This window comes from Dipodomys spectabilis, unplaced genomic scaffold (assembly GCF_019054845.1).
Source record: "Dipodomys spectabilis isolate Male_0828 unplaced genomic scaffold, ASM1905484v1 ptg000468l, whole genome shotgun sequence".
Taxonomy (NCBI): Eukaryota; Metazoa; Chordata; class Mammalia; order Rodentia; family Heteromyidae; genus Dipodomys; species Dipodomys spectabilis.
In genome coordinates this window covers 528,829-817,186 of record NW_024871145.1, presented here as the reverse complement: position 1 = coordinate 817,186, position 288,358 = coordinate 528,829, and the positions used below count along the sequence as shown (strand labels likewise).

The 288,358-nt window shown below is 38.3% G+C and overlaps 2 protein-coding genes and 1 non-coding gene across 3 annotated transcripts; 1 reads left to right on the top strand and 2 right to left on the bottom strand.

Annotated features, from left to right (window-relative positions):
* Positions 1-44,037: 44,037 nt before the first annotated feature.
* On the bottom strand, positions 44,038-70,734 carry Uprt (uracil phosphoribosyltransferase homolog). Its single transcript, XM_042668686.1, has 7 exons — positions 70,172-70,734; positions 57,092-57,134; positions 54,008-54,077; positions 52,858-52,920; positions 50,074-50,235; positions 49,328-49,426; positions 44,038-44,504 (listed from the first exon to the last, which is right to left on the bottom strand). Exons 1-7 carry the CDS (start codon positions 70,561-70,563, stop codon positions 44,398-44,400), a joined length of 936 nt encoding a protein of 311 aa, XP_042524620.1. The 5' UTR covers positions 70,564-70,734; the 3' UTR covers positions 44,038-44,397.
* An 83,851-nt stretch (positions 70,735-154,585) lies between these two features.
* Abcb7 (ATP binding cassette subfamily B member 7) lies at positions 154,586-272,560 on the top strand. Its single transcript, XM_042668685.1, has 16 exons — positions 154,586-154,772; positions 208,364-208,441; positions 210,678-210,764; positions 222,086-222,205; positions 246,513-246,645; positions 247,495-247,763; positions 248,987-249,075; positions 249,164-249,251; positions 250,619-250,793; positions 252,107-252,264; positions 252,803-252,966; positions 253,112-253,241; positions 256,925-257,096; positions 259,305-259,408; positions 264,803-264,910; positions 269,040-272,560. The coding sequence occupies exons 1-16, from the start codon at positions 154,605-154,607 to the stop codon at positions 269,253-269,255; spliced, it is 2,259 nt and encodes a 752-aa protein (XP_042524619.1). The 5' UTR covers positions 154,586-154,604; the 3' UTR covers positions 269,256-272,560.
* On the bottom strand, positions 246,104-246,237 carry LOC122098270. Its single transcript, XR_006145708.1, has one exon. It is a non-coding gene; the product is annotated as a small nucleolar RNA SNORA42/SNORA80 family (small nucleolar RNA).
* Positions 272,561-288,358: the final 15,798 nt, after the last annotated feature.

The window sequence follows — 288,358 nt, the reverse complement described above, 5'->3', positions numbered from 1 at the left end:
AAACCCAAATGCTGGTCCAGAGGAAGATGGTGGAGGAGAAGCTGGGGGCTAAATAAGCTCTTGCATAGAAACCAGTTTTACTGTTCCAGTGAAAAGTCCAAGGCTATAGAGTCACACCAAGTGTGTCATCATAGTACAGAGAGTTTGGCCACAGAGGAAAAGTTCAAGCAGCTTGGTTAAGGAGACAGATTCATGCCCTTATTGGTGTCTGTGGTGGCAGTAGAAGGGGCTGCTGTAGCATATCAACAGAGAGAGCCCAGGACAAAGGTGCCAGAGGCGGTGTGTGAGCAGATTCTACTCACTGCCAGCAAGAACTGACAAGGGTGGAAATCTTCAACCTGCTGACGACAGACAGTCGTCTGTCTCTTGGCATCTTGGATGGCCCAGAAACCAAGGAAAAGGCATGAGTACCCTACAAGACATCCTCACTCCTTCTCATGGAGCAACAGTGGGAAGGTAGCCCCTCCCCAACCACTGGAGAAGAACTCCATCTTTGATACTGACAAAGACCAGGTCAGAGCAGCTAACACTTAACTCGGGCCTTGGAAGAAGACAAAGGGAGCCATTCAATTGGTCAAAGGAACCTGACCTGTGTGGCTCAGCTCCACCCAGGGGAAAGTTGCCCTTCCCAGGCAGAGAGAGCTCTGTCCATGGAGGAGTGACTTTCTTCACCGGGTAAACAGAGTCAGAGCCTTCCCCACCCCACTGCAGCACAGACAACAGACCTAGATATAGGAGAGAAAAAGAAAAACAATTGGAAACTCAACTCACATAAATCCTGAGAATGGCTCTAGGCAGGGCTGTGTGAGTGTCTCAGGATCTAGCCCCTCAGGGAAAAGCTACTGATTGCTGACAGGACTCAACCCTACCCACAACCTAGCCCCATCACAGCAACTCCAAGCTAGAGGAAACAGCCATCTCCCTCTTTTATGACACTCAAAGCAGATCACCCTCCCACTGTACCAACCTGAGAGGAGGGTCATAAAGTCCCTGGTAAGGTAGAGCTTCATTCTGCTTGCTCAAACAAACTGACTTAAAAAACCAGTCAAGCCACAGGAAAATGAAACACCACAAGCAATCCAGAGACTCCACCAAGAGACTGGTTACAGACACAGAAGAGACACATGATCCCCGCCCCCCCCCCCAAAAAAAAATCGAAGAATCCTTTTTTCTACCTAATTTTTTTAAAAATATTTTAAACAGTTGTTTTCTTTTCTTTCATCATTTTTATTTTAGGTTTTTTTAAATTTCTCATTTTACTCTTTACTCCTTTGGTATTTTTCTATTTTTGCTGTGCTTAATTGCTTTCTGTTCATCCCCAGATACATACATGCCTTCAATTATTAGACCTTATAATTCATTGTGTGCATACTTTATTCAGATATTGATTACTCAATCCACAAACTCTCAGTCCTAACTCCTTTAATTGTAATATTATTTTTTTTCAGGTAAGGGGTAGGTTTATTTATCATTCTGGCTGTCACCAGGCCAAGTTGGCCCTCCACACAGCTGGGAAAGGCCTGGGAAAGAGAGAGAGCTGGGAAAGAGAGAAAAGAGCTAGAAAAGAGGGCATCTGGGCCTGGGCTAGGCCTTATCTAGGGTATGGGTGGAGAAAGGTGTGGCCACATCAAATTCAGATGTGACCTCAGCAGACACAGATGTGACCTCTTCCAGGTGTGCCAGTTGCCTAGGTAATGCAGGTACTGGGCAGAGACTTTGCTGCAAGGAGGGTGGAGTCTGCTAGCCATCCAGGAGCGGACCTTACATTCTAGCCTTTTAATAATCATGAAATAGGGCACAGATTCTTTCTGGCTTCTTCCTGCTGAAAAGGGATGTCAGCAATAGGGGTAAAAGATTGGAATTTGGTCCCCTCCCAGAGGAGGCAGCGAGCAGCAGCTGTCCCTTGGTGGTGTGAGTCCTTAGATGAAGTCTGAAGAAGTCTCATGAGGCATTGAGGGGCTGGAAAAAAAATACTAGAGAGCAAATAAATGGCAAGTGGAAGGACTTGGGGCTGAAAATGTTGGTAGAAATGTCCCTAGCTATTTCTAGCATTTGGCGACTAGGTAGAGGAGAAGTCAGGTAAGAAAGGCAAGAATATAAATTCCTGTCCAATTAATAAGTAGACAGGTATGGACACTAGATGGGCAGGCTTCTTACTTCTATTGACCTCTGGCTCTGGTTAATTTTGAAAGGGCAGGCACAAAGTTGCTGATGTAACATCATCTCCTATTACTCCTCTCCATGTTCCCTTGTTCCCCAGACTGGCTGAGTCTAGGTGCTCATTGCTGGGATGGCTTGTCCCAGTTGTATTCAAGGTTTGAACTCAAGGCCTGGGCACTATCCCTGAGCACGTCTGCTCAAGGCTAGTGCTCTACCACGTTGAGTTACAGTACCACTTCCAGTGTTTGGCTGATTAGAGATGAGAGTCTTGAGCCATGCTTCCAACCTGGCTTTTTGCAGGTTAGTTGGGAGATGGAGTCTTAAGGATTTTTCGGCCTGGGCTGGCTTTGAACTGCAATCTTTGCCACAAAAGCCCTTTATTATTTCCAATTAAAGCAACAAGGAGGTCAAGTAGAATAAGTAGAGTTTACCTGGTTCTTATCAAGAATTGACCAACAAATATTCTGCAATGACAAAACTCATTAGATATGATGAGAATTTTAGCATAGATATGCCCAGTATTTTAGAACCACATAGTCAGTAGTAGAATACACAACACACACAAAAAAAGGCAAAACTCAAAATCTAAAATTTTGACAACAATGTTTAAACATCTTTGCTAACAAAGCACATCAGATGGTTGGGCCTCACTTACCAGGGCCTGTGAAAAGAGCAACTTGTTACAAGGCACCTTAGAATAGATGGATGGAGTAGTAAACTTAGTGGAAGGGTAAGGGTCAGATGGGGCCAAACCCTTAACCCACAATGTGGCCAAGATGGTGAATTCAAGATGGCGAATTTCTGAAAAAATGCAAAGAAACCATGAACTAATACATCAAGCCTATATTGGCTAGCCTTTGAGAGGGAATCTAGAGGGGGGGTTCCCTGAGACCCAGCCTGTGTCTCACTCTTCAGGGCACAAGCCAAAAATGCTGTAGAAGAGAAAGGAGAGATAGGGAAAGTTGGACATGACTGGCAGAGAAAGAGCAAAGAGAACTTGAAAGTAAACAGACTTCTGACCATTTACCATTGCAGTGGCAAAAACTGTCTACAGCTGAGAATGGCATAAAAATTAGGCACTCTGGCTTTTCAGGGAGTGCAGGAAGCATTTCAAAGGGGTTTCAGTGCACGGGTGTGAATTGCAGCACCCCATTAAATGAGTAGGAGAATCAGTCTGGTGAGTGAAGGAGAGCTGACCAGGCAGAAGTGGTGTCCCAACTTCCCCCAGAGCCCTCTAGAGAGAAATGGCCAAACCCCCAAAACTAAGCATCCTCAGCTTCAGAGGTGACCGGCCTTTCAGCTAAAGGCCATAGAAGCTCTCTGGCATGGCGCCACGTCTGGACAGAGACTGAGCAACAGAGAACCGTAGAGAGTAGTTTCACTCACCAGAGTAGAGAAGTGGTGTGGACGTGGATGTGAAGGCCAGCAATGGTATCAATGTGCTGTGTCCGCAGCAGACAGACGGGTTTACATAAAGGCCATTAGAACTGTGGGTATTCCTCAGAGCAAAAAGGGAAGAACAAAAAGAAAAAAAGAGGAAAAATACCAGACAGGAATCCCTATCCTGACTTTTAAAGCCTTTTATCCGAGTCACAACACCATTTATGTTAGGTTTTATAAAAAGAGGCAGCCAAGTAAGAACAGCACCGCGCACGTGGTATTCAGGTAAGGGGTAGGTTTATTCATCATTCTGGCTGGCACCAGGCGATGTTGGCCCTCCACGTGGCTGGGAAAGAGAGAGAAAAGAGCTAGAAAAGATTGTAGTATTATTTTTTATATTTATATAATTTTTAAGAGTTTCATTTTTAATTTTTTTTTCATTTTTCCTTTCTCTGTATCTCTCTTTTCCTTTCCTTCTACCCTTTTCCTCTCTGTTCATTTAGGTCTTGATTATATTCCCATTCACCCTTTTGCTCCCCACATTCCTCTAATTTTATTTTCTCCTCACAATTTTCCCTTGACCTATTGATTTCTGATCCCCTAACTCCTTCTTTGAGTTTCTTAGTCCATTGATCCCTAGTTGTTTGTTGTTGAACTAGATTGTATCTATACTCATTTTGACTGTGTCAAACAACCTGTGCAACTACAGGGCACTGGTTGATGCTTGCCTTAAAATAGTGTTCTAGCATGGAATTGGTTTTGCTCTTATACCCAAATGGGCAGAACAAGCCAAAGTAACACAAGAAAACTGGCAAATCCAGGTATCTCAAATCCGGCTCATGATAATCAGGCAATATAACAGTTAAAGAATAATCCAGAAGAGAGTTCCCAAAATGCTCTACAAGCACTACTGGTAAATATGAGAAATGAAAAGACTGAAAGCCTGCAAAGTACTCTGTGAGCATGATAGTGAAATGCATGAGCATGATGAGATTAACCAAAGATTAATACAGGAATTTCAAAAGTGTGAGGAGGCTATAAAAGGTTAATTGAGGAATTGCGTGAGCAAGGTGAGAATAACCAAAGATTAATAGAGGCATTCGTGGAATCCACAAATATAAAGCTGGAGAAATCCATGAAGGCCAAAAAGGGAATGCTGAATGAAGCCCAACAGAAGGAAAAGGAGTCCAATGAAACTAGAACCAATCACCTATGGGATTTGAGAATAAACACTGCAAAACAAATTAAGGAGGTAAAGAAGTCCATACAAGATCTAACACAAAGCTCCAACAAAGTATTTGAAGCCATCAAATCTGACCAATTAGAAGTAAAGGAAATAAGAAACAAAGTAAAATCTTGACAGTAGGTTAGACCATGTACAAGATCGAATCTCTTGGATTGAAGACAGCCCAAACATTATAGAGAAAAACAGACAAGTATTCAAGACAAATCCAAGAAATATGATAGATCTATTCAACGTTTAGAAGACAACATTAGAAGGCCTAATTTAAGGCAAATGAGTGTAGAGGAGGGCCTAGAAACTGAAGTGAAAGATGTAGGAAATTTATTTAACAGGATCCAAGCAGAGAACGTCCCATACATGAAAGAATATATGCCTATTCAGATACAAGAATCCTTTAAGACTGCAAAGAGACCAGAACAGAACCGGACATCCCAACAGCACATTGTAATCCACACAGGATCAATAGAGATTAAGGAAAGGATCCTTAAAGCTGTCAGGAAGAAAAGATCAATCACCTATAAAAGGAAACCAATCAGAATAACTTCAGATTTCTCAGCAGAGACCATGAAAGCAAGAAGAGCCTGGAATGATGTAGCCCATGCCCTAAAGACAAAAACTATCAACCAAAAATACTGTACCCAGCAAAACCCTCCTTCATAACAAAGGGACAAATGAAAACCTTCCACAGCAAAGAAAAACTGAAACAATAGATCTCCACCAGACCAACCCTACAAAAGATACTTAAATATGTCCTATACATAGAAAACCAACAAGAGCACAATAAAGGCCAAGAAACAGCCCCCAAACAGAGAATCCAAGAATCATAGGAAGAACCCAGTTGGCACAGCCTCGAAGATGGCAGATAACATGGCAGGAACTACCAAACAACTCTCAGTCCTAACTCTCAATATTAATGGACTTAACTCTCAAATTAAGCAACATAGACAGTCTAGTTGGATCAAAAAGCAAGATCCTTCTACCTGCTGCCCTCAAGAGTGACACACCTGGCCCACACAAACAAACATTCTGTAAGTGAAAGGCTGGAATTAAATCTACCAAGCAAATAGCCCCCATAAACAGGCTCGAGTAGCAATCCTAATATCAAATAAAATAGACTTCAAATTAAAATTAGCAGGAAGAGATAACAGACATTACATAAAAATAAAAGGATCTATGGGGCTGCGAAGGTGGCTCAGTGGTAGAGTGCCTGCCTTGCATGCATGAGGCCCTGGGTTTGATTCCTCAGCACCACATAAGCAAAAAGAAAAAAGCCGGAAGTAGTGCTGTGGCTCAAGTGGTAGAGCACTAGCATTGAGCTGAAGAGCTGAGGGATAGCGCCCAGGCCCAGAGTTTAAGCCCCACGACCAGACCAAAAAATAAATAAATAAATAAATAAAAATAAATAAATAAAAATAAATAAATAAAAATAAATAAATAAAAATAAATAAATAAAAATAAAAGGATATAGCCAGGCGCCAGTGGCTGACGTCTGTAATCCTAGCTACTCAGGAGGCTGAGATCTGAGGATCCCGGTTCAAAGCCAGCTCCGGCAGGAAAGTTCATGAGACTCTTATCTCCAATAAACTGCTAGAAAACCGGGAGTGGTGCTGTGGTTCAAGTGGTAGAGCGCTTGCCGTGAACTAAAGAGCACAAGGACAGCGCCCAAGCCCAGAGTTCAAACCCCACGACAAAAAATAAAATAAAATATAATAAAAGGATCTCTCCTTCAGCAGGATATAACAACTCTAAATATATATTCATCAGATACTGAAGCACCCAAATTTATCCAAGAAATAGTACTTTCCCAAGACATTAATTGTTGGGGAATTTAACATACCACTTTCCCTGCTGGATTGATCAACATGGCAAAAGCTCAAAAGAGAAACAGTGGATCTAAACAATGGCATAGACAAGCTAGACTTACACAAATGCAGAATGTTTCACCCAGAAGCATCAGAATACAGGTTCTTCTTGGCAGTACACAGAACATTCTCCAAAATAGACAACATTGTAGGTCACACGCACAAAAAAATGTGTCCAAATTAAGAAACATTGAAATTATGTCCTGCATTCTCTCAGACTTCAAGGGAATAAAGTTAGAATTCAACACCAAATTCCACCGAAGAAAATCCTGAACAAATGGAGGCTGAACAACACACTGTTGAATCACCAGTGGGCCATGGAAGAGACTAGAAAGGAAATTCAAATGTTCATGATACATAACAAAAATGAACACACAAATTACCAGCTCCCCTGGGACACAGCAAAGGCAGTACTCAGAGGCAAGTTTATAGCTCTGAGTTCCTACATCAGCAAATTGGAGAGCTCTGACACCAATAATTGAATGAGGCACTTGAAGCTCTTTGAAAAAGACTGACAAGCCAAACCCCAATCCAGTAGATGCAAACAAACAATTAAAATTAAATCAGAATTAAATGAATTAGAGTCCAAATAACCATAGAAAGAATCAACAAAACAGAGCTGGTTCTTTGAAAAAAAAATAACAAAGTTGACAGACCCTTAGCAAATCTTACCGGAAAAAGAAGAGAACACACCCAAATAAACAAACTTAGAGATGAGAATGGAAACATCACCACAGAATAAAACCAAGATTCAGAACCTTTAATGGGGGTTACATCTCAAACCTTCAATGAAATTGAAATGGAAAGTTCACTACCAAAATCCTTCTATGAAGCCATCATAACCCTCATCCCTAAACCAGAGAGAGACTCATCAAAGAAAGAGAACGATAGACTCGTTTCTTTCATGAACATCAATGCAAAACTTCTCAACAAAATTCTAGCCAATCGACTTCAACAAGTCATCAAAAAAAAAAAAAATCATACGCCATGAACAAACAGGATTCATTCCAGGGATGCAAAGCTAGTCCAATATACGCAAATCAATTAATAAAATTCATCACATCAACAAAAGCAAGGATAAGAACCACATAATTATCTCAATAGATGTAGAAAAAGCATTTGACAAGATCCAACACCCCTTTATGATGAAAGCCCTGGAGAAACTAGGAATGCATGGAACATTCCTCATTATAATAAAGGCTGTGTTTGACAAACCTACAGCCAACATTATACTTAATGGCAAAAAGCTAAAGCCATTTCCTCTAAATTCAGGAATGAGCAAAGGATGTCCTCTCTCTCCACTCCTCTTCAATTTATTATTATTTCAATGTATTAGAATGCCTAGCTAGAGCAATAAGATAAGATGCAAACATAAAGGGGAACCAAACAGGGAGAGGTGAAGTAAAACTCTCCCTCTTTGCAAATGACATGATCTTGTATTTAAAGAACTCCATAGACCCCACTCCCAAGTCACTTGAGCTGATTCAAAACTTTGGCAAAGTAACAGGGCATAAAATTGACCCTCAAAAATCAATGGCTTTTCTGTATGCCAATAACGAGAAGAGTGTGGCTGAAATCAGGAAAGCAACTCCTTTTGTAATAGCCACACACACACACACACACACACACACACACACACACACACACACAAATACCTAGGAGTTAACTACAGAAGTGAAAGACCTCTATGATGAAAAATTAAAGCAGAACTAAGGAAGTAGAAAAACCTCCCATGCTCCAGGATTGGGAGGATTAACATCGTGAAAACGGCAATACTGCCAAAGTCTACAAATTCAATGCAGTACCCATCAATACCCCAACCTCATTCTTCAATGAAACAGAAGAAGCAATCCAAACATTCATAAGGAACAATAAAAGACTCCAAATAGCAAAAACAATCTTTAGCAGAAAAAAACAGTGCTGGAGGAATATCAATACCAAACTTCAAACTCTACTACAAAGCCATAGTAATCAAAACAGTTTGGTACTGGCACAAGAACAGACCTGAAGACCCAGATATGAACTCACAGACCTATAACCACCTAATCTTTGATAAGGGAACTAAAAAAATAGAATAGAAGAAAGACAGCCTCTTCAGTAAATGGTGCTGGCAAAATGGGTTAAACACCTGTAGAAAACTAAAGCTAGATCCTTATATATCACCCTGCACCAGAATCAACTCCAAATGGATCAAAGACCTCAAAGTCAAAGCAGACACCCTGAAAACATGACAGGAAAGCATAGGAGAAACTCTGGGGCTCTTTGGCACAGGTCAAAATTTTCTTAATACAGACCCAGAAACACAACAAATCAAAGAAAGGTGGGACAAATGGGAATGCATGAAACTGCAGAGCTTCTACATGGCAAAGGATCAGTAGAAAGCCCACGGATTGGGAGGAGATCTTCACTAGCTGTACAACAGACAAAGGCTTCATATCTTAAATATACTTAGAACTCAAAAAATTAAATCCCTCAACAACAAATCCTCAAGGAAACAACCACCCAATTAATAAGTGAGCTAAAGACTTAGAGACTTCTCTGAAGAGGAAATAAGAATGGCTGATAGACATATGAAGAAATGCTCAACTTCTCTGGCCATAGAAGAAATGCACATCAAAACAACATTGAGATTCCACCTCACTCCAGTTAGAATGGCTATAATCAAGAAATCTAACACAAGAAATCAAAGAAAGGTTGGACAGATGGGATTGCATGAAATTGCAGAGCTTCTGCATGGCAAAGGACATAGCTAGCAAGATCAATAGAAAGCCCACGGATTGGGAGAAGATCTTCACTAGCCATACAATGGACAAGGGTCTCATATCTAAAATATACCTGGAACTCAAAACATTAAACCCCCAACAATAAATCTTCAAAGAAACCACTGCCCAATAAATAAGTGGGCTAAAGACTTGAAGAGAAACTTCTCTGAAGAGGAAAGGAGCATGGCCAATAGACACATGAAGAAATGCTCAACCTCCCTAGCCATAAAAGAAATGCGTATCAAAACAACATTGCGATACTCCCTCACCCCAGTTAGAATGGCTATAATCAAGAACCCTAATAACAACAGATGCTGGAGGGGATGTGGACAGAAGGGAACCTTACTGCATTGTTGGTGGGAGTGTAAACTTGTTCAACCACTTTGGAAAGCAATATGGAGGTTCCTCAAAAGACTCCACATAGAGCTCCCTATGACCAAGCAATCCCACTTTTGGGCATTTACCAAATGTTCACAAACAAGACCACACTAAAGCTACCGGCACGACTATGTTTATTGCAGCATTATTTACCATAGCTAAGATATGGAACCAACCCAGATGCCCCTCAGTAGATGAATGGATCAAGAAAATGTGGTATATATACACAATGGAATTCTATGCCTCCATCAGAAAGAATGGCATTGTCCCATTTGTTAGGAAATGGAAAGACTTGGAAAAAATTATATTAAGTGAAGTAAGCCAGGCCCAAAGAAACTTTATTTGCAACAACTAGTTTATGTCTGAGTCAAGCAGAAAAGGTCAGATAAGTTGATATTAGAGAAATGAACCCTAAGATATGTATTTAAATGTTTTTTTTTTTCATGAGATTGTTTCTAACACATTTAGAAGATTATTTCTTTGTTGCTTTGTATGTCCCTCCTCCACGGTACAACCCCTGCTTTCACTGTATTTCATGACGGTATAATTTGTGGAGGGGAAGGGAAAAAACAAATCGTTTAAATAGGGATACAGGTGGACCCATTGCAACAATAAGATGTACGAGTTGTTATGTCCAAAATGAACTTTACATCTTTGATGGGCGGGGGGCGAAGGGCGGGAGCGGATGGGAAGGGATGGGAAGGGGAAACCAAGGAGGAGGCTACAATGTTTGATAAGAAATGTACTCATTATCTTGCCCATGTAATTGTAACCCCTCTGTACAGTATTTTCACACACAAAAAAGAAATTTCCTCAAAGTTTGTGGCTTAAAATGACCAAAAAAAGAAAGAAAGAAAGAAAGAAAGAAAGAAAGAAAGAAAAAAAGAAAGAAAGAAAGAAAGAAAGAAAGAAAGAAAGAAAGAAAGAAAGAAAGAAAGAAAAAGGAAGCGAGGAAGGAAGGAAGAAAGAAAGGAAGGAAGGAAGGAAGGAAGGAAGGAAGGAAGGAAGGAAGGAAGGAAGGAAGAAAGAAAGAAAGGAAGGAAGGAAGAAAGAAAGAAAGAAAGAAAGAAAGAAAGAAAGAAAGAAAGAAAGAAAGAAAGAAAGAAAGAAAGAAAGAAAGAAAGACAGAAAGACAGAAAGAAAGAAAGAAATCGAATAACAACAGATGCTGGAGGGGATGTGGACAGAAGGGATGCCTACTGCATTGTTGGTGGGAGTGTAAACTTGTTCATCTACTTTGGAAAGCAGTATGGAGCTTCCTCAAAAGACTCCACATAGAGCTCCCCAATGACTGAGCAATCCCACTTTTGGGCATTTACCCAAATGATCACAAACAAGACCACACTAAAGCTACCAGCAGGACTATATTTATTGCCGTATTATTCACCGTAGCTAAGATATGGATCCAACCCAGATTCCCTTCAGTAGATGAGTGGGTCAAGAAAATTATATATATACATATATATTTATATATACATATATACATATAATGGAATTCTATGCTTCCATCAGAAAGAATGACACTGCCCCATTTTTTAGGAAATGGAAAACTTGGAAAATATTATATTAAGTGAAGTAAGCCAGACCCACATAAGCATAGCTAGTACCAGTTATACACTTTGCAAATATTTTTTCCCATTCCATAGACCTGGAAATTTGTGAAAAGTTAATTAAAAATAATAAAAATATGGTTGTACATGGGGACCCTCACTTCTAGTGTCTACATGTCTATGTATCTGTAGTACATTGTTTTGATTACTATTGCTTATTAATAAAGTTTGTTGTTGAGGAATTTGAATCCTCCTAATTTGCCTTTACAAGATTCTTTGAGCAAGGTTTGGGGGTGTCGCTCAATTGTAGCATATGTATAGTTAGATGGCTAGCACTTAAAGATAAAACAAAAGGGGCTGGGAAGATGGCTCAGTGGTAGAGTGCTTGCCTTGCATGCATGAGGCCCTGGATTCGATTCTCCGGTGCCACATAAGAAAAAAATCCGGAAGTGGCGCTATAGCTCAAGGGGTAGAGCACTAGCCTTGAGCTTAAGAGCTGAGGGACAATGCCCAGGCCCAGAGTTCAGGCCTGTCGACCGGACCCCCTCCCCCAAAAATTATCTTGTCTACTTGATGTTCCTTATAATTCTACATAAATTTGAGGATTAGCTTTTCCATAATGGTTGGAAAAGCAGTTGGAATGTTGATTGTGCCTATGGAGAACTTTATTACCATTCTAACAACGTTTAGTCTCTAGTCATAAGAATTGGGTGTCTCTCCATTTATTTATATTTTCTTTAATTCTTTTGTGCCTGTGTTGAGGCTTGATCTCAGGACCTCATACTCTCATTGGCATGCTCACTTGGCTGACACTCTGCCATATGAACCATGCCTCCAGTATAGCTATTTGCTGGTTAATTGGAGACAGAGACTCCAGTGGAAATCTCTATTTGACTGATTTCAAATTATGATCCTCTGGACCTCAGCCACCTGAGTTGTTCAGATTACATGCATAAGCCACCAACATGTGGCTTTTTTATTTCCAAAGATTTTGTTCTTTCAGATGCTATTATATATTGAATTACCCTATTTATTTCTTTTACAGAATTGTTGGTCACTGATTTATAGAAGCAAAACTGATTCACACATATTGATCATATATCTTGTAATTTTTCCCAAGATTATTTGTTTATCTAGTTGCTTTCTTATGGATTCCTTGGACTTTTCTCTATATAAGATCTCATCCGTGAATAAGGATAGTTTTTTTTCATTTATTCCTTTCCAATGTGGATTTCTTTTGTAGAGTTGCTATGGTTATGAAAACATCGTCCAATAACCCTTATGATTTCTTCTTTGACCTACTGCTGCTTAATAATGCATTGTTTAACTTCACACATCATATCATGAATCTCTTTTAATTGTAGCTTTTTTTTCTGTTACTATTTTCACATTTCATTACCTTGTAGTACTCATGAGACTCCTTGGACTATCATAAGGGAATACCATAAATTGATGGGCTTAAACAAGAGATGTTTGTTTTCTCTCAATTCTAGAGGCTGGAAGTCCATGGTCAGGGTACAAGCAGGTGCTAGCACAGGATTGGTTTTTGGTAAGGCCTGCCCTCCTGGCTTTCAGTCTGACACTGTTCTCACTGTGTGGCTTCCACTTCGTTTTTTATCGTCAAGGTGATGTAACTTACAGTTATGCAAGTAAGGTAGTAAGTACATTTCTTGTCAAGCTTGTTACCTCTTCTCTCATTTTTCTCCTACTTTTCTTTCCCCCAAACCCCGAAGTTGTACAGATCATTTCTAACATATTGTCTTGTGTTTGTCGCTGCTGCATTGGTTCCCCTTCCCTTCGCTAATTCAGATAAACATATATAAAATACCAGGGTACCAAAATTAAATGCAGTTACAACAGGGGATATGCCATAGGGGGAAGAACAAAGAAAAGAAACAAAAAATCACATAGGACATTAAAAACAACAACAACAAAGAAAAACCTCCTGTGTCCATGTCTTGGAGTTCATTTCACTAAGCATCATCTTATATGGTAGATCATAAGAGTGGATTTCTAATCTAATAAAACTATTCTACTTACAACAAGTGGATCTTGTCAGACATGGGAAAAGCATTTGACAAGATCCACTTCTTATAAGCACAATAGTTTTATTAGATTAGAAATCCACTCTTATCATCTTATTTAACCTTATCTTCTGTTTTCTGTGGTAATGGGAATTTAACCCAGATCCTTGTATATGCTAGGTAAGTGCTCTACCTTTGAGTTATATCCCAGCCCCTTAATCCCTTAATTCTGTGGGGTGGGGGGGGGGGAGGGAAGAGGGAGAGAGGGAGTATACTCAGGCTTGAACTCAGGACCTGGGCACCTTTATTTAGCCATGAGTCCATTTCTGACTTTCTTGTCTGGGCTGGCTTTGACCTGTCACCCTAAGATCTCAGCCTCCTGAGTAGCTAGAATTACAGGTGTGAGCCACCGGCACCTGGCTTAATTGTTATTCTTTGTTGTTGGTGGTGGTGGTCATAGGGTTTTTTTTTTGTTTTTTTTTTTTTTTACTTTATAAAAGTTTATTTTCCAGTGTACATGACACACATGCAATTACTCATAAATGATGACAAAACAATAATAAAAGTAGGAATTTAGAGAAATGGGCAAATTTACTACATCATTATTTGTTTGTTTGTTGTTTTTGCCCTGGGGCTTGAACTCAGGGCGTGGGTGTTCACCCTGACTGAGCTTCTTTGTCCTCAAGGCTAATGATCTACCACTGGAGCCACAGCTACACTTCTGGCTTTTTCTGGATAGTTTATTGGAGATAAGACTCTCATGGAATTTTCTACCTGGGCTGGCTTCGAACCACAATCCTCAGATCTCAGCCTCCTGAGTAGCTAGGATTACAGGCATAAGCCAGACGATCATTGTTCATTTATGCTTAATTTATTCAAGAGTGGATTGAATTGGTCATAGGTTTTGAACTCTGTGTCTGGGTGCTCTTCAGCTCAATGCTAGCGCTCTACCACTTGAGCCATAGCACCACTTCCAGTTTTCTAGTGCTTTATTGGAGATAAGAGTCTCACAGACTTTCTTGCCTGGGCTGGCTTTGAACTGTGATCCTCAGATCTCAGCCTCCTGAGTATCTAGGATTACAGGCGTGAGCCACCAGCACCGGCTTAATTGTTATTCTTAAAAGCCTTCTCTCCAAGTCTAGTAACATTGTGGAATAGGGCTTCAACTTATTAATTTAGGCACAATTCAGTCTGTAGCAGTTTAGGTTTGCTAGGATTTTTGTTTTGAAGGCTGTACTAGCCCTTTTATTTAGTAACATTCACAAATTATTTTCATATAGAGTATATTCCTTACGTGTGTGGTCAGTGAAGTCACGGCTCTCTTTACCTCATGGAATTGTGTTCATAAATGAGAAAGAATGAAACTATGTCATTTTCAGAGAAATTGATGGATCTGGAAAATATCATATTTAGTGAAGTGAGCTAGATCCAGAAAGAAAAAAAGTGTGTATTTTTCTCATATGTGAGTGTTATACCTAAAATATAAACATGTAAGTAAACACATACAGGAGCATATGCATATATATGAACAAACTGCTAAATATAGTATATACCGAGCAAGGTTCCATAGCATCACCACACTGAACAGTTAAAGTGATTATCAAGAAGCTGAAATATGTCTTGACTGGGGGATCAGAAGCTAATGGGAGGGAGTTATGGAGGGGCAATGCTGGGCCATAATACTTAATGCATGGAGCTAGGAATTTTCATTCATTTTTTGTTCTTTTTTTTTTTTTTTTTACTACTGGACTTTGAATTCTGGGCCTAGCATAGTCTAAGCAGGCACTTAATCATTTGAACTACTGCATCAACTCCTTTATTGAGTTGGTTATTTTGGGGATAGGGTCAAGCATGGACATAGCCATAGACTGCAATCCTCTTATTTGTGGTTCCCTTTGTTGCTATAATGACAGGCTTTTATTACTGTGTCCAGAAGTCTTGTGAAATTTATGCCGAGGCTTATGTCAAACCTCCAATCTCTGATAATTACCCACCAAGTAATTAAGATTACAGGCTTGGGGCACCATATTAGACTCAAATTTTGTACTTTCCAATAATGTTTTCATTTTTTAAAATAATGTTTGTTTCTTTATTGATTTTCTTTCTTTGTTTTTGTTGATCCTGAGACTTGGGCTCTCTCCCTGCGCTTTCTTGCTTTAAAAAAAATAAGTTTTTACTGTGAAAATACTGTACAGAGGGGATACAGTTACATGAGCAAGGTGAGTACATTTCCTATCAAGCATTGTTGCCTCCTCCTTTGTTTTCCCCCTACCATCCCTTCCCTCCCAATTCCACAACTACACTCCCCCCCCCCCCGCCTAAATTGTAAAGTTTGTTCTTCAACATAGTGTCTTGTACATCTCATTGTTACAAAGGGTCAGCCTGTATCCCTATTTAAACATTTTGTTTTTTTCCTTCCCCTCCCCAAATTATACCAACATCAAATACAGTGAAAACAGGGATTACATCGAGGGGGGAAGAACATACAAAGAAACAAAAAAAAAAAAAATCACATGGTACCTTGTAAATACGTTAGAAACAATAGCAAAAAAAGAAAAAAACCACTTGTTTGCCTACCTTGGGGTTCATTTCACTTAGCATCATCTTATATGGTCATATGTACATAGCTTTTGAACTTTTCTACTTGTCCCAGACATACATACACTAGTTATTGCAAATAAGGGAAAACATTGGACCTTTATTTGTTTGGGCCTGGCTTATATCACTTAATATAATTTTTTCCAAGTCTTTCCATTTCCTAACAAATGGGACAGTGTTCTTCTTTCTGATGGAAGCATAGAACTCATATATATACCACATTTTCTTGATTCACTCATCTAGAGAAGGACATCTGGGTTGCTTCCATATCTTAGCAATGGTGAATAATGCTGCGAGAAACATAGTTGTGCTGGTAGCTTTAGTATTATGGCCTTGTTTGTGATCATTTGGGTAAATACCCAAAATTGTGATTGCTGGGTTGTAGGGGAGCTCTATGTGGAGTCTTTTTTTTTGGGGGGGGGGGAGTCCGGTCGTGGGGTCTGAATTCTGGGCGTAGTCACTGTCCCTTAGCTCTTCAGCTCAAGGCTAACAAGAAAGCAACTAGATAAATGATCTTGGGAAAAATTACAAGATATATGATCAATATGTGTGAATCAGTTTTGCTTCTATAAATCAGTGACCAACAATTCTGTAAAAGAAATAAATAGGGTAATTCAATATATAATAGCATCTGAAAGAACAAAATCTTTGGAAATAAAAAAGCCACATGTTGGTGGCTTATGCATGTAATCTGAACAACTCAGGTGGCTGAGGTCCAGAGGATCATAATTTGAAATCAGTCAAATAGAGATTTCCACTGGAGTCTCTGTCTCCAATTAACCAGCAAATAGCTATACTGGAGGCATGGTTCATATGGCAGAGTGTCAGCCAAGTGAGCATGCCAATGAGAGTATGAGGTCCTGAGATCAAGCCTCAACACAGGCACAAAAGAATTAAAGAAAATATAAATAAATGGAGAGACACCCAATTCTTATGACTAGAGACTAAACGTTGTTAGAATGGTAATAAAGTTCTCCATAGGCACAATCAACATTCCAACTGCTTTTCCAACCATTATGGAAAAGCTAATCCTCAAATTTATGTAGAATTATAAGGAACATCAAGTAGACAAAATAATTTGGGGGGGGGGGAAGGGGTCCGGTCGATGGGCCTGAACTCTGAGCCTGGGCGTTGTCCCTCAGCTCTTAAGCTCAAGGCTAGCGCTCTACCCCTTGAGCTATAGCGCCACTTCCGGATTTTTTTCTTATGTGGCACTGGAGAATCGAATCCAGGGCCTCATGCATGCAAGGCAAGCACTCTACCACTGAGCCATCTTCCCAGCCCCTTTTGTTTTATCTTTAAGTGCTAGCCATCTAAATATACATATGCTACAATTGAGCGACACCCCCAAACCTTGCTCAAAGAATCTTGTAAAGGCAAATTAGGAGGATTCAAATTCCTCAACAACAAACTTTATTAATAAGCAATAGTAATCAAAACAATGTACTACAGATACATAGACATGTAGACACTAGAAGTGAGGGTCCCCACGTACAACCATATTTTTATTATTTTTAATTAACTTTTCACAAATTTCCAGGTCTATGGAATGGGAAAAAATATTTGCAAAGTGTATAACTGGTACTAGCTATGCTTATGTGGGTCTGGCTTACTTCACTTAATATAATATTTTCCAAGTTTTCCATTTCCTAAAAAATGGGGCAGTGTCATTCTTTCTGATGGAAGCATAGAATTCCATTTTATGTATATATGTGTATGTATATATATATATATATATGTATATATATATATATATATATATATATAATTTTCTTAATCCACTCATCTACTGAAGGGCATCTGGGTTGGTTCCATATCTTAGCTACGGTGAATAATGCGGCAATAAACATAGTACTGCTGGTAGCTTTAGTGTGGTCTTGTTTGTGATCATTTGGGTAAATGCCCAAAAGTGGGATTGCTCAGTCATAGGGGAGTTCTATGTGGAGTCTTTTGAGGAACCTCCATACTGCTTTCGAAAGTAGATGAACAAGTTTATACTCTCACCAGAAATGTAGTAGTAGACATCCCTTCTGGCCACATCCCCACCAGCATCTGTTGTTATTAGATTTCTTTCTTTCTTTCTTTCTTCCTTCCTTCCTTCCTTCCTTCCTTCCTTTCTTTCTTTTTTTGGTCATTTTAAGCCACAAACGTTGAGGAAATTTCATTTTGTGTGTCAAAATACTGTACAGAGGGGTTACAATTACATGGGCAAGATAATGAGTACATTTCTTATCAAGCATTGTAGCTTCCTCCTTTGTTTCCCCTTCCCATCCCTTCCCATCTGCCCCCCACTCCCCCCCATCAAAGATGTAAAGTTCGTTTTGGACATAACAACTTGTACATCTCATTGTTGCAATGGGTCCACCTGTATCCCTATTTAAACGATTTGTTTTTTCCCTTCCTCTCCACAAATTATACCAACATCAAATACAGTGAAAGCAGGGGTTATACTGTGGGGGAGGGACATACAAAGCAACAAAGAAATAATCTTCTAAATGTGTTAGAAACAATCTCATGAAAGAAAAAAAAAACATTTAAATACATATCTTAGGGTTCATTTCCCTAACATCAACTTATCTGACCTTTTCTGCTTGACTCAGACATAAACTAGTTATTGCAAATAAGGGAAACCATGGGACCTATGTTTCTTTGGGCCTGGCTTACTTCACTTAATATAATTTTTTCCAAGTCTTTCCATTTCCTAACAAATGGGACAACGCCATTCTTTCTGATAGAGGCATAGAATTCCATTGTGTATATATACCACATTTTCTTGATCCATTCATCTACTGAGGGGCATCTGGGTTGCTTCTATAGTCGTGCCGGTAGCTTTAGTGTGGTCTTGTTTGTGAACATTTGGTAAATGCCCAAAAGTGGGATTGCTTGGTCATAGGGAGCTCTATGTGGAGTCTTTTGAGGAACCTCCATATTGCTTTCCAAAGTGGTTGAACAAGTTTACACTCCCACCAACAATGCAGTAAGGTTCCCTTCTGTCCACATCCCCTCCAGCATCTGTTGTTATTAGGGTTCTTGATTATAGCCATTCTAACTGGGGTGAGGGAGTATCGCAATGTTGTTTTGATACGCATTTCTTTTATGGCTAGGGAGGTTGAGCATTTCTTCATGTGTCTATTGGCCATGCTCCTTTCCTCTTCAGAGAAGTTTCTCTTCAAGTCTTTAGCCCACTTATTTATTGGGCAGTGGTTTCTTTGAAGATTTATTGTTGGGGGTTTAATGTTTTGAGTTCCAGGTATATTTTAGATATGAGACCCTTGTCCATTGTATGGCTAGTGAAGATCTTCTCCCAATCCGTGGGCTTTCTATTGATCTTGCTAGCTATGTCCTTTGCCATGCAGAAGCTCTGCAATTTCATGCAATCCCATCTGTCCAACCTTTCTTTGATTTCTTGTGTTAGATTTCTTGATTATAGCCATTCTAACTGGAGTGAGGTGGAATCTCAATGTTGTTTTGATGTGCATTTCTTCTATGGCCAGAGAAGTTGAGCATTTCTTCATATGTCTATCAGCCATTCTTATTTCCTCTTCAGAGAAGTCTCTAAGTCTTTAGCTCACTTATTAATTGGGTGGTTGTTTCCTTGAGGATTTGTTGTTGAGGGATTTAATTTTTTGAGTTCTAAGTATATTTAAGATATGAAGCCTTTGTCTGTTGTACAGCTAGTGAAGATCTCCTCCCAATCCGTGGGCTTTCTACTGATCCTTTGCCATGTAGAAGCTCTGCAGTTTCATGCATTCCCATTTGTCCCACCTTTCTTTGATTTGTTGTGTTTCTGGGTCTGTATTAAGAAAATTTTGACCTGTGCCAAAGAGCCCCAGAGTTTCTCCTATGCTTTCCTGTCACGTTTTCAGGGTGTCTGCTTTGACTTTGAGGTCTTTGATCCATTTGGAGTTGATTCTGGTGCAGGGTGATATATAAGGATCTAGCTTTAGTTTTCTACAGGTGTTTAACCCATTTTGCCAGCACCATTTACTGAAGAGGCTGTCTTTCTTCTATTCTATTTTTTTTAGCTCCCTTATCAAAGATTAGGTGGTTATAGGTCTGTGAGTTCATATCTGGGTCTTCAGGTCTGTTCTTGTGCCAGTACCAAACTGTTTTGATTACTATGGCTTTGTAGTAGAGTTTGAACTTTGGTATTGATATTCCTCCAGCACTGTTTTTTTCTGCTAAAGATTGTTTTTGCTATTTAGAGTCTTTTATTGTTCCTTATGAATGTTTGGATTGCTTCTTCTATTTCATTGAAGAATGAGGTTGGGGTATTGATGGGTACTGCATTGAATTTGTAGACTTTGGCAGTATTGCCGTTTTCACGATGTTAATCCTCCCAATCCTGGAGCATGGGAGGTTTTTCTACTTCCTTAGTTCTGCTTTAATTTTTCATCATAGAGGTCTTTCACTTCTGTAGTTAACTCCTAGGTATTTGTGTGTGTGTGTGTGTGTGTGTGTGTGTGTGTGTGTGTGTGTGTGGCTATTACAAAAGGAGTTGCTTTCCTGATTTCAGCCACACTCTTCTCGTTATTGGCATACAGAAAAGCCATTGATTTTTGAGGGTCAATTTTATGCCCTGTTACTTTGCCAAAGTTTTGAATCAGCTCAAGTGACTTGGGAGTGGGGTCTATGGAGTTCTTTAAATACAAGATCATGTCATTTGCAAAGAGGGAGAGTTTTACTTCACCTCTCCCTGTTTGGTTCCCCTTTATGTTTGCATCTTGTCTTATTGCTCTAGCTAGGCATTCTAATACATTGAAATAATAATAAATTGAAGAGGAGTGGAGAGAGAGGACATCCTTTGCTCATTCCTGAATTTAGAGGAAATGGCTTTAGCTTTTTGCCATTAAGTATAATGTTGGCTGTAGGTTTGTCAAACACAGCCTTTATTATAATGAGGAATGTTCCATGCATTCCTAGTTTCTCCAGGGCTTTCATCATAAAGGGGTGTTGGATCTTGTCAAATGCTTTTTCTACATCTATTGAGATAATTATGTGGTTCTTATCCTTGGTTTTGTTGATGTGATGAATTTTATTAATTGATTTGCGTATATTGGACTAGCTTTGCATCCCTGGAATGAATCCTGTTTGTTCATGGCGTATGATTTTTTTTTTTTTGATGACTTGTTGAAGTCAATTGGCTAGAATTTTGTTGAGAAGTTTTGCATTGATGTTCATGAAAGAAACGAGTCTATCGTTCTCTTTCTTTGATGAGTCTCTCTCTGGTTTAGGGATGAGGGTTATGATGGCTTCATAGAAGGATTTTGGTAGTGAACTTTCCATTTCAATATCATTGAAGGTTTGAGTTGTAACCCCCATTAAAGGTTCTGAATCTTGGTTTTATTCTGTGGTGATGTTTCCATTCTCATCTCTAAGTTTGTTTATTTGGGTGTGTTCTCTTCTTTTTCCGGTAAGATTTGCTAAGGGTCTGTCAACTTTGTTATTTTTTTTTCAAAGAACCAGCTCTGTTTTGTTGATTCTTTCTATGGTTATTTGGACTCTAATTCATTTAATTCTGATTTAATTTTAATTGTTTGTTTGCATCTACTGGATTGGGGTTTGGCTTGTCAGTCTTTTTCAAAGAGCTTCAAGTGCCTCATTCAATTGTTGGTGTCAGAACTCTCCAATTTGCTGATGTAGGAACTCAGAGCTATAAACTTTCCTCTGAGTACTGCCTTTGCTGTGTCCCAGGGGAGCTGGTAATTTGTGTGTTCATTTTTGTTATGTATCATGAACATTTGAATTTCCTTTCTAGTCTCTTCCATGGCCCACTGGTGATTCAACAGTGTGTTGTTCAGCCTCCATTTGTTCAGGATTTTCTTCGGTGGAATTTGGTGTTGAATTCTAAGTTTATTCCCTTGAGGTCTGAGAGAATGCAGGACATAATTTCAATGTTTCTTAATTTGGACACATTTTTTGTGTGTGTGACCTACAATGTTGTCTATTTTGGAGAATGTTCTGTGTACTGCTGAGAAGAACGTGTATTATGATGCTGCTGGGTGAAACATTATCTTATTTGTTAAGTCTAGCTTGTCTATGCCATTGTTTAGATCCACTGTTTCTCTTTTGAGCTTTTGCCAAGTTGATCAGTCCTGCAGGGAAAGTGATATATTAAATTCCCCAACAATTAATGTCTTGGGAAAGTATTATATCTTGGATAAATTTGGGTGCTTCGGTATCTGATGAACATATATTTAGAATTGTTATATCCTGGTGATGGAGTGATCCTTTTATTTTTATGTAATGTCCTTTATCTCTTCTTGCTAATTTTAATTTGAAGTCTATTGTATCTGATATTAGGATTGCTACTCCAGCCTGTTTATGGGGGCTATTTGCTTGGTAGATTTTATTCCAGCCTTTCACTTACAGAATTCGTTTGTGTGGACAAGATGTCTATCTTGAAGACAGCAGTTAGAAGGATCCTCTTTCTTCATCCAACTAGAGATTCTGTCATTTGATTAGAAAGTTAAGTCCATTAATATTGAGAATTTGTATTGAGAAGTGTTTGATAGTTCCTGTAATATTATCTACCTTTGTAGGGCCTGTGTCATGTAGGTTCTCCCTATGTTTATCTGATTCTTTATTTGGGGGCTCTTTCTCTGCCTTCATCACATTCTTGTTGATTCTCTATATGTAGACACCAAGTATCTTTTTATTGTAGCACTAAATATGGTAGACATATTGTTTAATTTTTCTTTGCTGTGGAATATTTTTATTTTTCCCTTAGTTATGAAGGAGAATTTAGCTAGGTACACTATTCTTGGTTGATAATTGTTTGTCTCTGGGGCATGGCATACTTCATTCTAGGCTCTTATTGCTTTCATGCTTTCTGCTGAGAAATCTGTAGTTATTCTGATTGATTTTCCTTCATAGGTGATTGTTCTTTTCTTCCTGACAGCCTTAAGGATCCTTTCCTTGATTTCTATTGATCCTGTGCAGATTACAATGTGGCGGTGGGATGCTATGTTCTGGTTTTTTCTATTTGGGGTTCTAAAGGCTTCTTGTACCTGAATAGGCCTATCTTTTTGCATACTTGAGAAGTTGTCTGCTAAGATTCTGTTAAATAAATTTCCTAGACCTTTGGTTTCTGGTTCCCAGTCCTCTTCTAATCCCACTAGCCTTAAATTAGGCCTTCTGATGGTGTCTTCTAAATGTTGAATAGATCTATCATATTTTTTGGATTTGTCTTGAATACTAGTCTGTATAATGTCTAGGCTGTCTTCTATCCCAGAGATAAGGTCTTCCACATGGTCTATCCTACTGTCCAGACCTTCTACTTTGTTTTTCATTTCCCTTCCTTTTCATTGTTCCATTTTAATGGCTTCAATTTCTTTGTTTAAATTTTGTTTTAGATCTTGTATGGATTTCTTCACATCCGTGATGTGGTTTTCCTGTTAACGCTCAAATCCTTTAGTTGAGTGGCTATACTTTCACGGGGCTCTCTTTCCTTTTTATGGAATTCATCCAGCTTTCTGGTTGTAATTCCATGTATCCATCTATTAATCTTTTGTTTGTCTCATCACGCTCACACATAGACTTATATAGGCTTTCAGTTTTTTCATTCAGCCTGTTTACCAGTAGTGTTTGAAAATCATTTTGAGAGGTATCCTCTGGATTTTTTAATTTAACTAGTCTGTTGCCTGTTTGTCCTGGGTAGGTGTTGAAATTCCTTGACTCGTCATTTTTCTTGTGTTTGTATTGCTTGTTCTACCCATTTGGGGTTGAAAGCAAATCCAGTTTCTCACTAGAACACAAGTACCAACCCAGAGCCCTCTGGGTGCACAGATTTTGGAGGTTTACATTTACATTTTCACTCTATCTCACCTTTTGGGGGAGTGTATATCCAATTACATGCCAGAACACAATTCTAAGACAAGCACCTAACCAGAGCCCTGTAGATGCCAAGAGTTTGGGAGTTTACAATCAATGATGAGTATTTTCGCTCTATGTTACCTTTTTGGCAGTGTGATTATATCCTATTACACATCAGAACACACATCTAAGACTAGCACTTATACAGAGCACTGTAGTAGTACATTCTTTTGGGGTTTATAATCAATAATGGGAGTTTTCACAGTATCTCACCTTTTGGAAGAGTGAGAGTATATCAGTTGCACACTAAATCACCATTCTAAGACAAGCTCCCCCACCCAGATCCCTGTAGTTACACAGGAATTGGCGGTTCACATTCAAAGTTGGTATTTTCACTCTTTCCCCTTTATAGAATTGAAAGTATCTCCACTTCCCCATCAGAACACAATTTTATGGCAAGACTGAATCCAAAGCTCTGCAGTTGCACAGACTTTGGAGGTTCTCACTCAGAGATAGGTGTTTTCCTTATATCTCTCCTTTTGTGGAGATAAAAGTATATCCAGTCCCTCACAGCACACAATTTTAAGATAAGCAGCAACTCAGAGCCCTGTGGTTGTGCAGACTTTGGATGTATACAATCCAAATAGGTATTTCACTCTATCTCTCCTCTACTGGATATGTAAGTAGGCCCAATATCACCACTGAGCACAGTTTTAAGACAAAATCCTCACCCCAGCATTATCATTGCACTGATTTTAGAGGTTCCCAATTGTAGATAGGTATTTTCTTATTTATCTCTGCTCATCTTTGTCAGGGGAAGAGTACTGTGTTTCAAAGTGGGGATTATAAAGTGTTGTAATCAGTGAGTGGCTATGTTATGAGGTTTAGAATGATTTGGGCTGAATGGATAATACCTTGAGCCAATTTGGCACAGTCTCACTGACTACAGGTATAGTCTAGCTCAATGTTTCACACTTGATCAACAGATTAAAGGAAGCAAAGAGGGAATGAAGGAGTAGAAATAATTGTCAATGGATGAGGTGTAATTAGAGGAAAAATTGAGATAAACCATGAAATATAGGAAGTGAAAAATCAGATTAGAGGAATGTAGCAAAGGAAAGGAACAGAGGGAAGAAAGTTATGAGCTAACTTCTAAGTAAGAAAGAGAGAAGAGGGGAAGGTGGCTCAGTGGTAGAGCTCTTGCCTTGCATGCTCAAGGCCCTGGGTTCGATTCCTCAGCACCACATAAACAAAAAGAAAAAAGTCAGAAATGGCACTGTGGCTCAAGTGGTAGAGCGCTAGCCTTGAGCTGAAGAGCTGAGGGACAGAGCCCAGGCCCAGAGTTCAGGCCCCATGACCAGACCCCCCCCCCCAAAAAAAAAGAAAGAGAGAAGAAAACTTAAACAAAAAACCAAAAAAAGGAAAGTAAAAAAAAAAAAACACATAAAACTAAAAATGTTAGAACAATTATGTACATATGAGGTAATAAAATTAAGATGACTAATATTGTGCAGTAGGGAATTAGGTAATCAATTTACATTTTGAATTAAGTCTATAGACAGTTAAGGAAGGAGAAAGCCTAGTGGTCATCATATGTTGTGTATCCTATTGTGAACAGAACAGCAATGCGGAAGGAAAAAAAACCAACAGGACTGTTGAAAAAGAAAAAACCAGAAAATAAAACTAAAAACAAAAACACATTTTAAAAGACACAGAAAAAAAGTAACAGAAAGTTAAACTAGTTGCAAAAAATAAAAAGAGGAACAAAAAATATTTTTAAAAGAAATTTTTTAAAATAAAAAAAAAATAATAATTGAGGAAAAAGGAAAGAGGGGAAAAAGTATCTTCTATTTATTTAAGGGGTTCTTATGTCCCCCCTAAGTCCACTTGATGGTGTGTTTGATTTGCTTATAGTGGTCACTTTTCCCTGTTGTGTGGTTGGTTTCTCAAATCAGCTTGTTTGTGTGCACAGAAAAAAGTTCTGCTTTACAGGCTTGGGGACTTTGCAACTTTCTTCCCAGACTAAAAAGCACCATCTGCTTTTTTTTCTTTGCACTACCAGGAGGAGAGGGCTGGAGACTGTAGTTTGTTGCTTCTAGAACTGAGCTTAGGCATGGTTGGGGTTTTGGCTTGTCTAGAGTCAGTGGTCTTTCCCAAAGTGGGAATCCCCCTTTGGGCTACTAACCTGGATCCTCTCTCGGCTTTTAGAGACTGTCTACTTTTTATTTATTATTTTAAATGATTTTTAGTGAGATTCCTGCAGCTGGCTAAGGTGCTGGTTTGGCTGAGGTATGGATGGAATTCTTTTGTTGACTGCTGTCTCTCTGGTCTTAGCAGGCAGTGAAGGTTGTCCCGCTATGGCCCTGTGAAGAGTTCCCTCCTCCTGGGTGTGGCACCCTTCCACTGGGCAAAGCAGACTTTCACAGGTCCAAATCCTTGCCCTGGACAAAAATTGTGCCACCTGCTGCTTTTGTGTCCCAAGTTATCTGCTAGCTGTTATGAGGAAGTCTATGCCAATATCCAACATGGCATTCTTCTCCGTTGGAGGAGCGGGTGGGGTTGCCTTCCCTGAGCTGTTCTGTCAGAAGCAGTGGGGAAACTGATGGTTTCCCTTGGCTTTTTGGCCCATCCCAATCTGCGCCAGTGGTCAATAGGATGTGGAATTCTGCTCCTGATTGTCCAGCTCATGCCAGAGATGGGTGAAGAGATGTGGCCCTCAATCTCGAGCGTATTTGCTCCAGCTTTGTCTGTCTGGTCCCACAGCAGCCGCTGGTGGCTGTGGCAGCCACTTGTGCTCAAATCTGTCTTCTGGTGCAAACTGCCTGAATTTTTCCTTGCTAGGAAGACTCTCTGCACTATTATGGCTCACTTTGTGTGATTTTCCTGCAGTGAATTATTCCCTGAACTGCGAAAACTGGTTTCTTGGGGAGAGCTCACATATAGCCCAGCTACATCTCTTCCATCTTCTTTCAGTCTATGTTGAATAGATTTGTCATATTTCTTGGATTTGTCTTGAAAACTTGTCTGTTCTTTCTGTATAAAGTCTAGGCTGTCTTCAGTCCCAGAGATTCGATCTTCTGCATGGTCTAATCTGTTATCAAGACTTTCTATTTCTTTTCCTTCTAATTGGTTGGATTTGATGGTGCCAAATTCTTTGTTGGAGCTTTGGTTAGATCTTGTATCGATTTTTTTACCTCCTTAATTTGGTTTTCAGTGTTCACTCTAAAATCCCTTAGTTGATGGGTTATAGTTTCATTGGGTTCCCTTTCCTTCTTTTGGACTTCATTCAGCATTCCCTTTGTGGCCTCAAGCTTTCTGTTTGTGGATTCCATGAATACCTCTATTAATCTTTGGTTATTCTCATCCTGCTCATACAATTCCTCTAGTAATCTTTGCTTAGCCTCATCACACTCACAAAATTCCTCTATTAATCTTTGGTTAGCCTCATCACACTCACACATTTCCCTATCATTCTCACATAGAGCCCTCTGCAGGCTCTCAATCTTTTCATTCAGCATGTTTACCAGTAGTGTTTGAGGAGCATTTTGGGACTTGCCAGTTTTCTTGTGTTTCTCCCACTTGTTCTACCCATTTGGATATGAAAGCAAAACCAATTCCACACTAGAACACTATTTTAAGTCAAGCATCAATCAGAGCCCTATCGTTGCACAGATTTTTGGCACAGTCAAAATGAGTACAGTTACAATCTAGTTCAACAACAACTAGGGATCCATGGACTAAGACACTCAAAGAAGGAGTCAGGGGAGGACCAGAAACTAAGAGGTTAGGGAGAATTGTGAGGAGAAAATAAGGTTAGAGGAATGTGGGGAGGAAAGATAAGTAAGACCTAAATTCAGAGAGAGGAAAAAGAGAGAAGGAAAGGAGAGATAAAGAAAAGGGAAAAAAGAAACATAAGTAAAGCATTTAAAAATGAAACACTTAAAAATTATATAAGTATACAGAAATCATACCACAATTAAAAGAGTTAAGGCTGAAAGCTTGTGAACTGAATAATCGATAGCTGAATTAAGTATGCATACAATGAAAGATAAGGCTTAATAATTGAAAATGGGAGGCTGGGGAAGGCGGCTCAGTGGTAGAGCGTTTGCCTTGCATGCCTGAGGCCCTGGGTTCAATTCTTCAGCACCACATAAGCAAAAAGAAAAAAGTCGTAAGTGGCACTGTGGCTCAAGTGATAGAGCGCTAGCCTTGAGCTGAAGAGCTGAGCGACAGCTCTCAGGCCCAGAGTTCAGGCCCCACGACTGGACCCCCCCACCCAAAAAAAAATTGAAAATGGGTATCTGGGGACGAACAGAATGGCAATTAAGTACAACAAAAATAGAAAAAGGACTAAAAGGGAAAAGAGTAAAAAAAAAGTATTTTTAAAATATATAAAATAAAAATAAAAAAATAGAAAACAAATTTTTAAAAAATTTAAAAAGTTAGATAGAAAACAGAATTTTTTGATTTTTTGGGGGTGGGAAGATCTTGTGTCTCCCTTGTGTCTGTAACCAGTCACTTGGTAGAGTTTCTGGTTTGCTTGTTGTGTTTGGTTTTTCTGTGCCTTAGTTGCTTTCTTAAATCAGTTTGTTTGAGCATGCAGAATGAAGCTCTGCCTTGCCAGCACGGGGACTTTATTACCCTCCTCTCAAGCTAGTTCAGTGGGAGGGCAATCTGCTTTGAGTGTCATAAAAGATGGAGCTGGTTGATCCTCTAGCCTGGAGTTGCTGTGAGGAAGTGAGGTTGTGTGTAGGGTTGTGGCCTATCAGCAATCAGTGGCTTTTCCCTAAGGGGCTAGCTCTTGAGACACTCATGCAGCCTATTCTCAGGATTTATGCTATCCAGTTCCCCATTGTTTTTCTTTTACCCTCCTGCAACTGGAATTGCTGCCAGTGCTGCAGAGGGGTGGGGCCACTTCTGGCTCTGTTTATCCAGTGAAGAAAGTGAAAGAAAGCTCCGCCCTGGGCAGAGCTTTCCCTGGCTTGGATGGGCAACTTTCCCTAGGGGTGGAGCTGACTCCACAGGTCAGGTTCCTTTGACCTGTTAAATGGCTCTCATTGTCTTCTTCCAAGGCCTGAGTTTGTGCTAGCTGCTCTGGCCTGGTCTTTGTCAGATGGAGTTCTTTCCAGTGGTGGGGGAGGGGCTACCTTCCCAATGCTTCTCTGTAAGAAGGAGTGGGACTGTCTTGTGGGTACTCACGCCTTTCCCTGGTTTCCAGGCCATCCACAGTCTACAACTGTGGTCAGCAGGATGAAGATTTCCACTCCTTGTCAGTTCTTGCTGGCAGCAAGTAGAATCCACTAGCACACCGTCTCTGGTGCCTTTGTCCCGGGCTCTGTTTGTTGATATGGTGGCTGCAGTAGCAGCCGACACCCCCCTTCCTCCCCGTGCTCAAATGTGTCTCCTTAACCAAGCTGCTGAATTTTTCCTCTCTGGCCAGACGCACTGTACTGTGATGGCATACTTGGTGTGACTCTCTAGTCTTGGATTTTTCACTGGAACACTAAAACTGGTTTCTATGAGAGAGCTTGTTTAGCTCTCCACCATCTTCCTCCAGACTCTGTAAATATATATTTGTTCATCTGTCTTTACTTGAATTCAATTAAAAGACAAAAAATTGGGCTGGGTATATAGCTCAAAGAGCACTTGCATGAATGATGCTCTGGGTTAAATTCCCAGAACCACAAGAAAACATAGTATTAATAAAGCACATAAAATGATATAAATTAATTGTAACTGTATTTCACATATAAAGTATTTAACATATATAGACATAATAATAAAAGCAAAGATGGAGTAGAGTTAATAGGGCTACAAAGGATTAAGATCTTTATATGTCATTTGGAATTAAGTTAGTATGAATCTGTGATAGTGTGAAATACATGTTTGGCATCTGCCCCTGGTTCCTGACACACACCTCCTAGAGCCCTTTTTGATCCTTAAGTGATAAATGTCTTTTTGTAAGATGAATGCTGGCTGAGAAATCCTGAATAGCCTTAGGACAAAAGCTGATTGCTCGGGAAACCAATCTTGTGATTAGAGCATTGAAATTTTCATTCTCACTCTCTCTCAAGCAGATCTCTGGAGAGAAGAAAAGCTGAATACTGTAATCTATCATGCCTATGTAATAAAGATTTCATGAACTGCTCCCCCAAAAGGGACAAGGTTCAGGCAGATTTCCACATTGCTAAAACAAGTGGGGAATCCAGGAACATGGAATCTCCAGAAAGGATGTGGAAGCCCTCACACCCCTTCACACATACTTTTTCCTGTGTGGCTCTCTCATCTGGTTGTTCATCTGTATTCTTTGGAGTATTCTTTATAATAAAACAGTAACCATTAAATTTTTTTCTGAGTTCTCTGCGCTATCTAGTAAATGAATCAGACCAAGGAGGGCCTCTTGGGAATCCCCAATTTATAACTGGCTAGTCAGAGGTACTGGTGAAATAATCTGGGGCTTGCATCTGATACTACAAAATGGGAAATGAGTAGTAGTCTTGTGGGACTGAGCACTTAACCCATGGGATCTGATGGGCTTTTGGGGTAAGATCATGTCAGAGTTGAATTAGAGAACAGTCAGTTGATGTCCATTGTTCTTGATGTATTTGGTGCTAGAAATATTGTGGGGAGTGTGAGAGAGAAGGAAAGGCATTTTGGTTTTTCCTAGCTGTAGTAGAATCTAAAGTAGCTTCTGGTAAGTTGGAATATACAAATAACTCCCAATGTATCATCATTTGACTTACAAGTTTTGACCTTGCAATAGGAAAAAAGTGATAGTCCCTTAGTAGAAATGCTACTTTCCATGTTCGTCTTTTCTCAGGTGAGTAATATGCAGTAAAATACCTTCTTGCTATGCTGAGCAGTGGCAGTAAGCCACACCTCCCACTCAGCCACATAATCAAAAGAGTAAACAATCCCCCACTCTATAGCCAACTGTGTTTCTAACCTATGATGCTTGGTATGTTAGATATATTAATTGCATTTTCAAGTAACAATGGATTTATCAGGACATAAACTCATTCATTGAGGAACATCTGTTTATGACAAAGTCTAGAATCTAAAGTTAAGTGACCAATAAGAAAATTACTTAAGCTAGGCACTGGTGGCTAATGCATGTAATCCTAGCTACTTGAGAGGCTGAGATCTAAAGATCACAGTTTGTAGCCAGCCTGGGCAGGAAAGTCCATGACACTCTTGTCTCCAATAAAACTATCAAAAAGCCAGAAGTTGAGCTATGGCTCAAGTGATAGAGTGCTAGCCTTGAGCAAAAGAAGCTCAGGGACAGTGCCAAGGCCTTTAGCTTCAACCCCAGGACCAGCACAAAAAAAAAAAAAAGGAAAGAAAAATAGAAAATAAATTAAAAATTACAAAAAGTAATTACAATGTATAATATTTTTAAATATTATAATAGTACAACTACTTAATGTAAAACAAAGTGGGAAATGTCGGATTCCTGTGGTTTATACCTGTAAATCCTAGCCAGTTAGGAGGATGAGGTCTGAAGATCACAGTTTAAAGCTAGCTGGGGCACTAAAGTCTGTGAGACTATTTCCCATTATAAAGCAAAAATTCAGAAGTGGAAGGAACTGTCGCTTACATGGTAGAGCACCAGGCTTGAGCAGGAAAAGTTAAGTGACAGCACTCAGGCCCTGAGTCCAAGCCCCACTACCAGCACATACAAAAAAAGAGAGGGGGAGAAGATCAGGGAGGGGAGGACAAGAGAGAGGGAACATGACCAACCAAGCAAGAGATATCATGGAAAACATATATGGAAAGTTAACATTGGGTGCATAAATCTACCAATATCAATAATAGTATTAACTGCTGCTAGGGTATGTGTCACTTTCTGTACTTGAAGTCATCTCAGAGACAGCTATTGAGGCTTGGACATGCAAAACAATGCTGGCAAATTCATGGACCTGTTCCATGCCATGTAAATGGATAAGTCAGATAACTCCATTCTCTGATGGACCAAGGTAGATGGCATAGTCTCAAAAAAACTTCTGACAGGAGTTGACGTTGTGGAATACTTGTTATAAATGGTGTGAAACCCAAAAAAGGTATCAAATCCGAATAGAGTAAGCACCCAAGCAAAAGTCAGAAGTTATCAGAATAGATAAAAGAATACCAGCCTACATTCTATCCATAGTAAATATACTTTAAATTAAAAAATAAAAATAGATTGAAAGTAAAAGGTTCAAAACATTCATTACACAAAATCAGCCATAAGAAAAGTAGAATGAGACCTATGTTTCTTTGGGTCTGGCTTACTTCACTTAATATAATTTTTTCCAAGTCTTTCCATTTCCTAACAAATGGGGCAATGTTATTCTTTCTGATGGAGGCATAAAATTCCATTGTGTATATATACCACATTTTCTTGATCCATTCATCTACTGAGGGGCATCTGGGTTGGTTCCATATCTTAGCTATGGTAAATAATGCTGCAATAAACATAGTTGTGCTGGTAGCTTTAGTATGGTCTTGTTGGTGATCATTTGGGTAAATGCCCAATATGTCTGAGACAAGCAGAAACAGTCAGATAAATTGATGTTAGGTGAAATGAACCCCAAGATAAGGACTCTAATGTTTTTTTCTTTCTTGCTATTGTTTCTAACATATTTATAAGATTTTTTTTGTTGCTTTGTATGTCTCTCCCCCACGGTATAATCCCTGTTTTCACTGTATTTGTTGTTAGTATAATTTGTGGAGGGGAAGGGAAAGAACAAATTGTTTAAATAGGGTACAGGTGGACCCATTGCAACAATGACATGTACAAGACATTATGTTGAAAAACAAACTTTACAACTTTGGCTGGGGGGAGGGGTGAAGGGGGGTGGGGGGAGCTGGGAAGGAATGGTAAGGGGAAACAAAGGAGGAGGCAACAATGCTTGATAAGAAATGTACTCATTAACTTGCTCAGGTAATTGTAACCCCTCTGTATGGTATTTTTACAATGCAAAAAAAAAAAAGAAAAGAAAAGTAGAATGAGGAACAGACAGCTCAGAGAGTCTTATCTCAGATTAATTCACAAAAAGCCGATAGTGGAGGTATGGAGTCAAAAATTCTGAGCATGTCTTAAGCTAGTGTGCACACCTGGAATCCTAACTGCTCAGGAGGCGGAGATCTGAGGACAAGGGTTTCAAGCCAGCCCCAGCAGGAAAATCTGTAAGACTTATCGCCAATTAACCACCAGTAAAATCAGAGGTTGAATTGTGACTCTACGTGGTAGAGTGCTAGCCTTGAGCAAAAGAGCTCAAGGACAGCTCTCAGGTCCTAAGTTCAAGCCCTACAACTGGTTAATTAATTTAAAAAATAAACATTCTGAGCAAGGTTCAAGGCTCTGGGTTCAAGTTTCAGCATGAACACACAGACGCATACATAAATGACTATACTATTATCTGCCCAAATACATTTTAAACAAAAAAGTTCAGATAAACAGTTGCAATTCATAGTGATACATAGTGGTGGAACTTCTTGCCATGGCAATTAAGCAAAAAGTGAAAATGCATACAAATTGGAAAGGAAGAAATAAAACTAACTCTGTATGCTGACATGATCTTGCATATGGAACAATCTTAAAGAATCTATACAAAAACAGTAAAACTATAAGATGATCATCAAGACCACAGGCATTTTTATACACTGGCAATGAACAATCCAGAAAGAAAGCTGCATTTATAATAACACCACAAAGATGAAAATATTTATGAGTAATTTAAATCAGGAATGGTAAAACTTTTATCATGAAAATTATCAAAAATTGCTGAAAAAATAAAAGAAATAAGTAAATGGAAAGACATTGTTGGGAGCCAACTATCTCACTGGAATATCTTGAGGCTGAGTTTACAGAATCCCACCTTTTCACCCCGCCCTAAGTAAACACCCTGCAGCTACTAAGGACCACCTTTTCACCTTGCCCTAAGCAAGCACCCTGCAGCTGCTTCGGCCAATGAAAAAGCTTCCTTATTCTAAGCATATAAATACCCCTGTGTGAAAAATAAAAATTGGCAGCTTGATCAGAATCCTTGTCTTGCTGTCATTCTTCCTGTCTCTTGTCTCTTCATTCCTTCTTGCTTAGGTTCATTGCTGGATTGGATATTCTTAGGAGAGGACCACAAGGGCTCAATAGCTATGTGCATATGATCATATAAAATGATGCTTATCAAAGTGAACTCCTAGAAATGGAAACTAGAGGTTTTTTTATTGTACTGTTTGTGGTTTTTTTTCCCCTTTGGTCTATTCTCTTTTGTCGCTATTTTTGATCTCTATACCACGTTGTCTTGTATGTAAGTTTATCTGATTTTGAGATGGGAAGGGGAAGCACAGAAATAGTGGGGCAAAGGGTGAACCAATTCAGCAATGATACACATAAGACACTGTTGGAAATGAACTATACAACTTAGGGAGAGGGGGATTGGGAGGGGAAAAACTAGGAGAGAAAGAGGGAGGGGCTGACATTGTTCAAAAGGAAATGTACTCATTACCTGACTTATGTAACTGTAACCCCCTTGTACGTTGCCTTTACAACAATTTTTTTAAATTAAAAGTAATAATAAAAGCTGGGCACCAGTGGCTCATGCCTGTTGTCCTAGCTAGTCAGGAGGCTGAGATCTGAGGATCAAGGTTTAAAGCCAGTGCCAGCAGGAAAAGCCATGAAACTCTTATCTCCAATAAAGCACCTGAAAACTGGAAGTGGTGCTGGGGACAGCACTCAGACCAAGAGTTTAAGCCCCATGATCGACAATAATAATAATAATAATAGAAAAACATATTACCAAAAGTAACACATAGATTTATTATAATCCCTATCAAAATCCCAACATCTTATTTGTATAAATGAAAAGGATAATCCTAAAATTCATAAGGAGTTGCAAGCAGTCCTGAAAAGCTTAAACAAAGAAGCAAAAGAAGGGAAGAGGGCTCATATTCCTGATGTCAAATTTTATTACAAAGCTACAGTAATCAGAACTTATGTAAAGATAGACATAGGAGGCAATGAAATAAAATTGAAACCCAAGAAATACAAATAACCTTTATACTTGTACTTGAGTGTAGTTCAGTGGTACATTACTTGCCTAGCACATGCAAAGCTCTTAGTTTGATCTCCAGCATCACATACAAAAGTATTCAAAACATATCACTGTTTTGTGATGAAATCACAGTTCAAGAGTAGTGATGCTGGCAATTTGGATATGTCAAAAAGAAGGCAATAGGTGCTTTCTTTATGTGTAAAGGGGATAGTTCTGCACTTAAGGAAGAAAATTGGTATGCTGTGGCTGCTAAAATCTATTCTAGGAATGAATCTTCTATCTGTGAAAATTGTGAAGGAACAAGAAATCCATGCTAGTTTTACTGTCACATCGTAAACTGAAGAATTATGGCACAGGATGACGTGAGTTTAGCTAAGGGTGAAAAAGGAATTAAATGGGTGGTTTGATATTATCTAAGATTTCAGGTACCCATTTGGGGTCTTGGAACTCATTCTGTGTGTATAAGGGAGGAACAATTGTCAATATACCGTTAAAGTTTTGTTCCAGAATTTGCAGGGGCTTTATTAGATGGATTATACTTTCATCCCATCCTGGAAGTTGAGTTTAACAGTGACTAAAGCTGTTTTGCCCAATGGATAAGATAGCCCACTAGTTCTGTATCTGTGCAATTCCACACTGGTGGGTATGGACTGAAAGGAAAGCACCTGCTAGACTCAGAATACTGCGGTCTTAATCTGGTCCAGCAATGTCACTGTACTGCATTCCTTTAAATGTCAAAATATTTGGGCTAACATAAATGACAGAACTGGAGCTATATCTCAGCTGTACAGCAATCACCTAGCATGTAATAGGTTCTAGATTCCAGCTCTAGTGCCACAAAAATTCAATAAATAACACAGGTGGAAAAGAAACATATAAAACTAAGTGCAAATTTAAGCATCAAAGAACAAACTGAATTATATATTTTTATTTACTTACATTGATGTATTTTTTTGTCCCAGATTGGGACTCAAACTCAGTACCTGCCACTTTCACTTATTGGCTAGCACTCTACTAACAAAGCCATGCCTCCAACTCTTACTTACATTTATATTTTTAGCTGATACATAAAAGCATAACATTTGTATACATTAGTGGGATACCCTGTGATTTTTTTCAGTATATGCATACATTATACAATGTTTAAATTAGGTTAAATATATCTACTTTTTATGGTGAAAACTTTTAAAATACTTCCTCTAGGGTTTTCTTTTTTGTCTTTTTCTTTTTGGTACTGAGTATCTCACCCAGGACATTGCACTTGATAGGCAAGCACTTTGCCACTGAGCTACATCCCAGCCCTCTTCTAGCTTTTTGATATACATTATTATGATATTATAGTTATCATATTGTGTAATAGTACACCAGAACTTCTTTGTCCTATCTAACTCTAACTTAGTATCCCTCCCCCTCCCCCATGTTCCTTGTCATCTGGTAACCATCATTCTACTGCTCTACTGTTAATTTCTATGAATGAGACCCTGTCTCAAAAATTACACTTTTTAAGTGAAAACATGAAGGTACTTGTTTCTCTGTGCCTGGCTTATTTTACTTAATCTAAATATCTCTGATTCCATCCATGTTATTACAAATGACAGGATTTTTCCTTCTTTGGCTGTATTCTCATTGTATATATGTAGCATGTTCCCTTTAATCATTTCTCAGTTGATGGACACTTCAGTTGTTTCCATTTCCTGGCTGGAGCATAGGAGATCAGATGTCTTTCTAACATGGTGATTTCATTTCTTTTGTATGCTAGGAAGGTGGCTCAGAGGTAGAGCGCTTGCCTTGCATGCCTGAGGCCCTGGGTTAGATTCCTCAGCACCACATAAGCAAAAAGAAAAAAGCCGGAAGTGGCGCTGTGGCTCAAGTGGTAGAGCACTAGCCTTGAGCTGAAGAGCTGAGGGACAGCGCCCAGGCCCAGAGTTCAGGCCCCACAACTGGACCCCCCCCCCAAAAAAAGACTCATTTCTTTTGTATATGAAGTAGTGGGAATTGCTGGATCCAACAGAATTTTCATTCAATAAACAGCATTCCCAAGAAAATGATGGGTTGAGTAGACCAATTGAAGGGATACTCTTCTAGAAGAAAAAGGATGGAATTCAGTCTGGAAAGGTAGTGAGGTGTTAGCAAACATGGCTAAACAAAGATTCACTGAATAACAGTGAATACTAATAGGACTTGGTGCTGAGTGTTTGTACCTTGTCTTACTAGGGTGTCTTAGACTATTTTAAGCAAAAGGAGCCTGATCTAGAAATAAGGTAGTGACCTTTCAGCAACATTTCTGGAAACTTTATAAACCTACAAACTGAGAAGTTCTCTAGAGATAAGAAGGGCTTACATTAATGTGAATTGTCTGCCCTCAGCCCCCAAAATGGATCACAGTAAGTTGCACCCTCTAATACAATTAGTAGAAACAGAAAAAAAACACCTGAATTACACTCTTATACTTAAGAATGAGGGGGTGGGAAGGTGGCTCAGTGGTAGAGTGCTTGCCTTGCATGCATGAGGCCCTGGGTTCGATTCCTCAGCACCACATAAGCAAAAAGAAAAAAAGCGGAAATGGCACTGTGGCTCAAGTGGTAGAGCACTAGCCTTGAGCTGAAGAACTGAGGGACAGTGCCCAGGCCCAGAGTTCAGGCCCCACAACTGGACCCAAAAAGAAAAAAAAGAAAGGAGCCCAGAGATGGGTGCCAGTAGGTCATGTCTATAATCCTAGCTACTCAGGAGGCTGAGATCTGAGATCATTGTTCAAAGCAAGTACCAGAAGGAAAATCCATAAGACTCTTATTTCCAATGAACTACTCAAAAAAAAGCTGTAATTGGGGGAAGTTAAGGAAGAGGTGACATGTCCAAAAAAGAAATGTGCTCATTCCCTGACTTAATAAGTGGTAACTCTTCTGTACAACACCTTAATACTAACAATAAAACTATATATAATTTAAAAGTCAGAAGTGGCACTGTGGCTCAAGTGGTAGATCACTAGCTTTGAGCAAAAGAAGCATAGAGACAGCACCTAGGGCCTGAGTTCAAGCCCCAGGAATAGCACAAAAAGAAAGAAAGAAAAAAAGCCCAACTATGCAACAGTACACAATGGAAACAGACTGAGTAAAACCTTGTGAATTGAGGTAAGATGATTGGTTTTGTCTCATATGTTATGGGCTGAATTGTGTCCACCCCACTCCTTAATTAATATTGCAGTCCTAATCTCCAGTATGTCAGAATGTGTCTTTATCCAGAGATAAATATAAAGATGTTTTAGTTTAAATGAGGCTATTAAGTGGGTCCTAAGAATAGAAAATTTGGACATACAAAGAGACATCAAGGACATATGTGCAGGAGAAAGTCCATGGGAAGACACAGGGACAAGTGAAGTGAGAATCAAAGGCCTCAGAAAAAACAAACCTGCCAACACTTAGATCTTGAACTTCCAGTTTCTAGAACAATGATTTCTCTTGCTAAAACCACCCAGTTTGCTATTTTGTTATAACAGCAGAAACCAATACACTCTCTGACTTGGTACTTGGAAATAAACAAAACCTGGTCAATTGTAATATCGTTCCATATAAACACCTGGAGCTGGAGGCATGGCTCAAGTGGTAGAGCACACACCTCCCAAGTACAAGGCCTTGAGTTCAAATCCCAGTAACACTAAAAAAATGTGGCCAAAGACCAATTACTTTAGGAGGTACAAGAAGTAGCTAATGTTGTGTGCTGGTGGTTCACACCTGTAATCTTTACTACTTAGGAGTCTGAGATCTGAGGATCTCCATTCAAAGCCAGCCTAGGCAGGAAAGTCCATGAGATTCTCACCTCCAATTAACCATGTGAAAGCAGAACATGGAGCTGTGGCTCAAAGTGGTAGAGTGCTAGACTTGAGCGTAAAAGCTCAGAGACAGTGCCCAGTCAAAAAAAAAAAAAAGACAAAGCAACAAAGAAATCATCTTATAAATATAGGGATACAGGTGGACCCATCGCAACAATGAGATGTACAAGTCGTTATGTTGAAAAACGAACTTTACAACTTTGGCAGGGTGGGGGATGGGAAGGGATAGGAAGGGAAAACAAAGGAGGAGGCAACAATGCTTGATAAGAAATGTACTCATTATCTTGCCCATGTAATTGTAACTCTTCTGTACGGTATTTTCACAATTAAAAAAAAAGGAAAGAAAGAAACAAAGAAAGAAAGAAGGAAGAGAGAGAGAGAAAGAGAGAAAGAAAGAGAGAGAGAGAAAGAGAGAAAGGAAGGAAGGAAGGAAGGAAGGAAGGAAGGAAGGAAGGAAGGAAGGAGCGAGCTACACAATTCTGATTTGTGGTACAGTGTAAAGTTAGCATTGTTGGTACAATTTAATTATCTCAGATAAGACACAGAATGCAGACATACAGACATTGGTAACTATATGTATGTGTGTATTTTGTAAATTTAATTAAAGCCTTTTCAAGATGTGATATCAATGGAAAATGACTGACTTAAGGAAGAACTAGACCTAATTAACCGTAAACTAATTAATATGAGTGATAAGCACTTCATGTCAGTTTATTGCAAAATACAAATAATGGTAGACAAAGGGGAAGAAATAATTAGTACAAAATATGGATATTTATATACTGACTTTATAGCATGGGTTAATAGCTTCTTCAAGTCTATTTTGCATAGAATCTGCATTTGGAGGATTAGACATAGGTTATTATTACTATAGGATACCTGTTATATAAATGCTATATTAAACAGAAGCTCAGAAAATACAGTAGGTTTCCTTTAAGAGGGCTTGGGCCAAGGTCCAGGAGAATATATAAGAAAGAGTTGACTCAATAGGTTTGAGTTGCTTAAACTTTAAACATTCCGTGAAGAAATAAAATGGATTTATAAATATCCCAGAAAAGGTAGAAAGAGAAGTAAATAAAGAACAACTAAAAGGCAAATAGAAAGATAGTAAATATAAAATGAATCATATTCATTATCACATTAAATGAAAATGATCTGAACACCCCAATTAAAAGGCAGACACTATCAAATTGGATGAAAAAGCAACACTCAATTGGGTTACCTTTTTAAAAAACAGATTAAATTTAAAAAAACACAAATAGACTAAAAGTAAAACTGGTATTCCGGAGGCTGAGATCTAAGAATCACAGATCAAAACCAGTCCAGGCAGACAAGTCAATGAGACTCTTGTCTACACTTAACCAGCAAAAACCAGAACTGTAGGCATGGCTCAAGTTCTTGAGTAAAAAAACAAAAATAAAAACAAAGCAAGAGTGCAAGGCCCTGAGTTCAAGCCCCAGTACTAGCACAAAAAAAATTAAAACTAGTCAAAAGAAAGCTAGGATAGTTATATTAATGCCATCTAAAGTAGATTTCAGGAAAAAAGAACAATAATATGGATAAAATGGAATACTTTCTCATGATAAAAGGGTCAAATCATCAAGAAAATATGACAATCCTAAAAGTTTATGTACCTAACAACAAAGCTTCAAAATACATGAAACAAAATCTTAGTATAACTCAGGATAGGGGGTGTGGCTCAAGTGGTAGAATGCCTACCCAGTAAGTATGAAGCCCTAAATTCAAACCCTTAGTACTACTAGAAATAAAACAACCACCACCAAAATCTTGATAGAACTAAATGAGAAACAGATGAGTACAAATAGATGAGATTTCAACATACTTTCAACATACCTCTTATTTCTACTTTGTGCTGCAGCAGAGATAAGTTCATACTACCACATCCAGCCTTTTCTGTTGGTTTGGGATCATGTAAACTTTTTGCCCAATCTCCACTTCCTGAGCTTCCAGGTGTGAGTTACCAGTGTCCAGTTTAATTGACATTTGTAGAGTGTTCCACCCAACAATATAGTATATAAGATATGTATAAATTCTAAGCACACATGGAAGATTTACCAAGAGAAAATATATTGTAGGCCATAAAACAAATTGCCATGTCTTTAAAAGAATTCAAATCAGGCAAATTATTTTTTCTGACCAGAACAGAATTAAATTAGTAAAAAATATAAAGAAAGAAACTTGGAAAATCGTATGAGCATACATTAGTTGTATAATAAGGGAGGTTCATTGTGACATTTCCATACACATATACAATGTAGCCCAGTCAAATTCACCCCTTCTGTCACTCTCCCTTATCCCATACCTTCTTTCTGTTTCAACTGGTTTCATGGCTCTGTTCTCCCCTATGCAAATAAAATACTTCCACCAAATTCTTCAGTCTCTGTTTGCCCACCCCTCTCCTGCTGATAGTCAATCCCCCCCCCCCCCCCGCAAAGAGCCTGCTTTATTTTCTCATCATTCAAAAAAATTCTACAAGTGTTCAGAAATTAGAAGATACATGTCTAAGTAACCCTTTGTTAAAGAAGTTTCAAAATCAAATGAAAATATATTTTACTTGCTTTAATATGAAAGTACCACATACCAACATTTGTGAGGTGCAAAGCTGGTGCTCAAGTCTGAAATTTTAACTACTTGGGAAGCAAAGATCAGGGGATTGTAGTTCAAGGCCAGCTAAGGCACAAAAGTTCTAGAGACTCCATCTCAATCGATGAGGTGGTATGGTGGCATGTACCTGTTAACCTAGTTACAGGAGAAGCACATGGCTGGGCACACTGGGACAAACCTGTTGTCTCTAGTGACATAGGGATCACAAGTGGATAACAGGCCAGGCCAGCTTGAGCATAAAATTGAAGCCTTACCTTGAAAATAACCAAGCCATTTTCAGGTTTTGAAAGCCACAGCTATGTAGCACTTGAATATCACTTTTATTGTGCTAGGGTTTTTCTTCCATAGGGGATCTATACAGTTTATACTGCTCTCCCATTCTTGGTTACTATAAACAACATTATTTGGAAGCATCTTTTAATCTAGTCTGTTAATCTTGGGTCTTAAAAGTGATTAACCCTACAGGTAATGTTTCATTTGCTAAAATATCCCAACCTTCAGAAGCTATAGTTAAACTTTTTCTTTATGTTATTTTTGTTTGTTTGTTTGAGATACTGAATTGAATTTTCATTTTTCTGATATCTATAGACGTACAGACAACAAACATCTGTGGGACAATGATCCTATCAAATAATTTCTACTGTTTATACTAGGCTTACCATGTGGGAATGAAATTCATGTTCACTGATAACAAGAAAGAAACATGATTATTATATGATTTATATAAAGTAATATTAAAGAATTTTCTTGAGCTAGGCACCAATGCCTCACACCAGTAATCTTAGTTACTCAGAAAGCTAAGATTGGGATGACTGTGGTTCAAAGCCAGCCTGAACTGAGAATCTAGTTCCAAAATAACCAGTTCCAAAATAAAAATCCAGTTCCAAAAATAAAAAATAAAATAAAATCGTTATAAAATAACCAGCAAAAAATAGGGCTAGAGGCATAGCTTAACTAGTAGAACACAGTGAAGCAAGTAAGCAGAGTGAGATCACAAGCCCTGAATTCAAATTCTTATACAAAAAAAAAAAAAACTCCTCTCATTTTACAGATAAATAATCCCTGGTTTAAGTGGCAGAGTGCCAGCCTGACAAGCAACAAACTCTGATTCAAATCCCTGTGTTGTGAAAGGAAAAAAAATCTTGAAATATACTTATACTTTATACTTACACTTGAATACAATTTGGCTTTATTAAGCTTGTTACAGCTTTTGCTAACCAGAGTAGACAAATCTCATGTTTATGAAAACAGTTAACAGTTATAGATGAGAATTTCAATCAGAACTTGAAAACAACACTTACCATGGAAGAATTGTAAGAGTAACCTCAATCTGAGTTTACTTCGTGGCAGTCTTCAAAAATAAAAGGAAATACACTAAATAAAATATAATAAGCTGGTGCCATTGGCTCAGGCCTGTAATCCTAGATACTCAGGAGGCTGAGATCTGAGGATCGTAGTTCGAAGCCAGCCTGGGCGGAAAAGTCCCCATGAGACTCCTATCTCCAATGAACTACTCAGAAAAGCTAAAAGGGGCCCTGTGGCTCAAGTGGTAGAGCACTAGCCTTGAGCAGAAAAAGACTCAGGCACAGCATTCAGGCCCTGATTTCAAGCAAAAAAAATTGTGGTGTGTGTGTGTGTGTGTGTGTGTGTGTGTGTATACGTACATTTATATGTATAGATGTACATATAGATATACACATACATACACACACATTCTTTGAGTATTCTGGGCTCCAAAAGTAAAAATATAATGCACTCTATTCTGCTTTAATTCTTCCCTTTACGCTTTGCTCACCCCCTCAGCTTTCCTGAGTATTTGGATAGACGCTGGCAGCAGCTGACTATAGGACTAGGAGAATACCATAAATCTAGCAATTACAACATGGCCACCACTGTTAAAATGTTTTCCTATCAGTGAAAAATGAGATCAGTTTTACAACAGATTTAACAACACAAAGATTCATTTCCAAAATGGTTTCTCTTCCAGAAGCTTAAAGAGATACTTATAATTCTTAGTAATTATTAAAGAATAGTGTATATTTCCCCATTTTCATATATCTACATGTCACAAACAGGCAAGATAGCTAATTTCCAAACCAAAGATCTCTAATAGAAACATTCAAATGAAAAATGAAGTATTTTAATTTACTTATTGACTATAAAATCTACCATGAAACTCACTTTTTCCCCATACTTCAGAAAAGCCAACTCCTTTCTAGAGGACTGATGGCAGCTAGCTCTCCTGTGTCAGCATTCAGACATCCATGGTTCAGTCTATGTAAATTAATGTTACAGTTCTAGTTACTGAAAAAAAAACAACCCCTCCACCTTTTTCAGTTGTACCTCAATTTACCAAGGCACCAACCAATAGTACAAAAGTTGGGTAATGAGCAATGGCACCCACTGAAGACTTCAGAGTCTCCCAAGTAAAGGAGAATATAAAATTCTAGGAGACATTTTTTTTCCTGTTTCTCATGTTACCAGCATGGATAATACTAGGAAACCAAGCGTAAAGGAAGGTGACAACAACCACATACATGAATCTCCCTAGAGCCAAAAGCCTATTAGCTACTTAGGATCAAAATTTAAAGCTAGTCCTGGCAGATAAATCCAGGAGATTCTTATCTCCAATTAACAAGCAAAATGGTGGAAATACAGGTGTGGCTCAGGTTGTAGAGCTTCAGCCTTGAGTGAAAAAGTCTAGTGATAACAAGAGGCTCTGAGTTCAAGCCCCAGTAGTGCAACAAAAATAAAGAAAAGTAAATGCACACTAAACAAATGTAAATTGTAGTGGGCCAAAGAAGGACTCTCATTTGAGTTTTATTCAAGGCTACAAGTAAATTCCAAACTAAGAGAATCATCATTTAGGAAATGATTTCAATGTTCTAAATGAGACTTCAGCAATCTCCATAGGCATATTATTAAGATTTCTGTGTAGACTTCTTTGTTAAGTTTGGTACCAACTGTCAAGAAATAACCAACTAAATTAAAAATCCTTGCTTACTGACTTTTTATTATCCACACTTCCAAAATTAAAAAGTATCTTTAAGGTATCTTTATTATTCCTTGAATTAGTAAAACAAATACAAAGTCAAGACATAATTGTAATGTGACACAAGATACTCATTTTCCTTCAGTAATTTAATCTGTTCCAAAATATTTCTGTCCAAAATGTGTAGGTGCAACAGGATGCACTTCAGTAGTTAAAATTGTAATTTCTGGAAATTCTTGAATGATTGACTTGGCACCTTCAAAGAAAAAAAGAAAAGAAAAAAATAGTTACTATGGGATTTTTCATAATGCTAGTTGCAATTCATGAATTTTATAGTCATTGTTACTAGACCTAATATTGAGAGAGGGAAAGAGAGAGCGCAATAGCCTTTGGATATTTATTCAGACATAGTACATCTCTATTTATGTGATCTGAAAGCTTTGGTAGTTGTTTGACTATGCCCTTGAAGCCTCATTAATACATGCTTATAATCAAATTGTTTTTTAGCTAAGTTGTGAAAAATAGATTTTCAGTTATAGCAACTTTTTCCAAGAGTCTTTTTTGTTGTAGTTTAGAGGCTGGGTAAGAATGAATAGATTTCTTTCTCAAAGGAGGATCACACACATAAATCAAGCTTTCCCACTGACACACTGTGAAACAACTGAGAAATCAGGACTCTAGCTTTGGAGGAGGGGCTACACAGGGAATTAAGGCTGGCTGGACATCTGTACCTATTAAACAGACTAAGTTTGAAAAATAAAGACTGGCTAAAATCACAGTTAAACTAAAAATCCATAACAAAGCTGCCAAAAAATAAGATTTTTTTCAGCTATAATGTCAAGAATAGTATGCTATTCTAATGAAAACTACTAGAACTAAATGGATTAGTTTTGTATTCCCCAAAGTGGATAATTAAAGGATTAGCTTAATGTGTTTAATGTTATACATAATGGACAATCAAGGAAGTCACACTTAGTCACCACCCATGTTTGACTTACAGATAATTTCTGGTTACAAAAGAACAAAGTAGTCAAACAGGCCAGAATTCCTACCCAACAGTAATACTGGAAAGTGTACCCATAACCTACTTTAGCTTCTTCAGGGTTGGCTGAGACTTAGAACACTTGGAAATGAGGAAATAGCCTGGGGAGAAAAGTCACTTCTTTCTTTCTTCTCAGTTATGAAGCAAAATAGGAATTCATTGTAGAACAACTTAGCAAAATCTTACCCCCTAAAGCTTAAAGATAATTAAAAATCACTTAGAATTTCACTAGCCTAAAATAATCTCTGAAAAAATTGAAATAGTGTTATTTATGTAGCTGTAAGGTCTGCCCTGGTCCATGCAGGCCCTGGCCATCCCACCTCCTGTATAAGTCTCCACCACTACCTGCATCACCTAGGTAACTGGCACACCAGGAGGCAGTCACCTCCCCCTCCTCTGAGATCACATCCTGCCCCCCCCCCCCTTCCCTCCTATACCTCTCATCTGACTGGGAAGGGTCCCAGGCCCTGAGGTCACATTGAATCCAGTATGACCACACCTTCCCTCACCTGGCCACACCCACTCCCCCCACACCAACTCCCTGCCCCTTAGTCCTACTTAAACCCTGGTGGGACATCAGCATACCCCTTTCGGCCCTGTGGTCTCCACCATGCATGGGGGAGGGGAGTGGGAAGGAGTGGGGAGAAGTGGAGGGCAGACAGTTTAGAATAAATAAACTTCTCTTCCTGCCTGAATACCACATGGTGTTCTCTTCATCGGCCACCTAATTAAACCCACCTCTTTACCTTACAGTAGTCTCTTGCACTGAGGGGACTTAACTAGGAGACATGTCAAATCCAAATTAGTTTGAGAAGTTAAAATAGTCATAACTGGTATTGTCATCGTTAGACCTGGTGAAAGCATTTCTCAGCAGTCTAATGCTGCTATGGCTTATGCTGCGTTTTCAAATTTACCATCCACATAGTGAGGTCATTAAATACTTTTCCAAAATAAGATCTGACAGTGATGTGTTTACTTATCCTTTGACTATGTTAATTTACCCATTTCTTTATAAGTCATTTATATCTTTCTCTGTTTTTTCTTTACACAAATAACTTTACAATGAACATCCTAGAAACTAAATTCTTTTTTAATATATATTTTTTATTGTAAAGATAGGGTAGAGAGGGGTTACAGTTACATGAGTAAGATAATGAGTGCATTTCCTATCCAGCCTTGTTACCCCCTCCTTTATTTTTCCCTACCATCCTTTCCCTCCCCACCTCCCCAACTCCTCCCTCCCCTCCCAAAGTTGTAAAGTTTGTTTTCAACATAGTGTCTTGTACATCTCATTGTTACAATGGATCAACCTGTATCCTTATTTCAGCATTTTGTTACTTCCTTCCCCTCTCCAAATTAGAAAAATGTATATACAAGATACAGGGCACCAGAATCAAATACAGTGAAAATAGGGGTTATACCATGGGGGAAGAACATACAAGAGAAACAAAAAAAATCTCATAGTACATTATATTAAAAAGAACAGCAAGAAAGATAAAACCTCTTGTGTCCCTATCTTGGGGTTCATTTCACTTAGCAGCATCTTATATGGTCATATGTACATAGCTTTTGACCTTTTCTGCTTGTCCTAGACATATACTAGTTATTACAGATAAGGGAAACCATGGGACCTATGTTTCTTTGGGCCTGGCTTACTTAACTAAATATAATTTTTTCCAAGTCTTTCCATTTCCTAACAAATGGGGCGGGGTCATTCTTTCTGATGGAGGCATAGAAATATATTGGGTTGGTTCCATATCTTAGCTATGGTGAATAATGCTGTGATAAACATAGTTGTGCTAGTAGCATTAGTATGGTTCTGTTTGTGATCATTTGGGTAAATGTCCAGTAGTGAGATTGCTGGGTCATAGGAAAGCTCTATGTGGAGTCTTTTGAGGAACCTCCATACTGCATTCCAAAATGGTTGAACATTTATACTCCCGCCAACAATGCAGAAGGGTTCCCTTTTTTCCACATCCCCTCAAACATGTTATTAGATTTCTTTTTTAATGTTTTTTATTGTAAAAATACTATACAGAGGGGTTACAGTTACATGAGTAAAGTAATGAGTACATTTCCTATCCAGCCTTGTTACCTCCTCCTTTGTTTTTTCCCCTACCATCCTTTCCCTCCCCACTTCCCCAACTCCCCACCTCCTCCCTTCACAAGTTGTAACATTCGTTTTCAACATAGTATCTTGTACATCTCCTTGTTACAATGGGTGAAACTGTATCCTTATTCAGCATTTTGTTATTTTCTTCCCCTCCCTAAATTAGAAAAATATATATACAAAATGCAGGGTACCAGAATCAAATACAGTGAAAATAGGGGTTATACAATGGGGAAAGAACATAAAGAGAAACAAAAAAAATCACATAGTACATTATAAGTATATTAAAAAGAAAAGCAAGAAAGATTAAAACCTTTTGTGTCCCTATCTTGGGGTTAACTTTGCTTAGCATTATCTTATATAGTCATATGTATATAGCTTTTGGCCTTTTTGGCTTGTTCTAGACATATACTAGTTATTGCAGATAAGGGAAACCAGGGACCCTATGTTTATTTGGCTTACTTCATTTAACATAACTTTTTCCAAGTCTTTCCATTTCCTAACAAATGGGGCAATGTCATTCTTTCTGATGGAGGCATAGAATTCCATTGTATAAATATACCACATTTTCTTGATCCATTCGTCTACTAAGGGGCATCTGGGTTGGTTCCATATCTTAGCTATGGTAAATAATGCTGCAATAAACATAGTTGTGCTGGTAGCTTAGTATGGTCTTGTTTGTGATCATTTGGATAAATGCCCAAAAGTGGGATTGCTGGGTCATAGGGGAGCTCTATGTGGAGTCTTTTGAGGAACCTCCATACTGATTTCCAAAGTGGTTGAACAAGTTTACACTCCCACCAACAATGCAGTAGGGTACCTTTTTTTCCACATCCCCTCTAGCATCTGTTGCTATTAGATTTCTTGATTATAGCCATTCTTACTGGGGTGGGGTAGAATCTCAATGTTGTTTTGATTTGCATTTCTTTTATGGCCAGAGAAGTTGAGCATTTCTTCATGTGTCTATTGGCCATTCTTACTTCCTCTTCAGAGAAGTTTCTCTTTACGTCTTTAGCCCGCTTATTTATCAGGAGGTTGTAGAAACTAAATTCGATGGTTTATTTTCTTAGAATGTATTCTTAGAATCTTGAGTCTTATTTTAGGCACATTTCTCCCAGGAAATGGGGAACAGTTTTCTCATCATGCCTTTTGAGTGGAAATCTAACTTAAAACATCAGGCTTTCAATTCACATTCCACCATTTACTTCAGAAGTGAGACCATGTGGTTAGATAGAACCTGGAATTTCTTGCTGTTTTTGTGTTGTTATCAGACTCAGATGGGCAATCAGAGAAAACAGGGACTTTTCCAACATTCAAGGACACTTTTCAAATAGGGCCATTAGAGACAAACAATTCTAATTCTGAGGTGTGTGTGGGGGGTGGGGGGGGTGTGTGCATGCACACACGCGCGCACACTCGTCAGGACTGGGTTTGAACTCAGGGCCCTGAGGCTTTGTTACTCAAAGCTGTTGCTCTACCACTTGAGCCATACCTCTGCTTCTGGCTTTTCACTGATTAATTGGAAGTAAGAGTCTCACAGACTTCTACTCAGGCTAGCTTCAAACCATCCTCAGAGTAGAAACAATTGTAATTATTTTCAGTGAGGATGGTTCATACTTCTCCATTTGAATTTGAATATTAGAACTAGCCATCATGATAAGTCTAGCTATCACTTGATCATTTGATCACTTGAATCCAGGAGTTCAATACCAACCTGGGCAACATTGTGAAATACACTCTCAAAAATGATACAAAATATTATCCCTAAGCCTAGAGATGATAAACCTAAGCTATAGATGCCAAAATTGGATTCAAATTGATTATGAACAGAACTAAAGTTTTCCTCTAGATAAGAAGCTAGGCAGATACACTCATACCCATCTATTGAACATCTAGCGCTGCAGTCATTGCCTGGTGCTCAACTCACCATGAGGAGTAGAGAAGAGACTGAGCAGGATAATAACACTTGGTTGAACTCCATGTTCTATAAGAACCTTTACAGCTTCAATTACAGTATTTCCAGTGCCTGAAATCAAAAGACAACCAAATATATTAGTAGCATTAACATTTATTTTGAAATGTTTTTGAAGAACAATGCTCTATTTAGAGGTGCTCGTTTTTTATCAATGTAATTTAAAAATAATAGACATGAGAGATGTTGTTATCAATATACAATAAGCCCTAAATTCACATATTATTTGAGACATAAAATTTTGCATATTCCCCCTCACCTCCTTGGGAGACTATGTATGACCTGGAAAAGCTTAGGAAGGAGAATAGAATAATAGGAAAAACTGTATTACCTCCAGAGAGGATAAAGCCTTGAGATAATCATTGCTATACTCATTAAGCTTAGAGAGCGAATATGTTTCAATATATTTTCTCTGTTCTATATATTTTTGCCTCATTAGGTCCTCTGCTTTGATGTGTTTGTTCACTTCAACATAGAAGCTCTTTGGAACTAATAAAGTTTGACTAATGTGTATTCCCTTATTACACAATGAATTTAAAAAAATACTTTTAGTCAACTGCCCAGGGCAATTCCAACTCCAACAGAGAATAACACATTTACAAACTGTTTTGGCCTTGCAGATTAGGGTATGTAGTAGATAGGCACTAAGCTGAATTGAAACATTAATGAAAAATTACAAAGTATAAACTTGAGCCACTCACTGAGAATTGGATACATCAGAAGGACTTTTCTCCGGTAAATGTCTGGGGGAAACTTGGCATAATATACTTTGGCTCTTTGTGTCTCCTCGTCACTCTGAATCAGGATCTTTCCAATTCTTATGGATCGACAGCAGTCTCGTAAACCTTGTTCCATTGCCTCACCTGGAGAATGCAAACAGAAAACATAAGGAGAAAAAGCTGGAAGAGACAGAGTGGAAGGCTAAGTATAGGTCGATATGGATGTGACTGTTATCAACCCAGAAAGAATAGTGACAAGAAGGAACATTCTGATGGAGCTAATAGCTTTATTTCCTTTCTGATATATTTTTGTTCTTAGTGTAAGATTAAAGCTGACAAATGAAACTAAGAAACTAGTTTTATTGCTGGATTAAAAGTTTTAGAGTCCTCATGCTTCCATGAGGACTTTTGGCTGAGCTTTTTCAATATCAGGGATACTAATTACATGTATGGTTTCAAAAAAGCCTTCAAATCACTTATCACTTTCTTCTGGATAAAAGTAGAAAATATTTTTGGAAGAATGGGGGCTTTGGTCAAAGATCAAGGTGGGACCAGAAGACATCAATTAGCTCAGGAACATCTCCATTGACAGGTTTTGTTATAAGTGGTAAAAAAAAAAAAGTGGAATATTGTTCTCACTCATCACTACCACCACCACCACTACCACCACCACTTCACTGGTTTCTAAACATAGTGCTAATTTGGAGTCTGAATTCCTATAAAGAAGTGCTTGTCAAAAGTCAGTCTTTCTCATACAGTCACAATTTTAGGCTGTATAATTCTACCAGTGGCACTTAATGTTTTTTTCCTTCTTTTTTATTGTTATTATAAAGGGGATGTACAGAAGTGTTACAGTTACATGCGTAGGCAATGAGTAGATTTCTTTTTCAACAGTGTCACCTCTTAAGTTAACTGTTTTCATTTCAATGTAAGAGGAAACTTTATAGGACTACTGTAAAAATGACACCAGTTTTGTCTTAATATATATGAAACGCAACAGGTGGCTATTAAGATTAAAAACAAGTGTGTCAAGGCTGGGGTGTAACTCAATAGATGGTGCTTCCTCGCATGCATAAGGCACTGGATTCAATCCCCAGCACCACAACCCCTTACACAAAACAAAACCAAAAAGAACCCAACTCTGCATCATCCTAAATCATCTGATACACATTAGGGGTACAAGGATCATGCTGGTCCCTCTAGAGAAGAATCTAGAAGGAAACAGAAGAACTGACTAGAGTGCTCATTAATTTAATATTGTCCTGAGAATGCCATCACTGGCTAAGAGGAAATTGGTTTAAAAAGGGAGCTTAATGCTCTCATTTCAGTTGAGGTATTTAATTGTTCACTAACACAACTTCAGAGCCAAAGGAAAGGAGTGAATGTTCATATTTTTTAAAAAAATCAGTTCTAGTGCAATTGAGTAGAACTTCTATCACTTGCATAAAAAGAAATAAAAAATTAAGGCTGCTGAAGAAAAATAATAATTGTGGAGTAACAGATATACATTGTAATTATAGGCATACAATTTCAGGGCACACAGGTCAGTTTAGAAGGGCAAGTAGCTGGACTCAAACACAAATACAACATTTATGTAAGACCAACAAATGCAAACCTCTAAAGCTAATGACAGGTGATTTTCCCTATATGTCACACATTCATCACACATAAAATAAAAATATTACATTGGGGAGGGGGGCGCTGGGAAGGTGGCTCAGTGGTAGAGCGCTTGCCTCACATGCATGAGGTTCTGGGTTCGATTCCTCAGCACCACATAACAGAAAAACCCAGAAGTGGTGCTGTGGCTCAAGTGGTAGAGTGCTAGCCTTGACCTGAAGAGATCAAGGACAGTGCCCAGGCCCAGAGTTCAAGCTCCACGACTGACAAAAAAATATATATATCATCCAGTCTACTTCTTGGCAGAGTTCCCTGCAAAATAGATAAAATAGAACATATGTGTGTGTGTGTATATACAACATAGATATGTATATATGAATGATGTCCAGATTCTTTGCCTTGAGCTAGAATCTTGCTGCTTCTGCTTTCATTGGTCTGAACCTGTTATCTTCCCAAGTCAGTATCCCATGTAGCAGGGATGGCAGGAGTGTGCTACCACACCCAGTTATAGAATGAGAAAGGGTCTCAAGCTTTTCTGCCCAGGTTGTCCTTGGACTGTGATCTCCTCCTAAATAGCTAGGATGTGAATCACTGGTGTTAGATTTTTGTGAATCTTTGTTTGAACTCAGATCTTCACACTTGCTTATATATATGTGTGTGGATATATATACATCTGTATATAAATATATTGTATATAATACATGTTATATACAATATACACACATATTGTATATAATGTATATGTATTATATACAATATATGTATATACATATATATCCCCCCCCCCCCCAGCCAGGAATCCAAAAGTTCTTCAGGCCTGAATTTATGCCACAGTCTTCAAACTATCTTGTTCTCCCCAAGACAGTATGGCATACTCCTCTGATCCCAACCTCCCCTGAACCTTTTGGAAAACTGGCTTGCCCATGGAGGCAGGCAGCTAAATGGCTCTGCAGTGCAATGCAATGAAAACTAACCAAACTTAGCAACACACAGGCCAGGATTCCAAGGCGACACAAGGACAGGCAGCACACGGGCAGCAGATGTGAAGCAAAGGCAGGCTGTACAATTATGAGACATGGCCACCTTTAACCCGGGAAACAGCGACCAGATCTATGCACACAGACTAAAACCACATACATACAGACCTACCACTTCTCATTATGCTGACCCCACAATTTCCCTTCTCAAACTTCACTCCTTCATATTTGTACCCTGTTGGGAAAGAAAACAAAAAGAATTTATCTTTCATCATTGGAGCAACTAATTTATTCTATAAAGTGCCTATAGCTTCCAGTGGATGAGTACAAAGCAACCCCTTGTCCAGATACACTGTGTAACACCTTTGGTTCCCTGTGAAAGTAATGAGATGCGTTATGATTTTTCATAGTGATTTCTTAATTCCTCCTAAGAAACCTGTGGGGATAATTGGGAGAGGCAGACTTCATTGAAGGCAATAGACTTATTATAACACGATATTCACATACACGTTCTTCAAATTGAATTCAGAGGAGAATCACTGCACTCTGAGAATGCTATCGACCCCATCAATTCAAACTGAGACCCCACTGAGAGCCACATCAGAAAGCCTCCTTATTCCATCCCTTTTTATGAGCCTCCATTCTGCCTTAAAAGCTGAAGAAAAAGGCAGAAGTAATTATCAAGCTGACCAACCCTTGGTCTCTTCCTGAATTTGTGTCAATTATGATGCAACAAGCTCAGCCTTCAATTTTCCTTAAAATTCAACCTTTGAATAGAAGACTTTTCCATCATTTACTAAGGAACCAAATCTGAATTTCAAATTCCTGAAGAAGGGGATGTGGTTTGGGGGAGGCGAGGAGGCAGGATGCTTGGAACAAAGTACCTTCTTCAATTCTCATCCCTCTTAGTTTTTTTTTTTCCCCTTTTCCCTTCTCATCCTGTTTTTACCTGGAGTTTTAATGCCAAACCCCACCTCCCCCATTTGTTAACATCAGCGGTTTCCCCACAGAGGTAAAGATAAGCTGCCAGCAATTCTTAACTCTGGTCCCAATGGGCTGTCATCAGAGGTAACACCTGCATGCCGAAGAATATTTATTAACCTTTAACTGGAATTGACAAGCAAGCCATTAACAAAAAGTCACCTACACAGATTTCTTTACTAAATGTCTCAGAAGTTTAAAAGAACAGCTCCATCTAGATTTCTCACTTTGCATACTGATTTTTACTCCAGTTCCACCTCCTCCCCGCCACCGCCCACGCCACCGCCCACTGGCACTCAGGATTTTTATGAGGAAAATTTGAGAATAACGTCCCTGGTTACCTGTTGGAGTAGTCACCATGCATTCTTTATATGGCAGCTGATTCAATCCCTCTTCCACAACAAGTCTGATCTAGAGAGTCAAAGGAAGAAGAAGGTGAGAAGGCTGCTGTGAATCTCCTGCTAGCTGTTCAGCCTCAGGAGCTGAATAGTGCGCAGGGTCAGTAGCACACTGGGTAAGGTTTTATGTTCTGAAATTAGGAGGGAGAGGTGCAGGGATAGATCCAAATGTCAAGCTGCTGGCTACTAAGTATCTTGCCTTCATCAGGCACACGATCACTATGTTGCTTGATTCCCAGGCTATGAAAGGAAATTTCAAGTGACAAGAGTCATGGAAAACACCTTTGGTAGTAATAAACTGGCTATTAAGGAAAGTGGCACTTTCTCTGCCTTGTTCAGAACCTCTGAAAATGCTGAGTTGGATTTTTTTTCCAAAACAAAGCCCCACCACAATACAAAGAAAACTCTTGTGAGGAAATGAATGAGTGGATGGGCTGGACCAATTTACTGGCCCAAAGAAGGATCCAGTAGAATATACTGAGACTTCTCAACTAAAGAAATGGTCCATAACAATCATAACATATGGTGTACCATGAAAAAGAATCACTCGAAACCTCTAGGAACAGCTTCCCCAAACCAGATGTTGTATTCCCATGGGTAACCAGAGCCTACTATATAACAAAGACAGGCTGAGCCTGCAAAGCACATTTTCTCCAATCGATACTACATTACTGATTGAGAATCAGGAACAGCAGGGAAAAGCACCATGCTTCATGCTCTGTTATCACAACATAACACCCTGCTGCCATTAAAAGGATCAATTTGAAATGGGCCAGCACTTTGGCAGCCTGAGGAATCAGAAAAAGACCGCCAGAAACCTCATGAAAACTGTTTGCAAGGGCATACTCGCCCTTAGCTGTCGCCCTCTATAGCGAGCTATTGTTTGTTAGAAGCAAATAACAACCTAGGATTCTTTTCTTTGAAGAGTCCAGTCCACCTCACAGTAACACAAAATCATGGAAACAGTGACCAAAATATAAGAATGATGGGACTGTGTCTCAGTGGTGGAGCACATGTGAAGCATGCACAAAGCCCTGGGTTTAATCCCCAGCACCCAGATGAACAAGTAAGTGGATGAATGACAAATACATGAATGAATGAATGAATGAATAAATAAATAAATAAAACATAATGAACTCAAGGATCAGAGGCCCAGGAAGCCAAACCTGAGAAATTCAGAAAAGAATGAATTAATGTCCAGTATAATGTGACATTATGTTAGAGGAGATGGTACCTAGAAATCCTCAGCCAATAGCTAAAGAGCTAAAGTCCCTACTACAATCACCACAGACCCTCTCCTACCCAATGTAAAGCCCTTCAAAGCCAACCACAGAGAACAGAGAGGTTCAAAGTAGCATCTCCTCAGGTAAATTATGCCATACTTCCTCATTATTTCATTTGCCTTAGATACAAAATCTGCCATTTCAGGGAAGAATTTTTGGATTACCAGGAAGTTAAATCCTACTTCATACAGTAAAAGAGCACATGAGCACATGAGCCCAGCACAGTGGCTTGTGCCTTACTCACAGCCACTTGGGAAGAAGGTGAGGCAGGATTGCTTGTGCCCTAGAGTGAAGCCAGCCTGGACAATATAGGGCGATCTCATCTTATAAAAAAAATTAAAGGAAAGGAAAGGGAAAAGAGCATATGAAAATTGAAAGAAAGAGGAACAACTTTCTGCCAGTGAACAGAAAGACCCCTATTCTCTCCACAATAGCCATTAAGACATAGATTCCAGCTGGGCACCAGTGGCTCATGTCTATAATCCTAGCTACTCAGGAAGCTGAGGTCTGAGCATTTTGGTTTGAAGCCAGCTCTGGCAGGAAAGTCCATGAGAATTATCTCCAATTAACCACCAGAAAACCAGAAGTGGCACTGTGGCTAAAAGTGGTAGAGTGCTACCATTGAGCAAAAAAGTCCAGGGATAGTGTCAAGACCCTGAGTTCAAGCCCCACAACCAACAACAAGAATAGCAACAATGAAAGGACATAGATTCCTTTCCTTCAAATGTGTTTTGTGTGTGTGGGGGGGGGGGGGTAAAAGAATAAAGCACAAAATGACCTATTGTCCCAGAAATGTCAACCCCATCTCTTTCCATGCCATCCAAAATGCTTATTACTGCCCCCGAAAGCTAAAATAATCTGAAATAGAATCAGGTTTTGAACCAGTAATATTTAAAGCCAAAAGCAGTCTAAAATTATTTTGGAATAAATTCTCCAGGGAAAACCTGAATGAAACATGGCATGCCCTTTTCTCATATATATATTTTTTTTATCATCTGCTTTCTACTACCTTATTCTAACTGTAGGGTTAGAAAGCCACATTTCTTTCTTTTCCAAAGTACCAACAACAGTAGTTAATCCAAACTCCAAGATCAGCACCCTCATTCTTGTATTCTTCTTCTCTATACATCCTAGAGCAGAAGGAATCTACTGCTCTTTTATAAATGGATGAAAGTTAGCAACCACAGCAGATAACATGTCAGCTTACTCCCAGCACTTGAACACACTTAGATACAAATAGTTACTTTGTAGACAAGTCAATTTGGCCTGAGGTTCTCTTAGATGACAGGAGCAGAACAGAAGTAGGCTTGCCTAAACCTTACTAGGAAATTCCTGAGGAGCATTTAGATAGTCCAACTTAGTATGTCACACTTAAGGATAGTATAAAACAGAGTCCAAATAAACATCACCTCCCTGTAAACTATAAAATGTGTACTCATTTTTTTGTCCATTAGCTGGATAGTACATGATTAACTTTCTTCTAATGTACACCACTTCATTGCCCAAAACTGAAGCAAAGTTGCTGGGAACAAGAGTTCCTAGGCAAAGCTTTGGGGGTGGAAGGGATTAGAGGCAGAGCTTTAATGCAATGGTAAAAAGAATACTACAGAAGCCTAGCAAGATGATGGTTACATGGTACAATCTCTCTTACCCCCAGAATGTTCTAGAACAAAACAGCTCCTTGGCCTACCATGATTATATCACTAGTACCACAATGAAATGAAAATGGAAAACCTCCACCTACCAAACGATCCGCAGAAAACATGAAGTCCCCTCTACTGGCTGTCCTAAAAAAAAAAGTACAAGTATTAGTCTAAATTAGAGATGAAAGGTAAACTATTACATAATACAGATAGTAACTCTGACATTAAGACCTATTACATATGTAAAACTTCAATCATTTTGTGTATGACTATTATTATTGAGTCGATGCATTTTTACTACCTTCCAGGCAACAAAATGGGATGATTTAATACACTTGGAAATGCTTACTTGATCTTAACATTAGAGATAAGAATTGAAAAGATCATACAGTCCCTCACCGAACTGTCCATGTACATATTATTAAACCAGGAGATGAACAGAGTTTCCTATGGAACATGACAACAAATCTACATCTCAAATTGAGAGAAATTTTTGCAGCAAGAAAACTATATTCTCCCCACCTTCCCTCTCAATTTTTCTTGACCTAAAGGTTATATGATAGAGATAAGAAGCCCATTTACTTCATCTCTAACCCTTATGGCAATTTTTACAGTGTAAACAAATCCTCTACTTTGGCCACTGCTTTTATTTCCCAAACTACTTTTACAAACTATAATTGGTTCCTTTTCCTGATTTTTTTTTCAAATGAATTCTCCAATCCCTACATCTTTCAGCAATCTTCCTACCTTTACATATTGAGGTACTCAGGTGACAATAATCCAGGGTTGTATTTATCAACAACGTGTTAACCAGCCCAAAAGTGCATGGGAAAAGACTGATGCTCTATCTGGATGTAAAAGTTAGTCGTGTTCCTCTTCCTCCTTCTTCCATATAATTGAAAAAGTCTAACTGAGTGAACTGATTTACAGCTTTTGTACTTCAAAATCCCCACCTGCCTATCCAAAGCACATCTAAAATATTCCCCAACACAACATCAAATAACATATGCAAGCACCTGCTAGCCCAGTACATCATTAATCACCATGCATTGTTTGGTACGTTGTATTTACTTTCTCTGACATGGGCAAGCAATGAAATATCTCTGACAAATAGTATTCTGTTTCCTAGAGTTATATCATATTATAGCTATTAACTACCTTAACTATAGACTATAATTGAGCAACAGCAAGAATATAGGCTTATATTTTAATGTATAAATATTCCCTAAGTTCAGAACACTATTCCCACACACACACCTATAAAGGCACAGAGAAACCATTTAAAATAGATTTTATTTCATGTACTGTGGTTTCCAAATGAGACCAGCACCTTTCATTTCTATAATTAATCTTCACAACATGCTTGTCAAGGAAGTAAATAGCAGGGAACTATAAAAAAATACTGAAGCTTATTGCTTCTGCTAGACTTATACAAACTTGTCTGGGCAGCTGGAACATAAGTTTTTTCAATAAGGAAGAAAAAGTCTGAGTTTCTCTTAAAGAAATATCCTGTGACATATCTTGGAAGTCCATCTGAAACTTTTAAAAAAATATGGACCATCCATACACACTTATTACATGAAAAACTTATACCAGTTAAATAATCAGAGTTGCCCAGATCTATTGTTTTATTTTGAAGTCAGATAGGTTAACACCTTTCACAACCTCCCTCCCCCAAAATACAGCTTAGCTCATGAATTTTTTTTTGTACTGGTCCTGGGGTTGAAAATCAGGGCCTGCACACTATCCTTGGGCTTTTTTTTTTTTTTTTTGGCTCAAGATCAGCACTCTACCACTTGAGCTGCATCTCCACTTCTGGCTTTTTGGTGGTCAATTGGAGATGAGTCTCACAGACTTTCCTTCCTAGGCTGCTTTCAAAAGGTGATCTTCAAATCTCAGCCTCCTGAGCAGTTAGGATTATAGGCATGAGCCACCAGTGCCTGGCTAGCCCATAACTTTTTACATAATAAGAACCTCTTTTATCTACCAGAAACTGTACACAGTAAGAGAACTTAATGTGAATGGTCATCTCTTGACAATTGCTGATCTACAAATTAAATAATTCACTGTTTCAAGTTACACCGCTATAAACACTAATTACTGACTTTTATTTTAGACAGACTTCAGACCCACACTATTTTAAATCAATTTAAAAATTAAAGTATGGTTGTAATATAATAAGATGACTGCATTTTAAAAACTTATATTGGCCTTTAACATCACATTTAAATAGTAAACATTATGGAGATTAGTTTAAAAGAGGCAGATATTGCCTTGTTAGATAAACCAAGATGAACATATTCATTTCAACTCTCCTTTAGGCATGGAACTGGGCTAATAAATTGTTAATAATTTAATTATTAAAATTTCTATTTATTTCAATTGAGTAATTGTTAATACTTTTGAATGAAAACCAGATCCCAGGTGTTGTTTGTGCTACACACTCAATTTTGTCCCTAATTCATTTTAGAAATCCCTCCTACCAGAAGCTGGGTACCAGTGGCTCATGCCTATAATCTAGCTATGCAGGAGGCTGAGATCTGAGGACTGTGGTTCAAAGCCAGCCCAGACAGGAAAGTTTGTGAGCCTCATCTCCAATTAACCACCAAAAAGCGGGAAGTGGAGATGTGGCTCAAGTGGTAGAGTACTAGCTTTCAGCAAAAAAGCTCAGTGACAGTGTGCAGGACCTGAGTTAAAGGCTCAGGCCCAACACAACAACAAAATATCCTTAGTACTGAAAACAGCTTTGAAAGATCCATCAGTCATCTTCTAATAACAGTGTCAAATAAAATCACATCCCTGAAATATTATAAAATATATGTAAATAATCAAATACCACATATTTAAATAGACAATGATATTCAGGAATTCAGAATCCAAAGCATAAAAGTACAATATTAAATGAAACATTTATCTATCTATTTGCTAGTTGATTGATTGGAGGTACTGAGTCTGGAAAGTAGGGCCTCATACTCTTGCTTGGCTTTTTAGCTCACAGCTGATGCTCTACCACTTGAGTACCACCTCCAGTTTGGCATTTTGCTGATTATTTTGGAGATGGTGTCTTGTTGTCTTTTCTGCCTAGTCTGGCTTTAAATAATGACTCTGTAGGTCTCCCGCTGCTAAGTAGCTAGGATTACAACATGAGTCATCAGCATCAAGCTTAAACTGAAAATATTTTAAATTGTACCAACCTCAAACAAGTTTAATAATGGAGACCTATCTATCATCTAAGGATACACTTCTCTTGACATATCACACACACACACATACACACACGCGCATGCGCACGCGCGCACACACACACACACACACACACGCACACAGAGATGTGCCATTCCCCTGTAGATGAAAGCCAAAGGCACGTCAATTTATGATGTGATCTTCAGCTGGATACAAGATAGCAAGATTCATAGTAGAAGCCAAATCTGGTTGAGCAAACTTGGTTTTCCCTACATATTAAGCTATGTATCAAGCATTTAAAAATTTCCAGAAAACCAGGTATGTGTGCCTAGATCCCTTGTGTTCAGGAGACTGAAGCAAGAGGATCAAAACTCTGAGGCCAGTTTGATCCACATAATGAGACATTATCTCGAAATTAAAGAAAGGAAGAAGGAAGGAAGGAAAGAAGGAAATGAAGAAAGAGAAAGAAAGAGGAAGGAAGGAAGAATGAATGGAAGAAAAATAATTTCTCCAGAAGTAGAAGAAGCTTTTATGATGACATGAATTGTAAAAAGTATATACTAAGGTTAGTACATGTAGAAATGCTTTGCCAGGCATGGTGGTACACACCTGTATCTTAGTACTTAGGAGGTAGACACAGAAGGATCTGGAGTACAAAGATCTGGAACTAGCCTGGGTTATATAGTGAGATCTTGTGTAATAATAGTAGTAGTAATAGTAATCATGATAATAGATTAAAGCCAACTCTCCTGGTTAGTAACTTTAAACAATTTAATTGAAATCAAATCCTGGGAGAACTAAATGAAGCATCATTTTAAAAAAAAGATTATTTGGGGGCTGGGAAGGTGGCTCAGTGGTAGAGGCCCTGGGTTCGATTCCTCAGTATCACATAAGCAGAAAAAGCCAGAAGTGGTGCTGTGGCTCAAGTGGTAGAGCACTAGCCTTGAGCTCAAGAACTGAGGGACAGCTCCCAGGCCCAGAGTTCAAGCCCCATGACCAAAACAAAAACAAAAACAAAAACAAAAACAAATAAATTATTTGTAGCACTTGGGACAGAGTAAGTTGGAGTTCACATATAACAAAAATACAGGGTGACCAATTAAACTTGTGCTTCAGCAATCCCATGCAATTTTTAAAGTAATACTTATAGGAAGAATTATATGAAGAATCATACATTTGTTGAGTTTAAATTTAACGAGGCATCCTTTGTTTTATCTGGCAACCTTATTTGAGGGGGAAGAATTTGATGGGCTTTAAAAATATATTTTATAAAAGGAATGTGATTTCTCATCTCAAATTGTTTGTTCCCACATTTTTATTAGCATCCATTAGTTGTACAAGAAAGTTTCATTTTGACATGTCCATATATGTACACAAAGTACCTAGATCAGACCCAGTCCTTCTATCTCTCTCCCATCTCCAATCCTCCCTCTACCCTGCCCCTATACCAATCTCAACAAGCTTCATTGTTCCATTTTCACATACTATATTCCCTTTACTCTTTCTCTTTACCCTCCCCTCTCTTATGCCCAGGACAGGACCTGTTTTACATTCCTGTCTTCATTTTTTATCATACCTTTAAAAAAAACTTTATTGAGAGTAGGTTATTACATAAATTTCACATATTTCACAGTATTGTGGAACAGTGATACTTAAGTCACAAACATTTTAACTGTCACAAGGCAAACTGTCATTATCATGGTCTATAAAGTTTGTGAATTCTATGAGCTTTGATGATACTATTCCTTCCACATCAGGTGATATGTACATTTCTTTCCTTTCGCTTAGTGTAAGCTGTTCCCTCCTTCCCTCTCCCTTCCTTCCTCCCATCATTGCCTTTGGGTTGCTTAGTTCATTTTCATCTATGTCCAGTGCAGCTGATAGGACCCTCTGTTGTATGTTTTCCCATTTCCCTCTGATTCTGTGTCCTCCTCCTAGCTTCCCTCAGATGTGCACATACAAATACTGTATATGTGGTCAAGAACATGGAGTCATTTAGCAATGATACGACAAAATGAGTGGAAGTCCTTTGTTTCTCGAGTCCTGTTTACTTTGTCATATCTCCTTGCATTTTGGTTTTAGCATTCACATATTAGGGAGACCATGTGCCATTTGTCTCTTTTCTCTTGGCTTACCTCCCTCAAAATAATTTGTTCTGGTTCCATCTATTTCCCTGCAAATACCATTATTTTGTCCTTTCTAATGGTTGCATAATATTCCATTGTATATAGATACCACAATTTTTGGATCCACCCATCTGTAGTGGGGCATCTGGTTGTTTCCATATCTTGGCTATTGTGAACAGTGTTGTAATGAACATGGAGGTGCATATGTCCTTGTATCCTAGTTCCTGTTGCTCAGGGTTTGCCAAGCAGTGCTATGGCTGGGTCATATGGGAAGTCTATATTTAGCTCTCTGAGGTACTTCCAGACTGCTTTCCAAAGTGGTTGTATTAGTGTACATTCCCACCAGCAATGCAGGAGGGTTCCTCTTTCTCCACATCCCCTCCATTTTTAGCATATTCTAATGGTCCACACGGATTTCTGATGTGTTTTGTTTTTAAACAACTGGTTAAAGACAAGTAAAATGTAAAAGCTTTTCTAGTAGGTTGAAACCAAAGGTATGCTTCATTTACAGTGAATGTTCAGTGAAAATTCTGAAAACATAAGCTCCACTTCTCTGTTATTATGTGATCAGTAAAATAATAGTTCCAAGGTTTGTCATAAGATGAAAATTAGTTATAAATTACTTCACTCTTCCTTCCTTTACCATAAAAAAAATGCAATAAAGTACTTAAAGCAAACCTAACTCATGCAAGGTGCCAATGGCTTACACATGTAATCCTAGCTACTCAGGAGGCTGAGATCTAAGGACTGAAGTTTGAAGCTAGCCCAGGCAGGATAATCTGTGAGACTCTTAGCTCTAATTTAGTACCTAAAAAGTGCCAGAAATGGAGCTGTGTCTCATTTGGTAAAGCACCAGCCTTGAGCAAAATAGCTCAGAGACTGCACCCAGTCCTGAGAAATTTGTTTGTTTAAAAGCTGGGATATGATGGAGTATGCCTGTAATCCCAAGCTATCCAAGTGGTGGAGACAGGAGAACTGAAAATTCAAGGCCAATCTGGGCAAAGGTAGCAAGCTTCTGTCTCAAAAATAACTTAAAACAAAAGGGATTGAGGACATAGATTAAATGGTAGAGCATACCCAGGAACTTCTGGGTTCATTCAATAGTACCGTCAAAACAAAACAGAACAAAAACCTGAAAATAGCTTTACTATCTGCCAGGTGCAAATTATCAAAGCCACAGCTCCTTAGCACCTTCTTAATGAACTCATAAAACAGTACCATTAATTATTTGCTTGCACCTAAAGCACAGTTCAATGTAAACATTCAAAATCAGGAAAAAAACACATGAGAAAATATCATGATGATGATTGCTTCCTTAAATTAATGTCCATATGTGTCAGGCCAGATGATCTTTCTTACCCTCTCAGAGACTAGTCTAGTTGGTGAGAAGACATCACTAGGTTGTTTGCAATAAATATGATGCCAGAGATCTGTACCACTTAAAACTGTGACTTCCTCCCTATTTCCCTAAAGCCAGATAGAAAATTCATCCGGGGTGGGGGAGGCGGGGGGAAATGAGAAAACCAAAGCCCTGTTTTATAATTGGTAAATCACAGTTTCCTCTCTGCTGGGCATTTTGGTTTTATATAAATCAACAGGAAAAGTTCTGAGCTTCTTCCAATCTCAGGGTGATGCCGGACCAAGCTCTCTAGGCTGATTTTGTTTAGCATGTGAAATCCTTGGCTCACCCTTATACTCCAAATCTGAAGCCAGGCAAATCCCCATACAGGGACACTGGCTATTTTCCCGGAGGCAATGGCCCAGCCGGAGCACACAATAATCATCCGTGGTATTTGGAAAGCTACAAATAGTCAAGTTCCACCCAACACTACGCAAACAACCTTGAAGGATTAAGGCCAGGAAGTTCTTATTAAAGAAAAGGACTCCACAGGCAATTGTGATGCACAGCTTCGGTGGAGAACATTACGTTACTTACATGATTCAACTCACATTAGGTTGCATTCACATTAGGGTTGGGCAAGAAGTTCATTTACCCTGAGGTTGTTTCCTCTCCAGATGATTAAACAACATTATAAGACTAAATGCCCTTCTTCAGTGCCATCTCATGGACTCAAATACTCTTCAGATTGCTTAACTTTCATCTAAACAGCCTGCACGGGCTACACTGCAGCCCCTTCCTAGGACAAGCATACAGACAGAATGTATCCAACAGCTTACCAAACAGTTTTACTCAGGTTTCAGGAGACAAAACAAAACAAAAATTGGGCAGGGAGGATGATCATTTGCATACACTGCACTGCCTCAGTTATGTTTAAGGGAAAACGTGCCTAACACTCAGATTTTGCTGGGTTTTGTACATGCAGGAGGCAGGACAGCAAGGAGGTGTGGTTTAATAAAGTTCAACACCAACAAAAAGGAACCACAAGGAAATGAAGGCATCATTTCTTTTTCCTGGTTCACCAGTGACCCACTGTATGCCTGAGTAAATGATCTACTCAAAGACAGAAAATCATTTCCTCAAATTCAATAATACAGCCAGCATATTATGTTTTGAGCACTGCACATTTTTTAAAAAGCCATTTAAAATCAGTACAGCATTCACCATCTCTCCTGCTTTATATATAAATACAACAACATTCAGTCTGGCTAGATCAACCCCCTGTTCTCCATCCAAAGACAATTCATATAATAGTTCTGTCACTAGATAGATGCTAAGTACCCAGAACAACAACAACAATAATAAAACCAGCACAGACACCAATGGCTTCTGTTATCAGACAGCTCCATAGTGCACATATATGCTGGCATGACAAAACAGAGAAAAGCTTATGCCCTGCAGAGGACAGGGTGTGATAAGTAGACCTACAGAAACACAGCTCCTTGTTCCACAGGTGCCCCTATTGTCCTCCTACAGAGGCAGAAACAGGTCTTTTTTGTGTAAAGGCATGACAATTCGTTTGTCAAGAAAAAGAAAAGAGAAAGCCTTTGTGGACAGATTTGGCTAGCAATAACAAAATAAAAACTAAAACCATTGTCCTCAACCTAAATACATATCAACTCATTATCAACAGGTCTTTCTATACTGTGGCAAAGCAGGATGAAAATTAGGCTCTCAGTATTTATTTTCACAATAAGAATGTGAATTGGAAGTTAAATTCACTTTATTATGTTTAATAAGAAACATGTCCAAAGACAAACTGGAAGACCTGAAATGCCTTAAATAGAAACTGCTCTTCATAGTTTACAACAAAAGCTAATAGTAGTGTGTGTGTGTGTGTGTGTGTGTGTGTGTGAGAGAGAGAGAGAGAGAGAGAGAGACAAAGAGAGAGAGAGAGAGAAACAGAGAGAGAAATAGAGAGAGAAACAGAGAGAAGTGTGTGTGCTGGTCTTGGGGCTTGAACTCAGAACCTGGGCACTATCCCTACTGTCCCTGAGCTTTTGTGCTCAAGTTAGCACTACCACTTAATCCACAGCTCCACTTCTGGCTTTTTGATGAGATGAGAATCTCACAGACTGTCTTGGCTGGGCTGGCTTTGAACCTTGATCCTCAGATCTCAACCTCCTGAGTAGCTAGAATTACAGGCATGAGTAACTAATGCCAGCTAATAGAAAGTATTAATATGTATAATAGTGTTTTTTAGCCTTCCAGGAGCTCCGTGAGGTAGTACCAACATCTTTATTTTACAAATGATAGAAGTTGAAGCAGATGTTTAACATCTTGCCCAAGATCATTCCTCTGGCTCCTACTATGTGCTCCCAACTCAGAATAAAGAGATTCCACTCATACTCGGGTCTGCTATATAACTCAGATTTTTCTGAGTAATAAAGTATAACCATGTATGTACAAATATTGTCATATGTAAATGCTAACTGTCGTATTTTCTCTAAGCACTATAGTAATGGTTCTTATCTTTATTATGGACCTTTGTGAAATCTGATAGAAGGATCCTTATTTCCAAAAAAGGTCCAGAAACAAATGTTTATTAACAGCATTATCCATAATGGCCAGAGTGGGTGGATACCACCAAAATGTCCATCAACATTGTCCATCAACAAATTACAGGATATCCATGCAGTAAAGTATAAACCATAAAAATGAATAGTGCACTAATATAACATGATTGAACTCAGAAAACATTATGCTAAAAGAATCTACTTATACAAGGTCACATATTGCATGTTCCTTTTTATTTGAAATATCCAGAATAGGGAGTACCATATGATTTCACACTTAATGTATAATTTTTTTAAATCCCACAAAAGTTGACAGTAAAATGGACATTATCAGCGGCTGGGGACAGTAATATTGAGAGAGGGATGAGGAAAGGTTGATCAAAGCTCTGGTATGCTATTGCATAGATAACAATAATATATTGTCTATTTCCAAAAGTTAGAATAAACCAGGTGCTGGTGGCTCACGCCTATAATCCTAGCTACTCAGTAGTCTGAGATGTGAGGATCATGGTTCAAAGCCAGCCTGGGCAGGAAAGTCTGTGAGACTCTTAGCTCCAATTAACCACCAGAAAACCAGAAATGGTGCTGTGGCTCAAGTGGTAGAGTGCTCCCCTTGAGCTGAAGAGCTTAGGGGCAGCACCAAGGCCCAGAGTTCAAGCCCTACAACCAACACCCCCCCCCAAAAAAAGAATAAAGGATATATAAAGTTTTTGGTTTTGTTTTTTACTATAAAGGAATGATCAATGATTTTGGTGCTGGACCTTTAAAACCTCAGGAAGCTGAGATCTGAGGATCAAGGTTCAAAGCCAGCTAGGGGAAGACAAATCTAGGGACTCTTATCTCCAATTAACCAGCAAAAAGCCAAAACTGGAGCTGTGGCACTAAGTGATAGAGAGTGAAAACACACACACACACACACACACACACACAGAGCTAGAACTGGAGGTATGGCTCAAGTGGTAACTATAAGTGTAAAAACCAGACTGAGAGTATGAGGCTCAGTGTACCAGTACTAGCCAAAAACAGTAACAACAACAGCAACAACAAAAGAACAATAAATGTCTGAAAATATAATTATGTGTAATCCAATTTAAGCTATGCAATGTTTATATGTATTGAACATTACACAGTGCTCACATTAATATGTATGATTTTTGCTTTTATCTATCAGTTAAAAGTAAATTTAAAATGAAATGTCTGGAATAGGTAACTCAAGAGGAAATAAATTAGTGATCATTTAGGACTAGGTGAGGATGCTAGAGGAAAATGGGAAGTAACAGCATGTGTCAAATGTTCAGGTGATAAACATCCATGAAAATGCTCAAAACCACTAAAATATTAGCTTTAAATGCTTGCATTGTATGATCTATGAATTACAGCTCAATAAAGATGTCCTATTTGCAGTGCTAGGAATTAAACCCAAAGTCTTGTGGACACCAGGCAAGCTACCACTGAGCCTTGGCCCTTCAATAAAGGTGTTGTCTTAAAAACAATTTAAAATGAAGAAATAGAAATTTCCAGATAATTTCTCGGCCTTGAAACCCATCTGCATGTCTAAAACCCAAAGGTAGTTACTCCTGCTTTACAGATACAAGATTCATCATCTTCTATTTGTCATAATGTTTTATTTCAGCTGCCTCCATAATTACCAAGCCTATGGCTCATGTTTTTTAAGATTACCACTTCATTAGGTCACATGATCTAGTTAGATCATTAGATTACAGAAGCTTTCCATATTTGATTACTTACAAACAAGTCAAATGGTGTAAAGTCATAAACAAAATTTTAAGAACTAAATCCAGGTATAAAGGTGCACCTGTGTAATCCCAGCTCTCAGGATCTGAGACAAACATCAAGACCAACTGTCTCTGTCTCTCTGTCTCTGTCTCTGTCTCTCTCTCACACACACACACAAAGCTAGAGACAAGTACTAGGGGCTTACACCTATAATGCTAGCTACTCAAAAGGCTGAGGTCGACGGTTTCGAGATGATCAGCCTATACAGAAAAGTCTATGAGATTCCATCTCCAAGTAATCAGAAAAAAGCAAGGCTAAAGGCATGCATGGCTCAAGTGGTAGAGCATCAGTCAAGCAAGTAAGCTAAGTGAGCTTGAGACCCTCAGTTTAAACCCCAGTACCAACAGAGAAAGGAGACAGAGAGAGAGAGAGAGAGACAGAGAGAGACAGAGAGAGACAGAGAGACAGAGAGAGATGGAGGGAGAGAGGGAGGGAGAGAAGGAGAGAGGGAGAGAATCTTTCCTGGAAAGGCATATTTGGAACTCAAAATTGTAAAATAATTTCTGCCCTAATGGAGCTTATAAACTTTTAGGCAATCACAGATACTTGGGAGGAGGAGATAGAGGGACTGTGGTACTGGACCAGCCTAGGCCAAAAGACCCTATCTTTATTAAAAAAAAAAAAAAGAAGAAGAAGAAGAAGAAGAAGAAGCTGGACTTTACTATGTGTGATCCCAACTGCACAGGAAGCAGAAGTAGGAGGACAGTGTACCAAGGGTGGCCGCAGGCAAAAGCACAAAACCCTACCTGAAAAATAACTACAAGAAACCAAATAGAGCTGTGGAGCATGGCTCAAGTGGTAGAATCCTTGCCTAAAAAGTGCAAGGCCTTCAGTTCAAGCCCTAAGACACACCCACATAAAAAAAAAAAAACCTAATAGGCAAGATAAGGTTCAAACACAAGTAATCTGGACTTTACTCAGTAGATTCTAAGAAGTCAGGAAGGCTGAGTAGGGCAGAAATCAAATCAAAAAGCTGTATGGTAAGACAGTGGATTAGATAGCAATATGTGCTGACAGTGAGGAAGAGAGAGAAACTGTGGCAAAGAAACCAATTAGGAGCCTATGATATAGTATAAGGAAAAATGACTGGAGTCTGACTTAGGGAGTGGTATCATATTATACAGTAGCCATGTTGAAACTATCAAGGCATGTCCCAGCACTGAAAAGGTGTACTGTAACATGCTGAGGCTACTCATTTAAAGCTGCCAGTAAGAGCCACGTGTGTGGACCATTGCAGCTATCCTCCCAGGTTTTGGAGGACTGAGTTAAGATGGCTTGAACTCAAAAATTTGAGGCCAGCCTGGGCAATATAGGAAGACAACCATTGAAAGAAAGAACAGAAGAAAAGAGAAAAAAGGAAGGAAAAGAAAAGAGAGAAACAAACCTGCCAACAGTAAAGGAATTGGCTATAATGTTGTAGTATATATTTCCCTTGAGAAAATACATGTACACCATAGCTTGAAAAATCCAAAAGTAGCAAGTAGTATTTTAACATGAAGTTCTGGCTATCCTTGTTTGTAAGATGAGCAGGAACTCTAGGCTCCTATAGGCTGTTTTTGCTTTGTGGAGTACAGACAATAAATTTACCATAACAATTCTACTAAGAGTTGGGTGATAAGCTTTCAGGTGACCTGTTCAACCTGAACAACGAATCCTAAAACAATATGCCATGTGAGTTGTAGAAAAGTAGCAAAGGATCAGACGGGCAGTGTAGCCCAATAGGATTTTCTTGAACTTGCTTTATTCCCCTAGGACTGGGGGATTTGGGAGCCTTGCAAAAGCAAGGGTAAGATGCATTGCTGGGTTACACATTTATCACGTGGTCAGGCTTTGGGCAGACAGGGTGCACCTGGGCAGGAAAGGCTGGATAGTCGTCATCCCTCAGAGAGACAAAGAGGCCGGAAGAGAGTGCAGGCTACCAAAAGGTTTCAGCCCTTCACAAAGCCACATGGAATACGGAACTTGGTAGGAGGAGGGCTGAAGGCGTGTGTCCCTACACTCTCCTCTTGCACAGGGCCCTAAGAAAGGCCGGGTTATCAAGATCCAAGACTCCTCTTGGGCACCTTTACTTCCAGTCCCCGCCCACCCCTCGCACACTCCCCCTCCCCAAGCCCACCCCTCCCTTTCCCCTTCCGCTCGCTTGCTCCCTCCCTCGCTTACTTGTCCCGGATGATGGTCTGCAGTTCTCGGATCTGATCATTCATGGGAAGCAGCTTAAGCTGAGTCCCGATCTGTCCCGAGAGTTCACATTCTCCTAGGAAGGAGTCACCCGCAGGTGCGTCATAGTTGTTACTGTCACCACTGTCACTGTTGCTCTCCGCGTGAAGGTTGACGCTGCTGCTGCCACAGGCCTGAGAGTCGTCGGCCAGCACATTAGGATGGGCGTGCCGGGCCAGTAGAGTCAGCTTCGCCATAACGCTACTAGTGCCCTCAGCACGATCCCCAATTGGGTCGCCAGATCTCAACGATGGTTCGGGACTTGGGGTAGAAGCGGAGTTTACTTGCTGATTGTGACAAGGCATGGAATCCTGACACTGGAACTCTGTGGCCATACACCGGGCCGGGACTGTCCCCGCTGCTACAAAACCTTTAGGGTAAAAGAGGGAAGGAGGAGAAGGGTACCCCCCGATGCTCACGAGCTTTTTCGCTGGCCTCTGACCTCCCCAAATCCCTAACCCTGTCTGCCCTCTCACCCTTAGGCCGCCAAAGGCTTCTTTTTGCAAGCTTTGTCCCACGCCCGCCCACAGCAGACGCTCAGCCTGCTTAGAAACCCTATTGGTTGGTGTCTCTGCCATTTACCAGCAAGCTGCTCCTTAACTCTTTAGTTACTTTGGCTGCAGGGGTTCTTCCACGTGGCCTGGCACTATAGGCTAAGTCAGAGGTGCCAGGCAGGATTCAGCTCAGTCAGAGTTGCTAGGTTGCTGAGATCTCCTGGGCTTTTGCATGCAGAACTCTGGGTTCAGCCTGGAAAAGCTGGGGGAGGATTACAAGCACAAGGCCTATGTTTTGAAAGAGGGTGCCTTGGAAGGGAAATGATACTTTATTAACAGCATTTTCAAAACAGCTTGTCTGTGTAAGCAGAGGAGGAAGTGAAAAGGCCCGGCAGGCAGGCTAAGAGCCTGTCCCCCTCTACTAGACTCCACAAGCGGCAGATTCACAAAAGTGCTTGGCCTCTCAAGTCTTTCTTGCCTTTGGGATTAGTTGGGCTCTATAGGGTACAGGTTACCATGAGGATTCTGGCAGCTTTTCAGATTCACGATGATTATTCATTTTAAATTGTGTGGACTCACCACAAAGGTCTGAGGAAAGATCTAGGACTGTACTTTTCAGACCCTAGCCTGTACCAAAACTGCAGAGCAGATTAAAAAAATCCAGGTTATTGGCCTAGCATGCAAGTTCATGCCAATGATCCCAGTATTTAAAAGAGGTTGAAGCAGGGCTGGGAGTATGGCTTAGTGGTAGAGTTCTTGCCTATGCATGAAGCTCTGAGGTCGATTCCTCAGTACCACATACACTGAAAGAGCTGGAAGTGGTGCTTTGGCTCAAGTGGTCGAGTGCTAGCCTTGAGCAAAAGAAGCTGTGTCTAGGCCCTGAGTTCAAGCCTCAGGACTGGTTAAAAAAAAAAAGAGGCTGAAGCAGGAGGGCCATGAGTCCTGAGTCCAGCCTGTGCTACATAATGGGATAGAAAAAAAAGATAGTTTGATAGTCTGATTCAGTAGACCTGACATAGATCCCAAGAATATTTGGAAGTCTTTGTTTTTTAACTAGTAACTCCGATTCTGATTTTTCAAATGGTACTCGTGAGAATTAGTAACTTACAGCTTTTCTGTTGTTTTGGGGTGTTTTGTGGGCACCAATGGGGCTTGGATTCAGAGCCTATGCTTGCTACTATACCACTTGAGCCATAACCCCAGGCCATATTGCTTTGGACTATTTTTAATTTAAAAATCATTTTACTTGTGCCATTACTGAGGCTTAAACTCAGTCTCTCACTCTCACCCAGCTGTTTCCTATCACAGTTGGCACTCTGCCACCTAAGCCATGCCTCCAATTGCAGCTTTGCATGTTTTTGAGATAGAATCTTTTTTTTTTTTTTGTCGGTCGTGGGGCTTGAACTCTGGGCCTGGGCGCTGTCCCTCAGCTCTTCAGCTCAAGGCGAGCGCTCTACCACTTGAGCCACAGCGCCACTTCCAACTATATGAATTTTGACCTTGCAATTTTGGCATTCTAATTGGCCTTTCAAAAACCTATTTCTTATTTTTTTTTCTTCTACATAAGAAGACCAACACTTGCAGAGATTTAGAGACTATGAATAACCGATTATATGAACATTGCAGGCCTTTGACAAGAATTGAAACTTTGTCTTACTCTTTTTTGTATTTTTTATATTGTTGGTTTGCTCATTTGTTTTTTTGCTATTAGCTTCAGTGATATTTTCCCTTTTGTTCTTCACTCTCCTGGTTTATACACTATTAGCTGTAATTGTGGAGAGTTTAAATGTGATTGGATGATCAAAATTGCCACATAGAATTGTACTCCCTTCACTTTTGAAAGCCTGTATATCCTTTCACCTAGCACATAACACAAACCAAAGGGTCCCTGGATTTAAAAGCTGCATCTGCTAGCTTGAAGTGCGCAGGAACAACTGAATGGCTACTTTGGCAGTGAATACTCTCAGGGAAAACACTGAAATGTGGAGTTTCATTAGCAGTAATTTAAAAGCGGTAATGAATTTTAAATGGTATTGTAAGACATCCTAGGTTCAGGTGTCAGGTGTTGCATCAAACACATAACCTTATTCTTAATGTCACAGAATATGAATTAGAATAGTACAATTGCCAGTATGTCCTCTGTTTATATCCTCATAGTAAGCTCTTATGTGCATGCTTGCCTGTATTAATCAATAAACATTTGTAGGTCTATTTAGGTAGCTTATATAAGGCTGTATAAGGACAGAACTCACTAGTGATTATTTATATAGCACCTAATGTTTGGTGCTTTATAATTTACAAATATTTTCATATACATTTTCTCATTTGTTTATTTTTGTCAGTCATGGAGCTTGAACTCAGGGCCTAAGCGCTGTTCCTGAGCTGATTTGTTCAAGACTAGCACTCTACCACTTTGAGCCACAACGCCACTTCCAGTATTCTGGGGGTTAATTTGGAGATAAGATTCTCACAGACTTCCCTGCCCAGGCTGGATTTGAATTGTGATCCTCAGATTTCAGCCTCCTGAGTAGCTAGGATTACAAGTGTGAATCACCAAATGCCTGGCATATTCTCTTATTTAAACATCCAGTAAAGGGCTTCAGGTGTTACCTAACAGACTAGAAAGCTTTCCAACAATGAACTGAAGTATCAAGCCAGAGCAAACTTACCCAGGAATTCTGGACCCTAGGTTTCTTCCTAATTCAAATTAGTTTGAATTTCTCTTTCTCCACTGGAGTCCCTGGCCTTTGGTCTTCCAGATTCAAGCAATACTATATATGACAGCAATCTGAAGGAGGGAGAGGCAAAAATGAATTTCAGCTTGGGCTGCAGCTCTGTGGTGGAGGACTTGGATTTGTTAGGTCCTGGGTTTGCCAGCATTGCCTCAACATTCAGATTTCAAGTTCAAACAGGCTTACACTTTGCTATTGTAATTCAAATTCCCACATCATACACTTACATCCAAAGTACACTCTTCCTGCATGCTAGACACAAATTGTTTTGTTATATGGCAAAAAAAATCAATACAAAAACTAAAGTTTAAATGAGGAAAAGGGTGGGTTGGGAGTGCCAATCCTATTTACAAAAAAAGTTGCATGATTCCTTTTTTTTTTTTTTTCCAAGGATTTGTGTCAGCTATCAGTGGCTCACGCCTGTAATCCTAGCTACTCAACAGGTTGAGATCTGAAAATCATGGTTCAACACCAGCCCAGACAGATAAATCCAAGATAAATCTTATTTCCAATTAACCAGCAAAGAGCTAAAAGTAAAGGTGTGGCTCAAGTGGTAGATTGCCAGCTTTGAGCAAAAAAGCCAAGCAAAGTGCAAGGCACCAATTTAAAGCCCCAGTACCAGTGCCCTATAAAGGGCTAAATTATAAAAGAATTTGTTTAAGACCACACATACAGAAAGGAATAGAACAAAATGAGAAGCCTAGTCTTTTCACTCCAAATCCACTTTCCATACCTAAAGATTCCTGAAATAATTCAGATGACCAAATACTGATGGAGACATTTCTCTTGGCCAGGAATTTTGCTAGGTACTAGAATAGACATAAAGGAAAATGAGTGAAGGAAGGTCTTGAAAGTTTCCATTACACTGGTCTTTGAAAGCCAAAAGATAATGTCTTCACCACTGATACAAACAGCAGACTTGACCGTTTTGAATTTAGCTCTCCTGTCTCATACTTGTACTTGATAGAAAGCCAGGCAAAGTTGGGCACTGGTGGCTCATGCCTGTAATCATAGCTACTCAGAAGGCTGAGATCTAAGGATTATGGTTCAAAGATAGCCCAGGCAGAAAAGTCCCCATGACACTTTTATCTCCAATTAAACACTAAAGAACTGGAAGTGGAGCTGTGGCTCAAAGTGGTAGAGCACTAGCTCTGAGCAAAAGAGCTCAGGGAGAGCGCTCAGGCCCTGAGTTCAAGCCCTATCACTGCCAAAAAAAATTAGAAAAAAAGCCAGGTACAACAAAAAGCTAGAATAATGGAAATAACTCTTTTGGAATTTGAGCTCTTAATTTCAGTGGATTCATAAAAAGTATGCAAAACTGCAAGCCAATTGCCTATGCTAATAGGAATTCTTCACATGCCATTTCAAAATACTAGTGATTCATATAAAATATTTAATTTTATATTTATTTTAAATTATATATATATATATATATATATATATATATTTAGTTTCAAATGTGACATTGTGAAGTAATTAGGCTCAGTATTATTCTTGTTTTACAGATGAGAAACTTCATTTAGGAGCCTATTATATTTTATTTTGCCCTGTAATCAGATTTGAACATAGGGCCTCAAGCTCTTGCTTGGCTTTTTGCTCAAGGCTAACTCTACTACAAGCCATAGCTACACTTCTGGATTTTGTGTGTGTGTGTGTGCGTGTGTGCACGCACACTGGTCCTGGGGCTTAAACTCAGGGCCTGATTATTGTCCTTGAGGTTTGTTGCTCAAGGCTAGTGCTCTACCACTTGAGCCACTGTTTCACTTTCAACTTTTTGGTGAATGGTTGAAGATAAGAGACTCATGGACTTTTTTTGCAGAGGCTGGCTTTGAATTGTGATCCTCAGATCTCAGGCTCCTGAGTAGCTCACAGGTGTGAGCCACTAGTGCCTGACAGGACCTTGATTTAAAGTTACATGAAAGTAGTACTAAAACTGGGAGAAGACAAATGAAAACAAATATTACATTCTATTTTCCCATGCAGTATAATCTCATTTAAACCTTATGAAGTAGACCTTACTGTTATCCCCATTTTACAGGCAAGAAAACTAAAACATAGTGAGATTAGCTTGCTAATGTTAAGCAAGCAAAAAGTGCCAGGTGCAGGCATTTGAGGCTAACATCGATCAGGTCAATCTGACTGTCCCTACATCCTTGGTTGTCAGATTAGTGTGTGCCTATCCTGAGACTTGAACTCAGGGCCTAGTCACTTTCCTGAGCTTTTAGCTCAGAGCTAGCATTCTACAACTTGAGTCATAGTGCCACAGTGGGCTTTTTGGTGGTTAATTGAAAATAGCCTCAAAGACTTCCTGGCCTGGGATGGCTTTGAACCAGGATCCTCAGTTCTCAACTTCCTGAGTAGCTAGCATTACAGTTATGAACCACTGGTACCCAGCTTCAAATTATATTCTTCTAATATAAACCACACTTTATGTTTCTTTTTTTTTGGGGGGGGGTCTGGTCATGGGACCTGAACTCTGGGCCTGGGCACTGTCCCTCAGCTCTTCAGCTCAAGACTAGTGCTCTACCACTTGAGCCACAGTACCACTTCCGGCTTTTTTTCTTTTTGCTTATGTGGTGCTGAGGAATCGAACCCAGGGCCTCATGCATGCAAGGCAAACGCTCTACTACTGAGCCACCTTCCCAGCCCCCACACTTTGTTTCTACAATATAGTTTCTCACCTGTAATACTAGATCTAACCCATGAATTAAAATTATCCTATAGACCTAGTCATTGGTGGCTCAGACCTGTAATCCTAGCTCCTTGGGAAGCTGAGATCTGAGGATCACAGTTTGAAGCCAGGCTGGGCAGAATAATATGTGAGCTTTTTATCTCCAATTACCCAAAAAGCCAGAAGTGGAGCTGTGGCTCAAGTGCTAGAGCTAGCCTTGAACAGAAAAAGCTCAGGGACAGTACTCAGGCCTTAAGTTCAAGAACTAGGACTGGCACCGATATATACATACATACACTATGTAATTGAGTTAGGAAATCCTGCTATAATTTTCTACTAATTCTTACTCCTCTGATGAATTCTAACCATTTTTTTGTGTGCTAAGCTCTCAGAATTCCTTGATTCAAGTTGACTTTGATAATATTTAAGCCACTGAACTGTAATTTTTAATTTTAAAAATCACATATATTACTGGGAGAGAGATGGAAAGGGTGATGTTGTCCAAAAAGAAATGTATTCTAACTTATGCAACTGTAATCCCTCTATACATCATCTTTATAATAACAATAAATATTTTCATAAAAGAATCAATAGATACTCGGGCGCCGGTGGCTCATGCCTGTAATCCTAGCTACTCAGGAGGCTGAGATCTAAGGATCTCAGTTCAAAGCCAGCCCGGGCAGGAAAGTCCATGAGACTCTTATCTCCAATAAACCACTAGAAAACCGGAAGTGGCTCTGTGGCTCAAGCAGTAGAGCGCTCGCCTTGAGCTGAAGAGCACAGGGACAGTGCCCAAGCCCAGAGTTCAAGCCCCATGACCCACCAAAAAAAAAGAATCAATAAATATTAATTAGGATAGTCAATGAACAAATATTGTGATTTAATTTTCTTCCCAAATGAACATGTGCATCCTCTTTCAGAATACCTTTTGACTATCTTTTCAAATATATATCATATTTTATTTTCTACTTACTTACCCTCCTTTTATTTTTTTCTTAGTTAATTAATTAATTTTTGCCAGTTGTGGGGCTTGAACTCTGGGCCTGAGTGCTGTACCTCAGCTCTTCAGCTCAAGGCTAGCTTCTACCACTTGAGCCATAGTGCTACTTCCGGCTTTTTCTGCTTATGTGGTGCTGAAGAATCGAACCCAGGGCCTCATGCATGCAAGGCAAGCATTCTACCACTGAGCCACCTTCCCAGCCCCCCCTCCTTTTATTTTTAATGCCTAATCCTGTTGTTATGTTTGCTTACTTATTTCCAGTTTTATTGATATAATTGACAAAATTATATATATTTGAGGTATACAATGTGATTGTTTTATATGCATATACATTATAACATGGTTACCACAATATTACTGCACATACTTACCATTTTTTTGCATGTGCCCATGCTAATGATATACTGTCTTAACAATGTATATGTACAAAACAACATTGCTAGCCAGGCTAGCAATGTTGGCTCACTCTTGTAATCCTAGTTACTCAGGAGGCTGAGATCTGAGGATCACAGTTGGAAGCCAATCAGGATGGAAAGTCTGTGAAACTCTTCTTTCCAATTAACCATCAAAAATCTGGAAGTGAAGCTATGGCTTAAGTGTTAGAGCCCCAGCCTTCAGTGAAAAAAGCTATGGGAGAGGACACAGACTCTGAGTTCATGCACCAGCACTGCTGCCAAATAAACAAATTCAAAATAAAAATGATTAGCTATAGTCACTATGTTAAATATGAAATTCTTAAAACTCATTCATTTCTTAAAAACTGAGAGTTTGTACCATCTGATCAAGATTTCCTCATTCTATCATTAACCCCAACCCCTGACAATTCTTGATTCTTTGAGTTCAAACTTTTTAGATTCTACTGATACATCAGATTTGTCTTTCTGCATTACCATTCTGTTCTAGTTCATTTCATTCAGTACAATATCCATTGTAATACTACTTGATACTATTATTAATTAGGTTAATATTAATCCAGGTTAATCCATGTTTTGGATTCAAAAAATTGTAGTCACTTTTCAAATAAGTTATGCCTATCTTTTCAAGTTAGCTTAGTTGAGTGTGAAGCCTTCCCTGTAGCTCCTACACAATTCCTGGTAAGATGTGGGTGGCAGGACAAGCAAGCCTTGTAGAAATGAGTAGACCTACTAGAAAAGAGAACCTGTAAAATTACATATTAAGAACTAACATAGGCTGGGCACTGGTGGCTCACATTTGCAATCCTAGCTACTCAGGAGGCTGAGATCGGAGGATTGTGGTTCAAAGCCAACCCAGGTAGGAAAGTCTGTGAGACTCTTCTCCAATTAATCGCTGAACACTGGAAGTAGACCTGTGGCTCAAAGTGGTAGAGTGCTAGCTTTGAGCAAAAAAGCTCAGGGACAGCACGTAGGCCCTGAATTCAAGCCCTACAACTGGTGGGAGGGGGAAGAGCTGACATAGCCAGGTACTGGTAGCTCTCACTTATAATCCAAGCTACTCGGGAGGCTAAGATAGGAGAATTGTGGTTCAAAGCCAGAAAAGTCTAGGAGACTCATCTCCAATTAATCCACTAAAAGCTGGAAGTGGAGGTTTAGCTCAAGTGTTAGAATGTCATTTTTAAGGGAAAATACCAAGCAAGAGCACAAGGCCCTGAGTTCAAGTTTCAGTACTAGCACACATACACAACGGGAGAACTGACTTGATGTTGTTGGCTCCCAGCTCATACCTACTGATCAGTGCTCCCATTACTTGCTACCCCTAGATCTTGTCTTTTCTGCTTGCTTGCAGTATGGAGGTTTGTACTTAATATCTATAGATCTTAATCATTGACAATGTTTTTTCAGTTCAAAACCAAAGAGAAAAAGTATAATTCTGTTGAGCCCTGTTATTCCAAGCTTACTATGAGAGTAAGATATGCAATGAGTGAAAACTCTTTGAGGATGTAGAGGAAGAAAAGTGTGATGGGCCACACCAAAATCCCCCAAGTCCAGAACTCATTCCTATGGCTGCCTGGAATGGTGCTTTTTGGTGCGTACGTGTAGTACTGGAATTTGAACTCAGAGCTTCCTACTTGCTAAGCAGGAACTCTACCACTTGAACTGTCAGACCTTTTTGTGTTGGTTATTTTCAAGGTATGAGGTCTGTATGCACAGGCTACAATTCTACTTGTCCTTTCATGCACTGCTGAAGGTGAAAGGCATACAGCCCTGTGCCTAGCCTTTGTGTTTCCTCATAGCTGGGATAACAAGTGTGTGCCACTGTGTCTGGCCATTGGTTGAAATGGAATGTCTCAAACTTTTTTTTTTTGTCTGGGCTGGACTTGAACCATGGCTCTCCAATCTCTACCTCTCAAGTGGCTAGGATAATACCTTGAACAACCTTACCCTGCCTGTCAGGATTCATATTAACTCTCTCTCTAGGAATTGTCCTACTCTGAGAAAGCTGCACTATTCAACATTCCATACCATTTTCTACTGCAGACTATATCCACTGACAGGTTGATATGAGGATATAATATCCCATATCTTTGCCCCAATTCAAAATGTCTCTGAAGGGCCATCCAACCTCAAAACTTATTAGGCTCACAGAGGTGTCAGTTACAGCTTCTTCCTCTCCTCAATCCTGCTGCTATTATTCCCTCTCAAATGCTGTTCTCAAGAGCACTCACCAATAAACTTCCTACATGCAAATCTCTACTTTAGAGTCTGTTTCCAAAGGCATCAACTCTCTGACAGAAAGAAATATAACTCTAAATAACCTCATTATCAAAGTAGCTGTATGAACCTGATGTTTCAAGCTGTCGAAAAAAAATCAAAAGGAAAGAATGCTGCAGTTGATTAAACTTCTACATTGCAAATTGCAGTATCAGACCTACTTATCAGAGAACTGGATTGACAAGATTAATTAAAAGTGTTCTGGCTTTGATTTGTTAAAATGAAGTTATAAGACTATGAACCAACAAGTGCCCACTTGCTTAAGTCTTGACACATATCATTTCATTTTTGCTGAGATGAAATTCTGTGTGTAAATATAGATACCATATGTTGTATAGTAGTTCCCTTATTTTTGTTTTAATTATTGTAATTTCAGTCACTTGTGATGAGCCTCAGATAAGAAGGATGAGTTCAGTACAAGATCTGAAAGATAGTTATTGTTGTTAACCTCTTATTTGTTCCAGTGTTGGAGGCTTGAACTTGAGTACTGGTATTGTCCTTTATTTTTTTCTGCTTAAGGCTGATGCTTTACCACTTGAGCCACAGCACTATTTTTGGATTTTTTTCTGGTTAACAAGCATTAGGAGTCTCACAGACTTTCCTACCTGGGCTGGCTTTGAATCATGATCTTCAGATCTTAGCTAAGTAGCTAGGGTTACAGATGTGAACCACCAATACCAAGCTGTTGTTAAACTCTTACTATGACCATTATAAATTAAACGTTTCATAAGTATGTAGGCATAGGACAAACATAGTATATGTGGGTTTGGTATTATATGTCATCTTAGGTATCCACTTGGGGGTGGGGGGGTGTCTTAGAACATATCTGCTGCAGATAAGGGGAGAATTGTTATATTGCATTTGATTTCTGTTGCAATGATTTTACTCATTTTAAGGGTTCTGTTCAGTTGGGTATCCCATGAGAAAGACTTCATTGTTTGCTATACAAAAGAACATCAGACTAGGAGAGAAGAACCAACAGTTTCAGTTTCTCCCATATATATATGAACTTGAGCAAGATTTTTCCCTTCTCTTGGACTCATGTTCATTCATAACAAGTAGGAATAGGGTCTCAGGATCCTTTAGAGATATTCTATTACTAATATATTCACATGTCTGTGAATTTTCCTACCAACATAATGATTGGAGCCAATCTCTAGTTCTGACTCTGGCTCCAAGTCCCAAACAATTCTATTCCAAATACCACCCACACCACTCTCATTCTCTTTTTTTGTGTGAGTATGCCAGTCCTGGAGCTTGAACTCGGGGTCTGGGCTCTGTCCCTTAGCTTTTTTTACTCAAGGCTGGCACTCTGCCACTTGAGCCACAGCTCTACTCCCAGCTTTTTGCTGGGATGAGAGTCTCATGGAGTTTCCTACCTGGGATGACTACGCACTGCTGTCTTCAGATCTCAGCTGCTTGAGTAGCAAGAATTATAGGTGTGAGCCACCAGTGCCCAGCTCTCATCCTCTTGTTGAACCTATGCATATGTGCATACAAAGTCATGTAACAACAGTTAACAGGATATAGAGGCCCTTGTAAACCCACTGATTTATCTACCTGATGTGTAGTGAAGGGCCTGTGCCCATGGACATTGAGAAGCATTGTCATGGCCCAAATGATTTTTTTTTATTGTTAAGGTGGTATACAGAGGGGTTACAGTTACATAAGTAAGGTAATAAGTACATTTCTTGTCAAACTTATTACCCCTTCCCCCATTTTTCTTCCACTTTCCCTCCCCCCAATCCTCCCCATTTCCAACATATTGTCTTGTGAATATCACTGTTGCATTGGTTCCCCCCTTGTCCTTTGTCTCACCATTCTGTTGCTCCTCTTCCCTTCCCTAATTCAGATTGTGTGTGTGTGTGTGTGTGTGTGTGTGTGTGTGTGTGTGTGTGTGTGTGTGTGTGTGTGCGTGTGTGTGTTTGTGTGTGTAATACCAAGGTACCAAAATCATATACAGTGACAACAGGACATATACCATAGGGTGAAGAACATACAAAAGAAACAAGATATCAGATAGTACATTAAAAACAACAACAACAAAGAAAAACCTCCTGTGTCCATGTCTTGGAGTTTATTTCACTTAGCATCATCTTATATGGTCATATGTACATAGCTATTGAGCTATTCTGTGCATCTGCTGAGATTTTCTTAGATGTATACTATTTTTTGAGTAAATATTTCTTTTTTTATTGTGAAAACACCATACAGAGGGGTTACAATTACATGGGCAAGGTAATGAGTGCATTTCTTATCAAGCATTGTTGCCTCCTCCTTTGTTTCCCCTTACAATCCCTTCCTATTTCCCCCCCCCTTCCCACCACCACCCCCCACCAAAGTTGTAAAGTTCATTTTCGGCATAACATCTCGTACATCTCATTGGTGCAATGGGTCCACCTGCATCCCTATTTAAACAATTTGTTTTTTCCCTTCCCCTCCACAAATTATACCAACATCAAATACAGTGAAAACAGGGGTTATACCGTAGGGGAGGGACATGCAAAGCAACAAAGAAATATAAATATGTTAGACACAGTAGCAAGAAAGAAAAAACATTTGAGTACTTAACTTGGGGTTCATTTCGCTTAACATCAACTTATCTGACTATTTCTGCTTGTCTCAGACATATACTAGTTATTGCAAATAAGGGAAACCATGAGACCTATGTTTCTTTGGGCCTGGTTTACTTCACTTACTATGATTTTTTCCAAGTCTTTCCATTTCCTAACAAATGGGGCAATGTCATTCTTTCTGATGGAGGCATAGAATTCCATTGTGTATATATACACCACATTTTCTTGGTCCATTCTAGATGTATACTATTTAGAGAGTAAGAGTACCCATCTTTAATTGTGAACCTCCAAAGAGTACACAACTACAGGACTCTGGGTTGGTACTTGTCTTAAAATTGTGTTCTGGTGTGAAAGTTGATATACTTTCATTTCCAAAAAAGAAGACATAGAGTGAATTTACCTATCTTTGACAATGAACCTCCAAAGTCTGTGCAACTACAGGGCTCTGGGCTGTAGCTTGTCTTAAAATTCTGTTCTGGTAGGGCTGGGAAGGTGGTTCAGTGGTAGAGCACTTGCCTTGTATGCCTGAGATCCTGGGTTCGATTCCTCAGCACCACATAAGCAAAAAGAAAAAAGCCGGAAGTGGCGCTGTGGCTCAAGTGGTAGAGTGCTAGCCTTGAGCTGAAGAGCTGAGGGACAGCACCCAGGCCCAGAGTTCAGGCCCCACGACCGGACCAAAAGAAAACTTCTGTTCTGGTGTGGATTTGGAGGTACTTCCATTTCCAAAAAAAGGAGAGAAAGAGTAAAAATACCTATCTCTGATTGTGAACCTACAAAGTTTGTGAGACTACAGGGCACTGGGTTGGCATCTGCCTAAAAATTGTGTTCTGGTATGGAATTGCATATACTTTCATTCCCCCCTCAAAAGGAGAGATAGAGTGAAAATACCCACTGTTGATTGTGAACCTCCAAAATCTGTATAACTACAGGTTTTGGTGCTTGCCTTAAAATAGGGTTCTAGCATGAAACTGGTTTTGCTTTCATACCCAAATGATTTTCAGATCAAATACCCAGTGACTTGCATGGAGAATAAGGAGGAAAACCAATGCTGTGCACCCAGGTATCCTGGAGCTCATATCCTTGAGCCCCTGCTCAAGGCCAGATTTTGTCCAATTGGTTATGAGGAGCATTACTTTTATTTCTTTTTTTGGGGGGGGGGGTCCGGTCGTGGGGCCTGAACTCTGGGCCTGGACGCTGTCCCTCAGCTCTTCAGCTCAAGGCTAGCGCTCTACCACTTGAGCCACAGTGCCACTTCCGGCTTTTTCCTTTTTGCTTATGTGGTGCTGAGGAATCGAACTCAGGGCCTCATGCATGCAAGGCAAGTGCTCTACCACTGAGCCACCTTCCCAGCCCACATTACTTTTATTTCTATGCACCATTCTTCCATCCCATTATGCTCCCTTCCTGTACTGAAACTGGTTCGTTTGTTCACTCAACAAATATTTCTGAGAGTCAACTTTGTGATAGACATTCATTTCAGATGTTGGGTATTGAGTGAAGCAGAAAAATACATTAACCCTTGTGGAGATTACAGTCAGTTGCCAGAGAAACAGACAATATAGGAACTAAATTATGTTAGATGGTGGCAAGCAGGAAGAAGGAATGGAGAGTAGCTGCAGAGAGGGGACATCCATCTAAAATGGGGCTATTAGAAAGGCCTCATTGAAAGATGGCATAAGAACAAAGACCTGAAGTACACAGGATGCCATCTCTGGAGAGAGACAGTTTCCTGGCAGATGGATTACAAAATGCAAAGTCCTATGAGAAAGCAACATTAATGTGTAAAAAAGCATAGTGAGTGGGTTAGTGCCAAGAGAGGGAAAACCGGACAGGGAGCAAGCAGATCTTGTGGAGTCATTTAGGCCATTGTAGGGGCATAAGGTTTTCCTGTGAGTTGGGAAGGCATCAGATGGTTTAAAGAAAAGGAGTAAAAGTCAGCTATGGTAGTACGCATAAGCAATCCCTCTTCAGCTGTGGAGACTGAGACAGAGATTGAAAGTTCAAGGCCACGTGTGCAGTTATTTCTATTTTTTCTTTCTGTTTTAGTTTTCTGTACCTTTTGTCTTGTATATAAACTTACCTGATACATGGAAGGAAAAGGGAACCACAGAAACAGCAGGACAAAGGATGAACTAATGCAACAATGATACTCACTAGACACAGTGTTAGAAATGAACTGTACAACTATGGGGGGAAAACAGTGAGGAGGGGTAAGTGGGAGAAAATGAGGGAGGGGGTAAGTGTTTAAAAAGAAATGTACTCATTACCTTACTTATATAACTGTAACTCCCCTGTTCATCACCTTTACAATAAATTTAAACAAACAGACAAATAAATAAAAGTCCATGGGCTGGGAAAGTGGCTCAGTGGTAGAGTGCTTGCCTTGCATGTATGAGGTCCTGGGTTCGATTCCTCAGCACCACAGAAGCAGAAAAAGCTGGAAGTGATTCTGTGGCTCAAGTGGTAGAGCACTAGCCCTGAGCTGAAGAGCTGAGGGACAATGCCAGGCCCAGAGTTCAGCAATAATAATAATAACCGGCAATAATAATAATTATTATTATTATAAATAAAAGTAAAAGTCCAAGGCCAGCCTGATACACTTCCAGTTTTAACAGGATCACACTAGAATGTTAAAAAGTACAAGCAGCCTGGTGCTGGTGGCTCACATCTATAATCTGAGCTACTTAAGAGGCTGATATCTGAGGATCGAGGTTCAAAGCTAGCCTGGGTAGGAAAGTCTATAACACTTTTTTCTCTCTCTTTTTTTTTTTTTTGTTGGTCATGGGGCCTGAACTCTGGGCCTGGGTGCTGTCCCTCAGCTCTGCAGCTCAAGGCTAGCACGCTATCACTTGAGCCACAGCACCACTTCCAGCCTTTTCTGTTTCTGTGGTGCCGAGGAATCGAACCCAGGGCCTCATGCATGCAAGGCAAGCATTCTACCACTGAGCCACCTTCCTGGCCCCAGGACTGTTATCTCCAATTAACCACCAGAAAACCAGAAGTGGTGCTGTTCTCAAAGTGAAAGGTTAGAGCTCTAAAGACTCTGGGAATGGGGGGCTGGGAATGTGGCTTAGTGGTAGGATACTGGCCTAGCATGCATGAAGCCCTGTGTTCAGTTCCTCAGTACCACATAAACAGAAAAAGCTGGAAGTGGCACTGTGGCTCACTCAAGTGGTAAAAATGCTAGCCTTGAGCAAAAGAAGCTCAGAGACAGTGCCCAGGCCCTGAGTTCAAGCTCTAGGACTGGCAAAAAAAAAAAAAAGACTTTGAGAATGATTCTAAAGGTAAACAGCAAATGGAAAAAAAAATTGAGATTGTAGTATGTGAACCAGTACTGTTCACTCTCTTACGCCTCCCAGATCAGCAAGATGGAGACTCACTCCAACCTCCAAGCTGATGCAGACATGGATATAAGACTCCCTTTCCCCAGCTCCCAACTGGAGGGCATTCTTCCTCTCATCCAACCCCTGACTGCCTGTTGTTAGGGTAATGTGGACAATAGGTAGAGAGTTGTTCTATCCATTTTCCACTTATTAAATGAAACCTCTAACTTGAAATTGTCTCCTAAGAATCCTGGAGAATAAATAGTTCTTCCTTGACTTCCACATCAAGAGAGGTAAGCTGGGCCTAGAACAGATGCTTAGGCCAGTAATCCTAGCTACTTGGGGAGGCTGAGAGAGGAAGGATTGTGGTTCAAGGCCAGCCTCAGCAAAAAAGGTCTGTGAGATCCTATCTCAAAAATAACCAGCAAAACAGAACTGGAGGGATGGCTCAAGCAGTACAGCCAGCCTATCAAGCATGAGATACTGAGTTCAAATCTCAGTCCTGCAAAAACAATAACAGCAGCAGCAACAACAACAACAATATGAAAGAGAGGTAGGCTGAAAAGACCCTACACTACTGCTACCTCTTCTATGAGTGTTCAGCTCATGGGGTGGTTGTTTCAGAGGAAAGCTTGCCATTGTTTCTACCTCCAGCTTCTAAGTCCTGGCTTAGAGATTTTTACCTAGGTGTGGGGATGGCAATGAGACAAAGAAGCAAGCTATGTGATGAATAGCTTGTGGTCTTTTCCCAGATGAATTGAATTCATCTGTAACAGCATTAGAGCTCTTGAAACCTAAGAGCCCTCTTTAAAAAAGAATATCATGATGAAGGGAATTGTGAGGAGACTGGTAGATCTCATGAAAATATAGCCTAGAATACAGGCAATAATTATGCAGGAGAGAATGAAGGAATAATAAAACTGGCAGGAGCCTATCTGAGTTCAAAACACTATCACTGACCTCAGAAACTATTGCTTAGTAGCCACAATTCAACTAGATTACCATACATTATCTATGGGGGATACATTCCCAATACTGTGTGGATACCTAAAACCCCAGATAGTAAAAATCAACTGTATGTATACATAATACATGCATACATACACACATACATATATATGGCAAAGTATATGTGGTAAAGAATACGGTTTGATTTACAAATTAAGAAAAAGGGATGTTAGCAAAATAATACTTCATGTTTGTAAAAAAAAAAGTTACTTGGGTTTAGTCTGGCTCTCAAAATATCTTATTATACTGCTCTCACCTTTCCTCTTGTGATGATATGAAGTGATTCAGTGCCCACAGGTGAAATGAAGTGAGGCAGCTTGCATAGGCATTGTAACACAACTATTATATAAGAGACACTTCAATGCAAGCACTGTAATACCCAGTAGTTGATCTTGTGGGCAAGATAGTGACTATCAAGTGGGGAGTGTTTAGAACACAGACATACTAGACAAAAGGGTGATTCACATCCTGAGAAGAATAGAGTGAGATTTCATCATCCATACTATGCAGCAGTGTGCAATGTGTGTGTGTGTGTGTGTGTGTGTGTGTGTGTGTGTGTGTGTGTGTGTGTGTGTGTGTGTGTGTGCGTTGGCGCTGGGGCTGAGCTCAGGGCATCACATTCTCACTTGGCTTTTTTGCTCAAGGCTGGCGACTTTACCACTTGACTCTCGCTTCCATTTCAAGCTTTTTGCTGGTTAATTGAAGATAAAAGTCACATGGACTTTTCTGCCCAGGCTGGATTTGAACCTTGATCCTCAGATCTTAGCCTCCTAAATAGCTAGGATTACAGGTGTGGGCCACCAGTGCCCACCTAGAAGTGTGAAATTGAAAACATGAATTTTTATTTCTAGGATTTTCCACCTAATATTTTCAAGCCACAGTGAAAGAAAATGTACAGTGGAAGATAAGTGGAATTTATGTCCCCCACAAAGAATTCCTGCAAAAATAGGAACTTTAATGGATGGATGTGATCAGGAAGAGTAGAAGAGAACTCTACTGGTCCCATGGTCATCTCCAGTAACTGATAGCATCAACACTGTACTCCCTGAGGAACAATAGCAGAAACATATAGCAATGGGGGACAATGAAATAATTCTTGAAATAATTCAGCCAGTCTCTATAAACAACAAGAAAATACTAATAGATGGGGAGATGGAACAAAACCTACTGTGACTACAGTGTGTTCTCTAATGTCCAATTTCCATGAAAGCTATAAGGCATTCAAAGAACCAGTAGTGTCTGACCCATATATTGGGAAAAAAAGCAACAAGCAGTAAACAGAAACTACTTGAGAGTGTCTTGATATTGGATTTAACAAGAATTCAAAAATAGTAATTCTAATATATCCATGTAACTAAGGTAAAAGCATAATTAAAGATATGTTTTTAGAAAAAAAGTGAATGAAAATTCAGGTTGGAAAAATACAAAATCATCTTTCAAGCATTCAGGAACCAAACAAGAGGATCACAAATTTGAGACTAGCTTGGGCTACACAGCAAGACCCTGTATCAGAAAACAAAGTACGATAACTGAAATGTAAAAACAAAATAAAACTCTACAGGAATTTAATACAAGATTTGAATTAACAGACTAAAAAGTAATGACTGTGAAGAGACATTGATAGTGGGTATGTATGCTAAACAACAGAAAAAGAGAATGAGGAAAAATAGAACCACAGAAAAATGTGGAGGGAACATTAATCTCACATACACAGAATGGTGAGTATAAGAATGAAAACAGAGGGGCTGGGAAGGTGGCTCAGTGGTAGAGTGCTTGCTTTGCATGCATGAGGCCCTGGGTTCAATTCCTCAGCACCACAGAAGCAGAAAAAGCCAGACGTGGTGCTGTGGCTCAAGTGGTAGAGTGCTAGCCTTGAGCTGAAGTGCTGAGGGACAGCACCCAAGCCCAGAATTCCAGCCCCACGACCAACCCCCCCCCCTCCAAAAAAAAGAATGAAAACAGAAAGCCAGGCATTGGTGGCTCACACCTGAAATCCTAGCTACTCAGGAGGCTGAGACCTGAGGATTGCAGTTGGAAGCCAGCCCGGGCAGGAAAGTCCATGAGACTCTTATCTCCAGTAAACTACTCAGAAAAAGCTGGAAGTGGCACTGTGGCTCAAGTAATAGAGCAGTAGCCTTGAGCACAAAGAGGCTCAGGGACAGTGCCCAGGCCCTGAGTTCAAGCCCCAGGAAGGGCAAAAAAAAGGAGGAGGAGGAGGAGGATCAGGAGGAAGAGGAGGAGGAGGAGGAGGAAGAAGAAGAAGAAGGTTGAAAACTCCCTAAATATACTGATGAGACAATAACCTGGAGGCTCAATGAATGCCATGTACGATAAATGCAAGAACAGAGAACACATAGTAAAAATGCTGAAAGTCAAAGGCAAGGAGAAAGTCTTGAAATAGCAAGAGAAATCCCACATGTCACTTATTAGGAATTCCCAATAACATTAATAGTGGACTTCACAGCAGAGACGATGGATAACATATTCAAAGTTCTCAAATTCTCAAGCCCCAATCCTATATCCAGCAAAGTTATTACTTTATTAAAAAAATTTTTTTCCCAGAGCTGAAGGCTGAACTCAGGTCCTTACACTTGCCAGGCAAGTACTCTTCCACTGAGCTAACTCCCCAATCTTGGCTATTACTCTAGAATAAAAGTGAGGGCCAGGCCAAACTCACAGCTGTAACCCCAACTATTTAGGAAACAGTGAGAGGATTGTAGTCAAGATCAGCTTGGGCAAAATGTTATTAAGATACTCATAAACATGAAGAAAAAGGTTAGATATAGTAGGGCACAATACCCTACTGTGAACAGGCTGTAGACAGAAGGATCTGGGTCTGAGGCTAGTCTCAGATGGGAAAACACCTGAAAACCTACCTAATAATAACTAAAACAAAAAAAGTGAAAAAGTGCTGGGAACATGGTTGAAGTGATAGCAAGAAGATAGTAAGTTCAAACCCCAATGTCCTGGTATCATTCCCCCAAAAGAAGAAAGAAGTCAAGTATACTTACCCAGATAAAGAAAAATTGAGAATTCCTTGCTAGTAGACCCATTATCATACAATAAATACCAATGGAAGTTCTTAAAGCTGAAAGCCAGTGACCCTGGCCATTAAGTCAAATCTGTAAGAACAAACTAAAAAGGAAAGGTAATTACTAGTAAGGTAATTATATAACTGTAATGTGCTCTATGAATGCATTTTCTCCTTTCTTAATAGACTTAAAATTATATTTTAAAAAAATGTGAGCCAGGCACCTGTGGCTCTCCTGTAATTCTAGCGATCCAGAAGCCTGAGTTTTAAGGGTCATGGTTCAAAGCCAACCCAGGAAAAACTCTGAGACTCTATCTCTAATTAACCAGCAGAATTTTGGTCTGGAGGCATGGCTCAGGAGGGTAGAGTGCCAACTGTTAGCAAAAAAATGCTGAGCGTTGGGCTCTGGTACGAATGAAAAATATGGTCATTATGTACTGTTGGACTTACAATACATAGAAATGCAATACAAGAGTATAAATCTACTAGTAAAAGGGAGATAGGTGAGAGCAAAAGTATAATAGGCCAAGAAAATAATGACAAATGATAATCATTATAACAGTGTGTGGTTGTGGTTGTAACATTGATAGATGCAATATGAATAACAATATGTATTAGCTTGCCAAGGGCCATTTAGATTTTTATAACATCATTTGTGGGCCATACAAAATTATAAACACAAGAATATGACTACAGAGAGCTTATAAGAAACATTGTGTCTGTTTTGTTATGTACCAAATGATTTTTGTAGGCCTTATATGGTCTTGTGCAGGACAGTTCCCTGCATGAGATAAACAACTTCTAAAAATCAAAAAGAGGGCCAGGCGCCAGTGGTTCACACTTGTAATCCTAGCTACTCAGGAAGCTGAGATCTGAGGATCATGGTTCAAAGCCAGCCCAGGCAGGAAAGTCCATGAGACTCTTATCTCCAATTAAGCACCAAAAACTGGCAGTGGCGCTGTGGCTCAAGTGGTAGAGTTCTAGCCTTGAGCTGAAGAGCTGAGGGACAGCGCCCAGGCCCAGAGTTCAAGCCCACGACTGACTAAATAAATAAGAGCTAGCTAGGGATCCTTCTTTTTAGATATTTCAGTCCATGATCAGTTGGCCCTGTTCCTTTAGGCCTATGACAATCCACCATGACAGAAGCATGTGACAGAACATAGCTGTTCTTCTCATGACTAAAAAGAAAGAAAGAAAGAGGAAAGGATCAGGATTCCACAATTCCCTTCAAGGTCCCAGTGATCTGAAGACCTCCCACTAGGCCCCATCTACAAAAAAATCTAATGAGAACGATAGAAAGAGGTGACATAGATCAAATGCCTTGTATTCACAAATTTGCATGTTGAATTGAAACCCCTCTGAACAATTAATCAAAGATAATAAAAAATAACATTTGATCCAGGTGCCAGTGGCTCGCACCCATAATCCTAGCTACTCAAGAGCCTGAGATCTGAGGACTGCAGTTCAAAGCTAGTCTGGCAGAAGAATCCCCTTGAGACTCTTATCTCCAATTAACCCCTGAAAAACCAGAAGTGGTACTGTGGCTCAAAAGTGATAGAGCAGGCTGGGAAGGTGGCTCAGTGGTAGAGTGCTTACCTTGCATGTATGAGGCCCTGGGTTCGATTCCTCAGCACCACATAAGCAGAAAAAGCCAGAAGTGGCGTTGTGGCTCAAATGGTAGAGTGCTAGCCTTGAGCTGAAGAGCTGAGGGACAGAGTCCAGGCCTAGAGTTCAGGCCATACAACTGACAAAAAAAGTGATAGAGCACTAACCTCGAGTAAAAGAGCTCAGGGACAGTGCTCAGGCCCTGAGTACAAGCCCCATGACTGACAAAATAAATAAATTAAAAAATTAAAATAACATCTGGTCAATAACAAAATGACAAAATGATATACTGACGTTCTGATGATACTACAAAATCCCCAAAGCACCAAGCTGGCAACTAAGCTTTTACCATATCAGACTTTTGAGGACATTTCAGGTACACTGAGGCACAATAATACCATGGCTGGGATCTTGTTATATGGACTAACATCTCTATTATTGGATTTAAGCTATTATAAATCTGAAGTTGAGCCTTGTATGTATGTATGTATGTATGTATGTGTTTGTGAACATATACATAAGGCTATAGAACAGCTAGAAATATAACAAAATTATAGTAAAATAGTAAATACAGTATAGTCTTTCTTATGTAAAAACTTTACTATTGAACATAAAATACCACATTATCAGTATATATTCATTTACTGCAAAAGATAGAAGTACAAGAAGATTACCGAAATCAAAGAGATATGAGACATATGGAAAAGTAGAATAAGATGGCAACGTAAACTTAACCCTATCGATAATTTGAAAAAGCATAAAATGTAAAAAGATTCAACAGTCTAAAGCAAAGGCAAAGGATGTCAAACTAGATAAACAACATGATCCAATTGTGTGTTATCTAAAGGAAACACGCTTTAGATTCAAAGATATAAATAGCTTCAAAGTAAAAGAATGGAATAAGATATATTGTGCAAAGGTAAATTCACGGAACTGGTGATTATCATGCTAGGCAAAATTAGTCACATTCAGAAAGACAAAATATCACGATTTCTTTTTTATGTGGAATGTAGACCTAAAAGGAAAAAAAAATGCAAAAGTGGGAGGTACAAGTGAAACAAGAGAATGATATGGGGGTGAATATGATCAAAGTAAATTATATATATGAAAAGAGTCAAAAGGACCCCACTAAAAACTGCAAAAGGAGGTTGAGGAAGTACCACAGTGAAAGTCCTTTGTACAATTAATATGTACTAATTTTAAAAGACCCATTGTGAAAAGAGCAACCACAGGAAAAGTTGGTTGTCTGTATCAGACAAAATATATTTTAAAGCAATATACAGGGGCTTGGAAGGTGGCTCAGTGGTAGAGCACTTGCCTCGCATGCTTGAGGCCCTGGATTCGATTCCTCAGCACCACATAAGCAGAAAAAGCTGGAAGTGGCGCTGTGGCTCAAGTGGTAGAGTGCTAGCCTTGAGCTGAAGAGCTGAGGGACAGCGCCCAGGCCCAGAGTTCAGGCCCCACGACCGGACCCCCCCCCCAAAAAAAAGATAAAACAATATGCTAGATGGGTATATATCTGAAGGAATCAGTCAGCATAAAATGTACTCATACACCCATATATATCATGGTATTATTCATGATAGCCAGGCTATCCAATCAACTGTATGTAGAAAATAGAGTATTATTTAGCCATAAAGAAGTATGAAAATCTGTGCGTGAGAACATGAATAGAACAGGAAATCATTGTTAAGTGCAATAAGTCAGAAAGAAAATGGTATTTATCTCATCATGTGTTTTCAATTATATTTTAATTGCCTTTAAGTAGTTGTACAAAGGAGTAACCATTGAATAAATCACTTTATGAATGCATCTTGATTAATGTCAGTCCTTTCATCATTCTCCTGCTTCTCTCCTAACCCTCCCCTCCCCTCAATTTTCTTAATGTTGTAGGATATGCATTGACTATTATGACTGCATTCTCCCTCACTTTCTCTCTTCATTCATCTACTCTCCTCCCTTTGACCTCCTCCCACACATACTATTCAAGTACCAGTTTCCTGGTATTTATTTTGTTGAAATATGAATTTGTTTTTCTAAGAAATTACGCCATTCAAATTCTCCCCTGCAAATACCATATTTTGGTTAATACCTGCATACAACCCAGTACGTTTGTACATTTATTTGTATGTTTATAAACTAGGTCTAGCCTCCAAATATTCTCTCACATATGTTTAATCTAGATTTTTTTTTTAGAAGACATGAAAGTAAAAGAAAAACTATTTGGGATAAAGAAAGGCACTGTTAGGGGGGATAACACAGTATAGAGGAGTCAATATGATCAACGTACAATACGTACATTTATGAAAATGCCATAAGGAAACCCATTGTTTTGTATACTTCAGATGAATTTATTATTTTTTAAAAAAAATTTTCTAGAAGGCTGGGCATGCTGGCATATATCTGTAATTCCAGCAATTGGGAGGTGGTGGCAGGAGGAAACCTGTGGCTAGTTGGAACTACAATGTGAGCTCAAGATCAGCTAGGGCTACAAAGTAAGACTGTCTTAAACCAAAAGCTACTAAAAGTAGAGGGAATATTTTGCAGTTATAAATCCTTCTAGAACATATGACTATTATAAACCTGTGCACCCAATTATGACCATCAAAATACATGAAACCAAAACTAACAGAAATGAATGGAGAAAGAAATAATTCAACAATAATAACTGAAGATTTTAAAACACCATATTGTGAAAATGTATTCTGGATATGTGACCAGAAAGTGGCTTGCAGGATGCCATAATAACTGCTATTGCCTTATATATTTCCTCTTCTTACGAACGTTGACTAGACTTTCAAGAATCCTAATCACTCCTTTAAGCACTGAATAAAGAAAGAAGCCACATGGCTTAACACACCACCAGTGTTACATGCTATGCCCATCACATCAGTAAATGTTAGCTGAATAAATTAATACATCAAAAAGTTAGAGTGAATCTGTGGCTCAAATGGTAGTGCAGGCCTTGAGCAACAAAACTAAAGGACAGTACCCAGTCCCTGAGTTCAAGCCTCAGGACTGGGAGCAAAAACGAAAAAGCAATGAAGTACATATTACAAAATATATGTGCTTTGAAAGCATTAAGAGGGCTGGGAAGGTGGCTCAGTGGTATAGCACTTGCCTTGCATGCATGAGGCCCTGGGTTCGATTCCTCAGCACCACATAAGCAAACAGAAAAAAGCCAGAAGCGGCGCTGTGGCTCAAGTGGTAGAGTGTTAGCCTTGAGCTGAAGAGCTGAGGGACAGCGCCCAGGCCCAGAGTTCAGGCCCCATGACTGGACCAAAAAAAAAAAAAAAGCATTAAGAAACTTCTCGCAAAAGCCCACATACTTAATGATTCCATTTATATGAAGTATGCACAGTAGGCAACTCCACAGAGACAAAATGTGCATTAATAGTTTGTCGTTGTTGATCATGAGACTTGAACTCTGGGCCTGGGCGCTGTCCCTCAGCTCTTCAGCTCAAGGTTAGTGCTCTAACACTCGAGCCACAGTGACACTTCCAGTTTTCTGGTGGCTTATTGGAGATAAGAGTCTCATGGACTTTCCTGCCCCAGCTGGGCTGGCTTTGAACCACAATCCTTCTATCTCAGCCTCCTGAGGAGCTAGGATTATAAGGCATGAGCCACTGGTACTTGGCTATTGTTTCATGCTGGTACTGAGGCTTGCATTCAAGTCCTAGGTGTTAATCCCTTAGCTTTTTGACTCAGAATTGGCTCTCTACCACTAGAGCTACAACTCTACTTTGTCTTTTGGATGGTTATTTGGATATAAGATTATCACAGACTTTATGCATGGGGATGGGAGGGGAAATGAAAAATGATAGTAGTTAGGAGGTTTCTTTGGCGATGATGAAAATATTTTGCAGTTAATAATGATGGTTGCACAATTGAGTTGTTCTTGTTAAAAGACTGAATTTTGTTGTAGGTAGTTAGATGTTGATAAAGCTATTTTAAAAATACAAAGAGCAGTACAGGACACTATGTTGAAAACAAACTTTACAACTTCAGAGGGGGGGAGGGAGAAATTGGGAGGTGGGGAAGGAAGGGATGATAGGGGAAAAACAAAGGAGGAGGTAACAATGCTCGATAGGAAATGTGCTCATTATCTTACTCATGTAACTGTAACACCTCTGTACAGTATTTTTATAATAAAAATATATACAAAAAATACAAAGAGCAGAATGAAAATGAAAATTAGAACATATCAAAAATTGTCAGATACAACTAAAGCAGAGCTGAGAGGAAAATTGATAGCCCTAAATCATTATTTTAGGAATGAAGAAAAGACTCCAATCAATTGTCTAAGTTACTAATTTTAAAAGAAATAGAAAAAGAAGAGAATATAAACCAATAAGTAGATGGAAAGAGAAAAAAATAGTGAAAGCAGGAAAAAAACAGTAGAGAAAAACAATAAAAGAAAAAGTTCTTTGGGGGAAAATCAATCCTGCAGGTTTTCAAGGGAAAAATTGAAATATGTGATTAGAATTCTGTTCAGATCATCTTAGCTGCCAAGGGAGTATTCTCAGTCTGTCTATCCCCTCCCAACGTTTGTCTCATTGCTGAACTATTTGCAATGTATTCCAATTTGCTCCAAGGCCGCTTGGCTTCTAATGTCATGATTCATATTTCCATTACCAAGGTAGCAGAAATAAATGAGCTCTGTAGAGTGGGATTTGATTTCTCTAAGCCTTCCAAATTGTGTAACCAAAACAATTTCCGTGAGGCTCCTTTACTTCATCTGAATGTTGAAAACCATTAATTTTCTCTATCTCACAGGTTTATTATAAGCATTAAACAAAATTCACATGTAAAATAATGAGTGCAATTCCTCACTGATTGAGAATAGAAAATATATGTTAGTTCTCCTCTCCTCCCCGATCACTATTGTATCTAGTCATCCTAATGCTGATGGCATGCCAAAAGAATTACATGGACCACCATGATGTCATAAAACATAAAGGAAATTGGCCAACATGACTTGCCAAATTTCCCAAAATTCATTTTGGACAGGGCACTATCAACAAGACATTTCTGAGACATTGCTTAGACAGACTTGTGCTCCTCCAGGGCCAAAGACCATGTGTTTGGTTGACAAGTTATCTTCAAGGCTAATTGTACTACGTGGCACATGTACGTGTACAAAGAAAGGAGTAAATATATTCATGCCTTCATGGGTCAGAATTGCTTAATCATCTTGACTTACTGTGGATGTATCATTCCTAAAATGTCTCCCCATGAATAGAATCACTTAATGTGAGCCTGATGGTGGTGGCTCATATCTATTCCTAGCTACTCAGGAGTCTGAGATGAGAGGATCACAAGTCAAAGCGAACCCAGGGAGAAAACTCCACAAGACTCTATCTTCAAAATAACCAACGAAGAGCTGGACTGGAAACATGGCTCAAGTGGTGGAATACAAGCAGGGCAAGTGAGCCAAGCAAGAGTACCAGGCCCTGATACTGGCATAGATATATGCAAAAAAAGAATCATTTACACTTTTTCAGATGTGTCTGATACAGATTTTTTTTCACCTAAATCTTGTAAATATTTACCAAAACTACAAGGTAAAGAAATGGGAGAGAATGAGGGAGAGGGTGACACTGTTCGAAAGGAAATATACTCATTACCTGACTTATGTAACTGTAACACCTCTGTACATCACCTTTACAATAAAATTTTAAAAATTAAATGAAAAAGAATCAACAATTACTTGTTCCCTACAACTAATAAAATAAAGTATCTATTATTTTGCACCCAATAAGATACTGAAATATTCTAATAGTAGTGAAGTCATGCTCATTAAAAGATTTTATTGTATAAATGAAAAAGATCATGTCTTGAATGCCGAAGGATATATCTTGCTCTTCATATTTATTTATTAGTCTAAGTTTGGAGTGAGTTTTGTAATATAAAGCTAAAATTTATTAAAAAGTTAATGAAACCCATTTATCATCATCTACCTGTTTCTGTAGCTAAACAAAAGAACATTGTCTTCCCCAATTAAGAAGGATAGCATGAAGCAAGGCATCAGTGGCTCACATCTTTAACCCTGGCTACTCAGGAGGCTGAGATCTGAAGCTCTTGGTTAGAAGTTAGCCCAGCTAGGAAAGTCCATGGGACTCTGATCTCCAATTAAGCACCAAAAAGCCAGAAGTGAACGTGTGGCTCTACAATAAAATAAAATAAAATGGAAGAAAAACAGCCCCTTTAGTAGATGGTGCTGGCAAAATTGGTTAAACAGCTGGGCACTTGTGGCTCACACCTGTAATCCTAGCTACTCAGGAGGCTGAGATCTGAGGATCACGGTTCAAAGCCAGCCCAGGCAGGAAACTCCATGAGACCCTTATCCAATAAACCACCAGAAAACCCAGAGGTGGCAATGTGGCTCAAGTGGTAGAGTCCTTGCCTTTAGCTAAAGAGCTGAGGGACAGTGCCCAGGCCCAGAGTTCAAGCCCCACAACCGACAAAAAAAAATGGTTAAACACCTTTAGAAAACTAAAGCTATATATCACCCTGCACCAGAATCAACTCCAAATGGATCACAGACCTCGAAGTAAAAGCAGACAACCTGAAAACATTGCAGGAAAGAATAGGAGAAAAACTCTAGGGCTCCTTGGCAAAGGACAAAATTTTCTTATTAAAAACTCAGAAACACAATAAATCAAAGAAAGGTACAACAAATGGGACTGTAAGAAACTGAAGAGCTTCTGCATAGCAAAAGACATAGCAAGCAAGATCAACAGAAAGCCCATGGATTAGGAGAAGATCTTCACTAGCCATACAATAGACAAGGGCCTCATATCTAAAATATACTTCGAATTCAAAAATTAAATCCTCCAAAAGCAAATCCTCAAAGAAACAACTGCCCCATTAATAAGTGGGCTAAAGACTTAAAGAGAGACTTTTCTGAAGAGGAAATAAGAATGGCCAATAGACACATGAAGAAATGCTCAACTTCTCTGGCCATAAAAGAAATGCAAATCAAAACTACATTGAGATTCCACCTCACCCCAGTTAGAATGGCTATAATCAAGAACTCTAATAACAACAGATGCTGCAGGGGATGTGGACAGAAGGGAACCCTACTGCATTGTTGGTGGGAGTGTAAACTTGTTCAACCACTTTGGAAAGCAATATGGAGGTTCCTCAAAAGACTCCACATAGAGCTCCCCTATGACCCAGCAATCCCACTTCTGGGCATTTACCCAAATGATGACAAACAAGGCCATACTAAAGCTACCAGCACAACTATGTTTATTGCAGCATTATTCACCATAGCTAAGATATGGAACCAACCCAGGTGCCCCTCAGTAGATGAATGGATAAAGAAAAAATATATGTATATATTTTAGAACTTGGGTGAGTAGTAGTTGGGGAGGTGGGGAGGAAGGGATGGTAAGGGAAAAACAAAGGAGGGGTAACAATGCTCCAAAGGAAATGTACTCATTACCTTACTCATGTAACTGTAACCCCTCTGTACAGTATCTTTACAATGATAATATATATTAAACTATTTTTTAAAAAAGAAAATAGACATCAGCAGAGCTTCTGCCCAGTAGGAGGGACGCCAAAGGAAGGTACTGCCTGGTGTGTGCTAAACAGGAGTCAATAGGGTGTCTCTAGGAGAGAATTATGTGGCTCTCAAGGTCAAACTGCAATCCTCCCAAATTCAGCTTCCCATGTAATTTGTAATGACAGGTAAGCTTTACTTTTACCATTTCTTGATGGTAAGTAGTCAAAATCCTCTCTTCTGTTAGAGGTGTATTATGCACCATTGTTAATTATATTCACATTGCTGTGTCACACAACACCAAATGTGATTTTCACTAGTTTGATTATGATGTGTCTAGAAGGGGTTTCTTCTGAGTTGGTCTTTTTTGGAATGCACTGAGCTTCTTGAATCTGTAAAGTTGGTTGATTCATTAAATGTGGGAATTGTTCAGCCATTATTTCCTCATATTCTTTTCTCTCTTACTCCTCATTTCAGAGACACATTGACATGAAATTTAGAACCTTCTTATACTGACTTCAGTTCCATAAAACTATTTTTTCAAACTTATTCTTTTTTATTCAACTTGGATAATTTCTTTTGATCTAACTTGAAGTTCATCAGCTCTTTCTTTTCTCATCTCTATTCTGCTAATGAGCCCATATACTCCAGAAGCTTTTTGCAGATATTGTGTTTTACACTCTAAAATTCACGTTTTGTTCTCATTTTGTCATTTCTCTTTCTCTACTGAGAACATCTATTTTCCATTTGTAGAAAATGTACTTTAGTTTTAGTTCATGGAACATAGTTAAAAACATTTGCTTTATAAGTCTGATAATTCCAACATTTTGATCATCTCAGGAATAGCATGTATTAGGTTATCTTCTCTGTTGAAACTTGGTCATATTTTTCTGCTTCTTTTTATGTTGAATTCTCTCAGATTATATCCTCAATCTTACTTCTTTTGCAGTAATAGGGGTTGAACTCAGAGCTTCTTGAGCCTCACCCTTATCCCTTTTTTGCTTTAGTTATTTTTCAGATAGGATCTCATGCTTTTTCCCAGGGCCAACCTTGAACTACAAATCCTCTCAACTTTGCTTCCTGCACAGCTGAAATTACAGGCATGAGCTACCACATTTGGTTTGTTCTTTGAAATAATGTCTCAATAACTTTTTTTCCTGGGTTAGCCTTGAACTACAGTCCTCTTATCTTCACGTCCCAAGTACCTGAGACTACAGTCATGAAACTCTGTGCCTGCTGTATCTTCAACTTTTTGAATATTGTGTGTTGCAGGTGTTCTGATCTACCATAATCTTCTGAACAATGTTATTTTCTTCTTGTATTTTTTTTAACAGACAATCAAATTGGGATTATATCAAAAGTTTTCTCTCCCATTCTTTGAGCATGGTCTTAATCTCAGCTCAGTTTTCAAAGTATTTCCTAATGTTTAATTTTATGTTAATCAGGGGCTTGTCTGATACTAGGTTCCTAGCTTAAAATGGCTGCTTGGGTTTATACAGGATTAAAGGTCCCCTCTTTCTTGTTTTCGTTTCCCCCCAATGATACCCCACACAACTCTTTCTGATCCACAGGGCTCTTTTCTCATTTCCATTGTCTTTTTTCTTGTACTGGGGTTGAACTCAGGACCTCCTGCATGCTAGGCAAGTGCTCTACCAGTTGAGCCATGTCCCAAGCCCTTATGGTCTGGGTCTCTGAAATAGGGTCTCTCTCACTGGCTTCCAACTCATGATCCTTCTACCTCTGCCTCCTGAGTAATTGGGAATACAGGAGTGTACCACTCTGCCTGGCTCCTTTCTCCATTTTCTCTGACCAGAAATATAGACTTTTAATTGGCATTTTAGCTCTTCAGACCACTGTTCTGCCACATATCTCTGTGACTTTATTTTACTTCTATTGTGTTTTCAATCTTTGGATAGTTGGTCTCTGCATTCATCTCAACACAAAGGAATAGTGGTTGTAACTTACCATGCTAGATGAAGAAGACCTTAATGATTTCTTAAGTCAATAGCCTCTCCTTGACTTCTTTGCCCTGTTGTACCTTGTGAGTAATATCCTTATCCTGTTTCACAGCAATGTTGGGAGGGTAAAGTGAAGTAATTTATATGAAGGAATTATTATACATAATCCATTCTCCTTGCTATTTGGAAATAATTAGAGAGTTCTATAAAGCTTACAAAAATTGAAGAAGCTTGCAAAAATTACAAGGACTTTCTATACATCTTTCACTGGGTTCTTCTGATGTTAATAATTTATATGATGATCGATATAAAGCCAGGTGCCAGTGACTCACACCCATAATCCTAGCTACTCAGGAGGCTGAGATCTGAGGATAGCGGTGGCAGAAAAGTCTGTGTTACTTTCGAATTAACCAGCAAAAAGCTAGAAGTGGAGCTGTGTCTCAAGTGGTAGAGATTTAGCCTTGAGCATAAAAGCCAAAAGACAATTCCCAGGTCCTGAGGTCAAGCCCCAGTACCAACACACACATACATACACACACAGATATAAATACATATATATATAGATATATTGATATAAATAATTCATTTGATAGTATTAAGTTTATTACTAATGTTGCTCCAATTCCACCAGTTTATCTTTGAATGTCCATTTCCAATTGCACTATTTTTAATTCAAGGTCTTGGTTGCATAGTTATTAAAAGTCCTCCATCTACTTCAGTCTGTGACAGTTCTTCAGCCTTTTATGTCTATTACCTTGACATTTTGGACTTTGTACAATGTCTCTCAATTGGAGTATATGTGTAATTTTTCTTGATTAGATTTTTGGTAAGAGATCACAGGAATAATGTGCAGCATGTCATATCTTAGCCAAATGAAGTTAACATCTTTTATTTTTAGAGATATTAACCTTCTTGGTAATGGTGGTGTCTAATGAATTTCTCTGTTGAAAAGTGAATGTGCCCTTTGAATGAATAGGCATACCGAAGCAGAGATCTTGAAATTATGCAAATAACCTACCTCCCCTCAAACTTTCATCCATAAAATTTAACGGGCATGAATGGATATTGTGTACAACAATATTTACTGTGGTGTTTTCTTGTGTTTTTTTTTTTCTATTTCTTTCATTCCTTCTACTTATATTAGTTGGAATACTTCAGTAATGAAGTGCTCTTTCTTCCTCCCATTCATTTGTTTATTCATTATTCAATTATTTATCTATATCACCATAGATTTATGTATATTCACTATCGTTTTGGTTATAATTCTACACAATTATTTATTTTGTTGCAAAAATTATGTTAATGTAGTTCATAAGAACTTCAAGTTGGTCCATTGTCCTTTCAATATGCCTTCGTCCTGTTTTAAATATGACTATTTCTGGCACATAGAGTGAGTCAGAAAGCTAGGTGCTTTCTGTTATCCTAGCTATTCAGGAGGCTGAGACCTGAGGATTAAGGTTCTAAGCTAGATAAATTAAGATAAAAGGTTTGGGTAAATAAATTCCCAAGACTCTTATCTCCAACTGAGCAGTAAAAAAGCCAGAAATGGAGGCATGGCTCAAGGAGTAGAGCAATAAGCACTATCAAAAAAGCTGTGTGAGAGCATGAGGCCATGAGTTCAAGCCCCAGTTCTGACAAAAGCAGAACAGAACAAATTGTGTCAGGCTTTTCCTTCTTCAATTCTAGGATCAACTACTACACTAAGTAGCCTGCTTCCTTTTTTGACTGTTATTCTACTTTTACCAGGAGTTTTCTGACTGTCCCTTTTCTGTTCCAGTAGCTAATTCAAGGCTCCAAACTGCATTAGTTGTTCATATTTAGAAGCCAAGATTTCTGCTCTAGTCATGCTTATTGCTACTAGAATTTCCTAGGCCCTTCCATTCAGGAAATATATTGACACACAAATCTCTTCCAGTCCTTCTTCCCTCCCCCTCCCTTTCTTGTTCCCTCTCTTTTCCTCAGTCCACCTTCAAAATGTGTTCACAACAAACCAGGCACTCACTGGTAGCTGACCCCTGTCATCCTAGCTACCCAAAAAGCTGAGATTGGAGGATCATGACTCAAAGCCAGTCAGGAAAATCGGTGAGAGGTTTTTTGTTGTTTTTTTGGGGGGGTCAGTTGTTGGGTTTGATCTTGGCCTGGTCACTGTCCCTCAGCTCTTCAGCTCAAGGCTAGTGCTCTACCACTTGAGCCACAGCGCCACTTCCAGTTTCCTGGTGGTTTATTGGAGATGAGTCTCACGGACTTTCCTGCTCGGCTCGGCTGGCTTTGAACTGTGATCCTCAGATCTCAGCCTCCTGAGTAGCTAGGATTACAGGCAAGACTCTTATTTCCAAATAACCAGCAAAAATCAGAAAGTGGAACTGTGGCCTAAGTGGCAGAGCCTCAGTCTGAACAGAAAATGCTAAGGGATAGCACCTACTTCCTGAGTTCAAGTCCCAATACCAGCACATGTGCATGTGCATGCACACAAGTGTGCACACACACACACACACACACACACACACAAAACATGAGTTCACACTTGCCTCTCTAACCTTCCTTCTATATTCGTAACATCTTTTTTTTGGATTTGGAAACCTGGCTAGTATTATTTGCAATTTATTTGTATATATTTTAAATCCTACACATGACATAATTTCCAGAATCAATTGCCTTCATTTCTGTGAGAAACAAATTTACAAAGTGAAGCCCTTTGTTTCTGTATAAGTCTTTTTATTTTAACCTTGCACTATCTCATCCAAACCTTGTTTACTGAATGATTTGTATGACATTGATTTCCTACAGCTTCTATAACAAAGGACCAAAAAAAATCAACTTGGCAAAGATGATCCTGTCTGAGACTGGGAACTAGAATCTGTGTCCTGCTTCTCTCCTAGCTTCTGGTAGTTTACTGGCGATTTTTAGTTTAGAGACTATCAGTATAATATCTGCCTTCAACTTCACACAGCATTCTCCAGTGGTCTCTTGCTCTTCACCTCACCTACCTAGTGATACAGTCCATCTTTATCTAACTTTCCCTTTTTCATAAGAATATGAGTCATATTGGATCTGGGCCAACTTAATGCCCTATTGTAATTTGATTACTCTTATTTCCAAGTAAAGTTACATTCAAAGATACTGACTATAAGTGCTTCGAAGTTTGTTTCTTTTTCCTGGGAGACACACTCAACTGGTAACACTAACATGAATTCCTTTGTTGCAGACCTGCTTAGGTACGTTGTACATTTTCACACAGTACTGTACAGTCCTTATTACAGTTTATTCTATTTGGGTTCCCTACCCTCACTCCTACTATAGCTGATTTTAATTATCTATTTTGGAAGTATGTGGAATATCACTCTGTTACAAAGAACCAAATATGATGCTAAAAGACATCCTCAGACAAGACTCACTTCTCCTTTATTATTTTCTATTTATGCCTGTTTCCCCATTCTGATCATTCCTTTCATGTAGAAAACAAATCCCTTTAGCTTCTTTTCTATCATTCCTATATTTCTTTTTCACAAACACATACATATATACTGATGTTCTAACATTTCCTTTTCTTTCATAAAGAGTCATATACTGTAGCTAGAGATGCCTTTTATATATTGCTTTCTTCACTTAAAGCACGCCAAGTCAGTTACTATCTTCTTCATTCCCTTTCACAGCTACATAGTGCTTGTGACAAATGAGTTATAAAGTTGCTCTATGATCTCTGCCTCCTAATGTTCATTTGCCTTCCATTGACCATGATCCTGACCTGTGAATTGCCTCTAGCCCATGGAAAATATTAAAGGTAAATGGGATGACACTCACATGATTATCTTGTGTAATATTATTACTTTCATCTTGCTAGCAGACTCTTCATATTGAGGTCCTCATATTACTAGTTTTGATGATGGGGACCGGCATAAGGAGAAGTCCCCGTATAAAATCATTATGAGAAGCCTCCAGTGGCTGAGGACAGAGTCCAGCCAATCTATACAATTCTTCAGGATTCTCAGAGCTTAAGATAAAGTTTAGGAATAATACTTAAGGTACCAAGCATTTGGAATAAACTCACTGAATGAAAGGTTTGTGTCTAATGAATTGTTTGGTTCCTTAACTCCAAAACCCTGAAAACACACATGGCTGATGGTATGATGAGAATGTTTTGGGAGGCATTCTGGTTGGGAGGGGCATGGCAGTGGAAGGAGCAAGTGTTTTGTAATCAATAGTTGAGTTTTATTCTTAGATTGTCTTCCTTTCTTTTTATCTTGCCCTTCTCACTGATCAAGGAGGAAATTGAATTTAGAAAAATCACAAAAATAAGTAATAAAAAGCTAGGTGACAAAAGCTCACACCTGAGCTTGATACCTGGAAGACCAAGGTTTAAAGCCAGCCCTGGCAGAAAAACAAACAAGATTACGTCTCCAAATAGCCAGAAAAATGCCAAACTGGAAGTGTGGCTCAAGTAATAGAGTACCAGCTGTGAGCAAGAAAGCTGAGTGAGAACACAAAGCACTGAACTCAAGCCCCAGTACCAACACACACACACACACACACACACACACATGAAATAAGTAATAACTACTCATATATGAGTCCCAAATAGGGACTATCTGAAAATTTATTCCACCACTTGAAGGCAAACAAAAAAATGATATTCTAGGTGGGAATATCTTCCTCTTTCTCTCTCTTTCTCCTTGCCTTCTTCTGTCTACATTTACACAATACTTAGAGATCCTATTCTACAAGCTCAAGCACTGAATCATGTTTTCGTAGTTTTCCTCGTTCACATAAGAATTTACTGATCATGCCCAGGTCATGTTCATACTCACACCCTACACAATGTCACAGCATGAAGGAATTTTCATCTCTTTACAGATTCAATAAACTAAACCCAAAAGGAGGAAGTTACTTACCCAATATTCCATAGCAAGTTAGTAGCAGGATCATTATTTGAACTCATGTTTCCTAACACTTGACTCAATAATAATCCTACAACTTGTGGTGGATCTTCTGATTCTTTTTATACAGTCCATAAGTTAACCGAAGAGCCTTTGTGAGAAAAGCAAAACAACATAATATTTGTAAGTAGCTAACAGCAGGTGCTGGCTGCCCAGGGTAACGTACTGCTGGGTGGTGAGATTTCAACAGATAGTCCCTCTCCATACTTTAGCTAGTTGATAAATTCATCACTTCTTTGTCCTTATTCTGACAAGATTGGTGATATTTCCTTTTGCCTACACTTAGGCTAGGATCCTTAAAAGTAAGAAGATATTTGGGTCTGGGAATTGGCTTCCTAACTTGACTCTAGGCCAGTGGCCAAGAAAATACATTTGGCTAATGAAGAGCTCTTTGACATCCAAGTTTGCTTATAACCAAACTGTATTCCGGGTCCTGTAATTGTGAGAAGGCAAGGAAGGATGAAGCCTAGTCAATTGCCAGTCACTAAATTCAATTTCATCCTATCCAAGAGTGTCTTCAATATTCCAGGCACTGTGATACTTTCAAGGACATCACAATCAACACAACACTCTATCTTCTAAATTCATTGCTATGAACACAAATCATTTTGATGCAATATAATCTAAAACAGTTGCTATGAAAGGAGCTGAAGTAGTCTTCAGTGGGAGCAGTAGGGTTTGTTTTGTGTTGGTCCTAGGGCTTGTACTCAGGGCCTAGGTGCTGAGCTTTTTGTGCTCAAGGCTATTGCCCTACCACTTGAGCCACAGCTCCACATCTGGCTTTTTTGGTGGTTAATTAGAGATAAAAGTCTCACAGACTTTCCTGCCTAGGCTGATGTTGAACCTTGATCCTCAAATCTCAGCCTCCTGAGAAGCTAGGATTATAGGTATGAGCCACCAGCACCCTGTGGGAGCAGTCATTTTTATTAGTAGTAGTAGTAGTTTCTACTACTACTAATTACTTTCTGGTAAGGTAAGGAAAGCTGATTGTATTTATAACCTTGGTATTGTTGTGACCAAAGTATACAACAAAACAAAGGAGGGGAATTATTTTGGGGGGGGGGGCTCCCAATTTCAAAGGAATTAGCCCATCATGGTGCAGCGAATGTGTTAGAGCATAGCAGTTTGTATCATGGAGGCCAGGAAGCAGAAAGAAGAGACAGGAAGAGACTAAAGCAACATATAGTCCACAAGCTATGTCCCCAATGACCTTCTTTCTTCGAAGGCCCTATCTTCTACTTTTTGCCACCTATCAATAATGCCACCATATTATGGGTCCATATATGGATTCATCCATTGATGAGATCACAGCACTCATCATCTAATTGTCCCTGGAAATGCCATCACAGACACACTCTATGCTGCATTTACTGATTTAAGCACTTTTCAGTCCAATCAAGTTGACCATCAAGATTAACCATCATAAGTGACATTTTGCTTGGTCTGTGAAGGTTAAGGATTTAGATGACTAAAGAATTAGCACAAAGGCATTTTGGACTTAAGAATTGCAAAAGAGCCAGGCGGCCATGGCTCATGCCTGTAATCCTAGCTACTCAAGAGGCTGAAATTTGAGGACCTCAGTTCCAAGCCTGCCCACACAGCAAAGTTCGTGAGACTCATCTCTAGTTAAGCAGAAAAAGACAGAAATGTAGCTGTGTCTCAAGTGGTAGAGCTCTTGGCTTGAGCACAAAAGCTCAGGGACAGCACTCAGGCCCAGAGTGCAAATTCTGGGGAAAACTTTGTAGATATTGCTTAATGGTAGAGTGCTTGCCTAGCACACGTGAGGCTCTGGATTCCACAAAAAAAATTCAAGAATAATTCTAATGGTAATGTAGAGTTTGTAGCACAGGATAACAAGACTAGAAGCAGAAAGTAGTCTGTGTAATAGATAATGGTGTTCTGGGATAGAATAATTGCAGTGGAGACAGAAGAGAACAGGATCACAAAGATGCAGAGAGAAAACAGATGGGCTAGACAAGTTACCTTCATTAAGGAAAAGGAAGGACCAGAGGATTTCATCCCTATATCTAATAGAATCACAATTATTAGGGAATAAGGAAAAATAAGTTTGGATGGTAAGAAGATGGTAGAAATGCTGAATTTAAGAGAACCATGGTATCTTCCCAAATACCAAATTGTGTGATTAGCCTATGAATAAGAAACCTGAATTTCAGGAAAGAAAGCTAGACTAGAATTCAAGATTTGAGAGTAATTAGAATATAGTTAGACCCATTCTGATGGGTCTAACTACAATCCTAGCACTTAGAGGAAGAGAAATATGAGTACCATGAGTTTCAGAACAACTTGAGCCATTTAGCAAGTTCCAAGCCAGGCTGGGCTACACAGAGAGATTTTGTCTGAAAACAAACTAAAAACCATATGATACCAGCCAGAAAGAGAGAAAAGACAGAGAAGAAAGGAGCTAAGATATACCATCTTTAATGCTTGACCTAAACTGGAGTCTGGACTCATCTATCTATCTATCTATCTATCTATCTATCTATCTATCTATATATATATATATATGAATATTTAACTTTCTGTCATAAACATTCCTGTTGAAAATGAAAAAAGCATGTGTTGAAAGAACATACCATGAAAATTCTGAGAAATAAAGAATATGTATACATATACCATTGCACCAATAGTGGGTTTTTTTCAATATTTCTTTCTAGTCTCTATTCCACATATTTCCTAACATATACTTCTGTAGTTGCAGACTATTTTTGTCCTCCATTCAAACTTAAATTGTATTGGGCTGGGAAGGTGGCTCAGTGGTAGAGTGCTTGCCTTGCATTGGTGAGGCCCTGGGTTTGATTCCCCAGCACCACATAAGCAGAAAAAGCCAGAAGGGGTGCTGTGGCTCAAGTGGTAGAGTGCTAGCCTTAAGCTGAATATATATTTCAAAAATCATCATAAAAATCATGAAGATCTCTCATTCTTTCCTAAGAAGGAAGGAGAACACAGATGGGAATTGTTGAGGCCTAGAAGTTTGCAAATCCTTCCACAGCATATAAGTCAAAATAGTCATGATTTCCAGAGGAAAGTTTCCATTTAACCACTACTTGTGCATGAACATTCCTTGTATAGGTGTCCAAAGTTCAAAGATAGAGCCATGCTTTTAACTTTCTTTTCACAGTTTATCTCTCAGTATGTTCTGAGATAGGATATAGATGACAGTAAATCAACGCCATCCTGAATCAAAATGTATGCTTAGTCCTTCTGTTGCTTCCTAGGATATGTCCCCTGCAATGTCCCCAAAATTTTGGATCTCCAAGTTCACATATCATTTAGCCTCACCTCTTATTTCAGTTCTGAATCTATTTATTGCTCTGAGGTCAGCCCATTAGTTCATCCTTCCATTTATGATAGGACTTTCCTCTCTTCCCTTTTTCTTCCTATTCTAGTATTCCTCAGATTGACTCTTAGGTTTTGCCCTCTCTACCTTGCTGGCCTCAAGACCACCTCAATAATAACTCCCAACATTTCTGAGCCCTGAAGGATCAGGTACTGAGCTGTAATTTCCTGATTTCCCTTGACTAAATCAGTCTTTTCTCCAAGTACTACTTTCATTTGACTTTTACTCCAGCTCTAAGGAACAATGCAGAATATCAGAGTCATAATGACTGTTCTTGTGTCATCATAGGTTCAATTCACAGTCAAGTCTAAGAAATAGCACTGAAAACAATAGTTTTCGGTATAAAATTCAAAAGCTAAACGTGAAGTTTCATTGTAATTATAAATGTATAATTATGAACATTCAAATTTGAATATGTTAATAGACATTGGCAATGTTGACATTGGGTCTAGGAAGACATGACATGACCACTGTTGGGAGTTCAGGCTTCCTAAAGGAATTGTTTTGTTTTTTCCTTTGAAATTTGACCCGTTGGACCAGGATGGGGGTAAACCTCAGTGGTAGAGGTACATGGCTTTCAGAGCCTTCCAGGGCCAAATTGAATCCTTTCTAGTTTAATTTGTTGGTTTTCAGCCTCATATACTTAATCCCAGACCTATGTTTTATATTTTCTATTTGGGATGTCATTTACTAATAAATTACTTTTGGGCATTTTCCCAAAATTTTATATGCCTCATCTCAAACAATCTTTATAACTGTTTGATGTGATAGGTACCCTAAGTACCTGTGCCTACTACCATCTTTACAGATGAAGCAGCTGGCACTGAGAGAGATGGAATAACTCAACAAAGGACACAGAAACAGTTAATAAGGGTCTTGGGGTTTGAACCCAATTTAATGTCACTCTGGGGTCCACCTATTTAAATACCTTGTAATTCTATTGATTGCCATCTCTTAGGCCTAAATCAAAGGGGAATCTGTTCCTTAGTGAAGACCCAGTTTTCATCTGTAAATCTTAGAATCTGTGGTCCAGGAGGTCAGGTTCAGCCCTCTGCTTGAGGAGTGTGATTGTGAGAAATACACTGTGACATTTGCCCTTTCCTTCCTTTTCTATTCTACTGTTCAGGTCTGAGAAAGCAAGCAGCTGAAGAGGCTGCTAATTTCCTCCCATATACTTTGCCTGCAATTAGGACCCACTGTCATTAAGTAAATGACAATTCCTTTGTAGTTATGTGGTTTCAACATTCAGACATGATTAAGTGAGGAAAAGATGAGTATGTTTTCCCTTAAATGTGCTTTTTTAAAAAATAAAAATAGAACTGTTTAACTATCTCCAGTATGCCTGCTATCTACATATCAGAAAATGCAATATAAAAATTGGAATACCCAGATGCCCCTCAGTAGATGAATGGATCAAGAAAATGTGGTATATATACACAATGGAATTCTATGCTTCCGTCAAAAGAATAACATCACCCTATTCGAAAGAAAAGGAAAGATTTGGAAAAAAGTATATTAAGTACAGTCAGCCAGACCCAAAGAAACATAGGCTCCTTGGTTTCCCTCATTTTTAATAATTAGTATATGTCTAGAATAGTCCTAGAAGAAGATTACAATAGCTCAGTAGCTATGTACATATGACCACATAAGACGATGCTAATCAAAATGAACTTCAAGATATGGAAACAAAGAGGGTTTTCTTTGTTGTTGTTTTTAATATACTGTTTGAGGTTATTTCTTTTTTCTTTCATTTATTTCCTCCCTTGGGTTTATCCCCTGTTGTCACTGTATTTGATTTTGGTAGCCTGTGTCTTGTATATACGTTTATCTGATTTGGGGAAGAAAAAGGGAACAACAAAATGGTGATACAAAGGACAAAGGGTGAACCAATGCATCAGCAATACTCACAAGACAATATGTTGGAAATGAACTTTACAACTTAGGGGGGGGAGATGTGGGGGAAGGGAAAGTGGGAGAAAAATGAGGGAGAGGGTAACAATGTTCGACAAGAAATGTACTCATCACCTTACATATGTAACAGTAACCCTTCTGTACATCACCTTGACAATAAAATTAAATTTAAAAAATGGAAATCTATTTAAGCATCTCTAGGATACCATTTAAAGAAGCATTTACTCTAAGATATTTAAATAATTCTCCTTTACCACAGTTTCCTCATCTTTAGAATGGGGTAATAATACTACCTGCATATGGAGATATTGACAGGATTAAATTTATTAATATGTGCGAAGTGACAAGCATATACTAAGGGCTAATATTTATTATGATTCCATTTTTATATTATAAAAATTATATGATACATATGACACTATATATATATATGTATATATATACATATATATAGTTGTTGTTGTTGTTGTTAACTGGTCCTGGGGTTTGAACTCACAGCGTAGGCATTGTTTTTGAGCCTTTTTGTGCTCAAGGCTAGCACTCTACCACCTGAGCCACAGGGCCACTTCTGGCTTCTTCTGAGTAGTTTATTGGAGATATGAGTCTCACAGACTTTTCTACCTGGGCTGGCTTCAAATCACAGTCCTCAGATCTCAGCCTCCTGAGTAGCTAGGATTACAGGCCTGAGACACTGGTCCCCAACTCATTATATTTAAAGATATAAAAACACTTACTTGGACACATAAGCCAAAGTGCATATGAGTTTTTGCATCTATAGGGCCAGAAATTAATCTTCCAAGCTAAGATGAATCTTCCTTTTCCCCACTTCCAGTCTGAGACAGCCACAGAACAATATTAGAACCTATCCAGGCTCTGCATTTATGGACAGTGGTTGCAGATGACTTGCTGCGCATGCCTGCATCTGCAAGTGCTTACTGAATATTTGCTCTGAACAATCTGTTGTGGCGTTGCCTTTTGCAATCTCGTGACCCCATGAGCCAATATCAGCTCTTAGGAGAATCACGCAAAAAGAAGTCTCCCTTTTATGCTACTATAAGGCCAAGGTTGCAACAAGAACAAAACAACAGTGGTTCCTGCTTTTATGCTGCTTTTTTTTTAAAGACATTTAAATTATTTTTATATTTTATAAAAACACACCCCTAAAGTTTTGAATGTTAACAAATACATGCCATTGAAAGTCAGAATTTTTCAGGATTAAAACAGAGGGGGCAAAATGGAGTGCCTTCTCTGGTTCATTGCAATCAAGAGAAGCCACCTATTATGGAGAACCAATTTAGAAATCATTGAAAACACACCATTGTCCTTGACTGGAGGATTGCTACATCTTTTCTAGTCACTATGGAGCTTTATCACAGTTATGACAGTCAAGCAGGAAAGCAAATCATTGAGCTTTATGATTGACTTCCACATTATTCTTTTTACATTGAATGATGCTTTGTGAAAATCACAACCCCAAGCCATCATAAAATTAAGTAAGATATTTTTTTATCGGAACCTGAAAAGAGCCACATCTGTTCAGTAACAGTATCAGAGACTGAAGAAACAAATGTGTACCCCGTTTTACATGGAGTGAAATAAAATGCTGCATGTCTCTTGACTGTCTGCCAGTGTCATAAATGTTGGAGGCACTTGAAATACAACAAAGCTTCAGAAGCAGCAGTTAGCATCAAATTGTTTTTTACTGCATTCTTCCTCACTCTGAGGCAGAACAAAACAATCAGCTAGCATTTGCCATTAAGCATAAGGCTGTAATCATGCACGTTGTTGTATGTAGAATCTGCTGTAATAGTCATTGCCCTGTAATTCTGAGTGCATTAAGATAGATACACATTTGGAAAGATATGACAGGCAATATTCATGCAGCAGACCTGAGAGCTAGAGTGTGACTTCTGTGTGAAGGCTGAACACAGAACTGAGAACTGTGAAATTCTTACCTTGTGCAATGCCTAACTAAGGACAATATAAAAAGCAGATGATGCCATAATCAAAGTGTATGGACTTGCCGTATGAATCAATCAGTTAAATAATCTTTCACTCTTATGTGAGAATCTGGGAGTGGGGGGAAATGCAGAGACAATAAAAGGGTCTCAGCCAGATGCCAGTGACTCACACATGTAATCATAGCTAGTCTGGAGGCTGAGATCTGCAATTCATACATACATATATGTATGTATATATTTCTCACCATAAAATATATATTGATATGCTCATGCTGATTACATGTACTAAGATAGAAACAATACACAGATTAGTATGATTCCTGTACAAGGATAAATGTCTGAGGTGAAACATATGCCCATTACCCTGATCATTACAGATCATTACAGCAGATCATTACAAATTGCATATACATATTGAAATAATATACTATACCTCATAAATATGTAAATTACTATGTATCGTATTATTTTAAAAGCTTAAGCACTAAAAATTACATTCTTAGATATACATATTGTTTGTATGAAATTAAAGAATTAAACTGTGTCATACAGACTATATTGACCAATACTACTTCAAAGAACAGACACATCAGTGAGATCGCAAACTGGACTGGATAGGATCTTCAAGTTATAACAGAGAAACAGTTCCAGGCAAGGAAAATATAATGAATGGATGTGAGAAGGAAGAATTGACAGAAAGCTAACTGACTGAAAACTAAGTCAAAGAAATAGAACATAGGGCTCTAGTCTCTTCTTTTTCTTCCTCTTCCTCTTCCTCCTCCTCCTTCTCCTCCTCCTCCTCCTCCTCCTCCTCCCCTTCCTCCTCCTCCTCCTCCTCCCCCTCCTCCTCCTCCTCCTCCTCCTCCTCCTCTTCCAACAGTCACAGTCCTACTATGTAGCCCAGGCTGAACTGGAACTCACTATTTAATCCAGGTTACCCTTGGACTCTTTTGATTCTTCCACCTTAACCTCCTCTGTGCTGGGAATACAGGTGGGTGCCACTATATCCACCTGTAGCTGTGGTTCTCAAAGAGCAATAGTCTCTAGACCAGCAGCATATATTAAACCCTACCGATTATTACTAAATCAGAAACTCCAGGGTGAGTAGCAGGTGAAGTAGACTCCATTTTAAAAAGTGGTCCAGATGATTTTAACTTATGTTCGGTTTTAAAACCACTGATAATAGAGGAGTGAAGACAAAAATTACTGAAATACAGAAACAACATTGAAAGCCAGGCAGAGTATTCCCCTTGGTGTAGGAGAAAATGGTATCTGTGGACTTTGGAGAAAAGAAGAAAGAATGATTATTGTCCCAATGGCTGACCAATGAGGTGAAAATCTGTAAAAGGCTACTTCACTAGTTCATACATAAGATGATTTAAGTCTATCCTTTGAGGCATCAGAAGTAGAGATGTGCCAAGCCCTATGGACATGATAATTAATTAAAACTTCATACAGTTTTAGGATTCTAGTACTGTTATTTGTATTTCACAGAGGAGGACTCTGGGAAACAGAAAGATTCTGGGTCTGAGGAGAAAATTTATTAGGCCTTAAGACCCTAGATTTGATTTTGGTAGCTTTTCTGACATCTATCTTCTTTGTCCTAAACTCTTTACCCCATCCTGAATGCACATACTTCTCCCAACCCACCCTCCCCACCTCTATTTCTTTCTTTTATTATTATTTTTTATTGTGAAAATACCATACAGAGGGGTTACAATTACGTGGGCAAGATAGTGAGTACATTTATTATCAAGCATTGTAGCCTCCTCCTTTGTTTCCCTATACCATCCCTTCCCCTCTCCACCCACACCTGCACACCTCCCTACCACCACCACGTCCACCCCCACCCCCCCATCACCAAAGTTGTAAAGTTCGTTTTTTGACATAACGTCTTGTACATCTCATTGTTGTAATGGTCCACCCGTATCCCTATTTAAACAGTTTGTTTTTTCCCTTCCCCTCCACAAATCATATCAACATCAAATACAGTGAAAACAGGGGTTATACCCTGGGGGAGGGACATACAAAGCAACAAAGAAATCATCTTATAAATATGTTGGAAACAATTGCAAGAAAGGAAAAAAAAACATGAGGCTGGGAAGGTGGCTCAGTGGTAGAGTGCTTGCCTTGCATGCATGAGGCCCTGGGTTCGATTCCCCAGCACCACATAAGCAAAAAGAAAAAAGCGCTGTGGCTCAAGTGGTAGAGCGCTAGCCTTGAGCTGAAGAGCTGAGGGACAGCGCCCCAGGCCCAGAGTTCAGGCCCCACGACCAGACCCCCCCAGAAAAACAAAAAAACATTTGAACCCTTATCTTGGGGTTCATTTCACCTAACATCAACTTGTCTGACAGTTTCTGTTTGTCTCAGACATATACTAGTTATTTCAAATAAGGGAAACCATGGGACCTATATTTCTTTGGGCCTGGCTTACTTCACTTAATATAATTTTTTCCAAGTCTTTTCGTTTCCTAACAAATCCCACCTCTATTTCTTGTCTGTAGAGTTATTTAGATGAGCTGGGCACCAGTGGCTCACACCTCTAATCCTAGCTACTCAGAAGGCTGAGATCTGAGGATCGCAGTTCAAAGCCAGCCTAGGCAGAAAAGTCCCTGAGAGACTCTTACCTCCAATTAGCCACTCAAAAACTGGAAGTGGTGCTGTGGCTTAAGTGGTAGAGTGCTAGCTTTGAGCACGAAGCAGCTCGGAGACAGGACCCAGGCCCTGAGTTAAAGCTCCACCACCACCACCAACAAAAATGAGACATACAGATGACTAGCAAACGTAACATCTTCAACCTCATTACTAACCAAGGAATTTAAAATAAAATATTTTTACTTTGGAAGGCTTTTCAAAATGTGAGAAGTGTGGCCAGAACAGTTTCTAATTCAGTTCACTGTTGTTTGATTGAAAAATTTAATGTAGCATATAATTATCTCAATTATGGGTACATAATAGATGGGTACATCTCAATATATAGATGATTCAGAGTTCATGTACTTTTAAATACTAATGAACACACTAGGATTTCAGAATATAAAAATAGTACTATATTCAGGGGTCCACAAAGCCTCCCCCAGGATTATCCATTAGCTGGAAAGATTCACAGGACTGAAAACACAGTTGTTACTTATGGCTGAAATGTATTACAGCTAAATAATACAGGGTAAATTTGACAAAGAGAAAAAGTGCATGGGGTAAAATCTGGAGAAAACCAGGCACAAATTCTGTCTTCCTCAAGTGGAGTCATACAGGATTTGTTTGATTCCACCAGCATTCAATTGTAACAAAAACAAGACATCAGGGAAGCTGTGTATGTATGTATTGTGTATTATGTATGATGTATGTATGTGTATGTATGTATTATGTATGATGTATGTATGTATGTATGTATTACTAGTGTTGGGGGATTTACTCAGGACCTGGGTATTGTTCCTTAGCTTGTTCCTCAAAGCTAGTGAGTCACAGCTCCACTTCTGGCTTTTTGGTGATTAACTGGAAATGAATCTAGTGGACATTTCTGCTCAAACTGGCTTCAAACCACAATCCTCAGATCTCAGCCTCATGAGTAGCTAGGTTGACTGGCATGAGTCACCAGCCAGTGAAGCCCCTTAAAGACTCAGTAACTATGGTTTCTCTTAGGGGATAGAAGCAGGTATTTTGCCTATTGTGTGTATATTCTAGGCCAAGTAAGCCACCTTAATAAGTTAAGAAATGATGGAAAGCCACCAGAAGTCTAAATTCCCCCATGCAAGCCAAGGCACAGCCTTGTATGCAGACAACAGTCTCAGATCTAATGTGTTTAAGTCTTTTCTGCCCATGTGATAGGCTGAAATACTAGAAGATTAAACAATTATGTCTCCTAGCTAGTCTGGTTCTAAAGTTTCAGAGGCCTGGGCAAATGTGAGCATTTGGTGGCTAAAAGAAATAAAAATACATTGGTAACTCAATGATGACATGCAAATTCATTCATAATTGCTCTCCACTCTGCTTAACAACTTGCCTGGCACCTAAGGACATCTTTGATTATCATTGTCTTCTCTGATTTATAAGAAGATTGAAATTACCCTGAAATAATGATCCAGATTGGTCTCTTTAGGATATTGTGTTAGATTTATACTGCATGATCCCTCTTGTCAATTTCATTAGAGAATATGCAATGGAGTTGGAGGCAAAGGAAAATAGTTTTTGAATTATTTTACACTAAATAACACATTTGCCCCAGTGAGTGGGAATTACAGTGATGGATGCTTTTGAGCTTCTGATAAATGACACAGGTGGATAGAGGAATCTATTATCAGTGTGGTCCCACCTAGTGAATCATATCAGTCTTTGGAAGGCATTAAATGTTGGAAAAATTCTCAACACTACCCACTGTCACCAAAGCCATTGAAGGTAACTCACGATGCATGTTAATATCCATGGTATCCAATTATTCAAATCATAATTGTAGCTCCCATTTACAACACATTATTTGACAATATCCCTTTAGTGCACTCATACTCTAAGTTAACCAAAGTGAGGCAATTCACCTCAGATATCTTGAACACATCTCTATCCTTCCAAGCCACTGGTTCCTAAGTACAACATAAACACCTAGAGAATAAGGAAAAGGGTTTCATTATACAGTCCCAAATTGTTGAGCTGGAAAAACACATTTAAGGTTAACTGCTTGCTTTAAAAATGAGGCAGCTGTGTCTCAGGGAGGTGAAGCAATCAGTCCAAGGTCACACAGTGCTGGGCCTTGAGGCTAATTCTTTCATTTTCTAATTGGACACTCAATCTACCATGCGAAGCTGCTGCCACTCATTGGGTATATGTTAAAGGAAGCAAAGAGAAAGATACTCTGCCAAGAAACAAGTTATTGAAAATTCAGAAAAAAGAGCATCACTGGTTTAAGCAACAGCAGCATCACTTGATTCTTCTTTGGTCATTTCTATTTGCATTTTAGGACCAGGGATAGAGAATGTCTGGCCCGCAGGCCTTAGAAGACTTTCCAAGTAATTTGGTACAGGAAAGGGACATATGCTTCCATATATTCTTCTAATTGGCTCCCTGTACTCATCTGCATGTATTGATCATTTTGAATGGGCCAAAAATTATATTAAAAATATCTAAATGGCCCCTGGCAAAAAGGATGTACCCCATCCTGGATTGGAGAAAAGCATCGGAATATTCCTACTTCTTCTCAAGTCAAGGTATCATATTCTCTTAATACCTGAGGACAGAAGGGTCTTTTTTAGCAAAAGAATACATTCTTCTGAGAAGGATGCCAGTGGCTGACAACTGTAATTCTAGTCAGTCAAAAAGCTGAGATGTGAGGATTGCAGTTTAAAGCCAGCCTGATCAGGAAATTCCATGAGACATAACATTTCCAATTAACCAAGGAAAAGCTAGACGTAGGGATGTGGCTCAAGCAGTAGAGCACTAGTCTTGAGCCAAAATAGCTCAGGGACAGTGTCCAGGTCCTGAGTTCAAGCTCCAGTACTGATGTGCGCACCCCCCCTCACAGATACACACACATGTGCGCACACGTACACACACACAAAGAATACATTACTCTGAAAATTTCCTTTTATTAAAACAGTGACAGACACACAAAAGACACTGTAAATACTTATTGATGAAACTAAGTAGCGATTATTCTTGCCAAATGGCCCAACACAGAGCTTAGTATCTGCATCAGGAATAAAATAATGACTAAATAAATGTGATTTTAGCTATTTTTTACTCATGGATATTTGCTGTAGAATACTTCTACTCAAACTATTTAAAGCAAAGATAGAAATAATTTTTAAGCAGAAACAGCCATAAGGCTACTTACTTTTCAAGCTGGTAAATATTTTTAACTGTGCTTCATTTATATTTATTTATGTTGATGGGTTAAACTTTTTGACTAGAAGATTCTTACAAAAATATCATTGTCAGTGTATCTTTCTTATTTACATTTTATTGATTGTATAAAATTACTATTCTTTGAAAATGTCAGGCTCTGATTTATTTGGAATAGTCAAAAGAGTATTAGTAGGCAGGGAGTCATTATTTAAGATTTTGTAGGAGGTGTACCTCCAAAAGCATCTAAAGAAAAAAGAGCCAGTCACTGGTGGCTCATACCTGTAATCCTAGCTACTCAAGGGGCTGAGATCTGAGGGTTATGGTTCAAAGCAAGCCCAGGTAGGAGAGTCTGTGAGACTCTTATCTCTAATTAACCACCAAAAAGCTAAAAATAGGGCAATAGCTCAAGTGGTAAAGCATTAGCTTTAAGCAAAGATGCTCAAGGACAGTGTCCAGCACTTGAATTCAAGCCCAAAGACTGGCAGAAAAAGTCAGTAATGGTTGATAATTCTCATTGACATCTCATAACCAAAAATGGAATCATACATATTTTGCCCATAGTTGTTGTTGTTTTAGTTAGCAAAGGATTCCATGAATAAATTATCTTTCAAAGGACTAATCTTCTATTTTATGTTGTATTTGTGCTTTGACACAGAGCTTTGCTAGGTAGCCTAGGCTGGCCTTGAATGCTCCTTTCTCAGCCTCCCAAGTGCTGAGATTACAAGCATGCACACCCACACCTCTAGACTCAAAAGACATTCTCTCTTTTTTTAAATCACACTATGGCTAAAATGAATTAACAGGCTTATTTCACTAGTCTCTTTTAATTATCTGAAGTATAGAAATGAAATGATTAAAAATATACTTTGAGACCACTCAATAGAAAAAATTTCTCTTACTTCATTCACATGCTGTCAATTTCCCAATTTTGAAGATACACATAATATTCCTGATGGCACTGCTTTAATTGTACAGCAGGGTCTTAAAGCTTGCAGGTTAGTGTGTTTTCATTAATCTTGCTATCATATATGTAAATATCTGAATTTAAGATTCACATTATATTTCAAGTATTTCCTGGTAACTGGGCCAATGTCTTGTTAGTACACTGTTGATTAGTTTTTATAGGAAGGATTTAAAAAAAATTTTATTTTATTGTAAAGATGCTATGCAGAGGGGTTACATTTACACGAGTAGGGTACATTTCTCATTGAATATTGCTACCCACTCCATTGTTGTTCTCCCACTATCTCTTCCTTCCCCCTTCTCCCCCCCCACCATGAAGTTTTAAAGTTTCATTTCCAACATAGTGTCCTGTGAGTATCATTGTTGTAATGGGTCATCTTTTGTACTTCTTTCAGCATTTTGGTATTTCCCTTCTCTTCCCCCAATCAGATAAATGCATATACAAGATGGAGGGTACCAGAATCAAAGACGAAGATTGCTAGGAATAAACCAATAGAAAAAGAAGAATGAAATAAAATGAGAAGAAAGAACTAGATACAGTACATTGGTGACATCAAGGTTGACAACTAAAAGAAAAGACCTGTTGTTATCATGTCTTGGAGTTCATTTCAATTACAATAATTTTGCATGGGGACTGGGAAGGTGGCTCAATGGTAGAGTGCTTGCCTTGCATGAGGCCCTGGGTTTGATTCCTCAGCACCACATAAGCAAAAAGAAAAAAGCCAGAAGTGGCGCTGTGGCTCAAGAGGTAGAGCGCTAGCCTTGAGCCAAAGAGCTGAGGGACAGCACCCAGGCCCAGAGTTCAGGCCCTACGACCGCCCCCACCCCCCGAAAAAAGAATAATTTTGCATGGTCATATGTATATAGCTCTTGAGCTATTATAATTCTCTATCAGGACTAACCTAGACTTACATGAATTATTACAAATGAGGGAAATCATAGAACCTATGTTTCTTTGACTCTGGCTTACTTCACTTAATATAATTTTTTCCAAGTCTTTCCATTTCCTTACGAAAGGGGCAATGTCGTTCTTTCTGACAGAAGCACAGAATTCCATTGTGTATATATGCCACATTTTCTTGATCCATTCATCTATTGTGGGGCATCTGGGTTGGCTCCATATCTTAGCTATGGTGAATAATGCCGTAATGAACATAGTTGCTCTTGTAGCTTTAGAATGGCCTCGTTTGAGATCATTTGGATAAATGCCCAGGAGTGGGATTGTTGGATCATAGGGGAGGTCTATGTTTAGTCTTTTGAGGAACCTCCGTACTGCCTTCCAGAGTGGTTGAAGCAGCTTACATTCCCACCAACAGTGTAGTAGGATTCCCTTTTGGCCACATCCCCTCCAGCATCTGTTATTATTTGTTTTCTTGATTATAGTCATTCTAACTGGAGTGAGGTGAATCTCAATGTTGTTTTGATTTGCATTTCTTTTATGGCCAGAGAAGTTGAGCATTTCTTCATGTGTCTATCGGCCATTCTTATTTTCTCTTCAGAGAAGTCTGAAAATCTTTAGCCCACTTATTGATTGGGCAGTTGTTTCTTTGAGGATTTGTTGTTGGGGATTTAATTTTTTGAGTTCTAAGTATATTTTAGATATGAGGCCCGTGTCCGTTGTATGGGTAGTGAAGATCTTCTCCCAGTCTGTGGGCTTTCTATTAATCTTGCTAGCTATGTCCTTTGCCATGCAGAAGCACTGCAATTTCATGCAATCTCATTTACAATCCTTACCAGGAAGAATAGTGCTGGAGGACTATCAATACCAAACTTCAAACTATATTATAGCCTCCATCAGAAAGAATGACACTGCCCCATTTGTTAGGAAATGGAAAGATTTAGAAAAAAATATATTAAGTGAAGTAAGCCAGCCCCAAAGAAACACAGGTCCCATGGTTATCTGCAAAAACTAGAGTATGTCTAGGACAAGCAGAAAAGGTCAAAAGCTATGCACATATGATCATATAAGATGATGCTAAGCGAAATGAACCCCAAGATAGGGACACAAGAAGTTTTTCTTTGTTGCTGTTGTTTTTAATGTACTTTTAATGTACTATGTGATTTTTTTTGTTTCTTTTGTATATTCTTCCCCCATAGTATAACCCCTGTTTTCATTGTATTTGATTCCAGTGCCCTGCATCTTGTATATACATTTTTCTAATTTGGGGAGGGGAAGGGAAATACAAAATGCTGAAATAAGGATACAAGATGACCCATTGTAGCAATGAGATGTACAAGACACTATGTTGAAAATGAACTTTACAACTTTGGCAGGGGAGGGAGGAGTTGGGGAGGTGGGGAGCAAAAGGATATTAGGGGGAAAACAAGGGAGGGGGTAACAATGCTCGATAGGAAATGGACTCATTACCTTACTCATGTAACTGTAACTCCTCTGTACAGTATCTTTACAGTAAAAAATATATAAAGCTCTATTACAAAGCTCTAGTTATAAAAACAGCTTAGTACTGGCACATAAACAGGCAAGAGGACCAATGGAATAGAATTGAAAACCCAGACATGATCCCACAGACTTATGGCCATCTAATCCTCAATAAGGGAGCCAAAATTATCAGATGGAAGAAAGACAGTCTCTTTCAACAAATGGTACTGGTATAACTGGCTACACACATGTAGAAAATTGAAGTTAGATCCTTATATATCATCCTGCACCAAAACCAACTACAAATGGATCAAAGACCTCGAGGTAAAAGCAGAGACTCTGAAAATATTACAGGAAGGGATAGGGGATATGCTAGGGCTCCTCAGCACAGGCCAAAACTTCCTAAATAAAGATCCAGGGAGGATTTTTTTTCTGCTTATGCTGCTAAGTCATTTTGTGTACCTGTTAGCAGATTACGTACTTCAAATATGTATTGATGAGGGCCATAGTAGGAACCTCAAAAATATGAAGAACTTGGAAATTTCAGAAAAGATCAAAGGAGCTCTTCTTTATATACACACACATACACATACACACACAGTGGAATTTCATGTAACCATCAAATTTAATGAAATTATTTCACTGTAGGGAAATGGATGAATCTGGAAAATACTGTAGAGTGAAGTAAGCCAAACTCAGAAAGACAAAGTATATAGGTTTTTTTCTCTTATGTGGATCTTTTAAAGAAAGTATCTTTATTGTAAAGGTGGTAAGCGGGGTTACAGTTACATAAGTAAGATAATGAGTACATTTCTTTTTAAACACTGTTACCCACTCCCACATCTTCTCCTGCTTACCAGTCCCCACTGCACTCCCCCCTAGTTGTATAGTTCATTTCCAACATAGGGTCTAGTGAGCATCATTGTTGCATTAGTTAATCCTTTGTCCTGCTGTTTCTGTGATACTCTTTCCCTTCTGCAGATCGGATAAACTTATGTACAAGACAAACGGTATAGCAAACTTAAGCAGAAAAAGAGAAAAGAAAGAACTGTATGCAGGACATAATAAGAATCCCTTGTTTCCAATTCTTGGAGTTCATGTTGTTATGCTTCATTATATATGGTTTCATGCACTTAGCAATTGGGCTATTGAAATCCTCTGTTAAGAATATCATAGACAGGGCTGGGAAGGTGGCTCAGTGGTAGAGCGCTTGCCTTGCAAGCCTGAGGCCCTGGGTTCGATTCCTCAGCACCACATAAGCAGAAAAAGCCAGAAGTGGCACTGTGGTTCAAGTGGTAGAGCGCTAGCCTTGAGCTGAAGAGCTGAGGGACAGCGTCCAGGCCCAGAGTTCAGGCCCCACAACCGGACCCCCCCCAAAAAAAAAGAATATCATAGACATATTCTAGTTATTACAAATGAGAGAAACCATACAACTTACTTTCATTTGGGCCTGGCTTACTTTGCTTAAGAAATTTTTTTTTTCCAGGACTTTCCATTTCCTTACAAATGGGGCAATGTCATTCTTTCTGATGGAAGCATAAAACTCCATTCTGTGTGTGAATGTGTGTGTGTGTATGTGTGTGTATAGTAATTCTTATGTGGATCTTAGACCCAAAACACACCCTCTCAGGTAAACGCACATGGAGGCATAGGCTTATATACAGGATTTCATTGACTAAAATATAGTCTAGGCAGGAGTGAAGCTCCATGGAATAAATCTTTTGAACAATTTACAGGTTAAAAAAATGAGTACTGAGAAGCTGTAACAAGATTCTAAGTGGGTACTGAGTACATTTATTTTTGAACAGTGTCACCCCCTCTCTCATTTTCTTTCCTGACAACTTGGGTTACCCCCCCCCCAAGTTGTGCAGTTCATTTCCGACATAGTGTCTGGTGAGTATCACTGCTGAATTGGTTCACCCTTTGTCCCGCCATTTCTGTGCTTCCCCTTCCCCTCCCCAAATCAGATGAACTTACATACAAGACAAAGGGTACAGAAATGTAAAACAGCAACAAAGTGAAAAAAAAAAAACAGAAGGGGAAAAAAAAGAATGGAAAACGTTGCAATAAAAAAAACTCTTGTTTCCATTTCTTTCTTTTTCTTTTTTTTTGGGTGGGGGGGTCCGGTCGTGGGGCCTGAACTCTGGGCCTGGGCGCTGTCCCTCAGCTCTTCAGCTCAAGGCTAGCGCTCTACCACTTGAGCCACAGCGCCACTTCCGGCTTTTTTCTTTTTGCTTATGTGGTGCTGAGGAATCAAACCCAGGGCGTCATGCATGCAAGGCAAGCGCTGTACCACTGAGCCACCTTCCCAGCCCCTTGTTTCCATTTCTTGGAGTTCATTTCTATAAGCATCATTTTATATGAGCTTATGCACATAGCTATTAAGCCCTTGTTATGTTCTAAGAATATCCTCCTTTGGTCGTACTGTGTGAATATTTAGAGTCCTCTTTAATTAATCATGTCCAAGTGTACTTTTTGGCTTTTACTATCCATTGGGTTTACTTGTAGAATTATAGGCACATTCTAATTATTACAAATGAGTGAAACCATGCAGACTATCTGGCTTACCTGACTTATGTAAGTGTAACCGCTCTGTACATCACTTTTATAATAAGAAAGAAAGAAAGAAAGTCTCTGCAATGCCTATGTGCCTCTGATCATATAAAATAATATTTATTGAAATGAATTCCAGGAAATGGAAACAAGAGATTTTGTTTGTTTTTGTTTTCTTCTGTTTTTGTCTTGTTTGTTCATTTATCTGTCTTTGGGAGGGTAAGGGGCACAGAAATGGAGCAGCAAAGAGTGAACGAATTCAGGAGTGGTACTCACTAGATACTGTGTGGAAAATGAACTATACAACTTGTGAGTGAGGACGGGAGGGAAAAACTAGGAGGGAGCAAGGGAAGGGGTGACATTGTCCAAAAAGAAATGTACTCATTACCTGACTTATATAACTATAACCCTTCTGCACATCACCTTTATAATTACAATAAAAGTTAAATTACATGCTGGCGCCAGTGGCCTGCAATCCTAGCTACTCAGGAGGCTGAGATCTGAGGATCGTGGTTCAAAGCCAGTCCAGGCAGGAAAGTCCATGAGACTCTTATTTCCAATAAACCACCATAAAACCGGAAGTGGCACTGTGGCTCAAGTGGTAGAGCGCTCGCCTTGAGCTGAAGAGCTGAGGGACAGCGCCCAGGCCCAGAGTTCAGGCCCCATGACTGGCAAAAAAAAAAAAAAGATAAATTACCAAAAAAGAAAAAAAAAAGATTGTAAGGGGGGTAGTGAGAGGGGGTGGATAAATGAAAAAGGGACAGGGAAGAAGAGATTTATAAGTCACAATACCCAATGTACATGTGTGATAAAGGAAGTGCGAAACACAAAATGAGTCTGGAGGGAAGGATCAGATGGGATGGAAGGGGTAACCCTAATCAAGAAACAGTGGACACAATAAATTGTAACCCCCTTGTATAACCTTTTGAACTTCAAAAAAACCCCAATCACATTCCTCACAAATGACTTTAGTTCCTCTCATAATCTTGAGAGTCAGGAAGCCCTGCCAGAACTCACTCCTTCCTCTCTCACCTCAGAGACAACCAATAGTCTGAATTTTGTGCTCATTGTTTTCATGTATGCATTTTACTTATTTATTTACTTAGTTATTTATTATAGGTTCTTATTATATCGTCCAAGTGGCCTCAAACTCACTATGTAACCCAGACTGGGCTAGAACCTGTGATCTTTCCTGGCTCAGACTCCTGAGTACTGGAATTATAGGCATGTACCTCCATATTCAGCTATTTATAAAAATAGAAATGTAGTCATGTTATAGATATTTTGAGAGACCTGTTTTTCTCTACCATGTTACTGACAAATTCATGTCATTTTGTGTAACTATTAGCTCACTCACTTTCTTTGCTGAAAATATTCCATTTATGAATATCACACATTTTATAACCAGTCCTACAAATACTTGAAGTGTTCAAAAATTTTAGCTATCCTAAATACTAGAGCTCCATTTACCTTGGTATATGTGTGTGCTCTACTACTTTGAGCCAGTCCTCTTTTTCACTGGTTATTCCTGAGAATCTCTTCCCCTGCTCTACCACCTGCATGCCTGACCTGTGATCCACTTACTTTAGGCATTCCATCATTGCTGGGACTACAGGTCTGCACCACCATGTCTAGCTACCATTCAGGAAGATGAAATTTCACAGATGTTTCCCCAGGCTGGCATAGAACCATAGCCTCCTAATCTTATCCCCTTCATGTATCTTGGGATTACAGGCATGTGCCACTATCCCAAGCTATGAGGTGACATGGGCTCTCATGAACTTTTCTGCCCCTGGCCTTGAACAATCCTCCTCTTTTCAGCCTTCTGAGTATCTAATATTTTAGGTACAAACCACTGGAACATGGAATTCAGAGTCACATTTGCTAGGTAGTCATTCTGCCACTTGAGCTATGTCCCCAGCCCTTTGTGCCTTCATTATTTAAAAAAAAAAATTGGGGGCTGGGAAGGTGGCTCAGTGGTAGAGTGCTTGCCTTGCATGCATGAGGCCCTGGGTTCGATTCCTCAGCACCACATAAGCAAAAAGAAAAAAAAAAGCCAGAAGTGGCGCTGTGGCTCAAGTGGTAGAGCGCTAGCCTTGAGCTGAAGAGCTGAGGGACAGCACCCAGGCCCAGAGTTCAGGCTCCATGACTGGACCAAAAAAAAAAAAAAAAAAAATTAAAAAAAATTGGATATTGTATTTTTTTGTCTAGGCAGACCTAGATTGCAGTCCTCCTGTTTAGTCTTTCTGTGTGGTTGGGAAAATAGTCATGTATCAACACTGCCAGCTATTGGTTCACATGGAGGTCTCATTAGGGAGTCTCATTTTGCCTGAATGAGCCTTGAACTGTGACCCTCCTCACTTCTGATTCCTAAGTTGCTAAGAATTATAGACATGAGCCACCAATATTGGGCTTGGAGTGTAGCACCGTGGTAATGTGCATGTACAAGGTTCTGGGTTCAATCTCAGCACCACCAAAGTGATTCGAATATTTTGGACACCTTTTTGCCTACAAATATATGTTAGAAATTTCTCCTTCCCCTACCCCCCGCCCATTCATAGGTTCTTTTGTTTTCTCTTTTTTCTATTTAAATGAAATCCTTCATTTATTGTAAAAAAAATTTTTTTCTTGTTTTGCTCAGTCCTGAGTCTTGAACTCAGGGCCTGGGTGCTGTCCCTTAGCTTTTCACATAAGGCTAGTGCTCTACCACTTGAGTCACAGCTGCACTACTGGCTTTTTGTTGGTTAATTGCCAATAACAGTCTCATGGACCTTTCTGCCCAGGCTGGCATCAAATAACAATCCTTTAACCTCAGCCTCCCGAGTAGCAAGGAACAAAGGCATAAACTACCGATGCCTGGAACAAATTATTTATGAATACTTGAGTTTGGATTCTATTTCAAATGTTTATTTTTTTGTAAATGTGATCTTTTTTCTTGCAAACATTTTTACTGTTGTATTGCTGATAAACATAGAAATGTGATCGTTTTATTATGTGTTAGTTTGACTCACCACCTTGCCATCTCCTCTAACATGTTTTCTGTAGGGAACTTGAAGTTTTCGATGTAGTGACTCATATTTGAAAATAGTGACTTTTGGCTCTCCCTCAACAATTCTTATTTTTGTCCCTTTTCTGCCTTGCTTTCCTGGCTAGATCCTCTAGTACCATGTAGACTAGCTACCATGTGATAGCACTTAGATCTTTCCCTGATGCAAGATAAAAATGTTTTTATGAATATTTTTTTCTGTTATACAGATTTATCAATGACAGCTGTTATAAGCAACAGGCTGTAGGACATTTTAAAATATTTATAAAAGGTTTCTGAGAACTAGATCTTGTTTTATGCATATATAATTTAATGTTTAAAAAATTTAAAAAATTTAAAGGCCCTGAGGTATATATTTTCTTAGTGGTTGGACTAGTACCTTGGGCAAAAGTGTAAGTCCATGAGAATTTTCTTTTTAGTTTGTTTTTAGTCCCATTAATTGAACCTGTATTTCTTAGTCTGTTTATTTTCATCAGTATATTGAAGATCATATTGATCTAAGACTAATTGTGGTATCAGGGATCCAATAAAATGGCTTGCATTTTGTGAACCACTTATCTGGCTTATTGACAGCCTGGTTTCCATGTATAATGTAATCCAATTTTTGATGGCCTGGGCAATGCCTAATTGCTACTTGTTTAGGTTTATTCACAGTGTATTAGGATCAAGAATTATTTTTGCATATTTGTTGAGGTTGGTTTTTTTAATCATTAAAAGCCCTCTCTTGCCAGGCACCAGTTGCTCATGCCTGTAATTCTAGTTGCTCAGGAGTAGAGATCTGAGGATTGAAGTTCAAAACCAGCCCACTCAGTAAAGCCTGAGACTCTTATCTCCAGTTAACCAGCAACCCAAAACAGAAGTGGAGGTGTAGCTCAAGTGGTAGAGTTCCAACCTTCAGCCAAAAAGCTGAGGGGGCAACACCCAAGCCCTGAATCCAAACCCCAGTCCAGCACACGTGCACACGCACACACACGTACATTTGTATATAATTATGTATTTTTTCTTTTTTGTGCTATGGTAGTTAGGGACCTGGTACTTATTCAGTTTACTTGCTCACAGCTGGTGCTCTATCACTTAAGCCACACCTCCAGTCCAGCATTTTGCTGGTTAATTACAAACACAGTATCGCAGAATTTTCTGCCCAGGCTGGCTTTGAACTTCAATCCTCCAGGTGTTAGCCTCCTGAATAGCTAGTATTATAGTCAGAAGACACTGGTGCCTGGCTTGAGTTGGAATATATATTTACCTTTTTATCCTTTAAGAGGTGTACTGTTTCAGTTGAGGCAGCCAGTTCAGCATTTGGGGCTGATGTCCCTGAGGGTAAGGCCGTTGCCTTTATTATCTGTTGTTTAGCAACTACTGCAGATCCAATCTGTCCTTGGCAGTTTTCCATAAAGCTGTTGCTGGCAGTGAACAAATCCCAGTTTGTCTTTAAAGTGTGCTGGTCACATAAGTCCAACATGCTGAAATACATAGTCTCCAGGATCTTTAAACCATTGTGATTTCAGGGTTCATTCTCCTAGGTCAGGAACATGGATGTGAGGTTTAAGGTAGATACAGATTTTTTAACTGAATATTTAGGCTATTCAATTAGATGGCCTGTTATCTTTCCATTTTACCAGCAGCTAGTCAGTACTTTTTCATCATTGCTGATAGAACTAGAACTTGAACTAAGGACCTCATGCCATACAAGCCATGCCCTTCCACCTACCCTTTTGCTAGTTATTTTGCAGATGGGAGTCATTTGAACTTTTCTTCCAAGGCTGGCTTGGAACCGTGATCCTCTGGATCTCAGCCACCTAAATTGCTAGGATTATAGGCACTCAGCTAATGGTCCCCTTTTTGATTTAGCATGATCAAAATCTGAGGAAGCATACACATTACAATGGGTTCTTTCATTCTTTTTTTTGTATTTGTTTTTCTGCTTATGTGGTACTGAGGAATTGAACCCAGGGCCTCATGCATGCAAGGCAAGCACTCTATCAACTGAGCCACCTTTCCAGCCCTGAACAATGGGTTCTTTCAATGTAAATTTTTAACTTGTCATGGGTTATAAGTAGCTGCAGTGACCCATAAACAGTGGCCATCTGTTTGCTAGGCTGTTGTTTTAAGAGGTATGGAATGGGTTGTGGGATATTTTGACTTATTTATAAAATACCTCATGTTGCTTTTTATGCATATATAATTTAATTTTCTATAAAGCAGGTAATCTTAAAGCCAAGGTCATCATGAGGCTTTATTTTAAAATTTAAAAGGCCTGCTGGCTTTTTTTGGGGGGGGGGGTAGACTTTGGGGAAAGCTATGTCCCAGCAGAGACTGGAGGGAGATAGTATTCTCAGAAGGTACCTATAGGTGAAGCTGTTACTTTTTAGGTGACAAGGTTATTTGAGTATTTAATCTACACAACAATTCTCTCCCTTTTTTTGGGGGGGGGGGGGGGTGGATACTAGGGCTTAAACTCTGGGCCTGGGTGCTGTCCATGAGCTCTTCATCTCAAGGCAAGCGCTCTACCACTTGAGCCACAGCACCACTTCCAGTTTTCTGCTTGGCTAAAGTGTTGTGGCTTTTTAAAAATCCTTATCAGCCATGTGCCATTGTCTCACACCTGTAATCCTAGCTACTCAGGAGGCTGAGATCTGAGGATCACAGTTCAAAGCCAGCCAGGGCAGGAAAGTCCATGAGAGTCTTATCTCCAGTTAGCCATCAGAAAACTGGAAGTGGCACTGTAGGTCAAGTGGTAGAGCGCTTGCCTTGTGCTGAAGAGCTGAGGGACAGTGCCCAGGCCCAGAGTTCAAGCCCCACGATCGACCAAAAAAAAAAAAAGAAAGAAAGAACCCCCCCCTACAACTAATGTATGCAGATAGATAGGTTAACAGATGATAGATAGATAGATAGACAGACAGATAGATGGCTAGATAGATATGGAATTTTTTGTCTGTCGTGTGGTGAGAACTATGGGCCTGGGCGTTGTCCCTCAGCTCTTCAGCACAAGGCGAGTGCTCTACCACTTGAGCTACAGCACCACTTCCGGTTTTCTGATGGCTCACTGGAGATAAGAGTCTCATGGACTTTCCTGTCTCAGCTGGCTTTGAACTGTGATCCTCATCTCAGCCTCCTGAGTAGCTAGGGTTATTACAGGCGTGAGTCAACGGCGCCTGGCAGGGGTTTCTTTTTAACATTTCAACACCCATATATAATGTTTCAAGATCAGCTCCACCCCTTTTATCATTTTCCATAACCCCAACCTTAAAATCTCCTTAAAAAAAAGTCTTTAGTAGGAGCTTAGTAGGAGCTCTGTGTCTGTGGTCCACAAGGGAGAAAAATAAGAGTTCCTGAAATGAAATCTGTATCTGGCAGCTGCTGAAACAGTCCCCCAGTCTTCCATTCGTTTAGAATGCCAGCACCTCTACTGGTAGTTTCCTGGAGTATAAATGGGTAGGAGGTCAGTGAGGGGGAGCTTCTTGCAAACCTCTATTTTCCCTGTGCCCAGGGGTTCAGAGTGAGAATCTTCCCTGGGTCTTTTTGTGATTGCCAAATTTGATACTAGAAATTCAGTCCCCTGAACTCAATGTCAAATTATAAATAATGAGATCAGGATTTTGGAGTAAAGAAAATAAAGGTTTATTGTTATTTTCTGTTAATCTTGGGGCTTGAACTCAGGACCTATGCCCTATCCCTGAGGTTTCTGGTTATTTTGTTTTTGTTTTTTTTCCCTCAAGGCTAGCACTCTACCATTTAAGCCACAGCTCCACTTATGCTTTTTTGCTGATGACTTGGACATAAGAGTCTCCCAGACTTTCCTGCCTGGGCTGGCTTTGAACCATGATTCTCATATCTCAGCCCCCTGAGTAGCTAGGATTACAAGTGTGAGCCTCCAGTGTGGAGATGAGATTAGTTAATTTTGCCAAGCAAAGCACTGCTATCTCGGTAAAGACTTCCCCTCCAGGGAGGAGAATGGGCTTTTAAACAAAAGCCCAGCAATCTGGGTTTGGGAATATCTGCCTAGGCAAGACTGTAGGCTGGGAGTGGCCTTGGCTTGCTTCTATCTCTTTATTCTGGTGTTAGTCTCTAAAATTGTATTTGTTGCTGTCTGAATAGCCTTTCATTCTCTTAGTCAACAAGAGAAGAAGAGGAATGCAGTAACCTTGTCTGGAGCTGTAAGGGCATTTTTAAAAATTCCCTCACATGAGAAATTGGAGAGAAGACATGAGAGTGAGAAACAAAAGAAAATATGTCTTTTGAAAAGACATATTTGCTTAAGTGAAAGCATTCTAGTTAGTTATTGAGCTAAAACTACACTTGTGAACATGTTTAAGTGTCTGGTCCTGTCACAGGAGTCTTGCTTTTCTAATATTTTTCTTTTCCTGTAGAATGGTTAGTAGGTGAATAGAATTAATAATTTGAGGGTTTGATAGAAGGCATAAGGAAAACACATGAGCCTAAATTTTTCCTTGTGGAATTAAAGTACCATTTTAATTCTTGTAATGAATTTATAACTATCTTGTTTTTGTGTTGGTCCTTGAGTCATATTTACTATCTAATATATCTTTGAGAATCTATTTTATCTATTTTCAAGCTTTTAGGTATAAAGCTGTTTGTAAATATTGTCTTATTCTTTTCATTGTCTTCATCCTCTAGAGTAATGCCCACATTTTAAGACCTGGTATCAGCCAGGCTCATGCCTGTAATCCTAGCTACTCAGGAAGCTGAGATCTGAGGATCGCGGTTCAAAGCCAGCCTGGGCAGGAAAGTCCGTGAAACTCTTATCTCCAGTAAACCACCAGAAAAACCGGAAGTGGTGTTGTAGCTCAAGTGGTAAAGTGCTAGCCTTGAGCTGAAGAGCTGAGGGACAGAGCTCAGGCTCAGAGTTCAAGCCCCATGACTGACAAAAAAAAAAGACCTGGTATCATTTATTTGTATTTTATTTCCATTAATAAATCTTACCATATAATTCTTTTTTTCTGTGTGCTTGCTAGACAAATGGTCTTCAACACACGAAAAATAACTAAATCCATAAAAGGACTGGGCCATGACTACCCAAGTGGAATACCATTGTGTTCTGTATAATTTACTTCTTAATTTTTGGTGGCACTGAGGCTTGACCTCATGGCCTTGAGCTAGCTAGTCAAGTGCTCTACCACTTGAACAATGCTCCTAGACTCCCTTTTATGTATTAATTATTTTTCAGCTAGAGTCTCACTTTTACTTGGGGCTGTTCTTGGACCATGATATTCCTGCCTATGTCTCCCACATAGCCTGGATTACAAATGTAAACAACTCTCCTGGCTTTATTTATTGAGATAGAGTCTTGCTAACCTTTTGCCTAGGCTTATCTCAAACCATCAATCTCCCTACCTTTGGGATTATTGATGTGACCACCACGTCCAGTTTGTGACCACAGCCACGGGTGTTGACTGATCTAGGATTATGCCCTAAAATCAACAGATTGACTTTAACACAAACTCAAGTCTAAGCACTCCTTTTATATGCAGCTATCAGCATCTGATATAAAACTAGCTTGTTCTCACATGTCACTCTGCTCTCAGCTCAGCTCCAGCTTTCATTCATTTGAAGTGATGTTCTTGCAAACCTCCTCACTTCTTAGATCAAAGATGATTCAACATATTTGCCTATTTACAATATTATTGTTGTGAAGAAGAAAATTCATTAAGACCCCCTAATATACAATATTTCCAGAAGTAGAGATCTAGTTTTCCTACTTTAAAAAATCTTCAGAAACACTGTGGGATTTTTATCTTGTATAATTTCCCTTTTGCCTGAGGTATATCTAATACAATTCCTTATACTAAGGATCTACTGATGGCAAATTTTCCTCCTTTTTGATTTGATTTTATTTTTTTCTATTGAGATGCCATTGCTGTTTTTTTATAATTTTTTTTATTGTGAAAATACTGTACAGAGGGGTTACAATTACATGGGCAAGAGAATGAGTACATTTCTTATCAAGCATTGTAGCCTCCTCCTTTGTTTCCCCTTCTCATCCCTTCCCATCCTCCCCCTGCCTCCTTTTTGATTTTAAGATGTTGTTATGTTACCCTCCTTCTTGAAAGAAGTTGTTACTAGGGAAAAAATTAAATGAACTATTAGAGTCTCTCTATATTAAAACAATGGATGGCAGGAAAATAAAATAGGTCCTGTCATGGTATGAGTACTAGTGAAAACGTGTGGGGAAGGCAAACTGAGAAAGGGAAGTGTGAACGTGGTTAAAACACTTTATGTGAAAATGGAACAGTGAAGATTATTGAGATTGGTTTGGGGAGAGTGACAGAGGTTGAGTCTGATCAAGTCACATTGTATGCATATATGTCAATGTGAAACCCCCTTGTACAACTAATTGATGATAATAAAAATGAAGAAAAATGGTAAATCTTAAAAAAATAAAATAAGATGAGTGCCAGGCTATGTGAAGTATATTTCAATGGTTAACAAAAGAAAAACCTAGTATTTGTAGGACTAAGAGTTCTTGCATACTATGATGATTGTTTTTATTCATTTGTTTTTATTTTCATTCATTTAAGAAATCTGTTTTCTGATAGTTTTTTTCCTTGTTTGAACATCAAAATTCTCCAGATCTAACCCACCTGTCATTTATCTCAGTAATAGTCATTCTATTCCCACCAGTTGGCTTTACATTATTTTTCTTTAATTGGTTTGTATTGTGTTTTATTGTATTAGACACAAATATTTCTGGTAGCTGTACATAGTATAGTTAGATAAGGTTTTATAGTAAAGACTGTGGGTGGAAAACTTCTTCAAGTGACATTTTGTAATCATAATTACTGGATCTGTTTAAAGGAGAGCCTCTAGAAAAATCCATGGAAATATTAAAATTCAAGCTCATCATCATCAATATTATTGCTACATTTGAGGAACTACATCAGATGTTAGGAACTGTATTGAGGATTATGTCACACTGAAGTCATTTGGATGCAACTTGAAGCTGATGAATGTGAGGCCCTTTAGATAGTGGCAGCCATGACATAGTAGCCCTTCATGCTTTGAAATGCCAAGGAAAATGAATGAGTTGCTACCTTGACTTAAGTAGACAAGGTTTTATGATTAAAATTCTACAATCTCATATGGTTTGTGATTTAAAAAAAACTTGAGAAATACTGACTTTTACCCTAGGGGCCAATTTCTGTGTGCTCTGCTAGTCCCTCTATTGCAACATGTTCCAGACCTCTTTCCATCATTTCTCCTCCATATGCCCCAAGAACTATTCCTCTCTCTGTGTTCTGCCACCATCATTAGAAGTTCCCTTGCTTTTTCATACTTCCCTTCTAGGTAGTCATCAAATATTGTCCAATCTATCCCCACAACATTGAATGTATCCCCTCTTTCTCATTTCCTCTGCTGCTACCCTCTTTAGTTCCCAATTATCTTTCAACTAAGTTGCACCCACAGCTTAGGATGTTCTTGTCTCTAGTCTCTCTTTACACTATGGCCAATTAGTTTCTTAATACAAGGTGAATCATTCATTCTTCTCAAATGATCTCCCATTATTCATAAAATAGATTATAAAATTCTGAAGTAGTAAAAGCACAGACCTGTTAATAAAGTCGATTTGGATTTGAATCCTTGCTAAATTACCTCCTTCCTAGTAGATCTGAGGCCATTTACTTAACTTCTCTGATCCAATTTTATCATCCATGAAATGGAACTAAGAGTCCTTACCTGACACAGTTGATATGTCAGCTAATGAGATCATTCTGTATTCTTTTTTTTTTTTTCCCCGGTTGTGGGGCCTGAACTCTGGGCCTGGGCGCTGTCCCTCAGCTCTTCAGCTCAAGGCTAGTGCTCTACCACTTGAGCCACCGTGCCACTTCTAGCTTTTTCAGCTTATCTGGTGTTGAGGAATCGAACCCAGGGCCTCATACATGCAAGGCAAGCACTCTACCACTGAGCCACCTTCCCAGCCCCATTCTGTATTCTTAATATAAGAGATCAGCAAATGCTAGCCATTACTATAATTATTAGACTTCCATAATCTTTCCTGTTTTATTGCTTTCTCTATTAAATTAACTAATTAAACTTGAACGCAGGGCCTTAGTGCTGTCTTGTAGCTTTGTCACTCAAGGCTGGCCACTTGAGCCACCATTCCACTTCTGGCTTTTTGGTGGTTAATTGGAGATAAAAGTCTCATAGACTTTCCTGTTGCAGTTGGATTCAAATTATAATAGTCATATCTCAGTCTCTTGAGTAGCTAGGATTTCAGGTGTCAACCACCAGAGCCCGGCTTCATGTCCTATTTCTACAGTGTTGGTCTCTACTATATTCCTTTTACTATATTAGAAAACATTCGGAAAACTTTCATTTTTGTTGGTTCATTAACCTGAAATTGGAAAACCCCCTTCCTCACTTTTCCTCATGTAGAATTTTATCCTACAAAACTCAGTCCAAATGTTTTTGTGTTATATCATATTTTCTCTAACGTGTGCTTCTTCTCCTTAGAATTATTTTTTCCCTCTCATCCAGCTCAATTTTCTTGTACTATTTGGTTCTTCTCTTATTCTGCATTCCATTAGTTGCTTGTTTTTCTATGCCCTTTGCTAGACTATGATTTCTTTAAAGGACAGAGATCCATTATTGTGGCATTCCACTTTTATATCTATTATAATGCTTTCTTAATGTCACCATGCCTTGCTATATTGAGTGAACGAGAGAACACATAATGTGCATTAAGGGGAAAGTGAATATTTTGGAATTATTTGTTCTTTCCTTAGTTCAAATTACATGTGGTTCTTGTAATGTCAAAAAGCTTAGAGACCTGAACTTCAACACTATCAGTCAGCCTCAAAGAGAAGTGTCAAGCTAGATATCCAAGTCATAAAAAGTCAGTTATAATCAAGAGGAAAATAAAGAATAATCAAAGCAATCTCTGTCATATTTGCAAGTAAGAAAGAGACAAGAGAGGGAATGTCTACAATACAGAGGGGGGAGTTGAAAGATACATATTTAAAGAATCCTTAATTTTAATTGCTGTATATTATGAATACAAAGGAAAAAAACTAAAGATAAGGAGCTCATTCACGGGCTGGGAAGGTGGCTCAGTGGTAGAGTGCTTGCCTTGCATGCATGAGACCCTGGGTTCGATTCCTCAGCACCACATAAGCAGAAAAAGCTGGAAGTGGCGCTGTGGCTCAAGTGGTAGAGCACTAGCCTTGAGCTGAAGAGCTGAGGGACAATGCTCAGGCCCAGAGTTCAGGCCCTATGACTGGCAAAAAAAAAAAAAAAAGGAGCTCATTCTGTCTGGGTGCTGGTGGCTTGGGCCTATAACCCTAGCTAGTCAGGAGGCTGAGTTCTGATGATTGCTGTTAGAAGCCAATCCAGGCAGGATTCCAATTAACCACCAAAAGTAGGAAGTGGAGCTGTAGCTCAAGGGTTAGAACACTAGCCTGGAGCAAAAAAAAAGCACAGAGAGAGCACCCAAGCCCTGAGTTCAAGTCTCAGGATGGGCAAAAAAGCTCATTCTGGACAAGAAGGATTGCAAGGCTAACCTAGAGTGACTAGCCATCTCCTTTTGCCCAAGGATGTCCTGATTGTAGCAGCATAAGTCTTGTGTTCTAGAACACTTCTAGCTTTCATTTATTTTATAGTATTACTTTTGAAAATTTCTAGCTTTGTTCAAACCAGGAAATTCGGTTATCTTAGAACATTTTGGTTTCAGCATAATGGCTACTATCAACATGAGCCCTATAATCTGTTAGACTTGTATAGCTTGTGGTAGAAATAGCATTTTATTTCAGTGATGGCTTATGTGTTGTGTCTTCTGGTCCTTTCTGAGTTGAGTATCCAGTCTTTCCAAACTTAAGATCATTTTGCACCTGAAAACATAGACAAATCTTCTTTCAGATCTCCTGGAGAAAAAGGTTGTAGAATATTTGAAAACTATTTTTGAAATTATAAAAATACTTGCATGTATAAAATTAAACATAGCATTTAAGAACTACATAGAAGTCAATTCATCACATTCTTCAGGGAGTTAATTTAAATGTTTGTGTGTCAGTCAGCTTCACATTACTGAAACACCTGAGATAATTAACTTATAAGGAAGAAAGATTTATTGTGACTCAAGGTTCTGGAGGTTTGGGCAGAGGTTTTAGGCTAATGGCAAAGGCGAGAGTTCATGGAGCAAATGTCTTACATCATTACATAAAAAGAGAAAGAAAAGATGGGTTTGGGTGGCTCATGCTTCCAATCCTAGCTACTTAAAAGGGTGAGATCTGAGGATCACAGTTTGAAGCCAGATCAGAAAGGAAAGCCCATGAGACTCTGAACTCCAATTAATCATCAAAAAGCTGGAAGTAGAGCTGTGGCAGCGGGATAGACTTGAACACAAATGCTCAGGGATAGCACTCAGGCCCTGAATTCAAGTCCCAGGACTGGCACACATAAAAACAGGAGAAAGAAAGAAAAGATAAGCCAGATTGTCCAACCCCATTAGGGACATTGCTTCCCCGAAATCCACAAGATCCCATCTCCCAAAGTTTCTACTACCTTCCAATATCACCATTCTGGATGAAATATTTTAACACATGGACCTCTGTAGGACATTCAATTTCCAAATCCTAACATTTGAACCTTCACTTAAGTATAATGTGATGTTTACTTTCTTAAAAATGCTAAACAGAAGGCTTGGGATATAGCTCTTTGGCATGAACAAAGCACTGGGTTTGATCTCTATCATTAAAAAAAAAAAGATGCAAAAGATACATCCACCTAAGTTGATAAAACATTTAGAGTATTACCTCAAATTGCACATTCAACATTATAAGTGTAATTTCAGAAGATTCATTGTAGGTGAAGATTTATGTAACACAACTAACAAAGAATTTATATCGCAATGTACAAACATGGTTGCAAATAGAAAAGAACATAAAAATGGGCAGGAGCATTGAACAAGCATTTCACAAGAGAGAATATATTACTTGCATGCATAAGCACACACACACACACACACACACACACACACACACACACATATAAAATGTTACAAAAATTAAATTAAATAATAAAAGTTACAAAAAGAGGGCTGGAATGTAGCTCAGTGGCCAAACACTTGCCTAGCAAGTGCAACATCCTGAGTATCAAAAAGGAAAAGAGAAGACAAGAAAGTTAAAAAAGTTACAGGGCTGGGAAGTTGGCTCAGTGGTAGAGCGCTTGCCTTGCATGCCTGAGGCTCTGGGTTCGATTCCTCAGCACCACATAAGCAAAAAGAAAAAAGCTGGAAGTAGCGCTGTGGCTCAAGTGGTAGAGTGCTAGCCTTGAGCTGAAGAGCTGAGGGGCAGCACTCAGGCCCAGAGTTCAGGCCCCATGACTGGACCCCCCCAAAAAAAAGTTACAAAAAGAAAGTAAAAATTAGAAATATAGGCATTATTCCACATCAACAGTATATTCAAAATGAAAGAGATGTACAATATCGAACATTGATAAGAATGCATGGCTCAGCAATTGTACTTTTAATTTCTAATGGCAATCTAACTTCTAGTTATTATGGAAATTCATGAGCACTTATACCATAGGATGTATAAAGACTATTATAGCAAACCAAAAATAATACAAATGGCCATTGATAGGGAGATAAGCAGATGTGGTATATTCATGCAGTGGAATACTATACAGTAATTATACATTATACAGCTTGGCATCTGTGGGTCAGGCCTGTAATCCTAGCTGCTCAGGACGTTGAGATCTGAGGATCATGGTTTGAAGCCAGCCAAAGTAGGAAAGTCTGTGAGACTCTTGTCTTCAATGAGACACCCAAAAGCCAGAAGTAGAGCTGGAGGTCAAGTGATAGATCACTAGCCTTGTGAAAAAAAGGACAGCACCCAGGAGGCCCTGCACTAAATTGATTAATTAAAAAACAGCTACATTCACCAATCTACCCCATAAATGGAATATTAATAAATTCTGGGCTTGGTAGTACACATTTGTAATCCTAGAACTCTGTAGGCTGATGCTAGAAGACCAGGGTACAAGACCAGCCTGGGTTACACAGTGAGATGTTGACTCAAAACAATAGTAGATGCACAAAATCACTATGAATCAATTAAATAAAATTGAGAGGAAGGTAAGACTAATTGAAACAAGGATTTCTTAAGTTTTTATTTGAGAAGGGGAAGTTTATATTTGGGGCCTTCTAGGAATTTGCAATGCTTTGGAAATTTTTCTTTATCTGAATGGTAACTACTTGGGGGTATTCATTTTTTGCCAGTCCTGGGTCTTGAACTCAGGGCTTGGGACTGTCTCTGAGTTTCTTTTGCTCAAGACTAACACCATAGTGGCCATAGCACCACTTCCAGCTTTTTCTGTTTATGTGGTAGTGAGGAATTGAATCCAGGGGTTCATGCATATTAGGCAAGCACTCTACTGCTAAGCCACCTTTCCAACCTGGGACATTAACTTTTCATTCATAGAATTGCTCATTTACCTTTTATACATTTTGAGTAAACTTTTTCTTTGCAATGGTAAGGATTGAACCCAAGTCCTCACAAATGCTAAGCAAGTGCTTTAGCTTTTCAGCCACCACCCCATATCTTGATTTGAATTGTTATTCTTCACAGTAAAAATGGTAAAAAGAAAAACTAGGAACAGGGTATACTGAAGCATACCTGTAAACCCAACATTTAAAGGATGGGATAAGAAGATCTCAGATTCAGGCTGGGAAGGTGGCTCAGTGGTAGAGCGCTTGCCTTGCATGCCAGAGGCTCTGGGTTCGATTCCTCAGCACCACATAAGAAAAAAAAAAAAAGATCTCAGATTCAAAAAAGAAAAAAAAAAAAATTTGGAAAGCAGTTAAGATCTGAACATACCAGAATGTAAATTCCTTTTTTTTTTTTTTTTTTTTGGGTCCGGTCGTGGGGCCTGAACTCTGGGCCTGGGCGCTGTCCCTCAGCTCTTCAGCTCAAGGCTAGCGCTCTACCACTTGAGCCACAGCGCCACTTCCGGCTTTTTTCTTTTTGCTTACGTGGTGCTGAGGAATCGAACCCAGGGCCTCAGGCATGCAAGGCAAGCGCTCTACCACGGAGCCAACTTCCCAGCCCCAGAATGTAAATTCCTTAAATAACAAAATACTTAAGTTGTTTTCTTCACAAAAACATTCAGAATTTAATGGGATGGTTTGAAATTGGCTTTTCAAGAATGTACATGTTCAAAAGACAGCTTATTTAAGCCTTAACTTTTTGCCACCACAAGCTCAAAATTCTCTGTGCAGAGAATTTCATCAGAGAGAAACATGTGATCTGGGAAGAGAAATGATGACAAAAGAACCTTAAAACAGGGCTGGGAAGGTGGCTCAGTGGTAGAGCGCTTGCCTTGCATGCATGACGCCCTGGGTTCGATTCCTCAGCACCTCATAAGCAAAAAGAAAAAAGCCAGAAGTGGCGCTGTGGCTCAAGTGGTAGAGTGCTAGCCTTGAGCTGAAGAGCTGAGGGACAGCGCCCAGGCCCAGAGTTCAGGCCCCACGACCGGACCCCCCCCCCCCCCCACCAAAAAAAAGAACCTTAAAACTTTCCTATCTCACCATCCAACAAAGGAGAAAAAAAAAGAGCCTGGCTAGGTAAGCCGAGTAAAGCACTGCCCCCTCCCCCACCACAGAGGTTCTGCATCCTTCACCATGGCCTTGAGCAATTCTGTATGCACACCCCTAGTATCACATTGCCACGGCCTTGTGCAATCCTGTATGCAGGCCCAAACATCACATTACCATGGCCTTGAGCAGTCCAATACACAGGCTTCTGGGCATCAAGTCCTGGCCGATTGCTCCTGGAAGACTGGCATGAAAACAGTGAACTGATTGGACCTCAGAGGTATGAGCAGAAATGGGTGCCCAATAAGAAGTTAGCACATGCATCAAGAGTTTGTACAGACTGAGTGGAGTCTCTGGACAGGTCTAGGGACTGATGTGACCCAAAGGTTGTTCAATGATCTTGAGAGACACATAGCTCTCTCCTAGAGGCATTTTATTAGCCACTGCACATTTTATTAACCCCTGCACCACCCCAGGTAATGCCTTTCTTTCCTTGGGATCCATTCTGTCTAGCAAGAGCTCTGCTTATCTCTTTCTTCAATAAATCTTTGCCATTTTGCTTCTCTCTGTGTGTCTGTGGGACTCATTTTTCAAGATTGTAGAACAAAGGACCTGATCCAGGGGTTGCAGTTTTTCAGGACCACAATTCCCTGATACTAACCGATCAGGGAGACAGATTTGAACTCTTTTTTTTTCTAGTTCATAGCTATCTTGCCAGTTAGCCTTGCAATAAAGCTCTTTTGTTTGTAAAAAAGCAACCCAATGCTGGCAAAATTGGTTAATCACTTGTAGAAAACTAAAGCTAGATCCTTATATATCACCCTGCACCAGAATTAACTCCAAATGGATCAAAGACTTAAAAGAAAAGCAGACACCCTGAAAACATTACAGGACAGAATAGGAGAAACCCTAGGGCTCCTTGGCAGAGGCCGAAGTTTTCTTAATAGAGATCCAGAAACACAACAAATCAAAGAAAGGTTGGACAAATGGGATTGCATGAAATTGCAGAGCTTCTGCATGGCAGAGGACATAGCTAGCAAGATCAATAGAAAGCCCACGGATTGGGAGAAGATCTTCACTAGCCATACAACGGACAAGGGTCTCATATCTAAAATATAGGTGGAACTCAAAACAAAAATCCCGCAACAACAAATCCTCAAAGAAACAACTGCCCTATAAATAAGTGGGCTAAAGACTTAAAGAGAAACTTCTCTGAAGAGGAAAGAAGGTTGGCCAATAGACACATGAAGAAATCAACCTCCCTAGCCATAAAAGCAATGCAAATCAAAACAACATTGAGATTCCACCTCACCCCAGTTAGAATGGCTATAATCAAGAACTCTAATAACAACAGATGCTGCAGGGGATGTGGACAGAAGGGAACCCTACTGCATTGTTGGAGGGAGTGTAAACTTGTTCAACCACTTTGGAAAGCAGTATGGAGGTTCCTCAAAAGACTCCACATAGAGCTCCCATATGACCCAGCAATCCCACTTTTGGGCATTTACCCAAATGATCACAAACAAGACCATACTAAAGCTACCAGCACGATGATGTTTATTGCAGCATTATTTACCATAGCTAAGATATGGAAGCAACCCAGATGCCCCTCAGTAGATGAATGGATCAAGAAAATGAATGGATCAAGAAAATGTGGTATATATACACAATGGAATTCTATGCCTCCATCAGAAAGAATGACATTGCCCCATTTGTTAGGAAATGGAAAGACTTGGAAAAAATTATATTAAGTGAAGTAAGCCAGGCCTGAAGAAACATAGATCCCATGGTTTCCCTTATTTGCAATAACTAGTGTATGTCTGAGACAAGCAGAAATGGTCAAATAAGTTGATGTTAAGTGAAATGAACCCCAAGATAAGGACTCAAATGGTTTTTCTTTCTTGCTATTGTTTGTAACATGTTTATAAAACATTTCTTTGTTGCTTTGTATGTCCCTCCCCTACGGTATAACCCCTGTTTTCACTGTATTTGATGTTGGTATAATTTGTGGAGGGGAAGGGAAAAAACAAATTGTTTAAATAGGGATACAGGTGGACCCATTGTAACAATGAGATGTACAAGACGTTATGTTGAAAAATGAACTTTACAACTTTGGCGGTGTGTGTGGGGGGGGGATTGATGGGATGGCAGGGATGAGAAGGGGAAACAAAGGAGGAGGCTACAATGCTTGATAAGAAATGTACTCATTACCGGGCTGGGAAGGTGGCTCAGTGGTAGAGCGCTTGCCTTGCATGCATGAGGCACTGTGTTCGATTCCTCAGCACCACATAAGCAAAAAGAAAAAAAAGCCAGAAGTGGTGCTGTGGCTCAAGTGGTAGAGCGCTAGCCTTGAGCTGAAGAGCTGAGGGACAGCGCCCAGGCCCAGAGTTCAGGCCCCACGACCGGACCAAAAAAAAAAAAAGAAATGTACTCATTACCTTGCTCATGTAATTGTAACCCCTCTGTACAGTATTTTCACAATTTTTAAAAAAAAAGCAACCCAAAACAATGTCACAGTGTAGGCTTCTATGCACACTGGGCACTAAGCCTTTTCTGGTTATCAGATGCTCTTTGGTAAGTAGAAAATCTGAACAGAGGGGATTTGAATGGTCTTACGGAATAGGGATATGGAAGCATCTCATCATGGACCAGTCTTCATCATGGAGTCAGCCACATGGAGGAGGCATGATACCATCAGATTTCCTCTTCTCTAGAAAGAAGCTGTTAGAGACAGACAGCTAAATTCCAGCTCTCCAACTGTATCCTTGCAGAGTAGAACCTCATATTTCTGTCTATTATCACAGTATCACCCTCCTTCAATGCATTTGGTTGGTAACTGATAAATATGGAGGAGATGGGTAGGAATTGTTTAAAATACAGAGAGCTGAAAGGAGTTTAAAATTATGTTAATTTTATTATTATTTACCATGAGTACAAAAGAGGAAAAATGACTGGGTGTTCATTCTGGATAAAGTTACTCTCAGAGGGGCTGAGAAGATGGCTCAGTGGTAGAGCGCTTGCCTTGCATGCCTGAGGCCCTGGGTTCGATTCCTCAGCACCACATAAGCAAAATGAAAAAAGCCGGAAGTGGCGCTGTGGCTCAAGTGGTAGAGCTCTAGCCTTGAGCTGAAGAGCTGAGGGGCAGCACTCAGGCCCAGAGTTCAGGCCCCACGACTGGACCCCCCCGCAAAAAAGTTACTGTCAGACTAAACTAGGAGTAGAATGGGGCCTATTCCTATAGAAATGGAATGGTGGTGCCAGGTGCTGATAGCTCATGCCTGTAATACTAGCTAGTTAGGAGACTGAGATCTATGAATCTCAGTTCAAAGGCAGCTTGAGCAGGTCTGAGATTCTTATTTCCAATTAACCAGCAAAAAGCCAAGGGTGGAGCTGTGGCTCAAGTGATGGGGCACTTGTCTTGGTCATAAAGCTCAGGGACAGTGGCCAGGCCCTGAGTTCAAGCCCCAGTACTGGCATGCATGCATACACAATAAAATGGAATGATGGCTTGACAGTAGGGATTTTAAAGGGGGCCCAGCCACTAACATAGCTAACTTCATTATGTTACTGAATGCAGTTCGTTTCCTTCTGAGTTCTCATTAATGTTTCTGCTCTATGTTACCTCAGACTCTGGGAATACTAGGCTTGACTGATAAACATCATAAGACAGAAAACTGAAAACTACCCCTTAAGCAACACAGACATTCTTGGCACCTACGTAGCTCTGCAGGGCTGATCCTGAGATGATGGGCCGAGATAATGGCCAGTTAGACCAAATGGCTCAAATACCAAGAAGATCTGGACAACAGTTGTGGAGCCCATCCAACTCTTCCCTCTGTTTCTCTTTCCTATAACACTGAGATTGCTGTGAGCACTTTGAAGAGAGATTTGAGATCACTAGACCTCTGCTCTTCCTAGAGTGATCACAGTTCAGAAAGATCCCTCCCTGCCATTACCACCATTTATGTCAATTTTTCTGGGATGGCTGGCTGAGCCTAATCCAGTGGGAAGTCCCAGACCCAAGGGCTTTTGCCCTAATTCTGGTATCAAGAGGATCAGTCACTCCATTTTGCCCAGGAGTATTCTGGTGTTATTACTGAAATTGTCACATCATATTTAAATATTAGATTTAAGATTTTTTTCTATTGATTACCTACTAGTTTTATTATTTTTTTACCCTGACCCTATTAATAATCTGTCTTTTAAATTACACAATCGTAGCACAGGATAAGTTACATTTCAGGAACTTCTCATGGTACATGAATTATTTGTAATTTTATATTATAGCTATTGTTTGATAAACAACACACAGTATTAACAAAACCATTAAACTTTTTAAAAGGACCAATTGGCTGTTTTTACTTTTCAAATCATGACATAAATATACTTGACTTCAGTTCTTGGCTTATTTTGGTTTACTTCTCTTTTTAAAAAGTAAGTCTTCAGCCTGCATTTTGCAATAAAGTATGTTAAATACAAAATGGAACTATCTTACATATATATGATTGCTTTTCTCATAATTTTATTATATGAAGAAGCATAAAAGTTGCCACATCTATACTTCACAAAGTTTTAATTAAAATAAAAACCATTTAATTTTACTGTACTTTCTGTGGATACATAATTTTCATAAAGTATTTTGTAAAACAGAATAAATTATCATCTTACTTAAAAAATATACTTGACTACATTTTTATTTAGGCTTTCTATTTAGTACTATACTGCAAGCATTTTAATATGTCATTGACATGTCTGTCAATCTCTTCCTTTGAGATTTTTATCTGCTGCTTCAAATTTTAGAGGATTGTAATCCCTACAGATTCTTCCAGTTTCAATTAAATAAAATGCTTCTTTTAGTCCCATATCTCTTATCCTTTCCTTGACCTTTGCTTTAAATATTGCTGGCTATAGATAGACTCCAGGGCAGATTTACTTTTAAGCCTGAAGCCCTTGTTTATCTCTTACATATAAAAGGATCAGATGAAGGGCGATGATATTTCAATTTATGAGTAAAGATTAAGGAAATTGGGCCTATTTGGCTTTGAAACTGGATTAGTTTATTGATGTGGGGGGAGAAGGATTGAGAGATTTTTTAAAAAGAAAAGTCTAAAAGTAGATGAAAAGATAGATAATATTGAACAGTGTTTCTCCATTTCTGTTTGAAAATGAAAGGAACTAACCATGCTAGGGTAATAAGCATTTACTGTTAGAAATATATAAATGAGATCTGGCTATAAGAACTAATATATTAGATGGAAGAGGGTGAAATTGATCAAGATGCGTTGTACTTATAAACTGGCCTGTTGAATTTAAAACTCCTTTGTACAACTACTTAAATCACTACAAAAGAAGCCAGGGGCAGTGGCTCACACCTGTAATCCTAGCTACTCAGGAGTCTGAGATCTGATGATCGCAGTTCAAAGCCAGCCAGGGGAAGAAACTCTGTGAGAGTTTTATCTCCAATTAACCACCAGAAAACAGAAGTGGTGCTGTAGCTCAAGTGGTAGACTGCTCATCTTGAGCTGAAGAGCTAATGGACAGCACCCGGACCCAGAGTTCAGCTCCACAACTGACAAAATAATAATAATAATAAAACAAAATTATGTAAATAAAAATGAATTCATATACTGGGTACTATTAAAAAGAGATCTATAAAAGAAGAAATAAATTGAATGCCAAGCTACCAGGTACATAATAATCTTTAAAATTTGTATTGCATTTTGTAGCTTACAAACAATTCCTCTTAATTAATAGAAAACATTTTATCTATTTAAGGATAGAATTATATTCACATATAACTACTTAAGAATGAGGAAACTGAATTTGGATTACCAAACTTCAAAGAAGATAGTAAGTAGTACAACTTGGCTATTTAAACAGCTTTAGCAGACATAATTCACACAGCATACAATTCACTCATTAAAGTACACAATTCAATGGTGATCAGTGAATTCATGTAACTATCGCCACACCCAATTTTAGAACATTTGTATCACTTCAGAAAGGAAACCATCTACTCTACCATTTCCTCAGCCATAGGCAATCACTCTTATTCTACCTCCATAGATTTCTTATGGATTTGGCTATTTCACATGAATGGAATTGTACAACACATGGTGTTTTGGATTTTCTCATTGGTATAAATGTTTTGAAGGTCCATCTATGTTGTAGACCATACTAATACTTCAACTTTTGTATAGCTGAGTAATATTTCATTTTATCAGTATACCACATTTTGTTTATCTAATTGCTAACTGATAGATATTAGAATTGTTTTCATTTTGGGACTGTGATGAATTGTCACCCTCATAATATCAATTTCCACTTTTTGGCTGCTGTAGGGATTCATATACAATTTTTTGAGTGGATTTGTTTCAACTTGATCTTGAACTCAGATTTTTGTCAATAGGAAAAAAGCTAAGATCACTCCTACGATACACACACACACACACACACACACACACATATTCATATAACCTAAGAATAGGATATATGCCCTATATAGTCCTCCTTTTGAATGTGTGTGGGACTTACAAATATTATCATACTTATGATTAAGGGATAGAACTCTCCTAATTTGGTTATATTACATAGAAATATCAATAGTCTAATGAGAATCTTCATCAAGTTCAGCCTACTAAAAATTGATGTTAGCACTAGGCCCTAAATTGAATCCCCACTACTACAAAAAGAAAAGATTGGCATTATATTAAGCTCTATCACCCCCTTTTCACCCTACTTAATGAAAAATGAACTCTCATATAACTGAAATAACTCCCCCTAGATTTTCCCATTCTCATTTTCTTACCCCACTTTATTTTATCATCTTGGAATTGTAACTCACTCTTCTCTAAGAGCTTTTAAAATGGAGACTTTGAGTCAGTGCACATAGCTCATACCTGTAATCTTAACTATTTAGGAGACTGAGATCTGAAAGGCTGCAATTCAAAATCTACCTGGGCTAAAATGTCCTTGAAACTCCAACTCCAAAACAACCAGCAAAAATCCAAGCTGTAGGCATGGCTCAAGTGATAGAGTGCTACCAAACAAGCAAACTAAACAAGCTCAAGGGCCTGAGTTCAGGCCTCAGTACTGGCACAAACACACACACACACACACACACACACACATACACACACACAAAGAGATGATATTATAAAAATATGAATATAAATATCTGTATATCATTCATCTATTATCTTCTTTGAGTCAAATTTTAGGGGTTTTTTCTCTCAAAAGGTAACTAGCAGCTTAAATAAGATGAAACAGAGTCAATAGAGCTAAATGAGAAGATGTAAGAACCATTTCCATAAAGACTCCAAGTAAGGTGAGAATGGCATACACTTTTTTTTTGGGTGGTTGTGGGGCCTGAACTCTGGGCCTGGCCACTGTTCTTGGCTAGCACTCTACCACTTGAGCCACAGCACCACTTCTGGCTTTTTCTGCTTATGTGATGTTGAGGAATTGAACCCAGGGCCTCATGCATGCAAGGCAAGCACTCTACCACTGAGCCACCTTCCCAGCCCCGGCATACACTTTTAATCTCAGCAAATGAGAGGCAGAGGCAGAAGGATCATCAGTTTGAGGCCAGCCTGGGCTACATGGTGAGTTCCAATTCAGACTTAGCTATATTGTGCAAATAGTGAGAATATGACTACAAAAAAGACTCCAAAAATAGACAAGTTAAACTTTAAAAATACCTTATAACAAACTTTATAGTTAAAAATGTACATAGTTGAACTTGAAAGCAAACAAAGGAAATCTTTAGAGGCTAGAAAGGAAAAGAAAACTCAAAGCTAGAATAGTAAGAGTTATGCCCACCTGGGCCCCAGTGACTCTCACCTGTAACCCTAGCTGCTTAAGAGGCTGAGATCTGAGTATTAGGGTTTGAAACCAGCCTGGGCAGAAAAGTCCAAGAGACTCTTGTCTCTAAACTCCAAAAGAAAGAGCCAGAAGTGGAACTATGTCTCAAGTGGTAGAGTGGTAGCCTTGAGCAAAGAAGTTCAGAGATTGTGCCTAGGCCCTGAGTTCCAGCCCCAGGGGCGGCACCAAAAAAAAAAAAAAAAGGAGTCAATGCTCAAAGGTTTGTAGAGAAATCAAATACAGATTTTAGAAAGACTATAAGATACATTATATCTTTTTAAATTAAGGTTTTTAAGTAAAATCACCCTTTTAGTGTACAGTTTTATTTTATTTTTAAATTATATTTTTATTATCATTAAGTAGTTGTACAAAGGAGTTACCATTCAGCAAATCAATTTATGAACACAATGAATTCTCTAATCGATCTCTCTCTTTCCATCAGTGTACAGTTCTTTAAGGTTTATCACATGCATACATTAGCATAACAACAATGATCAGTTTTATCATATCCCAAGTCTGTGTTCCTCTATCATCAAATCCTTGCTCCAGGAGGCTGAGATCTGAGGATCTCAGTTCAAAGCCACCCCAGGCAGGAAATTCCATGAGAATCTTATCTCCAATTAACCACCAAAAAGCCAAAAATGGAGCTGTGGCTAAAGAGGTAGAGTGCTAGCCTTAAGCAGTACCCAGGTTGTACCATCAAGCCCTAGGACCAACATACACAAACACACATATACACATACACATAGATGTTTATTCTAAATTTAAATATAACTAAGTGAAAAGAGCATTGTATTGGGAGTCATCAAACTCAGGTTGGATCTCTATCCCATTAGTTCTATGGCTTCCATCAAGTCACAACCTGTCTTAACCTATTCCCTCATAAATAGAGTAATATAAATAAATACCACCTCTCACCTAGGAGTGATGTAAGAATTAAGTATGATATATTTAGGTAAATTGTATACATAAAAGCATTATCATGCAATCTGTGGCTGCAGCAGCTGTTTATAGCAGCTTTAATGTGTTACTCCAATCTTGTTAATTTTTGTCACTTAAGTATCTAGTTGCTGCAGGCCAAGTTGGCCTGTCTAGTGCTTCTGTTCCCCAGCAATGTACAACTTCATGTCAGGTTTCTAAGTGCATTGGAAATTTTGTTTGGCCTGTTTGCTAAATAATCCTATTTAGCTCATCATAGTGTAGCTGCTTGTGTATTGCAGGGTCACTCACATTTGTTAATCAAAGGAGTTGGCTTACATTGAACACTGCTTTTGTAACAATATAATGTGTCCATTCAAAGACTTGACGGGCTGGGAAGGTGGCTCAGTGGTAGAGCGCTTGCCTTGCATGCCTGAGGCCCTGGGTTCGATTCCTCAGCACCACATAACCAAAAAAAAAAAAAGAAAAAAGCCGAAGTGGAGCTGTGGCTCAAGTGGTAGAGCACTAGCCTTGAGCTGAAGAGCTGAGGGACAGCGCCCAGGCCCAGAGTTCAGGCCCCACAACTGGACCCCCCCAAAAAACAAAGACTTGACAACTGTGTGTGTGTGTGTGTGTGTGTGTGTGTGTGTGTGTGTGTGTGTGTGTGTGTGTGTGTGCCCGCTTCTTTGGCTCAAAGCTAGTGCTCTTCACTTGAGACACAGTCACTTCCAGCATCTTCTGAGCAGTTTGTCAGAGCTAAGAATCTCACAGTGGAGGGAAAGAGAAGGAGGGAACAGCTAATAACAAGCAAAAGGAAAGAAATGTACATATCACCTGATATATGTAAAGTTAACCCTGCTGTATATCATCTCTAAAACAACAAAAAAGAGAATCTCATGGACTTTTTTGTACTGACTGGCTTCGAACTGCGATCTCAGACTCTTGAGTAGCTAGTATTATAGGTCTGAGTCACCAGTGGCTGGCCCCAACTGTTTTTCTACATCAATAATGCCTGTAGGCATTTCTTTCTTTCTTTTTTTGTCTGTTGTGGGGGTTATGTGTGCTGTCCCAGAGCTCTTCAGCTCTAGGCGAGTGCTCTACCACTTGAGCCACAGCGCGACTTCCGCCTGTAGGTATTTCTAATAAAACTCTGTAAACTTTTGAGAAATCATCTGTAGAATCAGCTGTAGGTATTTCAGAATCTGAAGTCTTTCCTTATTTAAAATCTTATGATTCTGTTATGGCCTCTAGGGACTTTTATTAACTTCTGTGTTTAAGTGTAGGCAACATCTTTTAGTGGGTAGAACAGTAGATCAGAATCCAGTTTACTATGGTTCTATCATCACAAGACTCGTCCTCTTTATCAACTAGGAATAGGTGATAACATCCATAGAAAACTGTTATTAAAATCCATCAAGGCAATGTATACGGTTCTGAAAGCATAAACATGTAATATATTATTTCATAACATGATAGCCAACAATTTCTCACAAAATATTTCTTACAGAGGCTTTTCTTTTTCTTTTTCTTTTTTGGTATCTTCCATGCCAGCACAACCCCTTGCCTCCAGAGGTTTATTTTCAGTTAGCACTCACTGGACAATGCCTTATCTAAGTCGTGACATTGAAATAATTGGTAGGGGGTGCAGGTTGTTATTGTTTAACTCAGAAAGATGGTGAATATGTATTTATTGATGATGATGGTCATTAATAAAGGGGATCATTACTGATCTATGGTCAACAAGGAATAATAGGCTGGAAACGTCCAATTAGTTAAGTCTTGTCAATTCTACCTTCTTCTTCATAGCTCTATAATTGATCTACTGTCAAGTTCAAGCCTCAATTTTGTGAATGAATTAGTGCATTAACCTTAGGACTGCAATCTGAACTCCTTCCAATCCAACCTTCCCACTTAAGTCAGAGTGGTTTAATGAACATACAAATTTTACTCTCTTGATTAAAATCCTTCAGTAGCTTCACTTCAAAGCATTGGTTTGTTAGAATGAAATACAAGGCCCTTCAGTAGAAAGCCTCTGTTTACCCAAGCACATCTCTTACTAATTTGTTATACAATCCTTGGACTCCTGAGCTTGAATAAGTTTTTTTTTAATGCCTCCTTGCTTTCTAACACGCTACTTTCCTTTTTATTTTTTATTTTACTTAATTTTGGTGCCAATCTTGGGGCTTGAATGCAGGATGTGGGTGCTGTCCCTGAGCTTTTTAGCTGAAGGCTAGCATTCTACCACTTGAGCCACAGCTCCACTTCTAGCTTTTTGGTAATTAAGTGAATGTAAGAATTTTATGATTTTCTCTGCCTGGGCTGGCTTTGAATCATGATCCTCAGATCTCAGCCTCCTGAGTAGCTAGGATTACAAGTGTGAGCCACCAGTTCCTGGATATTTCTAATTTGTGTGTGTGTGTGTGTGTGTGTGTGCACGTGAGCGCACGCACACGTGTGCATGTGTGCATGTACGTGTACGTGCTTGTACTTGATCTTAAACTTAGAGCCTCTTGCTGGGCTTATGGCTGATGCTGTACCACTTCCAGTTTCAGCTTTTTTGGTGGTTAATTGTAAATAACAGTGTCTGGGTTTGTCTGCCTGGGCTGGCTTCAAGCCAAGATTCTCATATCTCAGCCTCCTCAGTAGCTGAGGTTACAGGCATGAGTCATCAGCACCAGATTATAACAGTATTTTAAACACTGTGTAAAGATAGTGGCTTACATGCCACCTTCAAGTGAAAATCTTCATTTTGAAATTCTATTCTTCTATAAATGACTAGCTTAAGTATCCTTTCATATATATATATACATATATATGGTGTATCTTCATTAGACTTCAGTTTACAGTGCCTCTTCATAAAGAGGTTCATAATTAAAAAAAAGTTCAGACTGACATATGCAAAAGGAAATGTGCTTATTACCTGATTTGTGAAATGGTAACTCCTCTGACAACACCTTAATAACAAAAAAAAAGTTCATAATTACTCGACTGTCTTGTGTGAAAGGTTTGAGAATGCATCAGTGAGTATAAAACTGCCACTATAACCGTCTTATTGTCTCTAGGGTTTCAATTAACATTTTTACTTGGAAATCAGTTTCCCAGATAATTGTAAAATTTTGATGGTAGTTTGATTATAGAATCGAAGTCTGGTGGGAGAGGAGTTGGGGAGGTTCAAAAAAGAATAATACAGTGGGCTTGGAAGGTGGCTCAGTGGTAGAGCGCTTGCCTTGCATGCATGAGGCCCTGGGTTCGATTCCTCATCACCACATAAGCAGAAAAAAAGAGCTGGAAGTGGTGCTGTAGTTCAAGTGGTAGAGTGCTAGCCTTGAGCTGAAGAGCTGAGGGACAATGCTCAGGCCCAGAGTTCTGGCCCCATGACCGGACACCCCCCCCCCCCAAAAAAAAGAATAATACAGCAGGGTGAATTTGATCAATGTACATTAAAAAAACACAAACTTGTCTTTAAATAAATACTTCTCTATTTAACATGTTCATCCAATTACTATCCCATATTACCAATCTAGCAGTTTTTTAAAGCCCCCAGAGGCCAAAGGGAAGGGCTAGAAAGAGGGAAACTAGAAAAGCAAAATGTGCATTTGTATATGTGTACTCCAAGAACAATAGGCCTAAGGTTTAGGAAATAGAACAATTACCATAGTAAAAAAAATGTTTCAAGGGAGGCAGTGAATCTCAATGATGAAACCTCCTCCTAAGGAGAAAATTAATGTCTGTAGTTCAATCTATCCTAAGCATTAGTGCACATGGAGAGTGATGGTAAAGAGTATGGCAAGTATGCCAGTGGTTCACTCCTGTAATTCTCGTTGTTCAGGAGGCTGAGATCTGATGATCATGGTTCAAAGGCAGCCTGGGCAGTACAGTCTGAAAGACTCTTCAATTAACTACCAAAAAGCAGAAGTGAAGCTGTGGCTCAAGTGGTACAGCATTATTTTTGAGTTAAAAAAAAAAACTCAGGGACAGTGCCCAGAGCAGGAGTTCAAGCCTCAGGACTACTAGGGGAGCTGGATTTCATGCCCACCACTGAAAAAAAAATAATACACACAGGGAAATTGGAGAGTCCAGTGGCATTGAGTTGGATATAGTAAAGAGAAAGGTGGAATAACCTATAAGATAGGGTTGCAAGATTTACCAAATGCAGTAATTGAGACATTCCAAGAAAGAACTTTTTATGTGAAATTCAAACCTAACTGGGCATCCTATATTTTAATCTAGCAACCTCAGAAAAGGAGAAAAAAGATAATGTTATTGGTTGTGTGAGAGAAAGCAAAGCAAAGCAAAACAAAACTAAAGCCTAGCCCCAGAGGGAAAATAACAAGGTGACACAGACACACCTGAACGGTCAGCCAGGAGCTATTTCCGGTGTCGGATCCAGAGGAGCGGAGGGGGGGTGGTGGTGGTGAGGGGGAGGGGAGCGAAGTTTAAGGTATGAGCGCTCAGTCCGCTGGTGTCCCATAATCCCCCGCGCTCGGTTCCTCTTTCCTCGCTCAAGATGGCGCTGCTCGCGATCCATTCTTGGCGCTGGGCAGCCGCGGGAGCTGCTTTCGAAAAGCGCCGGCATTCAGCAATTCTGTTTCGGCCCCTGGTTTCTGGGGGCGGCTCGAGTCGGCAGTGGAGGCTGGGTCAGCGTGGCGCATCAGGAAGTGCTCGAAAGCACCAGGTGAGCTGCCATTGCCGTGGACTTGCAGGGTGAAGGACCTGACTGGGGAAAGGTTGCCCCTTTGACCTCGGGTCAGAGAGAGCACCTAGAGGAAAGGTGGTGGGGACTAGCTCAGAGCCTCAGTAAGTGATGGAAATTCAAGTTAATAACTTTGAGGAAGGAGTGAAAACGGAGGAACGGAGCGAGGCGGGAGGGGGATGGTTCTGGGCGGAGGGTACTTGGTGCGCCCCAAGTCTCTAGTAAGACCTACAGATTCTTTCTGATGTTAACGACTCTCTATAAGGGTTGTCTTCGAATTGGGTGTTAATTTTGGTTCAGCTTTTCCTTAGTCGGAAAGAACAGTTTAGAAAGGTATTTTAAGATGAGCAAACAACTGCACGCCACTTCTAAACAAGTGGCAAGTTGAGTTGGCACCAGTTAACTCCCTTGCTGACAGGCGTGCTGTCTGATAGGCAAAAGCCATCATTATCTTCCTCCTCAAAACTCTACATTAAGATAGAAGCATGATTGGCTTTTGAATTGAGTGTTCAGTGGGTTCTCTGTGTACTTGGAAGCCGTTAAGTCTGTTTACTTACTTTAGGAGTGTTGCAACGGTTATATGACATTGCCTTAATAGTTGTGTCCGTTATTAGTTTTCACTCAAGAGCAGTTTTAAAGCAACCCGTCTTGCTGTACTTCAGTGTAACTTTTCCCTATGCATCGACAAAAAGTGTAAATACCACCACTTATTTATAAGTCTTTTTAAAAAATATTGTCAACTGTCGACTGGGGGTGTGACTCAAATGGCAGAACCCTTTTTTTTTTTTTGCCGGTCCTAGGACTTGAACTCAGGGCCTAGTGAGCACTGTCCCTGAGCCTCTTTGATACAAGCACTCTACCACTTGAGCCACAGCGCCACTTCCGGCTTTTTCTGACTAGCTTATTGGAGATAAGAGTCTCACCAACTTTCCTACCGCGGCTGGCTTCGAACCATGACCCTCAGATCTCAGTCTCCTGAGTAGCTAGGATTACAGGCGTGATCCACCAACACCGGATCAGGACACTTTCTTTCTTAACATGTATGAGGCCCTGAGTTCAAAGGCCTGTGCCACCAAAAGAATAAAAGACCAATGTTACAAGATCATCTAATTATTTAATAGACTTTGGAAATACAGATTTTTATGCATGATATTCTAAAAGTATTGTCAGCTTCCTTTGACAAGCAAACTTCTTTTTCAACAACACTATACGTTTAAATACTGTTTCATAATAGAAGACCAGGGGAAATATAAGAGTTATACTTTCAAGGACTGTACAATATTTTTTTTGTGTGTGTGTGTGTTGGTCATCGGCCTGAACTCTGGCCTGGGTGCTTGTCCCTCAACTCTTCACCTCAAGGCTAGTGCTCTACCACTTGAGTCACAGCATCACTTGTGGCTTTTTCTGTATATGTGGTGCTGAGGAATCGAACCCAAGACCTCATGCATGCAAGGCAAACACTCTACCACTGAGCCACCTTCCCATCCCCTGTACAGTTTTTAAAACAAAAAAAAAATTTGGAATGGAGACATGGCTCAGTGGCAGTAACCCTGCCTAGCAAGTTCAAGGCACTGAGCTCAAACTCCCATACTGCCAAAAATATTTTTGAAGGGTATAGTTTGAGATTTCATATGTGGTTTATGTGCACTAATCTGACCAGAATAGTTGCTATCATTTGTCATTTTATATAGCATATTTTAGAACATAAACAAACCTTGTTATAGTGTTATAAAACTATATTAAGGGTTTGGATCAGCATTTTCATTTTTTTTTGTACTGGTCCTGGGGCTTGAATTCAGGGCCTCAGTGCTGTCCCTGAGCTTTTGTGCTCAAGGCTAGTGCTCTACCACTTGAACCACAGCTCCACTTTCAGCTTTTTGGGGTGTCTAATTGGAGATAAGAGTCTCATGGGCTTTCCTGCCCAGGCTGGCTTTGAACCTTGGTCCTCAGGTCTCAGCCTTCTGAGTAGCTAGAATTATGGGCAAGAGCTACCAATAAAATGTCTGGCTGGATCAGCATTTTCTTTTAGGTAAAATTTAGTATAGTAAAAAAGAAACTCTAGTACCTTTTCTATATTAAACCAATACCATTTTATTATTTTTATGTGTATTCACACTCCCACATGTATGTGATTATTGAGATAAACTGTAAATGTATTTTTTAAGCCCTTGAGTTGTGTAGAGTGGTAGCCATTAGCTTGATGTGGTTATTAAAATTAACAGTACAAGCTGGGCACCAGTGAATCATGCTTGTCATCCTAGCTCCTCAGAAGACTGAGATCTAGAGATTAGGTTTGAAGCCAGACCAGGGTAGAAAGGACATGAGGCTCTTTTATTGCTGGTTAAATACCAGTTAAGTGTGTGGAGAACACTACCCTTGAGCAAAAAAAGCTGAAGGACAGCACCCTGGCCCTGAGTTCAAGCCAAGGGCGCGCGCACACACACACACCAAAGAAATTTGTTTACACATTTAATTCCTCAGGTGGAGTAGCCACATTTCAGGAGCTCAAGAGTTACAAAGTGTGGCTTGTGATTGTTGTGTGAGCATATCTAATAAACTTCTATCATCATAGAAAGTTCTATTTGACAATTATGCTTCCAAGAATATTATCTCCAGCCCTTCTAGAGTCCTATTAGTAGAGAAAGACAACTTTTTTGTTCCTGTACTGAGCTTGAACTCAAGGCCTCAGGATTTTGCTTGGCTTGGTTACACATAGCTGGCATTTTCCCTCTTGAGTCATACCTCCAGTCAGCATTCTTCTGGTTAGTTGGAGATGGAGTTATGACTAAACTGCACCCCTCGCTCAGGATTTTTTGTTATTGAAGTGTAAGAGTTCTTTGCATATTGTAGATATAAGTCTTTTATCAGATAATTTGCATTTAAAAATTATTTTTAACATATTTTCTTTTATTTTTTAATTATTTTTCTTTTTATTATCATAAAGCAGTTCAACAAAGGATTTACCATTTAACAAAGCAGTTTATAACAACATGTATTGATTAATGTCATCCTTTTCAACAATAATATGTCTCAGTATGACCTTTTTTGCTTCCTACTGGACATTCCTTTTCCATATGCCTCCTCTGCATTCATATCTTTTAAAATATTTATTTATTTGTATGTGCTAGGGTTGAACTCAGAACGTTTCATTTGATTGGCATTCTGTGTCTTCCAGCCCCCCCTCTTTTTTTGTCAGTCATGGGGATTGAGCTCTGGGCCTGGGTGCCGTTCCTCAGTTCTTCAGCTCAAGGCTAGCACTCTACCACTTCTGGTTTTCTTGTGGTTTATTGGGGATAAGAGTTTCATGGTCTTTCCAAGCAGAAAAGGTCAGATAAGATGATGTTAAGTGAAATGAACCTCAACATAAGGACACAAGTGGTTTTTTCTTTCTTGCTGTTGTTTCTAATGTATTTATAAGGTACCACGTGATTTTTTTTGTTGCTTTGTATGTCCCTCCCCCACGATATAACCCCTGTTTTCACTGTATCTGATGTTGATATAATTTGAGGAGGGGAAGGGAAAAAACAAGTTGTTTAAATAGGGATACAGGTTGACCCATTGTAACAATGAGATGTACAAGATGTTATGTCGAAAAATGAACTTTACAATTTACGTGTGGGGGGAGTGTAGCTGTGGAGATGGGAGGGAAGGGATAGTAGGGGAAAAACAAAGGAGGGTATAACAATGCTCCATAGAAATATACTCATTACCTTGCTTATGTAACTGTAACCCCTCTGTACAGTATTTTCACAATAAAAAACTTATTAAAAAAGTTTCTTGGTCTTTCCTGCCTGGGCTGACTTTGAACTGCTATCCTTGGATCTCAGCCTCCTGCCCAGCTTCTTCCAGCCCTTTTATGCACAAATTTTTTGTGACGGTGTCTTGCTTTTTGCCAAATCCAAATTTGAATCATGCCTTTTCTAGTTTATACTTCTGTCATACCAACTGTACTCAGCTTGGTTCATTAAAATGGACTCTTCCAGGGCTGGGAAGGTGGCTCAGTGGTAGAGTGCTTGCCTTGCATGCATGAGGCCCTGGGTTTGATTCCTCAGCACCACATAAGAAGAAAAAAAAGCCGGAAGTGGTGCTATGGCTCAAGTGGTAGCGTGCTAGCCTTGAGCTGAAGAGCTAAGGGACAGCACCCAGGCCCAGAGTTCAGGCCCCATGACTGGACTCCCCCCCCCCCCCCCAAAAAAAAATAGACTCTTCCAAAATTCTTCACCTGGACTGGCCTTGAAACATGATCCTCCTAATCTGAACTTCCCATATATCGGGAATGTTAGGTACTGTCTAACACATCCAGCTAATAGCTTAAAAAAAAAAAGTCTTGCAAGCTTTTTTTACCCAATCTGGCTTTGAACTGCAATCCTCTACATTTTAGCCTTCCAAATAGTTAAGAATTCAGGTATTAGCCATGACTTGTGATTTCCTGTCATAAAATCTTGATTTTTTTTTCTTATGAGAGAAAACATAGAGTCCTTACCTTTCTAAATCTTGCTAATTTCATTTAATATGATGTCCAGCTCCATCCATTTTGCTGCAGCATTTTTTAAATTGCTGTGCGAGTTTTCTCATTAGGTTCCTAATAGTATTCTCTGAAGCACAAATTTTTTTCTTTTTATTATGGGGGTATAACTCAGTGATGCAGCCAAGTGTTTAGCATGTGCAAGGCCATGGAGTTCTGTGCTTAGCACTAAAACAAAAGTTTCTTATTTTGTTAAATTATTTTTACTTTTGCTTATGCTTTAGGTATTATATCTAAGAATCTATTGCCATGGGCTGGGAAGGTGGCTCAGTGGTAGAGTGCTTGCCTTGCATGCATGAGGCCGTAGGTTCCATTCTTCACCATCACATAAGCAGAAAAAGCTTGAAGTGGGGCTGAGGCTCAAGTGGTAGAGTGCTAGTCTACAGCTGAAAAGCTGAGGGACAGTGCCCAGGCCCAGAGTTCAGGCCCCACGACCGGATCCAAAAAAAACGAATCTATTGCCAATTCTGAGGTCATCAAAATTTACCATATGCTATTTTTTCTTAAAATTTTATTCTAGTGAGACATAGAAACATTGCTCATGGTTTTCTGGTTCCTTCCTTCCTATTTATTTATTTATGCAGCAAGGAGCTAGGTGCTGGTGGCTCAAGACTGTAATCCTAGTGACTTGGGAGGCTGAGATCTGAATATCCCGGTTCAAAGCCAGTCCTGGCAGGAAAATCTGTGAGACACTTATCTCAAATTAATTACCAGAAAACCATAAGTGGAGAGCTGTGGCTCAAAGTGGTAGAGTGCTAGCCTTGAACACAAAAGCTCAGGGACAGTGCCCAGGCTCTGAGTTCAAACCCCAGGATGGACAAAAAATAGTCTCATCGACTTGCCTGGCCTTGCTTCAAATTGAGATTCTCAGATCTCAGCATTCTTAGAATACAGGATTAGAGGTGTGAGCCACCAAGGCCCAGCTATTGTTTTATTTATGATTATAAATACTATGATCCTGGGCTGGGAAGGTGGCTCAGTGGTAGAGCACTTGCCTTGCATGCCTGAGGCCCTGGGTTTGATTCCTTAGCACCACATAAGCAAAAAGAAAAAAAAAGCTGGAAGTGGCGCTGTGGCTCAAGTGGTAGAGCGCTAGCCTTGAGCTAGCTCAAGAGCTGAGGGACAGCTCCAGGCCCAGAATTCAGGCCCCAGGACCAGACCCCCCCCCCCCAAAAATACTATGATCCTAGCAATATTTAGTATAATTATTAATTTATATAATTTTTGTGTTTTCTAAAGGAGCTGAGAAAGGTCAAGTATGTATTTAGAGCTTTTATTGCTCTATTAATTTTAGTTATTTTTATGTATTTGAGTTATTATCTAAAGTCATTTGTCCTAATATAGTTGTATTCCTCCCATCTCCTTTATGATGTCACTTGAGATATATTTCTATATACTGGAGTTTCACTACTGTATCATATACATACATAGTATGGGCATAATTGTTTTATATAATTGCCTCTTAAATTAGTTAAAAGAAAAAAAGCAGAAAAAGTATAAACTTGGTGGTCATACCTTTCCTGATCCTCCTTGTTTTGTTTGTCTAGATTAGAATTACTGCTGGGGCCCCTCACTTTCATTCCTAAGTACCGGTTCTTTGTTATGAGGTGGTTATTTTAGCAGTAGTCTCTCCCACTTTTTGCTTGCCTGGAAAATATCTTTATTTCGCTTTAATTTTTGAACAAAATCTTTGCTAGATGTAGGAAATTTGCTCTTGGAGCATATCTGTATATGCTAACACACACTTCTGTCTTTCATGTTATGTGCTAAGAGATTTGTTCCTAATCTTGGAGTTCCCTGGTTAGTTAGGAATGAGTCTTTTCTTTCAAAAATCTCTTCTTGGTTTTGAGTTTCAGTATTTTTGCTATTATGAGTCTGTGGGTCTCTGTATTTTTTATACTTGGAGATTGTTGAGCTTCCTGGATATGGACATTATTTTTTGTACTAATAAACCAGCACTATTTTATCAAATAGTTTTTCTTCTATTTTTCTCTCTCTTTGATACATTTGTCATGTATATGTGGGTACATTTAAAGATGTTCTGTGTCTTGAAGCTCTGTTCATTTTCTTTACCCCTTTCTGTTATTCAATTTGCATAATCTATTGTCTGTCTTTAATTCCTTGGTTCTTCCTGTTCAGATTTACTGTTTATCCCCTTTAATGAATTTTTTAAGTTATTGTATTTATTTTTCACAATTTCTACTTATTGATGTTCTGTATGTGGCATTGTTATTACATATTTCTTTACATCTTTGATATAATTTTCATTAGTCTTTACAAATATTATGACTACTTTTGTTTTATTTTGTTTATGACAGTGTCTCACTAGTTATCATAGTCTAGTCTCCATCTCCTGATCTTCCTGCCTTGCCTCCCAAGTGCTAAGATTACAGGTGTGAACCACATGCCCAGCTACAATGACTACTTTGAAGGCCTTTTCTCTTCAATATAATATTGTTCTTGACAAATATTAATGACATTTTTTTCCTTGACTGTTTTCCCCCCAGATCATACTTACTGTTCTTCAGCATGAAGCTACATATTTTCGATAATATAACAACTCTGGCTACTGGTTTCCTACCTCTTGGGGCTTATTATTTGTTTATTTGTTTAGAGACTAGGTAGATTATTTTAGTGCTGTCTCTGCCTGTCACTGCCTACTCTCTGTTAAACCTGACATTGCTTCTCAGGGGACACAGACTTTGGTATGCCTACAGTCACCCTGGGATGATAATGGTTTGGGCAGGATCTCTTTTGTCTGTTTTCCAGTTATACTCCAATAATTGCTGCTGATCATACTGTTGCTTTCAACATGCCCTGGGGGGGTGAAATGTTATATTGTGTAAAGCAAGGGAAAATAGTTAAAATCAGTGTTGAGATTTTTTTTCCTCATTAAGGCAGGGTCCTCTTTGCGATCTCTTTCCTTGGTTCTCGGGGGCAAACTAACTTCCCTACAGTTTAACCTTTATGGCCAAAGAGTCTACTGGTCTCTTATCAATTGCCACTTTCTATAACCTCCACCATGTGTGCGTGTGTGCACACAAGTTCATGTACATGTAGTAGTCCTGGGACTTAGGGCCTGGGCATTGTCTCTGAGCTTTTTTGTTTAAGGCGATTGTGTTACCACTTGAGCCACAGCTCCGCTTCCAGCTTTTTTTGGTATTTAGAGTCTCAGAGACTTACCTGCCCTAGTTGTCTTAGAGCCATGATTTTCAGATCTCAGCCTCCTGAAGTATCTAGGATTATAGGTGTGAGTCACCCATGCCCAGCTCAACCTCCACTATTTTTTTTGTTTTTGTTTCTGTTTTTGTTTGCCAGTTCTGGGGCTTGAACTTGGGGCCTGGGCACTGTCCCTGAGCTTCTTTTGCTCAAGGCTAATGCTCTACCACTTGAGTCACAGTGCTACTTCCGTCTTTTTCTGTTTATGTGGTACTGAGGAATCGAATTCAGGGCTTTATGCATGCTAGGCAAACACTCTACCCCCAGGCCACATTCCCAGCCCCTACACTGTTTTTTATTCCCCCCCCTCGCGGTTGTGGGGCTTGAATCTGGGCCTGGACGCTGTCTTTCAGCTCAAGGCTAGCACTCTACCACTTGAGCTACAGTGCCACTTCTGGTTTTCTGGTGGTTTATTGGAAATACTCTCAAGGACTTTGCTGCCCAGGCTGGCTTTGAACCATAATCCTCAGATCTCAGCCTCCTCAGTAGCTAGGATTACAGGGGTGAGCCACTGGCACTCGGCTCTAGCCCCTCCACTGTTTTTAAGAGTAAATTTAATTGTGAATGTTTACACACCTAGTTGTAAATGAAATCAATTTTTCCTGGAAAGGTACCTACTTCAGGGCCATCTTTTCTTCAACTCCCCACCCCCAGGCTGAATCCAGATATGGTGACACAACTGTACTTCTAAGTGGTATCCTTACTTGGAGAACCAGGTGGGGGAAGTAGGAGCAGTGACTTATTTCTCCTATATAGAAGCCATATATTAGGAGCCAGGGCTAGGGTGATTGGGACTTGATTATTCTCAGCAGTACCATGCCCAAGATAGAGCCTGTTCCTCTAGTGGGGATGTGTGAGCACAATGCTCAAGAATTTAGCTTCAGTAATGGGTTGCTGGGGGCAGAGTAAGAAATAGTGATGTTATGTTATACCCACCCTAAGAAAGATAGCATTAGACTTAAGACCTTGAGGAAGGGGTTCTGTTTCCATCTCAAGTCAATTTTCCATCTCATTGAACTGAGAGGAGGAAGCAAGGAGCAGGTTCAAGTTCATCTAATTTCTAACTAAGCGCTCATAGATTTTCTTTTTTTTAATTTTTATTTTTTGTGAACATACTGTACAGAGGGGTTACAATTACATGGGCAAGATAATGAGTACATTTCCTATCAAGCATTGTAGCCTCCTCCTTTGTTTACCCTTCACATCCCTTCCCAGCCTCCCTCTTTTTTTTTTTATACCAAATAAACCCAATATTTATTTTTATTGTCACAAAAGGAGGAATGTGATTGTCTGAAAAAATTACTAAACATTGCAATGATTTTATAAGATAAATGTATCTTTATATCCTTTTTTTTTTATTTTTTATTTTTTTTTGAGTCCAGTCGTGGGGCCTGAACTCTGGGCCTGGGCGCTGTCCCTCAGCTCTTCAGCTCAAGGCTAGCACTCTACCACTTGAGCCACAGCGCCACTTCCGGCTTTTTTCTTTTTGCTTATGTGGTGCTGAGGAATCGAACCCAGGGCCTCAGGCATGCAAGGCAAGTGCTCTACCACTGAGCCAACTTCCTAGCCCCCCATTTTTTATTTTTAATATATTTTATTGTGAAAATACTGTACAGAGGGGTTACAATTACATGGGTAAGATAATGAGCACATTTCTTATCAAGCATTGTAGCCTCCTGGCTTTGTTTCCCCTTCCGGTCCCTCCTTCGTATCCTCCCCCTCCACCCCCACCAAAGTTGTAAAGTTCGGTTTTTCCACATAATGACTTGTACATCTCATTGTTGCCATGGGTCCTCCTGTATCCCTGTTTTAACAATTTGTTTTTTCCTTTCCCTTCCACATATACCAACATCATATATAGTGAAAGCAGGGGTTATACCATGGGGGAGGGACATACAAGGCAACAAAGACATAATCTTATAAATATGTTAGACACAATCGCATGAAAGATCTTTCTTTCCTTCCTTCCTTTCTTTCTCTTTCTCTCTTTCTGTCTCTCTTTCTCTTTCTCTCTCTCTTTCTTTCTCTCTTTCTTTCTCTCTCTTTCTTTCTTTCTCTCTTTCTTTCTCTCTTTTTCTCTTTCTTTCTCTCTTTCTTTTTCTTTCTCTTTCTCTCTTTCTTTCTTTCTCTCTCTTTCTTTCTTTCTTTCTTCCATCCTTTCTTTTCTCTCTCTCTCTCTCTCTCTCTCTCTCTCTCTCTCTCTCTCTTTCTTTCTTTCGTCAGTCCTGGGGCTTGAGCTCTAGGCCTGGGAGCTGTCCCTGAAAAATTCAGCTCAAGGCTCATGCTCTACCACTTGGCTCTCATAGATTTTCATCAGTAAATGTTGCTGCATTTGTCATAAGCTGCAAGGACCATTTTAGGGAGTTTAGGTGGTTGTCATTTCATATTTCTTTTACCAGTTTTTCTGAGGAGTAACTTCAAAAAGCTCCCTAGGTTTTCATCCCATATGTGAAATGCTGTGTTCTTTCTGTTTGGTTTGTAGGAGACTTCATGTGTTTCATTTAGTACTTGTTTTGAGCTTAATTTCTCTCAGTAGTTCACCCTTCCCACTCTCCCGCCTTTGGCTGCTGATACTTAATCAAGTAGATAAAGGCTAAAAATCTTTACTTCTGACCTTCATAGTTATGATTGTGGGAATTTGACAACATTAGGCAAATAATCCTCCTGTTCTGTTTTATAGAGATCCTAGTTCACATTTAAGTTTCAAAGCATAATGATGCATATTTAGGAAGCATAATGATTAGTAAGGAAACACAAAATGCAATGCAAATGAAAAACTGACTTTATAGGAAAAAAAATCAGGATGACTTTAAGTAGATTACTTAACATGGAACTAAGAAGATTGGAGGGTGACATTTTAACTTCTTAAAAGATTGTTTAAATAAACAAAAGGAGAAGATATCTTTCTAGTCTTTCAGTGATAGCAGAATTTACTTGTGGCATTAGGTTTTAATACAAAGACAGGGACTTCAGTTGCAGAAAAAGGGATTTATGTATCTAAGAAAGAATTTCTTTTTTTTTTTTTTTTTTTAGAATTTCTTGCACTTGATAGTCTTAGTCCATTTGAGTAACTATAACAAAATACCACAAAAGAGGAGGCTACAATGCTTGATAGGAAATGTACTCATTATCTTGCCCATCTAATTGTAATCCCTCTGTACAGTATGTTCACAATAAAAAAATTAAGAAAATACCATAAATTGGGTGCCTTATAAATAGAATTTATTTTGAAAGATCAGGGTAGCAGCAGATTTGGTGTTTGGTGAGGGTCTGCTCTCTGATTCATAAATCATGCCTTTTAGCTGTGTCTCCACCCAGTAGAAGAGGTAAGTCAGCTCTGTGGGACTTCTTTTATTATAAGGGCACTAATTTTATTCATGGGAGCTCTACTTTAATCTGAATAATTATCATCTAATGGCCCCACATCTTAATCTTAATCCTGTCATATTGGTTAGCCTGTTTCAACATAGGAATTTTGAGAGAACTGAAACATCAAACCACTGCATAGTTCTTTTATTAGGAGACAGTCTTTTTAAATTTAAATTTATTCTTAACTGATATATAAAACAAAAGTTTCACACAATTATGAGGTACTATGTGATATTTTAATACATCCATACATTGTTTAATGTTAACTACTAAGAGGCAGAATAAACTATTCATCATAATTTAAATAGTTGTTTCCCTCCACCCTTGTAGGGGCCTCCTGCAAGCTAGGTAAGTGCTCTACCATTTGAGACTCACCAACAGCCCTTTTGTTTATATGTTCTATTAACTTAATATTTGTTATGGGTAGAGATTTTTCTATATGTATATTTTTTATTGTAAAGATACTGTACAGAGGGGTTATAGTTACATGAGCAAAGTAATGAGTCCATTTCTTATTGAGCATTTGTTACTCCCTCCTTTGTTTTTCTCCTAACATACTTTCCTCCCCACCTCTCCGACTCCCCCACCTGTAAAGTTGTAAAGTTCGTTTTCAACATAGTATCTTATACATCTCATTATTACAATGGGTCATCCTGTATCCTTATTTCAGCATTTTGTTATTTCCCTTCCCCTCCCCAAATTAGAAAAAGGTATATATAAGATACAGAACAATGGAATCAAATACAGTGACAACAGGGGTTATACCATGGGGGAAGAACATACAAAGAAACAAAAAAAAAATCACACAGTACATTATAAGTACATGAACAAGAACAGCAAGAAAGATAAAATCTCTTATGTCCCTATCTTGAGGTTCATTTCCCTTAGCATAAGCTTATATGGTCATGTGTACATAGCTTTTGACCTCTTCTGCTTGTCCTAGACATATACTAGTTATTGCAGATAAGGGAAACCATGAGACCTATGTTTCTTTGGGCCTGGCTTACTACACTCAGTATAATTTTTTCCCAAATCTTTCCATTTCCTAACAAATGGGGTGATGTCATTCTTTCTGATGGAGGCATAGAATTCATATATATATATATAATATCACATTTTCTTGATGTATCCATCTACTGAAGGGCATCTGGGTTGGTTCCATATCTTAGCTATGGTGAATAAACGTATTTGTGCTGGTAGCTTTAGTATGGTCTTGTTTGTGATCATTTGGGTAAATGCCCAAAAGTGGGAGTGCTGGGTCATAGGGGAGCTCTATGTGGAGTCTTTTGAGGAACCTCCATACTGCTTTCCAAAGTGGTTGAACAAGTTTACCATCCCACCAACAATGCAGTAGGGTTCCCTTTTGGCCACATCCCCTCCAGCATCTGTTGTTACTAGATTTCTTGATTAGAGCCACTCTAGCTGGGGTGAGGTAGAATCTCAAAACATTGAGATTTGCATTTCTTTTATGGCTAGAGAGGTTGAGCATTTCTTCCTATGTCTATTGGCCATGCTTATTTCCTCTTCAGAGAAGTTTCTCTTTAAGTCTTTAGCCCACTTATTTATAGGGCAATTGTTTCTTTGAGGATTTGTTGTTGGGGATTTAGTGTTTTGAGTTCCACTTATATTTTAGATATAAGACCTGTTGTATGGCTAGTGAAGATCTTCTCCCAGTCAGTGGGCTTTCTATTGATCTTGCTAGCTATGTCCTTTGCTATGCAAAAGCTCTGCAGTTTCATGCAATCCTATTTTTCCAACCTTTCTTTGATTTGTTGTGTTTCTGGGTCTCTATTAAGGAAACTTCGGCCTGTGCCAAGGAGACCTACGGTTTCTCCTATTCTGTCCTGTAATGTTTTCAGGGTGTCTGCTTTGACTCCAAGGTTTTTGATCCCTTTGGAGTTGATTCTGGTGCAGGGTGATATATGGGGATCTAGCTTTAGTTTTCTACAGGTGTTTAACCAATTTTGGCAGCACCATTTACTGAAGAGGCTGTCTTTCTTCCATTCTATTTTTGTTTAAGCTCCCTTATCGAAGATTAGGTGGCTATAGGTGTATGGGTTCATTTCTGGGTCTTCAGTTCTATTCCACTGGTCCTCAGTTCTGTTCTTGTGCCAGTACCAAGCTATTTTGATTACTATGGTTTTGTAGTAGTGTTTGAAGTTTGGTATTGATATTCCTCCAGCACTGTTCTTTCTGCTAAAGAGTGTTTTTGCTGTTTGGGATCTTTTATTGTTCCATATGAAACTTTGGATTGCTTCTTCTATTTCTTTGCATTACTTCTATTTATTTCTTCTATTGATTCTTCTATTGCAACTTCTATGAAGTTGGGATATTGATAGGTATCACATTGAATTTATAGATACTCTTTGGCAGTATTGCCGTTTTCACGATGTTAATCCTCCCAATCCAGGAGCATGTGAGGTTTTTTCACTTCCTTAGTTCTGCTTTAATTTCCTTTTTCAAGTTTTTTTTTTTTGTCGGTCGTGGGGCTTGAACTCTGGGCCTGGGCGCTGTCCCTCAGCTCTTCAGCTCAAGGTGAGCGCTCTACCACTTGAGCTACAGTGCCACTTCCGGTTTTCTGGTGGTTTATTAGAGATAGGAGTCTCACAGTCTTTCCTGCCCGGGCTGGCTTTGAACCGCGATCCTCAGATCTCAGCCTCCTGAGTAGCTAGGATTACAGGTGTGAGCTACTGGCGCCCGGCTCCTTTTTCAAGTTTTTAAAGTTTTCATCATAGAGGTCCTTCACTTCTTTAGTTAACTCCTGGGTATCTTTTTTTTTTTTTTTGTGGGGCTATTACAATAGGAGTTGCTTTCCTGATTTCAGCTGCTCTTGTTACTGGCGTACAGAAAAGCCATTGATTTTTAAGGGTTAATTTTGTATCTTGCTACTTTGCGAAAGTTTGGGATCAGCTCAAATAATTTGGTAGTGGAGTCCATGGGGTTCTTTAAATACAAGATCATGTCATTTGGGCAGAGATTTTTTTTTTTTGAGTCCGGTCGTGGGGCCTGAACTCTGGGCCTGGGCTCTGTCCCTTAGCTCTTCAGCTCAAGGCAGAACCACTTCTGACTTTTCTTTTTGCTTATGTGGTACTGGGGAATTGAACCCAGAGCCTCAGGCATGCAAGGCAAGCGCTCTACCACTGAGCCGCCTTCCCAGCCCTGGGCAGAGATTTTTTTTTTTTACAGAATTATTTTTATTTTTTATTTTATTTTGTTTTATTTATTTATTTTTTGGGTCTGGTCATGGGGCCTGAACTCTGGGCCTGGGCGCTGTCCCTCAGCTCTTCAGCTCAAGGCTAGCGCTCTACCACTTGAGCCACAGTGCCACTTCCGGCTTTTTTCTTTTTGCTTATGTGGTGCTGAGGAATCGAACCCAGGGCCTCTGGCATGCCAGGCATGTGCTCTACCACTGAGCCACCTTCCCAGCCCTGGGCAGAGATTTTTATTGGTACCTTTCCACACATATTCATGACATATTTTGTTATTAAGATAGGGTCTTTCTTGTGGGGCTGGGAAGGTGGCTCAGTGGTAGAGTGCTTGCCTGGCATGCATGAGGCCCTGGGTTCAATTTCTCAGCATCACATAATCAGAAAAAGCTGGAAATAGTGCTGTGGCTCAAGTGGTAGAGTGTTAGCCTTGAGCTGAAGAGCTGAGGGGCAGCACCCAGGGCCAGAGTTCCGGCCCCATGATTGACAAAAAGAAGATAGATAGGGTCTTGCTAACTTTGGGCTAGCTTTGAGCTCTCAATTCTTCTGCCTTTGTTCCCAAGTAGCTGGTATTACAGGTATGGGCTACTGTTTCTGGTTTTAAGATTACTTTGTAAACATAGAACTGCCTTTGTACCATTCAGGATCACAGCTCATTTTCTGTTGATTTCAGAACCCAATGCTAGCAAATGCTAAACTAGTCATCAGTCTCAAATTTTTCATTCTTACTCTTGGTCAGGACAATAATTAGGGCATAAAGCAGAAACTGGCAAACTATGAATTTTAAGAGTTGAGTTCTAAGCCAGGTGCTGGTGGCCTGTAATCCTAGCTACTCAGGAGACTGAGATCTGAGGATCGAGGTTCAAAGCCAGCCCAGGCAGGAAAGTCCCTGAAACTCTTATCTCCAATAAACACTCAGAAAACCGGAAGTGGCACTGTAGCTCAAGTGGTAGAGCTCTAGTCTTGAGCTGAAGAGCTGAGGGACAGCGCCCAGGCCCAGAGTTCAAGCCCCATGACCGACAAAAAAAAGAGTTGAGTTCTAGTCTTGATTCTGGTGCTAGGAGATACTAGAACAAGTCACAAAGTAGTGATTTTTTTTTGAACATTTCATTTGTTTTGTTGAACTTCAGGTTCTGTGTACCAATAAGATTTGACTACTGGATCACTAAGGTTTTCTTTAATTTATTTGTGTCCCAACTCTAATCCCTTGGTTCTTTGTACATAGTATCTCTACTTTGTGGGCCCTGTTTATTGGTAATAATAGTACTGTTTCAGGAACAACATAGGCCAAATGGAACTTCATATTAACTTTTGTTTTGGAGATGAGATCTCAAGCCTAGCTTGCTTTGAATGTGACATACTCCTGAGCCTCCAGAGTGCTGTGATTACAGGTAGGCACTTCCACACTTCACATGAATTTGGGTTTTTTTTGGTCAGATGTGGTGCTTGAACTCTGGGCTTGGGTGCTGTCCCTGTGCTCTTCAGCTCAAGGCGAGCACTCTACTGCTTGAGCCATAGCGCCACTTCCAGTTTTCTAGTGGTTTATTGGGCATAAGAGTTTGACAGACGTTCCTGTCTGGGCTGGCTTTGAACTAGGATCCTCAGATCTCAGCCTCCTGAGTAGCTAGGATTACAGGTGTGAACCACTGGCACCTGGCTTCACATGAATTTTTTTGGGGGGGGATCTGGTTGTGGGGCCTGAACTCTGGGCCTGGGCGCTGTCCCTCAGCTCTTCAGCTCAAGGCTAGCGCTCTACTACTTGAGCCACAGTGCCACTTCCGGCTTTTTTCTTTTTTTCTTATGTGGTGCTGAGGAATCGAACCCAGGGCCTCAGGCATGCAAGGCAAGCGCTCTACCACTGAGCCACCTTCCCAGCCTCTTCACATGAATTTTTAATGGGACAAATTTGTATTCTGCATTTTCTCGAAGCACTTGTACATTCAAGAGTAAGAATAGAAAATTTGAGATTCATGAAAAGTTTAGTATTTGCTAATATTGGGGAGATGGAAATAAAGTGGAAGAAAACATAAATTAGGTTCTAAAATCATGTAGGGAAGGTAGACACAGGTTATACTGGGTGAAAAACAGCAGTGCTATAGAAGTTGTAAATAAAGGTGAAGCTTACATGGATTAGAAATGATAAGGAATGGTAATACAAAGGTAATATTATAGAAGTGGCACTGAGAAGAATTCTAAGGACTCTTCATAGAGTTGAATAAGTATCATTTTCTAAGAGATTGACAAATTGTTTTGAATTTGTTATTCATATTAGTAGAGTGGAAGTTCATAAAATATTCTGTAAACTTTCTTTTGCTAGTCCCTTGGAAAATCAAATAAAAGACCTGGGCTTTCTTCCTAGGGAAAAGGATACACTGTATATACACATACTTCATTTTGTATGGAATTTAGGGGGATCAGACACCCCTCTACACTGCTTAAGAACTGTGGGCAAATATATATATTTTCAGCTAGTTGGGCTCTCTGTAATGGAGCTCCTAAGAAACTGGTGGCAAGATAAGGTTTGCACTGAGTAGTGAGTGAGAGTAGTAATGTAATAAGAATTTTGATTAAATGGTAAATGCAATAAATATATTAATTACTCATTATCAAAATATTTAAATATTTTATGGGGCTAGTACACAGACTTGAACTCGGGGCTTCACGTTCTCACTTAGCAGTTTTGCTCAAAGATGACCCATTACCACTTGAGCTCACTATACATCTACTTACAGTTTTTGCTGGTGAATTGGAGATTAAGTCTCTTGAAGGCCAGGTGCCAGTGGCCTATAATCTTTACTACTCAGGAAGCTGAGATCTGAGGATTGCTCTTTGAAGCCAAGCCAAGCAGGAAAAGTCCCTGAGTCTCTTACCTTCAGTTAACCAGCAAAAAGCCAGAACTGGAGCTGTGGACCAGGTGGTAGAAATCTAGCCTTGAACAAAGAAGCTTAGGGACAGTGCCCAGGTTCTAAGTTTAAGCCCTAGTACCAGCATAAAAGAAAATTTAAGGAGGCCTGGGAAGGTGGCTCAGTGGTAGAGTGCTTGCCTTGCATGCATGAGGCCGTGGGTTCGATTCCTCAGCACCACATAAGCAAAAAAGAAAAAACCGGAAGTGGCGCTGTGGCTCAAGTGGTAGAGCGCTAGCCTTGAGCTGAAGAGCTGAGGGACAGCATCCAGGCCCAGAGTTCAGGCCCCACGACCGGACTAAAAAAATATAAATTAAGGAATTTATATGTACCTCAAGTTTTTATTGTTACTTTAATGTAGAATTGAGGGATTCTCTGAAAATCAAGTTCCAGCATCCATTTGAATGGTTTCTTCCACTTTGTAGTACAGATATTCTATGTGTTGTACTTGGTTCTGCTTAATAAAAAGATAGCTATACTGATTTAAAAAAAAAAATCAAGTTCTTATATTTTAAAAAGAAATACTAAAATAGTATAGTATAAACCCACTACTGAAAGACTAGAAAATATAGAAAAGCAAAATAAAAAAAAGGTACTTTGCACTTAGGCTAGTATTCTGCACTTAGTCTATAACCCATAATTCCAGTTATTTTTAGAATGTTTTGTTTATAAGGTGCTTTAAAATTTCACTTCTTCCTGCCTCCACTTTATTCAGCGATTTTCACTAGGTTCAGAAAAAATGCTCCATATTGATTAGAGCTTCACTGATCAGTACAGTAGATATTGCATGTTGCAATTCTAGTTTTCAATTAAAATTACAAATTTATTAATTTAGTCACAATAGACATCATTCAAGCTCTCACTAGCCATTTTTGCCTAAGTGGCTATTATATTTCTTATACTGAATATTTCTATCACAGAGGGGTCTTTTGGATATGGTCAGTTAGAAAGTAGAGTGTGCTCTCCGTAACCATGAGTTGTACCAAGTACAGATCAGAAATATTCAGGAACAGAACTAGAGGTTTGGCTAAAGTGGTAGAGCATCAGACATAAGCCAGAAAGCTGAGAGTGTGAGGTCATAAGTTCAAGCCCCAATACCGAATTCCCCCCCTCAAATTGTGTCTGTACCACACATGTACAGTTTTTTGTCATTCCCTAAACAGTAGAGTAGAACTGTTTACATAGTGCTTACATTTATATTAGCTATTATAAACAATCTAAAGATGATTTAAAGTATATAGGAGCATTGTGAAGATTATACACAAATACAACACCATTTTAAATACTAGAGATTTTGGTATCTGTGGGAAAGGCAGTCTTGGAACTAATCCTCCATGTATACTAAAGGATGACTAATATTAAATAGGAGATGCCATTATTAAATTTGTTTTAGGAATATGATTCTGGCTGTAGTTTGAAGGAAATATGCAGGGATTGGAGATAGGGACATCATCAGTTAGGAGGATATTGAAGTAATATAGGACAGAAATGATAAGGGCTTGTACTGCCTGTCATGAGAGTTATCAGAACTTGCCATCAAAACATTCTTGTATCAAGGGAAGAAAACAAGGTTTTGAAACAGTAAAGAAAACGTCACCTTGTATTAGTTATTTATCTCAGTCTTAGTTTTTAGAGTATGAAATGGGTATGTAAATAAGATTTACTTTACCCATTCCCACTATTCGTGGGAGGATCGAGAAAAATGATGTATATAAAATACTTTATGAATTGTAAACGTTTAAATTTTGCTGTTATTATGGCTTAAGATGATTGGATAAAGGTTTCATTTGCCCTAGTCCTGGGGCTTGAATTCAGGGCCTGAGCATTGTTCCTGAGGTTTTTTTGTGGTTCTACCACTGGAGTCACAGCTCTACTTGCGGCTTTTTGGTGCTTAATTGGAGATGAGTCTTACTTTCCTGTCCCAGCTGGCTTTGAATCATGATCCTCAGATCTCTCAGCCTCCTAAGTAGCTAGGATTACAGGTGTGGAGCCACTAGTGCTTGGCAACAGTTGTGTTTTGTTTTTAAAGGACACTGTGATTATTTCTGTTTTGAGTTTTTCTCCAGCAGACGGTTTTATACTCCACTTAATGAGTAAAGGAACTGAAACTACAGCCTGGGTCTTTTGACTCATTTTTTTCCCCTCATCATGCTAACTCTAATTTTTACTGCTCTCTCTGATTAAGATTTTACTTCCTATATCAATTGCTTTGATGAATAACTTGCTTAAAGCTATTTAAATAAACCTTTTGTAAACTGTTGTTTAAACAAATTCTTAAATATTATTAGCTTAGACTGTTGTAATACTTTAAAAAATTGAAGCCATACTATTTTCTGTTTCTGGGGTTAAGCACCACCTAACACAGTTATACATTTATAAAAAGAACATGACACTATCATCCTAAGCCATTTTTGGTGCTGGGATCAAATTAAATCATGCTCTAAACCAACATTTATTGGGTACCTACTGTTTGGCAGACATTATACTAGGCACTGGGGCTATAATCATGAATGAATCCTAGCTGTACCAGAGCCTTGTGCTTGCTGGGCAAGTTTGGAGAGTAGATTGTAGGTGGACAAGATTGGAGGTATGGAGAAATTTTGTTTGGAAACACAGGCGTTTATAGTAGTATTGGCAAGAAGAGATTGGCCTTAATGAAGGATGCAGTGGTGATTATAGAGATGTTTAGGAGGTAAAGTTAGCAAGAGTCAGGGAGTAATTTTTTGCCAAGTTCAAGGAAGACAAAAATAGAATACAGAATAGCTCTCAAGGTATTTGGCTTGGACAGCTGACTGGGTAGATAATAATTTTGATAGGGAGGTACAGTTTTGGAGAGTTTAAGAAGATGGAGAAAATAAACACATGTTCAGTTTGGGTTCTGTGAAGTTTAAGCTAGTTATGAGACATCATGGTGAAAATGTCTAATATATATGGGGTAGACTCTTACGATTTGGGCTTATGGTTATGTTTGAAAGTTGGAGGTGTTTTTTTTTTTTTTATCTGTAGTAGTAGATAACTTCTGGAGAATGAAAAAAAAATGGAAGAAACACCTGAAATCACAAATGTCTAAAGGAAGACTTGCCCAAGAAGAATAATTTGCAGTGGCAGCGGAATTGCAGAGTAGAATAGATTGTGTGCCAGAGGCCATGAGAGGAAGGGTTTTCAGAAATGTGTGAATCATGAGTAGTGTTTTGTAAGATGATATGTAAAGTGCTTTTGAATTTGGCAGGTAATAGCTCAATTAGTATTCCTAAGAAAAACAGTTTTAGTGGTTCTATGGGAGTAGAAGCCATAGTGTAATATGTCATAAGGCATTATGCAGCACTCCTCTTAAGCATATTTCAGGCGCTATGCGTTGTTGATACTTCTTATTGCTGTTGATGTTAATGTCCGTCCCTTGATTATGGTAGTATCTGGTGAATTTCTTCACTAAAAAGTACTATTTTCTCTTTTGTAATTAGAAACACCTCAGAGGAGATTGAGAGTATGCAAATATCATGTTTCTCCCTTAAGCTAATTTTAGCATGCATCAGTGGATCTTGTCTACAGCAATTATTACTGTGATGTCTGTCTAATTATGTTTTTCTACTTTCCTCATCCCTCTGCATTTGTTTTTTAGCATATATTGTGTAATATATTCTATATATACACACATTCAAATAGACAGTTGCATTGTGTTATTTTCATACATGCATATAATGTGCTTTGATTATATTCATTCTCCTTAACCTGTCTTGTCCCCAGCCCCCTTCCTATTTATTTGCTAATTGATATTCTTGTGTAAGGAAGAGCTATCCTTTCTTCCTCATTTAATTATTTATATCAGGATGAACCCACAGATGTTAAAGGAGTCATATTATGAGTGATATTCTTAACATATTCATCATTTTTTCCCCATTATTCCAGCTTTGGGTCATTGAGAGCTCCTTAAGTTTGGCTCCCATGTCGTTTGGCCATGCCCTCTCCTATACATTTTTCTTGGTAATTTCTCCCATCACATTTTTACTGGTAATTCTGGTACCTGTGAGATATATAAACCTGTGAGGTTTATATATTCTTTGCCTTGGTACTGAAATCAACCCTTTCTCCAAGGAACTTTGCAACTTTTATTGGAAAATGCTGTTTGAAAACTAAGATCATATTGTTAGGTAACTATACATTTTTAGTTATTTTTTTCTTAATATATATTTTTTATTGTAAAGGTACTGTACAGAGGGGTTACAGTTGCGTGAGCAAGGTAATAAGTCCATTTCCTATCGAGCATTGTTCCACCTTCCTTTGTTTTTCCCCTACCATCCATCCCTTTCCTACCCCCCCCCCCCGCAAAGTTGTAAAGTTCCTTTTCATCATACAGTCTTGTACATCTCATTATTACAGTGGGTCATCCTGTATCCTTATTTCACCATTTTGTTATTTCCCTTCCCCTCCCCAAATTAGATAAATGTATATACAAGATGCAGTGACTTCAGGGGTTTTACCATGGGGAAAGAACATACAAAGAGATAAAAAATTACATAGTACATTATATAAGTACATTAAAAAGAACAGCAACAAAGGTAAAATCTCTTGTGTCCCTATCTTGGCGTTCATTTTGCTTAGGATATGGTCATATGTATATAGCTTTTGACCTCTTCTGCTTGTCCTAGACATATAAGGAAAACCATGGGACCTATGCTTCTTTGAGTCTGGCTTGCTTCACTTAATATAATTTTTCCAAGTCTTTCCATTTCCTAACAAATGGGGTGATGTCATTCTTTCTCATGGAGGCATAGAATTCCAGTGTGTGTGTGTGTGTGTGTGTGTGTGTGTGTGTGTGTGTGTGTGTGTGTGTGTGTGTGTGTGACCTATGCTTCTTTGAGTCTGGCTTGCTTCACTTAATATAATTTTTCCAAGTCTTTCCATTTCCTAACAAATGGGGTGATGTCATTCTTTCTGATGGAGGCATAGAATTCCTGTGTGTGTGTGTGTGTGTGTGTGTGTGTGTGTGTGTGTGTGTGTGTGTGTGTGTGTGTGTGTGTGTGTGTGTGTGTGTGTGTGTGTGTGTGTGTGTGTGTGTGTGTGTGTGTGTGTGTGTGCGCGCGCCAGATTTTCTTGATCCATTTATTTACTGAGGGGCATCTGGGTTCCATAGCTTAGCTATGGTGAATAAGTATAGTTGCGCTGATAGCTTTAGTATGGTCTTGTTTGTGATCATTCGGGTAAATGTCCAAAAGTGGGATTGCTGGGTCATAGGGGAGCTCTATGTGGAGTCTTTTGAGGAACCTCCATACTGCTTTCCAAAGTGGAACAAGTTTACACTCTCACCAACAGTACAGTAGGGGGGTCCCTTTTGGCCACATCCCCTCCAGCATCTGTTGTTATTAGAGTTCTTGATTATAGCCATTCTAACTGGGGTGAGGTGGAATCTCAATGTTGTTTTGATTTGCATATCTTTTATGGCCAGAGCAGTTGAGCATTTCTTCGTATGTCTATTGGCCATTCTTATTTCCTCTTTAAGTCTTTAGCCCACTTATTAATGGGGCAGTTGTTTCTTTGAGGATTTGTTAGGGAAAGATGAAGTGAAACTCTCCCTCTTTGTAGATGACATGATTTTGTATTTAAAGAACCCCCTGGACTCCACGCCCAAGTTACTTGAGCTGATTCGAAACTTTGGCAAAGTAGCAGGATACAAAATTAACCATCAAAAATCAATGGCTTTCTTGTATGCCAATAATGAGAAGAGCGTGGCTGAAATCAGGAAAGCAACTCCTTTTGTAATAGCCCCACAAAAAATAAGATACCTAGGAGTTAACTAAAGAAGTGAAGGACCTCTATGATAGAAGCAATCCAAAATTTCATATGGGACAATAAAAGACCCTGAATAGCAAAAACAATCCTCAGCAGAAAGAACAGTGCTGGAGCAATATCAATACCAAACTTCAAACTCTACTACAAAGCCATAGTAATCAAAATTGCTTGGTACTGCCACAAGAACAAACCCCTGAGGACCAATGGAATAGAACTGAAGACCCAGAAATGAACCCAAAGACCTATAGCCACCTAATCTTTGATAAGGGAGCTAAAAAAAATAGAATGGAAGAAAGACAGCCTCTTCAGTAAATGGTGCTGGCAAAATTGGTTAAACACCTGTAGAAAACTAAAGCTAGATCCCCATATATCACCCTGCACCAGAATCAACTCCAAAGGGATCAAAGACCTTGGAGTCAAAGCAGACACCCTGAAAACATTACAGGAAGGAAGAGGAGAAACCGTAGGTCTCCTTGACACAGGCTGAAATTTTCTTAATAAAGACCCAGAAACAACAAATCAAAGAAAGTTTGGACAAATGGGATTGCATGAAATTGCAGAGCTTCTGCATGGCAAAGGACATAGCAAGCAAGATCAATAGAAAGCCCATGGATTGGGAGATCTTCACTAGCCATACAACAGACAACAGTCTCATAGCTAAAATATGCTTAGAACTCAAAAAAATTAAATCCCCCAACGATTATACCTTTTTAAAACATTGTTCTTAAGTTCTGGGGTATGCCATTGTTCACAAATTAATGTATTTCCTAGTCTCACTAATCAAATGAATAAGCTGTATAATTAGCAATGCTAAACATTAATTTCATATACAGTACATGAAACCATTTAATCTAGAGAGAATTAAAAGCATTATCTTTTTTTTTTCTTATTTATTTAATTTTATTTTTATCTTTAAGTAGTTGTACAAAGGAGTTGCCATTTAACAAAGCAGTATATGAATACAGTGAATCTTTTTTTGGGGGGGGGTCCGGTTGTGGGGCCTGAACTCTGGGCCTGGGTGCTGTCCCTCAGCTCTTCAGCTCAAGGCTAGCGCTCTACCACTTGAGCCACAGTGCCACTTCCGGCTTTTTTCTTTTTGTTTATGTGGTGCTGAGGAATCGAACCCAGGGCCTCAGGCATGCAAGGCAAGAGCTCTACCACTGAGCCACCTTTCCAGCCAAATACAGTGAATCTTGATCACTTAGAATTCAAAAATTCCTCTGTCATTCTCTCCCACTCCTCCCCACCTCTTCCTTTAATTTTAATTTTGTAAGATATGCGTTGAATTTTTTGACTGTATTCCCCCTCCATTGTTCTCTTCCTTCATCCACCCTCTTCCTCTTAATCCTACCCTCCTACTTTCTTTTGTCAGTCATGGGACTTGAATTCAGGGCCTGGGTGCTGTCCCTGAGCTCTTTTGCTCAAGGCTAGCATTCTACCATTTTAAGCCACAACTCTACTTCCCAGTTTTGAGTAGCTAATTAGAAGTAAAAGTATCATGGGGATTGTCTGCCGGTGATCTTCACATCTCAGCTTCCTGAGTAGCTAGGATTACAGGCACCACCCTCCTACTTTTGAGTACCTGATAACAGCATTATCTTTTTAAATAGCTTTAGTGGAAAGTATTGGGAGAATTTTATTTGAGAAACTGCATCTTCAGAAGTGTGTGTTGTTTGTCACTTGTTGCTTCTAATTAAGTTCTTGATAGATATAAGTCATTGTTAAGGATTGCATTTTAAGAGTTCTGAGGTAAGATTTACATCATATGAAAAAAACATTTTAAAGTGAACAATTCAGTAACATTTAGTAAATTCATTGTGTGCTACAATCATTACCTCTGTCTGTTCCAGGTATTTCATGTAAGTGGAATCATACAATGTTTGACCTATTGTGTCTCACTTCCTTCCGTAAGCATAATGTTTCAAAGGTTTATCCATTTTTTGCATGTATCATTTCTTCATTTCTTCATATGACTTCATAATGTGAGTACCTGTTTCCCAGCCTTTTGGGAATATGTCTCTGAGTAGAATTGCAGTCATATGGTAATTCTATATTTTAACTTACTGAGAGACTGCCAAACTGTTTTCTGCAGTAGCACAACCACTTTGAATTTCTATCAATAAACATGAGAATTTTATTTTATTCATATTCCTGACAATACATATGGTGTGTGTATTGTGTATGTGTTGTGTGTGTGTGTGTGTGTGTGTGTGTGTGGTGTGTTTTAGTATAGACATCCTAGTGGATATTAAATGATGTCTTATTATGGTTTTGAGTTACATTTTCTCAATAACTAATATTGAGGAGAATCTTTTTATGTGTTTGTTTCATTGTCAAAAGAAAGGTTATTAAGATCTCCCATTTTCTTCTAAGAGTTATAAGTTTTTAGGTTAATTGATCCATTTTGAGTTAATTTTTGTAGATGTAGATTTTGAGATAGTAGTCCAACTTTATTCTTTTTCGTGCAGATATCTAGTTGTCCCAGCACTATTTATTGAAGGTGGTATAAGGAGGCCAGGTCTGGCCGGCGCCATATTGGCCACATGGTGGATGGTAGGGTCTGGCATCTTGTCTTCATGCTGGGGGAAGGAAACCCTCCCATCACCTGCCTCCCAGGTAATGGGCGTGCCCTGGACCCCTGGAGGCAAGGGCAGGCACTTAGCTGATAGGTTACTGAATCTGTCAGTCTAGTGCCTGGGACTGGAAATTTCCCGAGGATCTCCACCCTGTGCCAACCTATTTAGGCCCTGACCAGCCTATCCCCCAGGACTCCATGCCACATGTGTCTCCGTGATTGTGTCCTGTGTCCTGTCTCCTGGCTCATCTCCAGTCATCATGGAGTCCCAGTTCAGCTCTCCATTGGAGCTGAATTGTCTTTGTTGGTATTGTTCTTGTTATTTCTTTCCTCTTTATCATGATTCCTAGCTGGGTTATGTGTATTTGCATGCTGCAGTCCTTTGTAACAACTGGTGGCCTGCAGCCTGTTGACTGTATAATAAGGACTCCAATATTCTATATTTTAAAATGTGGCTTCTGGAATGATTTACCTTACAACAAAGGCACTGATCATTCTGGTGAAATTATCTTGACACCTTTGTCAAAACTTTACCTTTTCACTTACAGGAGGTACTTTAACGCTTCCCTTTGACTTACCTAAATCACTAGCATCTCTTATGCTTTGGGGGGCATTATTAAGTAAAATAATGGCTATTTACAATAAGCACTGTGATTCCAAACAATCTATATGATAACTGTAATACCTACCAAATGACTAACAGGAGGGATATTTGCAATTCATATAGCCAATAGGGAATTAATACTTTAATTTAGAATAGTCACACAGTTATTTCAAAGTCTGATTCAATGCTATAGTAATTGACAGCTTAGTATTGATATAAAGGATAAACATCTATCAGTGACCCAGAACTGAGAGTCCAGAATAAACCAGGAATAAATATGCCTATATGATACTTTACTATTATCTGGGTTATTTTTTCCCTATATTGATTATTTCCTTGATATAGAGAAGTTTTTAAGCATGTTTGTTTTTACTTTGTCCTATTTGCTTATTTTTACTTTTGTTGCTGTGGTTTGGGTGTCATTTCCAAGAAAATATAGCATTTAATTTTAGTCCATTTTGAGATAATATTTGTATATGGTCTAAGTTAATCTAGTTCCATTTTTGGCATATGGAATATCCCCTTCTCTAGTACAATTTATTGAAGAGACTTTTTCCTCATTATGTGGTCTTAGCACCTTCATTAAAGATTGTTTGACCATATGGATGAGGGCTTATTTCTGGACTATCTATTCTGACCCATTGGTTTATATCTTTTTATACCATTGCCATGCCATTTTGAATGCTATATCTTTGTAGTAGTATGTTTTGGAATTAGGACTTGTAAGACTTCCAACTTTGTTCTTTTACTAACTTTTTGGCCTTATCAGGATCCCCTGAGAATCCAAACAAATTTACAATTCTTTTTCTGTACTTAAAAAAAAAATACCATTAGGATATTGATATCCTAGTAGATTTATAGATCATTGAGTTAAATGGACATTTTAACAATGTGAAGTCTTCCAATCCATGAGCATGAGTTATCTTTCCATATGTTTGTGTCCTTTTCAGTTTCTTTCATTAGTGTTTTGTATTTTTCAGTGTACAAGACTTTGCCATTATTTCTTATTCCTAAGTATTTTATTTAATTAATTGATTAATTTTTGTGCTGGTATGGGGGCTTGAACTAAGGGCATGGGTATTGTTCCTTAGCTTTTTCCCTCAAAGCTGAGGCTCTACTATACTTCTAGCTTTAATGGCAGTTCATTGGAGATATAAGTGTCACAGACTTTCCTGCCTGGGATGGACAAAACCATATACCCATGGATATCAAGAGTCTACTGTACTTTTCTATTTTTGTGTTTTATGAATTTTTTTAAAGCATGAAAGGATTCTGAATTTTGTCAAATGCCCTTTCCACATAAGTTGCTATAATCGTGTGGTTTTATCTTTCTCCCTCATTAATGTGATATATTAAATCAATTTTTATTTTTTGAACTTTTTTGCCCAGGTTGGTCTTAAACTGTGATCCCTCAATTTCTACTTTTTTTTTCCCGTTGTGAGACCTGAATTCTGAGCCTGGGCACTGTCCCTCAGCTCTTCAGCTCAAGGCTAGCACCCTACCACTTGAGATACAGCGCCACTTCCGGCTTTTTCTGCTTATGTGGTGCTGAGGAATCAAACTCAGGGCCTCATGCATGCAAGGCAAGCACTCTACCACTGAGCCACCTTCACAGCCCTCAATTTCCACTTTTTACATAACTAATATTACAAGCTCAAGCCACCATGTCCCCTATTCATAATATTTAAACTCACTTGCATGTGACTTGTCACCTTATCCATGTTTATAAAAACACTCTCATACTTTATAAATTAAGTTGGTACTTAAGATACAAAAACTCTTTAAAATGGTATCTAATGACTTTTTCAGAGTTAATGTGGTTTTCAGGTTATTAGTCATGAGACATACTATGTTATGTATTTAAATTCATTTCAAGGGCTGATAATGTACAATTATGTAATGTTATTATCTTAATAAATTTGCTTTTAGTTTTGATTTATTGTTTGACTTCATGTAAGAATTTTACTTAAAATTATAGTAAATAAAACAAACTTTAGTGATAGTCATGTTGCAAAGCCAAATATTGTAATTTGTCCAAATTTTATTTAAACTGTTTACTTTTGGATGGCATTTCAAATGGCTTGCTAGCTAATTTTTTTTTTCTTTTTATGTGGTGTTCCTGTTCATTCTAGGCAAAACCAGCCCAGTATCAACTGTGTGTCAGACAGGAAGTGTTTTGTTTTTTCTTGCAGTTCCTAGCATGCACTTTCCTAGCATGCACATTTCTAGCATGCACTTGCAAAAATAATTAACATACAAGCAGGTGCTGGTGGCTCAGGGCTGTAATCCTAGCTATTCAGGAGGCTGCGATCTCAGGATTGTGGTTCCAAGCCAGACCAGGCAGGAGAGTCTGTGAGACTCTTATCTCTAATAAACTACTCAGAAAAGGTTGGAAGAGAAACAGTGGAAGAGTAACTAACTTTAGGCCAAAGGAGCTCAGGGACAGTGTCCAGGCCCTGAGTTCAAGCCCCAGGACTCACAGAGAAAAGGAAAAAAAAAACATTAAAATGCAAAATTTGCAAAGTGACAAATAATATGCCAGGAGATGCACTCTGGCATGAAACTTGCTAATGTGGAGATTTGACCTCATCAAGAATATTGAGAAAATCTTCCTTGAAGTAGTGATGCCCAAACTAATAGTTGAATTATAAATAGGAATTAACTAGGCAGACAAGAAAAAGGAGACTTCAGGCAGATGGAAACATGCACTAAAGCTCTGTGTTGATTGGGATGTTAGGAGCACATGGTAAGGTAAGACTAGGGTCAGGTTAAGAAGCTTATAATCCTAGTAATTACAATTTATTTCTGGGATTTTGAGGGGGGGCAGTACTGGATTTGGACTCAGGACCTCATTCTTGGTAGTCAAGTGATTTATCACTTGAGCTATGCCCTCAGCCCCTTTTGCACTAGTTTTTAATAGGGTCTCACTTTTTGATTGACTTGATTCTCCTATTTATACTTACCACACAGCTGGGATGGTAGGAGTGCACCACTTGGGTCTAGCTGTTTATTGGAATTTTGTGAACTGTTTGCCAGGACTGGCTTAAAGGTTTTTTTTTTTTGTTCTTGTTGTTGGTCATGGGGGCTGTCCCTCGGCTCTTCAGCTCAAGGCTAGTGCCCTATCACTTGAGCCACAGCACCACTTCTGGCTTTTTTCTGCTTATGTTGTGCTGAGGAATCAAACCCAGGGCCTCATGCTTGCGAGGCAAGCACTTTACCACTGAGCTAACTTCCCAGCCCATGGCTTAAAGTTTTTATCCTCTCAGTCTCCTATGTAGCTATGATTTTCAGGTGTGAGCCACCATACCCAACTAGCAACCTGTTCTTAGGTATAATCAGGTAGTGAAGTTATCAGGAAAGATTATTATTTAGGGATGGGAATGTGACGTACAGTATTTTATTTGTTTGTTATGTTGGTATTAGGGCTTGAACTCAGGGCCTTTCACTCTTGCTTAGCTTTTTTGCTCAAGACTGGTAGCACACTACCACCTGAGCCATATTTTAGTTTCAGAAAGTATATTTTTAAACTCCCTAAGTGGTGTGTATACAGTGATATCTGGACATTACTACATACACTCTTTGTTTTGCATTTTTATTAGTGTGTATTACTTGTACAAAAGGGTTTCATTATAATTTTTTTTTGTCGGTCATGGGGCTTGAACTCTGGACGTGGGCGCTGTCCCTATGCTCTTCAGCTCAAGGCGAGCACTCTACCACTTGAGCCACAGCACCACTTTCTTCGTTATGATTTTTTTAGTCAGGGTATTGGGTTGTATAGTCTAGGCTGGCCTCAAATTTGCTAGGTAGCTCAGGATGACCTTGCAATCATCCTGTGATGCCTGGTATGCACCACCAAGTTTGGTTTATATACAACTTTTAATCTACAAATGTATGAGCAATATTAGACTAGTACAGAAATACTACATACTTCTACATATTGGGAAGATGTCCTTTGTTCATAGAAAAATGATGTGAGGGGTATTTTTAAATAATATAAGTAGTTATAACAATATAAGTAATAACAATATTCAGCAATAAATATATAGAACGTTTGAGACTCATATGACCAAAGCTAAAAGCTTTGCTGAAGTAAATAAAAGAAAATGACTGTTTTCACGGTATTTGATGTTGGTCTAATTTGTGGGGGGGAAGGGAAAAAACAAATCATTTAAATAGGGATACAGGTGGACCCATTGCAACAATGAGATGTACAAGATGTTATGTCGAAAATGAACTTTACAACTTTGGAGTGGGGGGTGGGGGAGGGGAGATAAGGGGGGGAGATGGGAAGGGGAAACAAAGGAGGAGGCAACAGTGCTTCATAAGAAATGTACTCATTGGGCTGGGAATGTGGCTCAGTGGTAGAGCGCTTGCCTTGCATGCATGAGGCCCTGAGTTCGATTCCTCAGCACCACATAAGCAAAAAGAAAAAGCTGGAAGTGGCGCTGTGACTCAAGTGGTAGAGCGCTAGCCTTGAGCTGAAGAGCTGAGGGACAGTGCCCAGACCCAGAGTTCAGGCCCCATGACTGGACCCCCCCCCCCCCAAAAGAAATGTACTCATTATCTTGCCCATGTAATTGTAACCCCTCTGTACAGTACTTTCACAGTAAAAAAAAAAGTATAATGTTAGAAAAAAGAAAAAAATGAATACAGAGAAAAGTGCTATATTATTTAATATTATACTGCTGTTGATGCTCTCCAAATTAATTGGTGGATTTAATGGAATTCAATCAAAATTTGCACAAGATATTTAAGGAGACCTTGACAAAATTATTTTGATAGCTTCTTTGGAAGAGTAAGCTGATGAGACAAGCCAAGAAATTTTGAAGAGAATGTTTGCAAGGAGAAATGTATTCCATCAGACATTATTTTAAAGTAAATAGTGTGATTACTGGCTTATGAATAGGCAGGGAGGCTAATGAGACCAGTCATCCAGTGTTGAAACAGACCCAAATGTAGGTTCAGTGTTTTATATATTCTTCAAAATTCAGATTAGTAGAGGACAAAAGAAGAGTTAGATTATATAGCCAACAAACTGACTGGATTAGTGATTAAATATTACCACATCAAATCTTAAGCCAATAAAATATGGATAAATGAATTGGCCATTTAGTTACTCCCAGAGTAACAGTGGATATTTTAAGCAAAAGAACAAAAGAAGGCCTAGTGTGGGTGGCTGATTCCTGTAATCCTAGCTACTCGGGGCTGAGATCCTAGGATCAAGGTTCAAAGCCAGACTGGGCAAAAGTCTCCATGAGACTCTTCAAATTAGCTACTCAAAAGGTAGAAGTGGCGCTGTGGTTCAAAGTGGTAGAGCGCTATTGAGAAAAAGAGCTCAGGGACAGTGCCCAGGCCCTGAATTCAAGTCTCACAGCTGACAAAAAAAAGTAAAAAAAGAACAAAAGAAGCTGAGAGCTGATGGTTTATGTCACAATCCTCGTTACTAAGAAGGCTGAGTTTTGAAGATTACAGCTTGAAACCAGACTGAGCAGGAAAGTCCTTGAAATTCTATAGCCTGGGCAGGAAAAGTCCTTGAGACTCTCTCTCCAACTAACCAGAAACTAGAAGTGTAGGTGGTTCAGGTGGTAGAGGAACAGCTTTTAGTGAAAAAACTAAGGGACAGCATTAGGCTTTGAGTTCAAGCTCCAATACTGTCATGGGCACATGTGCACACACACACAAAGAACAAAAGAGCATACAGATATTATTAATAATGTTTATGAGGTTAAAGTACATATATCTTTGTTGAAGATATAAAACTGCAACACTCATAACATATAGGGGCAGTAAAAAGTTGGCATCTCCTAAGCTAAATGAACCCCAAGATATGGACACGAGGTTTTTCTTTGTTGTCATTGTTTTTAATGTACTATGTGATTTGTTTTTGCTTCTTTTGTATATTCTTCCTCTTATGGTATATCCCTGTTCTCACTGTATTTGATTTTGGTACCTTGCATCTTATATATACATTTATCTAATTTGGAGAGGGGAAGGGGCATAACAAAATGCTGAAACAAGGACACAGGATGATCCATTGCAACAATGATATTCACAAGACACTATGTTGGAAATGAACTTTACAACTTTGGTGGGTGGGAGGGAAGGGATAGTAGGAGAACAGCAAAGGAGGAGGTAACAATGCTTGACAAGAAATGTACTCATTACCTTACTATAACCTCTCTGTACAACATCTTTACAAGAAAATAAAATTAAAAAAAAGAATTGGCACCTCTGATGATTAAAATGTACAGCAGTAATTTTAGACACTAGAATTTCAATAGAAATATGAACAGGTGAACAGGCTATTCATAGAAAAATATGAGTTGTCTAGTCAGTAAGTACATTGAAAGATGTACAGTATCATTTTTAAATTGAAGAAATGAATGAAAAACAATAGTGAAATTATTTTCAGTTGTATTTACAATAGCAAGAACATACTCAGTCCATTGGTGCAAGAGTGGATGACAGAGACACAGCTGCTGGGAGAAGTTGGCACAGCATTTCTGAAGGGCTATTTAGAAATGTTCCCATTCTTTGCCTCAACAATTGGACTTTTAAGAACTTATCTGAAGGATATGATTAGGAAAATGCATTAAATTTATAAATTAATACATGGATATTATTACTTTTTCTAGTGCTCTGGATAAAACGTGGAACCTCAAGCATACCGGCATATCCATCGCCTTCCAAGAATATTCTTTATTAAACTATTTGTAAAACTAAAATTTATGAACAAGTTTTACATCTATCTAGCACTATCGGAATGGTTAAAGAAATTATATTTTGGCAGTCAAAATGATGTTTAATGGGGAAAATTTGCACCCTGTAATATTCTGTATAAAAATGATGTTACAAAATTCAATTGGCCAAACAATTGTAATTTTTTTTATTTTTTTTAATTTTATTTTTTGGCTGGTCCTGGGGCTTGAACTCGGAGCTTGGACCCTGTTCCTGAGCTTCTTTGTGCTCACTCTACCACTTGAACCACAACACCACTTCTGGCTTTTTCCTGAGTAGTTTACTGGAGATAAGAGTCTCATGGGGACTTTTCTGCGTGGGCTGGCTTCAAACTTCCACGCTCATATCTCAGCCTTCTTAATAGCTAGGATTACAAGTGTGAGCCATTGGTGCTTAGCTGATTGTAATTTTTTTAATGTATTAAAAATACTTTTTGCCTATGTTGCTTAGGCTAGCTTCAAACTAAGAATCTTTTGCCTCCGCCTCCTGAGTGTGAAATTACATGTGTGGTCCAACATGCCTACGTCAAAACTTAATTTCTCTTTGAAATGGTGTTAACTGGGCTTGGAGCTTAGGATTCTTGCTTGATAGGTAGGTACTTTACTAGTTGAGTCATTCTTCAGATCTTTGGTTTTTATTTTTCATATAAGGTATCAACATTTTTTTTTCTGAGGCTGGCCTCAGAGTACAATCCTTCTACCTATACTGAGACCCTCCTACCTATGCTTCCTATGTAGCTACAAATGTCCTCCTGCCTAACTTATTTGTTGAATTGAGGAATCTGATTTTTTGTCTAGTCTGGCCTCAAACTGCAGTCCTTCTATTTCTGCCTCTCGTGCTAGGATTACAGGCATGAGTTACCATGCCTGGACCAAAATTTCTCAATTGACACAAAACAATTGTACATATTTTTGAGGTCCACTGTGGTTATTCAGTACATGTAATGATCAGATCAAGATAGTTGCATTTCTCTGTCCTTAAAATGTGAAAAGAAATAGTTGAACATGACGACTCATTCCCATAATCCTACCTACTTGGGAGGCTGAGATTGGGCTGATTGCAGCTCAAGGGTAATCGTGGCAAAAAGTTCATGAGAACACTTTTCTTGGTCAATAGTTGGGTATGGTGGCATGAGCCTCTTACACCAGCCATGTAGGAGGTTAAGATCACAGTTCCAGATAAGCCTGGGCAAAAATGTTCAGAAGAACTCCCATTTCATCTATGGTAGAAAGCATAAAATAGAAGGGTTATGGTTCTTGGCATAGGATGGGCAAAAATCAAGACCCTGTCTCAAAATACTTAGTGTACAAAAGAGCTGAAGGTATGGCTCCATGGCAGATGACCAACCTAGCAAATGTGAGGCTCTGAGTTCAAACCCCAGGACCCCCTTCCCCAAAGAAAAAATGAAAAATATTTGTGCATGAAAAAGTAATTGAAAGAAATTCCACCTAAATGTAAAACTATTTTTTATCTTTGGGTGTTAGGACAGTGGATGATTATTATTTTTTGTTCTCCTATATTTTCCAGATCTTCTGGTGCTTTATATGTTAAAGTAACTATGTAGTTTGAACCCAGTTATTGTTTCTCTTTTTGCTGTAGTCTGTTAAGTTCAAGGAAGCAACTGCCAGAACCTGAGCTACTTTCTACCTGTATATCTGTGTGCAGAGATACAGATATATCTGAGTGCAAGATACTAACATGACAACAAGATGTAGGTGACTTAAATTTCTCTGTCCTGTTCTCCACATTGCATCATGAACATGTAAAGAAAGGTCCGTTTGTTTGTTTTTTTTTTAAACTCTGATAACTTATGAGCAAAGTTATGAGGAATACAGTAATTTGGTGATAGAGAAGGAAAAAAGATTGAGAAGTATTTTAGCCTTGGTTTCTATTATCTCCTGATTTTATTTTTGACTCTGGAAGTCTTTTCTTATCCTTACACTTCCTGCCTTTATATTAAAGATGATATCTGAACAAGGCCAGGTTGTGATTTCATGGAAGCAAATTTCTTTTTTCTATTCTCTCATTCCTATCATAACCCTAGTTATCTGTGGGAGTGAGAGCAGAGGCCTTCCAGATGGAAAGGAATCAGTTTATATGACCATTTTCTCTGTGAGTTACCAAACTTAAGTGGTAGATAGTAGAAGTATATGACATGTTCCCTCTCCTCATCGAGTATGTAGACTAATTGATGGCAATATTAAACGTAAATAAAATAGTTAACAGTTCAGAGTCAAAAATAAAAGAAATAGCCTGAAAAAAAAAAAAAAAAAAAAAAAAAAAAAAAAAAAAAAAAAAAAAAAAAAAAAAGAAATAGCCTGGTGCCAGTGGCTCACGTCTATAATCCTAGCTACTCAGGAGGCTGAGATCTGAGGATCACTGTTCAAAGCCAGCCCGGGCAGGAAAGTCTGTGAGACTCTTATCTCCAATAAACCCCTACAAAACCAGAAGTGGCGCCATGGCTCAAGTGGAGAGTGCTCGCCTTGAGCTGAAGAGCGCAGGGACAGTGCCTGGGCACTGACAAAAAATCAATAAATAAAATAAATAATGGATTCATTGACCAATGCATTATATAAACAGATACCCAGAGTAGGGAGAATTCCTTCAGGCTCATAGAAGAGAGTAGTGTGGAAAGATTAACAAGAAGGGAGTTGTGTGTTTTTTTTTTTTTGTTTGTTTTTTGTTTTGTCAGTCATGGGGCTTGAACTCTATGCATTGGTGCTGTCCCTCAGCTCTTCAGCTCAAGGCAAGTACTCTACCACTTGAGCCACAGTGCCACTTCTGTTTTCTTTGGTGGTTTATTGGAGATAAGAGTCTCACAGACTTTGGTGCCTGGGCTGGCTTTGAACCGCAATCCTTAGATCTCAGAGCCACCTGTGCCCGGCTAGAAGGGAGAATTTTAAGTAATACCCTGAGGGCTAGATTCAGAGGAAGAGGAAAAAAAACTCTGTAGGAAAGAGAACTGCTGTCAGAAATGGTACAAAGCATGTTTGAAGAACACAATTATCCATCCGTATCTGCAGGGGATTTGTTCTAGGATCCTAAGAAGCCCAAGGAAAAATGACAAAATCAGCTAATACAAAGTCCCTTCCTTATATAAAATGATATAGAATTTGCATATGGCCAACACACATCCTCCTGTATACTTTCAATTGTCTCTACATTACTTATAATACTTAATACAATGTAAATGCCTTGTAAATAGTTGTTATACTGTACTTCGAACCCTCTATATGTTTCATACAGATGCAGTTTGTTTTTAATATTTTTGCCCCTGGGTTGGCTGAATCTGTGGATGAGGAACCCGTGGATAGACAAACTTACTTTAAGTGAGGTCTTGAATGGATTCAAGGGAAGGGAACAAAACATTATAGGTAGAAGAAATTATGTCAGAGACAACGCAAAAACATGTTTGAAGGATACAGTCATCCATCAATATCTGCAGGGAACTGGTTCTAGGACTGTAGGAGGTCGGAGGGAAAATGACAAAATCAGCTGAATAAAGTGTTGACTTCATGAAATGGAGATGGGAGAGATAGGATTGAAAATGTCAGCTCGTGTCAGATCAGCAAGGATAATATCCCAAGGGTACTGCCGTTAGTAGAGAGCCATCTGAGGATTTGCAACAAAGGACTGAGGGTTTTAAAGGTTATTTGAGGAAGACGAACTTCAGTGGTGTTTAGTCGTGGCCCACAGATGTGAGCCCGGGCTTAGGTGCTAGGTCAGCATCAGAATTACCTTGGGATCTTTAAAAATAGTTGCAGAACTCTGTGTCATGTCCCTGAAGATTCTTATGTATCAAGTCTGGGAGTGTCAGCAGTGTTTATTTTTGAAAAACTCCAGAGATTTTGATGGTACTCAGGCTTGGGAATTACTTTTATATAAGACATGAGAAAGTATGGAGACCTATATCATAAAAAGCACTGTCTTATGTGTCAGGTTTCTAACGGTTGCACAATGACTTAAAAGGCATTTCTGAATTCCCTTTAGTATTAACATTTGTTTAGAGGAATTCATATAAAGACCTTTTATCAACAATTATGAAGCAGCCAAAAGTGAAACAAAACCACTTCAATGCATATTTGTCCAATGCCAATGTGCACAAAGCTTTATTTTGTGTATATATATATGTATATATGTACCTGATAGCTGCAGAATACATACTTTTTCTTCTGTTGAACCTCTTCTATATTACAGTAGCCTTTATTTTTTTTCCGTCTTTATTTTTCTTTTTGAAAGATTTTCTTTTTTCTTTTTTTGGGTCTGGTCATGGGGTTTGAACTCTGGGCCTGGGCGCTGCCCCTCAGCTCTTCAGCTCAAGGCTAGCGCTCTACCACTTGAGCCACAGCGCCACTTCTGGCTTTTTTCTTTTTTCTTATGTGGTGCTGAGGAATCGAACCCAGGGCTCATGCATGCAAGGCAAGCGCTCTACCACTGAGCCACCTTCCCAGCCTCCCCTTCTTTCTTTATTTTTTTTGCTGGTCCTAGTCTTAAACTAGGGCCTAGGTAATGTCCCTGAGCTTTTTTGCTCAAGGTTAGTGTTCTACCACAGCTCTATGTCAGGCTTTTTTGCTGCTTAATTGGAGATAAGAGTCTCATGAACTTTCTTGCCCAAGCTAGCTTTGAACCATTATCCCCAGATCTCATCCTCCTGAGTAACTGGGATTATAGGCATGAGCTACTCTGCTAGTCCTCACTTCTGTACATTTTGCTTACTGTGATTTCAATTACCTATAAAGCTAACTATAAGACCAAAATATTAAATAATTCTAAAAATAAACAGCTCCTTTACATTTTAAAGTATGTGCCATTTTGAGTGGTGAAATCTTGTGCCATCACCCCATCACAAGAATCATCCTTTTGTTTAGTATAGCCATACTATATATGCTACCAACCCATTAGTCACCTAGTCTGGGTTATTCGAGTTATTGTTAGGGTGTCATAGTGCTTATGGGCAAGTGACCCTTATTTTACTCAATAATGGTCCTAGAGTGATGCTGCCAATTTGGATATACCAAAGAGAAGACTTAAAGTGCTTTCTCCAAGTAAAAAGTTGAAATTTATAACAATAAAGAAAGAGAAAAAAATCCTATGGTCAGATTGCTAAAATCCATGGTAAGAATGAAGCATAGTCTATATAGTTGGTACTATTCTCTGGGGGTATAGGAACATATCCCCAACAGATAGATGGAATGATACATATATGAGGGTTCCAACATCTCTATATCCTTAACAACCTTTATTAATGTCTGTCTTTTGCATTTTGGCCATACAATAGTAATATATATATAAAGTGATATTATTGTTGTGACTTGCATTCTCCTATGACTAATAATTTTGAGCATCTTTTCATGGCCTTTCTCAGCCTACTTTAGAGAAATGTCCATTAGATATTTTCTAATTTTTAAATTGGATTGTCTTTTGGGGAGGGGGGGGTGTTAATCTGTGCTTGCTAGTTAGATGCTGTACCACCTAAGCCACACCTTCAGCCTATTTGTATGTTGGTTATTTTTTTGACAGTCCTAGGGCTTGAACTCTGGGCCTAGGCACTGTCCTTCAGCTCTTTAACTCAAGGAGAGTATTCTACCACTTCAACCACAGTGCTACTTCTGGTTTTCTGATGGTTAGTTCGAGATAAGTCTCATGGACCTTCCTGCCCAGGCTGGCTTTGAACTGTGATCCTCAGATCTCAGCCTCTTGAGTATCAAGGATTACAAGGTGTGAGCCACCGGCACCCGGCTCACATTGGTTATTTTTGAGTTAAGGTCTGGGTATGAGCTGGTACCCACTTAGGCTGCAACTTCCTATTTGGGTTTTTCACTTGGTTGTTATGGAGTTTTGCTTCTTTTTGCCTGGATTTGGTCTAAGCATAATCCCCTAATCTCTATCTCTCATGTAGCTAAAATTATAGGCTTGGGCCACTGTATAAGACCTGGATTTTAAAAAAAAAGTTGTAATTCTGCTTTGATAATTTGGATGTAATTTCCTTTGCCAGCAGTATCATTTGTGCATATTTTTTTCCTTTGACTTGTCTTTCACATTCTTAGTGATATCCTGTGAAGCTCAAACATTTAAAATTTTGGTTAAATTCAGTTTATCTGTTTTTTGTTTTGTTTTGCTACTGCTTTTGGTATCTTCTCTACAAACGCCTTGCCTAACCTAAGGTCATGAGAAAATTATTCTGTTCATATTTTCTCCTCTGAGTTTTATGGTTCATATACTTTCAAATTTGGTATGTAATCTGTTTTGACAGTATTTTGCATGTGGGTATCCAGTTATATGGGAAAATCTATAAAAGTTATCCTGAAAAGACTATTATTTGTCACATTTTTATGTTCTTGGGACTCTTGCCAAAAGCCAGTTGATTACAGATGTTTAAAATATTTATTTCTGTAATCTCAGTTCTGTACCCTTGTTCTATATTTCTTTCTTTGTGCTAGTACCACCTTGTTTTAATTAGTTTTGTGGTGAATTTGATGTGTGTAATTTTCTTCTTCAGGAGTATCTATTACTCATGTTGAATCCTCTTTGTCTATGTTTAGTTATGTCACTTTCTCTTCAGACCCTTTTGTTTCATTTATGTTTTGCTTTTAACATTTTCTTTCTTTTCACCTATTTTCTATTTTCTTTTTTGCAGTACTGGTGATCACAGATGCTAGGCCAAACTTCTACCACTGAGCTGTGTACTCAGTCCTCCTTTTTTTAAATGAGGTTATTCATGCTTGTCTTTTTTTTGTTTCTAAAATACTTTTTCTTTTCTATTTTTGCTTGAGTTCTTTCATTTTATTTTGAGTTTATCTAATTTGGATTTATGTAGGATTTTCATACCTTATATCATTCTGATAATTTTCTATTAGTTTATTTGGAAATGGTTTATAAATTTGTTTGTTTATAGACAGGTCTTTCTATTGCACTTTCCTTATCTATGGGGCTTTTTGTATTAACTTAGTATGAGATTTTACAATGCTATTTTCAATTGCTTATTTTTATGTGAAATGTCTTTGAACTTTTAGACAATCTGGTTCAGGTAGCTTTTCTGACTTCATAGACCTCCCATTTCTATTGTTTTCATTCATGTCTCATTTCCACTCCTTTGTTTAGAACTTCTTTTTCCTTATTTCTGTTATCCCTGTTCCTGCCTGGTTTTTATTCCATGTTAGTGGTTTTTCATAATAGTTTTATGAAAGGGGCCTTCACTAGTCTTTTCTGTATGTGTGGTGCTGGCTTCAGGCATATTAAGCACATGCTCACTACTGAGCTACATCCCCAGTCCTTCACTGTGAGTTTTTAGAGTGTCTTAGACTAGCTCCACCTCCTTTGAACCTTATTATGTCAGACCCTTTGGATTTCTTCATTCATTGTTGCATGGACAAAAACCCTGTGGACCTCACTTACCATTTCTTATTTGGCTACAATGTTTTCCATTGCTTTTTTTTGAGGTGACAGTCACTATGTAGCCTACTGATTACAGGCCTTGCTACTACCTCCAGCTCTTTTCCCTGACTTCTTAATGACTGTTTATATAGTCTATTGGTGTCAAGCTTGACTATGCCTTATGCTTATTACCACAAAATTGCTGATATCATGCAGATTGTATGGATATTAGTGGTCTCTTTATATGCTTGTATTTAATTCCTTATTGAAGTATGATATATATACAGAAAATGCAGATATTCAACTAGAGTTTTTTTTATTAAACGGAGCATATCCATGTATATGTGTTCAAACCACCATCATGGTTGAAAGGCAGTTTAGTTGCATTAAAAATCTGGGTTCAGTTTGTCATAGTGGTACATTCCTGTGATCCCAAGACTTTGGAGGTTGAGGCAAGGGAAATTATGAGTATCCTTGGCTACATTAGGGACACCTGTCTCAAAGAAAAGCTAGAACCTCCCCAAAGCCCCCCATAAGTTCTTTTCCTTCAATTCTTTGAGCTAGTTAAAACATGCAACCAGAATTCTTTGAGAAAAAGATTAACATCTCTCCCCCTACCCCACACACTGTTAAGCCATACTAAAATGTGGGCTGGAATCCCCGTGGTGGGGGGTTAGGAAGAATGTGCTGTGAGTGAGCACAAAATGTCATAACACTCTTTTCTGAAATTTAGCAACTTCTCTTTTCATTATACACTCCTCTGGTTGTTTTTACTTTTACATTAGGTTCCAGAGTTCAGAAAAAGTCGATTTATATCTGACAGCTTTTACCAGCTTAATCATTGCCTTACTGAAGGGATAAATTTTTGGAGTACTGTACTCTGTCATTTTTGGTAACATCACTTCTGTTTTTAACATCACAATTACTTTGACACTTGTACCAAAAACTCAACAGACAAAATCATGTATGCCTTGTTAACAACAGAACAATCAGCCGAGGTGTTTCAAGGTTATTGCTCTTCAAGACTACAATCAGTAAATTCACATTGCTCGAAATGTTAGTAATGAGTAGCTCCATTCCACAGCTTACTGGCTTGTGACTTTGAGCAAATAAGCCCCTTAAGCTTCAGTTTCCAATCTGTTAAATAGGAATAATACTCATGATTATAATAGTAATAATAATAATAGTATCTTGTAGGGTTTTTATGAGAATAAAATGAGATATAGTAGTGTTTGGCATTAGGCCTGACAGGTTGTACATGCCCAGTGAATTTTGTTCTTACTGAAAATGACTGTAGAATAGCTGTTAGAAAGCCAGGATCAAAATGAAAATGTGAAAAGTGCTAACATACTAACTACTCTTCCATCACTGAATTTGTTATACTGTTTTGGACTAAGCATCCCCAGGATGAACTAAAATCAGTTTCTGTTTTTGTTTTGGGTTGGTTGTGGGGCTTGAACTCATGGCCTGGGCAATGTCCCTGAGCCTCTTTGTGCTCAAGGCTAGTGTTCTACCACTTGAGTCACAGTACCACGTCCAGTTTTTGAGTGGCTAATTAGAGACAATAGTCTCATGAGGACTTTCTGCCTGGGCTAGCTTCAAACTACAATCCTCAGATCTCAGCTTCCAAGTAGCTAGGATTACAGGCATGAACCACCTGCACCTAGCTGAAGTCAATTTTTTTTAAATTTTTATTTATTTTTTATTGTGAAAATACTGTACAGAGGGGTTACAATTAGATGAGCAAGATAATGAGTACATTTCTTATCAAGCATTGTAGCCTCCTCCTTTGTTTCCCCTTCCCATCCCTTCCTAGCCCCTCCCCCCCTCACCTAATCCCCCCCCCCCCCAACCAAAGTTGTAAAGTTCGTTTTCGACATGACAACTTGTACTTCTCATTGTTGCAACGGATCCACCTGTATCCTTATTTAAACGACTTGTTTTTCCCCTTCCCCTCCACAAATTATACCAACATCAAATAAGTGAAAGCAGGGGTTATACTGTGGGGGAGGGACATACAAAGCAACAAAGAAATAATCTTATAAATGTGTTAGAAACAATCGCATGAAAGAAAAAAACATTTGAATACATATCTTAGGGTTCATTTCCCTAATATCAGTTATCTGACCTTTTCTGCTTGACTCAGACATATACTAGATATTGCAAATAAGGGAAACCATGGGACCTATGTTTCTTTGGGCTTGGCTTACTTCACATAATATAATTTTTTCCTGAAGTCAATTTTTTTAAAGAGTAGATGTTGGTAACTAGCAGCCAAGATCCTATCTCATAACACTATTTGTCTTCCTAATGATGGTTCTGTATCTGCCTCATTAAGGTTATGTACTCCTAAAACAAACATCCTGAATTTAGAAGTTTTTGTGTGTGTAGTGTTTAAGATAAAACCCTATTTGTATTGCAAAGTAACTGCTGTTAGATACTGGTGGGTCTAAGTGGAGAAAGGCTTGTTTACTCTTAACATTCTAGAGTGACTTGATAACTCTAGGTGCTTCTTTTCTAGGCAGCTTAAAAATACAGTTCTTCAAATGCTTCTAGGAGAGTTGTCAGTTTCTTCCTGGCATTATGTAAAAACAAGTGTTCTATCTTTTGTATAAATTTTGGCCACCTTTTGGAATTTTTTGAAGTGTAGTTGAAAAGGAGTAACAGGTATTTTGAGAAAAAAAACTGACATTTTCAGGGCCCAAATACACTTACAGGAAAATGAGAGGGAGCAAAATGAAGACGTGTGTGTGTGTGTGTGTGTGTGTGTGTGTGTGTGTGTGTGTGTGTGTGTGTGTGTGTGTGTGTGTGTGTGTGTGTGTGTGTGTGTGTTGAGTTTACAGTATCTTTTGTAGAAGTTCCCCTTTTTCCATTTTGGGAGCTAAATCAGCTGATTTGGACAATGTTAGTGTTGTTAGAAATACAGAGTTGTGTTGTATAACATTTCTCTGTTCAGTAAGACCATGAGGAGATAATGGAATAGAGGTTATCCACCTTCTCAGGCTTGAGTGCCATTAGTAGTACTAAACTAACAATTAAAATAGGCAGAAGAAAAAGAGAAATCAATGAACACATAAAAAATGAGAAACAAAAAGTAGCAAGGAGATAAAGAGAAGACACCATGTCGAGGAGGGTGACAGATTGCTTTCAGAAATTGTACCAAATGCTTGTGCTAACCTCGTAGAAATTAGCTTTCAGCACACTAGAAAAAGAAATTAGCTTTCAGTGTGCTTGAAAGCAACTAGATATGGGTAAGCCCAAAGGACTTTGAATTTTTTATGAAACCAAATATCTTCTTTAATACACTTTTTCCTTCTAGTGTTAAGTGGGAACTCATTTTAGGTATTATTTGTAAGCCATGGACATAGGCTTGATTTTATATCAATACTGTTAAAACCAAATTCTATCATGAATGTCCTACCAAAGGACTACCTGTTAGCCTTTGCTGTAATGTTTATAAAGAAACTAAGGTATTTTGGATATGATCTGCATAATAAATCTTGTGGAATGACCCAAATAAGAGAAAATGCTGACCCAGATGGCCCCAGTAAGTGAATGGATCAAGAAAATGTGGTATATATACACAATGAAGTTTTACTCATCAGAAGGAATGATATTGTACCATTTGTAAGGAAATAGAAAGACTTGGAAAAAATTATACTGAGCGAAGTAAGCCAGACTCAAAGAAACATAGGCTGCATGGTTTCCTTCATTTTTGGTAATTAGAATGTCTATAAATCTACAAGTAAACACACTGGATGGTAAAAGATAAAAAATATACCGAGACATGATAAATTATACAGGGCTCTAGACATTTACACAGTGATACCAAAGGAGGATATTTTTAGGAGAGGATCACAAAGCTATGTGTGTATGATCGTATAAAATAATATTTATTGAAATGAATGCCAACAAATGGAAACAAGGGGTTTTGTTGCTTTTTTTTTTTGTTCTCTGTACCTTTTGTCTTGTTTGTAAGTTTATCTGTTTTGGGGGAGGTAAGGAGGGCACAGAAAGGGTGGGACAAAGGGTGAACAAATGTAACACTGATATTATACAATTTGGGGAGGAGGGATGGGAGGGAAGAACTAGGAGAGAACAAGGGAAGGGATGCACTGTTCTAAAAGATATGTACTCTACCTGACTATGTAACTAACTCACCTTTATATCACCTTTACAATACATACCACCTTTACAATAACAATAATATATATATATATATATATATATTTATTTATTTTTTTGGGTGTGGTCGTGGGGCCTGAACTCTGGGCCTAGGCTCTGTCCCTGAGCTCTTCAGCTCAAGGCTAGCACTATACCACTTGAGTCACAGCGCCACTTCCGGCTTTTTTCTTTTTGCTTATGTGGTGCTGAGGAATCGAACCTAGGGCCTCTGGCATACAAGGCAAGTGCTCTACCACTGAGCTACCTTCCCAGCTCCTGTATATATATATTTAAAAAAAGAAAAAAATTCTGTCTCTTGTGAGTTTAGGTAATTTTCTAGGTAGTTTAGTCATCAGTAGCAATATGACACATCCATAAAAAGCAACAAACATAAGTATTTGTAGAAAAATATAACTAAACAAAGTGGTAGATCTACTACTGATTCAAATTGTCCAGCTATGGAACTGAGAGTTAAAGTAACATGCCTGGGGGTTCTTTTCGAAGTACACATTAGTAAACATAAAGAGTAAGGCTGTTAAATTACCTGAAGTTGAAACTGTAAAGTAGTAGGAAATAGGTTCAATTCCAACTTCTGGACTTCTCATATTATCTCAGCATTCCAGCTACAAAGGAAAATATGTGATAATGTCTCCATGTGCACAAACATAATAAGGCAAAGAGTCTGAGAGTGATCCTGATTTTCTAAAGTTCTTGGGTTCTTAGCCCAATGAGATAACTATTACATGTGTCCTCAGTAAATTCACTCTTAATATGATAAAGAGTTTGTTTGTCCTCTGGTTTCACTGTTTAAAAGAAGTAGGTTTTGATGTTTTTTTTTTTCTTTTCACGTTCTATCATTGCTTTGTGTCTGTCTCCTTTCTTTTGGTGATTCTGGAGATTGAATACAAATACTAGGCAAGATTTCTATCACTGATTGATCTACATGAGCTTTGTTGGGGTTGAACTCAGGGCCTTTCACTCTTAACTTGGCTTTAACTCAAGGTTGGTGCTCTACCACTTGAACTATACCTCCACTCCAGTTCTGGATTTTTGTTGGTTAATTGGAGATAAGAGTCTCATGGACTTTTTAACCTCACTTGGTTTCAAACCACAAATCTCAGCCTCCTGAGTAGCTACGATTACAGGAGTGATCAAATGGCATCCAGCATCCCTTTGTTAATTGGCAGATATTCTCTAATTCCTTATTACTCTGTCAGCAAGCAGCATGGACTGGAACATACTTAGATAAACCTGATGAAGCAGTAACCAGGTTTTATGATGGGAAAAAAGTTCTGATATATGAGCTTCTTATGTGGATGGAAATAAGGAATCTTCATACCTAAATATACATTCAAAACTCTATGATACAGAGTTTCTGTGTTGCCTACTGAATTGAACTTGTTGCTGATATTATGTCTCATAGATGGGAAAATTCAGCAAATAAAGGGAAGATTGATGAAGAAGAAAAATTTGTACATACATTTTTTTTTTGTTTGTCAGTCATGGGGCTTGAACTCTGGACCTGGGCTCTATCCCTCAGCTCTTCAGCTCAAGGCAAGTGCTCTACCACTTCAGCCACAGCGCCACTTCAGTTTCCTGGTGGTTTATTGGAGATGAGTCTCACAGACTTTCTTGCCAGGGCTGGCTTTGAACTGCAACCCTCAGATCTCAGCCTCCTGAGTAGCTAGGATTACAGGTGTGAGACACTGGTGCCTGGCTATACCTACTTTTTGTATATTGGATTTTGGCAATGGTGCTAGTGGAGATTTTTGATTGAGATCTTTTTTTTTTTTGTTTCTTTTGATGCATCTGTTTCAAAATCTTGGGAGGTTGAAGGGATTTTAGGAATTGTATAGTACAAGGTTCTACCATCTGTAGCACTTGGGCAGAATTTTGAGACCTCTGTGCTAACATATTTTAAAACCTTTTTTAATAGTTGGGAAAACAATCCAAAGCAAAGTAACATTTTTAATAGATTAAAGTTGTGAAATTCAATTTTATTATCTATAGGCAAAGTTTTATTTGCACATGGCCACTCTTACTTATTTATTATGTATGGCTACTTTCATGCCATAGTGACAGAGTTAAATATTTATGACAGAGACAATATACCTGCAATTCCTCAAATATTATCTGGCTGGAAAAGGAATTTGAGAAACAATCCCACTTATGATAGCATCAAAAAGAGTAAGTAAATTTAAACAAGGAGATGAAGATCTGTACACTGAAAAGTGTACAACACTAATGAAGAAATTGGAGAAGACATAAACAAATGGAAATGAGTCCATGTTCATGGGTTAGAGAAATTAGTACTATCAAAGTTTCAGTAACTACCCACAGCAAAATATATAAATTCATTAAAATGCCTTTCAAAATTACAGTTGTTGCCTGAGGATGTAGCTCCATGATAGCCCTTGACTAACCTGAGCAGGGCCTGGGTCTCAGTCATCGTTACTGCACATGCACACATTTGTGTGTTGTCTCTCTCACTTTTGCTCACACTTTCTCTCTCATATCATTTTTTTTTACTGAAATTGAAAAAAAATCCTCAGATTTATTTGTAAGGAACTACAAAAGATGCTAAACTGTCAAAACAATCTTGAGAGGGAGGAGCAAAGTTGCAGGCATCCCATTTCCTGATTTCAAGCTATATATTAATATATAACAAAGCTTTATTAATTGAATCAGTAGGGCATTGATGTAAAGACAGACACATAGATGAATGTAACTGAATAGACCAGAAATAATCCATTCATACATAAAGCCAAGTGTGAAAAGAATAGTCTGTTCAGTGAATTTTGTTGAGAAACTGAATACCTGTGGATATAAAATGAAGTTAGAACATGATTCCATACAGAAACATTAATTAAAAATGGATAAATGCTTAAACATATGGCTTGAATTAAGAAAATAAGTGCAAAACTACTTGACATTGGCTTTGGAAATGAATTTTGGTATATGATTGCCCAGATAAATAGGACTACTTCAAACTAAAAGGGAGAACAAAACCTTTAGGACACAGACAACAAAATGGTAAGATAACCTGTGATTTGGAGGGAAATATTTACATGTGCATGCCACCATATCTAGCTTTATTGGTTGAGATAGGAGTCTCACTTTTTTCACAGGCTGGCTCTAACCATAAACCTGCCCCCTTAATAGCTGGGGGATTATAGGGATGAATTATTGGGCCTGGTCCCTATTATCCAACTCTTTTTTTTTTTCCAGGGCTGAGGACCAAACCCAGGGCTTTGCGTGCGCCAGGTGGGCGCCCTTCCGCTGGGCTAAACCCCAGCCCCCCTATTATCCAACTCTTTACAGAAAAAATTTCAACCCTTATTCTATAGTCATATTTTATAGTAACAGTATTAAACCTAATGATTTTGGCTTAATGAATAAACACTCAGGTGAAGTCTATTGTCTAAAATCCTTAATGCTGTTTACTCATTCTGGAAGCATTCATTGAATAGGAAACAACAAAATTCTTTATCCTTCAACTTGCACTGAGAACTATAATTACAAAATCTGAGACATCTGCCTACTATTTCTCTTCTTCTGCTGTTTGTCTTTTTTCCTCCCTTAGCTCTTTCCTCCAGCTAGTATCTAGGTAGTTGGAAACAAAAATTTTATGTCACACTTTTTAGTACTTTAAAAGTTGGTTAACCCTAGGTTTAACTCATAACAGTTTCTCTTTAGGAATGTATTTAGAGCTGGGCACCAGTGGCTCATATCTGTAATCCTATTTTCTAAGGAGGCTGAGATCTGAGGATTTTAGTTCAAAGCCAGCCTGGAAAGGAAAGTCCATGAGACTCTTATCTCCAATTAACCACCAAAAAGCCAGAAGTGGAGCTTTGGCTCAAGTGGTAGAGTACTAGTCTTGAACACAATAGCTCAGGATAGTGCCTGAGTCTTGAGTTCAAGCCCCAGAACCAGAACACACACACACAAGGAATGTATTTAGAGATTAATTTTGAATGTTTTAGATTTTGATCACAAATGATAATGAATAGATGATAACACTGTTCATACATGGCTTCTGGATACTTACGCGCATTGCAAGCATCATGCACAGTTGAGAACTTTCATTCCTAAAGTTTAGGAATTAAAAACATGTAATTGACTAGAAATCCTCAACGGATTGAAGATAAATTTTTTTCTATCTATTTGGTTTGCTTTCTTTTTGCAGTTCTAGAGGCCAAACTCAGGGTCTTGTGCATGCCAAGCTAATTTCTCATTAGTTCCTCAGGTATCATAAACATAAATTGAATGAAGGTTAACTACCACAAAAATATGAGTTGGTAATTAGTAAATAAATTAGTAGGGGCTGGGAAGTTGGCTCAGTGGCAGAGTGCTTGCCTTGCATGCCTGAGGCCCTGGGTTCGATTCCTCAGCACCACATAAGAAAAAAAGCGGGAAGTGGTGCTGTAACTCAAGTGGTAGAGCACTAGCCTTGAGCTGAAGAGCTGAGGGACAGCGCCCAGGCTCAGAGTTCAGGCCCCATGACCGGACCCCCCCCCCCCCCCCAAAAAAAGTAGTTTTTTTAAAAAAGATTAAATTTTTCCTTAAAGGAACAATGTAATTCTAAGAACAATGTAATTCTAAGAATAGGTTTCAGGGGGCTGGGAAGGTGGCTCAGTGGTAGAGTGCTCGCCTTGCATGCATGAGGCCCTGGGTTTGATTCCTCAGCACCACATAAGCAGAAAAAGTCGGAATTGGCGCTGTGGCTCAAGTGGTAGAATGCTTGCCTTGAGCTGAAGAGCTGAGGGACAGCACCTAGGCCCAGAGTTCAAGCCCCATGACCAACAACAACAACAACAACAAAAAAGAATAGGCTTCAGTTTTAGTACCCTTTCTCTTAGCGTTTGGTCTCATTTACAGTCTTAATATTTGTTTTATAAGCCTTTATTGACTTTGTTTACTAACAAGGCATTGTGTTTATGCAGCTATCTATTAAAAATTAATAAGTTTAATGAGTAGCACATGAATAGTGTTGATCCAAATGAACCATGCATTATTTTGCTCAGATGTCACAGATTCCTTAATTTGGGAGATCTTCCAGAGTTATATTTTTAGGTGAAATAAATACAACTCACCAGTACAAATACAGTCTTTTAACTTATTTGTTTTGTAAAATGGCCTAATAGTGTCATTTTTATTATACTGAATTTCTTTAGTATCTGTACATTCATCCTATTATCTCCAGTAATATTATGATTTATTGCTTTTAGTGTCACTTTGGAGGAATCATGTTATAAATAAGCTAAGATGCCACATTTATTAAAGAAATATAATCTACTCAGTTAAGTTTTTAAACCAGTTAATAGTTTTTTTAATTTCATTCCATAAAAAAATCATAAAATTTCAAAATTGCAATTGACCTTGGAAGGCATCTAATGTAACCTTCTAGTTTTAAAATCATATTTCACAGGATTAATAGCCTTATCTTCTGTTGTCCACCTCAGTTTATATGAGGGAGCTACTTTGTAATAAGTTCTTCCCATGGTATTTCAGAAATGTTCTTAAGTCCACCCTCCCAGGTCTGTTGTTTAGAATTCAGAGCAATTTTCCATAGAAACAATATTATAAATAGGGGTAAGATTTTAGGACTAACCCTCAAAATATGATTGAGAGTCAGGGCAGGCTGGTGGTACTGGGGTTTGAACATAGGGCCTTGCACTTGCTAGTCAGGCACTCTATTGCTTGAGACATGCCGCTAACATACGGGACTGAGGTTTTACTTTTGCAGTGCAAAATCTTTTGAGTCATCATAGCTATTTACTTCTGGAGAACTGGGAGGTGAGGCCATTATAGAGGGCTATGACAGGATTCTTTTTATCTTTCATATCTTACAGTAGGTATTGGATGTGGATGCTTTTCGCCTATTTTCTGAACTTGTATATGGCTCAATTATTTGATAATTTCAACAATGGTATTTTTGTACTAGAATCTCAGTTTGAGTATAAGTATTCGTGTACATTGAATACTGGTGCTTAAGAGAAAAAAAGTTTGAGCAGGGAAGGATAAAAAGGGTAGTTAGAAAACCTGGCGCTGATGGCTCATGTCTCATTCAGAAGACTGAGATCTGAGGATCACAGTTCAAAGCCAGCTCAGGCAGGAAAATCAGTGAGACTCTGATCTCCAATTAACTACAAAAAGGCCAGAAATGGTGCAAGGATGCTAGCTTTGAGCACAAAAGCTCAGAACACCCAGGCCCCAAATTCAAGCTGGAGGACTGGTACATGCACACAAGGTAATTGGAAAAGAAAACAAAATGTTGCTGTTTTTGTTTTCTTTTCCTTTTGTCTTATTTGTATTTGGGATAGTGAGGGGATATAGAAAAGGTATAACAAGGGTGAGCAAATGTAACAGTGGTACTCACACAAGGTGGAAAATGAACTGTACATCTTGTGGGTGGGGACAGGAGGGAAAAACAAAGAGAGAACTAGGGAAAGAGCGACATGCTTCAAAAAGAATTGTACTCATTACTCATCACCTACTCATGTAACTGTAACCCCTCTGTATATAGAATATAAAATAACAATAAATAAAAATGAATCCAGTGTATATCCTACAGAATTAAGGGAAGGGTGGTGAGTGAAGGGTTGGGTGAGATCATTGAAAGAGATTACATTGGTCAAGATATATTGTATTCACAAGTTATTAAATGGCAATTGCTTTATACAACTACTTAAGGATGATAAAATTTAAATAAAAATAATTGGAAATTCTGGATGAGTTTTATAAGGGACTTTCAGAGGCTTTGCTTTGATGTCTTTATTTTGTGAAATACTACTTCAGAATATATGTCTTGTGCTTTATTTACATTTTGTTAAGTTTCAACTAAGTGAATCACCAAGTCTTTCATCCAAAAGCCAAATAAATGTAGGCATGGTTTTGTGAAAGGAAAAAAAAAGTTTTTTTATTTTTAATTTTTTGTCAGTTGTGGAGCTTGATTCAGGGCCTGGGCACTGCCCTTGAGCTCTTTTGCTCAAGGCTAGTTGCTCTACCACTTTGAGCCACAACTCCAGTTCCAGTTTTTGAGTGGTTACTTGGAGATAGCAGTCTCAAGTGGACTTTTCTGTGGGGTCTGGCTTCAGACTGGGATCCTTAGATCTCAGCCTCCTGAGTAGGTTAGGATTACAGGCATGAGTCACCAGTGCCCAGCTGGACAAGTTTTAACAGGTAAAGAAGTATGAATTACACGTGTATGTGCAAACATTGGCAAGATCTTGCTTTGATGTGCAGTTATATGAATTAGGGGCTTGGGAAAAAAGAAGCAAATGATGAAGTAAAGCTTGTGCAAAGTCTGAATATGGAGAAGGGCAGGGAGGAACGCAGTGGGATTAAGCACTGACATCACTGACAGTGATTGGCTTGATTACTGTGGTGAAAAGATTTGCAAACAAGTTTGGACTTGGCAGAATAGTGTGCATACAACCAATGGTATTTTTTTCTAATAAAACTAATGCTAAATACACACACACACACACAGAATCATCTGTTGATGGCATTTTAGAAAACAACGGAGGCAATTTTCTCAATAATTTAATTACTTTTTGTTTATGGTAGTTGTTCTTTGTTGCTCTTTAGTTTTTTTTTTTTTTTTGCTTCTTTTTTTTTGGGAGGGGGGGTCCGGTCATGGGGCCTGAACTCTGGGCCTGGGCGCTGTCCCTCAGCTCTTCAGCTCAAGGCTAGCACTCTACCACTTGAGCCACAGCACCACTTCCAGCTTTTTTTTTCTTTTTGCTTATGTGGTGCTGAGGAATCGAACTCAGGGCCTCAGGCATGCAAGGCAAGCACTCTACCACTGAGCCACCTTCCCAGCCCCACTCTTTAGTTTTTATTTTTCAGTGTACAAGATTGATGTTTTTAAACTGAGACATTAGTCCAGCTCTCTAACCCATTTATAATTTTAGATAATTATTATTTGCCTTTTAGCAGAAAATTAACCTAAGAAGCATTTTTTTCTCATTAAATCCATAGTATACTTCAGAAAAATGTGTCCATTTTGCAGATGGTCTATCTGGTATTACCACAGAGAAGTTCTTTATTTTGAAGAAAAATAATACCTCAGGGAAACTTCTCATGGAGTTCAGTAGCTAGTTGCATTGAAATATGTGACAAAATTGATCTATCTTGTAATTGGTATCTCAATTTATTATTCAGATTGAGATTAAAAAGGGAACAAGGTAGAGCACAATTAAAAGCAATTATGGGAATTAAAACAAGAGTGTTTAAAAACGAGCTTAAAAGCCATTTAAGAAAGGAGGCTAAAGACTGGGGGTCTTAAGAAACAAAGATTACATGCCGGTGGCTCATCCCTGTAATCCTAATTATTCAGTAGGTTGAGATCTGAGGATCGTAGTTTAAAGCCAGTTCCAGCAGGAAAATCCATGAGACACTTTATCTCCAATAAACCACCAGAAAACTGGAAGTGGCGCTGTGGCTCAAGTGGTAGAGCATTAGGCTTAAGCTGAACAGCTCAGGGACAGCACCCAGGCCCAGAGTTCAAGACCCACAACTGACGCCCCCCCCCCATAAAAAAAGGGCAAAGCTAGATATAAAGTACATGTAAAGAGAAAAAACACTTTGATATTCTTTATGAGTAGTGTAACTTACTTTATACTTGGACTACAGTTTTATGCATGTACATATGTATGTATGTATTTTTTGTGGTATGATTGAACTGAGGGCCTTATGCTTGCTAGGCAAGTACTCTACCACTTGAACCACATACCCTCAATCCTTTTGCTTTAGGTTTGTTTTTCATACACATTCTTGCCTTTGGCTGCCTCAAACTGTGATCGTCCTACTCCCTTCACTTGGATTATAGGTGTGTAATGTTATGCCTGGCTTGTATTCTGAGATCAAGTATTGCTCACTTTTTGCTTGGTCTGGCTTTGCTTGAACAATGATCCTCCCAACTCTCTCTTGTTAGTGGATGGGACCATGCCTGGCTATTATGCCTTTTAGAGACATGTATTAAAGACAATCATTTTCCTAACAATGGCTGTGGTTATTATTTTATGTATGAATATGGACAAAAGATTAATCTTAATATTAACTGTCTACTCTGAAATTTTATACCCTCTTTTTATCTTTTTAACAGAGCCCAGAATTGTTAAGAAATAGCACGTGGCAGATATGGGGAAAAGATAATTCAAGACAGTTATTAGATGCTACAAAGGTAAGATTACTTCTACATATAGTAGGAAAAGCATGCAAGCCCGTGGACATTTTCCAAGTTAGCCTACATATTTACTACAGATTTTATATTTCTCAAATAATTTCCTTTTTTATGTTTTTCTAAATACTGGCAAGAAGGTATGTTTCTTTGACTAGAAATACAGAGATAAATCTTGGTATTTTTCTACCCCTGGAGAAATCTGTATGAATCTCATGAGATCATTGCCAAGTAGAATAACATTTTTTCAGAAAGCTTTTATAAATGTAATGGCAGCTTGTTGACACTTAAATTCATCCTGGTAATTTGTATCTGATCTATGGAATGTTACAGTTTTTCAAGAGAGTGAAATTTCTTTACTTTAGAAGATACTCAGCAGACTGCCAGGAGAGATTCTAAGCTTGTTAGAGCCCCTGGGGTATGTGATGGTGAGTTTACATGTTGATGAGACTTAATTTTCCTGGCTAATGTAAGCGAAAGGCATCTTTAAAAATTCCCTGTACTTTAAAACAAGACATACATTTCCATAGTAGAAAAAGACTAGAAAAGTAGAAGATGTTCTAAATCTTAGAAACTTCCTGTACTTTTTTCTCTCTGATTAATAATTATTTACCACTAATGTACAAGAAACTGACACTATTTGAATTTATGCAGAGGCCAAACAATGCATTTGATTTTCCATTATTAAAATTACAAGAGAAAAAGTCTTTTGCTTTAAGTCTGCATTGTCTTGTGTTTCATTCACCACACCCCTTGGTAACACTTGCCTTTTAGAGGAAAAAGCTGTCTTAGAGAGACATTGCCAGACTAAATATTACTTTTTGATGTTTTTCTTTTCACAGAATGCTTTGTTGATCTAAAAATCAATAATACATTTATAGCAATTACTTTTTGTGTCTTAACTGGTAAGAATAAAAAGGGACTTTTGCTTTTAGTAATTCCATTTTGATAGTTTGGCCCTGAGCTGATACTTTTGTGTATAGTACTGGTACCTATTAATGTTGGTAAGAATCGTGTTCTTGTTTATTAGGTCCTGATTATTATGACTACTGAAAAAGTATCTTATAGTTCTATACTTCACTAAGTAGTTTTAAATTATATTCTTCTTACCTTTAAGTCGTTGTAGAAGGAGTTACCATTCAACAAATCATTTTATGAGTACAATGCATCTTAATGTCACCCTTTTCATCAGTCTCCCTCATCCCTTCCAACTCTTCAGTAAGTTGGTTGTTTTTTTTTTGCCAGTTCTGGGGCTTGAACACAGGGCCTGGGTACTATCCCTGAGCTTCTTTTGCTCAAGACTAGTGTCTACCACTTGAGCCACAGCACTACTTCTGGCCTCTTCTGTTTATATAGAACTGAGGAATCAAACCTGGGACTTCATGTATGTTAGGCAAGCACTCTACCACTAAGCCACATTTCCAGCCCAGATAAGTAAGTTTTTCAGTTGTGAAAACACTAATATTAGCAAGCTTAATTTTTTTGCAAGTCTAAATTTTAAACTGAGTTGTTTATATCTTATTTTCTCAAATATTTTTATTTATATATATGTCCTAATTTTAGCAGTAATCTTAAGACCTTAAAAAGTTTGAAATAGCAAATAAGGCTAGTTATGTAACAAGTATCAAAGGAATCCACCCTACATTGCTGTGCTATATACAAGACAGTATGGTCTGTACCAGGAGAGAGAAAAAATACTGAAGATATTGCCCCTAACCTTAAGAAATTTACTTTGTAATAAGAAAAACAGAACACATATGCAGATGACTATAGCATAAGATAGGTTGTGAAGTATTAACAACTCCTGTTGCTAAATATAGATGAGTCAGAATAAGAAAAAAAAAGAATCATTGTCTGAAATCAAATTTATTAGTTTTTTAAAAAATATATATACACAAAAAAGTAAGTAAGGTATTAAATTAATTAACTATATTTTCTTATCCAATAATAGAGTAACAGATTACAGCTCTATGGTTGTGAATGACAATATGGGAGCCAGTAGAAGTCAAATAAAATAAAATATAATTCAAAAAGCTGTTTAGAGAAGGTGATTTGACTATTTGTTGTAGCTCAGTATCCTATGTATAAATTTAGCTGCAAGCTAATTCTGAAGGTGTTTTGCTTTACCATGCCAGGCTAAAAGGAATGCCTTTGAAGTCATTTAGGGGTATTTATAAGATTAGATTGTCTAAGCCAATTTTTTTAAACACCTGAAATTCTTGGCATCATTTTGAACTAGGCTCTCCAGTCATGGCCACTGATAGAAAAGAGAACATGTTGGCATGGTCACGCAGGAGGAGGACTCCACACAGACCCAAAAGAAGGGGTAAGAGCAGTAACTTAACAAGTATCTGAGAATTGTCTGGTTGTGCTTACATGGAAGATATATGTATTTAAGATTATCATATTTTCATGTATATATATAGAGAGAGAGACAGAGAAAACAGACAGAGACAGAGACAGGGTCTTGGTATGTATTCCAGGCTGGCCTGAATTTGTTATATAGCCAGGTGGCCTTGAGCCCTTAATCTTCCTGTCTGTCTTTTCACTACAAGGATTATGGGCTTCATGTTCTAGTGTATTTTGGTTAGCTCAGCTAACTGTATGTTTTCTAATTCCAAATCACATCAGTTGACTAGAGTTACATAGATAAGCTATTTATAAACCTAATTTTTAAATTTTGTTTTGAGACAGGGTCTTTTTGTATAGCTCAGATTGACCTCAAACTCAAAGATCCTCCTGCCTCAGCCCAGTTCTGGGGTTGCAATCATGTACAACAATGCTAGTTTAAATGTTTTAGTTCTCTAAAATATCATTAGTTATTTGTTGCATAATCTACTCTTTCAATAAGTAGGCAAATTAATTTCACATTTACAAATGATTTGCTTTGTGTGTATGTGTTTTAAGGTCTATGATTTGTCTTTTGTATACTTAGTTCCTACCTACATTATCTCCTAGCTTCATGGTAAATAGTCTGTATACCATTTATTATCCATATTCTTTGTTCTTATTGTTCTTATCATTATACAGGCATGCTAAATAGGAGAGCTCCTGAAATAAAAAGATTTAATTGCACTGTACTTTTTCTAAGTGAGTGAAAATGTTATTGGACTATTGGTACATGTCTCTCCATCTGGTCCTTTTTCTCTGAGCTTGCTTTTATTTTCTTCCTCTGCTTTGACCGAATCATGTGGCACTTCTAAGTAGAAATAATATTTTCAGAACTGATGGCAAAGGAACAAATTTTATGCAAAAGTGCTCTATAAATTATAGAGACATAGGTAAATATTATTTTATTTTTTCAGTAGGTAATTGGTAAAAAACACTTCATCAATTTTCTTCTTCTTTGATTTGTAGTGTAGCTGTTTACTTTCAAGGTACTCAAAGCACTAGACATGTTTCTGTCCTATTTTTGTTATTGCTATCCTTTAGAAATAGCAAATTGTCATGATATAATTTTTCTGGGCGTGGGGCCTGAACTCTGGGCCTGGGCGATGTCCCTCAGCTCTTCCTATGATATAATTTTTAAAAATTAAGCCAGTAGTGAGATTTATTTATCCATGTGTTAGTCTTTGGCATGATATCTGCCAGTTTTCAAGATCATCTGTCATCAAGGCCTCTTAAGGAAAATTGCTAATAATGCCCTAAACACAAATGAAAATATATTGACTAGAAACAAGAAGTATCATGTCTTAAGCTCAAGCAATATAAACTTGAAGGAAGTTCATAGTGTGCAAATATGAAGATGTTGCTATGAAACCCATTTTATGCTATTAAAAAATCAGGAAAAATTATAAATATCAGGACAGTTGCTTTTCTAATACAATATAACAAAGCAAAAAAAATCACTGAAATACTTTATTTTTGGTCTTTATATCTTTGTTCTTTTTCCTCTGCTATCTTTGTAATACTTTAGCTTTGTTAGCTAAGTACAATAATAGAATATTGAGTTTAGAACCCAAGTAAGAAACAAAACAGTCTGGAATTACAATTAAAAGTCTATGCTTGGGCTGGGAAGGTGGCTCAGTGGTTGAGCGCTTGCCTTGCATGCCTGAGGCCCTGGGTTTGATTCCTCAGCACCACATAAGCAAAAAGAAAAAAGCCGGAAGTGGCGCTGTGGCTCAAGTGGTAGAGTGCTAGCCTTGAGCTGAAGAGCTGAGAGACAGCGCCCAGGCCCAGAGTTCAGGCCCCACGACCGGACCCAAAAAAAAAAAAAAAAAGTCTATGCTTGAAAAAAAAATCTATGCTGTAAAGCCAGACTACCTGGATTTGAACCCTGCTCCATCACTTCCTAGTAGAATGACCTTGAACAAATTTCTTTTTTTTCTTTTCTATTGTTAGTGTAGAGTTGATATACATAGGGTTATAGTTACATGAATCAAGTAATGAGTAATGAGTACAGTTCTTTTTGCTCCATGTCTCCCCTTCCTTCACTCTCTCCCAGTTTTTCCTTCCCATCCCCACCCACAAGGTATCCAGTTAATTTTCCACGTAGTGTCTACTGAGTATCACTTTTGTATTTGTTCACCCTTGTTGAACAAGTTTCTTGTCTCTCTGCTTTGATTCCTTCATCTGGGAATGATCATACTGAAAGGGATTTAAATATGTTAACTACTGACACCCACACATAGGAGGTATTTAGTGAATATTAGCTGCTGTTCTCATAATGTCAGGCTATAAGGCTTGTCCTCTACTACAGTCTAGTCACTTAAAAAGTATGTGTTGTATTGTATTTTTGCTTTGTGCTAAACTATATGCTGAATACTGAAGATAGAATTATGAACAAGACAGAGTCCTTGCTGTCTAAAAATGTAACAGTTTAGATGACAGAAAATCTAAACTACTAGATAGTATTTTTTATCAAATAATAGATATGACCTTACAAAGCAACTAAAATCTTTAATGCTTTACTTTTTACTCATTCTTACTTGTGCATTTTAAATTATTTGGTGGTAGTACTAGAGTTTGATCTTGGGCTTCATGCTTAGCAGATGCCATACCTTCAGCCCTTTAAAAAATTGTTCTCTCTGGTTATTTTTCAAATTAGGGTCTCACTTTCTGCCCAGACAAGGCTGGACCACAATTCTCTTATTTATGTTTCCTGCCGAAGCTGTGATAACAGGCATACACACCACTATATAATATATTGGTTGAGATGGGTTACCAAAAACTTTTTGCTGAGGATAGCTTCAATCTTTGATCTTCCCAATCTCAGAGTCACTAGTAGCTAGGATTACACATGAGCACCAGCACTTGACTCCATTTGTGTAACCTTAACACCTATTAATCAGCAGTAATAATGCATAGCAAAATGTATACCACCTGTTTATCCTCTGTGGCAATCATAATGGGTTTGTGAAAAAGGAGTGGTAATTTCAATTTTGAAAGTTGCTGCTATTAAAATAGGTGAATCAAAGTATATCTTTCATAATAGAATCTTGAGATTTTTTTTAATGATTTTACTCCTGCATCTAAATTTTTATTTTTATTTATTTATTTATTTTTTGGGTCCGGTCGTGGGGCCTGAACTCTGGGCCTGGGCGCTATCCCTTAGCTCTTCAGCTCAAGGCTAGCGCTCTACCACTTGAGCCACAGCACCACTTCCGGCTTTTTTCTTTTTGCTTACGTGGTGCTGAGGAATCGAACCCAGGGCCTCAGGCATGCAAGGCAAGCGCTCTACCACTGAGCCACCTTCCCAGCCCTCCTGCATCTAAATTTTTAGCATACCTTTCCGAGGGCATCTGACAGTGAATTTAGTTCATCCTTTGCTTTTAAATTGGAACATAAATAACGCAGAAGTTAATGAAAAGACAACTTACATTTTCCTAAAGACCTTGCTTGACATAGTTTTTTTAAAAATCTAATTGATTGGATAGCTTCTGAAGTCAATAGTAGTAAAAGGAGATTAGTGCCCACTAGAGCAATCAGACAGCTTTGGAATAAATCTTGATTTAAACAGAAGTAAAACAGCAACTTGGAGTATTTAAAATTGAAAGATTGAGGAGATAATGAATGTGCAGATTTGTTAAAATGAGCAAGCACACAGATCAATGGATAAGAATACCTGGATGACATGGAGAGGCTGTTTTCTCACTCAGATTTCATACATCATCAAGCAAGCTTATGATCTTCATTTGATATCTCAAATTGACTTCATTTGGGGATAAAGAATTCACTGACTGGCCAATTTAAATATCTGTATGCTTGCTAGTTACTTTTTATTGTAAATTATTAAATGAACTATTGGATACAATCCATCTCATGTGTAGCATAATCCATTTTTCCTCCTGGCCTAATCACCACTGGATATATAAGCTCTTCATTGAAAGTTCAGATCAAGGGAGCTTAGAAAACCCTGAAGTTCAGAGACAATAACAATAATTCCAGAGCCTTTTTTTTGGGGGGGTGGGGTCCAGTCATGGGGCCGGAACTCTGGGCCTGGGCACTGTCCCTCAGCTCTTCAGCTCAAGGCTAGCGCTCTACCACTTGAGCCACAGCGCCACTTCCAGCTTTTTTCTTTTTGCTTATGTGGTGCTGAGGAATCGAACCCAGGGCCTCAGGCATGCAAGGCAAGCACTCTACCACTGAGCCACCTTCCCAGCCCCTCCAGAGCCTTTTCTGATAGTTTATATTTTCCTCTAATTCTAAATTCATTCCATAATGTAGGTGAACTTTGGCTACCATCTGAGTTTTTCAATTATATATCTTCCCGACTTGCTTGTCTTCTTTTGACCTAGCTTTTACCAAGCCAGGAAGAGTATTCAAGTAGCTGTCTTAATTATTCCTTTAATTAATATTACCTTTAGCTTGGGCTAAGGAGACATTTGTCTTCTCTGGATGGTTTATCTGTCCCTGAAATTATTCTAAATTAGTTCTTTAGGGAAAAGACATTCTAGCCCATATTATTACAAAACAGATACCATTCCTTTTTTTTGTGTTTTTTTTTTTTTTGCCTTTCTCACCACAAGTTTTGCCTCTAAGTAGTTTTTCAAATTTAGTCCCTTGATTCTGGGAGTTCCTACATTTTTCTTATTCAAATTTAGGGATATCTGTAAAATCAGAATTCTTAGATAAATCCTCTTCAACTAAAGGAAAGGTGATTCAGTTACCTTTATCAAAAGACTATTTTCTTTTTTCTTACTCTTTCATTTTCTTATCAAAGCCCAATGGATTTTGCTCTCTTGAAAGGAATGAGCTTTTAGTGAAAAAAATTTGCTTTTCCTTCATGCTTGATGACATTTTCTGGTGAGCTACACAAAATTCTCATCTGAGAAGCAAAAAATGTATTTATTTTAAAAAGTTATTTTAATATCTTGAAAGTCTACCAAGTGAGCTACTCCATGCTTTCTCATTATTTTTGTACCCTCTCCATGTGATTCTTAAGTGTAAATGTTTCCTTATAGTTCATTTGGCTATGAGACTTTACCTCAGGTCACACTGTCATAGTGAACACAGCTGCATATAAACTGTATGATTTGTGTTTTTTTCCCAGATAGACACAGTTAAGTCAGCTGCTTCCAATTTTATTTGTATGTAATCATGTAACCCTTAATGAGGTTTCAGTCAGCAAGGCATCATTGTATACATTAGTGGTCTCATAAGATAATAGTGGGTTTAAAAAAATCCTGAACTTATCAAACACATAGCTAAAAAAAAAGGATAACAAAAAGAAAAATAATACAGAAGAAAGTCTTCAAGAAAATGAAGGCAACTTTGCAGACCTCAATAAGCTTAAGGAGTTTGAAAACATGGTCTCCAATCTTACTAGAGAGGAATAAATATATCTTGCTCATAAGCAAGTTTATGATAAGAAACAAAAGCAGACCATTACTATGGACTTACTTCTGAAGAATGACCCTCTTCCAAGAAATGCCTTAGGCAAGTCCTTCAGGAGATATTCCAATAGGCAGTGTGATTGTTATAGGAGATGATCATTCACTCACTGTGTGTTAAACACATTACCTCTGAAGACCTAGTGGGGATAAATTTGGAGGTAGAAGGCAGTAAGGTTGATGATTTTGACCATGCATAGGCCCAAAATAATCCGTGTGTTTGTATATTAGTTTTTAACTTAAATGCTTAAAAAACTTGAAAAATTGATAGAAAGGCTATTTTCATAAAGCTATACAATGTGTGTTTTAAAATAAGTATATTAATCATTTTCATCATTGTGATAAAATGTCTGGGAGAGAAAGTTTTAGAAGAAGAAGCTCAGTTTCAGAGGTTTCAATCCATCAGTTAGCACAATTATTTTAGGCCTATGACAAGGCAGAAAGCCATGGTGGGGAAAGCTGTTCACCTGATATCCAGGAAGTACAGAGAAGGAAAGGGATGGATTGGGGACAAGGTATATCCTTCAAAAGTACCTTCCAGGGACTTACTTCCTCTAACCAAACCCCAGCTACTATTAGCTCATTCATTCACCTCTGAAGTCAGCAGTGGGTTAATCCATTGATGCAGTTAGCACTCACATGATCAGTAGAAATTAATCTGGGATTAAGTTTTAAACACATACATTTATAGGTAACACTTGTGTCCAACCCCTACCTGCATTACTTACAGTCGATTTTTTTTCTTTTAAATTCATGAAGTGAGAAAGTAATAATAAGATGAGGTTAGTTTAGTAAAGGATTTTAACATATAAATGTAGTTTAACCAGTGTATACAGCATTTTAAAAGTCTGCAGTATTGCACAGTAATGCCCTAGGCATTCACAGTCACTTTCCACTCAGTAACCCAACCAAAACAACTTCTATGGTACATTCCCTAGACAGGTGTATCATTAAAAAATCGTTTAATACTATACTTTAACTATATTGTTTCTATGCTTTAAATATATAAATAGTGGCCTTTGTCTTACATTTTCTTAATATTCAGCACAGTAACATGTTATACAAGTTTGTAGACTAGGAGCCATACAGCTTGGGTATGGAGTAGGCTACACCATGTAGGTTCATCCAACAAAATCACCTAACTACACATTTCTCATAGTGTATTCCTGTTTTTAAGCAATGTGTGACTATATTTGATTTGGGACCACTGTGCTGTGATCATGCTGTTTATCTTCCTGTGTACAAGTAGATGTCGTTTTCATTGTTTTGTCTTACCTGCTCAGCTTTATGAAGATGTATATATTGATACCTAATAAGTAAATATTTAAAAATACATCAAAGGTTATAGTGACTTTATAAGTCAGTTATTAGTTATATTTCAAGAATATCAGTAAGAGTCTTCACTAGCATTCCTACATGGAAAGGTTTAATTTTCTTCATCCTTTAACCTGTGAATATTAGTAAGAATTTGTCCTCATGTGTTTGGAAATAGATTAATTCACTAGGTATGTATTGGACATTATTTGCAATGTGAATTAAATTTCTTCTACTGACACCTACGTTTTTTCCTCCTCTTGGGCCACCTTGTTTTCAGTCATTTTTATCTCTGACAACTGTGACACTTCCAAACTTTTTCTTTAAATGTCATTTCTAGAAAAAAATCGTGCAATAAAATTTTATTATTCTAAGATCTTAGTGAGCTTTTTCAGATTTCTTCTTTTGCTACTTTGGTATATTTTTTTTCTGACTCTCACGCTTTTCTTTAATTATAGCTGTCTAATTCCAATACATAGTTGAGGCATTTCTAAAAAGTACTTCTAATTCTACCACAGTACTAGTTTTACATTGTAATGGGGCTTGAGATGTCAGTTCCAAGTTTTAAACTAAGAAGGCTACATGTATATATTCTGGTAGTAGAGGAGAAAGTAGATTCACTTTTACTTTTGCAGGCATTTAAAATATTTTTATACATTCAATTTTAGAGAGCTTTTGCAGATATATAATTATCACTATTTTTTTTGAGATAGCATCTCAAAATGTAACCCAGGCTGACCTTGGACTCATGATCTTTCTGTATCTGACTTCCACTCTTATATTTTAAAATATTTTAATAATTTATTGTGAAAATGCTAAACAAAAAACAAAGAATTACACAGTTCCTAGTTATATATAAAAGAGATTTAGAGAAAAACTGTAACCATATTATCCATTAGTTACTTCAGGAATTATGACCTTTGGGGCAGACAAAAACTTCATTTCCCTAAATCAGTCCTTGATTTCTTTTTCATGCACTGTGGTGCAGTTACTCTTTACACAGTGTTTTCAAGTAACCCAAAGTATTGTCCTCCTCTTTGGCCATTTCCTACATTTTACACCCTTACTTTACGAATGTGATCTTAACTCATTACCTGACTTGTGTAACTGTAACCCCTCTGTATATCACCTTTATAATAGCAATTAAAAATTAAAAAAAAGAATGTGATTTTAAAGAGGTATGTGAATTGGATTTATCTGTTTACATACTATTGAGTCAAAGGGAAAATAAATAGTTGATATAATGGTGATGCCAAGTCACTCTCAAGCTAATGTCTGGTCTCTTCTAGCATTCGATAACCATTTTGTCCAGAACGAAATAACTTCTGGTTTTAGAAGGAGATATATTATCTTTTAAGATCTACATGATGGCTACCAATTTAGTTTTACATCAGTACAGAAAGAATAATTTGGTTTAAAGCTCTTTAAAAATATGCCTTGGGGCCTGAAATATCTCTTTGATTTGGCCTCTACTTTTTTAAAAAAGACATTAGTTTTCAAACTTTATAGTTTATCTAAACTCTAACTGAAGTCATGTCCTTTATAGCTTAATGGACTCGTAATGCATGATTACACAACTTCAGAACCCATTTTGTTAAATGAAGTGGTGACATTTTATGCACTATTAAGCCAACTAGAATAATTTTCTTGCTCTTAGCCATAACTTCTCTGTGTCCTTATTGAAAAAATTCTGGGGTGTATTGTAGACGGTTTTGACAGGAAAAAGTGTTTCTAAAGATATGAGGAAACAGGGCCTTTTTCCATTATTCCATCAAGAAAAATAAGGCAAGCAAAACTGAAATGGGAAAGTGGTTGAAATGCCCCAGTTTGTGTTGTAATGCATTAAATTATATTTATTTTGTAATCGTTCGATTGGAAAAGTGAATTTTAAAATTACTGCCTTATTCCATTTTTAATGCTTTACCAGTTATTCAACTGTGTGTGCATGCACGTGCGTGTGTGTATATGTGTAAAATAAAGCATTAAGAAGAACTATACTTTCAGCATTTTATATTTTTGCCTTCTGTATTTAAAGCAACTCAGGATGGTAGTCCTGTTTTCAACACAATATGAACAGTTTTATTTCTGTTAATCTTGGCACAATAAATTACCTAAACATTAACAAAATAGTTTCCTGAGCCCTATGGGGATAATTATAACATAAAAATACCTGAATTATATAATGTGCTGTCCTGGGTTTCTTGCATGTTGACAGTTTTCTCTATTCTTTTCTATACAAATCTGCTTGAAATTGTGTAACATTCCTCCTTTTAGGGAGCAATGAAACTTTTTTGGGGGGCAGTACTAGGATTGAAACCAGGGCCTTGTACGTACATAACAGGCATTCTACGACTTGAGCTAAGCCCCTAGCTTTCATGTTTTTCTTACTATATGTGAATTACATTAAATATAAGCAAGCAATGACAGTAGTAAAAACAAATTTCAGAGATTCTACCTACTCACACCTACTGTCACTAACACTTTGGGACTATTATTTTCCAGATCTATAGTATGGTTATGTAAACTTATATACACATCATGTTTTCTTCCACAAAAGATGTTTTTTCACTCTGCTTTTTTTATTCAATATGTTTGTGAGTCACTGTATATTTGTGGATGGTGTTCATTTTGTTTTATGCATTCACACTTATTTGTTTATATTAGCCTCCATTGTTGATCATTTGCAGTTTTCAATTTTGTTTATATTAAAACATCATGAACATGAACATTGTTATAGCCAAGTTTTTACTTTTTATTTATTTCATTTATTATTGATTAACTACTCTATGTTAGCTACTGCTACTACAGAATTGGGTTATAGCTGTGAGTACAAAACACAATACACAAATATAATTTAAATTCTAGCAGGAAAGTAGGTGTCAATCAATATGATCTATAAGAGAAAATGATGACTTTGTTGAGGAAATGTTGTTTAAGCTGTGGGTTAACTAGTTGAAAGAGGTTGTAAGGTGGTAGAGAAGCTGAGATATTAGAAAGACATGTAATTCTAGACAGAAACAAAACACTATTATGCAAAGCCACTGAGGCAAAAGGAATTTCGGTATGTTTCAAGGAACTGACAGTAAGCCAGTGGAGCCTGAGCACTGACAGTGGTATAAGACATTGCTGGAAAGGTAGACAGGGGCCAGGCCAAACAATAATGTACATTATAGACCTTGGTCTCCACTCCAAAAGATAGGATGTTGCTTAAGGATTTTAAGTTAGAAGTGATATCTGGTTGTAGGAATAAATTATTATTAGATAGGGAACAGACAGTATGCAGAGAAATCAGTTAGGAGGTTGTTGCAGTGAGTGGGAATTAATAATAGTTTAGATTATGTTGCTAATTGAAATTACAAAATAGACAAATTCAAAAGATTTTCAGGGGTAAAATAGATTCAATTTTGGATGCAATTTTAAGATTTTTTTAAAGCGTAAATTCTCACAAATGGAATAATTCCACAAAGAGTGGAATTATTTTAAAAGCTCATAATAGATACTGTTTTCTGTGAAGATTATTTCATAGCATTCCCCACTAATAGTATACTTGAGTGTTCATTTCTATATACCCTCATTGGCAAAGAACACTATCTTTTTTTAAATAACTTTTCAAAAAAATTGAGCTAATATTTCAATTTTTTGAATGGAGAGTGTATCACCAACTGTAATACAGTAGCTTTAGAGTATGTATTGATTATTTTAGTTTTAGAAAATGTGAGTTTGATTATTTAATATCCTATCTCTAAAATTGAACCACAAACCAAAAGATTTAATAAGAATATAATAGTCTCGCCTCTGTAACAAATACCCATATGTCCTACTTTCCTAAACACAGTATTGCAACTTTTTTACCATGAATTAGGACTTAATACTCTGAATCTGACTGTAGAGATGGAAATATAGAAAGGATTTTAAGGCTTATATAATTTTATAACTCTGGATAAAAAATAAATGTATAGTACATGTCCTCTTTGCCAATACTTGATAGCTTTTCAAGCAGTATGAGGTTGACTAGGTGATATTAAGAAACTTAAGAGAAACAAGCAGTTCCTTAAGAAGCAATTGAAATAGTTGCTTTTTGGGGGAGTAGGTCGTGGGGTTTGAACTCTGGGCCTGGGCGCTGTCCCTGAGCTCTTCAGCTTAAGGCGAGCACTCTACCACTTGAGCCACAGCACCACTTTCAGTTTTCTGGTGATTAATTGCAGATAAGAATCTCATGGACTTTGATGCCTGGGCTGGCTTTGAACCATGATCCTAAGGTCTCAGCCTTCTGAGTAGCTAGGATTACAGGCATGAACCACTGGTACCCAGCTGAAATAGTTCCTTTTTCTCCAAAGTATCTTGAATTTCAAAATATTAACCTTTGATTCAAGACCAAAAGTTATATTCATAATACTAAAAGTTATATTCATAATGCTAAAAGTTATATTCATAATGTTTTCATATGTTTTTCAAATATGTTTAAAATGTATTTACAACTTTGTTTTCTCTCTTTTAACAGTTAAAAGATGTTGATACTCGGAAAATCATAAAGGCAATGCTTTCTTATGTGTGGCCTAAAGACAGGCCAGATCTACGAGCTAGAGTTGCCATTTCCCTGGGGTTTTTAGGAGGTGCAAAGGTAAGAATGGGAGAAAAACATTCATCGTTTTATTGTTATAACTAAGAAACAGGATGGTATTTTCTAATCATGAACCCACAGCTGCTTTGGGGCAACATAGCCAACTTTTATGATCTTTAATTTGTATAATTATTCAGTGGACAGAAATTATATGTTATATAAGATTTATCTCTGGATCAGAGTTGGATCCTCTCAGCTTAATGGAATTCACTCCTATAACCAGTGTGTATGATACAGAAACATTGGCTGTAACATAGGAAACTTAAAGAAGTCCCTTGAGTCTTTTTGCACATATTTCTCCTAAGCATGGTTCCCTGTAAATTGAAAAGAGGATGAAAGCATTTTAGGCACATTTATAGCCATAAGTGGCAAACAATATCAAATGAAAAAAGAAAAACTACAAAGGCAACCACAAAAGCTGGATATATTTAGTGTCAGGACACTCTATATTTTAGCAACATCCTCAGTTTTTATTAGTGCTACATTGCAGTCATATTAATGACTATAAATTTTCAAGGAAAATTGAAACCTTGAGCAAGCCAGTTTCCTAATTTGTAAAATAAGCTTTTTATTATGAGTAAGTGAATTAACATATTATAAGCTTAGAACAATATCTTTTCAGGCAAAAGAAACAATATGGATGTTAAAATAAAAATAGAGCTACTTGCTTAACATGTGCAAGGCTTTGGTTTCCACCCCCAGTAACACAAGACAATAAATTAGATTTCAAAAGTATGGTTGAAAGTGTTTGCTTAAGAGTATAAATGAAAGTTAGCTATCATTTTTTGTTATTTGTCTTAATATATAAAGATTAATATCTTGTGTTAGGACTCAGATCTTAGCATTTCTTATATCATTTCTATTTCCTTTTATTTACTCATTTTTTTCCCTACCCTAAACATATTGAAAACATGTACGTAGTATGGCTCTTGGCACTATTTTATTCAAATCTGAATAAAGCAAATTCTCTTCTTGTAAATCACACAGGGCCAGTTTTATTTTAGTGCTCTAATACATGTAGGCCATAAATGATTTAAAGGAATACCAGTTGCATGTTGTGGAGTTTCAGAGAAACCGAGAGGAGGAACAGCTGTGAAAAGAGCCGGAAAGATTCCTTAGAGAAGATGGCATCTTGTTGTTGTTTGGCAGCCCTGGGGTTTGAACTCAGCCTTGTGCTGACACAGTACCACTTGATACATTCCTCCAGCCGGGATTTTTTGCTGGTTGTTTTTTTAGATAGAATTCTGTATACTTTTCTGCCCAGGCTAGCCTTGAACCTCAATCTTTCTTCTCTCAGCCTCCCAAGTAGCTAGGATTACAGGCATGAGCCACCAGGGTCCTGCTAGAGATGGCATCTTTGACAGGTTTGGATTGTTATAGGTATAAGCATAGAGTATGTAGAGAAGAAGGAATAGTTCCTCTTGGCTCCTGTGAGAGCAAAATATCCCAAAAGGAGCTGGAAGTCAGATTAGACAAATAGAACTCTGCATCATCTAAAGTTGAGAGGTGTATGAATTATTCTCAAAGTGTCTTACAGGTTTGTGTTTCATATGTTAGCACATTAATCAGTATTCATTGTCAATTATATGCTTTTTAGAAATGTACTTTTTATCTGTGTGTTTATGAATAATTTTATACAGTAAATTTCTTTTAGACAAAAAAGACAGCTCCCAATTTGAAATACCTTAAACTAAAAACAAAATAACTATGTAGAAAATAGGAACTTCTATTTTGAGTAGGCTGGTAAGATTAGAGGTGTGCTTTGGGTAATTAATCTGGTCCTGTTGAAAAAGATAGATGAGAGATCTAAAGTAGGAATACCATTCATTCCAATCATTTATTCAGTAAATACCAACTAGTTATGAGGTCAATACAATAGTTTAGGTAAACAGAAATAGCAGTCTTACTGAAGTGATGGTTGCAATGCTAATATGGGAGAAAAAGATGCCAGAGATACTGTGAGATAGAATTAACAAGACAGCAACAGATCAGTTATTAGAAGTTAAAAAAGGAATAGGATTCAAGGATGATACCAGGAATGGAAAAATGATAATGCTTTTAACAGAAGGTAGAAGAGATCAGGAAATCTTGTTAAAGGAAATGAAGGTCTTAGTTATAGACTTGCTAACTTTGAGATGCTAGCAGAATATCTAGACAAAACAATTCACATGGTACTACAAGGGGCAGGTCAACCTTAGGAAAAAGCCCAAGATTACATACATTAAGAGGTGATACTGTTTTACAAGAAATGTACTCATTACCTTACTCATGTAACTGTAACCCCTCTGTACATCACCTTGACAATAAAATAAAATAGCTATTTTTAAAAACTTGAAAATGATAAATGTAAGGTTAAAATAGGTGGTAATTGAGACCATGTAAATTAATGAATTTACTAAGGAAAACAACACAAATAAAAAACAACTAGGGACAAAATCTTTGTTTTGAAGGGAAGTAAACAGTAAAAGAAACTATATAATTTATTTATGCTGGTTAAACAAGAAACTGAGAAGGAGTACTTGAAAGAGGTAAAAGTACAACCAAAATTGAGTGTGACTCCATTTTCATAATTCCTTTTATGCCTCTGGGCTCTGTTGAGTACTTTCCCATGAATCTGACTTATTCCTGAAGATAGTACATACTTAAATCAAGATGCTTAGCAACAGATAAAGAATCTATACTTCATTTGTTTAAGTGAACAGAAAGAACAATATTACAAATCTAATTTTGGTAGCTAATAATGAAAATTTTAACATTTGTATTCATTATTGGCACAATTCTGGTTTCTGGATTGTCTTTTACATTGAAAATTCCTTAAGAATAAAGATAATTCTGAGCTATGCAAGGCAAAAATTAACAAATTGACCTTTATTCCTTTATTAGCTGAATGTAAATATCTTGCTGACAAGTTAAAGGTGGATGGTTTCCTGGACTTGCTTGTGAATTGAAGAAGACAGTTTAGAATATAACTAATTAAGCTAGCACAGGGGAGGAGTCTTAAGATACTAATTACATTTATATTAAGATGTATTTTTAGACTGAGCTTCAGGTCTTCAAAAATAAAGATTTCTGTTGTTTGATGACAGGTCAATATCAGAGCATGAAATCTTTAAACTAACTTACTTAAAGACTAAACTATTTTTTTTTTAATTTTATTTTATTGTAAAGCTACTATACAGAGGGTTACAGTTAAGACTAAACTATTTTTAGAAGGCTGATATTTGGTTCTTTAGTCAGCAAGTACTATTTGGAAATGGAAAGTGCTGTACTAAACTCTTAAAAACTGGTTACAAGTAAAATGAATAAAGAAAATCCTTTAGGAATATGTTTGGTTCTTTTTGAATCAAGAACAGGAAGAAATTGTGAGATGTTATGATGGGTGCCTGATAGAACCTTCAAAGCATATAGAAAACAACTTTAATTTTATTAGATAGGAACTCAGCCATAGAATGATTTGAGACATGTCGAGCATAGTAGTAACAGTATCTAATAGCATTAGTCCAAATGACATCTTCTACCTTCTGGACTGTCATCGGTGTGAAAGGGTGCATTATTCCAAATTATTCCAGTTATTCCAATTATTCCAATTGTTTATATTTAGCAGTATTGCACATATGTTCTGTAACTAGTGAGCAAAGATGGATTATTACCCTCTTTCATCCCTTGGCTCCTTGTTTTTCTTCAAACCTGATTGCATGTTCTGACATAAATACTTTGGACTGATCAAAGAACCATTATACTCTGATTTCCCCTACCTCATCCACATATTCTGTGGTCCAGGTACATTCTCAGCCTTAATAAGCTTTTCCTATGTCTGTGTGGCAGTGGTGGTGTTATAACTAGGCCTGAGGCATAGGTGAGAGAGAAAGAATAAGGAAATGTCAAGTAAGAAAAGGAGAAAAAGGAGTTGTTTCATGCTTAATGTATGTGGGATACAGTGTATTGTCTACTTGCTTATTACCTTTGAATGTTCTTTTCATTTTGAGGGTCTAAAGGTTATCATTTGACTGCGGCAAAGATTGCAAAGATAAACTATATTACTATAGACATATTTTGAGTCCTAGAGACCTAGAAGGGTGGGTATTCTTCCATCAGAATCGGAACAATTCTATCTAGTATGTTGGGGTTTTATATGATATATATTTTAGGGGTTCTGCAGCCAAGTGAGGAAAAGAGACAGAAACAAAACATGGTTTTCATTCATTCATGTGTGTGTGTGTGTGTGTGTGTGTGTGCATGCATGTGTGCGTGTGCACGCACATGGTGTGTGCAACAGTACACAAGATTGAACTCAGGGCCTCAAGCTGTCACTTGGTTTTTCTACTCAAAGCTGACGTGCTAGAGCTTGAGCCACACCCCTACTTCAGCTTTTTGCTGGTTGATTGAAGATAAGAATCTTTCAGACTTTTCTGCCAGAGTTAACATCGAACCAACGGTGATCCTTAGATCTCAGCCTAAGTAGCTAGGATTATAGGTGTGAGCAACCAGGGTCTGGCTCATCTTTAATCTAGGGATTTTAGTTCTTTTTCACAGGTGTGAGGAATCTTATTCTGCCAAGGGTGAGTTGGGTAAGGTAGTAGATAAACAAGGGAAAGTATGTGTGTCCAATCATTTACCAAATGGTTTCATGAGCCTTCTACAGAGATTCCCCACCCCTAATAAGGTCTTTTGAGCCTTCATACTAGTACACCAGTATTTTTTCATACAATAATACCAGGATTTAAGAAAACCACAAAACAAATTTACCAGGTTCATGAGATTTTACAAATAGATGTTATCTTTAATGTTCCTCAAAATGTTTATTCATATTCTCTAATCAACACCAGCTTGAAAAACACTTAATTGACAGAAATTGTGGGCAGAAGTAATTAGAGTATCAGGTACCAAAAGGCACTTTTGATTAACAATTGTTAAAGATTAAAATTAGGTGTCTTTAAAATTATAAAATAACTTTAAGAGAGAATATGATTTATTAAAGCAAAATCAATATGCATCTTCTCCAGAGATATAGCTATTAAATAAGTAAGAAGAAATATATGAATTGAGAAAACTCTTACGGATTGAATGACTGCTGGGTGCAAAGTAATGGCCAGGAAGCTGGAAATAAAAATTGGAAAAAAAAAATGTGAGCTTAGCCTTCCTGGAGTTGTATCATACTGAAAGAAAAAAAATATATAAATAGTAATAAAGCAGTTATCATATAACATCCAAAGGAAGACACTATTGAAGCTTTGGGAGTGCCATGAAGTAGGTCTTTAGGGAAGCTTCAGGGAGGCAACTAGCATTTCCCAGGAACTACTTTGACATTTGTAACTTCAGATTTCTTATGCACTTCTTATTTGACATGGAGTAAAAAAATCTGAATAATACTTTTTAAAATGAAACAGTACTACCTGGATACATTAGATAATATTTAGGAGTACTTTTTAATTAAAAGATTTATATTTTTGCAGGACTTGAAAAATTGAAAGCTTCGGGCCACGCTAGGCTACATAGCAAGACCCTGTCTGCAAAAGCAAAGGTTGAAATGAAAATGTAGCTCAGTAGTAGAGCACTTGCCTAGAATATGCACATTGCCTGGCGTAAGGATCTGGGTTTGATCCCTAGCACTGAAACCAAAAGCTTTTAGACAAATTTTAGATTTACAGAAAAATTGAACAGTGAGTACAGTCTTTATATACCTTTTTCCTCCCACACACAGTTTCTTCTTTTACTAATGTTTTGTGTTATTACAGTACATTTGTTAAAATTGATGGACCAACTATTTAAAAGGTACATTATTGTTAACTATACCTGTAGTTTACATTAGAATTCATTTTTTGTTATAGTTACATAAATCACATATCCAGTAAAGAGTAAAGAAGAGTTTCACTGCCTTAGAAATGAAAAAGATTCACCTGTTCTTCCCTCATACTTTCCTCCCAAATTCTCGACAGCCATTTATTTATTTTTATTGTCTCTGGCTTTACCTATCCCAGAATGCCATGTAATTGGAATCTTATTTAGTTGTTTTTTTTCAGACTGCCCTTTTGGTTAGCAATGTACATTGCAGATTTATTCCCATCTTCTTGTGACTTGATAACTCATTAAAAAAAAAATCACAACTGAAGTTTGAACTCAGTTTCATGCTCACTGAGCAGGTGCTGTAGCACTTTAACCACACTTCTGGCTCCTTTTGCTTTAGTTATATTTGAGATCAAGGTCTTTACTGTTTGCCTGGATTGGTCTGGGCCACAAACCTCCCATTTACACTTCCACCATAGCTGGGATGATAGGCATGTACTACTATACCCAACTAATGGTTGAGATGGAACCTTGGAAACTTTTTGCTGGGCCTAGTCTCAAACCATGATCCTCTCAATCTTCACCTCTGTAGTAGATAGGACTATAGGAATAGGCAACTAGTGACTGGGCTCAATTTTTTTTTTTTTTTTTGTGCAGTCCTAGAGCTTAAACTTAGGGCCTGGGTGCTGTCCCTGAGCCTTTTTTGCTCAACGCTAATGCTTTACCACTTGAGCCACACCTTCACTTCCAGCTTTTTGAATTGGAGATGAGTGTCTCACAGGCTTTTCTGCCTGGGCTGGCCTTGAATTTTTATCCTCGGATCTCAGCCTTCTGATTAGCTAGGATTACAAGCAAGAGCCCCTGGTACATGGCTACTCATTTCTTCTTATTGCTGACTAATAGTCCATTGTATGGATGGAACTGTATTTTTGTCCGGTCACCTGTAGAAGGATATCTTGATTGCTTCTTGATTTCATTAGTTACAAAAAGCTGCAATAGATAGCAATGTACAGTTTTTATATGGGCCTAAGTTTTCAGATAATCTGAATATGCAGCAATGCAATCGCTAGATTCCATGGAAAGAATATATTTAGGTTTTCTTTAAAAACACACACACACTGTTTTCCTGGTTGCTACTGCCACTACTAGTAATGAGAGTTTCTGTTGTTGCTCAACCAGCATTCATTATGGTGTTTAAAAGTCATTCTATGCTTGCCTAGCATGCATGAAGCCCTGGGTTCAATTCCTCAGTACCACATAAACAGAAAAAGCTAGAAGTGGAGCTGTGGCTCAAGTGGCAGAGAGCTAGCTTTAAAGCAAAAAGTCATTCTAATAGGTATATAATAGCATTTCTTTTTTTTTTTTGTAGTACTTGTGTTTGAACTTGGGTCCCTGTACCTACAAGGCAGTTGCTCCACCATTTGATTCACACACCCCAGCCCCCTTTTATTTTTTTTTATTTTTATTTATTTTATTTACTTTTTTTTTTGGGTCCAGTCGTGGGGCCTGAACTCTCGGCCTGGGCACTGTCCCTCAGCTCTTCAGCTCAAGGCTGGCGCTCTACCACTTGAGCCACAGCACCACTTCCGGCTTTTTTCTTTTTGCTTATGTGGTGCTGAGGAATCGAACCCAGGGCCTCATGCATGCAAGGCAAATGCTCTACCGCTGAGCCAACTTCCCAGCCCCCCCAGCCCCCTTTTATATTGATTGTTTTGGAGGTAGGCCTCTATGCTTAAGGTAGGCCTGGGCTGTCATCTTTTTACTCATACTTCTCCATGTCACCTGCAGGAGACAAATGTGCATGACAACACCCAGCCATGTGCTTCCACAGTAACTGAGGTAACTGGTGTGTACCACTGTGCTCAGCTATTAGATGATATGAGGTCTCATGGTCATTTATGCCCAGGCTGGCCTCAAACCACAGACTCCTGAACATTTCCCTGACAAGGAGCTAGGAGTACAGTCTTGAACAATTGTACTGGTGACATCTCATTTTTGTTCTAATATGTAATTGCCTCACTGGCATATAGCATATGTTCATTTGCTATCTGTATATTTTCTTTGATGAGGTGTCTAGACATTCAGGTCTTTGGTCTATTTTTTAAAAATCAGAATGTTTCTTATTGCAATTTTAAAGTTATTTCTATATTTTGGATGACAGCTCTTTGTCATATGACAACATGACAATTTCACAAGTATTTTTCCCAGTCTATGGCTTATGTTTTTATTTTCTTGATAGTATCTTGCTGAACAGAAATTTTAATTTTAATTAAGTTTAGCTTATTGAGTTTAGATCTTTTCCAATGTGTGCATTCAGTGATACAAATTTCTGTCTGAGAGTTGTTTCTATGCATCCCACAAATTTCGATAATTTGCATTTCCATTTCTTTTTAATTTTAAAAAATTTTACTTATTTTCAGATAGTTTTATTATCTCTAAGTAGTTGTACAGTGTTGTCATTCACCAATTTATGAATACAATGCATATTGATCAACGTCACCCCTTTCAACATTCTCACCCACCCCTCCCAACCCACTCCTTCTGTTAATGTTAGGTTATATATTGAATTTCTGCCATTTAACAAAGCAGTTTATGTGTACAGTGCATCTTGATCCGTGCCATCATTTCAACATCTTCACTTCCCTTTCGACCTACTCCTTCCCTGATATTTCTCAATTCTGTAGTATGTACAAAGAATTCTTGCCTGCATTCTCCTCCCATCCTTCCTTCTTTCTTCTACTCCTCTCCCCTCGTGGCCCTACCCTCTCCTCTTACAAGTACCCGTTTCCTGTTACTTATATTTTTGGGCTTTGACTTAGTCTTTTTAAAGAATTATGTCATTTGCACTCTTCATAGAGTCCAAAATACTGTAAATTTTCTTTTGAGACTTTTTTGACTTATTGAGCTATTTAGAAGTATGTTGTTTAAACTGAGATATGTCAACTATCTTTCTGTTACTGATTGTTAATTTGCTATCTGAGAGCATATTTTCTATCATGTATATTTTGTTTAGATGTATTTTATGGCTTAGAAGGTGGTTTATCTTGGTGAATTATCTGTGTAAGCTTGAGAAAATGCATTTTTGGATAAAATATTCTATGTATGTCAGTTGGAGCTAAGTACTTGATAGTAATGGTCATTCAATATATCCTTCCTTCCTTCCTTCCTTCCTTCCTTCGTTCTTTCCTCCTTCCTCCCTTCCTCCCTTCCTTCCTCCTTCCTCCCTCCTTCCTTCCTTCCTTCCTTCCTTCCTTCCTTTTTTTCTTTTGTCAGTAGTGGGGCCTGAACTCTGGTCCTAGATGCTGTCCTTCAGCTTTCAGCACAAGGCTAGTGCTCTACCACTTGAGTCACAGAGCCACTTCCAGCTTTTTCTGCTTATGTGATGCTGAGGAATTGAACCCAGGGCCTCATGCATGGAAGGAAAGCACTCTACCACTGAGCCACCTTCCCAGCCATCCTTCTTATTTTCTACCTATTTTGTCACAAACTGATGAAGTCTCCAATTATAATAGAGGAATCATTGCTTTTTCTTGGTACTGATCAGTTTTTACCTCACGTATTTGATAGTTTATTGTTAAGTGTATACACATTACGGTTGTTACATACACATTACGGTTGTTACGTGCTTTAGGAAAATCAACCCCTCTATCATTAAGTAATGCCCCTTTCCTATGTTAATTTTCTGTGAGCTGAAATCTGCATTACTTTTCTGGTCTGGAAGTAATATAGTCATTCCAGCTTTACTTTGTTTAGTGTTTCCATGGTATGTTTCATTTACCACTTACTTTAAATCCATTGTGTTTTTATATTGGGGTCTTACAGTAGGATCATAATGTTTTAAATCCTTTCTGGAGGGCTGGGAAGGTGGCTCAGTAGTAGAGCACTTGCCTTGCATGCCTGAGGCCCTGGGTTCGATTCCTCAGCACTACAGAAGCAAAAAGAAAAAAGCCGGAAGTGGCGCTGTGGCTCAAGTGGTAGAGCGCTAGCCTTGAGCTGAAGAGCTGAGGGACAGCACCCAGGCCCAGAGTTCAGGCCCCACAACCGGACCCCCCCCCCCCAAAAAAAAAAAATCCTTTCTGGAAATCTGTCATCATTGGCATAGACAATTCACATTTAAAGTGAATTTATTGATATAATGGTGTTATTAATATTAACCATATATGTAATTGTTTTCCCTTGGTTGCCTTTGGTATTTGTTTATTCAGAACTTCATATTTGCTGTACTTGTCTGCTTATGGCTGGGACTCTACCAGTTGAGTCATAGCTGCAATCTAGCTTTTTGCTGGTTATTTTGTAGATGGAGTCTTGCTAACTTTTCAGCTTAGGCTGACTGAACTATGATCCTGTGAATCTCAGCATCCTGAGATAGCTGGGGTTATTGGTGTGAGTCACTAGTGCCCAGGTTGTTCTTTGGTTTAAATAATTTTCTTTGTGGCCAAAGAGTTTACAATATACATTTACAGCTAATCCACGAAGTCTGCTTTTACAGAACGTTTTACTACCATATAAGTAATACACACCGTAGTGTTCCCAATTTATTCCTCTCATCACATACATTAGCATCATTCATTTGACTTGTCTGTAAGCTCTAATTAATTTAATACACCATTGCTGCTATTATTTTTTTTTTTTTTGGTCCGGTCGTGGGGCCTGAACTCTGGGCCTGGGCGCTTTCCCTCAGCTCTTCAGCTCAAGGCTAGTGCTCTACCACTTGAGTCACAGCGCCACTTCCAGCTTTTTTCTTTTTTGCTTTATGTGGTGCTGAGGAATCGAACCCAGGGCCTCAAGCATGCAAGGCAAGTGCTCTACCACTGAGCCACCTTCCCAGCCCTGCTGCTATTATTTTGAAGAAACTATTATGTATTAGATCAATAAAAAAAAAAATACCTCGCTTCAGTGATTCATGCTCAAAATCCTAGCTGTTTGGGAGGCACAGATTGGTAGAAACATGATTCAAGGTCAGCCAACCAAAAAGTTAGCAACCAACCAGTAAAGCTGGTTGCAGTAGTGCAAACTTGTTATCCTAACAACACAGGAGACATAAATTGGAGGCCGACCAGTCTGTAAAGCAAGGCTCTATTAGAAAGATAAGTAAAGCACAATGAACTAGGATTGTGCCTGTTTCAAATGGTAGAGTGCCTGCCTAGCAAGCATAAAGTCTTATTCAGCCAAAACATTGAAAAACTAGATGTTTCTAGTTTTCATTAATTTGTTCTTTCTCTAACACCCTTCATTTTTCTTTGTTGCCAGTTCTGGGACTCAAACTCTGAGTTGGGTGTTGTCCCTGAGCTCCTTTTTGCTCAAGGCTAACATACTACCACTTGAGGCATAGCTCCACTATGGCTTTTTTGAGTAGTTTATTGGAGATAAGAGTCTCACAGACTTTGCTGTCCCGGCTAGCTTCGAACTGTGATCCTCAGATCTCAGCCTCCTGAGTAGCTAGGATTACAGGTGTGAGCCTGTGCAAGTGTAAGCACCCAGCTTATTTCCATTTTTTAATGTAGATCTAAATTCTTGCAAGGTATATGTAATGACAAGAATTCCCTCGATTTTTAAAATTATCTATGCCAACCGGGTGCTGGTGGCTCATGCCTGCAATCCTAGCTATTCAGGAGGCTGAGATCTGAGGATCACAGTTCAAAGCCAGCCCGGCCTGGGCAGGAAAGTCTATGAGAATCTTAACTCCAGTAAACGACCAAAAAAACAGAAGTGGTGCTGTGGCTCAAGTGGTAGAACACTCACCTTGACCCGAAGAGCTCAGGGACAGTGCCTAGGCCCTGGGTTTAAGCCCCAGGACTGGCAAAAAAAATATTTTCATATTCCATTATTTATTTTTGTTAGTACCAAGGTTTGACTTCGGGTCTTGTACTAGGCTTGTTTGCTCTCAAGTCTACCGCTTGAGCCACATCTCTAGTTGGGCATTTTTCTGGCTAATTGGAAATAGAGTCTCATAGACTTTTCTGTCTGTGCTGACTTTCAACCACAAATCTCAGCCTTCTGAGCAGCTAGGATTACAGGTGTGAACTATTGGCACCTGGTTAATTTTTGCTTTTTTAGAAAGTATTTAATTTTTCTTGACTTTTAAAGGAAATTTCACTAAATACAGATTCTAGGTTGTAGGATTTTTTTTTCTTTGAGCAATTTAATTTACTCTCTTCTTGCTTCCATGGTTTCTGAAGAGAAGTCCAATGTTATTTTTATCCTAGTTCTTCTACAGGTAAGGTATTTTTTTCTTTAGCTTCTTTTAAGATTCTCTCTGTCTTTGATTTTCAGCAGTTTGAATATGATATGCCAAGCTGTAGTTTTTATTTTTATCTTGCTTGCTGTTTTCTGAATTTCCTGCATCTGTGGTTGGGTGTTCTCAATTTTAGGAAATTGTCTACCATCATTATTTTTGTTATTTCTTGATGTTACCTTTTCTTTCCTTTTTGTGTTCATGTTATGCATACTGTATCTTTTGTAATTGTCCTATGATTCTTGCATTTTCTTTTTTTTAACTTTTTTCATTGTTATGTTCTTCACTTTGTGAAATTTCTGTTGACATCATCTTGAAGCTAACTCATTCTTGCTTGTGTCCTGTCAATGAGCCCATCAGAGACATTCTTCATTTCTGTTATGGTAGTTTTATTTTTAGAATAGCCTTTGATTTTTCCTAAGAGTTTCTTCTCTCTGTTTATGTTACCTATCTGTTCATGCATTCTGTCTGTTTTTTCCTTTGGAGCCTTTAGCATATTAATTATAGCTATTTAAATTCCTGGTCTGATTGTTTTAAAATCTCAGCCTTTTCTTACTTGATTGTATTGTTACTTTGTTTATTCAGACTACTTACTGCTTTTTAGCATGCCTTATAATTTTGCTTTTGAAGTTAAATATGATGCATTGAATAAAAGCTACTGAGGTGAATAGGCCTTTAGTGTGAGGTTTTATGTTTTATATGGCTAGGTGTTGGCTGTGTTTATCGCACCTATGTATGTTGGGCGAAAGTTTCCTATGTATTGTTTCCTCTCTGTTTTGGACTTTTCCTAGAGCTCTTTTTAAAATAGGTTCTCCATCTTGCAGTCTCATCTATTGTAATTGCACTTATTACAGAGGAGCCCTATTGATGTGACTGTAAGTGGAGTAGGAGAATCTTTCTGTAATCATATGATTAGGTCTCAGACTTTCAGTGAGCCTCTGCCCCTATGATATGACCCTCACAATTGCTTTTTAGCTTTCATCTCTCCACTTAGGTGAGACAGGAAGGCAAGAGTGCTTGGAGCTAGATATCTCCCTTCTCTCTGGGTGGTTACACTGTGATAAAAACCCAAGTCAGGGAAAACCTTTGTTAATGAGAACAGAATACTTTGGGTCTATTTTGAAATGTTTATGTTCTTCACTTTACTTGAAATAATGTAAACATTTTTCTCTCATAGTCATATACGTGTGTACACACATACACACACACACACACACACACACACACACACACACACACACACACACACGCATACACACGTAGCACCTCTTGTAGCTATTGAAAGTGCTATGGTTTAAGGTTGTGTCTTAAAGGCTTGGTCCCCAGCCTGTGACAGTATTGGAAAATGATGGAGCCTTTAAGGGGTGGAACCTGTTTGGAAGGCCTCTACTCATATTGGGGGCATGCCCTTAAAAGGGATATTGGAACCTTGTCCCTTTCTTCCATTCTGGCCTCCATGTGTTGAGCAGGTCACCCCCCTATGCACACCCTACCATCAGGTACTGAAAATTCTGAAATTTAGGCAAAAATAAACATTTTTATCTTACAAAAAATTTTTAGGTACTTTTTCACAGTAATGAGAAGCTAACACAAGATGTAGAATGAACATATATGGGCCACTAGCAGTCTGTATGTAGATACAGCTATCCTTCTAGTTTCTTGGTACATTTGGTATTGGTGCAACAAAAAACCTGAGACTGGGTGATTCATACAGAATGAAAGCTTATTTGGGCTCAAGGTTGTAGAGCTGGGAACTCAAGGAGAATGGATCTGATATCTGTTCAGCCTCACATTATTTCAGCTCATGGTAGAAAGTTGGAGGGTAAGTACATGGTACAGAAGATTGGTTTTAAGTTTACAAGACCTAGTGTAACAGCCATCTCCATGAAATAAGAGAATGGATAACAGCTGTATGTTAGTAGCTTATTGTCCTCAATTTACCCATCAGCCTAGATTGTAAATTATCATTGAATATTCCTTAGTATTAAGCACTTTCTGTTGATATTGGTGTAACTGGGTACCTACCACATCCTTATCCTATAACCTCAGTAATGAGTAATAATTCTCTGCACTCTTGATATTAATCATTACTTACATTAAACCAAAACAAAGGCTAAAATAGTAGTTGAAAAATAACATTGCACACTAAAAACATTGTAAAATACTATTGAAAACATTGTGAAATCTAAAACAAAATTGGTTTTGCTTTATAACAGCTCATTTTTGTAACTCATTCAGTTCCACAAGCAATCAGTACTTCAAAGCTGAAAACAGTTCCTTGCTAGACATAGTGGCATATACCTATAATCCCATATACTTAGGAGACAGAGATCAGGAGAATCACAGGCCAAGCCCAGCCTTGAGCAAAAATGTAAAACCCTATTTGAAAAATAAATGCAAACAGAAAGAGATGTTGCTCAATTGGTAGCACACCTGTCTAACAAGTACATAGACCTGAATTCAAACCCTAGAACTGCCAGAAAATAATAAAAAGCAAAAACAGCCCCACAAGAGTCCCATAAGCAATCTGATCACCTCATACAGGCCCCATCTCTCCTAACACACTTAATAACAACTAAATTTCCACATGATTTTTGGAGGAGACAAACTATGTTCAAACCATAGCATGATGATTTTACTTTGTTCTTAACTCTATCATTTAATATTCCACATTGTTATCCTTTTGTGCTAACAATTCAATGAATTCAACTTTTAATGATATAGCCATCTGAAAATTCAAGAGTTTAGCAAGATAAATGATTTAAACCTCATCTAGTAAAAACGTGTTCTAGGGATATGTCTTTATTTCTCTTTTACTTAATGTGTACATTGCAGTTCTAGATTAAATATGTTTTTTGATTTTTGATACATGTTTATAGTCTATAAAAACAATCAGTTCTTTGGAAAATAACAGATGTGCAACTTGATACTGAGATTGATTTTGATTAGAACAGTATCATCTAGCCTTATTCTTAGATATCTGTTGTACGTAGGAAGCCAGATCTATTGTAATGTAAGTTCTTCTCTTTTTAAAATAATATACATGGGGGCACATACATAAACATATGTATTCATATTATTGCCTCCACAGTTGGGGTACAGACAAATGGCATTACCCCAAGAATCTCCCTCCTCTTTAGACCCTTGACTGCTGGGACACTGATTTGTCCTCAGTGTAGCTTTATCATTTGAACATACCCTATATTTTAGTGAGTTTTCTTTTGCCCTAATAAAGCACCCAAAGCTGTATACATTATAAACAATGAAGTTTATTTAACTCACACAGTTCCAGATATTGCAGAGCATGGTGCTAGCCTCTGTTTGGCTGTGGTGAGGATTTGAGCTATTTTACAACATGGTAGATAGCATTTTGGTAGGAGTGCATGTGAGAGGGAGAGATCAGATGGTAAGACAAGAAACCGGAGAAATTCAGGGGCTCACTTTTTATAAACAACCTGCCAGAGACTAACAAGGGTCCTATTACACTCCACCTTCTTAATGGATTGCCACATTGAGGACCAAGCTCCCAGGACATGAACCTCTGAGGGAAATACTCAAACTATACCCAAACCATGAAACCAGATAAATGGAATTATGTCATATGTAGTCTTTTGAACTCACTTCTCTTCCCTGTATGTCTCTGTCATTCTCTAAATTATTGAGTGTACTAGTTCATTGATTTTTATTTATTATTGAATCATATTCCATGAAATGAGTATATTTTAGAGTACATTTACCAATTCACTGATTCAAGGACATTTTGAGTTCTCTTTTTTTAATGTAGTAATTATAACTAGAGCTGCTATAAATACTCAGGTACAGATTTTTGTGTAAACCCTAGTTTCGGTTACTCTAGAAAATACCCAGAAATGGAGTGCTGGGTCACAAACTGCAAGAGAATGGGGATATAGATCAAATGGTAGAGCACTTGACTAGCATGAATCCCTAGCTTTAATCCTCAATACTGTCTCTCACCCCCACCAAACGAAAACAAAAAATTCACCAAACTTTTCCACAGTGATTCCTTTTTTAAAATGCCATCAGTAATGCATGGCAGAGTTCCTTTTGCTTTGCTTCTTGCTACCATCCTCTTGCTATTGTTGGGAGTATAGTGGTATCTTATGGTGATATTTATATTTTTCCATTGACTAATGATACTCATCTTTGTATGTGCTTAGTTGCCAGCCACATATAAGGAACTGTTTTTGTTTTTAATTGAACTGGTTTTTTTTCTTCTTGAATTTAGTGAATTCTTTAGGTAAAGGTTCTTTCTCAAATATATGATTTGCAGATCTTTTCTTCCCATTCATAGCTTTTTAGAAAATTCCTTTAATTGTGTCTTATGTGGAATAAATTTTTTAATTTTGATTAATTCAAGGTTATCATTTTTCTGTTTATGTATACTTTTATTGTATGTCTAAGAATTGTTTGCCTAATTCAAGGTTATTAAAATTTTGTTTCCTTCTAAAGGTTTTGTGTTTTTATCTTTTACATTTAAATCTGTACTCCATTTTGAGTTGATTTTTAAATCAGGTTTGAGTGGGGTTTTTTTTAAAAAAAATTTTGTCCTATTTTCCATTATCAAGGCTACTCTTTCCCTATTGAATTTCCTTTGTTTCCTATTGCTGCTGTAATAAAATTTCACATTAGGTCATTAAGCATTAATTTTCGCATTTCTATCAGAATTAAACACTTGGTCAAAGTAAAGGTGTTGGTCAGAACTGTGCTTTTCCAGAGGTGGTTGTGGAAAAATCTGTTTCCTTTTCTATTCTCACTTCTGTAGTTTGTATGCATTCCTTGGCTGATTATCTCTTCCTTCACCTTCAAAGTTAACATGTTCAGTATATGGCTCCGACCTTCCTCCTTTTCCTAGTCACATTTGCTCTCATGACTGACTTTCCTGCTTTCTTAAGGACTTTTGTGGTTGCAGTTAGCTCACCCAGATAATCCAAGATTTTTTTTCCAATTTGTAAGGTGTCATCCTTACAGCTTCTGGAGATGACTACATGGAGATCTTTGCTTGAACTCAGGGCCTGGGCACTGTTCCTGAGCTCTTTTTGCTCAAGACTAGTTCTCTGCCACTTTGAGCCACAGCTTCATTTCCACTTTTCTGATGCTTCATTGGAGAAAAGTCTCACAAACGTTCCTGCTGAGGCTGGCTTTGAACTGCAGTCCTCAGTTTTCAATCTCTCGAGTAGCTAGGATTACAGGTGTGAGCCACCAGCACCTGGCTACATGCAGATCTTTTTGGAATCTTTTTCTGGAATCTCTTGTTTCACTGGCCTATGTGTCTCTCCATTTGACAATACTATACTGTACTGCCTTAATTTTTGTACTTTTATATAGTTAAGTCTTAAAGTCAGATAGTATGTCCTTCCAACTTTCTCCTTTTTTGTGTGTGGGGTGGATAATGGGGCTTTAATACAGGGCCTTGTGCTCTTGCTTAGCTTTTTTGCTCAAATCTGGCATTCCACCACTTGAGCATCTCCAGTTCTGATGTTTTGCTGATTAATTGGAGATAAAAATCTCTTGGATTTGCCTGTTTAGGTTGGCTTAGAACCACAATCCTTGGATCTCAGCCTCATGACTAGCTAAGAGCCACTGGTGCCTGGCTCCATTATCATTTCTTGCATCATGATGGGTATACTAGCAAAAAATTATCACAATTTTTGTTTATCTGGGTAAGACTATTTGGCTTCCTTTTTCATGGAATAGAAGGAACTTCTTGGTTCTGGAAAATCAGGCTTCTCAGTAGAATGAAAGACAATCAAATGGAAAAATTATAAACCACATATTTAGCAAAGTCCTTATATCAGAATATATAAAGAGATTTAAAAACTCAATAGCAGAAAAGGCAATTCAGTTATAAAATGTACAAAAGACATTAACAGATATCTCACCAATGAGGGGATATAAAGGGCAAATAAGCACATTTCATTATTGTCCCTAAGGAAATGCAAATTACAGTGAGATATAACTACATACCTGTAACAATAGTTTCCAAATAAAAAATAATAATAATACTAAATATCAGTGAGGATGTAGAAGACGACCACTCATATTTTGCTGGTTATTGTAAAATGGTACAGCCACTCTAGAAAGAGTATGGCCATCTCTTATGTTCTACACAGTCTTGCCATATGATTTAGCAGTGGGACTTTGGGACATTTGTCCCAGAGAAATAAAAGTTATGTCCATCTGTATGAGATTGTTTATTACATCTTTGCTCATAATACTCCCAACCATGAACAGCCAGAATGTCCTTCAGGTGTGAATACTTGAATGAGTTCTGGTACATCCATGGGGTAGTTGAGTGCGGTGGAAAATAAAAAGGACAGTCTGTTTGTGTATATAACAACCTTGATGAACTTCAAGACCATTATGCTAAAAGAAACAAAATGCCACTATCTAAAGGCTTTTATACTGCTTACTGACTCCACTTAGATAATACTCTCAGAATGATCAAACTATAGACATCAGGAACAAATTGGTGGTTGCCAGGGAATAGGAACTGGTGTGGAACAGGGGGTAGAGTAAGAGTGAATACAAATAAGAAGCACAGGGGAGTTCTCTTGTGGTGATAAAGTAATTCTATATCTTGATTGGGGTGTGGTCATATGAAGCTGGACATGAGCTCAAATTCCTTCAAAACACATATTTGAACATACATACCACTCACATATACATAAAATATAGGTTAACAGGTCATTGAAAACTGAATGAATTTTACAATTTTTTAAACTGAGTTCTATTTTTGTTAACAAATCATTGAAAACAAAGAATTTATAGATTTTTTTTTACTTTACTGAATTTTATATTATTTTTTATATTTTTAAAAATTTACCAACATCAAATACAGTGAAAGCAGGGGTTATACCATGGGGGAGGGACATACAAAGCAACAAAGAAATCATCTTATAAATATGTTAGAAACAATTGCATGAAAGCAAAAACATTTGAATACTTATCTTGGGGTTCATTTCACCTAACATCAACTTATCTGACCTTTTCTGCTTGTCTCAGACATATGCTAGTTATTGCAAATAAGGGAAACCATGGATACAGGTGGACCCATTGCAACAATGAGATGTACAAGTCGTTATGTCAAAAAACGAACTTTACAACTTGGGCAGGGGAAGGGGGGAGATGGGAAGGGATGGGAAGGAGAAACAAAGGAGGAGGCTACAATGCTTGATAAGAAATGTACTCATTATCTTGCCCATGTAATTGTAACCCCTCTGTATGATATTTTCACAATTTAAAAAAAAGGTGAAAAAAATTATATTTATTTTTAATTGTAAAGGTGATTACAGAAGGGTTACAGTTACATAAGTTAGGTAATAAATACATTTCTTTTTGAACAGTGTCATCTCTTCCCTCACTCTCTCCCAGTTTTCCCTACCAACCTCACTCCCCCACAAGTTATATAGTTCATCCTCAACATAGTGTCTAGTGAGTATCACTACTGCATTTGTTCACCCTTTGTCCCACCATTTCTGTGCTCTTTTTTATCTGTCCTCCCCCAGATAAACTTATATAGAAGACAAGAGGTACAGAAATAAAAAAACAGTGACAGAGGACAGAAAAAAAAACAAACTAAAACTTGCTCAGTTTTGTTTGCAGTTAATGCACCAATTGTGCTCACTTTCTGGTTTTGATATTGAACTGCAGCTATATAACGTATTAAGAGATGCTAGGTGACACATACAGGGCTTTATTTGTAGTACTTTTGCAACTTCCTGTAAGTTTGCAATTCTTTCAAAATAAAAAAGAATTTAAAATTTTTAAAGGTTATTTTTTTTTCGGTCATGGAGGCTGAACTCTGGGCCTGGGCGCTGTCCCCGAGCTCTTCAGCTCAAGCACCCTACCACTTGAGCCACAGCACCACTTCTGGCTTTTTTCTGTTTATGTGGTACTGAGGAATCGAACCCAGGACCTCATGCATGTGAGGCAAGCACTCCAGCAAGGAGCCAACTTTCCAGCCCCCTTAAAGGCTATTTTTTTAAAATAGTTTTGGTGTTTGAACTCAAGGCCTCATGCTTGCTAGGCTGATGTGATACCACTGAAACATGTCTCCAGCCTTCTTTTTCACCAGCTAATTTTAGGGTAGAGTCTTAATTTCTGTTCAGTGTGCACTTGAACCAAAGTTTGCTTACTTTTTGGGTTCCTGTCATTGCTAGGATCATAGGCTGTGTCACCTAATCCAGCTTCCTTTGAATCTCATGAACTTTTCAGCCTAGGCAGTGTGTTCTTTTCCATCTCAGCCTCCCATATGGCTTGGGATGGCAGATGTGCTATATGTTAAGAAGATATCTGGAGAAGTTACCTGCCCTGACTGTCCTCCAGCAACAATCTTCCTGTTCTCAAGTAGCTTTGACTCAATTAAGTGGGATGGGTTTAGTCTAGTTCTGCTGAAGATAAAATATTAGGGAAAACTAGTATTTTCTACTTCTCATTCCCAACCTATCACAAGACCAGTGAAATCTCACATATGTAGTAGTGAGAACATCTATACCTAAAATAAGCCAATCCTATTTTATTAATGTATCTCTTTTAAAATATGTGTATTTTGTTCCTTTTTAAAGTTACTTCTATGGGGAAACTGACAGTATTCAGTTATAATTAGAGGTACTGCCATGTTCTTAGCACTGTGCTAACTATGGTTTCTCTGCCAGTAACAACACAGGACAGATGATGTTCATATGTTCTACATACTGAACAGACTATTACCAGATTTACTCAGGCTCCCACACCATCTCCATGAAAAGTAAAATTGCACAACTCTATTGGTAATCCATTAGTTTAGTCATCACGTGTTGTAGCTGTGTTAGGAGAGTTGCATGCTAGCCGTAGCTATCACTTTTCCTCCTGCTTAAGAATGTATAATGGAATGCAGGGGAGGCAATGTAGCCTCATTACCTCGTTGTGTGGAAAACCTGGAATCTGCTCAAGTTCATTTAAATTACTTATTTAAATTACTTTGCAACTTTAAATGATTTAAACAGTGCATTAAAAAAAGTACAAAAGAAATAAAATATATGGTTCTTACCCTGTAAACTGCTAAAATAGGTAGGGTAGACTAGAAAATGCCCCAGTTCAAGTTTCAGGTCTGGATTGTAATCTCAGCTCTGTTCCTACAAGTCATTAAAGTTGACAACACCTGAGTTTCCTCAGCTATAGCAGTAATATCTATTGCACTGATTGTTTTCTATTCTTCATCTTCACCAAATGTACCTAGCACCATATCTGCTCCTCACTGTAGCTTTGTCATGCGATGTACTTAGAGACTATATTCAAGCACATGCATATGTTAATGAAAATATGTCATAAAAGTGATAACTTTTTTCATAGTATTGAGAATTGAGCTCAGGGCTTCAAGTTTACAAGGCAGGAGCTCTACCACTTGAGTCACACTTCAGTTTCTCTAGTTATTATTGAGATAGGATCTTTATTCCCTATCCCACCAAGGCTAAGCTCCTTCTACATGTGTTTCATGTTACTGTGGATGACTAGTGCATGCCATCGCATTCAACTATTTTGTTTTCCTTGTAGCTGGGATAACAAAAGCATATCAACCATTAGTTGAGATGGAGTGTGACAGACTTGTCTGCCAGGGCTGGCCTCAAACTGAGATCCCTTGATCTCCACTTAGCTAGGATTACAGACTTGAGCCATCATGCACAGAAAATGCAATAAATGAAAATACAACTATAAAAAGAGAGGTTTTGAAAATGGAGAGGGCCAAATTTTGTACAAGGCTCAGAGAAACCATTATGAAAGAAACGAGATTCATACTGGACTTTGGGAAGTAGCAAGATAGAAGAGGGAAGGGAAACCATTTCAAGAGAAGCCTCAGCTGAGGTTATATGGTTTCAAGAGAATCAAAATTGAAGGATGTATACTTGGAACCTGCCATGTATTCTATTTTAAATTATATTTTGAAGGAAGAGGTAGGTAGGAGAGAGATGGGTGAGCATGTTGAAAGGGGTGACATTGATCAAGATAGGAGAGGATCACAAAGGCTCAATAGCTATGTGCATATAATCATATAAAATAATATTTATAGAAATGAGCTCTAAGAAATGGAAACAATAGAGTTTTTTTCTATGTTGCTATTTTTGTTTTCTTTATCTTTTGTCTTATTATTTTATCTGTTTGGGGGAGAGTAAAGAGGACACAGAAAGGGTGGGGAAAATGATAAATAAATGCAGGGGCAATACTCACTAAACAGTATGTTGAAAATGAACTATACAACTTGTGGGTGGGAAAAACTGGGAGGCAGCAAGAGAAGGGGTGACATTGTGCAAAAAAATGTACTCATTACCTGACATATAACTGTAACCCCTCTGTATATCACTTTTATGGTAACAATAAAAAATATTTTAAAGTCTCTAACAATGACCAAATATTTTACTACCTGAAATAATTTATTGTGATTCAAAATAAAAAGAAAAGATATGTTGTATTCATACACTGCTTCATTAAATGGCAACTCCTTTGTATAACTACTTAAAGATAATAATAAAAAAAATCTATTTTGGGTCCAGGTGCTGGTGGCTCATGCCTATAATTTTAGCTACTCAAGAGGTTGAAATCTGAGGATCACAGTTCCAAGCCAGCCCAGGCAGAAACATCAATGAGACTCTTACTCCAGTTAACTACCAAAAATTCGGAAGTACATCTGTGGCTCAAGTAGTAGAGTGCTAGCCTTGAGCAAAAAAGTTCAGGGACAGTGCCCAGGCCCTTAGTTCAAGCCCCAAGACCAGCACTATAGAAACATTGAGAGTTTTAAGCAATTTATCTCAAAATGTTACAGAATTTAAAGAATTTTACCAGTTGCCCTGTTACTGCTTAATGTTAGAACACCTACTTAGTACTTAAGAACCCTTATGTACCTTATCTTGAAATCTTGATTGGTGAGATTTGCGCAGCTTCTATTGGTTCTAGCTTAACTTAGACTTGTTGGAAATAAATTCTTTTAACAAAGTTGAGAATGGCATAATAGTGGAATAAGAGCAATAGGGTTTAGTAGGCTTTATAATATTGTTTTCACTTTATTAATGGTATCAATTTAGTTTTTTGTTGTTGTTTTTTGTTTTGTCAGTTGTGGGGCCTGAACTCTGGGCCTGGGCGCTGTCCCTGAGCTCTTCAGCTCAAGACTAGCACTCTACCACTTGAGCCACAGCGCCACTTCCGGCTCTTTCTGCTTATGTGGTGCTGAGGAATCGAACCCAGGGCCTCATGCATGCAAGGCAAGCACTTTACCACTGAGCCACCTTCCCAGACCAACAATTTAGTTTTTTTTAAAGAAAACTTTAGTATTCTTATAAACTGATTGTTACTAAATAGTGGTTGATGTTCTGGATACTTAAGCTGCAGAAAATGTGGAATATGAGTGATTAAATATTTGCCTCGAATATATATATATATATATACATATATATATGTACATATATAATTTTTAAGATTTCATTTTTATTTTCATAGAGATATATTTGGTTAATGAAATCTTAGCTTGGTCTTTATTGGGTTTGGTTTGTGTACTAGAACAATGATATTATTCTGAAGCAAATAAATCTATCACTTTTTTGTCAATAGTGAATCTACCACAGATACTTGTAATTTATCAAATTCTAAGATGCTTTTTGCTGTATAACTTCAATTTTGCAACAATTTTTTTGGTGAACAAATCATCTTAAGGTATTTATTAAATGCCTACTATATACAAAGCATATATACTCAGCAAGAGTAAGTGAAAAAGAGCAATATGATACAGACCCTAAAAGATTAAGTACTAACAAAATATACAAACAACTATAATATTATTATTAACTGCCATGACATTTGTGGGAATTCATATTACATAAAGCATTTTTTCCCTCTGTGCAATCCCCTTCAGTGCCAGTAGCCCACAGGTAGAGGCCAACCAATGGTTCAAGACCACAGATTGCTCTGGTATGGGACAGTATGAAAGGCCCAGGGGGGACGGGCCTACCAAAAATCCAATCCATGCATCAGAAAGCATTTTTGAGTGGCTGATAAAGGATTTTATAGAAGCAGGAGCATTTGACTAATTCACATAGCTTATAAGTGAATATTATTATAGCAGTTTAATGTAGAAATTCTGAAATGATAGCTTTCTCAATGCCAAAGATTTTATCATTTATAAATAGGAGAAATTATTCCAAAACAAGTAAATGATTAATATCTAAACATTACCACAAATACTAATGTACTTTTATAAATATTTTATGTATGATAGGTAATTGATGTTTTTATGTTTCTCAGGCCATGAATATTGTGGTCCCCTTCATGTTTAAATATGCTGTAGACAGCCTCAACCAGATGTCGGGAAACATGCTGAACCTGAGTGATGCACCAAATACAGTTGCAACCATGGCAACAGCAGTTCTGATTGGCTGTATGTGTGATTCTTTAATCTGTCTACAGGTGTTGACTTTCTCCAAGAAGGTTTCATCATATTTGAGCAGATGACCTTTTCACCATAAACACAACATAGCATTTTGGATGTTTATTATTTTATGTGAGATTTTTTGATATGCTTTTAAAAATTCTTTGTATATTTTGCTAAAAAATTTCATAATAGTATTTTCTACATTCTAGAAAATAATAATATAAAATAAGATATTAAATTTATAACAACCTTCAATAGGCTTTGTATAATATAGCCTTTCTAGTAAGGCTAGTTATTTTCTTGCTGATGTTGTTAGCTATTAAATAGAAATAGCTCAAGAATAGTACATTATGCTTTATTAAAATATTTTCATAGCCCTGACATAAAACTACAGTTTGAAAAGGGCAATATGAATACTGTGTGGCACTATTCATAAAAAAGAACGCTGTGAGACTTGGGAGGCATGAGTGGGGGCATGCTTTTAGTCAAAGTACTTGACTTTTCAGAATCTCAGTCTTATTTGTTATTTGAAAGAATTGAATTAGATCAAAAACCTTAACAGATATACACTTATCTGCAGTAAGGCCATATGGGCCATAATTTATTAAAGGTATTTTAATTAAGAAAAAAATCTTTCAACATGTAAAATGCAGTGGAAAAAAAACACTGGAAGGGACTCATGATGATGGAAAGGTTACTAATCATTAGAGTAGATGGATTTTAGGTGTTTTAGTGTAAATATCCTGTGTTACATCCAATGATTGAATTATTCATTGCACAAATACTTTTCTGAGTCCTTGCCATTTTACACTTCAACAATTCCATTTTTACACTCTTTTTTTAATTTATTGTTAGATGGTGTATCAAGAGCTGGAGCTGCCCTTTTTAATGAAATTAGAAATGCAGTATTTGGAAAAGTAGCCCAAAATTCAATCCGGAGAATAGCCAAAAATGTCTTTCTCCATCTTCACAACCTGGATCTGGGTTTCCACCTGAGCAGACAGACAGGTGCTTTATCTAAGGCTATTGACAGAGGAACAAGAGGTATCAGTTTTGTCCTGAGTGCCTTGGTATTTAATCTTCTCCCCATCGTGTTTGAGATGACTCTTGTCAGTAGTATTTTGGTAAGTAAGACATTTTTTTCATACTAAGCTTTTACCTTACATTTTCATTAACAGCAGTTGAAGATTTGAAACACTCATACACAACTAGGGGTTTGAAAGTAAAATTTCCTGATGCCAGAAAGATGATAGTTATATTTACAGTTTATTTTGCCACAGATTTCAAAGGACTGTCCAAATTATTTATCATGTTTTTATCGCAAAATAATTGTTTGTCTGTACACGCAGTAATTAACTAGTGCCTGCAAAGGTTTGGGTTTTTTTTGGGGTGGGGGGGAATACACAAATATCCTTTATTGGTGAAGAAATAGACTGCTTTCATTTATACAATGGAATGCTACTTGACAATAAGAAAAGTGAAGTATTGATACATGCAACAACATGGATAAAACTATTGTGTTACATAGAATATGCCACTCTCAAAGGCTACATGGTGTGATCCTGCAAGTAGGGCCTGAGGCTACAGGGACAGGAAATAATTCTGGAAAGGGATGGAAATGTTCTATATTTTGATTGTGGTGGTGGCTACAAAACTATGTTTTTATCAAAATCTATAGAACTATACACTAAAAACAGTGAAGGTTTGTTTTCGTTTTTGTTTTTTAGCAGAGCTTTATATATAAGACCTTGGACTGGCCGGGTGCCAGTGGCTCATGCCTGTAATCCCAGCTACTCAGGAGGCTGAGATCTGAGGATCATAGTTCAAAGCCAGCCTGGGCAGGAAAGTCATGAGACTCTTATTTCCAATAAACCACTAGAAAACTGAAAGTGGCACTGTGGCTCAAGCGGTAGAGCACTCGCCTTGAGCTGAAGAGCTTAGGGACAGTGCCTAGGCCCAGAGTTCAAGCGCCATGACCCACTAAATAAATAAATAAATAAATAAATAAATAAAAAGACCTTGGACTGATATGCTCAGATATATTGGTTTCTGTTAGCCACTCTATTTCATGTTTTATAGTTAAATGTGAGTATATGAATGTGTGTATGCACACATAGTAATTAGCATTTGATGGGAGTATAAATGGGACAAGTGCAGTGCAGTTTGACATCCTTTCTTTATTACCTAGAGAGGTTGTATAAGATACTCGATTTCTTGCCTTTTATTGATACATAGAACTAACCACCATACTTTTATAAATATCTTTTGAACTAAAATTTGTTGTTGTTACTCTAAGTGACAAGAACAATGACTGTTTCTCATTTCTTCTCCTGACTTCTTTTTCCAGTATTACAGATGTGGTGCCCAATTTGCCTTGGTAACCCTGGGAACACTCGGTGCATATACAGCCTTCACAGTTGCAATCACCCGGTGGAGGTATGATATCCCCCCGAGGCTAGTCAATGTTTAGAAGCTATGTTTTTATAACATCCATTTCATACTTGTGCAAATCTTTGTCTTACAGAACTAAATTTAGAATAGAAATGAACAAAGCAGATAATGATGCAGGTAACGCCGCTATAGATTCACTGCTGAATTATGAAACTGTGAAGGTAATACGTTTGATTATACTCTGTTTTGCCTTTACACTGCACTAGGATTTGTTCTGCCATTTACTTTAAAAGGAGCTATAACTTAGAACATCAGATTAGGATAGGATCTCTAGGTGTGATGGAAGGTTTCTTTTGCTTAGAAAATGCCCTGTTTTCCTTTTCAGTTTTTGTTTGGCAACCTCAGAAATTTTATCTTCTGCATTGACTTGTAAGTGATCATAAATATATCATTAGCATCTTGATTCAGAGTGAACATTAAGCTAATCAAGCTGACATGTCAGTTCTTGATCCTCTTCCTGTCTATCCCTCAGAGTACCTAGCATAGTGCTTTTCATAATTCTCAGGTTTTGTTTATTTTCCATTCTTCTCGTGTACAAAGCATTATACTGAGTGAAGAGAGTGGTAAAAATAACTACATTGTAATCCTTGCCCTCTCAGATTCTTACAGTGTATTGAGTTAAGTATGCAGATGACTAGACAAGACGACAAAATGTGGCAAGGGTAGTGGGGAGTGCAGTTCAGAGGATCAGGAAAAGACTTCCTAAAGGAAGTACCACTGAAGGTTTTTTAATTATGTAACTTCAGATTAGGCATTCAGTAAATATTAGTCGGACAAATTTTGCTGACTTTTGAAATACAATCCATTGTGGAAATGCAAAGTACAGGGTCACATGTAATTTTTTTTTTTTTTTGTCCATCGTGGGGCTTGAACTCTTGGCTTGGGTGCCGTACCTAAGCTCTTCAGCTCAAGGCAAGCACTCTACTGCTTGAGCCACAGTGCCACTTCCGGTTTTCTGGTGATATATTGGAGATAGGAGTCTCATGGACTTTCTTGCCCGGGCTCGCTTTGAACTGTGATCCTCAGATCTCCGCTTCCTGAGTAGCTAGGATTACAGGTGTGAGCCACTGGCACACAGCAAAAGTCATTTTTTTAAGATGGTGTCTGTAGTACAAAATTCTACCTAAGGGTAGGTACAGTGGCTCACTTATAATCACAGCTCCCCAGAAGGTGGAGATCAGGAAGATGATGGCTCAAGTCTAGCCCAGGTAAAAAAATTAGTAAGATTCCCTTCTGAACAAAGCAAACTATCTTCTCAACTATTTTCGGAGGTTGTAGAATAAGTAAGACCCTATCTGAAAAATAACCTAAAGCAGAAAGGGCTAGAAGTGTGACTCAAGTGTTGGAATACCTACCTAGCAAGCATGGAGCCCTCTATTCAAACTCCAGTACTGATCAAAAAAATGTATCTCTGTATGAAACCTGGTGAAAACTAACACTAAACATTGTTAAACAATATATGCCAATTATATTTGTTATTCCAATAATATTTATTATTTTAACAATTACTGTTTTATGTGTTTTACAGTATTTTAATAATGAAAAATATGAAGCACAAAGATATGATGGATTTTTGAAGAGTTATGAGAATGCTTCATTGAAAAGTACCTCTACTCTGGCTATGCTGAACTTTGGCCAAAGTGCTATTTTCAGTATTGGTTTAACGGCTATAATGGTGCTCGCCAGTCAGGGAATTGTGGCAGGTAATGGATGTGTGGTTATCACATTTATAGACTATGTAACTTAACTTTTATAAATAAAAATTAATGAAAGTAATGTGTGTTAAACTTAATGATAAAAGGATATTCAATAAAGTATTTTAGCACTTTTTGGAGTGCTTTCTCTTTTATATTAGAATGTATTTTCTTGATTGATAAGCACTAACACATCAAATGGGATTTCTGTTTATATGTGTCTACAATCTGATTCATGAGCAGCTTTTTTTTTAACATCTAGTCTCTTATAGACCTAGAAACCAACCTCATTAATTAATCCAAAGGACTAAAATATAGGCTGTTTTGTTTCTGGAATTACCAGTATCCTTATAATCTTTTATACATCCTTTTTCCATTTGGTAACATTCAAAAAGTAATATCTGTGTCTCTTTCTGTAAACCTCCCAACTCAATTAGAATGTATTTACTCACTGTTGTTAATATAAGACTTATTTTCGGTCCATTTGCTCCAATTGTTTAATGTATATGAATTTTTTTTTTTTTTTTTGTCGGTCATGGGGCCTGAACTCTAGGCCTGGGTGCTGTCCCTTAGCTCTTCAGATCAAGGCTAGCGCTCTACCACTTGAGCCACAGTGCCACGTCTGGCTTTTTCTGCTTATGTGGTGCTGAGGAATGAAACCCAGGGCCTCATGCATGCAAGGCAAGCACTCTACCACTGAGCCACCTTCCCAGCCCTTGTATATGTACTTTTTTTTTTTTTTTTGTCGATCGTGGGGGCTTGAACTCTGGGCCTGGGCGCTGTCCCTCAGCTCTTCAGCTCAAGGCGAGCGCTCTACCACTTGAACTACAGCGCCACTTCTGGTTTTCTGGTGGTTTATTGGAGATAGGAGTCTCACGGTCTCTCCTGCCCGGGCTGGCTTTGAACCGCGATCCTCAGATCTCAGCCTCCTGAGTAGCTAGGATTACAGGCGTGAGCCACCAGCGCCCGGCTTGTATATGTACTTTTATAAACATGTTTTATACTAGAAATAAACTATCGTTTATAGCTTAGAGACAAAAAGGAGAAAAATTTTAGCCTTTTTTATCCTTACTTACACCATTCTTTTTGTATTACATATAGTATATAGGTGAGCTTGTCCCACTCCACTTTACATATAGCAAGTTCCTTGTATTATCTAAATCATGGATTCAAATGCTTTGACTCCTGAGAACTGTTCTTTATGCATATTTTAAACTGTATTTCATAGTAGTAGGCTATAAAACTTTCTTGTCTTAAGACAGCTGGGAAGGTGTGTGGCATTAATCTAAAACAATTTTTCCTTCTGCTAATTGCATATTTAGGTACCCTTACAGTTGGAGATCTAGTAATGGTGAATGGACTACTTTTTCAGCTTTCATTACCCCTTAACTTCTTGGGAACAGTATATAGAGAAACTAGACAAGCACTCATAGATATGAACACCTTGTTTACTCTGCTCAAGGTAGACACCCGGATTAAAGTAAGTAATCTGTATAGTATCTTTTCAAAGTATGTGAGCCTATCCCATTACTATTGGATTATACTATTGGAGCCTTCTTATATCACCAAGTCATCAAAAGCATTTTCTATTGTAAGAAGTAGGGATGTCATGTGTATTAAATGGTTGTTAACATATAGTGTTAGCAGTTTATGTTATACCAGGGAACTAAATTTTGTTGAATTAACTTTCTACTTGAACTAAATTTACTTTTGCTAACAATAATATAGAATGTATGATTACTGTCTTTGTATTTTCTTCTCCAGTTTTTTCCTGCTCATCATTCCTGTTCCCATCCCCCCCTAAAAAAAGTTGGCTAGCAACCAAAACATTCAATATTTTTCCTCTTAGCAGTGAGAACTAAGAAAGACTTAAAAAGTATGCTTAGAAATGTTCTAATTCCACTTACATAAACCTACTCCTTTCCCATTATTTTTTCTGTGAATGTAAAAAAAATTGTCTGTGTGACTGTACTCAAGGTAACTTATAAAGTATTTGTTTGTTTTCTCTTCCCTACTAGGACAAAGAGATGGCATCTCCCCTTCAGATAACACCCCAGACAGCTACAGTAGCCTTTGATAATGTGCATTTTGAATACATTGAAGGACAGAAAGTCCTTAGTGGAGTATCTTTTGAAGTCCCTGCAGGAAAGAAAGTGGCCATTGTAGGAGGTAGTGGGTCAGGGTGGGTAATTTAGTTATTTATAAAATTCTGTTTTGATAATTCTGAACATCTTTTTCTTATCCTAGTAAAATAGCTATTCTGGTTTAAATAGAGACTTCAGAATGACAATGGGAGCTAAGTAATCTTTCTTCATGTTTAATTTCAGGAAAAGCACAATAGTGAGGTTGTTGTTTCGTTTTTATGAGCCTCAAAAAGGAAACATTTACCTTGCTGGTCAAAATATACAAGATGTAAGCCTGGAGAGCCTTCGGAGAGCCGTGGGAGTGGTACCTCAGGTATTTTGTGTTGGGTGTCCCAGAACATCCAACTGGAATAATTTGAAGCCCAATAGCATATACTAATGAAAGAGTAATATTAGGCCCTGCAAGTGAAATAACCTTACTAAGAAGAATTTTTTTTTAATAGAAGAGAAAAATCTTGAATGGAGAAACTGCATTAGAGGAAGATTTTTATGCCTAATGTTATAGCATAATAGAGTAGGAAGAACACAGACTAGAATCAGACTTTTGAATCAGACTTTGGTTCTAACCCTGTCTGTCTCCAAGACGATTCTGTGGCCTTGGGTCTCCATTTCCTAACCTCTGAAGTAAAGATAACATTTATCCTGTAAGATAGGATTATTGTTACAGACCACAGGTTTTATAAGTGCAGTATCTATCACAGTTGTTCAGAAAATGGGAACAAGTATTGTAATTTTGAAAGCTTTCAACATAGTAAATTTATAACTTCGAGAAAAATTGGCTGTTAATCTCACATGTATGCCTTGTTTACCATTGCATCTTCACTACTTACCGCATTCCCTGACCTATATAAACATTTAATAAAATATTTGCTAGTGACACTGGAGAGGAATGAATTCAAAGTAAGATATGAGAAGACAAGAAGTAGAGATAGTCTTTATAGGATGTGAGGTTCATTTTGTGTTGAAAACATATAGAGTATCTGGGAATGTAGCTTAATGGTACAATGTTTGCCTAGCATACGTGAGGCCCTAGATTCAGTCCCTAGTTGCACCTAGAAAAAGAAGAAGCCTTTTAGAGATTCATGGGAATTAGTTGCAGCTAGTATTATAAAGTTAATTTCTGGAATCAAATCCCTGGGAATACAGATCAAAATATCACTTTCTTAAAAATGAAGTGGTCAGACAGAGATATGTTGCTTGCAAAAGATCCCCACTTGAACCAACGTATGATACTTCACTGAGAATCTCAAACTTTAGTGGGTATGAGTCATTATTGAAATTGCAGTTCTGGTTATAGAGGGCAATGTGGACAGAAGCCTGCATTTTAAAATATATATCATAATGATTCTGATAGGTGGTTTGTGACTGTGTTTTAAGAAACACTAACCCACACTGTTTATCAACTGAACCATATTCTGGGCTGTAACTACATAGAATTCAATGTCTTCATTCCTATAACTAGATTCCTATCATTCTCTTAGGCTCTTTAATGGTTATTTTTATACTTTTGAAAAATAAAATATTTTATTCATAAAGGAAAAATATGCAAGGTCAACAAAAAAGATACTCAACCTCATTGAAGGCCTTAGATATGTAAATTAGCAATAGGAGATTATTTTTATCTATCAGTTTGATCAAGATTTTGAAATGGATACCCAGTTTGGGCAAGACTGTAAAATGGACAGTCTGTTGTCTTACTGGTGGAAGTATATGGCTGGTCCTCTTTCCCTTCTTCTCTTCCTCTGTCTCTCTCTAGTGATACTGGGTTTGAACTCAGTGATTTGTGCAGACACTCTACCATTTGAGCTATGACCCCCAACTCCAGCATATGGCTTTCTTGATAAACAAATTGGATCTATATATATATGAATATATATGTATATATATATATATGAGTTGCCTGCTTAGTAGTCATATTCTTTATCCTAATAATTCTACCTATAGGAAATTTTAGGAAGTCATTAAACAGATATATGAACAAGTCCTTATATACAAAGAGGTTTATTACAGCATTATTTATGATAGTAAAAGTTGGGCACAATGTAAATTTCTAGCAATAACTTAGTGGCTAAATGTCATCACAAGACTGTTATACAACCATTTATAAATAATATGCTTAAAGAATATTAAGAGTCATGAATATGTAGTTGTTGAATTTGGGAGCTGATGGATTTAATACAGTTTTATTTTTTCAATTTTTTTTTTTTTTGGTTGGTTGTGGGGCTTGAACTCTGGGCTTGGGCGCTGTCCCTGCGCTCTTCAGCTCAAGGTGAGCGCTCTACCTCTTGAGCCACAGCACCACTTCTGGTTTTCTAGTGGTTTATTGGAGATAAGAGTCTCACAGACTTTCCTGCCTGAGCTGGTTTTGAACCGGGATCCTCAGATCTCAGCCTCCTAAGTAGCTAGGATTACAGGCACGAGCCACGGGCACCTGGATTATTTTTTTAATTTATACATTTATTTTTTATTCATTTATTCATTTTGGGTCCGGTTGTGGGGCTTGAACTCTGGGCCTGGGCGCTATCCTTCAGCTCTTCAGCTCAAGGTTAGTGCTCTACCACTTGTGCCACAGCGCCACTTCTGGCTTTTTTCTTTTTCTTATGTGGTGCTAAGGAATCGAACCCAGGGCCTCATGTATGCAAGGCAAGCACTCTACCACTGAGCCACCTTCCCAGCTCCCTAATTTATAAATTTAATTGTGTACATTTAAGATATATATGTATATATACTGTCATGAGATTCATATAGATAATAAAATGATCTCACATACCTGCTCATTGTTCATATGTGGCAAGAGCAACTAAACTCATATCTAGCAAAAGTCATTATTTTTTTTTCCGCTTATGTGGTGCTGAGGAATCAAACCCAGGGCCTCATGCATGCAAGGCAAGCACTCTACCATGGGGCCACCTTTGCAGCCCAAAAGTCATTATTTTTTGAGACAGAATCTCAGTGTTTAGCCTTAGCTAGCCTCAGACTCAAACAGTCCTCCTTATTCTGCTTCCCAAGTGGTAGATTACAAGCATGTGCCATCATACCCAGCTAATTTTCACTCTGGCATTTTGAATTTTCATATTATTCAGTTCAGTTAATGCTTGTTAATTTTTCACAGAATATGAAGTATTTAAAATAGTTTCTATTTATGGAATTTTGAGTTCATGTTGTGTCATTTCAATGTGTTTATATATGTGGTATTAGTTCTTTGTTGTCTGTGCTTCAAGTTCAGTATCAAAGCTTCTCAAGAATAAAGGAAAACATTCAACTTCATTGATAACTAGGGAAATGCTTATTTGAACAGAAAGCACATCTCTAAAAGTAGCAGCAACTGAATATTGTTAATTCCTGGAGTTGCTGAAGATATGGAGAGCTGTCAACATGATGCCGTTTATCAAGAGTACTGCTACATTACTACCTGTTTCTGGAAGATAGTTGGGCAATACTCTCAAAGCCCAAGCACATACTTACCTTCTGACCCATCCGTATTCTAGGAATTCTTTGTATGGAAATTCCCAGATGTTCAAGTCACATATGTAAAATGATTTTTCCAACATTGTAGCAGCAAATATTAATGAAATTAATGTTCAGAACAAGAATGGATGAGTAAATTATGACATAGTATGAAATGTTCAAGGTTTCTGTAATTGACATGCAGAGTTTTTAAGATACAGGAAAAAGCAGTTTGTAATGGTCACACTCATGTTGGAAAAAAACATGTTTAGGCATATAAAGACATAAAGTCTGGAATTAGAACCGATTGAGCAGGTCATGGTGGTTCATGCCTGTAATCCCAGCACTGAGAAGGCTGAGGCAAGAGGATCATGAGTATGAAATTAGTCCAAATCACCCATGATGATTCACTTATAGGAAGATAAATGGAATGGTAGGGATAATGCTTGATCAAAGAGGCTATCATGGTTTATTCATTAAGACTTTATAATTATTTTAATGTTTGTAAACATACATACATACATACATACACATGTAAATCTACTTTAGGATGCTGTCCTCTTCCATAATACTATTTACTACAACCTCTTATATGGAAACATCAATGCTTCGCCTGAGGAAGTGCATGCAGTGGCAAAATTAGCTGGACTTCATGATGCAATTCTTCGAATGCCTTGTGGATATGACACCCAAGTAGGGGAACGAGGTCTCAAGCTTTCAGGTGAGCAAAGATTTTAAGCCTGCTCCCATTAGTATACTCTCTTCAAACAAAATTTTTAGAACAATTTTTATCATTAGTATATGTTTATATCACTGTTGATTTATAATACATCATCTTCATATTAAAGGATTGTTACTCACTTGGGAAAGTAGTAAGAGCTTATAGGGAGATAGTGAATAGTGTATCTCTTATAATTTCATAGGGAGGTTTTCAGTACTGTAGGCCTTATTATACTTGGTCCTGTTCATTTGCTTATACTTGTTAGCTCAGTGGTCAAGATTTGGAGGAGAGTTGTCTATTTTAGCATGAATATAATCTTACTAATAGACATAAAAATTTCCTTTTACAATTCAATAATTATTGTACAAGTTAAAATAAAATATTACTTAATGTACCAGATTAATTAACTGGCAGAGTTTGTTTGTTGAAAGTAACTGAAATTGAAGAATGCAAGTTTACTTTTCAGACATTATAATGTTCAGGGCTAACCAAAGAGGTGAAAAAGGACATAATCAACAAAGCACTACTATCTATATTTCCAAGTATAGTTTATGATTACCTTAGATCCACAGAAGTCTCAGATGAAAAAGAAAGGATTTTTTATTTTTATTTTTGTCGGTCATGGGGCTTGAACTCTGGGCCTGAGTGCTGTCCCTCAGCCCTTCAACCCAAGGCTAGCACTCACTTGAGCTATAGGGCCACTTGGGGTTTTCTGGTGGTTTATTGGAGATAAGAGTTACATGGACTTTCCTGCCTGTGCTGGCTTTGAACCTCGATCCTCAGATCTCAGCCTCCTGAGTAGCTAGGATTACAGGAGTGAGTCACCGGCACCCAGCTTTAAAATTTCATTTCATTAATTTTTTTTTATTTTTTGTCAGTCCTGGGGCTTGACCTGGAGGCCTGGGCTCTGTCTTTGAGCTCTTTTGCTCAAAGCTAGTACTCTACCACTTTGAGCCACAGTGCCACTTCAAGTTTTCTGGTGGTTACTTGGAGATAAGAGTCTCTCAGACTTTGCTGCCTACACTGGCTTTGAACTGTGATCCTCAGATCTCAACCTCCTAAGTAGCTAGGATTACAGGCATGAGCCACTAGCACCCAGCTTATTAAATTTATTTCATTAAATGTTTTCATTTTTAGGATATGAATATTTCCTAACTATATACTCCTGTATTTAGGAGTAATTCAAAATAAGTGTAGTAGGCTTATACATTGTGATAGGAAGAATATTAAAGTAGGAGTCAAATCTAGTCTATATTCTGCTGGAACCAGATTTGTGACCTTGAACAAGTTGTTTAATCTTTCTGAGCCTCTGTTTTAGTTTATAAAAATCAATTATGCTAGAGACCTAAAACAAATAAAGAAGAAGTAAAAGATACCAAGTATACCCTTAATTTGATGAATGCTGTGGAAACAATATGCTCCTCAAAAAAGATCCTTGGGAGAATACTGACTAAATGATACTTTAAAAAATATTGACATAAATTTAAATATTCATGGTTCATATCTTTAAGTTTTCCAGTTTTAGATCCTAAATTTGTTTTTAGCTTTATTGATTCCCCACTATTGAAATTTTTCTATCTGAAATTGTGAGAAGTCTATAATATAAAGTAACAAGCCAGGCACCCAACAAGCTGAGTGTGGTGGCACAAAACTGTCATGCCAGCTACACAAAAGGTTAAAATTGGGAGAATTGCAGTTGAAGGCCACCTGGGCAGAAAAGTTCACATCTTCAACTCAGTGGAAAAAGGTGGGCATGGTACCATACATGTCTCATCCCAGACAATCCCAGAGATTATTGTGTGGGTACAAACCCAGCAAAAAGCAAGACTCTTATCTCCAAATAGCCAGTTCAGATGGCGGAGTCATGTCTCAACAGTAGAAGTACACACACACACACACACACACACACACACACACACACACACACACACACTCGGAGTCATGTCTCAACAGTAGAAGTACACACACACACACACACACACACACACACACACACACACACACACACACACACACACACACACACACACTCGCCATGAAGTCAGATTGTAGTATTAATTTGTGTTCCGGGGAATATACTTTGTCAACTTAGACTCTACAACTCAGAAAAAATACTTAAAAAGAGCATAAGTAAATCTTAAAGGTATAACTTGGTAGTTATTATATAATATTTCTATACTATGTTTCTTTAAATGTTTTCTTTGCCAGGAGGAGAAAAGCAGAGAGTTGCAATTGCACGAGCCATTTTGAAGAACCCGCCAGTCATTGTCTATGATGAAGCCACGTCATCATTAGATTCAATTACTGAAGAGGTAAATGATTATCAAACTATAGTTTAGCTTTTCTCCTTAGAAGTTTTCTCAAAAGTGTGCATTAGTTTGTATTTTGAATGAACTTCTGTAGGAGGTTCTATAGAACAAAATGTCTAGCCCCTTTTCGCCAATATGGCAAATATTAATGGTAGATATGCCATGGTTTGTTGAGCTAGATATTATACTGTTGAATCTATTTGCAAACATGTCTCTGTTTGGCACTGTGTGACACCTTATGCTGTTGTTGCATTACCCTTGCATCTTGCAGCACTGTACATGTCGTCTAATACACTGTCAAAGAAGAGGGATTGATTCTCTCTTCCTGCTGCCGTTTAACACTCATTAATACAATATCTAACTCATTGTGACACAGTGTACACCATGAATGCCTTTTACTTATCAGGGACAATTCTTTGAGCATGCAGAACTGGTATCAATTTGTATTCATTTCACAGGGAGTGTTATGAAACACCGAGATGTTGTGACATTTATGTCATGATGCTACCCTAGCAACTACAGTGCACTTTACATGCATTTGTTACATTAAAAGTCTCAGTAGTGATATAATTTCGTAAACAGATCCCCTCAATCTAGCACTGAAGATAGTTGTCAGTTGCCTACCTTTTGACTTAGTACTTTTAATGTATAAACCTAATGTTAAAGAATTAAATCATCTTTCAGCTTTACCGACGATATAACATTTGCATGTTTAGTAAAGTTTCAGTATACTTTTAAACACTATGTTTAAAACTGTAATTTCAAAATGAATTGGTTATCATGAGGATGTGTTATAATTCAAGTGAACCTTCATCAGGACCAGATCCCATTCATCAGAGGAAAACTTATTTATAAGAACTTATACCTAAAAATGTATCATACTGGGTGGGGGGATTGGGTGAGGGGGCAGGGGGGGGGAGGCTGGGAAGGGATGTGAAGGGTAAACAAAGGAGGAGGCTGCAATGCTTGATAAGAAATGTACTCATTATCTTGCCCATGTAATTGTAACCCCTCTGTACAGTATGTTCACAAAAAATAAAAATTATAATTAAAAAAAATGTATCATACTACCACAAATTAAAATTTCTACCCACAGTCTTTGAGTTATATAGCATTATTATGCCAGTGAACATTCCTTACTAAAACTTCATAGAGAACCTACCAAGTGAGTTACCAGAAGATTTGAGAAGTTTGAATGGGCCTTTTTAAGATTTTCTGAATAAGAAGCCTCCACAAAGATCCTAGTGTTTCTTAATGTTGGCCCTGCACTTTTATTTCAGCATAAACTAATTGTACAAGATTTCACTATGACAAATCCATACATGCATACAACACACCATAACTAAACCCTTCTCCCACTAAAACCTTCTTCCTTTTCCCCTTTCTTAGATAATTGCAGTAGATTTCATTATTCTATTTTCTTTTGAAAAAATTTTATTGTTATTGTAAAGATGATGTACAGAGGAATTAGTCACAAGTCAGGTAAAGAGTTATTTCTTTTTGGACAGTGTCACCCCTTCCCTCAGTCTCTCCCAGTTTTTCCCTCCTGTCCTTACCCACAAGTTGTACAGTTCACTTTCAATAGTGTCTATGAGTACTACTGCTGAATTTGTTCACCCTTCTATTTTCATTATACATATATAAAATGTGTGTGTTTATGTATGTATGTATATATAATGTATTTTGTCACATTCATCCACCATCAACCTTTCCTTTTCCTTCTCTTGGTTGCCTCCACTTGGTTCCTTTTATAATCGTGTCATTAATTACTACCATTGTTATTGTTGCTTAAGTCTGCATTCCTCATATGAACAAAAACATGTGATATTTGTGTTTTAGAGCTTGACTTGCCTTGAGTTTCTTCATCCTTCTGCAGTGATATATCATCTTTTTAAAATTTTTTTCTGTATAAATTGTTTTTATTATTATATCTTTAAGTAGTTGTACAAAGAAGTTCCCATTCTACAAAACAGTATATGAATATAAGGTGTCTGACAACATTGTCACCCATCGCTCTTAACCCATCCCTTCTCCCACTTTTCTTTTTTAATTGAGAGTAGATGATTACATAAATTTCACATATTTCACAATATTGTGGAATAATGATACTTAAAGTCACAAACAAATTTTAACCTTCACAAGGCAAATTGTCATTATCATGGTCTATAGTTTGTGAATTCTATGAGCTTTGACAATACAAGTTATTTCTGCCACATCAGGTGATGATTACATTTCTTTCCTTTTGCTTAGTGTAGGCTTTTCCCTCTTCCCCTCTCATTCCTCCCTTCCCATCACTGTCTTTGGGTTGTTTAGTTCTTTTTTTTTTATGTCCAGTGCAGCTGATGGGTAATATCTTTTTATGGCTAAATAATACTTCATTTTATACATGTACCACAATTTCTTTTTCCATTCTTCTTGTTGCCCTTGTTGGGCAACAAAGCTGATTCCATAGCTTGGCCATTGTAAATAGTGTAATAAACAAGGAGATACCTATTGGTATCTCTATGATTTGTTTACTTACATTCCTTCAGACGTATGCTTAAGAGATGATAAACTACGATGGTATGGTAGTTCCATCCTTCGTTTTTTAAGGCGCTTTCATATTCATTTCAATAATAGCTGCACTGATTTACATTCCCACCAGTAGGGTATAAGGGATCTTTTTTTCCTGCATCTTTGACGGCATTTGTTGTTTGATTCTTTAATGGTAGGGGTAAAATGGAATCTCTGTCATTTTGATCTGTATTTCATCTATGTATTGGCCATTTGTATTTCTTCTTCTAGTAACTGTCTATTCATGTGACCATTGGATTATTTGTTCTTTTAATATTTAATTCCTGGAACTCCTTATATATTCTGAATATTAATCCTTTGTCTGCAGAGGTTTTCACTTACTCTGTGCATTGTCTCTTCATTCTAGTAATTGTTCCCTTTGATATATAACGAAGATTTTGAATCTACTTCAATCCCATTGATCAATTCTTGCTCTTATTTCCTGGGCGATTGGATTCCTTTTCATAAAGTGGTTGCCACTTTTATTTTCCTGTTGTAGTTTCAAAGTTTCAGGTCTTTGATTAAGGTGTATGATCCATTTTAGTTAGGTATGGTAGCTTACACCAGTACTTATAGAGTGTATGAATAAAAGCTGGATTTGGAGGTACACATTGTATAAACAGGAGTCTTGTAGTCCAGGCTGGCCCAGGCATGAATAGGAGAATCTATCTGAAAAATAATGAAAGTAAAAAGGACTAAGGCATGTAACTGGAAGAGTCCCTACTTAGCAAGCACAAGGCCTGAGATCAAACCCCAGAACCTCAAAATGTTTATGTAAGCTCTGTGGTCTGTTTTCAATTGATTTCGTGATACTGTTTGCTTTCACATTCCATTCGCTTGAAATAACTTTTTCTATCCTCTCACTTTAGTCTATGTTTACGTTTGCCAGAGAAGTGGGCAATAAATGACTGGGTCTTTTTTTTTTATCTATCTCACCAGTCTTTGCCTTATGATTGCAGAATTGAGGCTGTTAACATTTAGTGTTCTTATTGAAAGGTATGCAGTGATTCTTGCCATTTTGTTCATTTTATAATGCTTGAAACTTAGCTTATCTTTATCATCTGCATGTCCTTTTTTTTTTCTTGGCCTGGGCGCTATCCCTGAGCTCCTTTTGCTCAAGGCTAGCACTCTACCACTTGAGCCATACCACCACTTCCAGCTTTTTCTGTGATTAATTGGAGATAAGAGTCTCAGGACTTTGTTGCCTGGGCTGGCTTCAGACCATGATCCTCAGATCTCAACATCCTGAGTAGCTAGGATTACAGGCATGAGCCCCCAGCACCTGACTTGCATGTCCTTTTTAATTTCATTGTTCATTCTTCTGATCATTCTCTGAGATTTCACCCACTTCACAAGCATTGGATTCCATTGTATAGCTATTGATTCTTGGAGGTATCGTGTTGTGTTGTTTTCTTGTATTATTTTGTGGGATTTTTTTATTTGTAGCCACCTGTTCAGCTATAAGTTTTCATCTCTTGTGTCCTTTCATTTGTAATACTCTCAATGCTTAGGCAAGGCTGAGTTGGTAGCCATGTTATAGCATAGCTTCTCATCTCCGGATTGGGGTATATGGCTTAGAAATCAAACATTCACCCACAATGCACAGTACGCTTGGTCCACTCACTCAGGGAGAACAAGGCTAACTGAAAGAGTGCCACTGCTTGGTCCCTTTCTGAAGATGTAGAGTTGGGTGCCTTTAGTACCCCATCTTCACCTTCCTTTATTCCTAAATGGTTTACTTGATTCCCAAACTAACATAGTAAAATATGAGATCTTCTTAGGTAACTATCTTCTCTCAGTAATTTATACATTTAATAAGTAAAATGTTTAGAATTTTTTGTAGGAAGTAAGTGAGAATATTTCTATCTCCCTTCCACACTTCTATTTTCATTTAGCTAACTGAACTTACCTAGATTTCCAAGTACAGCCAAAGATAAAAGAGAGAGAGAAAGAGAGAGAGAAAGAGAGAGAGAGAGAGAAGAGAGAGATACACCTCTGTCTGTTTGTCTGTCTGCCTGCCTGCCTGCCTGTCTGTCTGTCTGTCGGTCCGTCCTGGAGCTTCAACTCAGGGCTTGCTTGGGTGATGTCCCAGAGATTTTTACTCAAGGCTAATACTCTACCACTTGAACCTCAACTCCATTTCTGGCATTTTGGTGGTTTAGTGGAGATATGAGTCTCACAGACTATGCTGCCCAGGCTGGCTTCGTAGTGCAGTCCTCAGTTCTCAGCCCCCAGAGTAGCTAGGATTACAGGTGTAAGCCACTGGTGCTAAGCAATACATCTCTCTTGTATTGTACAGACAGTAAGTGAAAGGCATTTTAGAGAGTGCATTAAGAGGTTGGGATGCTTTTGAGAAAAGACACTGTCTTGAGTTAAAAATAAACATGTTTTTGTCTCCCTTCCTGTCATCTGAATGAGGTTTAGCTAAGGAAAAGCAAGTATCCCTACCTTTCTTTGGATTGCCTTGAATTTCTCTTGAGTCCTATCACTTGAGTCCCTGTTAGTTTTAGATTTGTGCTCATCATATCTGGTTATTCTCATGGCATTAATGGAGTTACTTGTTTGTGTGAACAGAAAATAACTACTTTTTCCTTGCCTATTTAGAGAACTGTTGCCTATGTTTTTCGGTGGCTGTGTACTAATAATTACTTTTTCGGTTTTATTTTCTGCTTTTTACTTATTTTTAGTAAGTATTAAAGGTGAAGTATTTGGTTCAGGAATAAAGTTTATATATTAAAATACTAATTGACATTTCCTGTGTTTCTTTAGGAAAAGTTTGGTTAATATATATCTGCCTAATGAGTATCTATTTTTTTTCTCCTACTCTTCTTGTCAAACTTGCAGACTATTCTTGGTGCCATGAGGGATATGGTCAAACACAGAACTTCTATTTTCATTGCACATAGATTATCAACAGTGGTTGATGCAGATGAAATAATTGTCTTGGATCAGGTAAGAGATTATCTTTAAAAGTTAGTCTGAAAAACATTGGAAATTTTTAGATATAAGAAACTTAAATATTATTTCTAATGTACAGAGTATGTTTTTTAGAAGAGGTAAAGTCTTGATAAAATTCTATTTGGGGACCCATTTGTAGGAAATAATACAATCACATTAACTTTATTAAAGTATTGAAAGCAAAGTTTGGCCAGGAAAGCATTAAAAAGTCTACATGGATAGAAGCAGGTTTTCAATGATTCATCTATAAAATAATTTTTCTGCATTCATTTTTGCTGAGTGGAATCTTTTCTTAATGTCTTTGCTATATTATCTGTTTTCATCTTCTAATAGTGCACATACCCTTAGTGTCTAAAAGAAAATTAGCATAAAATAAAGAGGTCATTTTCTAACATAGCCATTTTATTTTACATTTTTCCTTATGGGGAAAGTAAGAAAATAAGCTTATTTTATCTTCAGAGATTGATACATATGACCACAAGCTTTCTCATGCTACTGCCTCTATGAACTTTGCCAGCAGCTTATTTCCACCATCACCACTCCTTTCCTCATCAGGAGATAACTGGAGGCTTCTTCTGTGGAGAGACAATACCATGACAATACCAGCTGAGACAATACCAGTTGAGAAGGTCATTTTCATGCACATACAGCTAGTATTTAGCCTTTTAATGCTCCATTCTTAAGTGTTAGTGTTAGTAAACCTCTAAAGCAAATAGCAAAAAAGGAGCTCAATAGCAAATGTAGTCAATGCAGAAAACATTAAAAAAAAAACTATCATATCCTCAGAAAACATGGAAAATACAGCATTTCTAAAATCAGTACAGATGCTATTTAAAAATAGTAAAGGAAACCCAGAGTGGTGTCTCACACCTGTAATCCAACTACTCAGAAGGTTGAGATTGGGAAGATTGTGGTTTGAGGTTAGCCCAGGGAAAATGTTCATAAGACCACTTCTCAATCAATAGTTGGGCACAATGATGTGTGCCTGTCTCACAGATACATAGATGGCTGAGATTAGGAGGATTATGATTGCAAACCAGTTTGGGAAAAATAGTTTACATGACTCCATCTCAATGGAAGATGGTGGATGTGGTGGCACACCTGTCATCCAGCTGTTGTAGGAAATGTAAAATAGGAGCGCGGTCCAAGCATGGGCCTACGCCAGAAGTAAGATCTTATCTCAAAATAACCAGCGCTAGAGGGGCTGGGGGTATGCACAATGGTAGAACATCTTCCCAGCAGGCACAATGCCCTGAGTTAAATCACAAATACTGTCATAAAAGAAGAGGAAAGGAAACATATATGGCATGACTTCCAGAATATAGGGTTAAATGAAAATAAATATTGAGTAAAAGGAGTATATAGTATGCTGGCTTTTGCCAGGAGAATGGACAGAAAATAGTATGTGTACACGTGTCTGTTTATACTAAAAGAAACTCCAAAGAATAAGCTATAAACTAAAACAGCTACCTTCAGGATGGGGTGCAAAAAAGGGTTCCAAGAGATAGGGAAGGGAATACACTTGTTTATACTGTATTTGTGTCTTATATGTTCAAAAATAAAATTAAGCCAACCAATATGGAAAACAGTTGGATACAAAGAAGACAAAACTGCCTATCAAATTCATAATCACTGAGAAGAAAAACAATGAATCCCAGTAATTCTTGAACATTTTTCCAATTGTATAGCCTTAGTGGAATATAAGGGCAAAAATAATTCAAAGACAAATCAAACTTAGTTTACTTTTTTGGTCACGGTATTTTCAAGCTAACCATTTTGAAACTACTTTTTATATATGTTAAAATTGAACCTATGAGTAAATACACTGATGGCATTAGAGATATCCCTTTGAAGAAGATAGATACAAATATGTAATGATCAAAGAAGAAGAGGAATGTGATGATGTTATAGTGGAACAGAATTATTAGTATGAATTCATAGTATTTTAAACATGATCTCTATTCAGTGGAATGGCCTACAAGCAGTAAAAATCTGGTAGCAATGTGAATACCTGGCACAGAGATTTGAGGCACTGTATGACTGTTTCTCACCAAAAGGAACCAAGCCTCCTTGGAGAAATAACTGACACCAAATCTGGGACAGAGAAACTAATGAACACATGTCACAAGGACACAGAAACCATTTTGAATGGGCTCCCACTGGCCAAATTTGGGATAATTAGAGCAGCAAAAAGAATAATGACACTAATGAATTCTTACACATTGAATACAAAATTAATTTCTGTATCCATAACAATACTTTTACAACAAAAAAAGTGCTTAGCAGAAAAGGAAAGCCCATCTTTAAGAATTCCAACAGACACATGGAGAAAGAATGGTAATTTTAGAAAAATCGGACTTTGCAACCACCATTATAATAATTGATTCAGATAAGGATCATCACTGGTTGATAAAACCGTATGGTGAAAAGCTATTGGGGAATAGAATGTTCATACGTTTTGCAAGTACAACTCATAGATAACATTAATTCCAAAGAGAAAATGTATCTTTAAATAGAGAAATCTGATAGATACCATTAACCAAGTGATCAAACTTAATACCAATTATGGAACAAATTAACTTCCTGTACCTCCTTAAGTAACTGAGAGCACACGTATTTGTGACTGAAGCATTTAGCCTGGATCTAGTCATCAGTACCAACTGGACTAATACAAACTGAAGGGCATTCTTCCAAAAATAGGCCTGGACATTTCAGAATGTCAGTGTCACCCACAGACAGAGGCAAAGAAACTGTTATAAAGTCAGGGTATTGATCGTGACTGGATTCTTGATGGGAAAAAATAAAGGTCATTATTGGGATGAACTTTGATTATGAACTATGTTAGATAGACTGTCACATCATAGCTAAGTTTCTTGGATGTGCTATAGTTATATTCCAGTCATGAAGGAGAATGTCCTTGTTTTTAGGACATAGATACTAATGAAACATTTAAAGGTAAAGTATTACAGGTGTCTGCAAGTCATTCTCAAATGGCTATGCAAAAATAGTGGGGGGAGGTATACACAAGGCAAGTATGGAAAAAAAAACAGTTGCTAAACTAGGAAAACTATTTATAATTGTTCACTTTTGGAGATTTCTAATAGTAAGATACAAAACCAAGGAAATGAAAAAAAGGCTGTTAGTAAGTCTAAGAATATATAAGTATATGAAGAAAAAAAAGGAAAAATAAAAAAAATATAAGAAAAATACATAAAATCCAAGTTTCTACATAGCTCAATAGCAAATAAATATGTTTACATAGCCATAATAGACACTAAATCAGAATTTTATTTGATGTTATTATGAAAGTAGGGAAATGGGGCAGAGGGATTGTGAAATAGTAGAAAGTACTTGTAAAGATTTTATCATTAGGAGTACCAAAAATACTGACAAAATTCCTTTTCTATCCCACCATGTTTAACAGTAGCTGGCAAAAGAGATTGGTTGTAAATCAGAGTTTGGAATGTATACACAGACCAGTACAGTGTTGGGTTTAATAGTAACTTCTGGAACAAGTAAATTTTGTATTTTCATGAAATCATTTTTATTTCAAAGTACACATATATATTTTAAGATATTACTCTACATCCCTGTACAAACTATTGCTTTTGATTTGAATTTTTACTGGTTATAGAAAAATCACCATTTTATATTTTTAACCTTCCCTTCAAAGTGAAAAATAAGGGTTGGGAATGTGGCTTAGTGGTAGAGTGCTTGCCTAGCATGCATGAAGCCCTTGGTTCGATTCTTCAGCACCATATAAACATAAAAAGCCAGAAGTGGCGCTCTGACTCAAGTGATAGAGTGCTAGCCTTGGGCAAAAAGAAGCTCAGGAGGACAGTACCCAAGCCACAGGACTGGCAAAAAAAGGAAGGAAGGGAGGGAGGGAGGGAGAGAGGGAGGGAGGGGATGATCATTGAATTTTCAATGTTTACTGGGGGCTGGAAGTTCCACAGTGATGAAAACATTTGTACTTCAGTTTTCCTCGCTTATACTATAGATATGGAATTGTGACAAGAATTTTACTTTAATGAACACAAATTTTTCAAAATCCTTCAGTTATAAAGTATTACCATTTTTAGTTATGCTAGCTAAATAACCTTTCTCTGTGTTTACTTTTTAGGGTAAAGTAGCTGAACGTGGTACCCACTACAATTTGCTTGCTAACTCTAGCAGTATCTATTCAGAAATGTGGCATACTCAGAGCAGCCGTATGAATAACTATGGTAACTCCAAATGGAATGCACAGAAAGAGAATATGTCCAAGGAGGAAGAAAGGAAGAAACTACAAGAAGAAATTGTCAATAGTGTGAAAGGCTGTGGAAACTGTTCCTGCTAAGTTATATGAATCTTTCTTCCTCCATCCCTCTCTCTCCCCTTCCTCTCTTTCTTTCTCCCTCCTCCCCTCTCCTCTTTCTTTCTTACCACTCATTTGCACTGAAGCAGAATTGTTTAATTAAAATCATACATTCCCACTTGCTATAATCCTTTTAAGTAGGACTTTATTTTTAGGTTTTGAGTTTTATACCTTTCCGTCTAACATGGCATCTGTATCCCCAAATTATTTTCTTGCTATAGCCCTAGTTGTGCTCAATACATAAATTTTGTTACATTTTTACTTTACTCTGTTGTTCTTTTTGAAGTTCTGACATCCATTTGATACCCATAACCAGATGAATCAGATTGATGTTCAAATTTTTGCAGTTTTTAAAAACCCCTTTATGCTGACAATTTGTAGAAAAGGGTCATTTTCTTAAAACTGAAGCAAAAGAGAACAGGATACATTTATTGTCTCTTCTCTATCCCCTCCAATTGAAATACTTTATTGATGTGAAAATTAGTTTATGAACAAATTTAAGGTTAGGACTTATCAGAAATAGGCATTTATAATTTTGATGTCTTCAAAAATACCTATGCTTACAGTTTTTTAAGTGTTTCCAGTTATATACTTTTTAGAGGGAACATTTTTATTTTCATGTTGAGGTAGAGAAACAAAGTGTTGCAAACCAAATTTATGCATTTTTTTCTTTACATACTTATAAACCCAGGTGTCATTTGAGAGTTGCTATATTGGGAGTGATCTGAAAGTTTAGGAACTTAATGGCCTTTTCTAATTTCCGTCTTAGATGCACTGATTTTTGCATCTGGAGTTATACAAACAAATAAGTAGAATGTTATGCATGTACCCACATATGGGTATGTACCTGCTCATGAATGTTTATTAATTGCTGTCCACTTAAACATTATTGAAAATGTTTGATAAATAAGAAAGATTAAATATATACATACATATGTATACATACACAGGCACTCTTTAAATGACCTAGACTCTCAATCAGTATTGACACTTCAGAATTCCTTCATTATAAGGTCTTCTACTTTTTTCACTAATTTAATGAGTTCCTTTAAGCCTGATGAAACAAGGAGCCTACGCAATATAGTCAAGTTCCACCTGAAATAAAAAGAAAACAAACCTTACCTGCTAGGATTATTTAGATGGCATGTACCTGTAGCTCAAGGAGCTTAGGAAGCTGAGCCGGGAGGATCACTGAGCCCAGGAGTTTGAGGCCAGTCTAGTGACATCCTGTCTCTTACAAATTAAGGGAAAAAAAGAAATTACACATTTCTTTTTTCAATGTGAATTTGCTTTGTTTGACAGTAATCATTCAGTCTGAAAACTTACATATCTCATGAATTAATGGCCCCATAACCATAAGTAATGAGTTTTCTCAGGAAAAGTACTCAAATATTTGTTTTATTGGTTTATGGTTTTAATATGTGTTAAGTGATTTATTAATATAGGAAAGATTAATAGTTTTTTATTTGTTGACATTGTTGGATAGCTATCTGAATTTGTCTAACAGAAGTGAATACTTTTGTTACATAAAGGCAATTTGATAAGTAACTTGAGGCCAGTATTTTATATATAGCCTTTGATACTAGAATAAGTGATGTGACATGTTGAAATTAACACTGAGGTGCATAATCTGCAAAATGAGGTGGTTTTGCTTTTTGACATATCTTATTGTGAAGCCATAGGTATTATTGCTAGTCTAAAGAGAAAACAGCACTTCCACTGAACAAAGCAGTTACATTATTAGAAAGGGTAAAACCTGGGTAGAAATTTTGTTTCTACATTAATGCCTTCTATACATATCCAGTGATGCTGGTAAGAAAAAGATTTAGTTTAGTTGCATAAACAAGTGGGTAAAAATTAAGTAATCATTACTGATAATTCCACTTGAAGTGTTTATAGTGTTGTTAAAAGCAAGCAATTTTGTGATGCAGGGGAACATTGAGTTCAAGAAGGTAGAACTGTTTTCAAGGTAGGAATAATTTTCCCCACTAAGACATTTTGAAGCTGTTTTTCTTTTCATGTGATTGCAGGTGGTCCTTTAGGCCACTGTGGTCATTAACCTGTATTTTCAGCTAATAAAAAGTAAAACTACCTGAAAAACACAGTTATTATAGAGGCCATAACTACATCTTAAGGACATTTCTCTTAAAACCAAAAACCACGTCATATTAACATGGTTCTGTGCAGAGAAATAATAGATTAGTTGAAAGAAAAGCTTTTTAGGATGATTCACTCATAGGAAATGCCAAAAAAGGAACATTTAATTATAATGTACTAATTTTACATTACAATATTACATGCTCACACAAAAGGACAATGTGTATAAATTTTTTAATTCAGTGTTGGAACAATGTTTTTAATGTATCAGGATGAATAAGCTACAGTTTTAGAATTTGAGCTCTGAAAATGAACTAAGATGATAGGGATGTAATTCTTGTACTCCTTTATTTTAAAGATTGGAACATTTACTTTCTAAAGTAATCCAAGTTTACAGAAATTAAGTTGAAACCAAGGTAAAGTGGGTTGGGATTGAAATGGACTAGGTTCCATTCTGGAGGTTTGTCACATGGAAATATTTTGATGAGCGGATGAGCTCATTTGGAAGTCTTTGGACAGCTCAAGTCAGGGTCACTAGGGATAATCACAGAGTCCTTCACATTTGGACATGAACAAGCTCACAAAATGCATTTCCTTTTCCTCTGCAGGGATGTGTACTTTTTACATACCTTAAGATTGTTATTTTGTCTTATTCTTCGATGTTGACAAAGGTCACTTTGTGAAAATGGTTGTTTCTAAAATATGTTTTGTTTAAAAAGGTATTTAAAAATTGTGTGATTCAAAACTTCACTCAGAGACATTGGGAAAAGATGTGTGATTCCTTGTTTTTGGAACCCTTTGTTCTGTTAATGCTGCCATATTGCTCCTATCTTTCCTACTTGTTCAGTGTGTCAGCAAGTAGCCATTTTTGCCAGTGTATGTTCATAATTCTCTTACCTTATAACTTTATTTCAGGATATGCTGTTGTGAATTTGTAGCTGAAAGTATTTAAATAAGTTTGCAATTGCAGTTTCTTAAATTATTAGGACGTCTCATTTTTTCTTTCTTTGAATATATACATTTTTGAATGTAAGCTTTATGGTCAATCACAATATTAAGCCAAATAACCTGTATAAAACTGGTTAAGACAAAACAACTGAACCAAGGAATCCCTTACCACAGTTCTGTTGTTTATAGCAACCTGTGTGGATAATCATTACTAAATAAACATATGTCTTTGTGATTAGAAATGGGTATTCAATTGAAATTACTCTTTTCTGAACTGTCTAGGGGAAAGCTGATACTTCATCACAATTCTCAAAAATTAGATCATTAATAGACACCTGGGAGTATGGTCCTGCAGCCTTATGCAGAAGATGGAAACTTGGCATTGGTTCAGAGAGAACGTAATTATTTGTGGAGCTCATAATGCAGGCAAACTGGTAGCAATTATAGTGATTTCATTTAGCATTATGCTGTCATATTTTTGATGGCCAACCAGTGAAAGGGTCCTAGTTTCTTAGTTACCCACAGTTCTAATGATTAGGAAGGAAGCCTTTGGCTGAAGAAAAGTCCTATCTAAAAACCGTGCATTAAACTAGCATCCCAATTCACTAGGTAGAGTTGGAAATGAAGTGTGTGTTCTAATTAAAAAGAGGCTGGAACATTTTTATTGAAAAATGTCAGTAGATTGTTTCCATATTTCCTGTTCTCATACAGCTACAGTGAAAATGTTGCTCACTGAAGACTTTGTGTTGTTTCATAAAATCATAGGATTTGGATTGGAAAGAGTTGAAGGGTCATTTAGTACAATTTCCTCATAATGCAAATGAGGAAGTTGAACTTCAGGAGAAGTCACTGAGCTCGCTAGAGGCCTACTTAGCTAGAGGCCTACTTAGGATGAAACCCCTGGCTTCTGACACCCTCCTCCTATGCAGCACCATATTCCCATTCAGAAGTTACATTACAAAAGAAATTTAAGGGCAAGACTTCTAGAATAATGAACTGAGGAGCTCAATAGACCCTCTCCTCTACAAAGCAACAATTTAATTGGTTTAAAAACAAGGTTGATTTAGAAAAGGCAATCATTTAAAGCTGCTGAAATTGTCTTCAGGGCATACAGGAAATGAAACATTTATTCAAGTCAATCTATTAAATCTTGGCAAGAGCAGCAAGAGACTGGCCTTTGAGAAACAACCTGATCCATATCCTCCACACTCATAAGGCCAGACTTGAGTGCTTTGTGCAGAAAGCTTTAACTAAGGTGTTCTGTTCTGAGCATCTGGGTGAAGATGTGAAGAGAGGACTCACTCTTCCCCCAGCTCCCAGCCAGGCATTACGATTTCACCCTGGCAAGTAGATTTGCCTACATTTCTCATCTACCACCCTGCCCCTTCCCCTTAGGTGTGTCTTAATTCATTTTTTGTTGCTATAACAGAATACTGGAGACAAGCTAATTTATAAAGAATAGAAGTTTACACTGGGCACTGATGGCTTATGCCTGCAACCCTACCTACTCAGGAGACAGATCTGAGGATCTTGGTTCAAAGCCAGCCCAAGCAGGAAAGTCTATGTCTCTTATCTCCAATTAAGCACTAAAAAAGTGGAAGTGGAGCTGTGGCGCAAGTGGTAGAGGGCTAGCACTGAGCAGAAAAACAGACAGCACCCAGGTCCTGAGTTCAAGCCCCAGGACAGGCACAAAGAAAAACAAATTTACATGGATATAGTTCTAAAAGCTAGGAAGCCCAATAGCATGGTGCTGGCACCAGCTCATCATCCGGTGAAGACATTTGCTGCATGATAATGTGGTGGAAGTCATCACATGGTAAGGCAGAGCAAGTATGCTAGTTCAGGTGTCTTTTTTCTGATAAAGGCATTCATACCATCATGGGACCCCACCCCCATGATTTCATTGAATCTAACCTCTCAAAGGTTCCACTTCCAAATACCATTAACATATGAACTTAGGGATTAATTTTCCAATACAGTGAGAGTATACAGGAACCTAATTTTTCTTCTCTAGTTTGCTTGTAGATTGGAGATTGGAATCAAAGAAGGAACTGGTAAACACTAGGGATTTCTACCTCACTGCTCGAGAGTAGAGGGCTTGTCTCATTCCTGAGAAAGTTGGTCCAGGCCTCACCTGCAGTTTGCAGGTGCTGAGTTTCTGCTTGAGCAAAAACATAAGAACATAGAGATCCATGGCTTTGCCTGCAACATGACTTTCTTTGGAACAGGATGGAGAACTCCCTTAGCAAGGTCATTGTCAAAAGTGATGGAGATCTTGGTAGGGTTCAATTAGGAGCAACTGGCATAAGCAAAATAGCTTAGCAGCCAGAAGTTTAATCGAAAGATACAACAAAGGGAGCCAAGAGGAACAGCCACTTCAGAGTTGAAAGAGCTGTAAGCATGTATTAGGTGCAGTGCACCCACTTAGGACAAACAGAGAAGAATATGCAGCAGTCTTGAAAGGATTTTCCCTGTGCATGCAGACCCATGACACCAAAAGCCTCACTTGACACAAGGAGTTTAAACACAATCTTTGGCCAAACTGACAGAACAATAAGCCAAAGGTAGTCTAGAGGTGATTCCTAGGAGCATAAGCTTCAGAATAAAATCACACACACACACACACACACACACACACACACACACACACATATCTCTAGCAATGTGGAAGACTGCATGTATGCCACAAGATAGGCTTTCTTTTTTTTATATCAAACTTTTTTTATTGTGAAAATACTGTACAGAGGGGTTACAATTACATGGGCAAGATAATGAGTACATTTCTTATCAAGCATTGTAGCCTCCTCCTTTGTTTCCCCTTTCCAACCCTTCCCATCCTCCCCCAGCTCCCCCACCCAATCCTTCCCGCCCCCCCTACCAAGTTCATTTTCAACATAACGACTTGTACATCTCATTGTTGCAATGGGTCCACCTGTATCCCTATTTAAACGATTTGTTTTTCCCCTTCCCCTCCACAAATTAAACCGACATCAAATACAGTGAAAGCAGGGGTTACACTGTGGGGGAGAGACATACAAAGCAACAAAGAAATAATCTTATAAATGTGTTAGAAACAATTGCATGAAAGAAAAAAAAATTTAAGTACATATCTTAGGGTTCATTTCCCTAACATCACTTTATCTGACCTTTTCTGCTTGACTCAGACATACACTAGATAGTGCAAATAAGGGAAACCATGGGAACTATGTTTCTTTGGGCCTGGCTTACTTCACTTAATATAATTTTTTTCCAAGCCTTTCCATTTCCTAACAAATGGGGCAATGTCATTCTTTCTGATGGAGGCATAGAATTCCATTGTGTATATATACCACATTTTCTTGATCCATTCATCTACTGAGGGGCATCTGGGTTGGTTCCATATCTTACCTATAGTAAATAGTGCTGCAATAAACATCATCGTGCTGGTAGCTTTAGTAGGGCCTTGTTTGTGATCATTTGGGTAAATGCCCAAAAGTGGGATTGCTCGGTCATAGAGGAACTCTATGTGGAGTCTTTTGAGGAACATCCATACTGTTTTCCAAAGTGGTTGAACAAGTTTACACTCCCACCAACAATGCAGTAGGGTTCCCTTCTGTCCACATCCCCTCCAGCATCTGTTGTCATTAGATTTCTTGATTATAGCCATTCTAACTGGAGTGAGGTGGTATCTCAATGTTGTTTTGATTTGCATTTCTTTTATGGCTAGGGAGGTTGAACATTTCTTCATGTGTCTATTGGCCATCAAGGTAGGCTTTCTTAATCAGAGAGTGAATCTCCAAGTTACCAGTCTCTGGTGAACAGGAGTCAATGATAAATTCCCTGAACTATTGATCTCAGCCTCCAAGCACACATGTATTCAATCATAGAAGGTAAAAATTTTGCGAATAAGTGTTTGTGCCCACCCAAGGGCAACCCCAGGGAAGCTGAATTAAGAATAGAGGGAATACCAGGCTGCCCACTGCCAGGGAAATAACCTAGCAAACTACAAATCCCCCAAGAGAAAAGGATCAGTATACAGAATTGCCATAGGATGATAATCTAAAACGTTCATTCCACTCACAACAAAAAAGTACAAGACATAACAAGGAAACAGAAAAGTGACCCAAATGGGGGGGGGGCGCGGGGGGGAGGGAAGAAGCCTTGCTGTAGTGGAGCTCCAGATTGTGGATGTAGCAAATGAAAGATTTTCTAACAAAGATTTATATGTGTGTTATATGTATATAGATATATGGAAAAGGAAAGTAAGTTCTTGAATTTTTGGTACAATAACTGAAATGAGAAATTCACCACAGGGATTCAGTAATGTATTTCAGCTGGTAGAAGAAAAAATCTGAAACCACATGGTAAATCAATAGAGATTATGCAGCCTGAAAAATAAAAAATAAAAATTACCTCAGAGAAATGTGGAACACAATTAAGCATCCCAACATGCATAGTGGGAGTACCAGAGAGAAAGGACAAACTAAATTCTAAGACATAAAAAAAAAACAAGAAAATTACAAAAGAGTACTATAAATTAAACACTGGAGGCTCATGCCTGTAAGCCGAGCTACTTAGCAGGCTGAAATCTAAGGATCAAAGTTCAAAGCCAACCTTGGGCAGACAAGTCCACCATATTCTGATCTCCAACAAACCAGCAAAAAGAAGTGAAGCCATAAGCCGAGTGAGTGCAAAAAATTAGATAGCTTAAATTACCAAATAAATTAATAGACACAAACTATCACAAACTTAAGTGTAATAAAGCCAGCCATTATAGTAAAATATAGGAGTAGATAAGTCTGAGATTACTTGTACATTGTGATGTACTATACATATGAACAGACTGTTATCCTAGTTAATGAAGCAGAGGCCTAATTTTGTTGTTTCAACTTTTCCATATGGTTTGGGGAGCTAGGTAGAGGTACCTTACAAATATTTCTTTAGTCCAAATAAATTACTAAAATAAGTGTTTAGTTTGAATTTAATTAGGAATTAATAAGGTGCCAATATATCAGAAACTGGAAAATACAGAATAGATGCTGTTAATTTATATGCTCAACGTGGCAGTTGATTTGGCCAGGTTGTTAATTCTTTCAACCAAAGTTAGGTCAGATAACCTCTCCTGAGTTTTCAAAAATCTGACTCTGACTGGGCATCGTGACACACCTGTAATCCCAGCACATGGGAGGCTGACAGTAGGATGGTGCATTAGAAGCCAATATGCGCTACATAGCAAGACCCTTTCTCAAAAAGCAACAACATAGTCTGACTCTTCATGATTCATTCAAATCATTTCTCTTCCTAACATGACAATTACCATCTTTAGGAATAGAAAACCATAGCTGACTTTATTGTGCTTCCATTGTACCCAAAGAAGTTACTATGCTGTAGATATGGGTGTTTTTGTGATTCATATGAATGGAGGCTTGGTCTCTAGGTAGGAGATGTAGTGGAATCTCTAAGAGCCTAGTGAGAGGATTTTTAAGTCATTGGGGATGTGATGTGGTTCTCTTGGAACTCTGGTAGTCCTCAGGAAAGGGCTGTTATAGGAAGAGCAAGCCTGACTCTGCCCAAATCTCTCTGCTTCCTGTATCAAGCCATAATGTGTGTGTTTATACACAGGTTTGCACCATTGTTACCCACTGTAATGTGACACAGCTCTCACCAGTACTGAGTTGATGAAGGCACCATGACCTTGAGACGCCACAAATATGAGCCAAATAACTGTCTTTATAAAGTTTGCTGCCTCACACAGGCCAAAATTATCTTAACAATGACCCAGAAACACAAAAAAATCAAGGAAAGGTTGGACAAATGGAATTGCATGAAACTGCAGAGCTTCTGCATGGCAAAGGACATAGCTAGCAAGATCAATAGAAAGCCCACGGATTGGGAGATCTTCACTAGCCATACAACGGACAAAGGTCTCAGGTCTAAAATATACTTAGAACCCAAAAAATTAAATCCCCCAACAACATATCTTCAAAGAAACAACTGCCTGATTAATAAGTGGGCTAAAGACTTAAAGAGAAACTTCTCTGAAGAGGAAATAAGAATGGCCAATACACACTTGAAGAAATGCTCAACTTCTCTAGCCATAAAAGAAATGCAAATCAAAACAACATTGAGATTCCACCTCACCCCGGTTAGAATGGCTATAATCAAGAAATCTAATAACAGATGCTGGAGATGTGGCCAAAAGGTAACCCTGCTGCATTGGTGGGAGTGTAAACTTGTTCAACCACTTTGGAACTTAGTATGGAGGTTCCTCAAAAGACTCCACATAGAGCTCCCCTATGACCCAGCAATCCCACTTTTGGGCATTTACCCAAATGATCACAAACAAGGACATACTAAAGCTACCAGCACAACTATGTTTATCGCACCATTATTCACCATAGCTAAGATGTGGAACCAATCCAGATGCCCCTCAGTAGATGAATGGATCAAGAAAATGCCTCTATCTCTCTGTCTCTCTCTGTCACTCTCTCTCTCTTCTCTCTCTCTCTCTCTCTCTCACACACACACACACACACACACACACACACACTCAATTCTATGCCTCCATCAGAAAGAATGACACTGCTCCATTTGTCAGAAAATGGAAAGACATGGAAAAAATTATATTAAGTGAAGTAAGCAAGGCCCAAAGAAACATAGGTCCCATGGTTTCCTTTATCTGCAATAACTAGTATACGTCTAGGACAAGCAGAAAAGGTCAAAAGGTATGTACACATGACCATATAAGCTGATGCTAAGTGAAATGAACCCCAAGATAGGGACACAAGAGGTTTTATTTTTCTTGCTGTAGTTTTTAATGTACTTATAATGCACTATGTGATTTTTTTTGTATTCTTTGTATGTTCTTCCCCCATGGTATAACCTGTTTTCACTGTATTTGATTCTGGTGCCCTGCATCTTGTTTATACATTTTTCTAATTTGGGGAGGGGAAGGGAAAAAACAAAATGCTGAAATAAGGATACAGGTTGACCCATTGTAACAATGAGATGTACAAGACACTATGTTGTGAATGAACTTTACAACTGGGAGTGGGATGGGAGGGAGGAGTTGGGAGGTGGGAAGGGAAGGGATGGTAGGGGGGAAACAAAGGAAGAGGTAACAGTGCTCTATAGGAAATATACTCATTACCTTACTCATGTAACTGTAAGCCCTCTGTACAGTATCTTTATAATAAAAATATATACTAAAAATGTTTGCTGCCTCATGTATTTTGTTGTAGTAATGCAAAGATGACAGATACAGAAGATGTGATAAGTGTGTGTGTATGTGTGTGTGTGTGTGTATGTAAAGGTTTCAATAATAAATCTGTATTCCTGCTGTCTTGGTTTATGTTGAATCTTGTCAAAGCCTTCAGGTGTTACCCTTAGACTTAGAAACTGAAAAGTGATACTTTGTATTTCTTTTTTTATATAGCAATTTCTATTGTAATTGTCATTACATGAATTTCACAAATTTCACAGTATTGTGAGATAGTGATAGTTAAAGTCACAAACACATTCTAACCTTCATGGGGCAAATTGTCTTTATTGTGGTCTATAAAGTTTTTGAGTTCTATATGAGCTTTGACAATACAGTTATTTCTTCCACATCAGGTGATATGTACACTTATTTCCTTTAGCTTAGTGTCAGCTGCTCTCTCTTTCCTGCTCATTCCCTCCCTCCCATCGTTGCCATTGAGTTGCTTAGTTCATTTTGATCAATGACCAGAGCAGCTGATGGGTCCGCTGTTGTGTGTTTTCCCATTTCCCTCTGTTTCTGTGTCCTCCTCCTAGTTTCCCTCAGATGTACATATATATATATATATATACCATGTATGTGGTCAGCAGCATGGGGTTATTTAGTAATGATTCAACTGATTCAGGAGGTCCTTTGTTTCTGGAGTCTTGTTTACTTTGTCTTATCTCCTTACCTTTTGGATTTAACATCCACTTATCAGGGTGACCATGTGCTGTTTGTCTCTTTGCTCTTGGCCTACCTCAGTCATCATAATTTTTTCTAGTTCCATCCATCTCTCTGTGAATGCCATTATTTTGTCCTTTCTAATGGCTGTATACTATTCCATTGTATATAGGTATCAAAATTTTGGATCCATTCATCTGATATTATTGTTTGATATATTGCTGGTGAATTTTTTTCCCGTTAATTGGCTGTCTATCTAGTTTGGTTGCTATGTCTTTAGCTGTGCAGAAACTTTTTATTTTAAGGTAGTCCCATTTGTCAGGTCTCTCTCCAATTTGTTGTGACCTTGGGACTCTGTTCAGGAAATTCCTGCCTGTGCCAATAAGTTCAAATGTCTCTCCTACTCTGTCCTGCAGTAGTTTCAGAGATTCAGGTTTGATGTTAAGGTCTGTAATCCATTTTGAGTTGATGTTGGTGCATGGTGATAGGCTGGGGTCCACTTTTAGTTTTCTGCATGTGGCCTCCCAGTTTTCCCAGCACCAGTAGTTGAAGAGGCTGTGTTTCTTCCATTGTATGTCTTTGGCTCCTTTGTCAAATATCAGCTGACTGTAAACATGTGGTTTTATTTCTGGATCTTCTAATCTATTCCATTGGTCTTCAGGTCTGCTTTTGTGCCGGTACCAAGCTATCTTTGTTATTATGGCTCTATAGCAGAGCTTGAAGTCCGGCATTAAGATCCCTCCCATGTTGTCTTTTTTTGCCTAGGTCTTTTGTTGTTCCATATGAATTTTTGAACTGTTTTTTGTATTTCAGTAATGAACTTCATTGGGATTTTAATGGGAATTGCGTTGAATTTGTATATCAATTTTGGCAGTATAGCCATTTTCACTATCCAAGAATATGGAAGGTCTTTCCATTTCCTGGTGTCCTCTATAATTTCTTTCTTTAAGGTTTTATAGTTTTCATTAGTTCTTTTGCATCTTTGGTTAATTCCTAACTATTTTTGAGGTTATTGTAAATGGGGTTGTTTCCTCGATTTCCCTTTCTGCTTGTACATTGTTGGTATACAGAAAGAACTGATTTTTGTGGGTTAATTTTGTATCTTGCTACTTTGCTGAAGTGGTTTATAAGTTCTAAGAGTTTGGGGTTGGAGTTTTTAGGATCATGGAGGTATAGTATCATGTCATCTGCAAAAAGGGATAGTTTAACTTCTTCCTTCCCTATGCGGATCCCTTTAATGTCTTTTTCTTGTCTTATTGCCCTGGCTAAGGATTCCAGAACTATATTGAAGAGGAGTGGTAAGAGTGGGCATCTTTGCCTTGTTCCTTATTTTAGGAAAATAGGTTGTAGTTTTTCCCCATTAAGTATAATATTGGCTATTGGTCTGTTGTATATGGGTTTTATTGTTTTAAGGAGTGTTCCTTCTATTCCTATTTTCTCTAGAGCTTTTAACATGAATGAATGAATGTTGTATCTTATCAAAATCCTTTTCTGCATCAATGGAGATAATTATGTGGTTCTTGACTTTGGATCTGCTGATGTGATGGATTACATTTATTGATTTACATATGTTAAACCATCCCTGCATCTCTGGGATGAAGCCTTCTTGGTTGTAATGTATGATTTTTTTTTGATGTTTCTGGATTCTGTTGGCTAGAATTTGGTTAAGGATCTTTGCATCTGTGTTCACCAAGGACATTGGTCTGTAGTTCTCTTTTTTTGTTGGGTCTTTGCCTAGTTTGGGGATGAGTGTGATATTGGCTTCATAGAATGAGTTTGGGATAGCTCCCTCCTCTATTTCTCAGAAGTGCTTGAGGAGTATGGATATTAGTTCCTCTTTAAAGGTCTTATAGATTCCGTAGTGAATCCATCTGGTCCTGGGCTTTTCCTTGTTGGAAGACTTCTGATTGTTTCCTCTATCTCATTATAAGATATTGGCTTATTTAATTGATTTATTAAGTCTTGGTTCAGATTGGGCAATTTGTATTTCTCTAAAAATTCATCCATTTCTGCTAGGTTTTCTTTCCTTAGTGAGGATAGATTCTGGAAATAATTCTTTATAATTGTTTGGATATCTTGGGCATTTGTTGTAATTTTTCCTGTGGCATCCCTGATCTTATTGAATTGGGTTTCCTCTCTTCTTTCTTCAGTTAATCTTGCCAAAGGTCCATGAATTTTATTGACTTTTTTTAAAACCAGCTTTTTGTTTTATTAATTTTATTTATAGTTTTCTTAGTCTCTAACTCGTTAATTTCAGCTCTTATTTTAGTTATCTCACTCCATGTAGTAACTTTAGGTTCAATTTTTTCATGCTTTTCTAGCAGTTTTAGTTGCAACATGAGATTATTTACTTGGTCTGTCTCTATTTTCTTGATGTGTGCACTGAGAGCAATAAATTTGCCCCTCAGGACTGCTTTTGCTCTGTCCCACAGGTTTCTTTGTGATGTACATTCATTTTCATTGAATTGTAGGAAGCTTTTTTAAATTTCTTCTGTTACCCAGATGTTGCTCAGAAGTGTGCTGTTCAATTTCCATGTATTTGAGTAATTTCTATGGTATGCTTTGTTATTGAGAACTACCTTGATTCCACTGTGGTCAGATAGGATACGGGGGATTATGTCAATCCCCTTGTATTTGCTTAAATTCCTTGTATGAACTATGATATGGTCTATTTTGGAGAAAGTTCCATGAGCTGCTGAGAAGAACGTGTATTGTTTTATTTTAGGGTGGAAAAGTTGGTAGATGTCAATTGGTTACATTTGAAATATGGCATCACTTAATTCGGTGGCTTCTTTGCCAATTCTCTGGTTGGTAGACCTGTCCTTTGGTGAGAGTGAGGTATTAAAGTCCCCTAGTATTAGTGTATTTGGATCTATTTTATTCTGTAAGTTTGAGAGCATTTGCTTAACATATTTGGGTGCACCAATTTTGGGGGAGTATTAGTTGATAATGGTAATATCCTGTTCTTGGATTGTTCCCTGTATTAATATGTAGTGTCCTTCTTTGCCTTTTTGTATTGATTTTAATGAAAAGTTTATTTTGTCAGATATCAGGATGGTGACTCCTGCTTTCTTGCTGGGAGCATTGCATGGTAGATCTTTCACCATCCCTTCACCTGGAGTTTGTTTTTATGGTTGGCTGTGAGGTGGGTTTCTTGAAGGCAACAGATGGATGGGTCTTGTTTTCTGATCCGATCTGCAGTTCCTTTTCTTTTGATTGGTAAATTGAGCCCCTATTATTTATAGTTATTATAGAGAGATGCATTGTGTTTCCTATCAATTTCCTGCTTTCCTAAGTTTTTCTTCTTTCCTTTCCTCCTGTGCTTACTAAGTCAGACTTCTAGTGATATCTGTCTGATGTGGATCCCTGTTCTTGATTGCTTTCTTCAGGTTGTGTTCCCTCTTAATATTCTTTGTATTGCTGGCTTATTGTTTATTAATTCATTTAGTTTTTCTTTACTATTAAAAATTTTAGTTTCTCCATCGAATGTGAATGCCACTTTTGCTGGGTATATCAGTCTGGGCTGGCAGTTATTTGTTCTCCGGGCTCAGATGGTTCTTTCCCAGGCTTTCTTTGCATTCAGTGTCTGTGTGGAGAGATTTGCAGAGATTCTCATTTTTTTCCCATTATAGAATAGCTCCTTCTTTGTTTTTGCTGCATTTAAGATTGTTTCTTTATTATTCAGATCTATTATTTTTACTATAATATGCCTAGAAGTGTTTCTCCTGGGATCCTGCTTGTTAGGTGTTCTATATGCTTCTGTTATGTAGGTAAGATGTTCTCTTTTAAGATGAGGGAAATTTTCATTGATAATCTTGTTGAATAGGTGTTGCATTCCCTTGCTTTGCTATTCCTCACCTTCGTCCACTCCAATTATATGAAGGTTAAATTTTTTGGCACTGTCTGCTTGTTCTTTGGCATAACTTAAGTGATTTTTCCATATCTGTGACTTTTTTTTCCAGTTGCTGCATTGTGTATTCTGTATCTGATATTCTAATTTCCATTTCATTCTATTAACTATACTTCCACTGTGGTTTGCATGGAGGAAATTGAGCCATTTATGGCTTCTATGTTGGTCCTCAGAGTATTAATCTCACCTCTTAGCGAGGTGTGTACTGCATCTATTTTTGCATGCATCCCCTGTTTGAAATTCTGCATCTCCTTTGATATTTCGTTTTTGTGTTCTTTAAATTTCTGATCTATTTCTCGCTTTAATTCTTGAGTCATTGCCTCCAGCATCTCTTGGATGTAGCATTTGTCTTCCATTCCTGCTTTGCTTCCACTGGGGCTCTCCCTGGGTGGCTGCTGAGTATTGATAAATCTTGTCATTTTTCCCTGTGATTTTCACATGGTGATTCAGAGATTATTGGAGACTAATCTGAAACTGTTTTGCTCAATATATGGCTGTCTTTGCTTGGTTCTGGGTTGGTTCCTGGATCAGTTGATAAGCTCGCTCTCTGCACTGGGTTGGCTGAGAGAGTCTGTACCTGGTCTCAGTTCTGTTGGGGGAGAGGCCGACCTCCAGCTGCTACTCTGACCCATGTAGGGCTCTCAGCTGTCTGCTGGAGATCACAGGCAGTTCCTGCCTTTAGCCAAGGACTAAGCAGCCTAGACTGCTCATGCTTCCTCCTACGGGTGCCCTTGGCAAGACGGGGTGGGCCGGATTACTCTCCCAGTTGCTGGAGTCTGCTATGAGTTCCTGACTATAATCAGGTGCTGGCAGCCTTAGCTGTCCAATCCCCAGCCTGGGATATACAGGTCAGGCTATGGTAGGATTTGGGCTTCTGGTTCGTCCACCCTGGACACACAGGTCTTTTGCAGTTAGGGGTGCGATTCTCAGGGGGGTGCGGTTCCGTGCTTTCTCCCCTCTGCTGAGGTGTGTGCTCAGCTTCTGACTTCAACTAGGATGGGTAGGTTCTGCAGCTCAGGTACCCAGTCCCCAGGCCTGGCCCTGGCTCCCCGTCCCCTGCCTGGGGCTGCCAGTTGGACCTGTGCTGCTGGGTATCCCACCTGGGGTCTGCAGCCTGGGGTACACAGTTTGGATTTCTTCTGCTGCTGGCTGCTATGGCCCACAGGTGCTGTTCCAGGCTTGGGCATTTAAGCTCCCTCCCAGGGGTGATCTTGATCCAGCCTGGCAGGCTGGATGTGCTCCCTGGTCTGGTGGGGTGCTTGAGCAGTTCCCAGTTTTAGTGGGGCCTGTAGTCCAGGTGGTGGTGGGGGTCCAGGCTCTGGGGTTTACCACTAGCACTGGTCTCCCTTGGGGATTGTACACTGTCCCCTGCAGGGTAATCACCCTGGAGCTAGTTGGGAACTCTCCAGTGGTGCTGTGGCAGATCTCTGTTTCTGTGCGATGCAGGTCGCTGGTTGCCGCTGTGCTCTGCATTCAATTGAGATGCTTGTGGGCTGGGCCAGGTGGTGGCTGCTCTGGGTCTGTGTTTCTCCCCATCTCTGCTCTGTTGATGCTGTTTGGGTTGGCACCGTGGGCGTTTTTTTGCACTGGCCACAGGGTGAGAGGTGAGAGAGGGGTCTTCGCACAGGTTCTGAGCTCCGAGGATTCTGACTCTGTTTGCACTCTCTGGGGCAGCACTGGCACCTTGGGAGTCTTCTTCATTGGCCTTCTGTGGACAGACTCCTGTAGTTCTGGGGTTCCCCCCTCGGTTCTGAGGCCGAGTGGCTTTGGCGGGATAGGGCAGCACCACTCTGGTGAGGGCTGGGGGAAGGGTCTTTGTGCAAGTTCTAAGCTTTGTTTGCAATCAGCAGGTCCAACACCAGCAGCTTGGGCATCTTCTGTGCTGGCATTCTGCAGACAACCCACTGTGGCTCTGGGGTCTCCGGCAGCCCCAGCCAGGCCTGGCTGTGCCGATCTGTGCAGCCAGCAAGGGTTGGAGGGAAGGGTGTTTGTGCTTTTCCGTTCTGAAATTCTTCCTTTTCTTTCTTTCTCTCTCTTTTTTTCACCTCCTGTTTTTCTCTGGTGTTCATCTTTTTGCTGATGTTGGTCTCTTGGGGGAAATTAAGCAATGGAACTCTCCATTTGGTTGGAGAGAAATGTGGTGTTTCCCTACTGTCCCGTCACAATCTTGGCCCCCCCCTCTGAGCTTTGTATTTCTTAATTGGCATTGTTACTATAAGCCAAACACTTTGCCTATTGTAAATGAACTTAAATAATGCCATTAAATGGCATTTATGCACAACATTGAATATCTTTGTGCCATGAATACATTAGGAATCTGATTAACCTTCCCCCTTTTTTTAATCAAATTTAGTCTCAGAAAGGTGGTTTCCCATTTTCATTTATGTTTTATTCTCAGACCATAGTATTATCTTTTTTTCTGTAGAAAACCCACCAAAATATCAAATGCATCTAAATACTTCATACTCCTGAAAGTGTCATATTTCCTATATTTATCTTTCTTAATGTAGCTTGTAAATTTTCCAGCCGTACATGTCCTTTCCTTCTGCTAATTCTTCTTTCAATGAAATACCTCTAACTTATTTATACTATAATAAATACTGCCACAACAATCTATTATCAGCTGATTCCATGGGATTCAAGAATTTAGGAAATACATAAATAATTACAGAATCATATTTCACTCCCTGAGTACTGATCAGATTCATCAGCATAAGAAAATTCACCATTTGTTGGGGCTGGGAAGGTGGCTCAGTGGTAGAGCGCATGCCTTGCATGCCAGAGGCCCTGGGTTTGATTCCTCAGCACCACATAAGCAAAAAGAAAAAAGCCGGAAGTGGCACTGTGGCTCAAGTGGTAGAGCGCTAACCTTGAGCTGAAGAGCTGAGGGACAGCGTCCAGGCCCAGAGTTCAGGCCCCACGACTGGACCCCCCCCCCCAAAAAAAAGAAAATTCACCATTTGTCTGTCTATTCTGTTATTTCACTTTAGCCCATTGATAGAGGGGGCAGCAAGATGACCAGAGGCCTAAAATCCAAAGACAGGAGATTCATAACCTGAGGAATCACATTTCCAGCTATGTAATAGTTTGGAATTGCCTAAGTGGATCCTTAGTTGAACAAGTTGCTGTATCCCAGCTGACTTCCCCTCCTGACAAAGCACAGACTTTCTTAAGCATATACAAATATTTTGTTCCAAATGTACAATTCCTGTGATTGCCCACTCAAAAGAGACTGCAAAGAACAGCTTTCTGGGCTTATTGATTAACATCCTTTTCACAACTAGTATTTCAGTGCAGGGTTTTGTTTTCCCTAAGGTCCTGCCATTTTTGATGGTCTGTATTTGGGGAAAAGATAAAAATGAAAAGTATAATAATACATCTAAGTGAATCCCTCACATTAATTTCAACTGCTCATGCCTCAAAACCTCAGGAGTATTACACACTTCTCGTAGTTTTAAGATGATGTGAAATGCATCAATATATCATTTATCCTATAGCTCAGAATACAACTTTTCTGAATGGTCCCTGCATCCATCTCTGTAACCATTCTAATTTTTCTATTTGAAATTGCAGTGATGATTAACATTTGTTTGTTAAATATATTTGTGCAAATTAAGCTCCATACATTTTATTGGTCATCATGGATATGGTAAAATTCCTAGTACAGTAATCTCTTCATGGTTAACTATGCAAAACTCTCAGATTTAAGTAACTAGGGTGTGTGTGAAAGATTCTGTAATAATAGCACTCACTTTTCTTTCTTTCTTTCTTTTTTTGGAGGGGCAGTAGCACACCTCCACTTCTAGCTTTTTGCTAGTTTCTTGGAAATGGTTTCAAGGATTTTCCTGCCCTGGTCTGGCTTCAAACTATGATCCTCAGATCACAGTCTTCTGAGTAGCTAGGATAACAGGCATGAGCCACTGGTACCTGACTTCACAGGAAAAAATACATGAAGTATGAAGACAGACACAGGGAGACCATAGCCATGTGGCCTTGGAGGCAGATTGAGATTATGCATTCTCAAGCTAAGGAATGCCTGGAGCTTCCCAGAATCTGGAGGAGACAAAACATAATCTTCTCTGGAAAGATTATGGCCCTATCAACACCTTGGCTTTGGATTTCTAGCTACCAGGACCTCTGTGAAATGGAGGACCATTGATCAAGCAATAAGCTCAGAGTGACCTAATGAGCACTAAGTAGAGCTGAGATCTATTCAGAACCTCAACTAAT

What these genes read in the sequence shown, in the direction of transcription:
- Uprt (XM_042668686.1), bottom strand. Translation starts at nt 70,563, where the DNA reads ATGGCCACAGAGTTCCAGTGTCAGGATTCCATGCCTTGTCACAATCAG. An exon ending in GGTCAGCATAATGAGAAGTG is followed by an intron (nt 50,236 to 52,857) that starts GTAGGTCTGTAT and finishes TGCATTCTCCAG; the next exon opens with GTGAGGCAATGGAACAAGGT. An exon ending in TCTCTTCTCTACTCCTCATG is followed by an intron (nt 44,505 to 49,327) that starts GTGAGTTGAGCA and finishes TTTTCTTTGAAG; the next exon opens with GTGCCAAGTCAATCATTCAA.
- Abcb7 (XM_042668685.1), top strand. Translation starts at nt 154,605, where the DNA reads ATGGCGCTGCTCGCGATCCATTCTTGGCGCTGGGCAGCCGCGGGAGCT. An exon ending in CTCTTGTCAGTAGTATTTTG is followed by an intron (nt 247,764 to 248,986) that starts GTAAGTAAGACA and finishes TTCTTTTTCCAG; the next exon opens with TATTACAGATGTGGTGCCCA. An exon ending in GTAGGAGGTAGTGGGTCAGG is followed by an intron (nt 252,967 to 253,111) that starts GTGGGTAATTTA and finishes GTTTAATTTCAG; the next exon opens with GAAAAGCACAATAGTGAGGT.